At 43.0% G+C, this 226,021-nt stretch overlaps 1 protein-coding gene across 1 annotated transcript; it reads left to right on the top strand.

The window, feature by feature from the left end:
* Positions 1-2,827: 2,827 nt before the first annotated feature.
* Positions 2,828-158,747, top strand: GLIS3 (GLIS family zinc finger 3). The gene is made up of 10 exons (XM_033173157.1): positions 2,828-3,331; positions 36,709-36,916; positions 42,235-43,348; positions 108,774-108,935; positions 112,806-112,916; positions 126,071-126,212; positions 134,310-134,478; positions 141,674-141,858; positions 154,269-154,451; positions 158,093-158,747. Exons 1-10 carry the CDS (start codon positions 2,944-2,946, stop codon positions 158,227-158,229), a joined length of 2,799 nt encoding a protein of 932 aa, XP_033029048.1. The 5' UTR covers positions 2,828-2,943; the 3' UTR covers positions 158,230-158,747.
* Positions 158,748-226,021: the final 67,274 nt, after the last annotated feature.

Here is a 226,021-nt window from a genome sequence, read left to right on the forward strand (position 1 = left end):
TTTTATAATGTGTTTTAAAGTTACAGACAGGAATGGTTTTGATTCACTGTAGATTTATAATGTTGTAGTGCACACAGTTTCACCAAGAGACTGACTCCTCTTTGTTTTCATGTTCTTTTTCTCAAGACCCAGTCACCTGTGTTAGGGCAAGGTACATTCTGCTTTAATAAAACAAACCCTGGGAATCTAAGAACATTCAGCCCCATCTGTCCCTGGTTGAATGGCAAAATGTGATTTATGTTGCAGCCAGGCATGAAAACAAATGATATTGCTTGTAATCAATAAATGTTCCTGCAATCTGCAACTTAAACAATGGAAGCTAACAATTTAGCATTTATCTTTTTGAGTTATATAAATTGAACTGGGATCTGCAACTTCTCAGAGTTGTTAATAGGAATCTTGCTGTTGCTTTTAACATAGATAGGATTAGGCTATTTAATACAGATGATATAGATTAGTATAGTATAGTATGTGAGTGTTGCATATGTGTGCTTTTGTGAGAGAGAGAGAGAGAGAGAGAGAGAAAGAAAGGGAGAGGGAGGAAGGGTTATGTCCATATACTGTATGTTCACACACACATACCCTCCATGTACTGATTTTCCAGGGACAGTCTCAGAATTATGAAAGCCAACCTGGTTTCTGATTTGATCCCGGAATATCCCTATTTCCCTCACAAGTTCGGGAAGGAGGATTAGTCAGTGCTTGTCTCAAACAGCGACAGCAGCAAGTGATCACTCCGTTGCCTCTCCATGGCTGCCGCTACCAGCCTCCTCGCTTGGGCAGTTCGTAGCAGCTGCAGGAGAGCACTGCAGATGGGGGAGGGGGCAAATCACCCAATGGTTGAAGTGGAACTCAAAGGCTATTGTAGGGGGTGGGAGGGGGCCTGTTCTGAATCACACTGGGGAGGTGCAGACCCTTCAAGTGTCGGTTTCTGATTTCATCCTGGAATGTCCCACTTTTCCTTAGGACATCCCTATTTTCATCAGAGAATTTGCCTTCCTTTGAGACTGATCTACTGCCTCTGTAGCTCCTGCCACCTGAGGCGGTTGCCTCACCTTGCCACATGGGTGGGCCATCCCTGGGTAGTTACAGTGAGGAAAGGAAAGCTGCTTCCTCACAATTTTATTGATGAACACATTTTCACATATTCCTTGAAAATCATTCTAATTATCACCCAGAACATCCACAACACTTTAACTTATTCACATTTCCTTTATCCAAATGAAAGCTTCTCCTTCAGAAGTCTTCTCCACACCTCTGAGCTAATTATGGAGATGGTATTCCCTCAGTTACCCAGTACATATTTGACATGGGGGAGAAACTCTGTTTGGTTCAGATTTTAAAGCAAATCTACCTAACTCATGCTTTCTGAACCAATATACCAAACTGAAACACAGCTATCCTTAGAAATTCACACTTCTCTAGATTTTGTGATGCCGTTCTCCAGCCAAATAATGTGTACAAAAATGTGCATGTTATGGAACAGTAAAAATGCCCATATTCATTAAAACATAAAATGCATCATATTAGGGGAAGGTGCGTGCCAAAATGTGTATATCAAGGAAAGCTGCATACAGAAATGTTATGTTTGGAGAAATTTGCACTAAAATTCAGGTGAATTTTCATGAGGACTTAATTTGCCCCCTGGAAGCTGGTGCAGAAATGTGAGGATGGAAACATGAGAAACCGAAATTGAGAGATTTGCCCAGACAGTGTAAAAGAGGGGTGGAAAAGTTGTGGCCTTCCAGATGTTGCTCATGTACAACCCCTCAATTGCTGCATGGGAGTGATGGGAGTCAGAGACCAATGACATCTGGTGACACAACAGAAAATTGAAATGAAGCTGTCAGTTGACTTAAAAAACTGCATTCCACAGTGCACTAGATACATTCACAAATGAGAATAAGTAGCAGAAGGAGGGATGCAGTCTTTTAAATCAAAACCACATGCCTCATTTTACCTCCTCCCATTTCAACTAAATCATACACACTCCATGGTGTTCTGCAACATAGCCAAAACTTGAGGACAGACGAGGAGGGTTAAATGTACTTCTGCTGACAAATGTGAAAATACTTATAGAACAAAATTCCCATTTGTTTGCTGACTACTTAATTTATCCTCTACAAATGTACCCTCTGCTCACAAGTTGCTCTCTCCGTAAAACACATGTGGGATAGATGGGGGAATCACTCGTTCCTGATCTGTTGAGCACAATAATCTGTTGAGATACGGTTTTTTCTGTTAATTGTAAAATTAACATAGTCAAGTAAGTGTTAACTAATGGGTGTACTTTGGAAATGAATGCCACAAATTTTATTTTTACTTTATTTGCGTTTGTTCTTTACATTCCCCCCTTGCTGGTGGAGTGAAGTATTCTGCACTTAGCTCCTGCCCCTTAAAAACACAACCAGACATTGATATTTTACATCCCAGTGCTTTTAACTGCTAGGCATGCTTTTCTGCTCCTTTCTTTAAATGAGCAGAAAGTAAAAATAGAGGAATAGGCTAGGGAAGCTCTTCTCAATGAGAGCTTCCAGCCAGCATTTGGCTTGCCATTCTGAGCCGACTCCTCTTTCTTCCTCAGTGCTCATTCCATTTCATGGCTGGTTAACTAGTACAAAGGTAACTGACCTCACTGTTAACTTCTGCTTTTGAAAGGGCACAATTTCCCTTTATTATAGTTCCCAGCAATCATTATCCTTATCCCCAGAAGCCTTTTTCTCTGATTGCTTCTACTTTGATGCTCATGCAATCAATATCTCTTCTGCACATAGTCAAGCAGAGTTGCTCGCATTTTCTTACAGTGTATGTTATTTTATCATGTCCTCTCACCCTCCCTTATAACAGGCTTAATGCACTATGGATACCTCACTGACTCTGGACTGATGTCTTCGCCACCTGGGGACTTGTACTGCATATCTTTAAGAGTACAACCATTGGACAATGAATGTGAGATCATGCACTATGAGCCATTGGACAACAAGTACTCCTCACAGCAGGCCTGGTGTGGTCAATGGACAGCAGATCCCATCTCTCAGAGTTCATGCAGGAACTCCTTGCTCTTCATCCAGTGGTAGCACCCCAAGCTCAGCTATGGGAAACCTATCCACAAACTCCCATTTAAAGACATCTCTTGGAGGAGGTGTTGCTCCTCAGAGCAATGTGACCCATAGCAATATTCACTTCACTGCATTAAGTCCCAGGAGACAAATGGTTACAAATGGGAAGGCTCTCTACCATACTCCACAACTTCCAGGGCTGCCTGCGCCACAGTTTTTGATGCCAAAGCAGCAAGAGCATGGAAACAGTTTAATGACAAGCACAGTTAAAGGTAGGATTTGGGTGTGTGTTTTTGTAATAGTAGTGCCTTTTTCATTTTTTTTACATGCTCAGTAATATTATTGCCAGGAAATGATATTTCAGATATGTTCTTTTATAGTGTGAGGAGACTTCCAAGAATACAGAGACTTTTTATTTAATGCAAGAGGCAACAGATTCCAATGGGTTCTTGTTTAAATCTGAGTTCTGGTATCTTACTTTTCTGCTGGCTCTGCTTGTTTGTACAAATAGTCCCACTTGTGTTTGATTATTTGTTCCTTTTTACCACCATTATCCATTTCTTATTCTCCAACTTACCTAATTGCAGGTTTGGGCATTTGATTTTCCATATGCAGTACTGCTCTGGCAGAAATGGTGATACCAATCTGTGGTTGCTTTTTAGGAGTTTTAAACTTTTTTTTTTTTAGAAGTTGTAATTGTATTAGTATTGATATGTTTGCTGCCCTGGGCTCATTTGGAGGAAGGTGCAGAGTATAAATCTAATAAATAATAATAAGTGGCAATAAATGGGATGCCAGCCAACCTAGCCATATGTCCTGTGCTCCTCCACCACATCCCTCTCTCTGCCCATTTTTGGTTCTATATTGTGCAGCTGAGGTGGCATAGGTTCCCTGTGTAAATGCTTTGCATGACAGAGCAGTTTCTACTTATTTACACAGTGACTCCATGCATTGTGACTGCTCAAAGAGATTGTTAAGGTTAATCCTATTTTACCCATCCAACACCATGTGAAAGGGCACACTGTTAAAATTAGGCTGGCAGAAAAAGAGGGTTGAGAAAGAGATGTGGTGGTGTGAGCAGATCCTGGAAGCACCCAGGCTACCCTGCATCAGAATGAGTTTAGCGAACTATTAGGTGGGAGTTGGGGCAGATTTCTATCCTATATCTGACCCCCTCCTTCCTGTTCAGATACAGGGAAGCCTGGATCAGGTCACTGGATCAGACTTCCCTGTATCAGACTGTCCCTGTTTTATTCACCTGGGAGAAAATGAAGAAAGAAACAGAAGCAATCAGCCAAAGTAGTGCCTTATTTGAGTCTTCATGGAAGTACTATGGGATGTATCCAGCTGGATTCTAGTCAGAGTAACTCTATTTAAGTAAATATGCCTAAGTTAGTTGTGCCCATTAATTTAAATGGATCTACTTTGTGTATGACTAACATTGGATACAGGCCTACATAGATTTAGCTATTCCCTTAAGTGCCATTACCAGACCCTCCACGTGCCCCTATTTTCCAGGGACATCCTTGATTTAGAGAAGTCATCCCAGTTTCTGATTTGATCCTGAAATGTCCCACTTTTACTTAGGATGTCCCTATTTTCATAGGAGGAATGTTGGAATGGATGGAGTTATCCGACCCGTGAGCTGTCTGAAGGCAATTTTAAAAAGGGGAGGTTTTTTTAAAATTTTTTTTTATGTTTTATTATGTTTTTATACATATTGGAAGCTGCCTAGGGTGGCTGGGGAAACCCAACAAGATGTGTGGGTTGTAAATATTAAAGTTATCATTATTGAATGGGAAGTTCCTATTTTCATCAGAGAAATGTTGGAGGGTATGCATTACGCCCAGAGTGGCTGGGGAGACCCAGCCAGATGGGCAGGGTACAAATAATAAATTATTATTATAGTATTATTATTACTCCATCAATGCATATGTATATTTTCTTCAAAGATTTGCATGTCAAGGAATAATTAAATGATCTGATCCTCAGAGGGTATGCTTTCAATATTGGAAGAACTAGGCCAAGTTCAGGATCTGGAATGCATGATATCTCAATATTAGCCAGTGATTGTTGTGGCATGACCTCAAACAATGCTCTTTTTGTACTTTCAGCATAGCTTTCCTGAAATTTTGTTGCTTTAAAATGTTTCTGAATATTGCTGAAACTATAATTTCAGTCAACATACTTTTGGTTTGCATATATTGAGCTAATGCATTCACAACAAAATTTGCAACAAATTGTTACAATTCCAACAACTGACTTCATGGGGAAAGATTGGAAAGAAGGCTACATAATATAAGGAAAATGTGCATACAATTTACATTCCTTTATCTATGACATCTATTAAAATGTGTCCTCATGTTTCAGAATCTCTTCATAACACAACTTTCCCCCATCACTATGAAACAACATGTATAATCCAAATTAGTCACATGCAGAGTAAACCAACTGAAACCAGTGGGGCTACTCTGAGTATGACTAACACTGCGTATCACTCATAGCTCTCAGACTGCTAAGCTGTGTGAGAACAGTGAATCAGCTATGATTATTTTTGTAATTGTCAAGAAAGCCTTTGAATGTGAAGAATAGTGGCATAGGTCTGTGAACAGTGTTATGTGTGCAAAAATGTTAATCAGTAAGCAGCTTGAGCCACACTTGAAATCTCTTTCACATAGTTATTATTTTACTCTTTAGGGCCATTGTTTTTTCATCTGTCACTTGGCATGGTCTGAAAAAGAAGTTCATCAGTATGCTATGGGACTCCTTGTACAAAAAGCTGGATTCCATCTTCATTTGTTTTACTCCCCACTTGCTGCCTTTAATCAGTTTCCAGTGGCTCAGTAAGCTTGACCATTGACGATGTTTTACACTGAAGTGATTAAATGATAAATGCGTAAGTTTGTGCTCAACACACAAGGGTACTTCTTTTCAGCTTCATGCATTCCAGAAGCACTGAAATGGTTAAACCAAACTCAAAAAACAAAACAAGATTGAAATCACAAGGGGATCACAAATGGTGACTTAGAGCAATTGGCTGAGAGATTCACTTGAAGCCAATAGAAATAGGTCTGGATGAATTCCTCCAGTATTTGTGCCTCTTGCCAAAAGAACAGAATTTAGCACATAATAGTCTCTGGGCTAAATTCCTGGTGTGTGTGTGGGTGTGTGTGCGCGCAAACTTTTTGAAACCACAGTCAGAATGTGCTTGGGGTTTATTTCCCTTGATTTCCATTTAAACTGAAGTGTTTATGTTACTGTTATAAAATGTTCCTTTGGCATAGGTTACTTCAGATAACTTTTCATAGAGTGCATTCTGTGTGTTTCATACTACTGAGCCCTTGTGTGCTGGCCCCAAGGGTTTGTCCGTGAAGCGAAGTCCAAGTCTAGGGGTCCAAAGGAGGTCAGTCCAGCGGGGAGCGAGGCAGGGGGCAGGGAGCAGGTCGAGGTCCAAGGCAGGTTCAGGCACAAGGTTGCAGGTTGAGCACACGCTTGCAACTAAGTTGCTCACGCAACTTGGGCTGGGTCTGGCTGGCTTTTATCTGGCCCTATGCTTAGGGCGGCCCTGATCCTCCGGAGACTCGCCCCTCCTCCGGGCCTGGAGGCGAGCACTCCTCCTGTAGGCACTTAACTCCCTTCGCCTCTCTGCCCTGAGCCTCTGTAGCTCAGGAGAGGCTGGTGGGTTACTGGATCCAGGGGCTGCCTCAGCTTCCTCTGAAGAGGCTGGGAGTGGAGCACCTGCAGGCAATGGGTCCTCCCTCCCATCAGGAGCCAGAGCAGACTCTGCTGATGCCTGCACCTGGGGATCCAGCACAGGTGGGGATCCTTCAGGCTCAAGCCCTGGCCCCGGCTCAGCTGGTTCTGGAGGCGGGGAACCCTGTACAGGCTGGGATCCCTCAGGTTCAGCATCAGAGTCTGACTCCCAGGCCATCACACCTTGCCAGTCTAAATCCTTCAGAGGAGGATAGTCATCATTTCACATACCATCCTTGCAAATCCCCAGGAGTAACCCTGAAAAGTTCATTGATTTCAGCAGTGAGCTCTTGCCTTCTTTGCTCTTAATGTAAATCCAGACAGCTAGAAAAATTAGAAAACATATCCAAAATGCCCCAAGGCACTTGCAAACGTCTCTGAAGAGTATTAGACTGTTCCAAAATGGATCTATTTGATATTAAACACTGTAAAATGCTTTAAACAGTGTTTTCACAGTGCCAAAAATTGTAACAAATGGATCTTGTTATGACCATAATGAACTGGGACAATAAAAAGGTAAAATACTAAGAAACACCAAGAACAACTGGAAATAACTTTTATCTTTTGTTTCTAAACTATTGTAAGTTGCAGCATTCAATGTTTAAATGAATCATTTCATATTTTATATGTACTACAAAATGAGATAACTAAGCAAATGAAACTGCTATATGCTTTACAAACTACTAGTTCTCCCTTGTGTGGCCTAGTGGAAGAGAGCTGGCTTCATCTAACAGTGCTGGTGCTGTCTTGTCTACCTATGGTTTGGATTCAAAAGTGAACCAAAATTGAAATAATTATAAAAGAGGGGGTGTGTGGAGATCACAAAGGTGACCCTGTACTCTTAATTACTTCAGTTACTTGGGGGAGTTAGCATAAATCAACAAATCCCAATTTGTTTTTTTTTCAAGCAAAGGGATGTTTACTGTTACAAGCATCAGAGTAGGATTAAAATTACTGTGTGGCTTGAATCACTGAAATGCAGTAATTGCAGAAGAGCAAAATGGCTAAATCAAACAAAAGTTACAGGCTACCCAGACCCACATTGTCTGGACCAAGAGCTGGGGGGGGGAATCTTACTGTTGCCCTATAAGAAGTGGAGAGAGGCACTTGGGACCTGGTGTAGTAGGACGGAAGCCTAGATATACCAAGAAAATGGTCAAATGCAAATGATTTATGTGCTCTCTGCAGGGCCGTGTCCCAGGGGAACGGTGTGGGTGGGCTTTGTTGCTGTTGTTCTTTCTCCTTTCTGCCCTTGGTGTGTTGTGCTCTGAAATGGTGGTCTTGAGCAGCCTTAATGGATTCAAACTCCTGCTTGTAGAGACTTGCGCTTGTGGGGTTATTGCTCAGGCCAGTCCACCCATGAGGAAGAGTGAAGCCCCTGAGATGGTATCCCCATGGGTGCCCGACTTGCCTTGGCCTCTGCCGGAGAAGTGGAGCCTATATCGGCGCTGAGGTGGTGCAGCAGGCAATGCGGTGCTGGCAGTCCCAGTGGCAGTGGGTGGCGCAGTGGCAGAGGCAATGGTGTGGGTGGCATGGCAGAGTGAGGCGACACTTCCTGCTTTGCCTCAAGCAGCAAAATGGGATGCTGCACCCCTGGTGTTGCTGGTTGTGCCATGGGGCCTTTTATGTGGTGGCTCCTTGCTTGAAGAATGCTTTCTCCAGGGAGACTCACCCGGTGTCTTTATTACATATCTTGAAGCACCAAGCAGATACATTCCTCTTTTCCCAGGCTTTTGGCTAATTAAACCATCTGTGGCCTTTGAAATTGGGGTGTTGCTGTTGGTTATTGTTTTTGTTTGTTACTATGTTATGTGTTTTGGTATTGTAAACCACGCTGTGATCCTCAGATGAATGGCAATATAGAAATTTAACAATTAACAACAATAATTTGTTTGTGCGTGTGTGCTCTGTAACATCTGTGTGCATATTGTGTGTACATTGTGCCCCAACATCACAAGTTTATTGACTGCCTCTGTACATGGAAAGCATGTGGACATTGTTGTCAACACAGCTCTCACATCATTTCCAGGGGCATTATGGGAATGCCCACCATTTTTGCATTGTTTTTCTGGCTGCATTTCCCTCCTTTTCTCCTGGACTGAACATGAAGGCAGCCTCTGGTCATTCAGCTTGTATAGTAGGGTTGTATCTTCCATCCTTGCAAAAGGTGAACATATTAATCAGGGGGTGGTACAATCTGGGATGTTCTCCTGTAATTTTTGTGGACCTTTGCTGCTCTTGGCAACTTTCAAACATTCTGTGAAATTATTTATTTTAAGTACAAAGTATGGAGAATAGTTGGCTTTCTTCCAAAGAAACATTTTCAAATGTTTATAAATTATGTTAAACTATCTGGCATGTGACTGGATGGAGAGGAGGAAATGGCTATTGTCTTAAACCATCCTACATTTCATGTTTGTTTGTTATTTGCTTTTTGTTTGGGAGATTTTATTGCTTTATTCTATTCAGGCATAGGCTGTTGTCTGGTTGAGTTGAGCTGTCAATGAAGCATACCATGTATAATAATGGCACAAACAGGCCATATAGGTGTTCCAAAAATATGTGCTCATTTGTAATTTCCTCTAGGAAATTATTTTCTTTTTCACACACACTACAATAAAAATATTGGCGTGCCAGGATAGGCGTGCCTGGCGTGCTCTGGTCCATGGGGTCACGAAGAGTCGGACACAACTGAACGACTGAACAACAACAACAACAAAAATAAGTTGTTTTAGTGCTGTGGGGGAGTTTAAGTATTATGCAGAAGTGAATTAGTGGTGGCAATTCTTGTTTTAGAAAAAGGAAGCAATGTTAGATTACTTTTGAGCTCAGTCATTTCTTGATATGAGTCTACACACAATTACACATGGATGAGTGTCAATTCATACACTGAACCCACCACAAAACAAGGTTCCCAATTTTTGAACCAGTCCCTGTAGCTGGTACTTCATCACCATTTTGATCTCCAGCAATTAGCAGATGTTAATAATGCTCATCTCCATACAATGAAAATCTTTACTGGCTGATTTTTTTGCAAATCAATAAACAGGCTAGGACAGTTAAAGTAAACAGGCCAGGCCAGTTATTTTTCTGACTAGTTGCTAACCCTACCATGGAGAGTCTCCTGAAAACTACATCTCCTTGGGAAATGCTCTATATGCTGCTATAGATAATCATCCACAATCCCATGGAGATTTTTCTTCTCCACCAGCCATTAACTGGTGAGCTAGTAGTGGCAACATTATTCTTCATCTGTTTGGAAGCTCTCTACGGCCTCAGTGGACATTAACGGCAGCCCATTATAGTGAATGTAATGTGTGAGCTACTCTTAGATGTGTGAAACCCTCCCATTGAAAAATATTGTGTCAGAAAAGCTCTGCTGATATTGTTTGATCTGTGATTATTATTTCACTTGAAGATGCTGGATGGGCAGGTATGTATGATATACTCCTTCACCCCCTGAACACAGCACAACTTATTTCAGAGTAAACATGGATAGGATTGTGCTGTCAGAGTCTACCTTGAACTAACCATGAGTGTGAAAATAATTAGATATTGCAATTAGATATTGTGTATCTGAAGAAGTGTGCATGCACACAAACGCTCATACCAATAACGAACTTAGTTGGTCTCTAAGGTGCTACTGGAAGGAATTTTTTTTTTTGTTTAGATATTGCAACATCTGCAGTGTTTTATTCTACCTTCACCATAACTTTGATATCCAATTAGTAATATAAATGGAGAGGAATAAAAATATAAGGTATTTGTACAAAATTTCAATTGAAAAAGCCTGTAACAATAGACTGTGGTCTTAAAGTGTTATTAAAATGTTTTTTCTTAACAATGTACATTTCAATGTATAATTTATTGATTTGTGGGAGTTTGAACAAGGCTAGCTGAGAAACAGCAATCCAGTTTTAAAGCAAATATAACCAGTTCACATCATATACAGTAAAAGCCATCCCAAATAGTACATGAATAATCATGGGCAGATTTCTTCCACATGAATTTTGTCATGAACTACTTCATTGTGTGGCAAACTATCAGTTCAGAAAAGGTCAGAATGATTCAAATGGCATCCCCTCAGACCATTAAAGCAAAGCTTCAGATAGATTTGCTTGAAAGGGATCAGTTTCAAAAGGTTATCTATAATTATAGTAACTATGTATTTATCTTTCTCGTTTATGCCATGTGGTATAGCCAGATTGCCAAATATGGATACATCATATTTACAGAATGTGAAATAAGAAAAAAGGGGTTCCAGCATTACTTTCATGCTCATACACCTCAGCATGACATCAGCATATTTAGTCTATGAACATTTCTAGACTATGTGGTTTTTGTGCAGGGAATGTGTGGCGACTACTAATTTGCTCGGTGCATTCCAGACAACATCGCCTCAGCAAGCATCTGATATCCAATCCCATAGACTCCAAACTGCAACAAACTCTTTCTCCCTTCCTCCTTGTAAATGCACCTATTTTTCTGATGAGTACTGTGCAAATTGCACAAATAATAATACCACACACACACACACACTGTATATGCCCCCTTATAACCCCCTTGAAATATACTCGGAGTCGAGTGTGAATTTCATGCTCTTTATTCAGCTCATAGTAGTGAGGAATGTAGTTCCCCCAAAACGTTTGCTTTATATACATTATTTACACAATGGCCCCAATGTGATTGGCTAATTCCGGGATACTCCTGTATGCCAATCGGAGTGCGGATTCACTTCCACCTGGAGCTGGATTGGGTGGCTCCTGCGGACCAATCAGACTGCTGCAACCTCAATCCTATTGTTCTGGGACCAATCAGACTGCTGCAATCTCAATCCTATTGTTCTGGGACCAGTCAGACTGCTGCAATCTCAATCCTATTGTTCTAGGACCAATCAGACTGCTGCAGTTTGGATCCTATTCAACTCAGTACATAACACCCCTCAATAAAATTTAAGGAAATAATTAACAAATTAATCAACAGTTGATTAGGGGACTAGGCGAGTCTCCTAAATCAGAGGGGTTTTCAACCTTTCTGAGTCCATGTCTCCCTTGACCAACTACATTCTTTTTGCAGCTCTCCTGTGGGGCTCAGGAGCCCAGTTATGCAACCCCTTGCCTGCAGGGCTGGCAGCGTCTCAACCTTTTTCAAACACCTTCCCTTGTGGAGTGTTTCCTCAACCTCCTCTCCTCTCCGCTCTCCTTTGGAGTCCTCTGGGCAGCCACTGCTGCTGCCCCTAAGAGAAGTGCCTCCTTACACTGCCCCACAGGGGCCTGGGACTTGTCTGTCCATTCCCAACAGCAAGGGCTGGTGAACAGGTTGGCTGGGCTCCCTTGACCACTTGCTTGCTTACTCTGAGGCTGCTTCAGCTCATAGCAAGCAGCACCCCCTGACCAGCCATTTGCCTGCAGAGCTTGCCAGGACTGGTGCAGCAAAGAGCTGTACAAGCCTTTGGGAGGCAGAGATGCAAGGGGGTATCAGAGGAGGGAGGGAAGGAAAGAGGAACAGAGGCCAGTGTTGCCCACGGTGCACCTGACCACCATTCAAGGTACCCTAGATTGCCATGGCACACTGGTTAAAAACCACTGTCCTAAATGATCCAAGAGTCCTCCCACCACCTTCCCAAAGCCCACCCACATCCTGTCAGAGGCCTGGTGCCTCCTTCCCAAAGCCCGGGAAGTTTCTGCCTGTCATAGGGAGGGAGCTGTGATGCTTGTGCACATAATGTTGCCTCTCCCCATCACCCTTGCAAACATGCACCTCTGGCTCTAACTGTTAACCACAAAAAAATATTATCACATGCTACTGATCGCAAGACGCAGCACAAACACATCATTTGAATGGCAATGCCCACCAATGGGGGGGAGCCACCTTAAATATTTCATTGGGGAGGGGCCCAGGGGCGGAGCAAGGGGGTGCCCCATGTGCCACCCCGGAGGGGGCGACACTTGGTGTGCCTCCCCGTGACACCCAAGCCGAGCCCTGACGCCCAGTAAAAAGCGCGTGCCAACGGCTTGCTTGCAAACCTGCTCAGCGCGCGCTTTCCTTTTTCCGGCTGGGGCAGAGACGAGGAAGCAGCAAAGGTTTGCAAGCAGGCTGCGGAGCAAGGCTGCCTCGCTCCGCGGCTTGCTCGCAGTTTTCCGTCGCCGGTGCTCCATAGCGTGCATGCGCAGTGTAGCTACATAACGATGCATGTGTTTGTACGTAGCCATGCTGCACATGCGTGCTACAGAACGACACCCTGCCCCCGGGTGCCCCCGGGTTTGCCACTCTGGGTGGCCAAGCAGCTTCCTTTGCTGCTGGAGGGGCCTAAGGGATCTCGGCCTCTAGGAGTTCTTATTGTATTGGTTTGTCATTTGCAACAAGAGTTTAAATGGTCTGAAGCTCAACATCAAAAAAACTAAGATCATGGCCACTGGTCCCATCACCTCCTGGCAAATAGAAGGGGAAGAAATGGAGGCAGTGAGAGATTTCACTTTCTTGGGTTCCATGATCACTGCAGATGGTGACAGCAGTCACGAAATTAAAAGACGCCTGCTTCTTGGGAGAAAAGCAGTGACAAACCTAGACAGCATCTTAAAAAGCAAAGACATCACCTTGCCGACAAAGGTCCCTATAGTTAAAGCTATGGTTTTCCCAGTAGTAATGTACGGAAGTGAGAGCTGGACCATCAAGAAGGCTGATCGCCGAAGAATTGATGCTTTTGAATTATGGTGCTGGAGGAGACTCTTGAGAGTCCCATGGACTGCAAGAAGATCAAACCTATCCATTCTTAAAGAAATCAGCCCCGAGCGCTCACTGGAAGGGCAGATCCTGAAGTTGAGGCTCCAGTACTTTGGCCACCACATGAGAAGGGAAGACTCCCTGGAAAAGACCCTGATGTTGGGAAAGATGGAGGGCACAAGGAGAAGGGGACGACAGAGGATGAGATGGTTGGACAGTGTTCTCAAAGCTACTAACATGAGTTTGGCCAAACTGCGAGAGGCAGTGAAGGATAGGCGTGCCTGGCGTGCTCTGGTCCATGGGGTCACGAAGAGTCGGACACGACTGAATGACTGAACAACAACAACAACCTCGGGTTAAGAACTTAATTTGTTCTGGAGGTCTGTTCTTAACCTGAAACTGTTGTTAACCTGAGGTACGACTACAGCTAATGGGGCCTCCCACTGCCACCACGCAATTTCTGTTCTCATCCTGAAGCAAAGTTCTTAACCCGAGGTACTATTTATGGGTTAGTGGAGTCTGTAACCTGAAGCGTCTGTAACCCGAGGTACCACTGTAATGCAATATGTATGTTTTCTGTATGCTCCTAGTGATTTGTTGTTTTTCTGTGTAAACCTTTCCAGAATATGATGTATCTTTTGCTATGTCTTCTGCAATCTTGAACATACACCAATTGTTAAGTACGAAGAAAGTTATTCACTGGTATGTCAAAATAGCCGTATGGCCAATGCTGTGCAGATTGCTCAGCCCAAAGAGTCCCTGTGGGAATGAATCACAAATGAGAGGATCACAGCTATCATAAAGATATTTGACATCATTTGATGAACATTAAATATGGCCCATGGACACGTTGCACAATTGCCTTCAAAGCAGGCTTTGATTTTTGTAAATTCCATTTGAATCAAATTGTGATGACAGAACATGTATAACATCCTACATAGCAGTTCTTATCATCAACATCATCATCATTATTTTACAGTTGAGATTTCAGTTTATATTCCGTAAGGGTGAACAGTTTAAACAATGAAAAGGTTTGCAGTTGTACTGTAATACCATTGCGCCAAAATGGAAATTTGTTCCATTTTAATCATATTTTAATCTATCCAAAAATACATTTCATAAATTTTTCCAGTTATATTTTTGGCTCAGCTATATCCTATCTTTTTTTTACTTATTTTATTTTTTTAAATTTATTTTCTCATATGCATATCCCACTTTCTGAGCCAAAACAACCACAACCCCACTTTGGGGTATATGTGATTTCCAATGGGAAACCAGCACATCCTAAATCAATATTTAGGATAGTCATCTGTTCTGCTTTACAGAGAACAGTCCTCTGTTTGAAGGGATGACTTGAGGATGGTTATGTATTTGAAGGAGAGTCCAGTCCAAATCCAGTTTACAGATAAAGCAACCAGGACAAGGGAGGGCAGAGCAGGGGCCTTGAAGCTTCCCATCAGCAGTTAGACCATGGGTAGGCAAACTAAGGCCCAGGGGCGGATCCGGCCCAAGTTGAGTCTCTTCTCCAATTTTGCACCACTAGAACTTGTGCAATTAAAATTTCTAAGGTCGGTCCTTCAAGTCCCAAAATGTGTCTCTAATGCTACTCTGAGACTAGAGAAGGCTTCACAAAAGTGGAGGCTAGAGTGTGGGTGACCATACTCCATGATTGGCTTAAACTAGGGGGTAGGTAGCCTAAGGCCCGTGGGGCAGATGCGGCCCAATTGCCTTCTAAAACTGGCCTGTGGATGGTCCAGGAATCAGCGTGTTTTTACATGAGTAGAATGGGTGCTTTTATTTAAAATGCATCTCTGGGTTATTTGTGGGAGATAGGAACTCGTTCATTATTATTATTTTTCAAAATATTGTCTGGCCCCCCACAAGGTCTGAGGGACAGTGGACCGGCCCCCTGCTGAAAAGGTTTGCTAACCCTTGAGTTAGACCTTAGCTGGTGCACAAATCTGGCTTCAGTGTCTCCAGGTTACAGTCCTCTCCACTGTGATGAAATGTAGATTTGCATAAAAACAAAAACAAAAATCAGCAAATGCTTTTTTTGCAAATCTGTATCCTCCTTTTTGGTGATGCATTCTCTCTTTTTTGGCATCGAATAAGTGGCTATACTAAGTATTACGATAAACAACTATATTTTAAAAATTAGCTGCAGCCCAATTGATCTGGGGTGAAATTTTAATTGATTGAAAAGTATTAAGATGTTACAGCGCTAATTTTAACAGCTCATGAAAGCACATGCGTACAATAGCTATTTATACACTTCCGTCTCTGCAACTCCTCATATTCTCCCACCATTCATTCTTTGCAAATTGTGTGTCATTTTGGCATTTCCAATATTGTTTCCTCATAGCCATTATATGAAAAGTGGTTCAGGGGCCAGTTTCAGATTCTAAACAATGTATATTCTGAGTAAATAGCATGGGGTGTAGGGGGGGGGGGGAATCTGTGGTTTAAGATGTTATTTCAAATAAATCATTTCTGGCAAGAAGGAAGGCTGAGGCCAAGAACAGAAGTAGTCTTTACAAGGTCTGAGGTATTCAAAATGGCCTTAATCCTACCTCTTTTTCTCACTGGCTTTGTGGATGGTAAGTCAGCCCACTTTAGCATAAAGGAATGAGCTGCCACTTTACGTATGTGTGTGTGTGTGTGTGTGTGTGCACACCACAGTAACAAAAGTCCAAAGAAATTTCAATTAATTAGCATGCTTTGGGCTAATGAACTGATAGCAATGAAAGAAAAATGCTGATTAGACATATGTAGGAACAATGTGGGTTTTAAATATTTGGGTCTCTTTGTATTATTTTTCCAGTTTGTTTCTCTGAGATGTCAAGGATCAAGTATGAAAAGACATGTGTAAGTCTTTGTTTAGTTCAAGATGTATTAACATCTAGACTTTTAAGGAGCTAAAAAAGAAGAAGAAAATTGGTTCTTTCTTTCTTTCTTTCTTTCTTTCTTTAATTCACAGTGTATAGAATGTTACAGTTAAGCAACTTCAGCTCGAATAGGAGCGAGTACAAAGAAAATTCAGCCAAAAATTATGATTTACTCATAAACTCTTTTCTGCATCTCCCCACTCTAAACACTCTCCATCCATGACTGCAACCACAACATACAATAAGGTGTGGAATATGCTCAGTGACTTAGCAGCCACTTTATCCTACCTAAATGAAACCACAGGAATGTCTACATTTTACCACTAAAGCATTGTGTTTTTGTTTCTGTAAACTCTTCATAAGAATTGACCGGAGCTCCATAATTGCAGGAGTGCAAATAGCTCGTTTTGCTACTGCAAGTAAAATACTCTCAGAATAGCCGTTTAGATTAAAAATAACAACCCAACTTCTCTAGTGCTGAGATGTGCTAAAGCACTAGAACCATGTTCTACAGTTGTACATAGATTTCTTCATGAGCCTGGAAGCACAAAACACTGGGTTGCACTTAAGGCTGGTAAATTTAACAAAACAAACGCTGCAGATTGGGATGTCAAGTTGTCTCTGCATAAGTATGACCTAAGAACTCTGCGGTCTTAATACATAAGTATTTTAAGATTATTTAAATCTAAGAAAACCAAATGTGAAAAGCACCTTATTTTCATTGAGAAAATATTCCTTTTTCCAAGTCTTTTTCTGCATACAGTTTCAAGCTAGAGCTGCTATAGAAAACTCATCTTTGAAAGTTCCCGATATGCATGCTTGAAATGTATATAACAGTTAACAAGATTATCACTTGAAGAAACAGTTTATTTTTTCTGTAAAGTTTTTTAAGGCAATGAAATGTATTGATATTTAATTAAGCATGAAGCTCTCAAATGAACCATGGAAGCAATAGCTAAACTAATTAACTGAACATAAAGGTTTTCAGAATAAATATGTTATGTGGGCTGTATACTTATTATTTCTGCCTGATTAAATTGACACCCGGGATAAAATTCTCATGTAAGCTTTTCAGAAAGACAGCGTTAAATCTTTCCCCCCTTAATGTTGGGATAGAAAAGAAAATCTCCATTTATAATTCTGGCAAGCCTGGATGGCATATTTAACTCAAGCACATCAGGTTTTAATTTTGGATCCTTTTGTAATGCATTTGATTTGGGAAGCAGAGCATGACAGGGAGCTTCTTGTCACCTCTAGCTATTTGCATTTCTATATACATGAGGCACAGTTTCCTCTAATTCTTTTGATGTTGTGGCATGCAACCTTCCCCTTTCTAGTAGCAATGTTTAAGGGCTATTTTAATTTGATTGCAGATATTCGCTGCTTAAGAACAGTGGTGATCTACTGTTGGACTTGGGTGCCTCCAGGCTGACAGTATTTTGTGGGAGGGATTCAAGAACATACTGTCAGTTTAGGTTTGCCCTGTTAAAGTGGATTAAAGGGCTTTGTTGGCCCTAGTAGTACAACGCATGCCTAGGAAGGGGATCCCTCCAACCAAGTAACTGCTGCACACATGCCTTTTGCACCACACAGATCTCACTGCCACCTCCAGTGGTGACTTGATCAGAAGAAAGGCAGGTATGTGGTGCATTCCCACTGCACCATCTCCAGATTTTCCCAGACATATGGCAGCCCTTTATTAGTTTCACCCACTGCTTAGGTGAGCGCTGTGTCCAACATGGGCTTCTGAGTCGTCCGTATGTTGCATGTCATTCCCTCCTTTTTCTCATTTTTCCTGAAGAAGAGGGTAGAACTGTCAAACCAAACTGGAGTGCCAGCTGAGAGTGCACGATTCAGAGTAGGACCATTCAGAGCTGAAACTAGCCTAATCAAGGTCCTGTATCTGACATTTGTGATTTTCTAGCTTCGTACTCCTTTCAAAATTGGGAAAGGAGTACGACAAGGCTGTATATTGTCTCCCTGCTTATTTAACTTATATGCAGAATTCATCATGCGAAAGGCTGGGCTGGATGAATCCCAAACCGGAATTAAGATTGCTGGAAAAAATATCAACAACCTCAGATATGCTGATGATACAACCTTGATGGCAGAAAGTGAGGAGGAATTGAAGAACCTTTTAATGAGGGTAAAAGAGGAGAGCGCAAAATATGGTCTGAAGCTCAACATCAAAAAAACTAAGATCATGGCCACTGGTCCCATCACCTCCTGGCAAATAGAAGGGGAAGAAATGGAGGCAGTGAGAGATTTCACTTTCTTGGGTTCCATGATGACTGCAGATGGTGGCAGCAGTCACGAAATTAGAAGACGCCTGCTTCTTGGGAGAAAAGCAATGACAAACCTAGACAGCATCTTAAAAAGCAAAGACATCACCTTGCCAACAAAGGTCCGTATAGTTAAAGCTATGGTTTTCCCAGTAGTAATGTACGGAAGTGAGAGCTGGACCATCAAGAAGGCTGATCGCCGAAGAATTGATGCTTTTGAATTATGGTGCTGGAGGAGACTCTTGAGAGTCCCATGGACTGCAAGAAGATCAAACCTATCCATTCTCAAGGAAATCGGCCCTGAGTGCTCACTAGAAGGACAGATCCTGAAGTTGAGGCTCCAGTACTTTGGCCACCTCATGAGAAGAGAAGACTCCCTGGAAAAGACCCTGATGTTGGGAAAGATGGAGGGCACAAGGAGAATGGGACGACAAAGGATGAGATGGTTGGACAGTATTCTCGAAGCTACTAACATGAGTTTGGCCAAACTGCGGGAGGCAGTGAAGGATAGGCGTGCCTGGCGTGCTCTGGTCCATGGGGTCACGAAGAGTCGGACACGACTGAACGACTGAACAACAACAACAGCTTCTGTGTTCTTTCATTGGGGAATGTAGTTTCCCCCAAGTACGAAGCCCTCACCCATTGGCCATGTTTTCACATTTTCAAAGGGAGATCACAGAGATCATAACTCATCCAGTGGCTATGAATGTTCCAGCTCCACTTGGGCTCAGGTAAACACATTGGCCTTGCTCAGACCTTTGTTAAAGTGCACCCATTAACCACAGTTAATAAACCATAGTTGAGCTGTGGGGCCAGGTTCAGATGATTAGTTTAGTTTTAACTATGATTACCTAAACCATGGTTTATAAACCATGACTTAAAATGTCATGAGAGCCAGGCCATTAATGGGTCTGGCAAATGCTGGAATAACCATTTATGTATCGTGTCTGTTTCTAGGATAATCAGTGGCATTCCTTTGTGAAACACTGGCAATATTTCAACAGCTTGAACTGGAAGCTTTACAATGACATGTCTGCCTTTTTTGACTGGCTGAACAACAGATTTTCACCCTTGGTTGTACTACCTGTCTCCAGTTATGAGCATGTGTAATTTTATTTTATTTTATTTTATTTTAATCCCTACTTTCTCAGAGTGTAGGAGCCAAGGTGGCTTACAACATGCATCACAAATAGATAGGTGTATTTTTAAAGCACTATCAGTTATAAATACTAAAAAGCAATTAAATGACCAGAAATGCACTCTAGTACAAATTACTAAGTGGACTGGCACTGATTTTATTATAGTGCTTTAGTAATTTGGGGTCTTAGAAAAACATATAGGTCAACTGCCTTTGGTTATGCCAGCTATGAATTTTGCAATGTGGAAAAATTATTGTGACCCATTAGAATGCTGGCAGCAATAATTGCTTCATATGTGTGTCTTATAAGATTAATGGCAAAACTGAGGAATTTTGTGTGATATGTGAAGAATGCATCGCTTATCTGAAGACGAGCAAAGATGTGCAATGTAAGGTGGGTGATATTGCTAGGGAGGGTTTGTGGGAGGTGAAATGTTATAACAGGCCAACATGTTCTTTTTGTAGAATATTTACCAGTAATCCATCATTTAGCTTGCTGTTCATAAGTACAAAGTAACTTTTCATCACTTTAAAATAAGATAAAGTATGTACTAAAAATATTCACAGGCTCTCTTCAAACGTGACTTTGTGTGCCCTGGTTTACCTCTTGGATAGTATTTTCCTGTTTAATTACCTCTCCCAAATTGCCCCATAATAATAAGCCATTTCCCCCCTTCTTGTTATATTTTGATTTGTCCTTTGTCTCTCATTTATTCCTGTGCTGCTCTTTGTGCATTTGCCATGCTTGTGTATCCAGATCAGTCTAGGAATAATGGCAGTTCTCAGTGCCTTCTGGATATGCCTTCCAGTTAATTGCTTGCCATGCAAGCTGTAGAACAGATTTGCACAATTAGATCTATTTGCTTATAGGCACCTTCGCCAGAAGCGGCTTAGTCATGCTGGCCACATGACCCGGAAGCTGTACGCCGGCTCCCTTGGCCAATAAGGCGAGATGAGCACCACAACCCCAGAGTCGTCCGCCACTGGACCTAATGGTCAGGGATCCCTTTACCTCTACCTTACCTAATGTTAAAGTAGCAGTCTTTATAAAAGCGGGATATAAATAAACAATGTTCCCCAGAATCAGGACTCAAAGCAGCTTGCGAAAATTAAAACAACACAGATGAACCACAGAAAGCTAAAAACATGCAAAAGATGATCATACTTAAAACATAATTAAACTATAACAGAATTACAGCAATATAAAAACAGATATGTTAAAATACAGATATTAAAAACTGCACTATTAAAAGTCCTTTGCTTTAAAAGAGTCAGTTACCAAAAGCCTGTTGGAATGAAACCGTCTTCACCTGCCATCAGAAGCACAACAAGGAGGAATCCAGGCAGCTCTGTGTTATAATTAATGAACAACAATACATTTGGATATTCACTTAAACTTTATAATTACATTGAACTCTTAAGTAATATAATATGGACATGTCTGGGAATAAGCCTCATTTGAACTCAATGGGGATTCAATGGCCCTTTGCCCACTTTGATGTTTTCTTCAGCTTTGTTTCTAGTTTTGTATTTAAAAGCTCATGAAAGTTTGTAACATTCCCAGAACATTGTGTCGATAAATGGAATCTAGAGCTTTTAATTTGGGTATATATTTTGTGGATGAATTTTATTGTTGTTGTTGCACCTAAAGACTAAGGCTACAATCCTAACTCTACTTACCTGGGAGTAACAAACTGAATTCAATATGACTTACTTTTGAGTAGACATGGTTAGAATTGCACTCTAACAATTTTATTGTGGTGCAAACTTATGTCACAACACACTTGTTACTCTGTACAGTTTAACAGGAATCTGTTATTTTTACTACAACATATTAAGTTAGTCCTTGTCAGGAATTAACTTTGTTTATATATTCTTAGACTTATTTTCTATTAATCTGAATACATACATATATAACTTGCTTTATCCCCTTATACTGAACTAATTAATTATGATCTACTCATAGATGCTGTAATTCTAGAGAAAGCTAATGAAAACATTTCCACTGCTCCTGTTAAATATTAACAAGCAAGTGTAGTTAGCCAATAACTTCTTCCTTATGCAAAATATCTGTTAAAAACCCAAAACAATTTTTCAGGAAAGAGTTTCCATTAATGGCATGTTGATAATGCAAGTAAAACATAGAACAAATATATCATAAGGTGAAGTGAAGTTTGCTTTTAGTTTTGATATGTGGGGTATTCCCTGCTCCCAAGGCATTCTTACATAGTTTTGGTGTTTGCATTTATCTAAACTCAGCAACTAAACAGTATTTCCATAGAGGGAGGTGATCTCATTGCCGCCTGCTTTGAACCAGCCAACTTAATTACCTGCACAGAATTGTTTGCACTGGTCAGTGCTGGATAATTTCTTAGCCTAGTTCCACGTGAAGAGAGGCATTGTTCTTTGTGCTGCTTCACCAGTCTCTTATAGGCATTGCTGAAAGCATATGCCTAATTACTTCATGGCACTGAACTGCAAATAGGCCTTGGAAATTAATGCTGTCTAACTTGCTATGAATGCACTGGAAAGCAAAATCCAAAGGAAACTGCTTTTTGCAACAGATGACACACTAAGGATCACTGGTTACTTTATGAGCATACCACTTCCCATAATAAAAAATAAATTAATAATATAAATCCTGCCTCTCCCAGATCAAAGGAATGAGCCATCAGACTCTGTAACCCATATATGACTGACCAGAGGAAGTGAATCATATGAGACATTGCCCTTAGGAATCTATTGGTCACCATGAAATTTTAGTCTGGCTCTAGCAGCTGGTACTGGCTCCTGCTAAGCTTGATATTGGGCAGGACTTGAAACTCCTGCTGGTAGGCAGCTTAGATTCTCAGAAGTGTACTGATATACTGTCCTGCCAATATTCAAAAAACCAAAGCAACCGCTAGGTCATACTCACTGCCCAGCTCAGGGTTTGAGGCAATTTCTTCTGCCATAGTTTTATTTTGGTGTGTATAAATGCATCTATATAGTTTTATTTTGGTGTGTATAAATGCATCTATATAGTAATTTACACAGTGATTGTAGAACCTGGAACATTGCATTGCAAAGAAGAAAAGGTCCTGGAATATTCAGCTCTACAAGCAAACCTTACACATACAGTATTCAGGAATTCCCTTTGCAGAGCACAATGGGGAAGTTTACCACATCAGTTTAATATGTACAGAAAAGTACTTTTGGCAGCACTTAGGGTACCGTATATACCCGAGTATAAGCCGACCCGAATATAAACAGAGGCACCTAATTTTCCTACAAAAACCTGGGAAAGCTTATTGACTCTAGTATAAGCCGGTTCACCTTTGCCGCTGTGGAGGAGGAGGAGGAACGAGCAGCCCGAAAGCAGCCCTTTGGGCTGCTCCTTCCTCTTCTTCCTTTGCCAAGTTTGCATTTATGCGAGCAGTTCAGGAATGGAACAAGCTGCCTGGGGACAGTAAAGAACCGCCATTCTTGTACACTTCTTAAGGAATGGTTGACTGGGGAGAGCGGGTGGCGGCACGAGCGGAGAGAAAGGGCTTCTTTCTCGCCGCCCCCACCACCTGCCTCACTCGAGTATAAGCCGAGGGCAGCTTTTTCAGCACAAAAAATGTGCTGAAAAACTAGTCTTATACTCAAGTATATATGGTATTTTTGATGATTTAAACTATGCAGACATAAATAATATATGTGATCACATATAGAAATAGATACATGGACAAATAGAACAAATAGAAGTAGGGAGGAAGTCTTTCCAGTGCCACGTAGCTCCAGTGCCGCCTGCTAAGGAATATTGAGGGGGTTGACAACACCTCCACCGCTTAGAGTTGGCGAGTCTGCCTTTCTACTTGCTTACATTGAAATGCATTTGCTGTTTTACTGCCCATTCATGCTTTGAACTTCCAGCAACCCCCTTTTGTTTTAACCATCCTGAACAATTTGGTACCATTAGCAAACTTGCCTTCCTTGCTGCTCACACCTAATGACTTGTGTGTGTATGTTCAATTGTTTTTTAATGATTGCTTTTCCCCTATGTTTTTAGCTGTTCCTGTTTTAGCTATAAGCTGCTTTTGAGTCCCTGTCAGGGGGAAAGGCTGGGTATTAGTATTATATAATCGAATTACAAAATACATATGCAGAAGTCAACAAAAGCTTATTGAAAGCCTACATACACAATGTCAACTGGATGACCTTTTCTCCATATGCTTGCTGTCACTCTCAAGGAACTCCCTAATGCAGTGGTTTTCAACCAGTGTGTCATGGCACCCTGGGGTGCCTTGAATGGTGGTCAGGTGCACCTTGGGCAACACTGCTCTCTCTCTCTCTCTCTCTCTCTCTCTCTCTCTCTCTCTCTCTCTCCTTCCTTCCTTCCCTCCTCTGAGGCCCTCTCACATCTCTGCCTCCCAAAGGCTTGTGCAGCTATTTGCAGGGATTGTAGGGAGATTAGGTGATGTTGGGTATTTATTGTTCATTCATTCATATTTGTTTGTATATATGTTATGTTGTATATGTTACATCAAGGAAGTTAATCCTGCAATTTCTGTTGCATGTCCACTTTCCTAATTATCAAATGTCTGATTTTGGAATGGTTGGGAATGGGCTTGTTGTGCAACAGCATCAACTCAAATGTATGAATTTGCACTGTATGAATTTCTCGATACATGACTGAATTCCACCAAAAAATAGCAGCAGGCTAGAAGTGCCCTTAATTACAACCAGCAGAAGTATTGTCACAAGTACCTTTCACTGGATCAAGGCCATTAGTTTGTGTGTTGCTGAGTATTCAAATTGGAATGATTGGAACAGTTAAAAACATATGTCATATTTTTAAAGGCCTTGTCAATCTGATCCTCTTGTACCACTTGGTCCCATTTTAAACAGCACATAATCACACAGACCCATAATAACACCTCTTCCACAGTCTTGAGAAGTGGCGTATTGTGTAATTGGTTCCATTACTGGATATGAGTAAGCAACTTTGAAGGCAAAGGATTTACTAATTTGTGAGAGAAATGAAAGTATTTGTGAGGGGTAAAGATTAATAATAAACAAATTACTTATGTTGCAGCAATGAAGAAAATAAAAATCTGTATGAAAGCCACATTCTTTTGACGATCATTGTGGAATTTGGTTGCGTGTAAAACACAACAGGGGCTTAGATATTAACTAACTACCGAGGAGAAACAGCAAAATAGGCAGGCTGAGGAATGAGGAACTGGACAGATTAAAACATTTCCGCAAAGTATTTTTGCTGTTTGCATTTGTTAATTATTAATGCTTAATTATTGAAAAAAGACAGTTTTAATTTATATGTAGCACATCAATTTGAAAAGAAACACTGCTTATTTCCGATACTCCATTTTGCAGGCTCTGACAGTGTATTCTCATTGACGTCATAAAGGTGGCAGCTGAATGGTTCTAGTGTGGTTGAGATAAAATCTCATTTTTTAAAATGTTAGAAAGATGAAAATATTCCTTGCCAGCTAAGATTGCAGTCCTGGGAATCATTATCAGGAAGGCAGTCCCATTAGTTTCCGGCTGAACAAATATCTAGGAGCCCCTTCCTAGGGCAAGTCCACAAAGGAATTTCCCCACATTTCCTTTTCTCCATGTGCATGAGAAGCAATATGTAAGAAATGAGTGAATGATGTGAGGTGCTTCTGCCAGCACTGCCACTTCTGGGGAAAATACTGATCGTGGCATGGAAATATCTCTCCAGAATGTTGTGTAGCTGGCTGTTAATGCTGTTCACAAGGCCAGGCCAGTCCCTAGGGCTATGTGGGGCCCAGGACAAATCAGGCTGTGTGCCTTCCTCTGTCACTTCTCCTCTTCATGATGATAGTGATGGAGGTGGCAGTCTCCCCACTCCAGCTTCCTACTGCTTGTTGTTATTGCCTCTGTTATTGGCAGTGGCCTCTCTCCTACAGCCTACATTTCTCCTCCCCATTGCAGTGCTTTGGTGGCAGCAGTGCTAGCTTGCTGCCTGCCTGCTGTGGCTCTAGAAAGGGAGGAGGTGGAAACCCATGTGAATGGGGTGTGAGGCAGCAGGGCCAGCCAGGCAGCAGGGCTGCTGACTGTGGCCACCAGTGCCAGGTGCAGGGCTCCCCAAAGTGTGGCGTCCAGGGCAGTTGCACCTATTTGCCACCCCAGAGATGGCCCTTCCCATGGTGGTGGTAGTATAACCAGGGGTGTAGCATGGGTTGCTGGAGCCCAGGGTGGGGCAAATGGCCAGTCCCTTTGCTGGCCAGCATCTAATCAAAAGAGTCTCTCCTTGCAAACTAGCCTCAACCTGTTTGCAGCTCCTCAGAAATTTGGGCCCAGGGTCATGCCCCCCCCTTGCCCCCTCACACTGTGCCACTGAGTGTAAGTCATTTTTGTTTGTTTGCCATCATGTACTCATTGGGAAGGCTGTTTGTGGGTGCAAAGGAAGGCCTCTGAGTTCTCGTGGGTGCATGAGTGCCATGTTGGCAACTGCTGCACTGGTACACACATAGTTTTAAAAACACTGGTGCAAAAGTTGAAAAATCCCCTTGAAGTCAAGGGAGAGCCTCAGGTTACTGTCCAATTTCCTTCCTACAGCCACAATGGAGACAGATTCCTGTTGCACACGGAACCCCAATCAAGGTACGCCCATCAGGAATATATAATAATAATATTTTTTTATTTGTACCCCGCCCATCTGGCTGGGTCTCCCCAGCCATTCTGGGCGGCTTCCATCAAATATTAAAATACATTTAAAATATCACGGATTAAAAACTTCCCTAAACAGGGCTGCCTTCAGGTATTTTCTGAATGTCAGGTAGTTGTTTATTCCCTTGACCTCTGATGGGAGGGCGTTCCACAGGGCGGGCGCCACTACCGAGAAGGCCCTCTGTCTGGTTCCCTGTAGCTTTGCTTCTCACAGTGAGGGAACTGACAGAAGGCCCTCGGTGCTGGATCTCAGTGTCCGGGCTGAATGATGGGGGTGGAGACGCTCCTTCAGGTATACAGGACCGAGGCCGTTTAGGGCTTTAAAGGTCAGCACCAACACTTTGAATTGTGCTCGGAAACGTGCACAAGTATAAGGCACATCAAGTGAAAAGAGGTGTGTGCCATTTATGCGGTCTCAGTGTCCAGAGAATGATAGCTCACCAAAGGAAACTGCATGATGGCACACTTGGCAAACAGCCAGGGAGAACAAAAACCGGGGAAGGGCAGGGTAAAGAGCAAACACGACTCCTACTGGTTTTCTCAGAGAAGGCTGTGGAGGTGCATCATGACGGAGAAACTGAGGCTGGCCTTCAGCACAAAAGTAACCACCATGATTGCAACAACTACCCTGGAAAGCCTTTGCCCTTGTAGTTCTCAACAGATTACAGTTACTCACTGACAGGGTCTATCCTGAGTCACAATGTGGCTTTAGAGCTCAGAGGTCAACAGTCAGCATGATTTTCTCACTGTGCCAGCAAAAAGTGTCCTTCACAGTGCTCAACAAGAAAGGATGCCCATATATGCTCCAGAAGGTGATCATGTCCTTCCACAAAACATGCATGGCACCATCCAGTATGATGGTTCATCCTTGGATGCCTTCTATGTGAAACAGGGATGTGTTCATGCTCCATCTCTCTTCAGGATATTCTTCTCCCTGTTGCTCTCCTTTGCCTTCAGTTCAACTAAAGATGGTGGGTACTTCCATTCAAGGAGTGATGAGGGTCTGTTCAACATGGCACTCTAAGGAAGCTCTACAGAGACTCATCAACCATTTTGCCCAAGTCTGGAGGGAATTTGGCCTCACCATCAGCTTGATGAAGACCAACATCCTAGATCAGGACATTACCAGCACACCACACATCAGCTTTGGTGACCACATGCTTGTAGTGGTAGATGATTTTGTCTACCTGGGCTCCAACATAACCAGTAATATTTCCATTGATGCTAAGCTGGACAGGCAGATTGGCAAGGCAGCTGCAGCAAAGGCTCACATCTTCCAAAGGGTATGGGAGAATGTGATTGGTAGACCAATACCAAGATGAAGGTCTACCAGGCTTGCATGTTGAGCATGCTGCTTTATGGAAGGGAGCCTTGGGAGACTTACATGCACCAGGAGCAACACTTCAATGCCTTCCGTATGCTCTGTGTCAGGAAGATTTTGGGCATCACATGGCAGGACAGAGTCAAAGAAGGATGTGCTCTACAAAGCCCACATTCCCAGCATCTTCACACTTCCTTTTCAGTGACATCTACACTGGCTTGGTCAGGTGCACAGAATGGAAGATGCCAGAATCCTCAAGGAAGCTGGCTTCAGGCACTAGGCCTGTGAGGAGACCAACTCTGTTCTACAAAGATGTCTGCAAACATAGCATGAAGACTGACATTAACTGTTGTATGGGAATCCCTTGAAGACTATAGCAGTGCCTGGAGACAGACAGTCAGGTGGTGTATCCAGAGCAGTGACCAGAGGAAGAATGAGTACTGGGAGGAGCACATAGAGAAGAAATGCCATGGTGCACCTGTAGCAGCAAAACTGGATCCTTCATCCTGCAATAAAACATGTATCTCCTGTATTGGTCTCTACAGCCACAGCAGGTGCTGTGACTCTCCAATGGTATGACTTTATCCTTGAAGGCTCACCCTTCCATTGTCTTTTGAGATGGATGGATGACAACAATTTTTCTCAGAATTCTTACAAATATCTGGCCTCACAACCACTAAGAATCTCAGCTTACTCCTGCTTTTGAGAATCTGTGGCTCCAGGGACTTGTAGCTCATGGAATCAAATCATGTAGCATCAAACCTGGCTCTTTCTTCCCTTCAACCCACAGTGCCTTAGAAGTAGAGGGAAACAGGTTAAATTAAAGCATTCTCTGCATTGGGCTACAGCAATGAAGAAAAGGCAAGGGCAGCCTTGTCCCCAGCACCTGCCTACTTCTGCTATAAAAAAGCTGCACATTGCACAATTAAATGAGAGGTCCCTAGCTTCTCATGAGATACCCAGCTTTCTCATTGTTAGGACATGTCAACACCACCATGTCAACAAGGCTGCTGCTCACTTTACTGCTCAGCTGCAACACAGCATGACCAGGCAACTCTTAGAAGCCCAAAGTCAACTGCTTCACTTCTTCCATTGGCCTCAGTGGTGGGCAGACAGCATGCAGGTGAGTCATGCTGGTTGGCTGAGGGACAGAGGCCTAATCCTGGTCAGGCTGCACAGGCAAAGCACCCTCCATAGGAAAACTAGGGAGGTGGGTCACCAGGGTGAGGTAGATTATGGCTTAGACCAGGACTCTGGAACATTGTCTTGACCTTTGAGAGTAGCTAGGCTTATATCATAGCAGCTTGTCTTATTGGCATTCTAGACCTGAAACATTTGCTAGTGCTTTAAAAGTAGTAACCCTAGCCAGGACTTTGAATTAGCCAGAATCCGGAGCGAAAGATTCACCTCCGAGTCCCATGCTTCAGATAACTAGCTCCTGTCTAAACCCTTGCAGATGAATTCTGACTCTATTGAGGATTCCTGGAAGAGGGTGCTATAGTAATCCTAGCCATGGGAACTATTTGTTGCAGCTGCTGTCCCCTTGCTCATCCCTGTTCTATTACTTTTGCTTTTATGCAGACAACTGGACAACTATCCAACCTGTGCAGAGGCAAGAATGCTCCTTATCCTTGGTGCTATGGAAAGCACAGGCAAGGTGACTGCAGCAGCAGCAGCAGTGACCAGTGAGAAGCCAGCTGTTCCACTATGGGGCCACCCCTTTCACGGCTCCTGCACCTTTCCAAAGATCATGGCATACATGACTATAACAAAGGCATCCATAGACAGCATTGAGATGCAGTGATGATGAAAACTGCACTTGTTGTTCTGGTGTCTGTCATGCAGCTTTTTTTGTGAGAACAAGAAATATTGCCTGCCACTCACACCCACAGATTATTCTGTGATGCTGTCAGAACTCACTTCACAACTATTCAATATGTTGCCTCATGTTGTTTAGTAAAAGTTGTCAGTGCTGTCTGCGGCAATAAACATTGAGAGACAGGACAATCTCCCACCTTGTTTGTTACTTACCCCAGCTGCCTTCATGATGGGACTCTGAAGGGACTTTGTGCCATAACGCTGTATAAGAACTGAGAGTCCTGCCATTTGAGTACTGAGAAGTGATGTGTCTGCACTAGGGATGTGGGAGGGAATTAGATCCAGTTTACAGGTACCTATGTGTAATTTTCACTTATCTGAATTTTGCAATGCAGTTTTCCAGTTAAATAATAATAACAATAATAGTAATAATAATAATGCGGCCCTATGCGGCTTAGGACCCTCGTACCTAAGGGACCGCCTCTCCTGGTATGTCCCGGGTAGGACCTTAAGGTCCTCAAATAATAATCTTTTGGAGATCTCAAGCAACAAAGATGCTAGGTTGGCCTCAACTAGGGCCAGGGCCTTCTCAGTATTGGCCCCGACTTGGTGGAACAGTCTATTACAAGAGACCAGGGCACTGTGGGATTTGGCATCTTTCTGCAGGGCCTGCAAGACGGAGCTGTTCCACCTGGCCTTTGGGTTGGTTTCTGTTTGATATTTATGCTTCATTCTTTATTGGTGGGTTATTTGAAAATGAGACTGCAGTTTTAATATTGAATTTTTAAATTTGTATTTTAATCTGTTATTTTAAATTGATTGTGTTTATGTTTTTGCTGTGATTTTAATTAGTGTTAGCCGCCCTGAGCCCAGTTTTTGGCTGGGAAGGGCGGGGTATAAATAAAAATTTATTATTATTATTAATTTATTTATACCCCGCCCATCTGGCTGGGTTTCCCCAGCCACTCTGGGCAGCTTCCAACAGAATGTTCAAATACAATAATCTATTAAACATTAAAAGCTTCCCTAAACAGGGCTGCCTGGTAGTTGGTTTTCTCTTTGACATCTGATGGGAGGGTGTTCCGCAGGGTGGGTGCCACTACTGAGAAGGCCCTCTGCCTGATTCCCGGTAACTTGGCTTCTCGTAGTGAGGGAACCACCAGAAGGCCCTCGGCACTGGACCTCAGTGTCCGGGCAGAACGATGGGGGTGGAGATGCTCCTTCAGGTATACTGGATCAAGGCCGTTTAGGGCTTTAAAGGTCAGCACCAACACTTTGAAATGTGCTTGGAAATGAACTGGGAGCCAATGTAGGTCTTTCAAGACCGGTGTTACGTGGTCTTGGCGGCCGCTCCCAGTCACCAGTCTAGCTGCCGCATTCTGGGTTAGTTGTAGTTTCTGGGTCACCTTCAAAGGTAGCCCCACATAGAGCACACTGCAGTAATCCAAGTGAGAGATAACTAGAGCATGCACCACTCTGGCGAGACAGTCCACGGGCAGGTAGGGTCTCAGCCTATGTACCAGATGGAGCTGGTAGACAGCTGCCCTGGACACAGAATTAACCTGCGCCTCCATGCACAGCTGTGAGTCCAAAATGACTCCCAGGCTGTGCACCTGCTCCTTTAGGGGCACAGTTACCCCATTCAGGACCAGGGAATCCTCCACACCTGCCCGCCTCCTGTTCCCCCAAGAACAGTACTTCTGTCTTGTCAAAATTCAACCTCAATCTGTTAGCCGCCATCCATACTCCAACCGCCTCCAGAAACTTACACAGGACCTTCACCACCTTCACTGGTTTTGATTTAAGAGAGAGGTAGAGCTGGGTATCATCCGCATACTGATAAACACCCAGCCCAACCCCCCTGATGATCTCTCCCAGTGGCTGCATATAGATGTTGAAAAGCATGGGGGAGAGGACAGAACCCTGAGGCACCCCACAGGTGAGAGTCCAGGGGTCTGAACACTCATCCCCCCCACCACTTTCTGAACACGGCCCAGGAGGAAGGAGCGGAACCACTGTATAACAGTGCCCCCAGCTCCCAACCCCTCTAGACTGTCTAGAAGGATGTTAAGGTCGATGGTGTCAAAAGCCGCTGAGAGATCCAGCAGAACTAGGAACCAGCTCTCACCTTTATCCCTAGCCTGCTGGAGATCATCAACCAGTGCAACCAAGGCAGTTTCAGTCCCATGATGAGGTCTGAATCCTGGCTGGAAGGGATCCAAATGGTCCACTTTTCCAGGTGTGCCTGGAGTTGTTCAGCAACCACTCGCTCAATCACCTTGCCCAAGAATGAAAGATTTGAGACTGGGCGATAGTTGGCCATATTGGCCGCATCTAAAGATGGTTTTTAAAGAAGCGGTTTAATAGATGCCTCTTTCAGCGGGGCTGGGAAGGCTCCCTCACAGAGAGAAGCATTCACCACCCCGCGATGCCCATCGCCCAGCCCTTCCCGGCTAGCTTTTATAAGCTAGGATGGGCAAGGATCAAGGAGACAGGTGGTTGGTTTCACTCGTCCAAGCAGCCTGTCCACATCCTTGGAGGTAACAGATTGGAATTGATCCCATGCAACTGGACTAGACAGGAATCTAGCACTCTCCCACCCCGGCCCTGCTCCCATGGTGGAATCTACCTCTTCCCGAATCTGAGTGACTTCATCTGCAAAAAACTTTGCAAAATCACTGTAGGAGATCATGTGGCCTGTAATGTTTACAAAAATGCATAAACTTGGGTGAAATGTGCATTATATGCATATATTTGTGAAGATGACATTTGAAAATACGTTATCTGGAGGAATTGCTTTGTAAAAACATATAATTAGGCAAAATTGCATAGAACATTGTGTGTATTAAGAGAAATTTGCACTAAAATGTTGGTGAATTTTTGCAACGTCTTTTAAAAAACCCTGATGTGAATATGTAGCAAACTGAACTTCAGACTGGAAAAATGAGAACCTGAATGAAACTAATATTGACACATACTTCCACCCAATGCGCTCAACTGTTCAATAACCTCCTGGATACCCTTGGTACTGCTTTGGTTATAAACTGGGGAATTGGGCTGCATGAAATGGAAAAGGGGAGAGAATAGAAAATGCACATCAGATATAGAGCTGGACATGATAGAGAAGGTTGTTTGTTGTAGCCTCACCTCTGCTCACTTTTCAGGCCTCTTGAGCATTTCTGGGCAGATTGCTAATGCATAGTGTGTGAACTGGGTAAAATTGTATCATGATGGTATTCATGCTATAGCTGTGTGTTGGTCTTGTTGGACGTGACGCTCGCTTGGACTGGTGAACTCCAAGACCCCTGAGCGACTCCGGGGTGGCCCTCCCTAGCTGACATGCCCCCTTCAGTCCAGAGTGCCAATAATATGCAACCCTCCTCATATGAGAAGAGCACACAAGTCTTCTAGCATCACACAGCAAGCAGAAAGAGACATCAGTAGATCTAAACTATGTTTATTTACAGTCTATGGCACACTTCTCTCTTCTACAGTGGTACCCCAGGTTACGTACTTAATCTGTTCCGGGTTACAGTACATAACCTGAAAAGGACATAACCTGAACAATTCGTTCTGTGCACACGCAGACCGAAAACCCTCGGAAAACCCCGAAAAAACGAAAACCCTGAAAAAAACGCTCTGCACATGTGCAAATCGCGCGCGCGTCGGGTTGCGCTTCCGGTTAGCAGACTTTGGCACCCGAAAAGTAAGCAACCTGGAGCATATGTAACCTGAGGTACGACTGTAGATTACATCCATTGCTTCTGCTGGGGATTCTAGGCTCCCCCCCCCCCCCCCGCCGCCAAAAAAGACGAATTGCTGAGTGCTAATTCAAATTGGTGGTGGCCATGTGCAAACTACTGGAAAATACTTATCCACAGTTAAGTTCCATGTGATTGACATGCATTTAAAAGGGTCTTAGTCCATGTACCATTCTTTTGTATGTGTAAAATCCACATCCCATCAAGGTATTACACATAGTGTCAGATTCCTACCTTTAGTAGTGTTTCTGCTCCGGTAAAATGTATATAAGGATTGTGTGTGTGTGTGTGTGTGTGTGTGTGAAAGAGAGAGAGAGAGAGAGAGAGAGAGAGAGAGAGAGAGAGAGAGAGGTTTAAAATTTGCACAGGTGTGCATTAATTCTCATGTGGACCCAATATTAGAAATATTGTTCTTCTCAATATTATTTATGTATGCTATGTAGTACTTTTAAACTTCTTGTGGATGCAGGGATTGCAAGATCACACATCCAAATTGTGGGTGTTACGTGCCTATGTTAAAAGTTCTCTGATGGCTAACATTTCTGATGTTTGGCCATTTAACTCACAATGAGCTCATGTTTAATCAGGTAGAAATGGTCTAATTATATGGTTTCAAATATTCAGCTTGAACAGTTAGAAACTGTGATGCTGTCAGAACCTCTAAAAGAAACCTAAAACCCTTCTGTCATTGGCTAAATGTTTTGAATTGAGGTTAAATGAATGTTGCTTTTATTAAACTTTGTAGATAAAATGTAAGTGGCACTGTTCTGTCATGCAGGAAAATCTCTATTTGCATTTGCCAAGATTCTGTGATAAAGTTGTTCTTTTCAAGTTTATCTGTTTTGTTGTTTAAAAAACTAAACAAATTTATATGGTAAAACTAGTCTTTTCTTCCTTTTCAGATCTCTCCAAGATTTATTTTTCTTTCCTTTTAACACAGCATATTTAAATTTTCAAAACTGCAGAATAATATCAAATGGCAATTATCTCCTACAACTTCTGCCAGATTTGGCAAAAGTGAAAGTTGTTCATGTTTTATGGTGCTGACTATTGAAATAATTTCTTATTTTAGAGCATATCTTTTTATTTCTATTTAATTTCCCTTTAAAAATAAACAGGTGTTGCTGCCAGGAGGATAACTCCAGCTCTGTTGTTGTTCAGTCGTGCTTTCTGGTTTTCACAAGCCACAGAAAGACACAGCACCATTAATTTTCTTTTCCCTGTATTCTGAACACTACCTCTTTTACATACTTCTAGGTACAAGTGATTAACCAGGCAGAGAGAATAATTGTTTTCTGTCATCTCTCACTTTCCCCCTCTCTAAAATCTTTGTTAGGGCAATACGTTTCTTATGCCATAATAAATATACTGTGCTAATATGGATTTTGGAAATGTTCTTGTTTTTGTGCTGCTTTCTCTGTCTCTTTCTCCATTATCTTTCACAATTATCTCACTTTATTCCCTTTCCTTTCCTTTCCTTTCCTTTTATCTTTTTCTTTCTTTTGCCGTTTTCTTCTCTCTGTGTGTTTTTGTTTTTATTTAGATTAGTTTGTTTTATCTTATTGTTTTATGACAAAACTTTAATAAAGCATTATTATTTTTTAAAAATTATCTCACTTTATAGGACTACTTTTAGGTCGGCTTCACACCTGACGTGGCAATTGTGTGTATTTAATTATAAATTTAATAGCTTCATATACTGCCTCTTTGCTCTGTTAGAGAACCTAGCTTATTCACAGTATACATACAAAATAATAGTAAGACTAAAAATATGAAAGCAGCCTAGCCACACACAAAGTAATAGTGGTAACATAAAAACTACCAGTACCCCATCTCCAAATGTACTGCAGAATAAAAAGGTCTTCATTGCCCTTCCAAAAAGTTGATGGGAGATGCCCTGATGTCTCTGCAGGAAGGAAATTCACAGGATGGTCAGTTGGCATTGCAGGAGAAAAGCTCTCCTCCTTCAACTTCCCAACGGCAGTGTGGTGGGTTCAGATAGAAAGAAATGCACCCAGATGTAGTCTAGACAAAGCTGATGTGTTTTCTGTAGTCGTCAACAGCAACAACAACATCTGTGATGGCCAGGCATATTTTCCTCAGCATAGAAGACACACGGTGGTGATGGGAAAGTACTTTAGCAGTAGAAGTTTATATTTACTGTAATTTTGCAAGCCACCTTTTATGGATAAACTCTTTTAAAGATTTGTTGATAAAGGTCCAATGGTGTCACTGTGGTCTCTCAGAATTGCAACCTGTTGTTCACTGTGAACAGAACTTTAAAAATATTTCCCTAGTTTTTACTGTGAAACACTTGCTGGGAAATTACTGCTGTTCGCTTGCTAGATTTGGGTTAAAAGGGAAATTTGAAAGGTGCCAGCTCTTGTAATCTCTTTGCCATTATACACCTTGTGCATTGATCCATTCAGGTTGCAAAAATTAGAACACTAAGTAGACTGGATGATGGTAAGGATTTTAGTGTGAGTCCTTAAGTATGGGGCAATTGTGGTTGACTGTTTTTGTAATTTACTAGCAAGTTTGAGTTTTCATTATGAAGATAATAGCAAGTCCTTTACATTGTGCATGTAACTTTATTGTGTGAATAGTGTGATTGAACTTTAATCTCTGAGATCATTGGTTTGTCAACAGGTGATATTCAGGAACTGTAGCTTCACACATGACTTGGTTGCAATTATTAGAGATGTGGACTTTGTTCTTTAGCTTTGAAGACATATATATGATTTTGTGAACAATTTCTTTTTTGTTTCAGTCATAAATTGGAATATTTGGATTTGTAACTCTCCGATCATTTCATTAAAACAAATCTTTAAGGGAACATGATAAGAAAAATATAGAAATTTGAGATTTGTGAAATTGATCAGACAAAACAGTCATGCTATAAACTTGTTACAGGTGGGTAGCCGTGTTGGTCTGCCATAGTCAAAACAAAATAGAAAATTCTTTCCAGTAGCACCTTAGAGACCAACTGAGTTTGTTCTTGGTATGAGCTTTCGTAAATGCACAGGAAAGCTCATACCAAGAACAAACTCAGTTGGTCTCTAAGGTGCGACTGGAAAGAATTTTCTATGCTATAAACTTGTCAAATAATATATGGCTTGATTCACTTTGCTTTATTCCCCTGTCTTTAAAATCAGTCTCTTACATTCCACCATCAGCCTTTTTCTCAGTTCTTTTGCACATGCTTTATATTTATAATACTATGGATTCATTAGACTTTTTAATGTGGAAAATGTAAATTAAAATGTGTACAACTCCTTCATTTTCAGGGGGTCTTGCCTTTGGGACTCAGTGCAAGTCAATCGGAAAAAGTAGCTGCAACAAATTAATAGTCACCAGCAGTCCAATGATGGTTCAGCGACTGGGACTTCTATCTCCTCCTGCCCAAAAGGTCTCAACAGCATGCAACCAAATCAGCCCTAGCTTACAGAGGGCTATGAATGCTACCAACTTGAATATACCTCCATCTGATACAAGGTCTTCATTTTATACTATATGAATGTTTTCATGTCTATAAAGTCAGAATTTTTTTTAACCACTCACTTTAGAGTTATCCCTTTTGTGCACAGTTGTAATTTAGAATGAAAGCTGCAGTCTAGGTATTGTAGTTCAAAATTATTCCTTTGAGATTAATCACAGGTTGTAGCAGTTATGTTGTTGTTGTTGTTTAGTTGTTTAGTCGTGTCTGACTCTTCATGACCCCATGGACCAGAGCATGCCAGGCACTCCTGTCTTCCACTGCCTCCCGCAGTTTGGTCAAACTCATGTTGGTAGCTTTGAGAACACAGTCCAACCATCTCGTCCTCTGTCTTCCCCTTCTCCTTGTGCCCTCCATCTTTCCCAACACCAGGGTCTTTTCAAGGGAGTCTTCTCTTCTCATGAGGTAGCCAAAGTACTGGAGCTTCAGCTTCAGGATCTGTCCTTCCAGTGAGCACTCAGGGCTTATTTCTTTAAGGATGGATAAGTTTGATCTTTTTGCAGTCCATGGGACTTTCAAGAGTCTCCTCCAGCACCATAATTCAAAAGCATCAATTCTTCAGCGATCAGCCTTCTTTATGATCCAACTGTCACTTCCATACATTACTACTGGGGAAACCATAGCTCTAACTATACGGACCTTTGTCGGCAAGGTGCTCTCTCTGCTTTTTAAGATGCTGTCTAGGTTTGTCATTGCTTTCCTCCCAAGAAGCAGGCATCTTTTAATTTCGTGACTGCTGTCACCATCTGCAGTGATCATGGAGCCCAAGAAAGTAAAAATTAGATAACTCAGCAGCCTTCACTGAAACGTTTCACATGTTGTTGTTTAGTCATTTAGTTGTGTCTGACTCTTCATGACCCCATGGACCAGAGCATGCCAGGCACTCCTGTCTTCCACTGCCTCCCGCAGTTTGGTCAAACTCATGTTGGTAGCTTCGAGAACACTGTCCAACCATCTCGTCCTCTGTCATCCCCTTCTCCTTGTGCCAGGAGCGTACCCAGGATCAAAACTGGGGGGGGGGCAAGCCATGGTCATTCAGGTTATGACATTTCAGCACGGAAAAGTGAATAAAACCAAAATTTTAGGAAAATTATATATAATTATAGCAGTGCTTTATTATGGTAGTTATTACAATTATTTGCTTGATTTTTTAATTTTTTTTTATTCTAGTTACATGTCTTATACCAGGGGTGGCCAACTCCCAAGAGACTGTGATCTACTTTCAGAATTAAAATCTGGCAGTGATCTACCCCCGGGGGTTCAGCTCAAAGTTGTTGACCTTTTTCGGGGATGAGGAATGCCCCGTTTTTTTAGGGGTTTGGTTCGTTTTTAGTTCTTGAGCTTTTTCTAGGGACTAGGCCTTCTGAAATAATTGATTTAAAAACTAACTCTGCAAGACAGAAGACTGCCTGCTTTGTAAAGTGTGACAACCTTTGCGGTTCAAAACACCCAGACAAGGAAAACCAACTCAGCTAACTAGTTTACACAGATCTGAGGAGCCAGTTGATGCGTGCTAGGCCTTCGATTTCACATATGGCGCCCAAACAACTGTACCCACACCACACTACCTCCAAAGTAAACCAAAAAGCTAAAAGCAAATGCAGTAGCAAACCTCGGAACGGAACTTAAAACAAAAGCTGTATTCCCCTGCAACTGCACAGGCAAACCACCTAGAAATAAAACCTTGCTGCAAAACAATGCCACCCCCAGTGGAGGCTGGAACCTGCCCCACAAAAGGAACCTGGGACAAGCTGAAGCACCAATGGCTCAATTACCCGCTTTGATAACATAAAATGCACAATGGTTATTTTTAAAAAAAATTATTCCTTTTAATTAATTTTCTAAGCAGTAGCACTGGAAACTTTAGCAAGAGCAACGTCCACCCAGAAGGCAGAGGAAAATAACAACCCAACCAGTGCCTGTCTCCTGACCCCACTGGCTTCAGTTTTAAAATGCAAATGCAATAGCAAACCTCAGAACTGAACTTAAAACAAAAGCTGTATTCCCCTGCAACTGCACAACCAAAGCTGCACACTAACTCAATTACTCTCTTTGATAACTTAAAATGCACAATGATTATTTTTTTTAAAAAATATTTATTCCTTTTAATTAATTTTCTAAGCAGTAGCACTGGAAACTTTAGCAAGAGCACACTAAATCCTGAATTATTTGATTACTGACCACATTATGTAAAAAGCAAACAAAAACAGCTTCAAAAAACAGCAAAACTCCCCCCCCCCCAAACAGAAAGCCCCAAATGGCTGAAAAACTCAGTTTCCCAGGAATCAGAATCATAGAATCACAGAGTTGGAAGAGACCACAAGGGCCATCCAGTCCAAACCCCTGCCAAGCAGGAAACACAATCAAAGCATTCCTGACAGAGAGCCAGTTTGGTGTAGTGGTTAAGAGCGGTAGACTCGTTATCTGGGGAACCGGGTTCGCGTCTCCACTCCTCCACATGCAGCTGCTGGGTGACCTTGGGCTAGTCACACTTCTCTGAAGTCTCTCAGCCCCACTCACCTCACAGAGTGTTTGTTGTGGGGGAGGAAGGGAAAGGAGAATGTTAGCCGCTTTGAGACTCCTTCGGGTAGTGAAAAGCGGGATATCAAATCCAAACTCTTCTTCTGTCAAGCCTCTGCTTAAAGACCTCCAAAGAAGGAGACTCCACCACACTCCTTGGCATCAAATTCCACAGTCAAACAGCTCTTACTGTCAGGAAGTTCTTCCTAATGTTTAGGTGGAATCTTCTTTCTTGTAGTTTGAATCCATTGCTATGTGTCTGCTTCTCTTCACAATACATAATGGTATTGTGAGAGGATAAGAATCACAGAATCGTAGAGTTGGAAGACACCCCAAGAGTCATCGAGTTCAACCCCTTCCAATGCAGGAATTAGTGGCCAAATGAAGAAATAGTGGCCAAATGAAGTGGGGAATCCATTTGGCTGTTTCCTACCCTGAAGTTGTATGATTAAGAGAAAAAGACTGGATATTATAAGGGGATGCTTTTTGCTGCATGCATTCTAACCATGCCCATGGATGACCAGAATCTTATTTTCCAATTAATATCTCATATAATTAACATTAATATACAGTATTACATAAACGGCTTATGGATCATGCATATTAAGGAGCATAAAATATTGTTAATAAATGGTGCAATCATCAAGATCTTGCACCTGTTACCAGTCTATTCCAAACACCATACATAAACATGCAGCAAATAATGCCAATCTAGATACAAAAGCAAAGGACAAGAGCAGACACAAACGTTTATGCCCCACTTTAAAAAATAAATAAATAATGATTTTTGAAGCTTAACTGGTATTTGTCAGATCTGCACCATGCATTTAAAGCACATGACTTCCCCCAAAGAATCCTGTGAACTACAGCTTCACCCACAGCTACAATTCCCAGCACCTTTGGCAAACTACTGTTCCCAGGATACTTTGGAGGAAGTAATGTGTCTTAAATGTAAGTTGTGTATGGATCTGCATCCTGTCCTCCTGAAATACTGAAGAAGTTAACTGGGGCATGGAGCTCACTTTACCAAGCAAATATTGTCCACCATCAAAGACAGCTCCAGAATTCGAATTAGATACTAGATTTCTGAGCATATAACCTCCCTTCTCAGGTGTGATGTTGTTCATGTGTGTGAGAGAGGAGGTGGGTGGGTGGGAGCAGGGCATCCTACCCAGAATTAGTTCCAAACTCAGCTCTATAAGCAACTAGAAGACACAGGATAAACATCCTTTAACCCTCTGCTGGCTCCCACACCCTCAAATCAGCTGCATCTACATCAACAGCCATTTCTGAACAAAGATAGTATTATTAGCAGCAATTTGTCTGCCATACCTGCTCAGACAAGAGAGCCTGCAGCTTCTGAACTTCCAACTGCAGCGCTTTGTTTTGATCCTTTAGAACCTCAGCCCTCGCAAAGGAACTGCTCACCATGTAAGGGAACTCAGTTTCCCAAGCTCCCTTGCAACGATCAGCCGGCGCAACACACACACACACACACACACACACACACACACAGTGGCCAGCTGTCGGTCGGCAGAGCTCAATTGTTATTGAGATTTTGGGAGGGGGAGAAAGACCAGTAATTGAGCTTTTTTAGGAGAGCTTTTTTTTTCCTTTTAGGCTGCTGATAACCATTTAATTTTTTTTTTGCTTCTGGGTGGGGGCAGCTGCCCCCTGCCCCCCTGGGTACACCCATGCCTTGTGCCCTCCATCTTCCCCAACATCAGGGTCTTCTCCAGGGAGTCTTCTCTTCTCATGAGGTGGCCAAAGTCTTGGAGCCTCAGCTTCAGGATCTGCCCTTCCAGTGAACACTCAGGGCTGATTTCCTTCAGAATGGATAGGTTTGATATTCCTGCAGTCCATGGGACTCTCAAGAGTCTCCTCCAGCACCATAATTCAAAAGCATCAATTCTTCAGTTATATAGTAATGCCCTAAGAAAAGTATGCTATAAAATGTGCTATGCTTCAGCTAACAAATGTCGGCTATCTAGAATAGTCACAGGTGGTTGCAGCTCTCTTTCGGTGGTGAGCTTGTAGGTGCTGTCTAGCCGAATGGTGGGATGGTGCAGCAGCTGCCAAGGCCTGGGAGAGGGGGGAGTCTCTTGCAAGATCTCAGGGGTCACTCCATCTCATGTGGTCCACCAATGTGCTTGTTCCCTTTCCTTCCTTCCCTTGGGTGGAGGAAAACAATCTGAGCCCCCCCCCCCCCCGGTTTATGAGCTCCCACTGGGGCTTGCAGTGGCTGCTGGTTAACAAGGTTGGGAATGAATTTTACACACAGCTGCAATTAGCCCTGGCTAATCTCTTGGTCAGTTAGTTGGTTGCACTCACACTCAGGACCCTGATGGGGGCTGCCAAAGCAACTGTCACCACACTAGTAAGTAGGTGGTATTCAATGCAGCCTAAGCATTGGGTTGTCTCTACCTGAGTTTCCCTTGATTCTCCAATGCAGCTGCAGCCCCTGACACATCTCTCAGGCCTTTCCTGAGAACACCATGGCCCTTGGAGGAAATGTGTGAAGGGCACAGAGAGCACAAGGGACTGCAGTGAGGATATGGGGCAATTCTTTTTGTGCAAATATTTGCACTCATGCAGTATTGGACACCACCCATTACTTACTAATAGACATACTATGTGTGGTAACTTGGTGTTCAGATTTTGAATATGCAAAAGCAAAGATCAATTTTGAGAAGGTGATTTTAATTGTCAAAAACCATGCTAGCTGCATCATAGAACTACCAAGAGCTAAAATTTAAGTGGCTGTTTGCATTCCCTCCCCCTCTTTTCTCCACTGCAGATCCCTTCTGTCCCGAGAATCTTTGGCCTCCACAACCTTGAGTCTGTCTGAAAGTCCATCAATCCAGAGTGTCAAGCAAGAGTGGCTTCATGGCTACAGGATTTTCCCTTCTCTTCCTTCCAGCCAAGGCTCCCCAAATGGCACAGACCTCGGGGACATCACAAGTGTTACATCTGGAATGTCCATGTCCAACAATGTATCTAGCTCATTACCATCTTACTTGTTTGGTGTGGAAAATAATTGTTCTCCTTATCCTAGTCCTCACTATTCTTCAACCAGGTCTCATTCAGCCAAAAAGAGGGCCCTCTCTCTGTCTCCTTTGTCTGATGGAATCGGGATTGACTTCAATACAATCATCCGAACATCCCCCACTTCTCTTGTTGCTTACATCAATGGTTCAAGGGCATCTCCAGCAAACATCTCCCCTCAGCCTGAGGTCTATGGACACTTCTTGGGAATAAGGGGAAGTTGTATTCCTCAGACTTGCTCTATTCCAAATCCTCAAAAAAGACTTCTTGTTGCTAATTGCAATGTTGCCCTTCCAAGTTACAGTGAAAGTGGGAACACTGAATACCAGCGCATGCAACAGTTGGAACAAAATAGCCTACAGCCAGCAATCACTAACAACATGGTGGTTCAACAAGGAATATCTCTGCTAGATAGCCAATCTGTGGGCATTTTAAAAAGTGGGTGTGCTGATGGTTTTTCTGGGAACACAATGGACATGCCATCTACTTCTCCAGTGGCTCCCCTTGTTCTTCCTCCACCACATGGTCCACCTCCCCCATACCACGCACATCAGCATGACCTTATAAACCATCCCCACCAGATTTCCTTAGCACCATCTGTGCAAGGCCCTCTCTTAGATGAAGAAGGTGAACTGGATGAGTTTAATGGCAAGCACTGCTGTTGCTGGATAGATTGCAGTGCTACTTATGACCAGCAGGAAGATCTTGTGCGGCACATAGAAAAAAATCACATAGACCAGAGGAAAGGAGAAGATTTCACCTGTTTTTGGGCTGGGTGCCCTCGGAGATACAAGCCATTTAATGCTCGTTACAAACTACTGATTCACATGAGAGTGCATTCAGGAGAAAAGCCAAACAAATGTACGGTAAGTCTAAAACATGTTAGATACACTGGTTTACTGTATATGAAATATACCAATTTTTAACACTGTGCTAGGCCCCCCCCTTTTTTGCTAGTACAGCTTGTTCTGAAAAAAATAGAAACAGAATACAATATTTGTTGATATTAATGAATTAAAAAATAAGTGAATGAATAGACTTTTCATATGAATAGAATAGAATTTTATTTACGGCCATAGGCCCATACAAGTAAAAAACACATAGATAACAACTTGTGCAAGTGGGAACAACAGCCGCTAAAACACCACAGTAACAATAAAATACAATAAAATAGAATGGCATACTAAGCCTTAGCTAGCTTGTAGTGCTCCTTGGCGTCGCTTTTGGGTAAGGACAGCGACCAGGAACCTTGCCACTTTCAGGGTCGTATGACTATCCTTATCCTGCAAGATTTGTTTTTGTTTTTCTTAACAAGAATTTATTGGTTTTCCACATCAAAACAAATACAAATACAATAGAAAAACAACAACAACGACAAATACAACAAGAAAAACAGAAATAAAAGAAAATACATACCTACACTGGAACACCAACACTCCATACATTTAATTAAAATCTTATTTCAAATCTAATTAAGGGGACTTCCCCCGTTCTCTCCTCTGCTTCCAATTCTAATTTACTTTAATAACTTTCTATCTATTTCAACAATTCATTCACCTAAATTCATAATCTTCATCTCTGAAATTTAAGTCAATTAACATCAAAGTATCACAATATAACTTCTTAATACAAATCTTAACTTCTTATAGCCTTATCTATCTCTTATTCCACTAAAACTGCTGCTGGTATTTCTAATTCAAACCTTATATAATATTAAACTATCCTTCTTTAAAAACAGTCCAAGTATCTCTTCTCTAATCCAAATCAAAAATTTTAACACTCTGACTTCGGGGTACCATGATAAGCCATCCTGATTACACATCTAACATTTTTCACCCTACCCCTCTTCTTACCATTTTTCCTCCCCACCTCGGAATCACCCACCAGGCTTCCCTCCACCTCTTTCCAAAACCATTGTCCAGAATGTCCTCTTTTCCCTTGTATCTAAAGGCCAGGGCCTTGTCCAAAAGCATCCTTGCAGAGCTCTTCAGGAAATATAATGCATCACCATCCAGCATCTCCATTTCAAACTTCCAGTCAACTTCTAATTGTAATTCCCAAGATTGATGTTCCTTCATTTCTGGGCTCCCACCCCAGAAATCGGATATAATATGTCTAAATTCAACCCTGGGCCTCTCACACCAACAGGGTTTTTCTTCTTCTTGGAGTTGCATAGTCACTGTGTCTTGTTCTTCAGATATTTCCTGAAGTTCCCTAGCAAGGTTCTCCTCCAATTCAACAAAGTTCTCAGAAACCTTTCCAATTCCAAAAAACTTTTCATCGACATTCTGATTCAACAGTTCTAATTTCTGGTTTAAAAGTTCTAGTTTCAAAAGAATTATCCTTTGTCCTTAGGTCATTCCCGGATCTAAAGTCATTTTAAAAGCGAAACCAAAAATGGCAGAAGTAGGCAGGAAATAACAAAGTTCAGTACTTTTCCATCTTTAAGCCACAAGTTTCAGCCGCCATTTCCCCCTAATCAGGGTGCAAAAGTTATATTCCACCAACTTTAAGAAGAAATACTTCGAAAGTCTCAATCCTCCCCTGACAGGGGTTTAACAGATCGTACTTGTCAAAGAAACTCCAATAGAAACATTGTATCAGCCAAGTGGCAGATACATTGTTATTTTCTTCCAATTCGGCAGGGAGAGGAACGGGCTTCCTTTTGACATTCCTCCCCAAAAGCCAATTAAAACTTTTTTCCAGTCCAATTAAACTCCGTACTTACAGCTTACGGGGTTCTTCTTCTTTTGCTTCAATTTAGGTAAGAACGATACGCTCATCGCCGGCGGCAGCCGCCACTTCGATTCCCCGGCTGGGGCATAGCCTCCACAGCCCCGCGCCGTTGCCCTTTCACTCCTGCGCCCCTTTTACAAGGGGGACCGGAGAAAGGGTCGACGCAATGGGGCCAGCTGGAGAGCCCACACCCCGGGACGCTCGACCCGCGGTTTAACGGAGCCCGCTGTGTGGTAGCGGAGCTCCTAACCCCCGGGGAAGCCAGGGTCGTCTCACTGCCGAGACAACCCTTGACCGTCGGCAATGGCGCCTTCGCCGGAAGTCTTATCCTGCAAGATTTGGGCGAGGTGGAATTCTGGTGGGGTGCCCTCTAGTTTCTGTATGATTGATGCCAACAAATTTGCCCGTGGCACGTTGAACAAGGGGCAAGCGAACATAATGTGCTGGAGAGACTCCAGTGTCTCCTTATCACATTCGCACATGGCGGAGGCTTGGCCCTTTGAGAATCTATGTCTCAGGACGTTGGAGGGAAAAACATTGAACCTCGCTTTGGTGAAGGCCAGTCTATGGACAACAGTCGAAAGGGAGGAGAGGTATGATGGAACGCAGTAGGTTAAGGTGATACCGATGTTCTGGGGCGAACAAACACTTTTCATATGCATGCAGAGGCAGAAACATGAACAGAGGAAGATGCATTATACCAAGTCAGCCCATTGGTCCATCTAGTTTAGCATTGTCTATGCTGACTAGCAGTGGCACTTCAGCTTCAGGTGGGGTATCAGCCAGGCCTGCCTGGAGATGCCTGAGGACCAGCCTGTAAGTCTTCTGCAAGCAAAGCATGCATTCTACCGCTGACTGATTGTCCTTCTTGTATTTGAACTTGTTCCAGCTTCAAATACTTCAATGCAGTTAGAACAACTAATCCCTTATTTGCTTATTTTAGTGCTTTTCTACATCTGAGTCTTATTTAGCTGTTAATTCATGTTTCTTTCCCAATAATTTTTATTGTTTTTCATGTAAATACAAGAACAACATATAAGTATAGTAACTTGTCCAGTGGTACAGTCTTATTAAGTTTCATACGCAATACACAATATGCAAGCAACACATTTATTTTTGCAATATCAATTTAAGTCTCCTCTCCACTAAGATTCTAGTGTTGGGGGTGGAATAAAAGGATCCCCTGTCTCATTTATAAAGGAAAAGAAAGGAAGCCAAGTCTCACGAAAAGTGTCTCTCCTTTATGCTGTGGTGAGTAAGGTATTCCGATAGAGCCATATTCCAAATAGTATTTAACCAGATTTCAATGGGGATTTCTGTAGATGGCTTCCAATATCACTGGAGCAGTCTATACCCACAAAAAATTGAAGTTGTATGTGAGGAGTGACTTCTGTGTTTCCTGATCATACCAGTAGGCATTTTCCTTTTGTGTTTATCCCTGCCACACACAGTGTGTGTGTGTGTGTGTGTGTGTACTCTCTTATGCCAACAACAGGGCATGAGCACAGATAGCTGCATCAGCTAGGAAGTGTGCAAAATCACAAAGCCAGGCAATTATAAATTTGTGCAGTATTCTGGTACATATATAAACACACACATATATTAACACCATTCAGCAGCATGCTGTAAACAGAGCACAGATGGAAAAGAAATTAAAGTAACTGTAAATTCTCAGTACAAACTTTTCAGATTGCTGAAATACATTGGGTGGAAATTTTTAATGTGCTTTGCTATTGAAGTTTTCTGGTTTTATGTAAATCTGTGGAGTCAATAGAATAGAGATAGGAGGAGAAAGAGAGAATGCACTCTGCTCTCCCATTCAGGAACATACTAGCAATAATTATGAGCACTGTCAGAAACACTGAAACAAATTGTCTGCAACCTCAAGTTGGAGCAGTTTTGACCCCAACGTATTTGATTATCGTTGTATTGGGTAAACCCAAATTTGCAGGGGGGAAACATTGAGACTGGTGTTGTTTAATGTCATGTAATGTCATGTGAACTAGGCAAATTAAAGGGAGGGAGTGGATTAAGTTCTCCTGATTTTGCCACACATCTGAAGGGGCCTCAAGATGAGCCAATCCAGAATGCCACAAAACACCACCTAGAATTGTTTTCAGATGTCATTTTAATCTGGTTTGGGACGAGAGGCATTTGTCCATTATTAAGCACACTTAATTCTCCCTTGGTCTCAGAGAAGCATCACATGACAGTTATAGTGGTATGAATAGGCACCAGCTCCAGAAGGTTGAGGCTCTTTGGGCCCCCTCAACCCATTGTTGAGCCCAAATATGGAGCTGGGTGATGTGGAGCGATGTCACACGCATGACTTCAGGACTTCACGCCTCAGGCCCCCTCAGTGGGGGTTCTTCGGAAGATGGCTCTGGTGGTATTTGTACTGTTATAACTCGAGAAGATGGATGGTGGCTAGCAGATTGAGTTTGAATCCTGACAGGACTTCCATTGAAATGCCATACCGTTCAGTCGGGAGCTCTCTCAGCTCTGAGGGGGCTCCGGTGTTTTCAGGTTAGGAGTTACCGCAACCGTGCTGCGGGCTCTGTTAAAACTTCAGGAGGAGCATCCTGAAGACCTGGGATCCAGCAGGTACAAGAAGCGTCGTCCTTGCTCTTGAGTAGACCTAGTAAGGTCTGTTCAAGCGAGCGGGGCTCCGGTGCAGTACTGAGGATCTACCACTTCCCCGACTACACGAAGCAGCGGCTGCTGGCGGTTTATGAGCGTTTTGCTTTTCCTCAATTTGGATTTAAAAGAAGGACTCTGTAAGTACTGAGCACAATTCGTTTTTAAAATTTACTGAAATTTGGCTTACAGAGAGAGACCAAAAGAGGAAGTCCGTCTCTCTCTGACAGCGGCAAGATCAAAGTAACAACTAAAAGCTGCAGCCGCGAAAGACTCGCTTTTAAGTGGATCGCTGATTTTGCAAACCGTAGAAAACCCTGTTTGGGGGTAAGACTGAATATTATGATTTATTTCTTCCTGTGGATTATAAAGTTAAAAGGAGAAGTTACCGCTAACCCTCTGGGTTAAGGAGTTCGGGCCAGGCAGTTAATGGCGGCCATGGGGCTGGACTGTAATGCGTATTAGGAAAGTTACTGAGACCCCACCATTTCCTGTTTTGCAAACCTCATGGTGTCCTTGAAACCAAGAGAATGGAAGACACAACACTGACAGTTTTCCAGCAGAGGATGTTAGCAGAGTGTGAATTGCTTCAACAGAAATGTGAAGCTCTTGAGCAGAGGGTTACTGAAAAGTTTGCCCAGGTTGGAACTGTTTTTGCAAATAGCATTATGAATTTACCGGATGAAAAGGTTGCAGAACTGTGTTAAATTACTGAAGAAGAGGTGGACTACAAGGATGTACAACTAGGAAAACAAGAAAGGCTCTTTAAGTGTGAGAGGCTTGGAGCCCAGGGACTGGACAGATTAGAGAACTCTTGGTGTGAGAGACCAAGAGTTCAAGGACAGCAACAATGGAAAATGCAACATGCAACAGAGAATGAAGAAGAGATACTTTATGGCTATTTCAGAGTAGTTATCCACCAAGAAGGTACAATCTGAAAAAGAAGAAGATACAATTGAGAATGTCAAGTTCAGAATTGGGCATGATGGACACAACAAAAGAAGATGAAGGAGCTGGAAAGAGTGGACTTTGGGGGGGGAGATCTGTGGGGGATGGGAAGGGAAAAGGGAAGGGCTAGAATTGTTAGGAAAGGTATGGGGTGAAGGTAGATTTTTTAAAGGGGAAATATAAATAGCTGACCACGAAACTCCGAAACCAGAGGGGGAAAATACAGTGTAAGAAAATGGGAAGAAATGTATAATTATTTGAGAGGATGTGATTAATAAATATTTGAAATTGGAATCAGAAGAGATTTAGGCTACAGTAATTAGAAGTTAAGAGAGGCTATAAGAAGTTGGAGCTGTATAATGTTTATTTTATTAGGAATAAGATTTTAGGTATATGATTATTATGATTTGTAAGAATAAGATTAGTTGTGAGAAGGAAGATTTTACAATGTTATAAAGTTACTAAAGAAGATTAGAAATGAACGCAGAAGAGAGGATGTGAGGAAGTCCCAAAATAATGTTTATAAAGAGGATAAGGATTTATAAATAAGTGTGTGTAAGTTTTCTTTTTTGTACTTTTTGTATTGTTTTGTAGTTTTTGTAGTGTTTGTTGTATGTGTGTTTTTATTGTTAGAATTTAAGAAATTCTTATTTTAAAAAAAGAGGGATTGAATCCTGACAAGACAGAAGACTGTTTCTGGGGGGGACAGGTGGAGGGCTGGTGTAGTGTTACCCTGGTCCTGAATGGGGCAACTGTGTCCCTGAAGGACCAGGTGTGCAGCTTGGGGGTCATTTTGGACTCACAGCTGTTCATGGAGGTGCAGATCAATTCTGTGTCCAGGACAGCTGTCTGCCAGCTCCATCTGGTACACAGGCTGAGACCCTCCCTGCCTGCGGACTGTCTGGCCAGAGTGGTGCATGCTCTAGTTATCTCCCGCTTGGACTTCTGCAATGCACTCTATATGGGGCTCCCTTTGAAGGTGACCTGGAAACTACAACTAATGCAGACTGTGGCAGCTAGACTGGTAACTTAGAGTGGCCACTGGGACCATATAACTGGCCCTAACGCATCTGCTCTGGTTCCCAGTACGTTTCTGAGCAAAATTCAAAGTGTTGGTGCTGACCTTTAAAGCCCTAATCTGTCTCGGCCCCAGGGGTGTAGCAAGGTAAATTGGTACCTGGGGGCAAAAAAAAAATTTGTCAACCCCCCCCCCCCTTGCATGGGAAGGTCAGGTGGTACCCGGTGCGGAAAATTTCTTGTCAACCCCCCATTGATTCCCACCCCCCGCAAAAATGGTTTTAAGCTATTTCATATTTTCTTACAAAAGAATAATAACAAGTAATAATAATAATAAACTTTTATTTATATCCCACCCTCCCTGGCCAAAGTCGGGCTCAGGGTAGCTAACATCAGATACACAACATTGGTATAAAATCAAACAATAATTAAATTACCTCCTAAAAACATCTCAAAATCAAATTAAAGTCTAATTAGATGGCTTTGCACAGGGTTAGGGTTGAGAACAGTAATTGTTCTCTGAATTGAAATTTCAGCCTTCATGACATAGGAACAGCTGTTTTGGTGGAGGAGGGTCAAGATATTAACCAATATGCATGAAATTTCATATGTAGCTATATAATCCCTAGTATAGTAAGATAAGACCTTCGGAGCAGGCATTAAAAAAAAATTCAAAAAAAATTCAAATCTCCCCCCAAAATTGTTCCTTGATAATTTGTCACCCCTCTATTATGGAACCCGGGGTGGCCGCCGACCCCCTTGCTATGCCCCTGCTCGGCCCTGTATACCTAAAGGAGTCTCTCCACTCCCATTGAGGATGAGCTCTGAGGGTCTTCTGGAAGTTTTTAATGTTTCATGTTTTATTATGTTTTTATATGTGTTGGAAGCCACCCATAGTGGCTGGGCAATCCAGTCAGATGGGCAGGGTACAAATAATAAAATTATTATTAATGCTAAAGTAGGGAGTCAAGAGATAAAAGGAACAACTGGCAAGTTTGGCCTTGGAGATCAAAATGAAGCAGGGCAAAGGCTAATAGAATTCTGTCAAGAGAACAAGCTGGTCATCACAAACACTCTTTTCCAACAACACAAGAGACGACTCTGCACATGGACATCACCAGATGGGCAACATCGAAATCAGATTGATTATATTCTCTGCAGCCAAAGATGGAGAAGCTCTATACACTCAGCAAAAACAAGACCTGGAGCTGACTATGGCTCAGGTCATCAGCTTCTTATACCAAAATTCCAGCTTAAACTGAAGAAAGTAGGAAAAACCACTGGGCCAATAAGATTCAATCTAAATCCAATTCCTTATTAATACACAGTTGAAGTGAAGAACAGGTTCAAGGATTTAGATTTGGTGGAATGAGTACCTGAAGAACTGTGGATGGAGGCTCGTAACATTATACAGGAGACAGCAACGAAAACCATCCCAATGAAAAAGAAATGCAAGAAAGCAAAGTGGCTGTCCAATGAGGCCTTACAAATAGCGGGGGAGAGAAGACAAGCAAAATGCGAGGGAGATTGTGAAAGATACAGGAAATTGAATGCAGATTTCCAAAGAATAGCAAGGAGAGACAAGAGGGCCTTTCTAAACGAGCAATGCAAAGAAATAGAGGAAAATAACAGAATGGGGGAAACCAGAGATTTGTTCAAGAAAATTGGAGATATGAAAGGAACATTTCGTACAAAGATTACCACAATTAAGGACAAAAGTGGAAAGGACCTAACAGAAGCAGAATACATCAAGAAGAGGTGGCAAGAATACGCAGAGGAATTATACCAGAAAGATATGGAGGTCTCATACACCCCAGGTAATGTGGTTGCTGACCTTGAGCTAGACATCCTGGAGAGTGAAGTCAAATGGGCCTTAGAAAGCCTTGCTAACAACAAGGCCAGTTAAAGTGATGATATTCCAGCTGAACTATTTAAAATTTTAAAAGAGGATGCTGTTAAGGTGCTACACTCAATATGCCAGCAAGTCTGGAAAACTCAGCAGTGGCCAGAGGATTGGAGAAGATCAGTCTACATCCCAATCCCAAAGAAGGGCAGTGCCAAAGAATGCTCCAACTACCGCACAATTGCACTCATTTCACATGCTAGCAAGGTTATGCTTAAACTTCTACAAGGCAGGCTTAAGCAGTATGTGGACCGAGAACTCCCAGAAGTGCAAGCTGGATTTCGAAGGGGCAGAGGAATCCCCCCCCAAAAAATTGTTCCTTGATAATTTGTCACCCCCTCCATTATGGAACCCGGGGTGGCCGGGTTGCAAACATGCGCTGGATTATGGAGAAAGCTAGAGAGTTCCAGAAAAACATCTACTTCTGCTTCATTGACTATGCAAAAGCATTTGACTGTGTCGACCACAGCAAGCTATGGCAAGTTCTTAAAGAAATGGGAGTGCCGGATCACCTCAATTGTCTCCTGAGAAATCTCTATGTGGGACAAGAAGCTACAGTCAGAACTGGATATGGAACAACTGATTGGTTCAAAATTGGGAAAGGAGTACCACAAGGCTGTATATTGTCTCCCTGCTTATTTAACTTATATGCAGAATTCATCATGCGAAAGGCTGGACTGGATGAATCCCAAGCCGGAATTAAGATTGCCGGAAAAAATATCAACAACCTCAGATATGCTGATGATACTACCTTGATGGCAGAAAGTGAGGAAGAATTAAAGAACCTTTTAACAAGGGTGAAAGAAGAGAGCGCAAAATATGGTCTGAAGCTCAACATCAAAAAAACTAAGATCATGGCCACTGGTCCCATCACCTCCTGGCAAATAGAAGGGGAAGAAATGGAGGCAGTGAGAGATTTTACTTTCTTGGGTTCCATGATCACTGCAGATGGTGACAGCAGTCACGAAATTAGAAGACGCCTGCTTCTTGGGAGAAAAGCAATGACAAACCTAGACAGCATCTTAAAAAGCAAAGACATCACCATGCCGGCAAAGGTCCGTATAGTTAAAGCTATGGTTTTCCCAGTAGTAATGTACGGAAGTGAGAGCTGGACCATAAAGAAGGCTGATCGCTTTTGAATTATGGTGCTGGAGGAGACTCTTGAGAGTCCCATGGACTGCAAGAAGATCAAACCTATCCATTCTCAAAGAAATCAGCCCCGAGCGCTCACTGGAAGGGCAGATCCTGAAGTTGAGGCTCCAGTACTTTGGCCACCTCATGAGAAGAGAAGACTCCCTAGAAAAGACCCTGATGTTGGGAAAGATGGAGGGCACAAGGAGAAGGGGACGACAGAGGATGAGATGGTTGGACAGCGTTCTCAAAGCTACTAACATGAGTTTGGCCAAACTGCTAGAGGCAGTGAAGGATAGGCGTGCCTGGCATGCTCTGGTCCATAGGGTCACGAAGAGTCGGACACGACTGAACGACTGAACAACAACAACAACAACAACAAAAACCTGTCGGACCTGTGATCAGTTGAGGGCCTCTTGGCATGCATTCCCTCCATATTCAGTAAACTTCATGGGTTTACTTCAGCAAACACCCACCAAACACCAGTTTACCCCCAGTGCCTATATATGTGCAAATAAGTTCTTGAGTTCATTGCATATTGGTCTGCAGCATTGGCATATACAGAAACTAAATTACTGTTGAGCACTAATGAGATTTATGTTCTATATGGCTTAAATTGTTTTATGAAGAGAATATGATGCTAGTAGGAAAAAGACTTGGTGTGCTAAAAAATAAGCCACGGAGGGCAACCAAAATGGTCAAAGGCCTGGAAACGATGCCTTATGAGGAACGGCTATGGGAGCTGGGTATGTTTAGCCTGGAGAAGAGAAGGTTAAGGGGTGATATGATAGCCATGTTCAAATATATCAAAGGATGTCATATAGAGGAGGGTGAAAGGTTGTTTTCTGCTGCTCCAGAGAAGCGGACACGGGGCAATGGATTCAAACTACAAGAAAGAAGATTCCACCTAAACATTAGGAAGAACTTCCTGACAGTAAGAGCTGTCTGACAGTGGAATTTGCTGCCAAGGAGTGTGGTGGAGTCTCTTTCTTTGGAGGTCTTTAAGCGGAGGCTTGACAGCCATCTGTCAGGAATGCTTTGGTGGTGTTTCCTGCTTGGCAGGGGGTTGGACTGGATGGCCCTTGTGGTCTCTTCCAACTCTATGATTCTATGATTCTATGAATGCTTGTATAATATCAAAAGTTGGCTTGGAGTAAGTATAACAATGACTTTGAAACCAGCTGCATGCACAGAAATTGATTTATCTAATATTTTGGGTGATTAAATGGGATTGCACATACAGCCCTACTAAAGCAACCTACCAATTCTAAACAAACCTACCAAAGTTAAAAAAATATCTGAAACCTATATCAAGTTTTGAAAGAGAAAATTGGAGACTCTAATTTTAGGTGAGAAATACACAGGAGATATGTCATAAAATATGTTCAGTACTGATTGTACTGTCTCATTAGAAATGTGCTTATTCTCAATAAATAGCTGGTGAATAGTAGAATGGTTTCCCCTTATTGTGCAGCTCCATGTGCACATTACATAAAGCCCATTATAAATAATATTTTAGGAAATGATTTTCAATTTGTTCTAAATAAATACTGGTTCCCTTCTCTACCTAAACTTCACTGTCACTGAAAAAAGATTGTCTGGAAGATTAGTAAAATGTAAAATTCTCCTCCTAACAATTATGCTGATAAACTTAACATGTGACATAAAAGCACCTCTTTAATTTGTAATGGTTACTAATATTTTATGCACACAATAGCCTGGCATTCAGCTTTAAATAACAATGTAAAATGAGATCATTTTCAGGCTTTGACAGCATCACCTTATTTTCCAAGTATGTTTGTGACAGTGGTGTTGGTGCCACTGCACTGAGAGATTTGTATCTTATACATACTGAGCCTGGGAAGGGGAAATGCACACCTTGTAAAAGTCGAAAATTCATGAAGGATAAGTTTCTCAAGATGGTTCTGCTCTGCCTCTACTGTCAGAGGCAGCAATGCTTCTGAATAGCAGTGTTCTAGCAGATGGGGGGGGGGATTGCAGCAGGAAGGGGAGACTCCCCAGCTCCGGCTTCTGCCTCAATGTCTGAGCTGTGCTCTTCCTGTCCCCTCTTCTGCTTCCTCCTCCTCCTCCCCCCCTTCCTCCTAGCCTGCTTTTTCTCCCTCTGGCCACTCAACCCCCTGGCTCTGAGTCTCCTTCCCCTGGGGGTTCCCTGGCTGCTGCTACATCCAGCCAGTCCACAACATCTTCCAACCCACCATCCAGTGGGGCTCAAATATAGAATTGATCTGGCTGTACTTTGGGGGGAAATATCTCAGCCCTTTGTAAACCTAATGGTGCAATGATGATGTAGCAAATGGAAGCCAACCTTAGCGGAGGATTTGCAACACTGCAGGGTTTTGTTTTGCCCTAAAACCACATCTATTTTTCATTAGAATGGAGTTTTAAAAAATCCTGTAGTGCATCTTTTCCCCTCACACCATAGAGTCTCTCTAATAATAATAATAATAATAATAATAATAATAATAATTTTTATACCCCGCCCTTCCCCGCCAAACCAGGCTCAGGGCGGCTAACACCAATAAAATCACAACAAAAACATAAAACAATTCATTAATATACAGATTAAAATACAATTTAAAATTAAATCTAAACTGCAGCCTCATTTTTAAGTAGCCCACCAATCACCCCAAAAGAACGAAACATCAGGGTTAAACTGAAACCAACCCAAAGGCTAGATGGAACAGCTCCATCTTGCAGGCCCTGCAGAAAGATGCCAAATCCCGCAGGGCCCTGGTCTCTTGTGCCAGACGGTTCCACCAAGTCGGGGCCAGTACTGAGAAGGCCCTGGCCCTAGTTGAAGCCAACCTAGCATCCTTGTTGCTCGGGACCTCCAACAAATTATTATTTGAGGACCTTAAGGTCCTACCCGGGACATACCAGGAGAGTATCTAGGCAAATGATGTTTTGATATCACTGCAGGACAAGGCTGCCAATTTTTCTATGGCAGGCCTCTTGTGTGCTTGATAGCTGCCTGTCAAATGGAACTATTCCCAGCTCTTCTCCATGCCATGAAATACTTCATTTGCTAAGTCTTTGACTGCTGTTAAAAGCTAAGAAGCTCTGCCAGGGGGGGAAATAGTTGGCAAATCTCCAGCAATGAGTAAAATATAAGGGGGCACATACAATGCATATTTATCCAATGGAGGGAACACTATTTAAAATACTTAAAGGTTTCTGTGTATTAGCAGAGATTAAGTTTTAAATAAGCACCATTGCTTCTCAGCCAGGGTCCATAAGCTCTGAGTCAGTGACCCAGACAGATGGAATAAAGCAATGAAATATGCTTATGGATAACTGTATGCATTTTATTTACAGCCACGCTAATGTATATAGTGTGGAAATACATGAGGCCTGGGATTGTTCGTAACTACACTGAAAGCAGTAATATTTATGGACTAACTTGATCCACTGGTTTCAATGGAAACTGATTCTTTTGCAGGTGTTCACACCTAAGAATAATGTGTGTGTGCGCGCACGCGCATACGAAACATCATGGCAGCAGCCTCTGCCTTGCCCCCAATCTATACACATTGACTAGATGTCTGTAGGCAACCTGTGTGTGCACAACTATTTGTACAGAGGACTCTGCACATGACTGGAAGTCCTGACTTTGCAGGATTCTTGACCATGTAGAGAACTGCCACATACACTGGTGGAGGAAGTGGAGTGCGGGGGGAGCGCACTGCCCCCAGCAGTGCGATCCCAGTGGGGTGCCATCACGGCTGCTCCCCCGCCCGCGCTGGGTGCAATGCCCCCCCAGCTGCTTTGGGCACAGATCACTGTAGAAAAGCAGCATATAAATTAAACTAAACTAAAAATACAACAACCCAAAGTTTTACTATTGAGGCAATAATGTTGCAACAATAATATTACTGGATAATATATATATTTTGCAAACATATTCCCAAAACACAATACAGTGGTACCTCGGGTTAAGAACTTAATTCGTTCCGGAGGTCCGTTCTTAACCTGAACCTGTTCTTAACCTGAAGCACCATTTAGCTACAGGGACCTCCCGCAGCCGCTGCGCCGCCAGAGCACGATTTCTTTTCTTATCCTGAAGCAAAGTTCTTAACCTGAAGCATTATTTCTGGGTTAGTGGAATTTGTAACCTGAAGCGTCTGTAACCTGAGGTACCACTGTAGGCTGTTTCCAGTAATGTATGCTTGTATACACTGGTGGAGGAAGAGGAGTGCGGGGGGGGGAGTGCACCGCCCCCGGTAGCGCAATCCTGGTAGGGTGCCATCGTGGCTACCCCCCTGCCTGCGCTGGGTGCCATGCCCCTACAGGCAGTGTGCCCCACCCCAGGATGTGCACCACGCCCCTGCAGGTGGAGTGCCACACCCCCGGGACATGTGCCAGCCCTGCCCCCACCTGCTCGTCGCCCCCTGGTGCCAGAGCATGAAGCTCCGCCACTGCTTGTATATGCACACTTCACACCAGTATATACTTTTTGTATGCACGACTTGCCTGGATAACTGCATAGCCACATTGGGAGAAGTGTATCAGAGGATAGCTATGTTTTGCTTCACATCCTGGTTCAGAAAGTGGAAATTAGCTAAGTTTGCCTTTAAATGTGAACTGAATCAAATTTCTTTTCCATCCCTACCCAGCAGTTCATCCTTTTATAAAATGTATGGTGTTTGTTGTTAAAGTTCAGCTGCCAAATAAGTGATATTTAAGAAGATTTCTGATATGCAAATAGCAAGCCCAAGGTAATGATGTCATTGATAGAATTCCAAAAATATGTCTTTAAATATATCTGTCTTTAAATACATCAAGATATATGTTCCCATCTTCACAGGCAGCTGAACATTGCTGTAACACCCTCTTTTAATTTTAGCATTGTATGAGAGAGATCTTAAAACAAATTTTTGCTGCTGGTAATTTTTTTGAAATTCAGATAGTTCAGAAATTATTTTATTATCCTTTATTCAAAGGAAAATAGTCATAATATGATTGAAAAGTATATATTATTTAATAAAACTCTGTTGGCCACTCAAAGAGAACATAAACTGAACTTCCGGCAAGCATCAAATATCCCATGAGACACGAGCAATCAAAAGCAAAACATACAACACAGTGTTGTTGTTGTTTTTATAAATCAGAATAACACTGTAGAATAAATGAATAGTGATCATTATTCAAGAAGAACTCAGTAGTGCTGAACCAGCCAAGGTTTTGACTATATGTTGAAATTTAGAATATTATTAAATGGAATTTTCAAAAGGTTCCAGCTTTATATACCTAATATCTGCCAGATAAGTACAATAGTGTGAGTACCCAGAAAACAGTCCAAAATGAGAAACAAGAAAACATACTCTGTGATTTCTAAGGGTTTGATTCAGATCTGACGGGGGTGGAACTCCACTAACTGAATACTTTTGTGGATGGAAGATTTTCAGTAATTTCTCTTTTTCCATTGCAACCTCCTGAAAATCTGCTCTGGAGGTTTGGGGGACCTTCAGGAAGCTTGTGGGAACTTGTGCTGTAGACTGTAGAGGGAGGGAGAAATCTGCAAAATCACCGCCCCACCTTCCACCAATGGATATCAAGCTCTTCTGTAAATAGGAGGGGCCTTTTCATTTGCAGAAGGCCAGTCTGTATCCAACCCCATAACATGGTTTCATATATTTTAATATCATGGTTGGTCAAAGGATTTCTAACATAGTGGTGAACAATTTTTAGACTATGTAAGAAATACTCTTAATCTCTGCATCCTCTGACAAAATCTCCCTTCCCCTGCCAATATACTTCATTTATTAAATATCCATGCTTTGAGGAAGGATTATGTCATATATGTTGGGAGGAGGGTGTTCAGCCTGAGAAGAAAAGACTACTTATCTCCAAGATGAAGGCTGTTCTTCCAAAGGCAGAAGCAGTGGTCCTTTTGGATTCAGATGGGCAGTGAAGACCACCAAAGTTGCTCTAACAGGTTTTGTTCAAAGGATGAGGGAAATAAAGAGCAGAGCAAGAAGAAGCATTGTCTGTTGCTGGAAATCTCCTTCCCTCCTTGGGCAATGGGTCCAAACTCCTCACAGGCAACAGGGTGCAGCCCCTGGCGTTGACAGCAAAGTCTGCACTGATATTCCCGCTGGCCCTAGACAGACTCAAGCTCTTTATACTATCTTGGCGTGCAGAGAACACCTGACCACCTGTGTTTGGAGTCCCCTTCCCATGACTCTGCCAATGTTCATTTCTGGCAAGGTCAGGGGAGTAGTCCAAACAAGTGACAGACTAATGTGATGGCCCAGACATTTCTATACTATTCAACCCAGCACTTAAAGTGCAGAGTCAGTGTCTTGTGGCTCATGTGGGGGCCCAGGGGGCTCTACCTGTAAAGGACACATGGCCTCACATTTCCATTCCACCAGTCACATGACCTTTCTATAGCAAGTGCTGCTTCTAGCAAGCTGTGATTAACTCTTACAGAACTCTAGTCTACAAAGCTGCAATATCACAGCTACAAGCAAGCGCTAAGCCTAAGCCTGTACCAGTGCATCTCTGAGGACATCCAAAGAGGTTGTTGCTAAGCCTCACTCCTAACTCCTCTTGATGCAAAGGTCTTCTAGACCTGTCTCAGCACGAGGACTTGATTATATGATTGTGTGTCCCAAAGACTGGAGATCTAGGTTAGCACCTTCAATTAAAAGACTCTTGAACAAATAATCTCACAAAATACTTCATATGAGCTTTTGCTCTCCAAAGCCAATTTATGAATAAAGTAGCCAGATATGTTTCAGCAACCATCCTCTTCAGCTGCCAGAAATAAAAAGTAAAAAAATGCAAAATTGAAAAAGGCATCTTCTGGCAGTATCTGCAGAAAGCAAGAAGGTTTCAGAAGTTGTAGGTAATCTTGCTGCCAGCATATAAAATATATATGGCTATATAATATATTGATGAGCCATGCACTTTTATTGCTCTGGTTTATTAGCTGTTTCATTGATGCAAGTCTGAATACTGCCATAAAATTCTGTCGCTATTATTGAAGAAGTTGTCAGTCAAAATGCATCTGAAAGTTTTATTTACAAAGGTGTTTGAAATATTGCCACATTGTTTGATGAATGTTCATTTAACTGTTTTGTGATATTTTAAGAACAATTGTTAATTTTATTTCTAGTGTAGATGCACTAATTTTCTGGCACTGTACACTTTTTGGGTGGACCTCAGTGGTTGTTTTTTTTAAAAAAAAATCCTGGTCTAAACTTTGTCTACATAGTTAGGACTTCACAGGATATTTTGTGTCTGACACAAATCTATCTCACATTACTTAGTGTGTATCATTGAACTTCATTATCCTTATATCCTTCACAACACTCATGTATTTATAGATATAGAAAAGAGTCCAAGTTGTTTGGTCTGGTTCATCCCTTACTTCATTCCCTACAAAATCGAAAATTCTTTCTAGTAGCACCTTAGAGACCAACTGAGTTTGTTCCTGGTATGAGCTTTCGTGTGCATGCACACTTCTTCAGATATTCATTCCCTACATAATCAAATCATGGTCCTGGCATCTCAGTGTAACTGATTACAGTTCAGGATACTGACAGATACTGACCCCCCCCCCACACACACACGGAGTTCAGTAATAGCCATGTAGGGTTTTTTGAAATGGCACTCTCAAAAGTTGTCTGCATGAGGTTTGGAAGGATGTATATCCTATGAACGCCTGACTTTGCCCTGTCCTCAAGCAGCTGCAGCTTCAGCCTATCAGTGACACACATACTTTGCTGGGGGCCCATCTAAAAAATTACATTTTGTGCCCCCTGCCCCAATTTAGATTGGGTAAAGGATAAACTAAGCCAAGCCATCTGTCAGGTCATTTCACTCCTGTGACAGAAACAGTGTTTATATACATCATACTATTAAGAAGGCATTTGGGCTTTGTGGATTTCCTAGAGCCAGCACCCATTGTGTACCACACAACCAGTATTCCCCATTGTTAGCTCAATTATGTCAGAATCATCTCTGCCCCCCCCAAAGCTGTTAGAAGTGCGAGAGAGGGAGGGAGAGGGGCAATGGTAGTTGGCAATGGAGACAGCAACTCTAAAGAAGGTGGAGTTGCAGTTCCCAACTGCTAGTTTAAGGATTAACAGGCAATCAAAAGTTGGAGATCACAAGTTAATCATTTAGAGAGCTGTGATTTGTGTTCGTGTGCGTGCAAAAAAAATCTGTTTTATTGCTTGTGATACTGAAATGTAATATTGTCCATCTGCTCATCTAACAGAACACTTGTTACAAAGAGCTGCAAAAAAATGTTTTCAATGCATTTCTCTCCATTTTTCAATTCATTCTTTTGGTCATGAAGCAGCTGAATAGCCAAGAAGGCTCCAGTCCTAGTTCAAGGCCTGTGTGATGCAGCACAGCTCATGGATACATTTCCCTGTACATATAGCTGTTTAAATGAATTTTTGAAGTGACATTCAACCCTGTTGTGTTTCACAGATAAAAAAACAAACTATCCATCTGGATATACCATTGTGGCAAGGTGGGGTGGCTGTTCTGTTCTCCCCTCCCCACAGAAGAAGAATCATGCTCTGTTTTCTACCAACATAATTATGCTGTCACCTAAGGGCAAAACTATGTTCTATATTACTACCTTTTCTTTCACAAAAGTTAGCTTGGAGGGTCTCCAATCTGGATTGGAACTATGACTAATGTAGCTACTTATGTATCACCAGTAAAGAGGAAATGCATCAATAAAAAGGTAAGGCAATAATATTTGCATAATTGGCACAATATTTCCTCATGCCAATGTATATGTATAGGTGAAATTTAGAAATAATCTCTAGCATGCAAATAGGAACGCAGACCATCTCACCACACTGGGCCAGACTGTGATCAGGGGGTCTGTGTGTCCAGCTCAGTCTGCTGCCTAGCTGCTGTTGTGAAGCTTCAACATCCCGCTTTCCCCTTTGTATGGTTCTTATATTTTAAACAAGACTTGGACTGGATAGCCTTCAACATTAAACCAGAGTGCCCTTCATATAGAGGATTGTTCTTTGCATAGGACAGAAGGCCTAGTAACTATGGTGCAGTGACTGAGGTGTGTTAACTTTTTCCACCCTGTGGTGGTTTCCCTGGAAAACACCCACTGAAAGCTGTTATTTGCTCCTGAATATGTTATTTTTAGTAGTTTTGCAGGGAACTTTTTCAGCCAGAAAATGGCACATGGGGAAAGTTTAAGCTCTCGTGGATTGAGGCTCCCACAGTTGCTTTGTGTTGCATAAGTGATGTGGCCAGTCCTAAACATGGTAGTTTAAGCATGCTAGTAATGTAATATGTAGTTTGGCTTGTTTAATGTAGTTTTCATTAAACAGATTCCCCCTCTAGTGGCACTTCTTTCAATGGACTCTTAAGCAGTAATGTTAAGTCATTCACTTAATGCATCTTTTTTTTTTGCAGAGGGTACTTTGCATCAATGCCCCCTCCACAAAAAAATTCTCAAAACACATTTTAACAGACTTTTTTAACAGTTGAGTAATAGAAGAATCATCCATAAAACACACACACAGCTAACCTGCCTCTCAGTATGTAGAAGCAGCATGGTAACAACTGCCTGGTCTAATATTTTCCTAGTTACATTTAAGGCTGTATTAAGAACATACAACTATGCAAACAAGCTTATCAGAACCAGAAATGAAGTATCATTGCTTCTAATTAGGATTCATGACATAATGGAAAGACAAAGTAGCTTTTGTCTGGTGAAAGCCAGCCTTGCCTGCTTACTGAAAGATATGGGTCATTCTTTCCCCCAGCCCAGAACCCAGTGCATGGCAAAGTCTGAATCTTGTGAGCTCCAAGCTCCACTCCAGTAACTCAGCCATACATGTTGAAACTTGTTTTATGTGTGTGCTCGATGGCATTTGGGTAGGGTGGCTTGTTTATTTATAAAGTTCCACCATTCTTTGAAAAGCAAGTTTACGTTTAGGTTAGGGATGACAGAGTTATTTGCTTTGGGTGCAATTTCCCAAGCATTCCGACTAAGCAGAAACCTCTGCTTTAATGAAGCTTGCACAGGAATGCCATTGACATTAATGGAGCTTGAGAAGCAGTACTGCTTGGAGCATGACCACTTTGTGTGTAGCACCTCACTTAACAAGATTATTATTATTGAGCATTCTGGCCTGTTGTAAAGAGATCGCCTTTGTCTTCTTTCAAGGCTTCTGTATAAATTGATAGCTGAAGGTGAATGCATAATGGTATTTGATCCAAACTCCTAGAATCTGTGTTACACATTACCTACCTGGAACTGAAGGAAACAGAGCCAGTTCTGGGTGGATCAAGTGTGAACTGTTCACCTGAAGGACCATATGTCCAGCCTAGGATACTCCAGGATTCATCATTCTCATCCGTGGCCTCAATGGCATTGAGTGTCTTTTCCTAGCTTTCACTGGTGTTCCAGCTGCGAGACTTAGATGGGGATAGCCAGCCTTCAGTTGTTAGATTGCCTAACTTCTAGGTTCCATTAGTACTAAGTGTTGTATGTTGAACTGCCTTTTAAGATGGTTCAGAAATTCCAGCTTGAGCAGAATTTAAGTCTAACCCATTTTAAAGTAAGTCTATATGTGCTGTAAAATTTTATTTATTAGCATATTTCAAACAAACAGTGATGTTAAACATTAATGCAATACTTGTTTTTCAAAGCATGCTACACTATTTCATTTGTTGTATAAATCATCTGAAAAATTGAGTGGTGGGCGGGGGGGACGGGGACGGACCACAAGATTACCGGTACATTGCCAGCTTTGGGTGCACAGTGGGATCATGCAATCCTTGTGCTTTCTGACAAATTATCAATGAAGTTTTGTGCAGTTTCACAAACAACTTCTGAAGTAGCCAGAAGAGCTGTTCTCCTGGGGAAAGGGGTGAGATGCCTGACTGCACATACATGCATCTAAAAGGGCGGCTTCCAACAGAACATTAAAATGCAATAATCTATTAAACATTAAAAGCTTCCCAAAACAGGGCTGCCTTCAGATGTCTCCTAAAAGTCTGGTAGTTGGTTTTCTCTTTGACATCTGATGGGAGGGTGTTCCGCAGGGCGGGTACCACTACTGAGAAGGCCCTCTGCCTGGTTCCCTGTAACGTGGCTTCTCGTAGTGAGGGAACCACCAGAAGGCCCTGGGCACTGGACCTCAGTGTCCGGGCAGAACGAGGGGGGTGGAGACACTCCTTCAGGTATACCGGACCGAGGCTGTTTAGGGCTTTAAAGGTCAGCACCAACACTTTGAATTGTGCTTGGAAACGTACTGAGAGCCAATGTAGGTCTTTCTAGACCAGTGTTATGTGGTCTCAGTGGCCGCTCCCAATCACCAGTCTAGTTGCTGCATTCTGGATTAGTTGTAGTTTCTGGGTCACCTTCAAAGGTAGCCCCACATAGAGCGCATTGCAGTAATCCAAGCGAGAGATAACTAGAACATGCACCACTCTGGCGAGACAGTCCATGGGCAGGTAGGGTCTAAGCCTGCATACCAGATGGAGCTGGAAGACAGCTGCCCTGGACACAGAATTAACCTGTGCCTCCATGCACAGCTGTGAGTCCAAAATGACTCCCAGGCTGTGCACCTGCTCCTTCGGGGGCACAGTTACCCCATTCAGGACCAGGGAGTCCTCCACACCTGCCCATCCCCTATCCCCCCAAAACAGTACTTCTGTCTTGTCAGGATTCAACCTCAATCTGTTAGCCACCTTCCATCCTCCAGCCACCTCCAGACACTCACACAGGGCCTTCACCGCCTTCACTGGTTCTGATTTGAAAGAGAAGTAGAACTGGGTATCATCTGCATACTGATGAACACCCAACCCAAACCCCCTGATGATCTCTCCCAGCAGCTGCATGTAGATGTTGAAAAGCATGGGGGAGAGGACAGAACCCTGAGGTACCCCACAAGTGAGAGCCCAGGGGTCTGAACAGTGGAATTTGCTACCAAGGAGTGTGGTGGAGTCTCCTTCTTTGGAGGTCTTTAAGCAGAGGCTTGACAGCCATCTGTCAGGAATGCTTTGATGGTGTTTCCTGCTTGGCAGGGGCTTGGACTGGATGGCCCTTGTGGTCTCTTCCAACTCTATGATTCTATGATTCTATGATTCATCCCCCACCACCACTTTCTGAACACGGCCCAGGAGGAAGGAGCGGAACCCTAGCTCCCAACCCCTCTAGATGGTCCAGAAGGATGTTATGGTTGATGGTGTCAAAAGCCGCTCAGAGATCCAGGAGAACTCGGAACCAGCTCTCACCTTTGTCCCTAGCCTGCCGGAGATCATTGACCAGTGCGACCAAGGCAGTTTCAGTCCCATGATGAGGTCTGAATCCCAACTGGAAGGGATCCAAATGGTCTGCTTCTTCCAGGCGTGCCTGGAGTTGCTCAGCAACCACTCGCTGAATCACCTTGCCCAAGAATGGAGGATTTGAGACTGGGCGATAGTTGGTCATATTGGCCACATCTATAGACGGTTTTTTAAGAAGTGGTTTAATAACCACCTCTTTTAGGGTCTGGGAAGGCTCCCTTGCAGAGAGAAGCATTCACCACCACGCGAAGCCCATCGTCAAGCCCTTCCCTTTATAAGCCAGGATGGGCAAGGATCAAGGAGACAGGTGGTTGGTTTCACTCATCCAAGCAGTCTGTCCACATCCTCGGAGGTAACAGATTGGAATTGATCCCACGCAACTGGACTAGCACTCTCCCGCCCCGGCCCTGCTCCCACGGTGGAGTCTACGAAACTGAGTGACTTTATCTGCAAAAAAATTAGCAAAATCATTGCAGGAGATCATGTGGCCCGTACTGGGCCCTGATGAAGCAGGTGGTTCCGCTAGATTGCAAACCACCTGAAAAGCAATAGAGCCGGTGAAGAAGGTCTTCTTCGCCGTCGCTACCGCCACTTGGTAGGCTCGACATTGAGCTCTAACTCGTGTCCGGTCAGATTCAGAATGATTTATCCACCACTGGCGCTCTAGCTATCTCAGCGATTATTTCATTGCCCTCAGATCTGGGGAAAACCATAGGGTTGTCCGGGCTCCATGCAATCGGAGAGGGCGCTTCGGAGCCAAACAGTCAATAGCCCTTGTTAACTCCACATTCCAGTGGGTCACCAGGGAATCAGCTGAAAGGCCATCAACATGGGATAAAGAATCCCCTACTACTCTCTGAAAACCATTTGGATCCATTAAATGGCGGGGGCAGACCCTCCGAATCAGTCCCACCTCCCTGCAGAGGGGAAGGGTCGCAGAGAAGTCCAGTTGCACCAGGAAGTGATCTGACCATGGCATGTCTTTAGTTTCACTTTTATTTAATGTCAGATCACCAGCATCCATAGAGGTGAATACCAGGTCTAAGGCAGGTCGTGTCGGCATGGATGTTAAAATCCCCAAGGACAACCAAACTAGGTGTCTCCAGGAGAACATCCGCCATGACCTGAAACAGCTCGGGCAGGGAATCCTTGGTGCAGCGAGGAGGTCGGTACACCAAGAGGAATCCTGTACTGCCCCCTATTGCCCAACTTCCAGAACATGCACTCAGAGAACTGGGTCTTCCCAATAGGATGCTTGGTGCAAACCAATGACTTCCTAAAAATCACTGCAACAACCCCTTCCCACCCACAAGGCCTGGGTTGCTGTGCATAAGAGAAACCTAGTGGACAAGCAGCAGCAAGGATAGGCCCATCTGCTTCATCCAACCAAGTCTCTGTTACACATGCCAGGTCAAGTCCTCCATCCGCAATCAGGTCATGGACGGCAATGGTCTTATCATTGACCTGGCATTGCACAGCAGCACCTTCAGGTCATGTGGGTATCCCTTGCTGATTCCAGTATCCATCCGGTCAGGACCAGACCTGGAGGCAGGGATATTCCTCAAACAACGACTAAACCTGCCTCCTCGGCAATGACATGGTCTGGTCTTAGCTGTAACTCCTCATCCTTCCCGTGATCACTGAGATTGTCAGTTGTCCCAGTGCATCCCCCCCTGTGGAACCTGCCCCAGCCATTTTGCTGGCTGGGACCCCCTCCCAGGCAGCCCTGACCCCTCCCTTTAAGAACAAAATAAAACCTATATAAAAACAAAAAACAAAACACAATAAAACAATACAAACCAAAAACTGTAAAAATTACAAACAAACCAAAATTAAACAAATTCCCAAACCCAACTAAACATCCATCCCATCCACCACAGCAAAAAGAATTTAAAAAGGTGAAAAGAAATAATAAAAAAAAACATTTTAAAACATTTTAAAGAGAACTCTGCACTGTTCTGGGCAGCACCACCAGCAGCAGCAGTGGCAACAATCCTTTTGAGGCCTGTCAGGCCCTGCCCTGGGCCAGGTGGTGAGTGGCAGGAATGGGGCCCTCAGGCACTCACACAGGGGAGTCCTCCTGGGCAACACCAGCAACAGCAGCGGCAGCAGAGACTGTCTGTTGCTGCTTTTTGTGCCAAAGTCAATAACATTGTCAAGTTACTGCTGTGTCATTTGGTTTCATTGAACGGCAGGTAAATAGAGATCTCTGGCTACAAGAATGCCTAAATCAAGCCCTTTATTTAGAGGGTGATTAATTACTTTTAAAAATCTCATGGCAATTTTCACTGTGCAAACAGTTTATGGTAACCATCAGGAAGAAGCTATTGTGAATGCCCAGGTAGAGTTGTACATGCAACAAAAGCATTGCAGTGCTTTGAAATAATGGAACTCATATTAATTGTTATGGCCATGACATTCTTGTGTTCCAATCCCAAGCAAAGTTGTTGACTATATCTGAAAACAGGAGTGTGTCAAATCAGACAATAGAGCCATACTGGGCAGTTGCTTATTTAACAGATTTTCAGGCTTCCTTTAAGAACAAAACCTGTCTTGAGGCAGTTTACAAGATAGAAATATTACAAGCTTACAAGACAATCAAAATGATCAATAAAAGCTAGGCCTAGTTCAAAAAAGTGCAAATCTATATATTTCACATACAGACTCAAAATCATGAGCAGTACTATAGAATTGTAGAATTGAACAGTTGGAAGGGACCCCCACGGTCATCTAGTCCAACCTCCTGCAATGCAAGAATCTCAGCTAAAGCATCCAGGACAGATGGCCATCCAATCTCTGCATCTCACGTGTGCAAGCAACCACGATATCATTATGGTCTCAGTTCTCTGTTCCAGGGGCGTACCCAGGATCAAAACTGGGGGGGGGGGGAGCCATGGTCGTTCTTCTCCCGCATACCTAGCAAAATGTGGGGCTCTAAAAGCCCGCCAGTTTCCAACCTCTCGCCATCGATTCCAGCCTTTCGCTGCTGAGGAGACTAGTCCTTCTTTCCCTCCCCGATCTCGCCCCCCCGCCACCAGCGGCGCCAAGGAGAAGCACCGAGGGGAAGCACCGCAGAGCAGCCTCTGCGCCTGGCTCCCAAAGGCCGGTCATCGTGCTCGCCAGTGGGGGCGGCTTGCTCCAGGTTCCAGGGTGAGGCTCTCTGCCCTTCCCGGGAGAAGAGGAGGAGGAGGAGGCATCGCCTCCCTCCCCCTGCTCTGCTCGGATCTGGTTTCTCGGTTCCTGCCCTATCCCGCAGCGTCACCCTGGGGCGCACCAAGCTGGTCTGAGCCATCAGGAGTTGCCGCGATGGAAGCCTGGGGCCTGGCGGCGATGGTGCTCTGCAGTCTGGCTGCTGCAACCTTCATTTGCTTCTAGGGGGGCAGCTGCCCCCCACAGCCCCTTGCTGGGTATGCCCATGGCTCCTGGGTTGAAAACAAACCCACTCAGACTGATCCCCCTCCAGTCTTTGGCCACAGGTGGAAAGGACCAAGCTCAATGGTTGAATTATTGGAATCATTGCATTGTAGAGACGGAAGGGACCCTGAGGATCATCTAGTTCAACGGCTTGAAATACAGGAATCACAACCAATTCATCCCTGACTAATGGCCACCCAACCTTTATTCAGAAACCTGCAACGAAGGAGTCCGTTCCACTGTCAAACAGCTCTTACTAGCAGAAAGTTCTCCTTAAGGTTTTGTGCAACCTCCTTTCTTGTCGTTTGAATCCATTCATGGTCCTACCCTCTGGAGCAGCAGAAAACAAGCTTGCTCTCCATCTTCCATGTGACAGCCCTTTGGATATTTGAAGACGGCTATCATGCCACCCTCTCTGCCTCTTCTTTTCCAGGCTAAACATATCCAACATCCTTCACTGTCCCTCATAAGGTTTGGTTTCCAGATCCTTTTATCCTTTGCTCAGCGGGAAGAAGGTCCCTGGCCAGTGATGGGGTCCTGGGGAAAGAGAAAAGCCCATGACTGAGACCTGGGAAAGAGTGGACAATACTGTGCTGGAACTTGTCAAACCATCACAAGAGGTGTTGAAATTGTGGGAGGCTGGATAGTTACAATGGAATGGTCTTGGGGGTGGGGGTGCATCTTGTGGTTGATTATGTGGGGCAGGTCACTCGGACACTTACCTGGGCCCCCCAATATTTTATCCAAGTTAGCACCCCTGCACACCTCTCCAGTAGTATTGAATTATATTTAAATTGGACTTCCGGCGGCGACGCCATCGCGGAGCGGTCGTGGGCTGCCTCAGCTGCGAGGCGACCCAGTCCGTCCCGGGGGTTGGAGCCCCGCTACCGCAAAGCGGGGCTCCGGTGGGGTGCGGGAAGAGCGTCCCGCACCCTGGGCTCCCCGGCTGTGCCCATTAGTGCTCTGAACCCTTCCCTCGCTCCCCCTGTAAAGGGGGAGTGGGGGTGAAGGGACAACGGAGCCGGGCTATAGGGGATATGCCCCAACCGGGATGTAAATGCGGCAGTCACCCCCGCGACGAGCGTCAAAGTTCTACCTGTGTTTAATGGAATTAAAGAACCCGGTGGTCGTGAGTATCTGAATGGATTTTATGTTTTTTGGACGATCCGGGGGGAAGAGGAAAGGAAGCCTGCCTCCCTCCCTTCGGGGGAAAGAAAATAACCAGTTTAAGTGACTGCTGCTACAGTAATAGATATAAAGTATTTGAACTTTGAAAAGTGAGACTGTTGAGATCTCCCTTTGGGGAGCAAGTCTGTAGAAAATATCTCCGTTTAAAGTTTTGGTCTTTGCGCTCTGGCTTCAGGAAAAATGGCGATGGAAAATTTGGACTGACGTGGGAAACAATTGAAACAAAAGGAGGAACATAGAGACAGGAATTGAAATTTGATACTCACCCCCTCCCCCAAGATGTTGGACTTTGTGTTTGAACTCGTTTTGAACTCTGGACTAACGGATGAAGAAAGGCTTATTGTCTTGGAGCTGGAACTGTCAAATCGGAAACTGAAAGTCTTGAGTGGGGTAATAAACAAAAAAAATCTACTTCCCACAGAGGAGGCTTTCCAAATGTTTTATACAATGGAAGGAAACCTTGGCAAGGAGCTGAAAGGGTTGCTTGAAGGATGGAGAGAGATGACAGGGCGACTCCGGGAAAAAGATCCGTTCTTTGGGGGTGGCAGCCCCGGGACGGCAAGATTTGCTATATCCAGACCCCGAGGTGTGAGCTCGGGGGCAAGGGACAAGGAATTAAGATATCTACAAAAAGAAGAAGAATGTTACAAAGAAGCGGAGGAGCCGAAAGAAGAGGAGATGTGTACCCTGAAGCTCGATGCAAGGTCTGTTGTGAACTGTGCCTGGATCTGTGGATATATGGGAAAAGAGGACAAATGGAAGATTGGTTCCGGCGATAGACAGAGAAGGACAATGGACAGAGGGGGAGTGGGGTGAAGTATTAAATGTAAATTCAAATGATCTGTTACGGTATTCTGAATTCGGAGGGTTAGGGTTGTTAGTTTTAAGTCTATTTTGAATAAGCAAGGAGATATTTGAGATTTTATGTTATTAGCAGCAAGATAAAGGATAGAAGAAATTAGTTTAGATTTTACAAGAATATTTTGTTAAGATTTATGATAGAGTAAGATGATTAAGATGATTGTTTTATTTCTAACAGAAGTTAATTTTTAGAGAAAAGTTGTTTAAAAAAGCAGATTTATGGATTTAAAACCGAAGGTGAAAAGGCAGGGGGAGTCAACTGTCAAGATTCGGAAATAGAAATTTTTCTTTATGTATATAACCAAGAAGAAGAATCCTGGCAATATTTGTATTTGTTTTATATTTGTAGGTGTGGGTATGGGTGTATGTTTGATATGAAAATGCCAATAAATTCTTCATTAAAAAAAAGAATTATATTTAAATTGGGGGATTTGAATAGATTTAAAATTATAAGCTGTGGTGTTTTGTTTTTAAATCTGTTTTGATGCACATACTAGAAGAGAAGCCTTTCTAAAGTTGGGGGGGCAAGTTCAGTTTTGGATCCTAGTGTATTTCTTGAAGTCCTGTCCTATCTTTTGGATTTGGTAGAGGGAGGTGCCTGGCATCTCAACAGAAGCAGCTGGATTTTCCTTCCTCTGGGACACCTCAGGGCCAAACCACAGGTTAAAGAGAATGCAAAAATTCAGGATTATATTTATATTTAAAAAAGGAAATATCTGGAGGTGTGTGGTAATTAATAGGACCAGGGCACACATAGAGGGAGGATTTAACCCTTTTCTTCCCTGCTGTGGTCCTGGGCTGGGGGGGGGTATATACTGAATGTGACATTTGCTTTTGGGATGGGAAGTGGGGTTTCTTCTTAATGCACATTAGTAGGGCACACTTGCTCACAGATGATAAAAGTGCACAGGACAATGCCATCATTCTACTGGTCACTCAAACACTTTCAAAAACGGATCTTTGTGCATTCCAAAGAGGCAGTGTGACGTAATAGTTAGAGCGTCAGACTTACTAAGGCCAAGGAGACATGGGTACAAATCACAAGGAAGCTCACTCTTCCAAACTCAGCCTTAAGTCTTCTCCCTCCCTCTCAAACCAACCAGAAAGGGCTGTTGTGAGGACAGCATGGGGTGGTGGTGGCGGTGGCAGAGAAACAGAAACGGGGGTGCCACCCTGAGCTTTTGGGAAAGCATGCTGGACAAAAACCACAGTCCATACGGACGGCAAAGCAGCCTTCACACGTGCCCACCAACAAGGTCCCCTTGTAGGCTGCAGGTACCACCCTCGTTTGCCGCGAAGCAGATGCCCAGGACCCCCACAGAAGCTGGCACTGCCACCTACGTTACTCCAGGAAGCTAGGATCCGGTCCCCATTCCCACCCCACAACGAAAGCGAAGGGCAAGATAGACTAATATCGCTGAGGCACAGGCCAATGGGCGGGCAGCTCTGCATGGCTGAGACTCAGCCATGCAGAGCTGCCTGCCTATTGGCCTGTGCCTCAGCGATATTAGCCTATGGCTGCACCGGGAGGAGGGAGAATGCAGTGAGGGAGAGGGGGAAAATGGTGCTGAGCTGGAAAAAAATGCTTCTGGAAAAAAAAATAGGGAAAAAATGCTTTGAACGGATGCTGATCATTTTTGCTTCTGGGGGGGGGGCATCTGCCCCCCCTGGGTACGCCCATGCTCTGTTCTCTCACTGAGCATCTAGGCATGCTACCCCTGCCCGCCATTCATAATCTCCTGGACAAAGACACAGCTTTCCTGTCCTGGACAGTTGTTCATTTTCTGTGTCCTGTGCACATCTCTCGTTGAACAGGTCTACATACTTTTCTAATGTTTCAAAACATTGCTAAACTTGTTTGGCCAGAGATGATAAAGGAACCAAAGGAATGTGTGTGTACTCCGTGGAGGATGAGGATGGCTATATCACACCACCAACAATCTTAAAAAAAACTACTGTCTCTTGCCTAGATAAAACTTGTGGCCTTTCAGAGGCTGCTAGACTACAACTCCCATTAGCCCAGCCAGCATTGCCAATGGTCAGGGAAGATGCTAATTGTAGCCATAAGAATGGAAGAGCCCTGACAAAACAGACAAAAAGCCCATCTGGCCCAGCATTCTCTTCTTCTTCTTGTTGTTGTTCAGTCGTTCAGTCGTGTCCGACTCTTCGTGACCCCATGTACCAGAGCACGCCAGGCACTCCTATCTTTCACTGTCTCCTGCAGTTTGGCCAAACTCATGCTAGTCGCTTTGAGAACACTGTCCAACCATCTCATCCTCTGTCTTCCCCTTCTCCTTGTGCCCTCCATCTTTCCCAACATCAGGGTCTTTTCCAGGGAGTCTTCTCTTCTCATGACGTGGCCAAAGTACTGGAGCCTCAGCTTCAGGATCTGTCCTTCCAGTGAGCACTCAGGGCTTATTTCTTTAAGGATGGATAAGTTTGATCTTTTTGCAGTCCATGGGACTCTCAAGAGTCTCCTCCAGCACCATAATTCAAAAGCATCAATTCTTCGGCGATCAGTCTTCTTTATGGTCCAGCTCTCACTTCCATACATTACTACTGGGAAAACCATAGCTTTAACTATACGGACCTTTGTCAGCAAGGTGATATCTCTGCTTTTTAAGATGCTGTCTAGGTTTGTCATTGCTTTCCTCCCAAGAAGCAGGCATCTTTTAATTTAGTGACTGCTGTCACCATCTGCAGTGATCATGGAGCCCAAGAAAGTGAAATCTCTCACTGCCTCCATTTCTTCCCCTTCTATTTGCCAGGAGGTGATGGGACCAGTGGCCAGGATCTTAGGTTTTTTTTTATGTTGAGCTTCAGACCATATTTTGCGTTCTCCTCTTTCATCCTCATTAAAAGGTTCTTTAATTCCTCCTCATTTTCTGCCATCAAGGTTGTGTCATCAGCAAATCTGAGGTTGTTGATATTTCTTCTGGCAATCTTATTTCCCGCTTGGGATTCATCCACTCCAGCCTTTCACATGATGAATTCTGCATATAAGTTAAATAAGCAGGGAGACAATATACAGCCTTGTGGTACTCCTTTTCCAGTTTTGAACCAATCAGTTGTTCCATATCCAGTTCTAACTGTAGCTTCTTGTCCCACATAGAGATTTCTCAGGAGGCGGATGAGGTGATCAGGCACTCCCATTTCTTTAAGAACTTGCCATCGTTTGCTGTGGTCGACACAGTCAAATGTTTTTGCGTACTCAATGAAGGAGAAGTAGATGTTTTTCTGGAACTCTCTAGCTTTCTCCATAATCCAGCACATGTTCACAATTTGGTCTCTGCTTCCTTTGCCCCTTCGAAATACAGCTTGCACTTCTGGGAGTTCTCGGTCCACATACTGCTTAAGCCTGCCTTGTAGAATTTTAAGCATAACCTTGCTAGCGTGTGAAATGAGTGCAATTGTGTGGTAGTTGGAGCATTCTTTGGCACTGCCCTTCTTTGGGATTGGGATGTAGACTAATCTTCTTCAGTCCTCTGGCCACTGCTGAGTTTTCCAAACTTGCTGGCATATTGAGTGTAGCACCTTAACAGCATCATCCTTTAAAATTTTAAATAATTCCACTGGAATATCATCACTTCCACTGGCTTTGTTATTAGCAGTGCTTTCTAAGACCCATTTGATTTCACTCTCCAGGATGTCTGGCTCAAGGTCAGCAACCACATTACCTGGGGTGTACGAGACCTCCATATCTTTCTGGTATAATTCCTCTGGGTACATCTTGTGGGAGAGGATTTAATAGTTAATCTATGTGCTGGTGCTGGTGGAAGGAGTGTTTTCTGGACCCTTCCCCCATTCAGCTTGATTGGATCATGCCTGGTTCCATTACTGATTTGTTTTTCGTTTATTGTTTATGCCATGCATGGTTTTATGCCCTTCTAGCACATTGCCATTTATTCGCCATTTTTCTAAACCCCAAAGCCCCCAAAACATTGTAATCTTTCCACATAGAGGAGTTGCTTCAACCCCTCAACCAGCAACAGTTCCTGCAGCATAGGGAGGGACACTTATTCCCCACCCCGGAGCACAGAGGAGAAGCAGCTCAGGTGAGCTGCCTGGGTATTTTGGTCAGCTGTTTCCTTGATCTCCAGGAGGAGAATCACAGCAGCTGAGATTTCCATGCATGGGTGTTTCTGCTTCTGTTTTGGCTTGTGAGAGGATCTGACTCTCTTGGGTGACATTCTTTCAAGTCTACTAAACAGTGGAGAAAACTATTCCACAGTCAAAGGCAAGCTGTTAGGTTATTTCTGCTACACAGCAGGAGGTTATGGAGACAATATCTGGTGTTAAACTAAGATTGAAGCAAGATGCAAGTGCCAGACAGGGGGAAATAAAAAAGGGAGATGGGAAGATATCTAGCAGAAGAGTGGAACTACCATAAACCAAGTAGGAAAGCACTTCTGCGGATGCTAATGAAACATCACTAGACAGATAGGTTGAAACGGCATTTTCTTTTTGTCATCTTTTCTAACGTGGAAGTAATTGATTTCCCTGCAACGGTACTGAATGATACAAAGGAAGATGAATGAGCTCTTGCACCTTTCTTTTGTAGAGCCCTTGTTCACATGAAGACGCTGTCCATAACTATAAAGAGATATTACCATATGAATAGCATCTAATAGCTCCTAAAATTAGTTTTGTATTCCTTGCACAGATTCAGAACAGGTACTTATTTTACCAAATCCACAACATGAATAGAGTTTAAGGTTGGTCACATGCTGCCTATAATGTTTAGGCCAGTCCTAATTGCTTCACCTACCTCAGGACCCAAATTAATATGGAGAAATTAGGGAGGGGAGCAAAAACAAAAGGGATGGGAAAGGGTGCGTTCAGTTTCAAAAAGCAATTTTCTGTCTGTAAACCATTTATGTAATGCTGTAATCAGTAGAGACCAAGAAATTGAGAAGCGTTGGAGATTTTTATTATAATGCAAATTGTTTATATGTTGACTGCAAGTTTTGAGTGTGAATAACATTTATTTTTATTTTTATACTAGCCTTTATTAAATGGGCATAAATATACAAGCCTTTATTATTAAGAGTCATTTTTATGCACATATATTTGGAATGTATCAGTTGGTATATTACAAATTTAGAGTTTGTGCAATATATCTGAAGCATTTGATATATGCAGGATTGAAAGAAAGAAGACTAAAGGTCATCTGTTTGATAGGAATATATTTCATTCGTACCTATACTGTGATTTGGATTCAGATTAAGTTAGTCCCACTGAAATCAAGATGTAAAATCAGTCATGATTTACTTAAGCCCTGTTCTACATGGGACATAACTGCAACCATCTCAATCCAGTCATGTATCATTTTCTAGTTCTGAAGGGGAGCCCTGTGTGCAGGTGTGAGCACACACACCCCTTTCACAGATGGGCAGCATTTGTAGGCAGCATTATGAAGCATCCTAGTTTTGTTCTAGAGGACTGAAAATGTTAGAAAGTGGAATATAGTTTTTCATTCATTAAACCAACAATGACATTCCCAATTGCTGCTTAGTTTTTAAACTGGAAATAGCAAGGAATCAGGCATGCCTGGCAGTTGTATCCTTTGATTACCAAATCCAACCACCTAATCCTAGAAAAGGCACTTTGCATACAATTTCCTGTATTGTTAGTTCTCTAACACTGAGCAAATGTTCCATTCTTAAACTACAGATGTTGCAGCTCTTTAACATTTAATTAATGGCTATTTTGTAACCGAATGGAAAATCAATAGGCTTTGTGAGTCCAAGTCCAAGGCTGCCCACTTAGATGGTGCACCTGTAATGATGGCAAGAGTAACATCAGCAAACATCACTGTGGGAAAATGAGCACTGATACTTTCCCATGGCGTGCATCCAATGCAGGAGTAAATATTAGATAAATAAGGAAATCAGGATATTATTTGCTGAGAAGAGTACTTTTGTAGGATTCACCATGTCATTTGGGAAATGAAATGGGTTTGCTCAAGGGTGTCTCCTTTGGCAATGTAACAGCATCCTTTTTAATGTGTCAGTTAAATGGAAAGTGGTACAGTAAACTGTATAATATGATGCTGTCAAATTCAATGAGTGCTTATATTATCTAATAACACAAGATTATATCAGCAGACCTTGAACCCCCTAACGTCTCTTTTACTCCATAGAAGCGGAAAAGACTGAACATGAAAATCAATATGATGACTAAATTGATTGGTTATGTCAGTGCAATAATTACTCAGAAAAATCAGTGGACATGTATTCAGATATATAAATCACCACTCACAAAGCCATGCTGCAGTAAACAAGGGACCTGCCTTTCTGATTTTACAGACAGAAAGCAAATCTACAGTTCAAACAATGCACATGGTGCATCGCTCTGAGTATGTAACATTTCAGGTTACAGGTGAGCGAATGCTCCTTGATGTAAAAAGTGGTATGCACATAAGAAGCGAGCATGTCAGGTGGAAAGCTAAGCCCACATGAGAGGTAATGTGAAATAATCTTCACACCGGTAACAAAAGAAAAAGAGACAAAAGAAGAAAGGCTTGTCAATTGATTGAACAGGCTTCTGTTGGTGCAGAAATATGCAAAAACACCAATGTTGTTCCAGTAAAGGAAATCTCTTTTCTTTTAGCATATACATTATTCTTATGGGTCAATCTGATAACAGTTATTATGCTCCAGTTGTACCAAAGAGGTCTGATGTACCCACACAGTGAAAAGCACAAGAAACAACTGAAAAATGGCCAGAGCGATCAATATAAGGTTGATTCACAGACAATGGAAAGAACTGAGTAGCTTAGAGAAATATATCTTCAGAAAGTTTGATAAACACAACTGTTCTTGGAGATGGTGTCAATGTGTGGAAGAACAGCTGTAGTTTAAAAATGCCCTGCTTTCAATACTGTACAGTATATTTCTACATTCTCATGTTTTGGTGCAGTTAGTATTTTTGTGAGTGTGATAAATTCCTGGAGTAACAAATGGCAAACAAACTGGGGACTTTATTGCATTCTTTAAAATGTTCATTAAAGGCTTCATCTCATACATCCACAATAATTGAAATTGCTATTGTATTGCAGTATTGCAAATTGGGAATGAAGGTGGAAACAAAGGAACTTGCAAAGGCCTTCAGTTACAGTTCATTCCTATGCTTCTTTAATCATTAGTAAGCATGAATAGGTTTGCAGTCTCAGGCTGCAATCTTAAATATGTTTTCACTGTAGTAAGTCTGATGGGCTGTACTTATTTCTGTGTAAACATGTATAGGGTCGTGCTATTAGCATTGGAGATTAAACTCAATTCTTCTGAATCATAAAATCATAGAATTGTAGAGTTGGAAGGGATCCCCAGTGCTCATCTAATCCAACCCCCTGCAATGCAGAAAACTCAGCTAAAGCATCCCTAACAGAGGACCATCCAACTTCTGCTTACAAACCTCCAAGAAAGGAGAGTCCACAGCCTCCCAATGGAACAGCTCTTACTCTCAGATGCTCCTGAGTTTGGATTATTTGTATAACTTTCCCATCATCTCTTATATATATGCAAAGGTTGAAGTCCTCTAATTTTCATATTCTGTGCTTTGATGGGACATTTACTTATTCATTAATTCATTTATTGATTTATGGTACTTTTCTTTGGCATACGTATCTGCAGTTTTCCAAGTGGCATACATAAAAATGGTTAAATACATATGAATGCTACAGTTAGTTTTCAGTAACTTGAAATATGTTGTTTTCCCATAGGATGATTATTTTTTCCCCTTTAACCAACACAATAACACAAAATAATATTTTAAGCTTATTACTGAGTTCCCATTGCTTTGTCTTGGCTCCTGCCAACCTAGCAGTTCTAAAGCACACCAATGCAAGTAGATAAATAGGTACCGCTGTGGTGGGAAGGTAAACGGCATTTCCGTGCGCTCTGGCTTCCGTCACGGTGTTCTCTTGCGCCAGAAGTGATTTAGTCCTGCTGGCCACATGACTCGGAAAGCTGTCTGGACAAATGCCGGCTCCCTCGGCCTGAAGCGAGATGAGTGCCGCAACCCCATAGTTGCCTTTGACTGGACTTAACTGTCCAGGGATCTTTTACCTTTTTACCTTTACCTATTACTACTATTATGAACAATTATTGTAAACAATAAGAATAATACAATAGTTTTCCTTTAGAACCTTACATCACATTTTTAAAATTCAAAATAGGCAAATGGTGTCCGTCAATGATGAAGGAAGCAGACATGTGAGTGGACTGACCTGTCTGAATCCATCTACACTGTATGTCCCTCTCCCACACTGGGTGCCCCTCTTTCCCCAAGAATCCTACACTGGGTTTATTTAAAATCATCTGGGCAACAACAACAATTTGCGGCTTCCAGCACATATAAAAACATAATAAAATGTCAAATATTAAAAACTTCTTTATACCTAGAAGTATTGGGAAGTTTATCATTTTACAATATTGAGAGGTTTTACAGATCAAATGACTCTTTAAGCTGCTAAGAAGCTTTTCTGAGAAGACAGTGAGATACGAATGATGAACTCCTGGTCTCAGCTCTGCTGCTCTGATACTGATTTCTGATACTGTTGTATTTTAAAAAGTTCTTTGCTATCTTCTGTACAGGGATTGTTTATATTTTTATCATTATTTTTGCCTTTTGATTAGTGACCTTGTAGGACTACTTTCAAAAGTTTATTGTCTGTGTATGCTTGCTAAAATGCAAAGCTGTAGCATAGTACCATTTTAGAATAATATATAGTTTCAGGGCAGTTGTTTAAAGAGTTTCAAAGAAAACCAACTATGCAGCATTAATCTGTTTTAAAACCAATCAATCCCAGTCGTGTTACACAAAGACTTTCCTCATTGGCCGTCCCTGTCCTCTCCCCCATCCGTTCCCTGGAAAGATTTCTACCTTGAGTGCAACCACAACATCCCCTCCCCACTTTCTCCGTGACTCACTTGGAAGAGTCTCTTGACCATTAACTCTTCCTTCTGACCAAGAGATTTCCAAGGCAGCAAATCATCATTAATCAGCAATACCGAATTCCCATCATTATACCTCAGCTGTGTATTTTCACTCCTTCCTTTGGCAGGAATGGAAGGCTCTTTCTTATTACCTGAGAACTGCCTTCCACTGACGTTAGGGTCCCTTGGTATCACCCCCCCACCACCACCTCACACCAGAATCTTTGTGAGTACCGCATTGAAAAATTAATTTGCTGAAAAACCATATAACAGTTCTTTGAAAGAGCAGTGCTTTGAAATAACTAATTTGGCATCATAATCATGGGCATGAAAGCAAAACGACATTACAAGATAATATATAATTGTAAGTTTATGCATGGTAATATAGAGATTGTTTTTCAGATGTAAAAAATGCCATTATCAACTCAATTTCACACAGGCTTAGAGATTTCATTTTTGCAAAGCAATGAAATGTGCAGAGCTGTGCATTGTATAATGGGTGTGTGTTAGTTATTACTTTCAACAAGATTCTTTAAAAGTGTTTAAGGCTGCAGTGACATTCAGCTTTAATCTTCCAGGCATATATTTTCTTCTAAAGAAGTAACTGGCTTAATCGGGGCACAATATAATAGATGTCAGTCTTATTGGTGCCTGTTGTAATTTGTATGACAATTTATTTCCAATTTAGTTAAAACTGTTTATTCAGTTGTAAAATGACAGTGACTCATATAATTAAAGGTTTCCATGTGTGTCAACAAAAATAATCTTTATTGCTTGGTAACGAGTTGTGCAACTCTTTCCGATGAGTTTCAAAAGAAACAATCATTCAAAGGATAACGTTTTTGGAATGTCAAAACTGAAAAATGACTGGTAGTTAATCACTTTGGAAAGATGGTCTTCGATTAATTGCTTAATGGATTATTATTCTATCTCTGTGATTTATTGAGTCTTATTTTCAAAGTTGCAAATCTTGGAGCATTTCCAGTTGATGATCCTGATTCATAAAAACATCAAGTGCCATTTTTGTGCATGATTTACTATTTGACTTTGGGAAAATATGGCATATTTCTTATGGAGTAACTCAAGAGGTATGCAAAAGTCCCTTTACCCCATACCTGGAGAATAGTACAAGTATTGGGTTTTATCCAATGGTGTACCCCTGCCCCAATAAGGCTCTTTGATCAAGAGAAGGCATCCATGACCAGAAGGGGAGGGAACCTCCCCCCCCCCCGCATTCCCTCTTCCCTCTGCAGCCTCCCACATTCCTTTCATGTTCTCCAGAACAGTGTGGGCAGGAGTGTGGGGAACTGCAGCAGATAGGAGGGGTCTGTGGAAACACACAGCATCCACAGCCTTCTAACCTGAAGGGGTTGAAAATCTGAAAACTTGAAAAAAATATCTGTGGCTATGTTATGAGCACAGTGCTAAGCAAATGTACTTAGAAGCAAGTCCCTTTAACTTGAATGGAACTTATACACTAGTAAGGGTGTTCAGGGTGTAGGATAATGTCCTCAAAGGCCCCAGTGGCACACAGGCATGGATACTGAGATAACTGAATGCAAGAAAGGTCATGGAAAAGTGATTCTCACCTCCCTCTCGCAACCCAAAATCCTCAGGAGGGCTCTGTGGCACTTGGAGTGGGGAGAAGGAGGAAACATAAGGAAACCTTCATTCTCTGAAATTCCTTCTATCCACCTGTATTCAAATCCAATGCATGATTCTTGAGCGACCCTTTTAGAATAGTCGTATATGGATAACTGAAGTGCAGTAAAGCACTGAAAGTCTTTGCCACTTCAAACTTTATTGAAGACTGTTGTTTAAAAAATGGGGCGGGGGTTAGTATTGATGTCATTTGAGGGGTCATCATAGAATTTTAGAGTTAGAAGAGACTCTGAGGACCATCTAGTCCAACCCCCTGCAATGCAGGAATATGCCAGGCAAATGGCATATGGCATAGTGCAATTTTAAGGTTGAAGCTGATCTATTTGGTGGAGCATTGAATTGCCATTGCATAGTTCCTTTTCAGGTTAACCAGAAGAAGATTCACGAAACAGAGATTGAAATCTGGGTATATTGTTGTCAGAGTTCCGTTGGGATCGCAGCAGCACATGTAGACACATAGAGAGTTGCTCTCATGGAGTTATTTCAGGAATATTTGGACTGCTTGGTTTTGAGATACTGAGTTGCACATGTCATTATTATGTTGGCATTGTATATATTGTTTAAGATTTCATGTAATAGAAGGTGTGGAAATGCTGTACATTGTTGTTAATGGTTTTTTTCAAACCACATACAGAGTTGTTTAGTTTGTGATTTGTCTTTCTGTATTCCTTGGGTGTGGCATTGAATGTAGGAATATGCAGCTGTCCCACACAGGGATCAAACCTGCAACCTTGGCGTTATCAGCACCAGGCTCTATCTAACTGAGCTATCCTCATAGTTCTTGATTGTAAGACTGAAGCTTGGTCAGGATAGGAGAGAGTTGATGGAGCCAGAAGCACTACCAGAGATCACCTTGATGGCTCTTGCAGAAGGAGAGAGGCATTTGGGGACCAGGGCTCAGCTTCACCCTTCCCTGTGAGAGGGGATGCCTTCAAAGTATCTGTATGTGTGGAAGAGGACAAAAGACTGGCAGTCCTGGGATTGAGACCAAGAGGTACAAAAAGCCCTAGAATGCTCACTATGAAGACCTGGTGCTGTGGACCTGGAGAGCCCCCATGAAACTGAATGGGGAAGCTGGATCTGCTGGAGTGTTTATGCTGTTCCAACACAGATTCCAATACCCTTGATCCTTTATCAGCAAGACTTTATGCTGGCATGAACAGCTAGGGATGTTGATAGTTGGGAAAGAGTGGGTGTGACTAGCCCTTTGGAGGTTGTTTCATAACTTTTAATGAATTAGCAATGGCATGCAGGATCCCCCACAAACATGTTTTTCAGTATTTACAATTTAGGAATCTTATGGCAAAAGTGTCAAGAGATTGTGAAGTGACCCATAACCTTATAGAGTTTGAACTCCAATAGAAAAAAATATTTAGCTCAAGTCATATTTAGGAAAAAGCATATTCATCTTTCAGAAATGCTTTGAAATGAATGGATAGATAAAAAATCAAGCCAATAATCCATTTGCTTCCCACTATTCAGCTTCTGGATTTAGCTGTGGTATTCTCCAGGCTCCTTCCTGCTACAGTGCTCTTGAACATGCTCTTCATGCTCTTGAACAGTTGCAAGTGCCCTAAATCTTTTTACAGTGTTTCAAACGTTTTAATTTCTTGCAACTCTTCTGCTGCACCTCTTCAATGCTCTGACTCCACAACATTTTGTCTCAACAAGCTGTCTTATTTTCCAATTCAACTTATATACAAAATGTTCATTTCTCCTCTCTCCCTTTCAACCGGTTGGTTTAGGTTAAAAAAACAGTAGAGTCCGGGTTGTTTGCATTTCCCCCTAATTGCCAGTTTCTTAGGCTGAACATTTGACCCTCCTGTGTACAACTTCCTGAGCACAGCATTCTATTATACTTTTAACTTTCTCATGACCGACTTACAGTGAACTTCTTGCCCTCCTATGAAAAAAACCTTTAAACGAAAAAAAAGCCACCATTTTATAACCCTAGTTTTACAACCAAAAATCCAATATGAAATGTCTGAACTCTTCCTCCTTCACATATGGGTACTTTGTTTTTGTGATGTACTCTATTAATAAAGTGAAACCTCCAGTTAAAATAAATGGCACACCTGAAGATTCTTTAAACTGTATTTCTAATTACCTGAACTCTGGGCTTACTGGCTTCCCCAATTAACCCAATGACTAAGGCTTCAATTTGATACTCATTCCTGGGAGTAAGCCCAATTGAGGACAGGGTTGTACTGTAATTTGTTAGAGTCTTCCTCAGTGTTTAAGGCTCTTGAAGATCCTGAGGTGACCCTCCTTGTGCATTGTAGCATTTCCTTTGTTCTTTGTACATTAATGTTCTTATCATATCATAGAGTACACAACCAAATTTCCTCCAACTTTAGTAGGTATTAGGTTAAGCATCCAATCTGTAATGTCGGGAGCAAACCTGCATTTGGGATGGGACTTGGAGGCCCTGTTTGACAGGGGCTCCATTCCTTCCTGGAGGGGGGAATGCAGAAGGTGACACTGGGGGGACTCTGGCTTGATGCCTTGGCTGTTGTCCTGCAGGGTCCCCTCAGGGTTCTGTTCTGTCCCCTGCGCTATTTAACTTTTATATGAAACCACTGAAAGAGGTTGTCCAGAGTTTCGGCGTTGAGTGTCACCAGTATGCTGATGTTCTACTTCTCTGTTTTTCCTTTCCATCTAAATCCAAGGAAGCTGTCTTGGTTCTAAACCGGTGTCTGTCTTTGATAATGGAATGGATGAAGGTGAACAAACTGAAACTTAATCCAGGCAAGACAGAGGTGCTTTTGGTTATTCAGAAGGCATAACAGAGAATAGGGATTTAGCCTGTGCTGGATGGGGCAACGCTCCCCCTAAAAGCAAGGTTCACCATTTGAGCATGCTTTTGGTCTCACCCTGAGCATGAGTGCCTCGGTCTCTCTGGTGCCCAGAAGTGCATTTGCACAGTTGTGCCTGTTCCTTGAGATGTCTGATTTGACCACAGTGACACATGTTTTAGTTACATCCCATTTGGATTACTGTACTGTACTGCCTTTGACAAGTGCTCAGAAACTTCAGCTGGCTCAAAGAGCTGCAGCCAGATTGTTGCCTGGAGCTGAATAGAGAGCAGATGACTCCCTTGTTACAATAGCTCCATGGCCTACCGGTCTGTTTCCGGTCCCAGTTCAAAATGCTGGTTATCACTGATGAAGCCCTACACAGCTTATATATATGTGGGTGGTACTGTGGTCTAAACCACTGAGCCTCTTGGGCTTGCTGATCAGCAGTTCAATAGCACACCAGTGCAAGGAGATAAATAGGTACTGTGCTCTCTGGCTTCCATCACGGTGTCCCGTTGCGCCAGAAGCTGTTTAGTCATGTTAGCCACATGACCCAGAAAGCTATCTATGGACAAATGGCAGCTCCCTTGACCCAAAAGCAGAGATGGATGGTGCACCCTATAATTGCCTTTGACTGGACTAACCATCCAGGGGTCCTTTACCTTTTACCGTGTGTGTGTGTGTGTGTGTGTGTGTGTGTGTTTAATTGTCTTTTAATGAGTGATTTTTCTACTTTTTTTAGTGAATTTTCTATGTTTTTTTTAGTAGTTCTTGTTTTTAGGTGTAAGGTGCCTTGAGTCCTGTCAGGGAAAAAGGAGGGATATAAATAAATATATATATAATAATAAAACTAATAATAATATTAGACAACTTCATGCAAAGAAAGAAAGAAAGAGAACAACATTAACATTTCCCCCTCCATTTATCACGTATTCTGGAAGAAGGGGAAGCAATGGATTTGTAAACTTACCAGTGCATAACTAGCCAGTTAAGTACTTATCACTTCCTATGATTAAAGCTGCATTAAACTCAAAGGCACATGTACCCCTGGCTTTGATGTCAGCTACCTTGGCCAATGTTCTTCTGTGCAAGTTATGTAATTTACGTACAACTCCTTTTGCTCAATCACGCAACACTTTAAATGGCTTTATTTTGCTGTTTGTGCAGGTGTTTCAAAGTCTTAACCACAGCTACCACATGCTGTTAGAGGCAGAACAACTCCTGGGAAAAATTGTATTTGGGAATGCCATGTTCTTTTCTGTTTTCTGCATTAGCAAGTAAATATAATAGTGTGGCAAGAAAACAAAAAGAGGAATTAAAATGTACCATTCTACATAGGCATAATGAGCTCACAATCCAGGCCAATCTAGTAAAGTTTTCTCTTGTGTAAACAGATGTATTGCTGGTGAAACAAGGTCCAATTGAAATGACCATCTTTTAAAAGCATGCCAGCTATGGACACAAGCAGCTGCAACTTTTTCCTGCACACATTCCATTGAAAGAAATGGAAGCTGCACAAGAGCAGAAATTCAATATCAGAAACCATTAGGAAATGGGTGGAAAAGTAAGCAGCGAGTTTCATACTGCTTTTTACATCAATTTATGGTAAAACTGTATTTAGAATACTCTGTGCTGTTGTGATTTCTGCACCTCAAGGAGAATGACACAGGGACAGAAAAGGGACAACTAATATGATACAGGACTTCGAGCACCTTTCTGAGAAGTAAAATCCAAAGCATTTGTGGTGTTCTATTTTAAAGATAACTAAGACATCACAAGATAAAACTTTGTGAAAATTATGAACTTCATAGAATTAGCAGAGAGAATATTCCTCTCTCAATGTGTTATAATTTGGGAGCACCTAATGAAATTGCTTGGCAATAGGTTCAAAACTGACAAAAGAAAGTGCATCTTTAAACAGCACACAATTAACTTATTGAATGCTGTGGAAGCAACTGGCTGTGCTGACCTCTCCATGAGATACAGTGCCCTATCTCCCCAAGTATTGACCCCAACTATTTACAGCTGTATGTCTGCATGCAGTCTGATAAAAATGCCGCTGCAGTATCAGCAGTCAGCTCACTGGGTGAAAGTGTACAAAGAAACTGGTCTGTGTAAACACATTATTAAAAAAGCACACTTCAGAACTGTGAATAGAAATAATTGTTCTTTCTTTACAAAGCTCCCAGCATCTTGCTCTGGTTGTGGTTAGAAGCAGGGACATTCCAGCACAGAGACACCTTGGTTTTTGAGACTTGGATCAGTTTTGGGGATGGCAGAGTTCCTTCTTTTTCCTTTTTCCTGGCAGCTTTCCCAAAGAGGCAAGGGGCTGGTTAGTCAAGAGACTCTACAGTGAGCGGCATCCCAGCCCCACAAAAGTCAGGTTTGCAAGCCCATAGCTCTCTCCATCCAAGCAAAGCAAGAGGCATTCTGGGAGTTCAAGGACATCTCTAGCCAGACAGAAGCCCTCAAGGAGTCATGAAGCAGGACCAGTGAGGGGCAGGGCAGGGAAAAGGGGGTGTGGCCTGGCGATGGGGCATTTCCTTGGGAGAGACCCAAATGCCAGACAGAGGCATGGAGGGCATGCATTCAGTCCCTGTGCCCCAGCTTCCCTCCGCCAGTTTTAATGCTTTCATATTTTAATGTCTAATTGCATATTAAACTTGCACTTGAACTTGATGTGAACTGCCCAGGTAGGGGCGCCAACTTGAATAAAAGATTGAGGGGGGAGCAGGGAAGCCCCGCCACACGTAATAGCTCACATGACACAGTGCATGCACACCACTTGAATGGCAAGGCCCATCAATTGGGGGGCAGCCCCCTCAAATATTTTAGGGAGGGCAAAGCCTCCTAGGCCCCTAGGCATTAGCTCCTATGTGCCGTGGGGACATAACTGATTGAGCAGTCAGCAAATGTTATAGATAAAATTTCAAAATAGTAATGGCTACAGCAAATATAGCAAAGAGCTAACAGCAGGTTCCAGCCAGTTTTCATGAGATTATTGTGAATTTATTGTTGTTTTGGTGATGTTAGCTGCCTTGAGGTTACATTAGGAAAGGTCCATGGTATAAGCTGAATGAATAAATAATTGCACTGCTTTTGTATATTCCCTTCCAGCTACATTACATCTAGGTTACTTCTCACAATAGTGAATTATTATTATTATTATTATTATTATTATTATTATTAATAATTACTGAAAGTGTTCTTTCCACTAGAACCACTGGATGGGTCTTCGCTCTACTCTTGTACCATAGGAAGTTTTGCCAAATAAATAGCTGATATGCTTGAATCAGTATTTCCTCTTGTTCAACAATGTATCACTATATCATATAGAAACTATGTTCCTCCTCTAGTTTAAATTGTTGTCCTCAAATGATTTACAAATTATAGGATAAACTTTCATGAAATAAAATTATCCTCTATTCCAGCCATATAATCTGAACTCAATCCTATGCATAGTTAGGCAGTTTAGCATCCTTTGAATCGACTTCATCTTTATAACTGAATTGATGGTAGTGAATAATTTAATCCCATTTTAGAAGGTGAAATTGCCTCAGTAAAACACAGTTCTTCTCCTTTCACATTTTTGTAGCTTTACTCAGACTTGAAATATTGCAGATATGAGGGATCTAATCTTCCATTCTGTTGATGAACACTTTTACATACTTCATAGGTATTTATAAAAACGTTTTGAGATCATTCTTTTAAACTTTAGCAATTTGATTTGAAATTCCACCTGAACTTTCTAGCCTTTCCATTTATGGGGAAATAGCTTTTCACAAAGGTGTATCTAGTGCCACTTGACTTCTTTTTGAGAGTAGCAGAATCTATTGTATCATGAATGTCATTTTTCACCAAATACCTCAAGAACATTAACAAGAACTAGAAAATTCCAAGCAGAGAAGTGTTTACTTGTATGGTAGAGACAGTTATTGCTGATAAAAAGTAATAATTAGATAACTCAGCAGCCTTCACTGAAGCGTTTCACATGTTGTTGTTTAGTCATTTAGTTGTGTCTGATTCTTCATGACCCCATGGACCAGAGCACGCCAGGCACTCCTGTCTTCCACTGCCTCCCACAGTTTGGTCAAACTCATGTTGGTAGCTTCGAGAACACTGTCCCACCATCTCGTCCTCTGTCGTCCCCTTCTCCTTGTGCCCTCCATCTTTCCCAATATCAGGGTCTTTTCCAGGGAGTCTTCTCTTCTCATGAGGTGGTCAAAGTCTTGGAGCCTCAGCTTCAGGATCTGTCCTTCCAGTGAGCACTCAGGGCTGATTTCCTTCAGAATGGATAGGTTTGGTCTTCTTGCAGTCCATGGGACTCTCAAGAGTCTCCTCCAGCACCATAATTCAAAAGCACCAATTCTTCAGCAATCAGCCTTCTTTATGGTCCAATCTCGCTTCCATACATCACTACTGGGAAAACCATAGCTGTAACTATACAAACCTTTGTCGGCAAGGTGATGTCTCTGCTTCCCCCCCCCCTACATAGCTCTATGTTAATCAAGGGAAGACTTAATTCTCAATATAAAATGAGAATAAATTACTGCTTTTGAACTTTTATGATGAATTTAAAATAGTGAGGTTTTTTATAAAAAAAAATTTAACTACTTTGAATGCCTTGTTGGACAACATTGTTTTCACATGTACAGTAGATCACATATATCAGCAGAAGAGTATTTATGTTGAAAGTCAAGGGAAAAAATGTAATAAATAAAACAGCAATCAGAAAACTTGACAGAAATCAGATAATTTAATATCACTTGTGCTTATTTGTGTGCCTTTATTCATAGCCTCCGGCCTCCTAATACTGTTGGTCCACTGAGGGACGCCTTGCCTGCCTGAGAATTGGGAAGCAGAGTTTGACTAGAAGTACACAACAATCTTAAATCTGTCCCAAGCTTGGTCAGAGTGGTAGAGTTACTGCCACATCTGAAGTCCTCCTTCTCCAGGTGTTTTCCTCCTTTTCTTTTCTTTTCTTTTCTTTTCTTTTCTTTTCTTTTCTTTTTGGTGTGCCATGTCCAGGATTGGGCCCCTCTCTAGAAAATAGTCTGCCTGAGGATCCAACTTGAAATGCTCCTCCTTTTGACCTGGCATCAGCTGCTGCAGGAGGAGGAAACTCCAAAAACATCCAGCCCCTGGGGGGTGCAGCAGGGAACCTCTGTGGTTGCAGAACCCCCCCCCCCCAAGAAGGGAACCCAGCAGAGCCTGGCGGAGGTACACCCCCACTGAGTCCTCCACCCACCAGCAGCAGGGATCAGGGGATGGAATATGTCTTCTATGCTTCAATGTACAGAACCCACTGGACTATTTTTTGGAAGGAGTGGTCTCAATTTATGGACTGGGCATCAAAATTTACATCAAATAAGGTTTTTCAATCCCCCACTTTTATTTTTTATTTTTTTAAACAAAAATCTTGTCTTTAATTTAGCCTTGTTGGTCATTCAGGAAAGATGAATTCCATCAGATAGTAGAACAAAGAATGGTGCTTAACATGGTGGTGACGACCACTATTTCACATTGCAACATGACACTTCACAAGTTGTCTTGTTCATTACCTGCTGGATAACAGAGCTTTGAAACTTGGATGGGAATATGGTTGTGCTGCCCAAATTCTGCCAAGGCAAATCCCACATCCTTCCACAATTATTGAATGTATCTGAATGTATCTGGGAAGGAAAGACAAGGCATAGATATATGAACTCTCTTTGCATGAAAAATCAGTCATGGATTACGGGGTATGATATCAAATTATCTCAAGAAGGTATAATTGACTTTACGTTGGCATTTAGGCATACTTTCTTTCAGGCAATATTTTGACTCACTTTCTGAGTATCTCAGTGTAACTCTTGGTTTTAGAAGATTAACACACAACTGAACTCAGAACATCACCTTTGCTATACTATCTGCACCTCCTTTCTGTTGCTCCCAATTTCAACAATTAGTTTGCTGGCATTGGCCTTGTTTAGACATAACAGTATACAGTTTTGTATACACTCTTCATCCCTATCTGAAGAAGTGTGCATGCACACGAAAGCTCATACCAAGAACAAACACAGTTGGTCTCTAAGGTGCTACTGAAAAGAATTTTCTATTTTGTTTCGACTATGGCAGACCAACACGGCTACCCACCTGTAACTCTTCATCCCATCTCCTTATCAATTCAGCCATGAAGAGATTGGAAGCTCTTGCTTTCGATTTCAGTTAACCACAGTTTAGTGGTGCATATGAACTCTAAAGTGTGGTTATCTTAATTAAAGTTAGTTGAAATAAACCAGCTTCGAAAACTATGGTTTGACATTGTTGTTGTTTTAATTAAACATGGTTCAGAATAACTTTACTATGTCTGGGTTTGAACATAACCCTTAAGCTTTCAAATTCCTTGCATCAGAAGAGGATAAGAGAGGGGTGAGCATGAGTCTTTTGTACGGTGCTATGGTTCATTCACAAAACAAAAAAGCATGGCTTATCATTACATCTGAACAGTGCTTTCTTCAGGGGGTACTCAAGGGTACACAGTACTGTCACCTCTCCTTTTTTGTTAAAAAGTGTGGCACTTATTGTAACAACTTCATGGTTGTTTTTCATAGGGTGAAAAAGATAAGATAAGATAAGATTTCTTTATTGTCATTGTACAAGTACAAGTACAACATTGTACAAGTGCAACGAAATTGGATGCCATCCCATAAAAACAAAACAAAAAACAGCACAAAAACCAAACAAACACATTGTCAGCCACACATGCACATACGTACACACCCATCACAACTCTGCAAGGTCATATTATCTGGTTACAGCATTTAAGATGGTTATAGCTCTTGGGTAGAAACTATTCTTCAATCTATTTGTTCTTGATCTAATTGTTCTGCACTGCATCTGAATGAAACAATTGTGTCTCTGCTTTGTTTAAACTATAGTTTCAGAGGAAACCAGGACCTGAAGCCATATTTTGATAAAGGCTTCTTTACACTTACCATAGTACAAGCCAGAGTTTCCCAACTTTGAACATCTTGAGGATGTTTTAAATCTGAAGTGAAAGCTTCCATTCTCCTTGTCACATTCACAAAAGACAAGGGATGGGAAGTACTGTAGGTTAGCCAACAGCTCCAAGTATCAGTTGTGCTGAAAGGTAAATACTCAGAGGTGGCTAAATTTCTTCTTCTCCTCCATGAATCAAGAATGCGGCAAGATTTTTCAGAAATCTGGGGTGTGATAGGTTTAATTGCTGTGGCAGAATAATTTGTTAAATATGAGACAGTCTTCAAAAGTACTTTTATTAAAGGCTGAAGTGTAAATAGCCCAAACAGAGCATTTCAAAGATGCCAATCTGATAAACATAGCCCTGTCATACTGCTCTGTGCATCGTGGATGAGTGCTTATTATGTTTACATTTTGGCTTGGCTGTCTGGCAGTCAGGATCCCAAGAGAGACAGATCATTTCCATTGCAGATACATCTTAATTATGGGGCTGATTTTGACTGTAAATTATTTTCCATGTGCCTTCTTAAACAAGAATAGTGGCAAAAACACAGAGCTGGTTTGGAAAATAGGCTCTTTTCATGGAATGTACCTGATGCTTAGTCAGCTTCATCCTCTGTTGATTGAGGCTTGATTTACGCAAATGTTTCTTATCTTTATTTGCTTCAATTTGACCCCCCCCCCCTTCAGCCCTGTTTTTGTGTGCATTTATTCACTGTAAGATTACAAGTTATTTGAGTCATTGTCTTGAAAAAAGTGGGCCCTTGCATGCATTGATCATAGGCATGCTGACAATTACTAGGTGCTGTGTCAAAGTCGCTAACTAAAAAGAAAAAGCCAAACCCATTTGAAAAAAGACACACACACACACACAACACACACACACCATGTGGGTTAATGTGACAGCATAATAAAACACATATTCACTTTTGACATACCTCAATTGCACCATTAGTGAATATTTGTCGTGGTATTTATATACAAATACTTCTGATTTGTTGTTTTCAGTGCAGCTCAAATAAAAGGCAAATAACATAATGGAGCATCTGAAGAAATTCCTACCTTTTCCCATATTCTGTAGCTTTTGGAAAGGTTACATTTTCAGATACCATCTGATCATGTCTCTCTGTGTGCTATGTTATAGAAGTAACAACAACAACAATTTGTTATTTATACCCCACCCATCTGGCTGGGTTTCCCCAGCCACTCTTGGCGGCTCCCAACAGAATATTAAAAACATGATAAAACATCAAACATTAAAAACTTCCCCAAACAGGGCAAAACTAACTGAGATCCAGTGGTGCAGTTATGGTCCCTCACTTCTTTAAATAGTGATGCTTAGGTTCATGGCTGTGTTATGCTAAGCCATTGTTTGTTGCAACCTGGACCAGACCTGAAGGACAAGCAAAGTAACCTTGGCTTGTTTCACTTAATGTTGGTTTCATTTTCTGTAGCAGGACAAGCATCTGGGTCAGAGTGCTGAAACGAACCAGGATCAAGCAAAGATAGGCTATACTCTGGTTAGTTGTCTGGGGTGGCAGACCATAGTTCTTCTAAACAAAGCATGGCTTGCATTGTATGTGAACCAACCCACTGTGTATTAATTTCAAAATGTCATAAGCCAGTTCTGCTTTGTTTGGGGCCTTCCAGCAGAGTGAGGTCCTGAACATCTGCCCCAATGGCACTATAGCTGGCATAAGTAGGACTTCCATTCCAGTTTGCAACCTTCAGATAATAAACCTCTTGAGAGTCACTTACACAACCAGCTCATTATTATTATAATTATTATAATAGTTATTATTATTATTATTATTTAATAAAGTGGATTCTGTATGTTAAGTCTATATATTATTTACTGAATAAACATGGTCTGATATTTAACATATTAACATGTATGTAAATTAAATGGCATATTATGTACTGTAGTTTCATTACCACACATAAGTGAATCATGCAGGCCATTTGGAAATCAATGATAAATGAGATTAACATAAGAGCAGGCCATCTGGCTATAGTCAAGTATAAAGGGAGTGTGTGTGGGGAGGAATAATTCCAGATTTCCAAAAGTTTTGGGCTGGGATCTGGAGATTCTCTTCTGAATGCAGAAGCTTGTCTCACACAGCTAATTCTGCACACAGCTTGCACAAGAGCTTGAGCATTCATGCGCAGAACTTCACAAGTGCGATCTTCTCTCTCACTCACAGCCTTCTGGATCTTAGCTCTAGTTCCCTTTTTACATCATGTTGAGGAAAATGCTATAGTCACCACTCTTTTTCAGTTCATTTTAAAAGAAAATCTAAACAAAATACAAGATAGAGTGTAACAACCTCAGTCTTGAACAATACCCTTTTACTTTAAAAAAATAATAAATATGGAATCTGTGTTGGTTGGCAAATTATATTTTATAATTTTATATTCTCTATTACTAATATTTTAACTGGAAAAACCTGTAAAATTAAATGGATTTTTGCTATTCTATTTTTAAATTAGCTCTTGTGTGTCACTGAGGAAGCAATGATTTAAAATGCCAATCTAGCTCCTTGCTTCAAAAATTGGGCTTTGTTAACCCGGCATTTGGCAAAATTCTTGGCAGCTTGTATTACTGAAGGAAGGAGGGGGAAGCAGAGCTCTTTTGCCATCAGAGATTAAAGACAGAATTACATCATTAGGTTTGAGCAGAGTCTTTGGGATCTCATAGAGCACACTTTCATCTTCCTTCCCTACCCCCTATGGTTTCTCTTTCTGTTTTGCTGCCTTCAGCTGTTTCTTCAGCAAATATTATGTTATTTAAAAGGATTACATCAGAGAAGAACCATAAACGCATCAAATTTCCTTGAATGTATTTTGGTAGGCCAACCCTGAGCATTGCCTCTTAACACTAACTACGATTACTGGTAATTCTGTTTACTGCATTTCTTCGCATTCTTCATTAAGAACAAAAGCTATCTTTCACATGCCTGACCACATATACAATGGATTAATTGATCCACGCCTCAGTGGGGCTTAGCCCTACAAGCTGTTTTCAGTGCAAATGAATTTAATAGAATCATCAAATTATAGAGTTGGAAGGGACCGTGAGGGCCATCTTGTCCAACTCCCTGCAGTGTAGGAATCTTTTGTCCAATGTGGGGCTTGAACCCACAACCCTGAAATTAAGAGCATCATGCTCTACCAACTGAGCTATCGGGTTGCATGTATGGATAGTTCCTTGTAGAAGAGTCAGCTCAGGTCAAGGTGCTGCATCTAATACAGGATTTCCTGCTATGCCATGTGACATGACATGCCTCCTCGTAAGAAGCAAATGTGTCATGCAAGAACTTAGAAGGATGTGTTTCATGGCTATTTGTGAATTAGGATTGATGCCTTGTTGTCCTGCAGATAATGCCATCCCAATCATGTTGCTTTCTGGCTGAACCCCAATGGACCCTAATCTAACAATAAAAACACAGGCATTCCTGCATTTCACATATTGTGAAATTTATTTGTACAATCTGCATCTGCTGTAGGTACATTTCCAGTACTGCCCACAACAAACCTTAAAGGCATAGGCAGGTCCCAACCTATCGTATGAAATTTAAAATCACCAGACATCTTCTTTTTAAACTTTTGTTCTAGTCAGGGCTTTTTTTCAGCCAGAGCTTGCCGGAACTGAGTTCTGGTACCTCTCAGGTGGGTGCCATTGCCATTATAAGAGAGGGAGGGAGGCCTTCGGAGTGAGTTCCAGCACCTCTTTTTCTAGAAAAATAGCACTGGCTCTGGTGACCCTTTAATAATTTCTTTTTCAAGTAAGAGCTACAAACTATGCAACTCTGAAATCAATGCTGTTTCCAAGTTTTTTCACTTGTGTGTAAAAACAAAAAAGAAAACTCTGGTCCTCAGAAACTAAACTCCAGTTGAATTCAGTCTTCCAAGTCCCCTTTGTTCATCCTCCAGGCTCCAGGCTTGTTTATTGTTCTCCCCCCCCCCCAAAAAAAAGATTACTACATGACTATTGTGACCCATGTAACTTAACTGATCCTGTTCCCTTGTCTTAGGAGGTCAGAAGGCCTTTTTGCCCCAAACAATCAGAACATGTGATGGGGCTCTGATCGGACATTTGCATCCTTTTGATGCAAGGCACTATTAAGTTTTGATACTTGTGCTGTTGTCAGAGGCAATGAGGGTTGGCCGTTGGGGTGACAAATTAGTTTTGACAAGCTTAATGACCTCAAGGAAGAAAAGTCTACAGTCTTGATAGCATGTGCAGAATAATTGGTTAGCTCAGCCAAACGGGGAATGTGTTAAAAAACCCAAATTCTCTTTGGCAGGCCATTAAGAGGAGGGGGTGAGGGAGGCTGCCACCAGCTTCTTTATGCATACAAATGTATCAACAGGCTTTATTTCAAGCCATTTGACTTCATTTGGCAGGCAGGGCATTAAGAGGAACAATCAGAGCTTTCAACCACTGCTCATGGTATAAAGTTAAGCAGACAGTGATAAGGAACAAAATAGAAAATTCTTTCCAGTAGCACCTTAGAGACCAACTGAGTTTGTTCTTGGTATGAGCTTTCGTGTGCATGCACACTTCTTCAGATACACTGAAACAGAAGTCACCAGATCCTTAAATATAGTGAGGGAGTGGGGAGGGGTATTATTCAGAAGGGTGGTGGGAATGGGTGATCAGCTGATTTGTTGTTGTTCAGTCGTTCAGTCGTGTCCGACTCTTCGTGACCCCATGGACCAGGGCACGCCAGGCACGCCTATCCTTCACTGCCTCTCGCAGTTTGGCCAAACTCATGTTAGTAGCTTCGAGAACACTGTCCAACCATCTCATCCTCTGTCGTCCTCTTCTCCTTGTGCCCTCCATCTTTCCCAACATCAGGGTCTTTTCTAGGGAGTCTTCTCTTCTCATGAGGTGGCCAAAGTACTGGAGCCTCAACTTCAGGATCTGTCCTTCTAGTGAGCACTCAGGGCTGATTTCCTTCAGAATGGATAGGTTTGATCTTCTTGCAGTCCATGGGACTCTCAAGAGTCTCCTCCAGCACCATAATTCAAAAGCATCAATTCTACGGCGATCAGCCTTCTTTATGGTCCAGCTCTCACTTCCATACATTACTACTGGGAAAACCATAGCTTTAACTATACGGACCTTTGTCGGCAAGGTGCTGTCTCTGCTTTTTAAGATGCTGTCTAGGTTTGTCATTGCTTTTCTCCCAAGAAGCAGGCGTCTTCTAATTTCGTGACTGCTGTCACCATCTGCAGTGATCGTGGAACCCAAAAAAGTGAAATCTCTCACTGCCTCCATTTCTTCCCCTTCTATTTGCCAGGAGGTGATGGGACCAGTGGCCATGATCTTAGTTTTTTTGATGTTGAGCTTCAGACCATATTTTGCGCTCTCCTCTTTCACCCTCATTAAAAGGTTCTTTAATTCCTCCTCACTTTCTGCCATCAAGGTAGTGTCATCAGCATATCTGAGGTTGTTGATATTTTTTCCGGCAATCTTAATTCCGGTTTGGGATTCATCCAGTCCAGCCTTTCGCATGATGAATTCTGCATATAAATTAAATAAGCAGGGAGACAATATACAGCCTTGTCGTACTCCTTTCCCAATTTTGAACCAATCAGTTGTTCCATATCCAGTTCTAACTGTAGCTTCTTGTCCCACATAGAGATTTCTCAGGAGACAAATGAGGTGATCCGGCACTCCCATTTCTTTAAGAACTTGCCATAGTTTGTTGTGGTCGACACAGTCAAATGCTTTTGTGTAGTCAATGAAGCAGAAGTAGATGTTTTTCTGGAACTCTCTAGCTTTCTCCATAATCCAGCGCATGTTTGCAATTTGGTCTCTGGTTCCTCTGCCCCTTCGAAATCCAGCTTGCACTTCTGGGAGTTCTCGGTCCACATACTGCTTAAGCCTGCCTTGTAGAATTTTAAGCATAACCTTGCTAGCGTGTGAAATGAGTGCAATTGTGCGGTAGTTGGAGCATTCAGCTGATAGGTGTGGAAAACCTGTTGACGACTCTTAACGGCTGCAATTAGTCTTGCAGGAAAAGGCAAGGGGTGAGATGGCTAAAGATAGCTTTGTTATGTATAATGAGATAAGAATCCAATGTCTTTGTTCAGGCCAGGTTTCTCCATGGTTTTAAGTTTGGTGATTAGTTGCAATTCAGCCACTTCTCTTTCCAGTCTATTTCTGAAATTTCTTTGTATTAAGACAGCTACTTTGAGATCTTTTATAGAATGTCCTGGGAGATTGAAGTGTTCTCCTACTGGTTTCTCTGTCTTGTGATTCCTGATATCAGATTTATGTCCATTTATCCTTTGGCGTAGGGTTTGGCCTGTTTGTCCAATATAGAGAGTTGAAGGGCAGTGTTGGCATTTGATTGCATACACAATGTTGGAAGATCAGCAATTAAATAGTCCTGAGATGGTATGTTTGATGTTGTTGGGACCAGTAATGGTGTTGTCCAGGTTTATGTGGCAGCCAAGTTGGCATCTGGGTTTATTGCAGGCTCTGGTACCAGTGTCCATGTTGAGTCCTGTTGTTGTATTATTTTGGGTGAGGAGCTGTTTGAGATTGGGTGGCTGTCTGTAGGCGATGAAGGGTCTTCCTCCCAGAGCTTGAGAAAGAGAACTGTCATTGTCTAGGAGAGGTTGTAGATCTCCGATTATGCGTTGTACTGTTTTAATTTGGGAGTTGTATGTGATTACTAGTGGTGTTCTGATATTTTCTTTTTTGGGGTCTGTCTTGCAGCAAGTTCTCTCTGGGTATCAGTCTGGCTCTGTTGATCTGTTGTTTAACTTCATCAGGTGGATATTTTAGTTCTAAAAAGGTTTGCTGTAGATCTCTTAGGTGAGGGTCTCTGTCTGTAGAGTTGGAACAGATGCGGCTATAACGTAGGGCCTGGCTATATACAATGGATTGTTTGGTATGTTTGGGATGGTAGCTAGAAGCATGTAGATATGTTTGTCGGTCAGTTGGTTTACGGTATAAGGTGGTGTCTATGTGTCCATCCTGTATTTTTATAGTAGTGTCCAAAAAGTGTATTTCTTGCATAGATTGGTTCATTGTTAGGTTGATGGTGGGGTGAAAGTCATTGAATGTCTGGTGGAAGGTGTCCAGGGTCTGTTGACCATGTGTCCAGATAATAAAAATATCATCAATGTAACACAGGTACAAGAGAGGTTTGAGTGGGTAGGAGTTTAGGAAACGTTGTTCTAAATCTGCCAGGGAGATGTTGGCATACTGTGGGGCCATGCGGGTGCCCATTGCTGTGCTGCTGATCTGAAGGAACAGATCCTCACCAAATCTGAAGTTGTTGTGGGTAAGGACAAAATGACAGAGTTTCGTAGCAAAGTCCGCTGTGGTTTTATCTGAAATGGTGTTCCTTATAGCTTGTAAACCATCGTTGTGTGGGATGTTGGTATACAGAGATTCCACATCCATAGTGACTAGAATAGTATTGTTAGGAAGGTTATTCAAAGATTGTATTTTTCTCAGAAAATCTGTGGTGTCACGTACGTAGCTGGGAGCACTGCTGGCATATGGTTTCAGAACAGAGTCCATATAACCAGAAGCCCCCACTGTAACCGGAAGCCACCCACCTGTAAGTGATAAGGAAGTTGGCTATATGAGAGGCATTTAGAACTACAGTGGTACCTCGCTAGACGAATGCCTCGCTAGACGAAAAACTCGCTAGACGAAAGGAATTCGCTAGCGGAAGGCTGACTCGCAAGACAAATTTTCCTATGGGCTTGCCTCGCAAGACGAACATTTTTCGCGATTTCCCCCCCAAACCGCTCTTCCCCCGTTGGTGCTTCGCAAGACGAAATTTTCGCTAGACGACAGCACTTGCAGAATGAATTAATTTAGTCTTGCGAGGCACCACTGTATGATAATTATTACAATTTGAAAATGGTCAGCTATTTGTGCATACATATGCATGTATTTTTTTATTTTAAAAATCTAATTTAGTGGGGTTTTAAAACTGACACCACAGTATACCAGTAATAAGAATAGAAAATATGTGTAAGTGGAAAGATGGCAGTGGCTATAAATTCTCTATAGCTACAAATATAGTGTAGTAAAAATGGAAAGTCCAGTCTTATGAAGATGAAATATTCGCTAAAACAGCACACATTTTGTTTATTCTTTTCAGTTTGTTTGTTTGTTTAGATTATTTTTTTTACTTTTAATATTGGTGAGGCAAGAATTCCCAAGCCCATCTGTTTTTGCAGAGGAAGCAGCAGGCCTGACCCACAAGGGCTGCCTTGCATGGCCACAGAATATGCTACTGATAGAAAAGGTGGTTTCTGGAAAGGCGCCATGTGACGTGTGTGGCTGTTGATGTGTCATGAATGTTAGACGTGGCACTTGGTTGAGTATATAAAGTGAAGGATGAAGCCCCTGTCCCCCTGCAAACTTTTGATTTACAATTCCCAGCAGAATGCAAACGTGGATTCTAAAAGAACTTCTTGTATATTTCTAGTTTTAAATTATTTCTTCATAAGATACAGAGCTTAATCCTTTTCTAAACAAATAGGGCCTAATTGAAAAAAGCAGAGAGAGCTAAGCAGCAAAGAATAGAAAAATGTTTACAGAGCTAGGAAGTACATACTGAATGTTGCAGAAAATTTGCATATGGATTACTTGTGAAGAGAAAAAGAGAAACATTCTCAGCCTGTTTGTTACTCTGATGGACTCCCACCGCTTCAAATACAAGTCCTTTTGCCTTTTTCTTTTTAATCCAACTGTTCTTTTTGGCAATCTTTCTCTTGAACCACTAATTGAATATTCTGTTTTTGTATTTCACCCTGGGCAAAAAAAGAGAGAGAATGAAAAATAGCTGTGCCCAGAAGAGGAGGCTGTTTAGGTTTTAAATATTAGGCTATACTAATTTAATTTGTTTTCAACTAAGGGTAATTGAATGAAGGTGAGAGTGTATCTGATAGAAAATGCAGAATGTTTTCCAGACTGGATTATTACATAAAAGCATGTAGATATGAGATGTTAATATACGCTAATCAAATAATAGCATCCTGCAGTGAGCCGCCTGCTCAGTGCTGGATTCTTGCTCAGGAAGAATTACCGTGTAGGTGCTAAAACAAAATAAAAAATAAAAAAATTTCCAGTAGCACCTTAGAAACCAACTAAGTTTGTTCTTGGTATGAACTTTCATGTGCATGCAATTTATAAATGTTGATAACTGAAGCAAACCATATTTTTGTTGTCTTTTTTAAATAACGGACATAAGACATGCCTAGGAAGAGAGCAGGGATGGCACTAATCACAGAGGTTCTGGGAAACAGGAGGTGGGGGTGGGGATGACAGGCCGGGTAAGGGACTGTGCCGTGCAACACCTGGAAAATTGCAGCCCTCAGGTCTGCAGCTATTGCTGGATGCAGCTCAGAGTAAGGACCCCCCCCCCCCCCGTCCATGACTTAATGATGGATGGGGAGGCTGATCTGGCCTGGATCACTGAGACCTGGGTAGGTGAGCAGTTGCTCTCACCCAGCTGTGCCCACCTGGGTACTTGGTGCAGCAACGGGGCAGACTTGAGGGTTCGGGGGGGGGGGGGAGTTGCTGCGCTCAAGAGAAATTCTGTTTCTCCAGGCTTGCTGTCCCATTGGGAGGGGATCTAGAGGATGTACTCCTGACATTGGGCAGCTGGGAATCCTGCTGCCCAGATGCCTCTTTGAGCTGACAGAGCTGGTCTCAGACTCACAGACTGCTGGTTCTGGGGGACTGCAGCATCCATGCTGAGACAACTGGCCCAGGACCTCATGGCTGCCATGACATCCTTGGGGCTATTCGAACATGTCACCAGCCCAACGCCTGTGGCAGGCCACACTCTGGGCCTTGTTTTCCAAACTGGGCAGGAAGAGGGTGATCTGAAAGTGGGGGATATGGACATCAGTCCCTTGTCATAGTCAGATCACTTCCTCATGAGATTTAGGCTCTTAGCACCTTTCCCTTTCTGTAAGGGACCTATTAGGATGGTCCTAGTGGCAGACTTTGGGAGTTCTCGGTCCACATACTGCTTAAGCCTGCCTTGTAGAATTTTAAGCATAACCTTGCTAGCGTGTGAAATGAGTGCAATTGTGCGGTAGTTAAAGCATTCTTTGGCACTGCCCTTCTTTGGGATTGGGATGTAGACTGATCTTCTCCAATCCTCTGGCCACTGCTGAGTTTTCCCGAGAACTCCCAGAAGTGCAAGCTGGATTTTGAAGGGGCAGAGGAACCAGAGACCAAATTGCAAACATGTGCTGGAATAACTGATTGGTTCAAAATTGGGAAAGGAGTACGACAAGGCTGTATATTGTCTCCCTGCTTATTTAACTTATATGCAGAATTCATCATGCGAAAGGCTGGGCTGGATGAATCCCAAACCGGAATTAAGATTGCCGAAAAAAATATCAACAACCTCAGATATGCTGATGATACTACCTTGATGGCAGAAAGTGAGGAAGAATTAAAGAACCTTTTAATGAGGGTGAAAGAAGAGAGCGCAAAATATGGTCTGAAGCTCAACATCAAAAAAACTAAGATCATGGCCACTGGTCCCTTCACCTCCTGGCAAATAGAAGGGGAAGAAATGGAGGCAGTGAGAGATTTCACTTTCTTGGGTTCCATGATCACTGCAGATGGTGACAGCAGTCACGAAATTAAAAGATGCCTGCTTCTTGGGAGGAAAGCAAGACAAACCTAGACAGCATCTTAAAAAGCAGAGACAGCACCTTGCCGACAAAGGTCCGTATAGTTAAAGCTATGGTTTTCCCAGTAGTAATGTACGGAAGTGAGAGCTGGACCATCAAGAAAGCTGATCGCTGAAGAATTGATGCTTTTGAATTATGGTGCTGGAGGAGACTCTTGAGAGTCCCATGGACTGCAAGAAGATCAAACCTATCCATTCTCAAGAAAATCGGCCCTGAGTACTCACTAGAAGGACAGATCCTGAAGTTGAGGCTCCAGTACTTTGGCCACCTCATGAGAAGAGAAGACTCCCTGGAAAAGACCCTGATGTTGGGAAAGATGGAGGGCACAAGGAGAAGGGGACGACAGAGGATGAGATGGGTGGACAGTGTTCTCAAAACTACTAACATGAGTTTGGCCAAACTGTGGGAGGCAGTGAAGGATAGGCGTGCCTGGCGTGCCCTGGTCCATGGGGTCACGAAGAGTTGGACATGACTGAACAACTGAACAACAACAACAAAGTGGCAGACTTTGGGCTCTCAAATTTCAGCAGTGCCCTGTGCAGCACTAAAATTTGGGGGTCCTGCCTCTTGTGCTCCATTCTACAGCATGGTGGTGGTGCCTCCTGGAGCATGGCACCCAGAGCAGCCATTCTGGTCGCACCACCCTAAAACCACCTCTGATGGTACACCCTTGGAGATGGATGCATCCATTGAATTTCCAGATGACTCTGAGGGATTTTCTGGCTAATATGACAGTCACTACTATCAAAGCTGTGACCATCTCTGGAACATCCAAATGGCTCAGGCTGTGAACACAACTGACCCTGAGCACCCTCTCCCACTTTGTGGGGCCGGCATGGTTCCCATGTATACTCCAGAGCTTGGAGCAAGCAAGCAAGCTGGAAGGCAGCTCGAATGTGAGTGGAGGAAAACCCTGGTTGAATACTATCAAACGCTGGTGAGGGCTCATCATCGAACCTACCTAGTGACAGTAAAGGCAACAAAGAAAGCATACTTCGCTGCCTCCGCTGCATTCTCATTGTGCCATCTGACAGAGCTTTTCTGGGTAGTGCAAGGCCTCTTACAGTCTGGCCCAAAGAAGGTGGCAGAACCAACAGTAGCTAACTGTGACTTGTTTGCAAAGCGTTTTGAGGATAGAATTGCTTGCATCCAGAAGAATCTTGACTCTGCTGTTATAGCAGGTGAATCTCAAGGGGCATCCAGGGCACAGTCTAGTCCTGTTGTGTTGGATGAGCCAGGGAGGTGATGAATGGCTCCTTGTGAGAGACCATGGGTCCCTGCCTACTTGAAGGAGGCATTGGTAAAACCACTCTTCAAGAAATCCTCCCTGGGTTTGGAAAATCTAAGTAACTACCAGTCAGTTGCCCATTTCTCATTCATGGGCAAGGTTCTTAACAGGATGGTTGCAGGGCACTCTTGGAGGAAACTCCCACAACTCGCATCAGCCCTTGCTAGCACATCCATGATGATTGGGGCTGATATGAGTTATAGTGCAAAGCATTTGGAGGGCACCAAGATCGTGAAGGCCAGTCTGAATACAGTAATTGTCCTTTCCACAGTCTGGCCAAAAAAAGGTGGCAGAACCAATAGTAGCTCACATAACTGAACAGCAATGGGAAATTCTTGGCCAGTTCTTGTCTTAAAAAAACTCAGCAGCTGGTCAGTTCTGTCTGAACTGAAGGCTCAGATATTTCCTTGAGCAGAGATCACTTATTTGCTCTATGTTGCCTGTAAAGCTTTTGCAAGGCTACCAACCCGCTTCCTTCTTACTTTAACCTTTCTCTCACCTCACAGCAGAATGGGAGAGACACAGAGTTGGGGTGAAAAACAAGTCACAACTTTATTAATAGCTTATATGTTTTTGGAAGTAATTGGGCAGAGACAAGGCAGATTTGCTAACAACTGTTGACAATATGACCCATCTAGGCCAAGTTCTGGGTCTCTGCCCTGCCAATCTGCTGGGTAACGATGGGCAGAAGGAATGGTTCATTACCACAAATGAGCTCCCTCAGTTCTGCAAAACAAAGCTCATAACCTGTTCCCAAAAAGTCATGGTACATGTACTATATCAGAACATCAAACATAGCTATGAAAGCCAAGTACAAAGTTTCTAGATTCTGAGAGACTTCTTAGCTAGTTTAGGGTACAGCAGAGTGAAGCCATCTTCAGTCTGGTCCATGCCATTAAATGCTGCCCTTGTTTCATTCACCCCAGACCTGATTGGCTTAGGCATGTGCCAATCGAGAAGACAATGGGGCCCACAGCTGAGCCCACCATTTGAGGTGCCAGCAGCTGCCCCACTGCCATTAAACTTCTACCCCACACATCCTTCTTGTGGAACACAAACTCATCACTTGCCCAGTTTCTGCCCTACGGAAATTCACATATGTACAAAGAGAGGAATGTACTTCATCGGGGATGGATATTGGGTGAGGTTTTCAAGCTAATATTGAAGTATATTTCATTTCAGTGCAGATCCTTCTGTCTGTGCACATTATGGTGTTCTACCTCAATCATTCAAAATCTGATGTCAATGCACATAAATAACTCAGAGAATTACACTACCCAATGCTCCATTTTAATGAGATCTCTTCAAGCTGTAATTAAAATCAGTGTTAGTTTATCTAAACAATTTGAAGACATCAAAACACAGCCATTTATTTTAAGGGCTCTCTTTTCCCATAAGCAAATAATACCCCTGATCATGAGGTTTATGTTTATGAAGGTTCTTCAGTGTGTTTTAGCATTTTTAATATAAATTCTATGCTATTGAGAAATCAAAAGGTGCAATCACTGCTTTTTCCATGTTCTTTGTTGTGAACCATGCTAGTTTTGTTTTTAAAGAAGATGTACACTCTTAACTCAGAAATAAGTCCCACTGCATTTGATGGGACATTCCAGTGCGCTTGGATAGAGTTACATACAAAAATCTGCTTAAAACTCCATATAGGCTACAGAAATCCAGCAAATTATAATGTTTGCTCATAGGAAGATAAAATTTATGTTTGGCAGGAAGTCTTATGTTGCTGTAAGGAGGATTAAATTTTAATGTTGGCAAGTTTCTCCTTCCACAACTAATGGCAGCTTCAGAGGGGGGTGATTTGCATTGGGCTGTGACACGAAGCGGGCGGGCGGGGGGGGGGTCAATCCCCTCCTCCAAGTGGCCCATTCAAAATTAGGCTCCCCAAAGTTGCTGTTTTTCAACAAAGAAGATTGCATTAGGAGCTCCAAACCTGGCTATCCAGAGTAGCATGTACTCTGTTTGGTTTGGATTTAGGTTTCCTAAGTAACTCCATAATGTGCCATTTGTGGCCCCCTCCGGGGTGTGGGTGTGGGTTACAGACAGCAGGGACATTTAGAGCAAGATAAAAAGTTAAAAGATAGAATGGCTCCAGAATGACAAACACATCACAATGATCCCCCCCATTGGATATGACTGGTTCTTGGGGTTATGATCCACTAATCCTTCAGCCAATCAAATCCTCTTGTGCAAAGAGCAGGTGTCTCTCACCCTATATAAATGTTTGGTCAGCAGCCTCCTTTGGAGACAGGTGCAAGAGTGTCTTTCAGCCAAGGATCACTGTGGCAATGGAGCAGCTTCCTTGGGTGTAAGCTTCATTCAACTTTGTGGGAATTACTTCTGAGCAGAGAGGGGTAGACAGTGCATAGACGTGTGTGTGTGTGTGTGTGTGTGTGTGTGTGTGTGTGTGTGTGATAGTTCTGGGATGATAATATGAGGTTACAGTCAGGCTAGCAGGGGGAGATGACTTTTGCCAGTTCTGTCTCCTACCCGGCTCCAGAGAGTCTCCCATCCCATCCCCTGGAACAGTATGGGGGTGGCCCTGGGAGGTACAGGGGAAGCAGGAATCCCAGAGTTCATTCCTCCCTAAGCTAGTAGGAGCAAACCATGGATTCATCTCATTTACTATTATGGGAAGACTTGTAAGAAGAAACAGGGCAGCTTCAATAAAATTGGCAGAAATGAAAAATAAGCCATACAAGTATTTGAACAGTTGGAAAAGGAAGGCCGTAAAGAGAGAAAAGCAGAAAAGTTCCAAACTGCTTTCCAACAAAGAGATGCAGCAAACTAATTCTCAGGTTCTTCGTTTTTTTTTCCTTCCGATGGCTTTCATTCCACATTGTTTTCAAATTATTACCAGCTGACACATTCAAAAGTAATTTCTCTTCCAAGAAGCTTGTCATAATATTTACTTTCTTCACAATAACAACAGAAAAGTCAGCCAGGACTGAAATGGGGAGGCGTACTAAACTTGAAGCCCAATCCTAAGAATCTTTACTTAGAAATTGTTCCCACAAAGTCAGTATGTTTGTGTGCGTCATTTATACAGTAGGTACATGCATACAGCACGGCCATCAAATGTTCATGGCATCTGTGTTGTTTTGTAATCCATTCCATGTTTACTGAAAAGTAAGTCCTGTATTGTTCATTGGGGCTTACTCCCATGTAAGTGTACAGAAGATTGGAGCCTAAGGAACAAAAGGCAAGTTACATGTGAAAGGAGTGTACAGTCTAAAGTTCCAGTGATATTTTTTCCTGGTAACAGTGCCAAGTTTTCAGCTTTTATAAATACAAAAAAGATGCATCTCTGTGGTGACTGACTTTGTCAGGCCTAAACTTTGTGGATATGCAAAGTTAAGTGCATCTGTCAATTTCTTGGCCAAGGGTACGAAGGGGCAATGGCCACACATTGCAATTTCTGCTGGAGAAAAGGGCTCTGTTATTCATGAAGGATACTTTATGTATTTTTCACCAAAAAAAAAGGGGGGGGGGAGGAAAAAACAGCTCAGTGTCCAGACTTTTCCAGTAATTGGGTTGTCTTGGGCCTCTGAGTGTACAAAATCTCTGTGTCTGTTGTAGAGGTACTTTAGAATTATTATAAGAGAAGGACTCAGAGATTGCGAAGAAGCATCACAAGCTGCTTGCATGACCTCTTCACACAACTTTCCTACACAACATTTTTGGACATTAAAACACGCGATGCCAGTCAGGCATGAACTTGTTTGTGCAAGTGGCTAGTGGTATAAGTTTGTAACATCCAAAAGCTATGTTAAGGAACAACTTTTCCTCCAGCAATTTCTCTGCTAAAAATAGCCTCTATCTGCCCCTTCCCCCTTGGCAGGAGCCAAAAGTGTTGGTATCTCTCTCCCCCCCCCCAGCATGTCAACATAACAACAGCTGGCAGGTTAAGAAGCCTCCAGGCACCCATCCCTGGGAATCTTCCCTTCAGATTTAAGCCTCTAGGTGCATGCTAGAAAGAAGGAAAAAGTCAAGGAATCCCACCCCCTCACAAGGGATAACCATGTATAGTTTTCCTCTCAGTGAGATAAAGCCAGCCATCTATAATGAATTCCTTCATTCATAGCGAAATTAATATAATAATTCGCATTTCCCTTGTTCATAACCTTCACTATAAACTTTAGTGTTTAAAACCTCTTATTTCAGTTAGTGCTATATATATATCCTCTATAAAGAGGGGGGAAATCTACATGTAAATATATTCAAACTCCATTTGATTAGTAAAAACACTAGCACAAAAACAAAATTAAAAAACATAGTCCAGGAAATTATCTTTATAAGTTAGTTTACAGCATCAGTTTAAATGTTACAGTACAGAATAAAATACAGTAACCAGGAAAACATTACAGAATTCTGCTGTTTTTATATTATTTCATTAAATCTGTGAAATTTTTATGCTTCCAGAAAGTCTGGATGATTCAGGCTTACTTCTGTGAGTGTTAAAAGGTCTTAAAATGGCAAAAGCTTGACATGTATTAAAATGATTACTTGTGGTTAAGGTGCTACATCCTCTTTCATACTTATGCTTTAATAACTCAGAAGTTATTAACGTTCCCATTTGAAAATATAACTGAAATCAACTTGGTTTCATCACCTAATTGTACCTAATTTGGGAATGGGGAATCTTTTAACTACTCAGCAATACAAGACTAATAAAGATTTTCAGGCTGCATACAAACCATACCTTTAAAACACATTTAAAGCACATGACCTCCCCTCCAAATTCCTGGGAACTGTAGTTTGTTGAGGGTGCTAGGAATTGTAGCTCTGTGGGATGTAACCTACAGTGGCCACGATTCCTTGGGGATGAAGCCATATGATTGAAAGGTATGGGGAGTAATTCAACATTGCCCTCCATTGATTGTTCCCTGCCAGAGCAATCCCCCCTCTCCAACCCCCACCCATGCCAATTTGGGGGGCTGTTGAGCAGAGGGCAGGGAGAAAGCCCCATTCAGCAAGCGGAAGTCTTTGCTCAGGACTCATCCGTTGAAGCCTCAGGGAATGCATTAGAGGGAGGGTTGCTATATTGCCTGCTGTAAGACCACCGCACATTTATCGGATTTTTTTTTAAAATGTGGAATTTCCCATTAGCTCATCAGTGCCATCTAGTGTCACATTTGTATAATGCACTTAAAATGACCTTAAACATTGTATTTGCAGCTGTATAGCTGAGTCCCAGGTTTCCTGATGACACAGAGCCCGAACACAGAGAGCTATCTACTTATCAGCTCTGTTCAGATACTTGGATGAGCCTGCGAACAACCAAAGTGGAGACGGCAGCCATAATCCTATGATGCTAATTCTCTCCCTCACACTCATTCACAGGCTGCAGCCCTGTTTCAAAATCAGGGGATTAACATGAACAGGGGTGGCCAACTCCCAAGAGACTGCAATCTACTCATAGAGTTAAAAACTGGCAGTGATCTACCCCCTTTTTTGGGTTCAGGTCAAAGTTGTTCAGCTTTTTTTAGGGAGGGGGAAAGCCCCCTTTTTTGCATGCAGGGCAAATATGTTGAGCTTTTTGAAGGGGGGCCAAAGTTTTCCAGGGGATCAAAAGTTGCTTCTTTGAGAGGAGCCAGTGATCTACCAGTGATCTACCACAGACGTCCAGTGATCTACCGGTAGATCATGATCTATCTGTTGGACATGCCTGAACATGAATGTGCAAGAAACATTTGCTCAAAAAAAGAGGGGAAAGAGTTCCTTCCCCCTTCCCCCTTTCTTCAATCTTAGAAATGTTCTTTTGCTCCACAGTTTGAAGGCTGCAAGAAAGCATTTTCTAGACTAGAAAACCTCAAGATTCACTTAAGGAGCCACACTGGAGAAAAGCCTTACCTTTGCCAGCATCCAGGCTGTCAAAAAGCATTCAGTAATTCCAGCGACCGAGCCAAGCATCAGAGGACTCACCTGGACACGGTAAGGGGAGAACGGGATTTCAGATTGTATATTGCTCTCCTGCTTTGACTTTGCTGTAGCTCTTGTTCTCTCTCTTTGAGAGGGGAGATTGTTGGCTATGGAGAATTTTGGGCAGAGGCAGAAGGTTAGATGAAGATTGAATCATACTTAAGCACAGACCCATTGAAATCAGTAAGCCTTCAATAAGTCCTGGCTGAAGTCCCATCGATTCCAGTGGGTCTACTCTATGTATGACCATGGTGAAATCTACACACACACATATGTTTAAAAAGCTGTGAAAATGCTTTTTTAAAAAACATTTTGAAAAATACATTGAATTTTGCATCGCTCACTGTTGCCATCTAGTGTCACATTTGTAAATTGCCCTTTACAACACATTTAAAACGTTTTATTTGCAGCTGTGTAGCTGAGTCCTATGTCTGGATCTATCCCAGAGACACTAACTTTTGCAAGAGGCAGTTTTTGTTTTTAACAGCAGAGGAGATCATTGCAAGAAATAAGTACTTATTTCTATATCTGTTTCAAGGAGGCAGAAGCTGCTGTCCTTTAATAATAAATAAATAATAATAATAATTTATTTATACCCTGCCCTCCCCAGCCAAAACCGGGTTCAGAGCGGCTAACATCAAATGTATAACACATTAACATAAAATCAGGCAATCAATTAAAATACACCCTAAAATCAGATCAGGATCAGAATAAAATCCAATCAGATGGCAACCCGCAGATTAGGGTTGGGGACCTTAAATGCTCACCAGGCCCAACTGTTTGTACTGAACTTATACGGGCCTGTGAGAAAAATTGGGAGGCCACTTTCATGCAAGTGTAGTCCTTCCCCTTTTGTGCACTGCTGCCAAGGCCCATCGTCCAACACAGCCAATCCATGCCTCATGATAAACTCCCCTCCTCTCCCAGGCCCACAGCTCCTGCTGGTGGCTCCCATGTCAGAAAGAGCTGCTGGATCCTCTAAAGCAAAGTGCAGATGGAGTTCAGCTTAGGGAAGCCTTTTCCCAGCCTGTGACTCTCCAGGTATCACTGAAGTATATCTGCCATTAACCGTCCTGCAATCTACAGATGAAGTATGCTAATTTAATTTAAAAAATTAAAAAAACCTTGACCACTGCCCATGCTGGCCAAGACTGATCAGAGCTTGAGCCCAAGAACTTCTGGATGACAACAGGTTTGGGAAAGATGGTTTAAGGCAATGGGCCCGTTGGAAACACTAGACACTCAACCTGTCTACACATTTTGCAAAACTGTGCAGTGCATTCAGATGAAGTAAATGTTCTCTAATATACGCGATATATTCCAGTGAAAGAGTTTGGAATGTAGAAAGCAACAGTAGCTGTGTTGGTCTACGAGAAAACCACAGTTGGAAAGCAACTTTATTGGGACCAACCAAAATGTCTCCAGAATTCATCATCAAGCAGGATGTTATGCAAAGCAGTGGTTGGGGGAGGGAGTACCAAAACTATGTGCAAACCAGACCATGGTCAGCTTGTAGACTCAGTTCATGCAAGTCATCAATTAGCAAAGTTATGGATTAATATTAGATTGTGCACTAAGTAAAAAGAGTTTAGAATACTTGCCTACAACACCAGGTCACAGGCAAAGCATGATATAAAATGTTCATATATACATTCAGATCTTGACTTCTCAATAATTTCAATCAATTTCAATACACATACTAATGTGCATCTGTTTTAGTCAACTTTTGCTCCTGAATCCAGCAAGGAACACCCATGTAAGTAAGTTGGCTTTGACTTGCACACAGTGGCCTTGTTTGCATGTAACACTGTGACTACGCCAAACAATGGCTTCGCAGGAATGAGCAAGTGCGCTGGTGCAGAGCATGAACATCATGGCTGCTTCTCTCCTCCCCTGCTGCACTACCAGGCCCTAAACCATGGTTAGGCTTGCTAACTGAGGCTCCTGGGTTGCCTCCCCCAAATAAATCATAACTGGTAAACCAAGAACAAGCTTGCCTACAACTTCTGGTTTGTACAGCAAGACAAACCGCCAAGTCCATGTTTGGATGCAATGCTATGTCAAAGCATGGCTTGGCTCATAATAGGACACTTTGTACAACTATGTGCATTCACACTATGCCATATTGTTGCATATGAACCAGGCCATTGTCTATGTGTGCCTCAGGATGCACATCTGCATTAGAGTTGTGAGTCTCATCTGGGTCCCAATAAAATGGCTGTTTGAAGATGACTAGAGCTGGTTCACTGCCATGATTCTCCAGTGCTTCTGGGGTAATACTGCACCCAAAGGCAGGTGAAAATATGTGTTAATTTGTTTTTATTTAAACTTGCATCTTGCAGAAGATGCTTCATTTATTACAATTTCCTACACAAAAATATACTTAATTATTTATGATATAGGCTAAGAGTTATTGGTTGAAATGCAAAGATCAGGCCTAAAAACACCTGGGAAAGTGTTTCTCTCGAATGGCACTGTGTTATACAAATACCTTCCTACAGGGCAACTGTTGCTCATGAAGGAAATTGTGATGACTGGAACAAAATTATGATGGTACAATTCTGGCTAGTAATGCAAATGAAACAACGGTGAAACACAACTTTTTCCAATAAGCTCTAATGTTCTTTTAAAGGGGTGTATTGATAGCAGTGCATGTTTATAATTAAAACAAAATAAAATAAAAAATTCCTTCCAGTAGCACCTTAGAGACCAACTAAGTTTGTTCTTGGTATGAGCTTTCATGTGCATGCACACTTCTTCAGACACTGAAACGGAATTTATAATTGTGCTTAAAGTCAAAAACTTCAATAAACAATCCCTAAAGATTCTTTGTATAGCCTTCAATATTTTTGAAGCTTTCAAATGTAGAGTTTGCTTTCTGCTTTGATTTCTTGTCTGCCATATCCGACTAACCTTTCCCCTTCCTTCTCTCTCTGAAGCAGGTTTCTTCTATATCTCTATGTCTGGGACTTTTCCACAGCTTCTTTTCCTGGCCCACTAAAGAAATGTAATCTCTGACTATACCAAAGGTTTCTATGAGGGTTACATAATTGTAAGTACAAGTAGACATAATGATTTATTTGATCAGTGTGTGAAATTCAGTCACTCCTGCCTTTGCACCAATGGGCATCCACCGTGCCCTGGGCCCTGTCTGAAATCATAGAATCATAGAGTTGGAAGAGACCACAAGGGCCATCCAGTCCAACCCCCTGCCAAGCAGGAAACACCATCAAAGCATTCCTGACAGATGGCTGTCAAGCCTCTGCTTAAAGAACTCCAAAGGAGGAGACTCCACCACACTCCTTGGTAGCAAATTCCACTGCCGGACAGCTCTCACTGTCAGGAAGTTCTTCCTAATATTTAGGTGGAATCTTCTTTCTTGTAGTTTGAATCCATTGCTCCGTGTCCGCTTCTCTGGAGCAGCAGAGAAATTTCCCCTCACCCAGCCAAACTGAACTTTTACTTCCCACATAAAACTTCACTATTTGTCAACATGCGGCTATGGATTCCCCCCCCCCCAGCAATAAAATGTGCACATGCATTTGGAGACCTTGGTGCAGCTAAAGCAATGGGCAATGCAGGCTGATGAGCAAGTAAGCAGTTAAAAATAAAAATAAACTTTCAAAGATATTCATATGAAATATATGAAATAACAAAAGACACTTGTAGAAAGAAAGCAAACAGTTCACTTTCTCTTTCTTACCAGTCTTCCTTACTTTCTGTCTCTTAGCTGTGTTTTCAATGTCATGACCACTCTGCTTGTCGCATTATTCACTATGGTAATTGCATTACAGTTTGAGTCTCATACCCACAGGCTTTAAAGAAACATAGATGTATATGTCTTAAAAAGTGACTGAAGAACCTTTCCTCTGTTTGCTTCAGAAACCTTATGCTTGCCAGATTCCTGGATGCACCAAACGATACACAGATCCGAGCTCTCTAAGGAAGCATGTGAAGGCCCATTCCTCCAAAGACCAGCAGGCTCGCAAAAAGGTAACAAGGCATGTCATGAGCAAGGCGGGTCTGCAAATGCAAGGGAATGAATACAAAGGGTGCAGTCCATATTCTATTGTAGGAACCTACCCTCCAGGGAGTCTCGGAATTACAAAAGATGTCCCGGCTTCTGATTTGATCCCAGAATGTCCCTCTTTGCCCTGCCAGCACCGCAGCCACTGAGCTGGAAGAGGAGGAGGAGCTGGCCGTGGTCCCAAGGGGCAACGGTGAGAGGGCATCCCGTTGCCTCTCCTTCGCTACCACGCCCAGCCTCCTTCCTTGTGCTGCTCGGAGCAGCTGCTGGAGAGCAGGCGAGGAGGAGGAGGAGGAGGAGAGGCTGCCACCGCCAAGGCCCTGCCTGGCATGATGCCCTGGCTCTGAGGGGCAGGAGGAGGGCAGGGCAGCCCTGGGCAGGAACAAAGAGGCAGCAGAGTGGAGCTCAAGGAATCTTGGGGGTTTTTTTTGTTTTAAATGCTTTGTGCATCTGCATCTAATCTTGCCCCTTTCTAAAATCTATTTAGTGGTGTGTGTTTTCCTTTTTGTAAAACTTCCAAAGAATAAAATCAAATTGTGATTAATGATAATGATGAGGGGAAACTGCACCTGAAGACAGCCATGTATCAGGAGGTTTTTTAATGCTCGGTGTTTTTATTTTGTTTTTAGATATGCTGTAAGCCGCCCAGAGTGGCTGGGGAAACCCAACCGGATGGGCGGGGTAATAATAATAATAATAATAATAATAATAATGCCTTCTGCTTTATAGAATCATAAATCTTAGAGTTGGAAGGGACCCCCAAGGGAAATCTAGTCCAACCCCCTGCAATGCAGGACTCTCAGCTGAAGCACCCCAGACAGATGGCCATCCAACCTCTGCTTAAAAACCTCCAAGGAAGGCGAGTCCACCACCTCCTGAGGGAGCCTGTTCCACTGTTGAACAGCTCTTCCTATCAGAAAGTTTTCCCTATGTTTAGTTGTAATCTCATTTCCTGCAACTTGAAGCCATGGGTTCGAGTCCTACCCTCCAGAGCAGGAGAAAACAAGCTTGCTCCCTCCTCCATGTGACAGCCCTTAAGATATTTGAAGATGGCCCTCAGTCTCCTCGTTTCCAGTCTAAACATACTCAGCTCCTGCAACTGAGCTTCATAAGGCTTGGCTTCTAGACCCTTGGTCATCCTAGTTGCCCTCCTCTGCACACGTTCCATTCTGTGAATATCATGAACTGTGTCATAATTTCGAAATAATCATTTATTGCTGCTTTAGAATGCAGTCGTACCCAATGCTGATGGAGAGGAGAGGAGATAGATAGATAGATATTTTATTTCGGCTTTTTGCCCATGTATAAAACAAAACAAAACAAAACCATAACAGCATAAGATAATACCATTACAAGGTGACACAAAACAAGAGGAGAGGAGCCGAGTTGCTTCTCAGCTGGTCTCAGTACGAGAGAGAGGTCAATGGAGTGAGGAATTCACTGTGTCCTCCTTTTGGTGTATTCCTCATTCTTCCCTGTTCTGTAGACTTCCCCACAGCTTCCTGGCATGGAAATAAATAAATGAAATGACCACTTTTATTCCTCACTTATGCTTAGTATGAGAGTTTACCTTCATTCTTGGTTCACTTTTGTATTCTTTTAACTTATCAGCCAGAATTGGAAATACATTTGCTGAACAAAGTGTGGTGCTGGGGGGGGGCACAAAACAATTTGTGGCATTGATCAAAAGGGTTTTAAAATATGCCTTTAGGTTTTAGTGTATAACATTTATAAGCTACAGTAAACCTACGGGATCTTTGAGAACTTCCGATGACTAACTCATTTCAGGTTTAGGTATTTGAAATATTTCCTGGCGTAATAATAAAATGTAAGAAACAATAAACCTTTAAAGTCAGAATTAAGGTTATTTATGACTTTAATTAAAAATGAAAATTGGCTTAATGTAAAAAAAAGTCCTTAGAAAAATGTGAATTCATCAAAAATAACCATAAAAATTCCAAGGTGATAAAAGCACAGTGAGATAATAGCGCCAGCCCTAGGGAACCGTTGACTTGAATAGAATGAGACCCTTTGCTGTTCCACCCTGTTAGTCATGGATTTGTTTAATATATCTTGCTTGACTGCCTCTAATCCTCTTTTTAAATCTCCCCTCTGTACACCAAATGACATTATTTTGCTGTCTTGAGATATAACTTGCCCTTCAAACTGCCTCGCACACATTGTAAGTATTAGCAAGGGTCTGTTTATGTCCCATGAAGCCCATGTCCTTGTTTACTTTGAGAAAACCTGACCACAACAATAGGATGTCCATTGATTCCAGAACAGCTGGGATTTGTGTAATTGTGTCTGCATGTGGTTCCTCCAATATTGCCAGTATCCTAATTAATCATTAGGGCATTTTCCTTTGCCTTCTGGGAATTCATTCAACGTTTGGGTAGTAATTTAAAGTGAGCTCCACATTCTATATGTAGTTACTATTTGTACAATAAATGTAAACCACATCCAGGGAGACTGCAGGAAAAAAACAGCAACTTTTTGCTTTTAAAAGCAATGACTAATGGCCTCCTCCCCTGTTGAGAAATGTAGGGGCCTTTCCCAGCACTGTAAAATCACGTATGTCTATTTGCATGATTATAAAGCCCAACCATAACTGAAAAAATGTGCTAATTCAAAGGGTTTGCTAGTGATTAACTGTCCCTTGACCTAAGGCAGACGGAACCACCTAACTGAGTTTAACTAACTGAAGAGCCAAATCACCAGATACTTTATCTGTGCCCTTAAATCAGAGTTTTTGTTTGTTTGTTTTTTAAAGACTAGTTGTCAGCACTGATCCAGATTAGGACTCTAATGTGTGGACAGGAGATTTCAACCCTTTGCTCCTACTTGGTTCTGATCCAGAACAGGGGAAAGTGGAGTTCATTGGTGTGGATGGCAGGAGGCTAATGAAAAAGTGATCAAATGACAATTTGCAGCAGAGAACTGAAAGTCACACAACAGAACATTACAAGATGGAAACAGGCAATTAGATGAACATAAACCCCACAGAATGTTTCCGTGAATACATTTCTTTATCACTTTGTGCTACTTTGTATATACCGTAATGTTTCATGCTGAAGGCTAGGCTTCAAATGAGGCACAAAATCCAAGTCATTGCAGGAAGGCAACTTTCAGGTGTCCACAATCCCCCATTCACACGGCAGCATCAACAGCAGATACCATCCAATGGATTTGGGAGAACGTTCATTCTTAAGGGATGAAAATTCTTGTACAGGTTCCTTGTGTCCAACAATGGCCCCTAACAATGACCCCCCTCTTTTTTTTTACAGAAGGGAATAGTATGGTTCCAGGGGGTGTACATGTGAATCAATTGCCTGCTGATCATGGTCCTGCAATATAAAACCCCAATTCCGTAAAAACATCCTTAAAAAAAACACGGGATTCACTCCTGTTCCTGTTAGCTGCTCTCTTGTTCCTTAGCTTCCCTATGGGAGCAGCAGAATGAAATGTCAGGCTTCCTTACAGTGTGGAGACACTGAGCAACACAGCCAGGCAGCATTCAGAATATTTTTGTTTAATTTAGTTCATTATATAGTCTGCCTTATCCTTTAATCTCAGGATATCAGAACTTTTTAAATGATTAATGATGAAATAGTCCCATAATTCTCTTGGGCAATTCTAAGAAATAAGTCCAACACGGCTACCTACCTGAATCTAGAATTGTGATTAAGCTGTGTCAGATATCCAAAAGAATAAACTTCTAGAGCTGGGTAAAGATTTGCTTATCTGTTTGTCCTCACTATTTATATCTGGCACAGAGGAGACATTATCAATAAGCCACCAATAAACCCCCCATGGCTGATCAGAGAGATCTTGCTAGGAGTGAGTGGTGATTTTCAAAGTCTTAGTCTAGGCATGTGCTAAACTGTGAACATCTTACTTGTGCCTGACCAGTCTATAACAATTTACATTACTGAAATTAGTATGCATAATAATAAAATAATTAAAAATCCCAATCCATGGATCATGCTTTTAAAATCGTCTGATGTAATTCCTAAAATTATTACTATGCAATAGGTGGTTCCTCAATGCAAAAATTCCCATTTTGATGCACAACTACACAATCTCCCTATGTAATTGTTGATTATTTCACATGTCCCAATCCATAAACTGTTATAATTAGAATGAAAATCCTGCATTTTTCCAAAGAAAATGTGAAACTGTATGTGTTGCCATTGTTGCTTATTTACTTGCAATTTTGAGTTAACTGTCATACCAAGTTGGATCCAAACGTAGCAGTGCATGAAAGGAAAAACTCCTTGCCACAGAAATCTTTTGATCCAGCTGAGATATTTGGCTGGGAAGATGGTGGAGGAGGCGTTTTTTCACCAATTCACCTTTTCTCCCTGCTGCTCTCCCACTCTGTGAAGGAAGATTCCCCAGCAAAAGTCACCTCCCACTTGACCCACCGGTGAGAGTAAAGCCGGAATCCAAGCCATCGTATTGAACCAAAATAGTGATTTACAATACTTATTAAAAGTCTGTCTTTTAAGGATTAGGTACCAACTGTTTCTTTGTGGGGGTTTTTTTTTTAAGTTGCAGACATTTAAACAGCCAAATTAATAAAACCACACTAAGATAAACATTAGCATTTGCTTTCATGGAAAGAGTCCAGACGATTTATTTGTGCTGCACACTGACTCAGATTATTGTTTTCAGTGCTGGAAGAGAAGCTGCCATCTTTGCTGTGTCCCAGCTTGAACAGCATGTCTGGCATTCGGATGTTGTTCAGAGAGATAACTAAAAAGAGCAAGGATATCATTGATGTCAATGTCAACCATACTTAAGATGGATAAAGACGAGCTTTTTGAATTTTTTAGTAGCAAGTGTGTGTCATAATCCTGATGCATGATAATTGTGCTCTGTGTGCAATTAATCTTTGTTCCCTAACTCGATTATTTTTAGTTTCACCACTGTCTATGAAGCAAAAATTTAATAGCAACCCTGGTTATATTTATTTCAATGAATATTTTTAATCTGGTGACATACTGCCAAAGTCAGTGTGCTGCCTTGAGGGATGCCGCGATGCATCTGTCTTTCTCGGTTTCACAGGCATGCAGATTTTGTAGAAATTAAAAAAGAAAATCAAGACTCCAGGGAGAACAGAATCCTTCACTACAAGTTTGGCCCTGTTGAACGGCTGTAAACAGAAATGCTTTATCCAAGTTGGCTAAAGAGATTTCTCCACAGTGCCTGAATATCTTAACTTTTTGACACAGGAATGACTGCCAATTAGCAGGGGAAAAGTACTCCATAGTTCTTGGGTGGCTTCCGATTTTTACCATTAATTGCTATCACTTCAGAAAGTAAATAAGACTGGACAAGAACAGTCAATAACAGGCTATTTTAAAACACAAAACGTTTGCCTGTATCAAGCATAATGGCTGTGGTTTTGAATGCCATGTACATCTGCAGTTTTGGGGGGGTGGGGGTGTATCTATTAGATTAATTATAGCTGAGTCTGCAGTGATAATTTCCCTTAATATTTCAAACGAAGAACTTTGACGCTAGATCTACTTGCTGGGGGCTGTTGTGTTCCTCCAGCAGTTGCCCTCCACTCAGGCCCGGTCCTATCACTGGTCAGAGGGAAGCAACCGCCTCAGACAGCAGATACCAGGGCACGGGTCCAGCAGCAAGGGGCTAGACAATCAAGTTGGGAGTGCCATGGGGCCTGGGCTGCTCTCTCCAAGATAAGCCTACAGCCCTTAGCAGATTGTTGTTGTTTAGTTGTTATTGTTATATTTATTTATATCCTGCCTTTTTCCTTGGCAGCACTCAAGGCTGCTTATAGAACCTCTGAAAACATGGGGGGGGGAAACAATATTAAAAAACAAACACTGACAGAATTAAAACAATATACATATATAACATCTGTTTAAAACATGCAAATAATTACAATAAAAACAGCAAAGCAGCAGCCCCTTCAAGTTAAAGGCAGGCCTGTTGGAATAAGGAAGTTTTCACCTGCCGGTGAAAGATAACAAGGAGGGAGCCAGGTAGAGGACGCTAAACTATTGCTAGCATTAAAGTACCGGTAACATTTACCTGTCAGTCAAGTCAGCCTCTGCATGTGGGCGCCATCTTGCCTTTGCCTCCGGCAGCTCAATAGCCCTCCCTCCACTGCATGATGGCAAACCACTTTTGAAACAAAGGTTCCTTTCGAAGCCAAATTGGTCTTTACAATCGTTAGTGGAGGCCCTGCTGGCCATACCAAGGGCAGCAAATTGCCACCTGGAAACCTCATGAAAATGGGCTTTTTCGGTTGTACCCTCTGGAATACTCTTCCTGCTTGGGCCAAGACTTTATGCTCCTCAGGATATTATACAATATTTCTCCCAGGCAATGCTGATTGTACACTAATAGTTTCTGCAAAGATCTAACACTATGCTTGCAGGGGTGGACTCAGGTAATCTTTCATAACATGGCATCCTGTGCAAGGCCAACATTTGGCACCCCCAAATGGATCGTCTCCATTTTGTGCCCCCTGTGCAGGGGAACAGCGCCCTCAATCTGGCACTGATGCTTGGTTTTGCCTGCTAAACATTCTAGCAGACATTTTCAGAGCAAAATAGTACAGGAACCCAGGCAAAATATTAGAAGGACTGGCAGCAGTGCAACTTGCAAAGCATCAGTTTGGTTGTTAGTATGCTTTGGTGGTAGTTATGCATTTTCAGTTTTCAGCTGTTGGTTCTACATGTAAAAAAGCAAGCACTAGAGATGTCTGTTACATTTGTCTTGGTATTTATTTTTATTCCTTGGTAATTTATTTAAATGTGTTTCTTTCTAAAAAAATAATGCTATTGCTCTTTGCATGAACTTTTATAAATTTAGCAAAAAAACTCCCTTTCATCTTTCTTATTTCTCATAAGTGGAATAAAATAGAACTGAACACGCAATCATCATAGTTGTCCTGAATTGCCTTCTATACCACCATCTCAAGGAAATTTACCATAAAAATAATCAATTACATTTTTGCGTTGTATAGGTTTGAGGCAATATGGCAGCAGGTTAGTCTAAAGTGTCTTCAGAGCTTATACCTTCTGAGCACTGAGTCCAAAGTATTTCTCTTTTCTATGGTACTATCTCTTCATATTCCAAGGGCTGTGTTTCAACATCAGTTTTAGTTTCTAGTTGCCCTTCTTCAAAATTATATTTCACATTTCATTGTTAAAACTGCAAGAAAGAGTATAAAGGGGACAGGAAAATTGTGGTTTTATTGCTTTGTACACACTTGAATTTTGAATATATCTTCATTTGTTTTCTATGGAATCCAATTGAAATATTTCATTAATGCAAGAGGAGAAATTGCATCTGGGGGCTAAGGGTCACTAAGCAGTGCCCATGGCAACTAAGAAGCCATTCCTCACAAAAATGCTGTAAAGAGTAAGTGTTTAATCCTAACCGTAATCCCCTTACTTCCTGTTCTCAAATGAAATATAAATCAGACACTGTGGAGCAGAGCAATTTTTCTCCAAGGGGATGTTGGTGCAAAAGGATTAGAGATGGGCAGAAGTGTTTGAGGAATTTAATTATACTATTTGTTGTGAAACACTGGTGACTATGATCAACAATTCTTTTGACTACAGTGACTTAAAACAACAAAACAGACTTTGCACATGAATGGTGGGTTGGCTTTTTTCTCCATCCCCTTTTGTCCCTCTTGTTGCATCATTACTTCAAATTGTTGTGACACAAAAGCTGTTGCATTTGTACTCTCTGTTTCCTCAATGTGGGGTTTAAGCATTATAGGGTCTCCACCAACCTATAGGAAAGAGGTGCAATTAATTAATTTATAGCTTGCCATGTACATTACTCATGTTTGATACTGTTGTTGTTGTTTGAAAAGTGTTTCTGTATTGCTGTATTTTGTTTATAGAGGATTATCAAGTCTTTGGGCCCAAGACAAGGAGGAAAGGCAGGAGACTAGAAGTGTCCATTGGAACTGAGCTCATCCAGAACTGACCTGGGCTGCATCAGAAATGTTCCAGGTTTGCCTGAACCAAATTGCAGACCCTCCAACCTTTCTCAAATGAAAATAGGGATAGCCTATTCCATAATGATAATTTTACTATTTATACCCCACACATCTTACTGCGTTGCTCCAGCCACTCTGAAGAGCTTCCAACATATATAAAAGCATAATAAAACATTTAAAAAACTTTCCTGTACAGGATTGCCTTCAGACAGCTCAAGGATCGGATAACTCCATACCCTCCAACATTTCTCCAATGAAAACGGGGACATCCTAAGGAAAAATGGGATGTTCTAGGATCAAATCATAAACTGGGATGGCTTCTCTAAATCAGGGATGTCCGTGGAAAACAGGGACACTTGAAGGGTCTGAAACTGGGATCCCTCTGAGTCACCCCAAACGGAATCAGGGACCTCCAAAGTGGTTTGGGGCTATTGGGACATTTTAAAAACTGTGCAGTCAATGTGTCTACAAAAATTGAAACATTTCCCCTCCCCTCACACTTGCCACATAAGAGAAATACTACCACATAAGAAAAGAGGGCAAGGTCTTTTGTGGCGGACAGCCATAGCTTCATATCAGAAGGAATTATTTTCTGAGCTTTCAAATCACAGTGCTTTGGGCTAGGAGTTGAAACAACACATCACCTTGTTCTTGTTCCCTTGCTAGTTCTGTTACTGATTCATGCTTGAACTATACTGGACGTTCAAGAGCCAGTTTGGTGTAGTGGTTAAGAGCGGCAGACTCTTAATCTGGGGAACCGGGTTCGTGTCTGCACTCCTCCACATGCAGCTGCTGGGTGACCTTGGGCTAGTCACACTTCTTTGAAGTCTCTCAGCCCCACTCACCTCACAGAGTGTTTGTTGTGGGGGAGGAAGGGAAAGGAGAATGTTAGCCGCTTTGAGACTCCTTCGGGTAGTGAAAAGCGGGATATCAAATCCAAACTCTTCTTCTTCAAGTCCTCCTGCCTCTCACTCCTCTCCACCGCTGAGCTACACACAGATTAGCCCCAGAGCTCACTAACATTCACCACACCAAGAACTTCCTCTTTTGGTTCTTCTCTTTTCTATACTCTTCTTGAAAAGTATAAAGTCAGACCTTGGTAACATAGTGCCCTGTGTGAAGCCAAAATGCTTGCTTCGGGAAGGGGGTGTGAGGACTCTGACAGGGTCTGAGAGCCCCCCTACCTCCTCCCCAAAGCTGGGCAAGCGCTTACTAGGCTTGGGGAAGGAGGTGGTAAGGCACCCCCTTGGCCCCCACACCTTGTGGGGGGACCATTTGCACTGCCCTAAATCCCCCTCACCATTCTGTCTCTCCAACTGTCATCACTGTCAGGAATGCTTTGATGGTGTTTCCTGCTTGGCAGGGGGTTGGACTGGATGGCCCTTGTGGTTTCTTCCAACTCTAGGATTCTATGATCACTCACCCTGCAGCCAGTATAAGAAAGAGCCTTACACCACCTTAAAGGCTGCATCTTATGAAACAGACGGTGGCCCAGAAAAGCTTATGCCATAATGTATGTGTGTGTTTGTGTGCCTTCAAGGTGCCTTAAGACTGTTGCTTTCACTCATCATTAGGTTCCTAGGCACTATCAATCTTCCTCTGTTGATAGAACAAGGCAGCTTCCCATCTCTCCCTCTCATGCAGCCTGATTTGTCAGGATGGCTATCAAAAGCCCTGCTTAACTGTATTTTCAGACCATAGGATTTGTATCAGCACTGTGTTATGCAAAGAGTAGTCGTGTTTCTCCAAACTTAAAGCCATTCCTCACAGCTGTAACGATGATAAAATGCCCCAAGGTGATCAGAAGAAGATGAAAACCATGCATCTTATGTCACCTGCTGCAACCTGCTAGGACAGCAGCCTCACTGCTATCTATCATGTTTGCCAAGCTGCAGCTGGGTTGACTTTGCAACATTCTGTAAAAATAACAAAGTTTAGCATGCTCTTGCAGGATCAAATTAAGATTGGGTCAAAAAGGAGTGTGGGAACATCATTGGTAAAACTGGAAAAGAGAGTGGCTGGGCAGGTTTCTCACCTTTAGTGTTCTGGATGGGGAAATGAGTGTCTCTGTATGCTTGTGATAATCTTCCTGTTTGGTGCATTGGTGGGGTAAACTTCAGCAAGATACTGTTTCCAGCTAATGTGGGACCTCAGCTTCAGCATGAGTGTTTTGAAGATGTCCTTCCCCAGGAGTATATATCTGTGGGTAGATGAGGGCTTGTTTGGCTTCCCCATCTCTGTAGATGCAGCAGGAGTGTGGTGGCTTCCTTGGAGGGCTTCCTCTAATTCAGAATTTCCTTTGAATATCATTCCAAACTTTGGGACCAGGTCTGCAAAAGGTTGTTTTATCTAATGCTGCAGCCATAGGAAAGGGCATCACCTGCACCCTTACAGCACGTCTCCCTGGCTCCGAAATGCTTCTCAAGTGTCTTTAATGCCGGGCTTCAGATGGATTCCTAAATGCTACAATAATAGGAAATATGAGTCTAGGTATCAAAGGCACCATTATTCTCTCAAAAATGTTTTGATAGCAAGCTTATCTGCGTGGGTGTACATACATCAAGCTATTTTTCTCCTGGCTGAGCTTATTCAGAAGCATATTTTAGTGGCATCTGATTTCCACGGAACAATGATGACTACCAAGGTGTCCATGAAGAAAACATGAGTCTGATAAACAACAGCGATAAGGAAAGTGCTAAAGAAAAGTTCTTTTGATGAGGAGCCCTTTCCTTTGGAAGCATCTCATGCCTCCGACCAACTGAATGCCTGTTCTTGCACTCAAACATAATGTAGCTGCAAATTGAGGGATTTAGGGGCCTTGTTCCCTTTCAATTACGGTACGTTCCCTTGATTTGCTAAATCTTGGGTGATTATCCAATCATACCTGAAATGAGGAAATGATGGGAGTTGAGTTTCCATCTCTTGTCCTAAGTGATTATAAGCATTAGAACTGTCAAGGGGGGGGGGAAGCACGTGTGTGTGTGCATGTATATATCTCGCTAAAAATGGTGCCTTGTTTTCTGCTGCACTTAAGTAAGAATAACATTGCTCCTGGGAACTGCTCAGGTTCCAGATGCAAAGTTTGTCATATTAAAAGGACGATCTGAATACCTTGCATGAAAACAATGTATTGTATATTTCAAAGCAAGTAGATCATGTGTGCAGAATACTGGAGAGCAACTCCATTAAATACAGTGAGAGATACATTTAGGTTCATACCATTATTATATCTTTAAATTCAGTGCAAGTACTTTGGAAACACTGCTGCAGATTTCAGGATTGATGGCTGGGTTAATATATCACTTAATAGGTAGTGTATTATGGAACATATTTCCATGGGCACAAATTGGGCAAGATTTTGGTCACAGGCCATATCTGCAGGACAGCTCATTTTTCATCTAGGAACACAGAATATTTGACTTCATATTCATGAATCAAAGACAGTATTACAACTGTAAAATCACGACAAACAAGCTTGAGCATGGACAGAGTTCAGTTAACCAGTGCACTGTTTAGTTTCCAGGTCTAACTAAATGTTGCAAATGTAATAAAAGCTGGATTAGGGAGGGGGAGATTTGGGGCAGAGAAGTTATGGGGTAGAGAGGTTATTTCCCCCTGCATTTCTCATTCCAAGCAACTTTTCCTATCCTCAGCACCACAAACATGTCATTTACTTTGCAAACAGTGTGATGGGGTGGATTGTTGGATGTTTATTACCACTATTCACATTTCCATGTAACATTTTCAGTTGAACAATACTGTGTGTGATTCCTTTCTGTTCCATTAGGGCAATTCTCACTTCACTTTTTCTAATCAAGCACTATGTGTACACTCAAGTTCAAAGTACACACGAGCCACAAAAAGGCAGTATATGCACATATACGTTTCTCCATTTGTCCTTAAAATACATGCACTTAGGGAACCACATCCGTCTTTTTCACAACCTGCATGTGACTTGAGAAACAAATCTATTTTGTGTGTGTATTCCCAACCAGCATTTCAAAGCATTCCATTCAGGTTCCTAAAAAATGCAGAAATTCAAACCACACTTTGCTTCACTCTTTATTATCCCTCCTTTTCCCCATATTCTGAATCCAATTACACATAGTTGGGATGCCTATAAAGGAAAGAGATCAGCTCCATACAGTTTAATAACAATAACAATAACAATAGATACATTGCTGGCAAGCTGAGTTGTAAAGGAACCTTTCTAAAGGTAATTATAAACATAGGATAAATAATGTAGCCTTGAAATCTTTCTTGGGAAGGTTAATTGTTTTTGAACAATGTTTCGTGGCAATTAGTGCTACTTTCACTACTTATTCTAATAATCTGGATGGGTGAAATGTAGATACCTTTGACCTTAGAAATATACATGGATAATAGCAGTAATAGATGTTAAGCAATGCAGAGTGGAGTTCATGGATACAGCATGAGAAACATCTGGGTCCTGGAGATGGGAGACACATGAGGGATAAACAAGAAAAGATACAAGAACTCACCATACATATTTCTGGTTTTGCTTCTTAGCAAAATGGGGGTGGGGGTGTGAGAGCAGCTATCGAGACAGGACAACAGCTTGGGATGGAAATGGCCAGAACTTTATTGATTACAGATGTCAGAAGGCTTTGGCATAGGCATTGGGGATGAATTGGCTCTGGTTGATTTCTTCACCAGAGCCAATTCTGGGTTAAAAGGATGCAGATCAAATAGGGAGAACTCCTAGGATGCTCTTTTGGGGAGTTCTGTGGTCCATTAGCCACTATCTTGGCCTTCAGACAAAACTCCCCCCCCCCAGACCCCTTTACCGGGATACTCTGAAAATTTGTTCCAGTTGGATAGACTGTGAGGTCATTCCGTCTTGTGCTGTCCACAAGCGTCAATGTGCAGTTTTCACCATTCTCAGCAAATGCATTTGTTATGCTCCAAATGTTGGGATTATATAGTGTGTTTTAAAGACCAAGCTCACTCTTGGTCTTTAAAACATGGAGAGGGGGAATGTAATGCAATCTTCTGATTTCATTATGTTATCACTGAAACATAATGATATTATTATGTTTCGTTATTATGGTGTTTGCTGCTTCTCTGTAACACATGGTTTTTCTCTTTTCTGTGCTTGCATTTCAGTTGCGTTCAAGTATAGAGCTTGACCAGGACATTCTCAATGACTGTCTCACCATCCAGCCTCTCCAACCTCCTGCATCTCCCCAGGGTGCTTCAGAATGCACAATCAGACAATCTCCAGGACCTGTGCATGACATTTACACAGGTATGGTATAGGGGGAAGTGAAATAAACATTATGTATAGGGTAGGATTCCAGGAAATAATTTTGTTGCCCATAAAAGCAAAGGAATGGACAATAAAAATGAATTGACAATAAAAGCAAAACAATTTTAATCTAGAGTCAGTATGCAACTTTCATGAAGGATACAAGTATGATCTTGAAAAAGGAAAGAACTGTAAAGCCCTATTAAATTCACAGGGAGAAAATTAAGCACAATATCTGCAAGAAACCAAACAGAGTTTACGGTATCACCTTGGAAAACATCTTAATTCAGTTTAATCCAGGCCTCAAAGCCAAAAATGAAGCTTCATGCAACCCTTTCACTCTTATGGGAAAACATTTTTAAGGCTGTAAGTTTTTCTCTTTTTGAGAGACATGGATGGAATTACAGATATAGAAGCCCCTCCTGAGTGGATATATGCTTGACATGCATGCCTTTAAAGTTGCTTGGAGGAGGAAGTAAAAGGGATTCACTTCCCTTCTGTGGTTTTAGGAACAGTGATTTTATTAGGAATATGGCAGGCATCGAAGGAGTGTCCATAGGAAAGGAATGTACAGACTTCCAAAAGGATGGGAGATATAACAAATGAGAGAAGGTAAATGAAAACAACTAGACTGAGACTTGAGTTCTTCTCAGGATAATCATAGAAAGCTGCCTTATATTGAGCCAGACCATTAATCTATCTGCACTAATTGGCATCGGCTGACCAGAGTTTCCCCACCCTCGCCCTACATGGAAACACCAGGGATTGAATCTGGGACTTCTAATAGGCAGGGCATGTGCTTTATCCCTGATCCATGGCTCTTCTTCCAAAGAAGGATGACAATACTCTGCCTTTACGTTATATTTAATGCCTATGGAGGAGGTAATTTGGGTCACTGCAGATTACTATACAGGGCTGAGAAAAACTGCACTTGTTTAAACTACCCCTTATATGCAATTATTAAGAGTAAGCACACCCTGTCCGTCATTGCAACTGGTCACATATTTAGCAGTGGTAAAGAGCAATTCAGTATCAAATGATGGGTTAACTGATACATACACAATTTATTTTCTTTCCCTCCAGTTGGTGCCAGACTAAATTGGCTAAAATCAAATGAGGGATGTGCAATGCACCGAGGACAACTTGATGATAGTGAGGAAGCTGACGCATGAAAAATGTTGTTATTGTTATAACAATATATGTTATTGGACCCCTCTCTGCTTTAGTTAGCCAGCTTTTTATAATCTCCATGAACAGCCTCTGCTGTGACCCTCACAATCATTTTGAAAACTAACTACAAGAGAGGGAAAAGCACCAATAAAATTCCTACACGCTGCTAGAATGCATAGCAATAATGGTGGACCTGCTGTGAAACAATATAGAACATGTCAGAGATGCCGGAGGAAAGGGTGAAGTTCGCAATGGAGCTCCTTCCTGGTCCCAAGAGGTCACAGCTGTTTCGTTGGCTGGCTGAGATCCTTTAGGTTTGCCTTCAGATATTTCTAGTGATTGGCAGCTGGAACAATTGATTAACTGAGGCAGATGAACATATTGGAAACTCTTATTGCTTTTGTGATTAAGAGCCAGCAGAATCCCCAAAGCAATAAATTGTGGGATCTGGATTAAGATCTGTCTTGCTAAAACTGACGGTCATTACATTAGATTGCTGCCATTCAAAAGATTGCTGGCTCTTATCTGGTTCAGAAGATTGTAGTTTGCCTTCTGAGTTCTTGTCTTATGTAAAAAGGAAATATTTATAGTCATTTATGCCAATGCAATTTAAAACTCATAGCCCACAAGATCCTAAACAGTTCTATAGATTTGAATAGAACAGCTGTTTTAGTTGCACAGCTGTATTCCTGGGTGAATCTGGAAATGGAACTTGGGATATTTTTGTCCTGCTGTAACTCCAGAGTCGTCCGTGACTGGACCTAATGGTCAGGGGTCCCTTTACCTTTACATTAGTGAACTATATAAGAACAAATACTACTTTTATATATTATTAATCCTAACTGCTGAGTTACTTGGCCAGGTAAACAACTATGACTTCTTTTTCTTTCTTTTTTTTCTAAGAGGATATTCAAATTATATTTGCATGTCATAATGAAATATTTGAGTTGATTAGTCAACTTCATCCACAGTACAGTGGTACCTCGGATTAAGAACTTAATTCATTCTAGAGGTCCGTTCTTAAACTGAGGTACCACTTCAGTTAATGGGGTCTCCCGCTGCCACTGTGTGATTTCTATTCTCATCCTGAAGCAAAGTGCTTAACCCGAGGTACTATTTCTGGGTTAGCAGAGTCTGTAACCCAAGGTACCACTGTAAATAGATTAATCAAGCAACAGCATAAATATATTTAGCCTCAGATTTTTATACATTTATTTATTTATTTATTTATTTTAATCAATTCATATACTGCCCTTTATCAGCAGAGCCCAGAGTGGTGTACAACATTAAAAACATAATTTGTATAGCATAATAATAAAACAATCTCAGCCTCACCCCGCTCTGGCAGACACCATGTCACACCCCTTCCCCCGGGAGGCAGCTGCTGCTGCTGCTCAGCCACCCTCATGCACTGTTGTTGAATAGAAACACTTGTCCCTGGAAGGAAAGTCCATTTTAATAGATTGCCCTTATGGCCCCCATAGCGTCTTCCCTTCCAGGGCAAATGACATTTGGTGGGGTGATTTTCACTGGTGCTTCAGAATGGAAGGAAAGGGTCAACCTTCTTCACCCTCACCAAGATCCCAGTCCACATCGGAGGAGCTCTGTGCATCTATTATTTAAAAAACTACACACACACAATTGTGCAGGTAATGGAGTATAATCTAATCATTCATAGCATGGCTCTGAGTTGATTTCTCTATCAATTTAACAACAAAACATTGAAAACCCCCAAACTGACCCCTTATTTTGACACTGATTTGCACACCTGCAGCCCTGAGACACAACTGGAAGGCTCCTAGATTGAGCAGGATTTTTCGGCTTATGAAAGCCCCATTTTATGGCTGCTTAGACATTTAAGTGGAGGAAACGGCAACACTTTTGCACTTTGATTATTCTAAAAGGAGGTAGATGAGGTCTTTTTTATGTGAAAAGATTGACAGAGAACTAATTTAAGAATAATATACCCATGGAAATGAATTAGGGCATTATTGGTAGTTTGCAGGAGGAAAGGTGGCAATTCCCCATTTCAGAAAGGTTCTTTAAATTACAGAGTACTTTCTGTGCTAAGATGGGAAGAAACTTTTTTTATATATAAAAAAGAAGCTTTGATTTGGAAGCAGTTTGAGAATGCAAACTCTCATTTCTTAATTGTGTGCAAGGTGACGTCGTCCATCGCCTCTACACGATTTCTTCTTAACAGCTATTGGGAAGTAGAAATGTGCAACTTCAAATACACAATGCATGCGAGTGGCCATGTTTCAGGTGGACAACACTTGTGTTCGATGCCTCTTTATAATGAGGTACTGAACAAAGACGACATCATTCTTCCTGTCACAGTTACTGTCATTTAAATACAAATTATTATATATATAATTTTAGCTTCAATGCAGAAATATTCTGTTGATTTAAATGCTGCATCATAAACATCACAAGGATAAGATGAAAACAGCAGAGAATTATCTTTCCAAATGGCTGATTTCTCTTTTGAAGAGATTACAACACTATAGGCCTCGAGTTTTCTGAAGGTGCAGAAAAGGAGCCATTGGGATGAGAATGAAGAGATGGGAGCAATTAAATGGATTATAACAGGCCATTCATGTATTAATAAAATATTAATATTAAAATGCATATAAACCTTGCAAACAATTAAGTCCTATAGTAACAATTTAGGTAGTTCTGGAGGGAGGCCCATGTTGCCCTTGGTAGGCTAGGGATTCCCCACGATGGCTCTATCAGTTCTGGAATTCTATGCGCAGGTCTGGTCTCTGGCATCCATCCATCCATCTTGGGAGACAATGGAGGAGTGTGCCTTTGGGGGTGAAGTCAAACTGTTGGAAGGTTGCCGTGTCTGCTGTGGCTGTAGAGACATGTTTAGTTGCAGCTAGTGCAGATGAAAGTGTCTGGTTGTGCTGCTGCAGACGTCCCATGGCATTTCTTTTCTCTGTGCTCCTCCCGGCGGTTATTTCTCCTCTGGTCACTGCTTTGAATGCATGACTTGAATGCCTGTCTGCAGGCACTGAGGTCACCTGCAAGGGATTCCCTTATGGCAGAGTTGATGTGGCCAGCCTTCATGTCTTGTTTACAGACATCTTTGTAATGCAGAGTTGGTCTGCCAACAGGCATGATGCCTGAAGCCAGCACCCCATAGAGCACATCCTTGGGGATCCTGCCATCTTCCATTCTGTGGGCATGACCAAGCCAGCATAGACGTTGCTGAGACAGGAGTGCAAACATGGGAGAGCATATCTTTGTTTGAAACTCTGTCCTGCCATGTGATACTCCAAATCTTCCTGATGCAGCACATGTGAAAGGTGCTGAGGTGTCACTTCTATGGTTGTCAGTTGCCCATGACTCAGTTCCATAAAGCAACATGCTCAACACGCTTCCTTTTGGTATTGGATGGTAGCATCACATTCTCTCATAAACTTTCGGAGAGATGAGCCATTGCTGTGGCTGCCTTGTCAATATGCTTGCCCAATTCAGCATTGGTGGAGAGCTGATTTTTTCACGCCTAGTTCTGGCCTTTACAGAAACATCTGGCCGCTGATGAAAGCAGAATTTTGGGCAAGAGCAACCCCTAGCCTGATCTGGCAGGGCTCTTCAGATGCTCAGTTCGTCAGCTGTAGGAATCGTAGCTTAATTCTACTACATCCGCCTTTGGCAAGCAAGGCCCTGCAGATGGCTTTGGATGGCAGCGCTGGCTGGGGCTGTGGGGAGTCCAGAACATCTGGAAGGTGTCCCAGGTTTGGTGAAAGCTCTCCCACCTAGTGAACTTAGCAATATCATCTCTACATAGAATGCTTCTTGGGTCTTCATGGTCACGATTTCATATTTTATTATTAAAACCACAATGAAATTTGTTGTTGTTGTTGTTCAGTCGTTCAGTCGTGTCCGACTCTTCGTGACCCCATGGACCAGAGCACGCCAGGCACGCCTATCCTTCACTGCCTCTCGCAGTTTGGCCAAACTCATGTTAGTAGCTTCGAGAACACTGTCCAACCATCTCATCCTCTGCCTTCCCCTTCTCCTTGTGCCCTCCATCTTTCCCAACATCAGGGTCTTTTCTAGGGAGTCTTCTCTTCTCATGAGGTGGCCAAAGTACTGGAGCCTCAACTTCAGGATCTGTCCTTCTAGTGAGCACTCGGGGCTGATTTCTTTGAGAATGGATAGGTTTGATCTTCTTGCAGTCCATGGGACTCTCAAGAGTCTCCTCCAGCACCATTATTCAAAAGCATCAATTCTTCGGCGATCAGCCTTCTTGATGGTCCAGCTCTCACTTCCGTACATTCCGTACAATGAAATACACTGTCCATTATGGAACTAGCAAAGACAGAATGCACCTCGTTGCTGTTCACCCTTTAGGGTCACATTCCAATAAAACATAAAATATCCACACATCTTTACAAAGGTGGCAGCCAGTTTCTCTCACTCATTTTAATGCTGTTGGTTTGCTCATAAATATTGTTCCCTATGATCCCTTTCTGAAGGCATGACTACAGACATCCAGTTTTACTATACATATTGTAGCAGTTGTTAATTAGATTTTCCACCAGATAAACATGCCTTGCTCTTTTAACAATGCCAATAAGCAGAGTGTTAGCGATAAAGGCTATGTACAGCTTATTATCCCACAAATACTTTCTAATATCAATTTCCAGTAATTATCCTAACACAATCTAGCCTGTGTCCCACAGATGACAGCAGCAGCAGTTATCTCAAATGCTGTTACATCTACTTTTAATCCTTTTTAGTGTATTATATCACCTGCGTAAGATTATATAAAAGCTATCTTTAAGGATTACTGAAAATAAGTACTTGAGAATCCCTGGACCCCTGTATAAGTCCAGTCTGCTTCTGACAAAGGTGGTTTTAAATTCCTCTCTCATTTTAATCCACAAGACTTCAGTCTGCTCCTTCAAAAGCACTTTACAATGGGGAGGGGGGACCTTCAACCCAGAGGCTTGGTGGGGTCCTCCCAGTCTCTCTATCTGATCCTCTGGATTCTCCCTGGGCCATTGTTTTTGCCTGGCTAGACGTGTCCTTTAATTGTGAGAATACTGCTTACTTGCCAAGATGGAGAGAATATTATTGTTGTTGTTGCTGCTGTTCTCATTGCTGTTGTTGTGATTATTTATATTTGTATCCCAGTTTTTCTTCAAGGAGCTCAAGGTGGCTTAGATAGTTCTCCTCCCCATTTTTTGTGGGATGTGGGTGGTGCTGGGATCTAAACCATTGAGCCGCTTGGGCTTGCTGATCAGAAGGTTGGCGGCTTGAATCCCTGTGACAGGGTGAACTACCATTGCTCTGTCCCAGCTCCTGCGAACCTAGCAATTCAAAATACACCAGTGTAAGTAAATAAATACAGTAGGTACCGTTGTGGCGGGAAGGTAAATGGTATTTCTGTGCGCTCTGGTTTGCGTCACAGTGTTCCATTGCTCCAGAAGCGGTTTAGTCCTGCTGGCCACACGACCCTGAAAGCTGTCTGTTGCAGGGATTCTTCGCTGGAGCCTCCCGCGTGCAGGACAAAGTCAACTGCACACGGGATACCAGTTGCTGGGGGATCTGTGGCCAGCGTCTCACGTGCATCCTTGCACGGGCGCCGGCCAAGCCTGCAGACGGGACGGCCGGTAATTCCGGAGCTTAACTCACACCGTGCCGTGAAGAAGGTTGTCCGCCAGGCTGACTCTGAAGGGTGCGTGAGTAGTTCGGATGAATGAGTGACTCGTAGATGTACCTGCAAGCACTTGCGACCTCCTAAGTTGTTCCCTGAAGCAAAGTACCCAAATAAAAGGTGGCCAAAACTGCGGCCAAACAAAAGCGCTAATAAACTGCAAAAAATTAAACTAAGATGAAATGAAGACAGACAACCATGGTTTCTTTTGATGGCTTTGGCTGACCCGTGTGGGCTTTTTCTTCTCTCTGTACCTTGCCACGCAACTTTCTCTCTGGGCTTGTCCACTCTAAAATCTTCTAAGCTAGCTGACCCTTTACCGCCAAATCTTCCGCGATCTATCCCTCTCTACCTCCTGCACGCTCTTCTACCCAACCAACCCAACCAACCCTCGTTCTAACCTACCCGTTCCTTACTCCATCTAAACACTCGACTATCTTCTTCGACTATCTGCCCAACACGGGGAGCCGCAGCCTTTTATTGACAACGAACAGACAACGTCATGATCAATACTTTTACCAATCAGAACACTGTTGCTGCCCTTGAAAAGGGCGGGAAGCAGATTAACTGACCATTAACAAGTTTAAACCTTGGAGCCAAAAAGTCTTAGCGGAGGGATCTCAGCGGCAAGTCGCCCATTGAATCCTGCTTTCACTTTCGCTTTAACTAGGAAGTATACGTTAAATAGTGCACATAATTGACATTTAAACAGGTACAAATAATTGCAGGTGCAAGCGCACCCACGGAGTGTATTCCCACAGTCTGTGGACAAATGCTGTCTCCCTTGGCCTGAAAGTGGAGATGAGCGCCACACCCCATAGTTAAGTTTGACTGGACTTAACCGTCTAGAGGTCCTTTATCTTTTTACCTTTTACCTCCCCATTTTATCCCCACAACAACCCTGTGAGGCAGTTGTTGGGCTGAGAGTAATTGGGTGGCCCAAGGTCAGCCAGCAAGCTTCATGGCCGAGTGAGGATTTGAACCCTGGTCTCCCAGGTCATAGCCTGATGCTCTAACCCCTAAACCACATTGGCTCTCCCCAGGGTGGGGGGAGGCAGTGTATAAATATGACTGTGTGGCTGAGGTTTGCCTTGCTGTACAAAGGGGTGAACATAATCTTACTCATGTTTAAAACTTCTGGTGTAGTGAAAGCAAAGCCTCCTATTTGCAGCTGAAGACTGAATTAAGATCCTCACTTGAGGAATCTGAAGATGTGTCTGTCCTAATAGTGAATGTTTTTGCCCTCCTTGCAGCAGCCCTGTTCTCCAACACCCACGCCAGTCAAAGTGGAACTGCTACGGGCTCCTTGCCCCCATCGCACTCGGTGAGCCACGCTTCTCCAGGGCAAAATGTGCATGGCAGCCCCCACAACCCACCGACCCAGGTGCCCCCTCTCACAACAGGGGACTCAGAAACAGAAAGGTAAGGCCATGAATGGGTGGTATTTTTTCTGTCCTGTCTCACTTAATCAGACCGAAGGGAGTTGTCTTTGGGTTACTGGCTCAGGATTTCCAAAACAATGAAAAATCTGAGCCAAAGTGTCTGAAACCACTGAAATTCCTTACATTTCTACGGCAGTGCATTGCATGCAAGTAAAAGACATCTGTTGTGTTCTGTACAGCTCTGATATTCGCAAATAAGAGACCACTCTTTAAAATAAGGACATTCCTTAAACTAATTGTCATATAACCATTCTTGGTCACATCTACTGGTACTTCCAATCTGCTATATGGCTGATTTGTGATGATTCCAATTTTCCCATAGCATATTTCTACTCAGATTTGCTTAAACGAATATCACCATCCACCAAACCATCAAATTCGGAACCTACCAAACCCCTGAGATTAATAATGTCTTGGGCAGGTCCAGCCCTATCATTAGATGGAGTGCAACTACTGCCTCAGGTAACAGATGCTGGTGGGGGTGGCATTAATGGCAGCCTCCCACCTTTCCTCCTGAACCCACCTGGACTGCCACCCTCTGCTGGAGGACAGAGCTGGGAGTCCTGTGGTTTATTTATTCATTTCATTTTTTACATGATCGAAGGATGGAGCATATCAGATATAATATCAAGCAATCCAACAATCCCATCAAAAACAATAAAACAATATATATATATATATATATATATATATATATATATATATATGAATGAGAGAACTACTTTTTATATATATGAGAGAACTCATATATATATATGAGAGAACTACTTTTCCTTGCTGCAAAAGAAATGCATCATAGACCCACATCACCAACACCTGCCTATAAAGGCAGGTTTTCAGCTGATGCCAAAAACAACCAATGATGATGTCAGACAGATTTCAAAATGGAAGACGTTCCGATTCCAAATCCTGCTGGCTCATTCACTCCTCAAACTTTCAATCACAATATACTGAGGTCCTAAATAGCATGGAATAAATCCTTGTCCTCCCCCCCCCCCGGCACTAGTTCTGAGTTTAGCACACTTGAATGGATTTCGATAGGTTTAAATCTGCCTTGTGGCTGAACAGTGTGTCATGCATAGAATGGCATTGTAAAAGTTTTAGCTTTGTCATCATGAAGCCACACTTGTAATACACAGCTAGTTTTTATCATATACATATGCAATCTGCTAATAAATGTTACATAGCTATGCATTCAAAAGGCAGCTGTAAGTGATTACTGTATGCTGTGAGCAGCTATTTCTCGCTGATTAGATTGTGATCTCACATCTTTACTTATGTCTGGAATGTTAGACATCACAGCAAGGTAGAACTGCATTTTCCTAGATTCAGTTTTCATCTGCAAGGCATATAATTAAAGGCAACCATTTTGGAAAGAAATATGTTGCAACCATTTATTTCCTCCAGGTAGATTAAATGAGAAATTTCCTGTATCACATAATGAAAAATTAACTGCTTTTTCTAAAATAGAATGTTTGATATATGCCTCTTAAATCAACCTCTATTCCTTTATAACCATAGACAACTGGGACATATTTTGCTGTACTGAATGTTTCTTTTTTCAGACCAGCAGAATTATTATTAATTTATTTGTATTTAAGAGTTTAGTGTAAGTTTATATTTCAGAGAAATTGAAATATTAGAAATTATTCTCTGATGTCAAATTTGCATAAGAAAAAGAACCTCCCTAATAAAGTTCTCATTTTATTAAATGGCGTTGGTTATCTCCCAAATATTTTTATACTTAGTTTGAGAGAGACCTTCATAACTAGAAGTTTATTGGGGGCAAATCAACTACTTTTTAGCATCCTGAGAATCTCACCTTAAATTTAAGTACAGTGGTACCTAGGTTTAAGAACAGACCTGTTTATGAACTATTCAATTTACAAACTGCAAAACCGGAAGTAGTGTCCTTGTTTGCAAACTTTACCTTGGTCTAAGAATGGAAGCCGAATGGTGGAAGGGCACCAGCAGTGGGAGGCCTCATTAGGGAAAGTGCTCCTCAGTTTAAGAATGGTTTTGGTTTAAGAACGGACTTCCAGAACAGATTAAGTTCATAAACCAAGGTACCACTGTATGCCATGTACCTCAAGCAACATTTTCTAATAAGGTGTGCAATACCTTAGGTCCTACTCCATCCTATCTTGGAAAGCTTATCCAGATGATCAGGGCAGGATGTGTCCCTACCCCATTTTACCTTTCATGGAATAATCTTGGAAGTCCCAGTTCAGTGGACCCACATAGAATGGAGGGAAGTGGCTTTGCTTTGTTGGTGGTGTTGCAGTTCTGCTGCTGTTCACTTTCTTAAAAAAGGTTGATAGACCTATGTTTGCATTAGGATACCTGCAGAAGTTATTTGCACAGCAGCTAAAATAGGCTAGTCTCAAAGCAAAGTCTGGATAGCAGGTTCAACTAAAATCCAGTTAAAGGGAGACACTTATAAAAGCTGTAACACTTGACCATGGTTTAGTGCAGGGAATGCCAATGCAGTTCCCTCCTGTTAACTGACTGGAAGGGTTGGTCTGGAACAACTATTGACCAATAACCCCTTTGCAGGGGGCAGAGATGGTTGAGAGGGTTGTGGCAGGGTAGCTGTAAGCATTCTTGGATCCCATGAAGTATGCAGATCTATTCCAATCTAGGTTCAGGCCTGGCTATGGGACTGAGTTGCCTTTGATCACCCTGATGGGTGACCTTGACAGAGAGATGGACAAGGCAAGAGTGACCTTGCTTCTTGATCTCTGTGCGGCTTTAGAGACACCTTTGACTATAGTATCCGAGAGGACTGTGTTGCCATGATTCCAGTCCTACCTCTGGGACCAAGATAATAATTAGTAATAATAATTTATTATTTGTACCCCACCTATTTGGCTGGGTCTCCCCAGCCACTCTGGGCGGCTTCCAACAAATATTAAAATACATTAGAATATCACAGATTTGAAACTTCCCTAAATAATAGTGCATTGGAAGAGTACTTTCTGGCCCCTGGCAGTTATGCAGTTTTTATCCTCAGTGCTATTTGATATCCATATGAAGTTGCTGGGAGCAGTCATTAGGAGTTTGGGGGGAAGGTATCATCAGTACGCTGATGACGGTCATCTCTATCAGAAAAGGCCATGCAGGCCTTGGACACGGTGGGATGGATGAGAGAAAATAAGCTAAGCTGAAATCCTGGCAAGATATTCAGTCACACTCCTACATCCATCCATAGCAATGGTTTCAATTATTTAATGTTTACAAAGGAAAATGAAGGAAAAAATAGTAGACAATGAACTGAGAAGTAGATGAGGGATTACTGGAATATGGAGCTGATGCAAAATCAAACAAGCATATACCGGTAAGAAAAAGACTCTGATGAAATAGGAGACAATTATCTGGGTGAAGGTACATCAGGAGGAATATGTCTAAACATAAGTATGGAGTATTATTTATAGCTCCTTTTTATTTTGATGACATCAGTCCTAGAAGAGGAGCACTAATTAGTGCCCATTCTCAGGTTGTGTAGAGAAGGATAGTTGGATGTCAGAAGTCTTTTAGAGTGTTTCAGAGTACAAATCACAGGAAAATTAAATGACTTGTTATAGGAAAATCTACACTCAGCATCTCATTGCAGTGTGGTTTTAGGGTCAGCATAGCAATTTCCTCTCGTGTCTGGGAGGCAGTGAAGGGATGGTGTCTCTTTTTTCTATTTATTGAGGAATTGTCTCTCAGCTAAAATGGCAGACTCTGAGGCAAAGGGGATCAATAAATCAAAGCTTGGGCCGGGGTAAACCAAGCTATCATAACGAAATGTTTTCCTAAACCCATTTTTTAATGTCACAATTCTCTAAAGAGAGCGAGAAATACCAGCAGTATTATGTTCCAGTATTCATTTTATGGTATGTATTACTGTTTGTTCCAATATAGGTTCAACTGTCAAGAAAACGAGGCTCTTTGCTCTTGCTTCTTTCCCTCGGAGATTTTGTGTTTACAAAAGTGAAACTGCACAAATCCCTGATACTAATATTTCCACATATACAGTAGCTAATCTGTAAGCAAGTTAGTATCAAATTTGCTTTCCTTGCCTTTGACTCTGAACTGAGCTTGAGGACGAAACTACATGTTACTCAAGAGATTCCATGACTAGCTCGCCTAAACGTTGCTCCTGTGTTACTGTTTGTAATGAAATGTAGCCATGGGAGAGAGCCAGTTTGGTCAGGCTGGAAGGACTGAAGAGGAAGTAGTTTTATTCATTTGTAATTTGTACTTGATTTATTTCACATAGTTCTGTTCTGCATTTTCACTGAATAGATGCTGATGGCAGCTTGCAGTATAATTAGCTGTCAGGTCTAAAAAGGCGGGTCAGCCCTGAGTTAAAGGGATTGTTGTTGTTATTTATCTATTAATGGCACCTCAAGGCAACATACAGGATACCTGGGGATGCTACCATTCCAATACCAAGCAGTTTTCCTGGTAAAAAGACGCCTGTCCCTAGATGTTGGCTGCACTGACAGGGTGAAGAATAGTTAATTTTATTATCACAGGGCAGCAGCCAGAAGAGGACATGTTTTATCTGGAAAGGGTAGAGGAAAGCATTAACAACAACTCACCCCCCCACCCCACTGCCACTGTTTTTCAGAGAGAGAGAGAGAGAGAGAGAGAGAGAGAGAGAGAGAGAGAGAGAGAGAAGGAATGGAAATATTAGAAGGGCTGATCTCCTAACTGGCTCTCAAAGGCATTACCTTCTGTGAAGACAAAAATCTAAAGGGAGAGATGCTTTTTATCTATGGGAAGATCACTATGATTGCCCGACTAGGATACTCAGAGAAGGCGAAATCCTTCTCCAGTAGCACAAAGAAAGAAAACCAAGTGGGTGGTGATCAACCTTAGAAACACCAAGTGTAGTTATTGTAGCTCCAGTACACTTTCCAGAAATGTCTGAACAGGCAATTAAGGCTGCCAGGAAGAGAAGAGCAAACTAAAGAGCAGAAGCTGAAACAGAGACAGGAGTCTCGGCAGGCTTTCCATCATAGCAATAAGTAAGCAAATCTTCCTTTGAGGCACAGAAGGAAACTCTTCCCAGCGGCCTATAAACCAACCTCTTCTTGCCTACAAGTACAATGAGGGACGGTCACATTTTCTTGTGCTTGTAAAATAAAGAGTTGCTTCTGTAGGACTTCAGCAGAGCACTCTTTTGAAATGGTTTTCTTCAGGCAAGTAAAGTGCTGGGAAGAATGATATAAAGCTCAAGTGGATCGGTAGTTAAAGGAAACCAACTATTCTGTGCACTGTTCTGGATCTCTGGTAGTAACATTTATGCACCAGAGTGTGTCATCATTGCAATAGGGAGATAATCTGACATTTCCTTGCCTCTCAGAGACAAGGAACCCATCTGGCTGAAGAAGCCTGCTTTCATTGTGTGGAAATCAGGGCTGGGAAACCTTTGATGTTTTTGGACTCCAATTCTCCCCAATCATTGGCCTTATTGGCTTGGGCTGATGGGAGTTGGAGTTCAACAGCATCTCAAGGGTCATGGTTTCCCCAATCTGGGTGGTGGATTAGATGCCAATCTGAAACACACACACAAGCTTCTAGGAGTGCCAAATGAACCACACACTTCTGCTTTTGAGATTAAAAGCCCCTCAACTACCTCATTGTCACAGAAGCAGCTACTTATTCCAAATAAAGCTGGGGCGAGAGTGCTGCAGTGAGAAGGTGGGTAGTACAGAACAGGCTGGCTACTTAGGCATCACCAGAAAACAGGACAAAGATGGGAACAGAGTCCTATATGTACTATATGTCCCTAGTGTACAAGGGTGTCCCTCTTTTCATATGTGAAATGTTGGACATGTGCAATGATTCTGCCTTACAGCACAATCCTAAGCATACTTACTCAGAAGTAAGTCCTGTTGAATTCAATGGGACTTATGCCCAGCTAAGTGGGTTTAGGGATAGGAACCTTAGGCATTATAGGGTGGGTGGGGGCTTTGATGAGGTACCATATTGCAGCCGCCCACACCTGTTTGCATTGTTAACTGTACAGTGAGGCTCTGGACAGGGGAGAAGAGGGCAATCGCTTTGTCTGAGCTGATCTTCCCCAGCCTTTGAAGACAGAATTCTCTGTCTCTCTCATAACCCAGCTTGTGATTGTCTGCTTGGACTGCAGGGCATGGCCACAATTTCTGGTGGGGGTTTCCTGGTGGTTACAAGCTGGTATTGATTGTTGCATACACAAAATTTAATTTGCCGTTCCCCCAGTAACACGCTGTGATTTATTTGGGGACAAATCTGGATTGAAACACGGCCAAGTTTTTCTTTTGTGAGATGGCAGGCTATATAAGTAGGTGCTATAGTCACCAAGTTGAGTAAGCCAGGAATTCATGAAACGATTCGTAAATCATTATAAAGACCACTAATGTCTACTTAAAGGGGGGACCTGTCTGGCTATACAAAACATTGTACTATCATTTGCAAGCTTTTCTTAGATGTTAAATCCAATATGAAATCTTTAAAACTGCTTTCATGTAAAGTGTTCTAAAGGATTTGTCTCCCTTCTTCTCTGCTGACAGTTAAAGCAATTTTTCATTGATTAGATTTCACAGGTGAATTTTGTATCAGCTCCTCCCCTGCACACACACACCAGAGGATAACATCAAATAATTCTTTACACGAGAAAGGCATCCATCTGTGCATTGTTTCAGCTCCCTAGAAACTAATCAATAATATTTCCCTGTAAATGCAAAAATTGTAAAAATGAATCCCAGAGTATTTTGGTCTGAACAAACGGTAAACCTACACTGTAATACTTCAAACTTCTGCATTGTGCAGTTTATGAATGGAGTCTGCAGTTCCAAAATGTTTGCGTAATTCTGCAGTGAAAGCTGTGCAGTGCAGATGTCATGGCAGAGAGTTCCCCATCCCGAGAGCATCAGATGACCCTTGGAGGAGAAGGTGGGGATCTGACTTTACTGAGATATGCTTGCACCTTATCACTGCAGCAGCTGATGTCGTATAACTTTCTAGGGGGTGGCACATTCTACAGTCTACATGATGAGTTTTGTTTCATTGTGCATACAAATAGTCGTTTTGCAGTCTATGGCATGGAACAAAATGTATCTAGAACTAAATTAATCTAACATTCCCTTTTGACCATCTGTGTGTGTATGTGTGTGTGTGTGTGTCCCTTAATTCTTCAGATTTTCAGCTTCTGCTTCTTTTTCTCCACATCATATAAGCCCCAGGAGAATTTCTGCTCATCCTCCTTTGATACAGAAAAGGACAGCACAGCCTTCCAGCATCCACCAACTTGGAGGAACCCATCTGAAGGCGTATGAGCCGTCAGCAAACCTGTCGTTTCAGCCAAACAGCATCCAAATCCAAGGTAAGGCAGCAAACTGCTTCCATATTCCTCTGTATTCATGCTTAGGAGACAAACTGCTATGTTCAAAAGTGCTTAAGGTACTTGCCTCCATATCCTCATCCATGAAGCTGGGAAGTGTAGGCTGGGGTTTTCAAGGAGCTGTCGTGTCCTTTTGAATATGTACTCCAAGTTCATGCACTTTATTTTTAAATGTTTATTCGGTAGGGGGCTTATATTTAGCAAAGCTGTTCTCCAGAAAGGAACAAAATTGGTATGGGCAAAGCATAAAGCATCCTCAGAGTCTCCCCTTTCATTTTTTAAAAGCATGTTCCTAGTCCTCGTGACATTGGAAAAAGGCTCTGGACAAAACATCTAAAGCTAGAAAGGGATTCAGTGGGGATTTTGGAGATCAAAGGGCAAGGCTACATCCCACTGCATTGGATACTTTACTCCCCACCCTGACTCAGAGCTGGGGCAAAAAGATGATCCTGTCTCACCCCCCTGCTCCTCTGGCCATCCTCAGCTCCCCCCCTGCTCTTCTTTCTCCTTTTATCACTGCATTAGCAATGACCCTGCTAGCTGGCCCTCTCCCCCTTCTCCTTGTCTCAGAGTGAGGTACAGTAGTGCCTTGGTCGTCAAATGCCTTGCTACTCAGAAACCTACCGAAGGCTACCGAACGCCACAAACCCGGAAGTAAGTGTTCCGGTTTGTGACTGTTTTTTGGAAGCCAAACATCTGATGCGGCTTCCGATTGAGTGCGGGAAGCTACTGCAGCCAATCAGAAGCTGTGCCTTGGTTTTTGAACTGTTCCAGGAGTCGAACCGACTCCTGGAACAGATTAAGTTCGACAACCAAGGTACCACTATATTCTGGGCAAGGTGGCTGGGAGAATACCTTGTAACTTGAAACAGAAGGCAACTTTATAGGAGGATTTCTAGTTACCCCAAATGCCTCTCTCTGAGGAAGATCCCTCCTTTGGCCCTTGGAGGAGGAGAGCCCCGCAGGAGCATCTCCCAGGCAGCAGCAAGAGCCGCAAGGCTGGTTAAGTATCCAGGCCAGTGCCCAAGGCGGAGCTAGAGGAGCACGGTGAGTTCAGTCGCATGGGATGCTGCAGCCAGTGCCACAACTGTGACACCCAACGGAAGGCTGGAGGGTGTTGGATTGTGGAGTTGTGCAGGATGCTGCTGACACCTGAGGCACTGCAAGTGTGCAGGGAGGAACCAACTCACATCTTCCCCAATCCTGCTGCCTAAGCCAATGGTCTCATCCTGCCCTGACTAACAGAGGCAAAATAAAGTATCTCAGACAAACAAGCCAATGCATATCTGCTTAACTGGCATAATTTATATATAATACAAAAAATGGGCTATCTTGGTGCAGAAGTTTGAGATATACCGATATTTTTAACTGCACAGTGTGCCTTGTCTCAGCCTGCATCAGCTCACAGGCATGCTTTCTGCTTTTTAAGCTGAGTGCTCCTGCAGGACAGAGGAGACATGGCACTTTTACCATAAAGATGTAATAAAATGGAGGCTGGGAGATATTAATTCAGCACTATGTAGATATATGTGGCTATTGAGCAGGGGTCCTTCCAGGCTGGCAAGTCCCAGCACTGTCCTATCGTGGCTTCTCCACTTTCAGCTCCATTCAGAACTACCACTGGGTTTCCAAGCTTGGGAAGGTGAAAAAGTGCTCTTTCTGTGTGTAAATCTTGTTATATTTCATCCACACTATTTATGTACGCTGTCACAGCAGCTAGAATTCTTGTAGCTAGAAAGTGGAAAAACGAATCAGTACCGACAATCTTAGAGTGGCAGACGCTCATGTTAGATTATTTGCAGCTGGCGAAATTGACAGGAGGAGTTAGAGGAGAAATGACGCAGAAAACTTTTGGTGAATGGAAAATATTTAAAGAATATATAAGAATATATTGCAATAATAAGGCCATATTAGCAGAACTAGAGTGATACTTGTAACTAAATAAATATTGAACACTATTGAAGATAAAAGAATGAGAAACAAAGATCAAAACTGTGCAGACAAACAATGATGTAATGAAAGTACATTAAGAAAGATCGGAAGATTTGTATGTATGTGAGAAGTGTGGTCATGTAAACCAATTTTAACCTTTTTTCCCTCGTGTTTTTCTTTCTCTTCATTGTTTTCCTCTTCTATTTCTTTTTTTATTTGTATTGATGAGACTGTAAATATTTTTTAATGTGTGTAAATAAAACCAATAAAGACTACTTTAAAAAAAAATTCATCCACACTATCGGGGTAGGCAGGGAAGAGACAGTTCACCTAAGCACACAAAGTTTTAATTAATTTCCCCCAATAATTTCTTAAATCTGCACTATAACGGAGGAAAGATGGCACATTAGTTATTGACTACTGACACTCCTGCCAGCAGAGATAAATATGTGGTGATTAGGAAAACTAAGGTATAAATCTTGGTTACCAAAACTCCCTTTTGAGATAAGGGAGTTCAGTGATAAAGCCTCACAAGCTCAGAAGAAGACATTCATCACACCGGAGACAAAGATTTTGAGGGGTTGAGGATCATCTTGAGTGAGGAACAGTCACTGGGCCCACACACTGCAAAATAGCTCTTCAATTAAGGCAAACCTCCTTCTTTTAATTATTACTAAGACTGGAAATAGCACAGAGAGTGGGCAGGCTGCTGGGGGTCAAAGAAGAATTGGTTAACAGGCTAAAAAACAAATCAAAAAGCTTAAATTAATTACTTGACTTTGAAAGAATACAACTGATGAGATAGCTCTGAACCTGCTTTAAATCTTCAATTTATACTGCCTATAAATCATAGAATCATAGATTTAGAAGGGACCCCAAGGGCCATCTAGTCCACCCCCTGCAATGCAGGAATTGCACAAGTGGAAGTCCTTGCACAGGATGTCCATTGTCAGGGCTCCTTAGGGCAATCCCACCTTTGGTTAAAACAAAGTAAAATTAAGGTGCTACTGGAAGGAATTTTTATTTATTTATTTTGTTTTGACTATGGCAGACCAACACGGCTACCCACCTGTAACTGGAACTATGGAAGCCACCTTTGGTTATTATTCTCTTCCCATTCCTTGGTCTGTTCCATTATGGAGCAAGTTCCTTTATTTTAATTTGTTATTTTTACATGAAATGCTATCATCCATGCGTTTCTCTTACCACTTACAGCAAGAGTTGCAAACATCATGCTGCAAACCTTTGCCCTGCCCTGACATTTTTATTGTATCAATCACTCCCCTCCACTCAGCTTCTCTTTTTGGTACTTCAGTGAAGAGGAAACAATGAGACCGAGTTTTTAGTTAAGCGTCTCAGTAACCTGCAAAGAATAAAAATCTTCTGTCCTGGGTCATGCTACTGCAACTCAGTAGAAGAATCCCATGGAGCTACTTCATCAGCCTGATCTGTTTGGTCTATATATCAGGTAGCAGGGGAAGCTTTGTTAGCCTTTGTCTACTGCAATTCTTCTGCTGCCTTCACATGATTTAAAGGGTTGCAGCTATTGCCATTGAACTTTCAGCTCAATCTGCTACCAAACAATACTGACATTTTTCTGTCTCAATATGTAGTCTTAAACTTGTCAGCTTAGTTTAAATTGGCTGTACCAATAAGAAAAAGGGTTTAGTGGCCAAGAAGACTTTTGAACAAATTGTAAATGGTTTCCTAAGCTGGAAATAAAAAAAACCCTGAGGATTTTAAAAGCTTAATGAAATCACTGGATGTTAGAATTTAAAAGAAGCGATACTGGAGTCAAATACAGGCTAATATACTGGTAACCTTTCTTACTAGTTACAGTGGGCTCCACTTTATAATGTACTTATTCAATGCTTGACAGCTGCTTACACAGAAAGGAAAGAATGACCAACCCCACAAGCAATTCCTCTGATTTTCTTTTCTTTTGAAAAGTGTGTAGAGTTGGGTCCAGGGCTTCTCTGCTGGCACAACATCAGAGTCTAGCGTGGGGCATTACTGTTGCAGCCATGATCATCACTGCCAGATGCAATGTCTTTGCAGGGTGCAAAAACTGTTCTACTGCAAAGGATGAGACACTTGAAGCAAGACAAGCTCTCGGTTTGCCTGGGGCAAATTCAGCTCAAATGAAAGGGGGAATGTTCCCCTCCATGAACCTGACTCTTTTCTTCTGAAAAATAGGCTTCAGTCGATCTGGTAGCACTGGCCCAGAAACTAGCAAAAGACGCAAGAGCTTTAGGACTGTAATATAGGTACCCAGGAAGGGGCTTGAGGCCGTTCCAGAGAAGGGAGGAATACAGCGGGGAGCAAGAGTTGGGGGACAAACAGACAAAGGAGGCTGTGCAGCAATGCTTCTGAGTTTCAGGGGGGAAGGAGGGCACTGGAGAGGTGGAAACTGAAAAGCTAGAGAGATGGGAATGGTGGTATAACTTTCTGTCCTCGTGTTCTGTCCAAAAACACAGAGGGGAGTAGTAAAGATCCTTGGCTCAAGGGTAGATTAAAAAAGGAGTCAGTCAGAAAGGGCAAGTTTCCTCAGCCATGATAAGGCTCTACAGGGCAAGGGTCACTGGGTTCAGGGATGGACACCCATAATCCGTAGCTCCAGGAGTCAGTCAGACCATGTTTATTTTTTTTAAAAAAAAAAATATTTATTAGGTTTTTTAACATAAGAAACAAAAATAACATAACAACAAACATAAAAACACAACAAAAACAACAACTATTACTTTTCTTTAAAAATATGATATTTCCTCACATCTTGGTGGGACTTCCTCCAATCTCCTCCTGCTGCGTCCCTTTGGAATACCTTTTTCGTAACTTCCGAATTGTTAAAATTCTATTCTATTTTCTAACAACAACTTATCCATTGATATATCCTATCTCTTAACTTATATTATTTCATTATCTAATTAATTAAATGCATTTCTTACCTTAACCCTTATCATCTTATAACTAAATCAATACACTTCAACTCTACAACCTATCTTAGCCTCAGAATATATCTACCCGTAATTTTCAATCCTACAATATTCTTTTAAATACAATTTAAAATTTCCCCATTCTTTCTCCCCCGTGTCGTCTCTCTGGTCACGGAGTCTCCCAGTCATTTCTGCAAGCTCCATATAGTCCATCATTTTCATCTGCCATTCTTCTATCATTGGTAGTTCTTCTGTCTTCCAGTTCTTAGCTATCAAAACTCTAGCTGCTGTTGTGGCATACAGAAACAAATTTCTATCACTTTTTACAATGTCCTGACCTAGGATGCCCAGTAAAAAGGCCTCTGGTTTCTTCTTAAATGTGTTTTTCAACACTTTTTAAATTTCATTATATATCTTCTCCCAGAAGTCTTTCACCTTAGGGCACGTCCACCACATATGGAAGAAAGTTCCTTCTGTTTGTTTACATTTCCAGCATTTATTACTTTGACCATGGTATATTTTGGCTAATTTCACAGGGGTTAAGTACCACCTGTACATCATCTTCATAATGTTCTCTCTTAATAAACTGCATGCTGAAAACTTTGTTTGTGTTCCATAACTTTTCCCAATCTTCCAACATGATGATGTGCCCCACATCCTTTGCCCATTCAATCATTGTTGATTTTACCATTTCATCTTGGGTATGCCACTCCAGTAACAGATTGTACATTCTGGAAAAAAATTTGTTCTTGGACTCTATTAATTCAATCTCCATCTTGGATTTTTCTATCTGAAAACCAATTTTCCTATCTGACTTGAATGTCTCATTTATCTGATAATATTGTAGCCAGTCTGTAACATGCTCTTTCAGTTGTTCATATGGTTTTAATTTAAATTTCTCTCCTTCTTGTATCAAAATGTCCTTATATTTCGGCCATTGTCTGTCCATATTTGCTCTTTTATAGGCTTTGGCTTCTAACGGTGATAACCATCTGGGCATTTTTCTTTCTAACAAATCCTTATATTTCAACCAAACTTTAAACAGAGATTTCCTAATTATATGCATTTTAAATCCACTGTGTGCTTTGATTTTATCATACCACAAATATGCATGCCAACCAAACACATTGTCACGTCTGGGCGGTAATTGTTTGGGTCCTCTCTTTTCCCCTTTTTGAAAATAGGGACAACATTTGCCCTCCTCCAGTCTGCTGGCACTTCGCCTGTTCTCCAGGAATTCTCAAAGATTACTGCCAGTGGTTCTGAAATCACCTCTGCCAGTACTTTTAATACTCTTGGATGTAGTTCATCTGGCTCTAGAGACTTGAATACATCTAAATTAGCCAAGTATTCCTGTACTACCTCCTTACTTATTCTGGGCTGTGTTTCCCCTGCTGAATCATCTGCTCCATATTCTTCAGGTCAGGCGTTGTTTTCTTTCTTGGAGAAGACTGAGGCAAAGAAGGCATTGAGGAGTTCTGCCCTTTCTCTGTCCCCTGTTCGCATTTCACCATCTTCTCCTCTAAGTGACCCCACTGTTTCCTTGTTCTTCCTTTTGCTACGGAAATACCCATAAAAGCCCTTTTTGTTGCTTTTAACCTCTCTAGCAAGCCTGAGTTCATTCTGTGCTTTAGCTTTTCTGACTTTGTCTCTACACGTGCTGGCTATTTGTTTGAATTCCTCTCTGGTGGTTTCCCCCTTTTTCCATTTTTTGTACATATCCCTTTTAAATCTTAACTCAATTAAAAGTTCTCTAGATCAGTGTTTTTCAACCTTTTTTGGGCAAAGGCACACTTGTTTTATGAAAAAATCACGAGGCACACCACCATTAGAAAATGTTTAAAAATGTTTAAAAATTTAACTCTGTGCCTATATTGACTATATATAAAGTACTTTTTCAATTTTTCCCACGGCACACCAGGCAACATCTCGCGGCACACTAGTGTGCCGCGGAACAGTGGTTGAAAAACACTGCTCTAGATAGCCACCCTGGCTTCTTTAGGCACCTTCCATGTTTCCGTCTCACTGGTATTGCCTGAAGTTGTGCTTTTAATATCTCCCTTTTAACAAGCTCCCAACCATCATGAACTACCTTCCCTTAATGGACTTAGCAATGGGGCAGAGAGCAGCCACTCCTTGAAAGCACCAGTCCCCCTCACTGGGGAGCAGAAACACATCATATATTTAAATAAATGACACACACACATGTATGCTTACAGTACTGCTGGACATGCTGAAAGTGCAATGGTGGCGAGACCACAGCCACCCACCATCATGATTTACTCAGAGCCCCAAATTTGCAAATGTCCTGGGCCTATGTCCTGAGTCTTGCAGGAGCGTAGCAATACTGTACCTTGGCACACAACAGCTAGCTCAAATCTTGGGATTTAAATAGGGCTAGGAGATGTTTCCTCCATACTTCTGAACTTAGTTTGGAATCAAAGCAGCCCCCCCCCTAAAGCAAGGGAGTAGTTCCCACATACTGTACATGGTGGACTTCCTAGGTGTGCAGAAGTGCAAACAGCCAAACAAAGACCTCTGATCTTCCAGACCAATCAGAAGAACCAGAAGTTGAGCAGACTACAGTGGTACCTCGGTTTACAAATTTAATCTGTTCTGGAAGTCCGTTCTTAAACCGAAACTGTTCTTAAACCAAGGCACACTTTCCCTAATGAGGCCTCCTACCGCAGGTGCCCTTCCACCGTTCGGCTTCCTTCTTAGACCAAGGTAAAGTTCGCAAACCAGGACACTACTTCTGGTTTTGCAGAGTTCATAAACCAAATAGTTCGTAAACAGGGCTGTTCTTAAACCGAGGTACCATTGTATATGAGTCTATCAAAGGGGAGGGGAATTGGATCTTGCTGGTGGGCAGTTCCTGATCTCCCCACAAGATAAGTTTGACAGGAGGTCAAGCCTGCCTCTCAGTCAATCACCTGATGACACAATGCCTGGAAGGAGAAAATGTGGGCAGGAGGAGAGGACTGGAGGGAGGGGAAGTGAAGAAAGGAGAGGAAGGATAAAGCAGTCAAACAGCTCTCTGCTAATGATCAGTTCAGACCTCTGACCGGAGTGATTTGTCCCTCTACCAAAGTCCCACTGGAGAGGGAGGAGATCTGTGGGGGAAAGAATGGCTCCACCCACATTTGGCTCTGGCTCCTCCCATTATCCACATGCAGCCCTAACAGACTATGCCTGAGTGACTGTGGCCCTCAGTCCAATAAATGTTCTCCACCCCTTGATTTATATGAATGTGCACATCATCTCTGTTTGTGCATATTCACCAGTCAACTTACACCGACTCACCTCTCTCTTTCTCCCACATGTGTGTGTAGATAGATAGAAGCATGTGCATGAAACAAAATACTTATTATTGCTTTCTATCTAGAAACCATTGGTCTTTGGCTGTGGCACCTGAAAACACACTTGAAAAGAAAATAAGCACTTTTTTTTTTACACATAAAATAGAATAAATGCTTCTATTGAGTCTTTGTGCACTAGAGTACTTCTGACACCCTGTGTTTTACAATTCTTCTGTTTGCAGCTGGGATTTGCCTTCGAAAGTGGAAGAGTAATTAATGGTATCAAATAAATCCAAACAGGGATGGGTGGTGATTACTTAAAGTTGGGGGAGATCAAAAACATCTGGCTTACCAGTAATGAGGTTGGCATGTTAAATAGAAGAAATACAATAAAAGATAATATTGGTTGTCTTGGATTAGATGCATCAAGCCATTTGGGAGCCAGTTCATAGTCTTGTAGGGAGTGAATGTGGAGACTCTTTGGAATGTTAGCATGGTCTGAGAAGTGACTTTAAACGTGCCCTAGGTGTTTTTTTAAAAAATAAAAAATATCACTGGATATCTTGCAGAGGACCCAAGGACTGAAGGGTTATAGATTACAAAATAAAAATAAAAATGCAGAGATTACATGCTGTCTGGGGGTTGTTGCAATACAACACAATAATGGGCCTTGCTTCACAGCCAAACTTCCTTTCATCTTTCTCTTGCCATACTTAGCTACATTCCCTGCTGCCATTCACTTCTGATTTTACTTCATCTTGAAAGCTAGCATTTTGGATGCAGCATTTATCAGCATCTCAAGCTCATAAGTGCTTTGTGGTGATATGAAGACAGCACAGGCTGTGTTCTTATGTAGACGAATTGTTCTGCATTTATTGCAGCTTTTTTGTTATTCCTTTGGTTTTGCCATATTTACAACCTACTGAAGGTGTAGAATAAAACTGAGCTAAGCTAGTCCCCAGTTCCAGAGCCTCATCCGAAGTGTATTTCTGCTGTAATACAGGACTAGTTGGCTTCCATAGTCACGGTTCTTTGTCCAACCAGCCTTTGGGCATCCTTCCTTGTTCATGGGCTTCAAGTATACACAGATTGGCTTTTGTTGCTCTAACAACAGTCTGTGTTCACAAATGGGTCAAATTCTGTCTGCCTGTTGCCATTCTGTTACAGAATATATGTAGCAACCAAACATGAGTTACATGTACTTCATGTATCTGTTTAGATTACAAAAAATGTTTCTAGGATATAATATAGGATAGCTGCTGTTTTACAGTGACCTTTGCAGACCAGCTATATGTCATACAAAAGCTTCATTCACAGTGCTAACACCTGATTTCTGGTGGCATCATACCATAATCCTGTGCTGATGTAGTGATCTCACTTGGAGCACAACTCCACAGCAGGAACATTGTGCTGGTTCAGTAATTGTTCAATCCTTATTTTCCTGGACATTTGTGTATCTCCCTACCTTCCTTCCACAAACCTCCATTCATTTGCACAAAAGAGCTATTTTTTCTTAAAGAATGTCACATTTTGCAATCTTGACAACAGACAAGGGTTTTGTGCCTTCATCTTGAGCCTCCAAATCAGGCTACCCTCAGTGCACTGAGGAAGGACTCCGGCATTGCAGAGTAAGTCCAGCACAGCCAGGGAGAACTACTACCCAGACTTCTCACAGCAACTAAGGGCTCATCCACCCTGGAGTTTTATGTGGATTTATCTCTTTTAATGGTGTCAACGTGACGTCCTTATCCAAGTGGCAGCCTACAAACACCCACACACCCACACACTCACACACCCACACCCACACACCCTGCAGATAATCCAATAGTGGAAGAAAATAAAAAAAATAATACCACACATTAGCAGACTGTAGATGTACTAAACTGTATTGTGCTGATAGACTTGTTTACATGTGTGTTACATACCAGTACCAGCCCAAAGGACAGGATGCAGCCTGCCCCTTTCCATCAGTTCTTGCTGTTTTGGCAGTTGTATTTTTAAAACAGCAGAACTGCTCTTGCAAAAGACAGCTGTATTTTAAAAGAAAATAAAACTTGTCCTTTCAGGTACAGGAGGTGTGAAAAGAAAAGGGAAGTAGCAGCTTTTCAGGCAAGCAGTTCCAAAGGCTTGCCTGACTTGGAGTAGCAAGCTTCCTTTCTACATTTCTTTGTTTTTGTTTTCTACTGCTCTTTTGTGCAAAACCTGTGTTTCAAAAACAAATAAAAGCAACAGGTGGGTAGCCATGTTGGTCTGTCATAGTCGAAACAAAATAGAAAATTCTTTACAGTAGCACCTTAGAGACCAACTGAGTTTGTTCTTGGTATGAGCTTTCGTGTGCATGAAGAAGTGTGCATGCACACGAAAGCTCATACCAAGAACAAACTCAGTTGGTCTCTAAGGTGCTACTGGAAAGAATTTTCTATTTTGTTTCAAATAAAAGCAAGGAAAGGTGCATGCTGTACCCATACCTACAACTAACCTCAGGTTTCCTGAACTTGCGGTGGACAGAGTGGTACTAATTGAGGGAGGGGACTGCAACACACAGCACAAATGGATCCCATCAAGGCCACCCACCAGTGTGAATGGGAAATAAGTTTCAAAGGCTTAAAACTGAAGCACTCCTGGGTAGATTGAGGCACACAAACTTGCATATGGAAACATTCATATGTGAGCCAGTGTGGTGTAGTGGTTAAAAGTGGTACTCTTGTAATCTGGTGAACCTGGTTCGTGTCTCCACTCCTCCACATGCAGCTGCTGGGTGACCTTGGGCTAGTCACACTTCTTTGAAGTCTCTCAGCCCCACTCACCTCACAGAGTGTTTGTTGTGGGGGAGGAAGGGAAAGGAGACTGTTAGCTGCTTGGAGACTCCTTCGGGTAGTGATAAAATGGGATATCAAATCCAAACTCTTCTTCTTCCATCTGTGTACCCATGAAGAAGTCAACACAGACACAAGGCACTACAGCTCTCTTCAGTTGTAATGCTTTCACCTTTCTTAACTCTTTTTCCTTTAGGAAAATAAGCCACCTTCTTTCTCTAAATGGACTGGTTTGCCAACTGTACTGGCTATTTGCAACCGATCTCCCCTCTTCTGCTCTATGCTAACATTTAAGAAGAAAAGTGGCCATAGTAAAGTAATAGAAAACAACAACTTTCCAAAACAGTTTTTAGCTCATTACTCTCAATGGTGCTTTGTGCATACTTGAAAAGCATTCTTAAAAATAACTGCTGTCCCAACCAGCCATGGCCGCACTGTGAGAGTTTACAGCTGAGTCACAGCAGTTACCAGAAACAGCTATTTCCATCTCTGGTACGTGAAGCCAGCTGGCAAGACTTAGGCAAAGCTGGGCTGAAAATGTTCTTTGACATTGTTCCACACTCCTTCTCGGTTTAGAACTTCTCACAATGCCCTATTCTGAATCCCAAATGCTCTGGGGAAAATGCTGATTTACACAAGATTGCCCAGTGAAGTATGAGTCATGGAAGAAAATATGTCCCTCTCTCCCAAGATACAAGAATGTAAAATTTAAATGTATAATTATCACCCTTTACCTATTATTTTTGAAGCACTAATTTCCCCACCTTCCAATACAGTTTAATAGTAAAACATTATATGCATTTTTTCAAGCTTTACCCAAATCTATTGAGGACTAGATTAAGGACATTGCTTCATATATAAAGAACAATTTTAAAGAATATTTCTAATCCCTTCTCTCTCCTCTCTAGAGACTTTTTGTTGTCAATCTTTCTTTTTGCTCAGGACTCAGGATATGGTACACAACAGATTACTATTACTTCATTTCACGGAACAGTGCTAGAATTCAGAAAATTTAGGGATTCGGGGCTACAATTTAACTGCCTAGGACTAAGAGAAGCATAGCTGTGGTTTCAACTTCTGCCATAGCCTTGGTTTTTGTGTCTCTCTCCATTTTTCTCATCAAGGCTGAATTTGTGTAATTAGACAAAATATACTCAAGGAGAAGTGCAACTTTCTGAAGGTTAAAGAAGGTCAAGCAAATGATTTTTAAGAGAAAATTCTCATGAAAATGCCAAGACAATTAATTACTATGGTGGCACTTGATTTAAGGACTTGACAGCACAGCTTTAAAATAGTCAGAAATATATTGCCAAAGCTTCCTGGAAAAGCGAAGTCAAAGAGAAGTTTCTAATGAAACTGGTGTAAATACAGAAAATGAGTTTGATCTATTTCTGTGTCTTTTCTCTTTCTAGGTGCTTATGGGCAGCTGCAAACATTCTGTTCCCCACATTATGCCGACAATCAGAGAAATTTGCAACATGGCGGAACTTGTAATATGGTCCCTCCTTTTGAAGACTGTCTTGTACCCTCATCTATGGGTCAGGCAGGTTTTGATGTTTTCCACAGAGCATTTTCAGCGCATTCTGGCATTACAGGTAAAGCCCTACTGTGGTCGTGTTAGCCAGGGACGTCTTAATCGTTATCTCTAGTGATGCACGGCACCACAGTGCTGCGCTCCCAGGAGCGCCGAGCAGGCTCTTTTGCTGTGGGCTCTGTGTGAGTTCGGGGCCAAGCGAGGCGCTGAGGTGGCTGCCCGGTTCCTCCCTGCATGCCTGGGATTGGCATAGGGCTGTCAAGGGGCCCGCCCAGCGGCTTCGTCGTGCTGAGAGAGGATTTCTCTGGCTTTCCCCGGCTTCCAGCAAGGCTCCGAGTCCCCGCCCTGCCTTGAAAGGAGGAGGAGGAGGAGATGGAGGTGGCTGCCAGTGGGGAGGAGGCAAGGACTGCGTTCCTCCCAGCCCCACGTCCCCTTTCGCTGCCTCCTGGGCAGCTCCTCTTGCCTGGGCAGGATCGCCACCAATCGCACCCCCTGCTGCGCCACGCGCGCTGTCCCTATGGGCACCGTATCAGTGTTTGTTTTAAAGGTTCTGATCTCCTTTTTTCTCCTTCGCCTGTTCCTAGAACCCGCACTGGCACAAAGGAGTCTTTGAGCAGAGTATCTTTGCAGAGTACTGCTTTTATTCTTAAAAGAGTCTTTGTCTGCAAACACGACTAACAGCTATTACACACACCAACACTACCAGCTTTAACCAACCAACCAACCAATACTTACATTTCAACCACTTTATATACACAGGTACAATTTGGTGAGAAATAGCATGAGTCATCGCAGGCTGCTGACTCATGCTGACTTTCTTCTTTTTAGTATTAAAGAAACAGCGGCCAAATTTATTTATTTTTAACCGTGACACACCGTGTGTGTGCCCCACTCTATGGGTGCCGCCGAGAGGCTTCCTCCGCCGCTGCGCCTGCCCCCCACGTGCCACTTGGCAAGAGGGAGTTTTAATAGTTGGGTATGTGGTGGGGTATGGTTTCTATTAAGTGTAGCTCATAAGAGTCCCCTGCTGTCCCCCCACCCACAAAATTAAAAGGGGCTGGGGCAGGGGAGCCATTTCTATGATGTGGGCTGGATGAAGCATCGGTAGTTTGTGCATCACCAGTCATCTGTCTCTACCCTTCACCCCTTGCCTACCACTTTTATATTCAGTATTTCGGATCTTGCAACGCAGCCTTGCGATTTCATTTTGCAAAGGTCACCTTCCTGGGGCAGGTGATAATTAAAAGCAATATAAAGGTATGATTTCTGCAGCAATGATAATCCTATGTAAATGCACCTGAGAGTAAGCCCCATTATATACAGAGTCAGATTTACCTCTGAGTAGTGCTGCAGGAAGGCATAGGATATGGGAGGGGATGTCTGTCTCTCTTCTCTCACTGCTACCTCTCTCCCCCACACCTCCAGTTTTATCTATTGATGCTCGTTGAAAGAAAGCTGGTGCAAAACATGCAAGTGTAAAGGGACAAAAAGAGCCAAGTGGATGGTGGGAATTGGGGTGATGATGATGATGATTAGAATTAGAATTCATATACCACCCTATACCCCAAGGTCTTGGGGTGCTTCACTGAATAAAATCAAAATATAAAACCACAAAATACATAATCAAAATAAGAACAACAACCCTAATAACCCTCCACTCCCCAAAACCACATTTTAAAAGGGCATAGGATCATCACAACATTTAAAGTAAGACAATTAACAAAGCCACTAGTTGGAAAGACCATGATCTAAGAAATGTCTGCAGGAATATTTATTGCCTTTCTGATACAGTTAAGCTGCATCCTAACTGTTTACCGGTTCTTTGTTTATGTTTCCTGTTTTCTTTTCCCAAGCAGAGATCATGTGTAAGCATGGTGTCAGCTCCCTAAAAAAAGGTCAACAACACTGGGGAACCTTTCCTAAAAAAGGGTAACAACTTTGGGGTTCCCCCCTCCTTAAAAAAAGGTTGACAACTCTGAGAAAGGGGGGGGGGGCGCTGGAGGGATCTTTGCGCCACGGCGCCAGATATGCTTAAGACAGCCCTGGTGTTAGCTGAAGGTGCACTCTTTGGTAAATCTTTCTAGAGCTCTTAGTTTCATGAGTTCTTTTCTGGAAAGGATATTTTATGTTTCCAAAGTATGTACTGATTCCCCCCCACCCCCAATTTGAAACTCATTTCATAATGATGTGCACCATAATCCCCAAAGCACTGCCAGGGCATCAACACCCCTCCCTCTCAACCTTCTCAGAGGCACTTTGGACTTTTATTAATAAAACCTGGAGTCAGTTCAAACATTATCACACCTTGTAGGATATCAATCTGGTTCCACATGTCAGTCATAAATTGCAACTTGCATGTAAGATACTGAGAAATGACAGCCAGTTGTGGCAATTATGTAGTCTTCCTTCTTAAATAATTTGTTGTGTAGGAATTTGGTAACCTGTGAAGTGGTTCTCAGTAAGTTTGTAACCTTGCCAGCTTTAAACTGGATTGCACGGCTAGCTGTAAACATTTGTTTCTTTTAAAACAAATTTCTGAGAATTCCCATCTGCTCTTTCACCATGTAACAGATTTTCATTTGTGAAGAAAATTGGCAGTTTCTGTCCCTTAATCCAGTCTAGACTGGGCCTCTAACAGACCAATGACAGAAATGGACAGAAAAAAAGAACGTAGTTCTTCTGCTTCAGCCTTTTAACACTGAGCATCTGGGTCTTAGGACTGGTTCATAGGTCTGTATAGAAAACTTGGCTACTGGGCCTTTGGTGACTTGCCAAAAATGTGAACAGGCAGGTGCTTTTTGAAAGGTAGTTCATAAATGTTATTAATAAATAAGTAATAATAAATAAAATACTCCTTCATGCATAATAATGCTTAACATCTGTTAGCCCTTTAAAGTCTTCAAAGCACTTCCTGTTCATCATTCAGTGGTGAACCTCATAGTTGTGCTGTGAGAAAGCCAGCATGATAATTCCCCATTTGCAATGGGAGGGCTGGGGCTGAGGAAGTGGGGTTTGCTTGAAGGCGATCCCAGGAGTTCAGGCCTCCCCATTGACTCTCTGATTGGCCACTACACCAGGCCAGCTCTCCATTGCGTAACGTATTGGCCCGGATGTAAGCCACATCTGCAAATAAGCTGCACCTTTAACATTCAAAGGGGGGGGGGGAGACAATACCCGAATATAAGCTCTTTGTGCTTCAGTCCACAAGCGATGAGCATGCGTATATATTACCCCAAATCATTTACAAACCTAGCCTGTGCTTTTTAGCTAGATATTTGATAATAGTAAGATTCACCAATATTCATAAGGAAATGTCAGGAAATTATGGCATTTACTAATAAATCTCAAAGCTAATTGAGCAGATAAGCAGCAGGTGTAGAGAATATTGAGAGCCTGGAGACTGTTTTGTGTGTAGAAAAGAATATTTGCGGGGGAGGGGAGGCTGGCGGGAAAGGGTGCTTAACCCTTGCGCTGCCAAACACTCTCTGCTACAGATTGCCTCCCAAACAGCTCTATCTTCTGCAGTGCTCCAAAAATGTTTTCCTCTCTGAACACACATCTATCTAAATACGCATGAGGAATCCTGTGTTTGCATGCAACATGTAATTATGCCCAGCTTTCTACTGTGTAACGTACCCAAATTTCTTCCAGTTCAGTCTATTTGATGTACAAAATTTCTGCATTTTCACCTTCTCTTCTCAGTTTCTGATCTTCCATCAGGCTCTACAGAGATATTTGGTGATTCATTGCGCAATGGAACTGAGGACTCCAGTTTCCTTCAAATAAATGCTGTAGATCGTTGCCCAAGTCAACTTTCTTCAGTTTACACTGAAGGCTGAGGAGTGGGGGAAGCTGCACTCCTGCATCTAATCCCTATCAGAACCATTCTATTACTGACCATCTTTTTGTGCTGAGTGCATTACCCAAGAAACGAAGAAAACACTATCAGATAGCACTGACCATCACAGATGCAGCTAATAAATATAAGGGGGAGGATTCTGGTTGAAACTTACTTGCTGAAGTGTAAGCAATTGCTTTTTTAATTCAGTCTTTTTTGTGGTAAAACCTCTTCTCAAAGGGAATGAATAAGAAAACTACTGCTTCTTATATTTCTAGATGAATTGTTGAAATTTTCACCACAGTTTTTGGAAACCCTCTGAAAGGACTCTGTAGAAATTTGCAACAACTGTTTTGGAAAAAGCAAAAGTGCCTTGCATAACGAGCCTGTTTGGTGCTTTGCAGGCCCAGTACACAGCCCTGCAGGGCTGAAGACAAGGAGCGATTTTTGAGACACCAATTGGAGGTGGAGGCAGCACCATTCCAGTTTCTTTTTGGAATCTGGGAACATCAGAACAACACAGTGAAAGAGAGACAGTTGTTTGTGGTCCATTGGAGAGAGTTAATCTTACTTGATATTGAATAATGCTTTATAATTTAATTTTTATATTCCATGTGTAGAATTCTGTATGGAAGGTTCTTTTCAAAAAAGCACACATATTTAGAATAGATGTTCCCTATGCAGAACAGAAGTTCCCTGTGAATGTTTGCAAATATTTGAAGCTATTTCCAGCAAGCTTAATTGGATCTTGAAGTCAACATAAAGAAGGTCAGGGTGTATTCACTACTGCTGCCAGAGAAGTAAGGGTTTCAACACTACCTTCCTGGGTCCCACAAGTGTTGGGTTCAGACTTCACATGCTATAGTAGACCTCCCAGTATCCCTTCTTTAATCTGGTGGCAGGGGGTAATTTCAGATGGTGCTGTTATTCTGGGCGAAGAGTGCTAACCTTTCTCCAATGGGAGCTCACCCCTCCCAAACCTTGTGTTTTGCTTTTTTGCTATGGGGGGGGGGCGGACAGGTACAGTGAAAAGCCTTTCTTTTCACCCCCTTCCAGCTAACAGCAGCCTCAGGGAAAGAAGGGTTTTCATAGAAGAAACATAAAATTGGGAGAGGGCTTGTACTTCTCCCTCCCCACATGGTAGCCTTGATCCAAGTTGCCCCTCCATTTGGTCACAGGTTTATTGTGTCCCATGTCGTTCAGCCCAGCATATTCTGCAAGCGAGCCCCTTCCTGGCATTGTCCCTCATATATTCTAGAAGATTCTATGGAAAGGGCTATTATAATTCCATCTGCTGTAAATATGGTATGCTAGTATTTCAATCATTTTTAAATGCATTTCTTTCCTCTTCTTTCTACTTACTTTTTCTTACAAAAATAAAAATGACATGCCATGTTTTTAATCCATCCCAAAATAATTCATGTAGCTGATAATTCTTTGTTGTATAGTTATGAGCCTGTGTGGGCAGTAGAAAATGAATTTTCATGGTCAAGATGTGGCCTTTGTCATGGTTACATTATTATATAATTAAAATGGCAGCCTTCTTTATGCAATGTGTATTGTGGGCCATTCGTATTGGGGCCAAAGCATTTCAGCAATTTCTAAATGTGTGTTTTTCTTGTTAATAGTGTGTTACCGCAGAGGAACAAAATGTGACTATGCCAAGAGCCAAAGGAATTGATGCACTTAATTTTTAGCAAGGATAAAGAGAAGAGTTTTTGAAATGGTGAAGCAGGCTTCCAAAAACTAAATCATTATTTTGAAAAAGTAATCAGTTTTAAACCAGTCAGCCCTGTTTGTACAATTATGGATATACTGAAGCTACATGCTAAAGCTATTCCCTGCTGTTATGAAAGCCAAGCCCTGACTCCCCACTCCCACAAGGGGGATCTCTGTATGGCTCCCCTTGCCAAATCAGATCCTGAATGCACCTTAACCGGCTATGTGAGATAAAAAATATCCTACACTCAGAGCCTGGGGTCCTTTCAGTCTTGTTTTGATGTGGAATTCCTGCTTTCCCCCTTGCAAAAAAATTAATTGAACTTGACACAGCAGAAGACAGAGGGATGTGGCCAGGTGCTCCGGCTTGTCCCCCTGGTGTGTTGAGCACGTCATACAGTGTGCAAACATCGCTGTGGGATATTGAGGGGGCCCGGCCCCCTCCTTGAAACTTTGGGGGTGCCAAGGTCCCTCAGCCCCACCCCAAAGCTGGTGCCCCCGGATGCAGCTGGAAAAGTCTGGAAGTGATGTAACATACAATGGAAGAAAAATCAGTGGGCGGTGCTTAGAAACTTCAGTTGGGATAAACCCTCAAGTACCCGTATTTTTCGCTCCACAGGACGCACTGGACCATAGGGTGCACCTCATTTTTAGAGGACAAAACAAGGAAAAAAATATTTTTCTGGTTTTCCTCCTCTGAAAGCCCTGTTTTTTTGAGGATCAGCTAAAAGTTTTGCAGCTTTTTTTGCAAAGGGTAAAGCCCTGTTTTTTTGAGGATCAGCTAAATGTTTTGCAGCTTTTTTTGCAAAGGGGGAAAAGCAAAGAGGAAAAGCCCCATTTTTATGGGGTTCAACTCACATTTCTGAAAAATCAAGGAAAGGGAGTAGTTTCTACTGTTTGCAGACAGATAATCTAATCAGCCAGTCACATGTCCTGGGGAAACAAACAACCTCCCCCTGCAGCACATTCAACAAAGGAGGGCGGGGCTGAAAGGGAGCCGGGACTCTTATCTCTCTCCCGATCTCTTGCTGATCAGCTGCTGAGCGGGGTCCTTTCAACACCCCCTTTTCTCTTTGTAAAATAAAAGGCACAATCTGCTTTTGGCCCCTGGGCAATTTAGCTCCAGGGACCACCATTCGCTCCATAAGACGCACAGATATTTCCCCTTACTTTTTAGGAGGAAAAAAGTGCGTCTTATGGAGCAAAAAATACGGTATACCTGAAGGAGCGTCTCCACCCCCAACATTCAGCCCGGACACTGAGATCCAGCGCTGAGGGCCTTCTGACGGTTCCCTCACTGCAAGAAGCAAAGCTACAGGGAATCAGGCAGAGGGCCTTCTCGGTAGTGGCACCCACCCTGTGGAACACCCTCCCATCAGAGGTCAAGGGAATAAACAACTACCTGACATTCAGAAAATACCTGAAGGCAGCCCTGTTTAGGGAAGTTTTTATTTTATTTTTTTTAAACAGAATTTATTAACATTTTCATAATATAACACAAACCCAACCCCACACCTACAGATACAAAAACAAATACAAATACACATAATGTCAGGATTCTTCTTCTTATTTATATACCTTACAAAAAAAAAAATTCTAGTTCTAAATCTTGACGTTTGACTTCCCCCGCCTATTCACCTTCGGTTTTAAATCAATATACTATTTCCTTAACAACTTTTCTCTAAAAAAAAAAGATAACATACTTATCTTAATCTTTGCATTATAACCTAAATCATAACCAAATATTCTTATAGCTAAACTTATTTCTTCTATCCTTTATCATGCTGCTTTTAACTTAAAATTCAATATCTCCTTACTTATTTAAAATAAACTTGTAATTAACAGACTTCACACTCCAATTTCAGATACCATGGCAGACCATTTGGATTATACATTTAGTACTTCAACCCACTCCCCCTCTGTCCATTGTCTTTTTCTGTCTTTCACCGGAACCAAATCTCCAATTGTCTTCCTCTGAGTGTCCACAGGTCCAGGCAACATCCACAACAAACCCCGCATCAAGCCTCAGGGTCTTCATCACTTCCATGGGCTCCTCTGTTTCTTTTTCTTCTTCTTCTTGTAGAAATCTCAATTCCATGTCCCTTGCCCCCGAGCTGCCACCTCGGAGTCTGGATATTGTAAATTTTCCCGTTCCAGGGCTGCCACCCCCAGAAATCGGCTCCTTTCGGAGTTGCCCAGCCATTTCAAACCATTCTTCCAGCGCCCCTCCCAGCTCTTTGCCAAGGTTTGATTCCATTGTGTAAAACTTTTGAAAAGCCTCCTCTGTGGACAATAAGTCCTTTTTGTTTATAATTCCACTCAAAACTTGTAGTTTTCGATTAAGCAGTTCCAGCTGCAAGACAGTGAGCATTTCCTCATCCTTTAAACTAGAGTTCGATACCAGTGCGAGCACAAAGTCCAGCACTGTTTAGGGAAGTTTTTAATCTGTGATATTTTAAATGTATTTTAATATTTGATAGAAGCTGCCCAGAGTGGCTGGGGAGACCCAGCCAGATGGGCAGGGTACAAATAAATTATTATTATTATTATTATTATTATTATTATTATTATTATTATTATGGCAAATCCAATCCATGCTGGATCAGGTCTATCTATAAATGCAGCCCATGAAAAATGGTCAGTTTTGACAGGGCCAGTCACTTCCTATTCGATGGATGGAGAACAGATTCCTGAATCCCCCATTCTATAGTCAGTTCTGCCAGACAAATCAACACAGTGACTATAGACAGAAGCAGGTCCCTGTGTGCAGATGGGGACCTTTGAATCTGGGCTTAACATCTTGAAAAAGAAGTGAAGATTCCAACCATTCTGTACAGACTTACAGTTTTAGTCTTTGGGAAATTCTGTGACAATCCTCAAATGATTGTGCTTGACAGCTTAAATATTAGACTCAGTCATTGTACCATGGAGTTTGGGATCCAAGAAAGACCAGATGTGTTCAGTCAGGAGCCAAATTACACCTGTTACATCTGTAAGCATAGGCTCATTTTAACGGAAACTGCTATAGTGTCCTAAGGGCAGGATTTGGGGGCAGAGGTCCAGGGCTCCACTCCGCAGAATGAGCAGGAGGTGCCTGACCACATTTTGAAGGGCATGAGCTTAATGCATCCTCTCTCACGTAATGGTTCTTTATTCGAGACGTGTCTTGTGTGCTTCTGTATGGGTTGTCATGATCTTATGGGGTCATTTTGTTTCTTACACTACAGTCCTTTACATATCTACTCAGAAGTAAGTCCCATTGACTTGAAGGTCTAAATCCCATGGACTTGAAGGTCTATACAGGACAGGTCTCATGCCCTGCTCCTCCTCAGGAGACTTCACAGCAGCTTTTATTTTGTCCCCATGTGGTGGTGTCCAAGTGATCCTCAAGTCCAGGCTTGCCTCGCTCCAGGGGCAGAAGAAGGTCTGCTATTCTGCAGTATGCCATTTCACGTTGACCAGAGGTCAGCAACCTAAGGCCCATGGGCCAGAAGCGACCCATGAGGGTTGCTTAACTGCCCCATGCGCCGCCCCTGAACTGAGCCACCCGCTCGGCGAGTTCCCACACACTGCGCTATACTGGCACAGCACAGCACTGGGGCTCTCTTCCGCAGTGCTAGAAATCACTTCTGCGCAGGCACGATTTTCAGCGTCTGGGCATGCACAGACATGATTTCCGGTGTCGCGCTGAGCCGGCCTAGCCCACAGAGGATCTCTGTGGGAGTGATCTGGCCCATGCCCGGTAAGCCTTGCCAACCCCAGACATTGACTGCTCTATTAGAAGCACCTGCTCTCACTTGCATCCCAGAATGAGCAGATTCCACAACTCATCTTGTCGTACTCCAACTGGTTTGTTCAAAAGAGGGCTGCACTTTACTGAACGTTTGGACATTTTATTTCACTAGGGAATTGTTGTGTTACAAAAATGGTGCTTAGTTTTTTTGCTAGCTGGATAATATTGCCTGTTTAAAGGGATTCAGTATAAACTATTTTTAAGTAAAGATTTAGAAAGGAGAAGACATTATATAGATGCACACTAGCTTGCATCTTCCACTCTTCTCAGAGTAGGTCTATGGCAACACTGCAAAGTTGTGTTGCATAAGCAACCAATTCCCACTGCGCTTTTAATAGCCCCATGGCTTCTCTGTGCAAGAGAGCAAAAACGCCCACACATGTAGAAGAGAACCTTGTTTCTCCACAGCCATTAGTAGGTATATCATTGCAGGACAAGAAGAAAATCACTATAGGTTTGTGCTGTTTCAACTCCTTCGTTGCCACCCTCTAGACTCTTATGTGAGAGTAAAGGCTCACTGGAGGCTTAATAATAAACAAATTTTCTCTCAGGCTGGCTCTGCTAAATCAAGAGATGGGGCTGCCCATCTTTGTCAACTTCTGATAAAGTCTTTATATCCATCTTCAGAAAAAAATGTACACTGGAGTTCACATGTACCTTCAAAAAAGGAATTTTGTATCGGAAGTCAACTATTCCAGTTTACTTGTGTCACTTGCAGAAGCTTTTTCGTGTTATTACTGTTGTTCTTATTCCATTATTATAATATATTTTTTAAGAAAGGTAATTAATTGTGTTTTGACTGTACCATTTTATAGCAGCAAAAAGAACCCGAGCACTTTTTATGTGAGACTTTTTAAAGGAACAGAAATCAAAGAGATGGGTTAGTTAACAGGATGTTGTGTTCATTTTATAGGCAAAGTGGAGCATCTTGTTGTGTAATGTTGCTCATGCAAAGCACTTTCATGGGAGAAGATGGTATCTGGAAACGTGTTTTCTATCTCACATTTTCTTGTACATATTTATATATGTCCCTCCTTTATATAGAGTTGAATCCTTTATACCATATTGTATATCTGTCTGATTTTATTATCGTTGGCATATATCTGTTGCATATTGCATTGCCTTAAAAAAGAAATAGAGTATCTTTTTTCTATTAATATGTATAGTTATGTGATTGGTTAAAGTTACATTTCATATAATCATAAGTTATTTTTGTTTCATGGAGTCCATTTTTAGTACAAAAAGTGAAATGAAGGGTTTGTGCACATAATAAAATAAATAAATAAAGTGAACCTGTAAATCTATAACAGATCAACATGAAAATGGAAATCTTCTTTCAAGTTCTGGTCTAAAAAATAGAGGGGGCATTCTCTAAACATTGAATTTCACCAGAAGGTCCCATAATAGTTGAGCTTGTTCATATAATTAGGAACATGTTGGGAGAAGGAAATTGGAGGCTTATTTGGGAAAACATCCTTGCTTTGGGCCAATATTTAGGACTGCATTTAATTATAAATATTGGACTCAGGAGGGAAGGGGAGGAACTGAAGTGGGAAAACTGAACTGAAAGCCTTTTTAAATGACTTACACTTTGGAAAAATGTCTAAATAAAACACAATAGTGTACTTAATTATATTATTTAGTTTTTATTAGCTTTCATTGCTCTAATTAATACTCACTACCAATGTCCACTAAGGCTTTTTCTGTTTCTGTTTTGTTCCATATGGTGTGTTCTCTTAAAACACACACACACACACACACACAGAGAGAGAGAGAGAGAGAGAAGCCCACAGCACTAAGTTCTCTTCCACAGGATAAAGGCATACTAGATCATTGTTGACAGAAATATTTTAAGAATAAATAAATGCTGCAATCTGTGGCTTTTTTCAGCAGAGTGAAAAGTAGATGTTGTGGTATCAAACTTGCACTTTTATCAATGCTCATGGCTGCATACAACAACATAAGTTTGTTGTATATAGTATTTTGGGCAATCATCTAATCTCATGTTTAATTTATAACCGATATGCAAAAATGTTCTCACATCAAGCAAATTTGCACAAACAGTACAATCTTATACATTACTCCAAAGGAAGGGCATAGGAAGAGTCCAAAGCCCGTCTAGTATCATATTCTGTTCTCAAAGTGGTCAAGCAGATGCAGTGGCGCAGCAAGCTAAACTGGTACCTGGGTGCAAAAAAAAATTTGTCCCCCCCCCCCACATCCCGTTAAAAGAGAGGTTCAGGTGCAGGAAAGAGGAGAAAGAAGAACTGGAGGGGAGGGTGGATAGGTCAGTGTGGACTAGTGAGAAGCAAGCAGAGGCCGTAAGGAGGAGGAAGTAGCCATGGGGGGAGGGCAAACAGTGGGGCACTGAAATTTCAAGGGATACCATGGGATAGAGGGTGAACTGGGGTGACCCACCAAAGGGAGTATAGGAGAGCAACCACAGCTAGGAGGGAGAGAGGAGATTGGGGGGGAGCCCACAGGAAAAGTATGGGTGCACTGGGGTCAAAAGTCATATGGGAGAAAGTGGGGGCAAGGAGAAGACTGAAGGGGTCCTAAAGGTGGAGGAGAGCACAGAGGCTACCCAGCCCCTCAGCTTCAGGAAGATCATCATCAGGGTCTGTAGTGAAGTCAGCAAGGGAAGCCGGGTCCACTGCAGGAGGAAGGATCTGGTGGAAGATAGGAGGAGGGGCTGAGAGAGAACCAGAGTCAGGTGGGGCAAGAGTGGGGAGCCATGGGGCAGAGAGGTTGCTACCTGGAAGAGAAAAGGGAATTGGTTCGTTAATGTAAACGCAAGGGTGGGAAGACTCAGAGCCCAGCAGGTGGAGCAGTATGGGGAGAGGGCTGGGGGTGGGAAGTGGGTGAAGTGGGAACTGGGGGAGATGGCAAGGAGGGAAGGCGGGAGGGAGGGGGGAGGAGGGGTCAGTGGAGAAGGAAAACTGGCTGGTGGCCAAGAGAGGGAGAGATGAATTGGGAAGCGGTCAATGGCAGTGGAAGGACAGTGCAGAAGCAGTAGATTGAGTCTCTGAGAGGAAGGGAACATTGAAGAAAAGGGGCAAAGTGAAGGAGAAGCAAAAAGAGGGGGGTCCTGGAAAGATGGGGCAAGAGGCAAGCGAGAGAGAGGAAAGGAAGGTAGTAGAGGGGTGGAACGAGTCGATATAAAAGTGAGCAGGCTGCTAAGGTTGGGTGGGTAGTTTTCGTGGTGAAAGAGATGGGGAGAGGGGACAGAAGAGGCCCCTGAATGAGAAGAAGTGACATTTCTTCTAAACATGAAGCTCTGGTGAGCATCTCTTTTGCCACCGTTACACTTTGAGAGTGGAGATTGCAGAACTGCTTCCAAACTTAATGTGGTAATGGGACAAACTAGGCACTGCCTGCTTTCTGTGCAATGAGGGAGAAGGAGACATGTCTCCATGCAGGAAAAGTGTGTGTGAAGTGACCCTAGGCTAAGCAGAGGATGGAGGGGGGAGAGGCAGAAGTTCCCAGGGAAAGAAGGACAGCGATAAGAGAGTAGAGAAGGGAGTTGTGGCAACACATAGAAGCGGGGAAGGAGAGGAGACCAGGAAGAAGGAAGAAAGGAGAAGAGGAAGAGGGTTGAGGAGGAAGACAAAGTCAGCAGAAGAATGGAAAGGGGTAGAAGGAGGGAAGGATGTGAGGCTGTGACAGAGAAGAAATGAATGAAGGGTGAGAATGAATGGAGTGCAGAAAAGAGGTTAGGGAGGGAGGCCAGAGATGAATGGGTATCCTAGGACTTGGAGATAATGATGGCAGATCTGCATGGACAGGCACTTGGAGATGATAATGGAGCGCCAGGGGTGATGGCTTGAAGCCTGCAGTGAAGGACAGCAGTGATGGTCCACAGGGGTCAAAAAACGATGGTGGAGAGGGCTATGGAGGGAACTGAAAAAGAGAAGGGGATGCAGAGGGCAGGAGAGGAAGGGAGGGAGGGATGGAGGGAGAGAGGGAGATATGGGGGGGGTAGAAGGAGGCAGGGGCGTAGCAAGGGGGGCATAGGGGGCGGTGTGCCCCAAGTTCCATAATGGAGGGGGTGACAAATCATCAAGGAACAATTACTGCCCTACTAAGGCGGTTCATAAAAAACTTTTTTGTTTAAAATGCCTGCTCCAAATGTCTTATCTTATTATACTAGGGATTATATAGCTAGACCCGGCCAGATGGGCGGGGTATAAATAAATTATTATTATTATTATTATTATTATTATTATATAAAATTTCATGCATGTCGGTTAATATCTTGACCATCCTCCACCAAAATAACTTGGCTGTTTTCCTATGTCATGAAGGCTGAAATTTCAGTTCAGTGGAGCACTTACTGTTCCCAACCCTAACCCTGTGGAAAGCCATCTAATTAGACTTTAATTTGATTTTGAGATGTTTTTAGGAGGTAATTTAATTATTGTTTGATTTTATACCAATGTTATGTATCTGATGTTAGCCACCCTGAGCCCGACTTCAGCCAGGGAGGGCAGGGTATAAATAAAAGTTTTTTATTATTATTACTTGTTACTATTCCTTTGTAAGAAAACATGAAATAACGTAAAACCATTTTTGCAAGGGGGGGAACAATGGGGGGGTGACAAGAAATTTTCCGCACTGGGTACCACCTGACCTTCCTACACCTCTTGGGGGGGGGGTGACAAAAATTTTTTGTCCCCGGGTACCAATTTACCTTGCTACGCCTCTGGAAGGAGGGAAGGCTGTGTGTAAGGATGGAAGGGATTGAGTGAGAGTGACAGAAAGAGAGGAGAGAGTGATAATGGCAGAGGGATGCAGTGGCAATGCCGGTCATTATGAGAGGGATGGGAGGGAGGAAGGAGAGGAGAGTGGAGAAGCGTACATGGTGGGATGGAGAGGGTGAAGGTGTAACGCAGCAGGGAGCTCGAGTGGCCAAGAAGCTCCATGGAGGGAGCGAGAGGAAGAAGGGGTGAGGATGGCAGGGGCCTTGGGGAGTGGACAATGGAAGGGACGGCGGCCCGAGCGGAGTGTCGGTGTGAGAATGGATGGTGGGACGGGAGCGATGGAGGGCAGCGAGCGGAGGGAGAGTGACCAAGACTGTGAAGGACTGTGGCGGAGCAGCCATCCGCATTCACCTTCCCTGTCCCTTTCTCTCTGTCCCTCTCTTTCGCAGACCCCAGCGTTGCGTCGCGGGCTCTTTCTCTGCCAACTCCTGCCTCCTTCTGCTGCTGCTGTGCCCACCCCGTCTAGAAAGAGCCTCACTCCCCTCCCTGCGGGAGGGGATGCTGGCTTCTCACCTCCAGCCTCCCAGCCAGCAAAAAGCCTCGCACGGCCAGCCTTCTCTCGGCGTGGCAGCAGCTGGCTTGCCCGCTCACATGCTTCTTCTTCCCAGAAGGCAGGAATAAGCAAATCGCCGGCCGAGTGAGCGAGCAAGCCAGCCACTGTCGTGCTGGGGGAGTCGTGGGGGGGGCACCGAGAGTGTCACCCCACCTCCAGAATGGAAGGGGGTGGTACTGGGGGGCGGACCGCTTTCAACGCCCCCGGCTTCCACCGTCACTGAGCAGATGCCCATGGAAAGTCACAAGGAGGACACCTGCTGTCTCTGATCTTGGGGACAAAGTATAGCCATAATAACTAGTAGGCGCTGGTAGTTTTAGTACAGTGGGATTTACTGCCAGGTAAGTGGATATATGATTGCAGCCTAATCAAGGAACTACCTTGGTTGGTTTTTCTCCTTTTAATAAGAAACTTTGTTGTTGTTGTTGTTGTTGTCATTTTTCATATAGAATGGTTATGGACATAAGCACATGCAAAATGCAGTAAGAATAATGAGTTTAACAAAGAAAAAGAAAAATAGAACAATAAAATGAAAATACAGAGGGAAGGGGGAAACCAGGAGACAACTGAGGGTGCAATGCTGCATACAATTATCACATATAAGAAGAGAAAGGTGAGCCAATTTAGTTCTCAAGAAAGCCTTTCCACATATTTCTCTGTGGAGCAGGGGGTCTAGTGGGCTGTGCAGATGAGTTTCCATTGTTTCCTCACAAGGGCCCTCCAAGAGTGCCAAGTAATCGGGAGCTGTAGCTTCCTGCCAGTCAAGGCTTGCTAATTTACTTTTCAGGTCACGTAAGCCCTGCAGCATTACCTTTCAGGAGGTGTCCTGAGAAAGATGAGAAAGAGCAATATTGCAGTCCTTCAGGGAGATTGTATTCCCAAGGGTGCCAGAGACTGGAAACCAAGCTGCCATTTTACTCTACAGCAATCCATGCTCCCACTCCCTTGGTTGAAACAAGCCTGCCACCCAGAAAGAAACATTTGGAAGCTGAGATTGTCCAAGGATTGTCTAAGCCTAGTCTCCACAAACAGACAATCGTGATTAACTACAGGCAAGCCAGTTTCCGATTGAATGGAATGTGGGAGACATTCAAACTACAACAAAAATTACCCTCCTCATAGATGGCTTGATGTCAGAGAAAGTTTATGTAATCTTATCCCTAACATGCTAGATTTCCCTATGCCGTGAATTCAAATGGGATGGTTATACACAAGCATCCTGGTTCCTACAATATGGAGACCCAATGCATTGCAACAGTAATGTGGAAATCAGGTCTGCTGCACAAATGGAGTCTCCATGGCAGCTTTAGTTCATGCAAAGATCATTTCCACATGTTTGCTCCAGCTGTGTTCACGGCAGGGCCTGGCACACTCGGAGGCAATCAGGAGTCAGAACCAGCGCTCTGAATGGTGACAATTTGTGACAAATGGGACATGGGTGAATGGAAAGGATATGGCTTGTTAATGGAGAAGTGAGGGTGAAATCGTAACTAATCCCAACTAATGCTACTGTCAAATTTCTTGTTGATGCATCTGAAGACAGGAATTAGGTTTATTTTTCTATCCCTGACATGATGCTACCTTTAGTCCAGCCCCCGTGGTTTTAAATTTATCTCTTCCTATTACCTTTCATTCAACTCAAATGTTCCTATTTTGAAGTCAGATATGAAAATGATTCTACCACATCTTCCCATGTCATTTATAGATTTACAGCCAAAGTAAATTTACCAGGCCATCAGCATCATTAATGATTCACAAAGGAGATGGGCTAGTTTAGTAAATTGTAACAAAGAACTCCTTTCTCTCTACCTTGTTAGAAGTCTCAGCATACCTTTGAAGCAACTAGCAAAAACCAGCCTCGTGCATGTTTGCTGCTGTGCGTTTGTGAGAGAGTGCCAGTGCAAATACACACCCGCAAGCCACTTGTTTTCTCAATATATTCCTTGTATCCATGGTCTGGTGTGCTAATTGTATCAAAATGATAAAAGGAATATAGGAAATAAAACAAGAATTGGGAACATGGTGACAAAACATTTTTGCTCAATCCAAAATGTACAGCCAATGCTGTCTGAATATTCTCCCAAGACACTAAACACTGTCTTCCAGTCTAAGCTGAAAGACTCCTTTCTCTCAGAGTGGATGTTCCACTCAGAGAACCAACTCTCTGTCCTGTCTCTTCCTCCTGCTCTCTCTGCAACCATCTCCCTATCGGAAATGGCTCCTTTCATTCTCTCTCCCAAAGTGCTGGCTCCACCCCCTTCTGGCTTGGTAGCCAATCAGAGCGAGGCCTCAGCCTTCTGGTGGAATTCTGATGCACTGCATCCCCATGCTCTGGTCTGGCTCTGCTGTCCATCACACATGGCTTCCCTCAAACCATCCTAGGATCTGGAGCTCAATGAGACCACATCATCCTTCATTGGGGATGCCTAGTTCTCAAGATTCCACAGGGGAAAGTAGATTGTTATTGATAAGTTTAAATAGGAAGCACTGCTGTGTCTCTATACTGTATTGTGTGCTTTATAGAAGGAACAATTGTTTCTCGGATGTTTCCACTTTCTCACTCTTTCCCACCAAGTTCTCTTTCCACCCACTGCCCCAAATTTGGGGGGAAATTCTGACAAGGGGAAGCTTTGCTCTAAATGCACTGGCCTCAGTTCTGCAGGCTTACCTCATCTACCAGGCATTTAACAAAGGCAGCATTATTGAATACCAAGTTCCAACTAATTATCAATGGGGGGGGCGGGCGGACAAACGATAAAGAACACCTGACACAGCAAAGCATTAATCATTCACCCAGCTGTCTTGGGTAAAATAAGCCACGGAGAATCTGCAAGAGTTCTCCTAATGGCCTTTCCTATTTAGAGAGGGTTTGCAGCCCCAAAGAACTCCCTATAAAAGGCATTTAAAAAGGGCAACAGGGGTGTTGTCTTTCTGATCACATTCTATTCCCTAATAAACCAGCCGGTTTCCTGCTGATATGCCTTTGCCTTGCAGAAAACCAGCATGTGCATCGCTCCACTGGTTTCCAAGAATTAATTATGACAATTGTAAGAAGGAATGTCAGGCATGCTCCATTGTATGGTGAGTCAAGTTAACTAGCTGTGGACCCAAGCCCAGTGGGGGCAGAGAGGAGTAAAGGAGCATGGAGAAGAAATGATGCCATAACACACCTCCTTCAGAGGTCACATTCTTTGTTCAAGTCTTTGCATAGTTTAAAGTGTTGTAAAATGCCTAAAATGCCATACTAGGAGAAGGCCCATGTTGCTGAGGCAGGCACTTGTGCTGCAATAATGAAAGATGCATCCTATTCCTGGCAAGCAGGATGGAGCTCTCCAGTACTGCCCCATCTGTGCCTTAAAATGTCTAAGCTCTCTTCCCCAGTGAGTTGCTGGGTGCAGGGAGGATATGAAAGCTCTGGTAGTATGTAATGTTAGCTGTTGATGGTGGCAGGCATCAAATGGATAGCTTCTGGCCCAGGGAGGCTGGACAAAATTCAGAAGCCACGGTTCCATAAGCCCAGCACCCAACCCTGTGTGATGCACCACTGCTACTGAACAACACTTTAGCACATGACCCATCTGTCAGTCATCAAGCAAGGGCATTTAATGTTAGGATGAAACCCAGTCTTGGTCTTCAAAGGAGGGGCAGAGATTAGCACCTTCTGCTCAATTGAAGCACTACACACAGATCAGACATTCCATGGGTAGATGGCTCTGCTGCAAAACTGAGGTGACCAGAACAACCCTGGAAGAGCTGTCTTCGTGTCTGTCTGGTAGGCTTCCTAGAAGCATCTTGGCCACTGTGGAAGGCAGGATGCTGGAATAGATAAACATTTGTTCTGCTACAGTAGGCCTCCTCATGCAACATGAGCATTACAGAGGTATGAGTGCAAGGTTCCTAGAACAATGGGACTCCTCTGTCTTATGAACAGGAGGTAGGAATGGGGGGCAGTGTGTTTGCTGAGTCTCTTAAAGGACTGTCTTTAAGAGCCAGTGTGGTGTAGTGGTTAAGAGTGGTAGACTCATAATATGGTGAACCGGGTTCGCGTCTCCGCTCCTCCACGTGCAGCTGCTGGGTGACCTTGGGCTAGTCACACTTCTCTGAAGTCTCTCAGCCCCACTCACCTCACAGAGTGTTTGTTGTGGGGGAGGAAGGGAAAGGAGAATGTTAGCCGCTTTGAGACTCCTTCGGGTAATGATAAAGCGGGATATCAAATCCAAACTCTTCTTCTTCTTCTTACAAAACCAGATTGGAATCAGGATGGGCACTACCATTCAGCAGAGTGAGACAGCCCCTCCTAAGCTAGCCTTATGCTTTTGTGAAGGGTGTTGTCGCATCACCAGCACTGAAATAAGATTCAGTTGCCAGCCTGATCAGATTCTGGATGTGGAATGCGGGAGGCAGCAGAATGCCTTAGGTAAAATTATTACCAGGGTTTTACATACATGTAGCTCCCCAACTGGGTAGCGGCATAGCTAGCCGCTCGGGTGCCCGGTGTGGTGTGAACGCTCTGCAGCTGGGGATGGAGCGAGCTGCCCATGGGGGCGGGGTGAGGCAAGGCAGGGCATGCTGCGTGGAGCCTCTCCACAGCCTCCCCCTCAGCTGTAGGGCAGCAGATGCAAGCCCCGCGTTGCTTGAAAAAGCAGACCAGAGCTTGCAGGCAGTCCACCCGCCCGCCGCCTCCCCCTCAAGAGAGACGCGTGGCTCATGCACACTGCAGGCCCCACGGTGTGGCAGCCAGTGCCCCCTGCCTCACCTTGCTATGCCTCTGGATTAGGCAGATTCATGGAGGAGAGGGCTGTCGAAGGCTATGAGCCATAAAGGCTGTGCTCTACCTGCAAAGTTGGAGGTAGCAATGCTTGTGGTTTCTGGAAATCACTCGAGGGGAGAGTGCTCCTGCAGTGGCATAGGAAGGGGGGTGCGGGAGTTGTTGTTTTTTCCCCAAAAACACACATTTTTGACATTTTGTCACACACACACACCCCAGTGATGACACTGGGGCAGCCCACACCCACCACACCCCACTTCCTACGCCACTGCAACTGGGACACCCTCCTGAATGCTGTAGCAGGTTTCCTGAACCAAAGGATGAAGGAGATGTGATGGGAGCAGGTCAAACCAGGAGGCTGGGTTGTTTTTATGGGGACAGGATACAGTAAAGCAAGTGTGCATGAATACATAACTGTCAGGATGTGCCCATGAGACCATTCAGGCCAGTTTGAGTTTACCAGTTGTGTCTGGACTGGGTTCCTGGCCTTCACAGGAATCACTCAAATGGCTTACAGGCAAGAAGATGGCCTTGGAGAAATGATGCTTTCACTTGCAATTTGCTTCTCTCTGCCTTCAGAACTCTTATAAGCATATTGTGGGCTTATAAGGTTTCCTGGAGGGATAGAATAACAACAGTTAGCTACTGTTTTCCCCACCCCCTGAAAACCAAGGCTTGTGTCCCATTAGCTCTTTTTTATGAGTCATACTCCCTTACCTTACTTGTCTGAAGTCCCCTAATGCCAACATGAATAGAATAGGCTTTGATAATGCTGCAGCAAGGAACAGGTCTGGCAACATTTCCCAACTGGTAGCTAATGATTAAATTTGTTGGCAGCAGCGTCATGCAGATGTGACATTATTCATGAGGTCTTCTCTCGGCCAAAATCCGTTGTGCAAGTCCATTGCAAACACCTGGATCAGTGTCTTTATCGTCTTCAATCCCTGCTAAATTCTGAAGAGGGAGGGGTAAAAGGGTTATTTTTGAACAAGCAGAGTTTTTCAGAGATTTGACAGCAGACAAATCAATCAATCACAATGTGCCAAATGGCTGCATTTTGTATACACAGTCACATACGGGCCAAACTGAGGCAGTCAGACTTGGGCTTCTCTCCCTTGTGTTGAGACCTCCAGAAGACCTCCTTTTGGACCCAGGTTCAGAAAGCCTGAAGGACAGGCCTAAGAGGTCATAAGTGAAGCCCATTAAGATCTCTCTCCTTGTTGGCAGGTGCCTTGGAAAGAAAGGGTTCTGCTAACTTCTTTAGAACCTAATTTTACTCTAAGTCATTGCATGCTCAGACATTCATTTCCTACTGCAGGGCTGCTCCGATTATCTTTGACAGGAGAACAAAAGTTGTTGTAGGGAAGGAAAACTGAGAGATTAAAAATTTAAAAATATCCAGCTCCTACTTCTTCTTTTTTTGGAAAACAGTGTAAGAAAGAAAAGATAAATGCTGTGGGTTTAGGTTGCACAAATTATTCTGTATCAAGATAAATATACAAAAAAAAATTGCTCTGACTTCCAAAGAATTTCCAGGGTATGCCAGAAGATTACAATGCAACAATGGTTACCCAGGAGCTGACTTCTAATCCATGAAAAGGTTTTAGTCTTCCTCTTATCCCACAGGAAGCAGAAAATAAGCAAAATGAGTTGAGCCTGTCAAATATATTTACTGCTGTTTTTGTTTTCAGGGCACTTTCTCCTAATGACATGCTTTTGTGGGCCTCGGGGTTTCGTCTGTGGTTAAGATGCCAACATTCAGTGTTGCACATCACATTGTTCTCCAAGCAGGGAATTCAGAGAGCCTCAAAAAACTTACTAGGATAAAAACAAAAGACAAAGCTGCTGCCTCACTGGATTGCTATTCCTTGTTGCTGGTGCTTTCCTGCATTTACCAAGAATGTCCCAAAGAGCCAGTACAAGCCATTTGGCCAGACTTTCACTTCAGTGATCAACTGGAGCAGCTCCATCAAACCTGTGTGGACCTAAACGCTCCAGATCTCATCAACTGAAAGATCTGGACCACTGAAGGCTGCAGGATTAAGAAAGATAACATGACAAGCAAATCCTGTGCACACAGTTAATCTTTCCTTGCTTATGAATTGTTATATTGCTGGCAGATTTTTCTTCCTCTTTCATGAGAAAAAAGAGGCTACAGTCAGATTGGATTGGTTCATGCAATTCCCTACTAGCCCCATCGTGGAGCATATGTCAAATTAAAACCCTTAAAAAGAATCTGAGAATAGCAAAGGAGATAGTAACAATTCAAATCCCAACAATCTGAAGTTCAAAAGATTTCAAGATGGAACCTGCCATTTGTTGCTAAACTCTGGCGATCGATTAGCATCTCAGACTGGAAGGTTCTGAAAGCACTTGTGGGAAAATGTGGTCACCTTCACAGGTCTTCTTGAGGAAGGAGTTTCATAATTCAATGCAAGTCTTATCCATCAGTGTTGTCTGGATTGCACAGGAAGGGGGAAGTAAAAACTCTGAGGTATCTTTAAAAACAGCAACCACTCTGCTGATGAAACAACCAACAATTCCTCATTGTTGCCTTCTTGGGACATTGTTCTTACCAGGAATGAGCAGATTCCAGCGTGTGCCACATTCCTAATGTGGTTATCTCAGGATGGATTTGACAGAAGGCCTGAATGCTGGGCTCCAGTGAAGAAACCAATTGCATCTCAGGGAAGTCATTCCTCCTGGAGATGAGGAGAAGGGCCCAGTGGGCCCAATCCCTCCTCCCCAAAATCTGACATTGGCTTTGCCTGCAGTGGAGGCTCAACTGGCTTGCTTTGGATGAGAGAAAGGGCTCTCTCCACACCCAGATTAGAGAAGCCTTTGCCCTGTGAGATTTATTTGACTGCTGCCCTCACCACTTTCCATTGGTTAGGGAAACCATTCCTGTTCTAGCAAGTTTTTCTCTCACCAGGAAGATAAGGTTTTATATGGTGAGTTCTGTTTAGGGCTTTTTAGGGCTTTACTCTGGTAAAGCAAATGCCTTAGAAGGGCAGAATATGAATCTCTGAATAAATGTTATATACCGTATTTAATGTATGCCTATATATAAATAAGACATTGATAATATAATACAGTCTAATAAACACGTATGGATAATACAATGTAACAAATAATAAAACATTAAAAACAGAACCAGTAAATGAGGTGATAATATGCACCTCCCAGGAGAGGGAATTCCCAAGATGTGGGGCCACCACTGAAAAGGATCTGTTCCTTGCAACTGCCAATCTGATTGTTTTTAGTGGCAGGCTAGAGAAAAGGGCAGGTTCCTCTGGATACAGGTGGTCCTGTGTGGCCCTGAACCATTTAGGGCCTTAATGATCAACACCAGTTTTAAAATGATTCCAGAAATGAATTGGCAGTCTATGGAACTGGTATAGAATTGGAGCACCATGTTCTGAACTTCTGGATTCCACAAGCCTTCAGGTGCCTTCTGTAGCAGCTGAATTTTCTGAGTTGCCTTTAACAGCTGTTGCAATTCTTACCTACTCAGGGCGGCAGGTGAGCTGCTTCCTCACATCTGCTTCCTGCCTTGCTGCAATAAGTTCTGTCTGAAGCACTTTCCTTGGTCTGGTGACAGGTATGATTGTTTCCCATGACAACATCATTCCTCCTTAATTTGGAAACTTCAGCTGGTACAGAATTCCTCCCTGACTGGTGAAGTTGACATGGGAAGTAACTGTTTGGCTGACTTTCATGATTGTTTCCTGTAGACCTCAATGATGTAGTGCACAGCTACCCAGAAGTGGCTCCCATGCTGCTCAGCAAACACAAATTGGCCGTTAGTGAGATTGACGTCCTATTTTGAGAGCCATGTGACTCAACAATTTACCCAAGTAGCAGAAAACAACTATGCATTGGAAGGAGTGCATGTGCCAGTTCAAGAGATCGCCTCACTATTAGCACTAATTGATTTGCAAGAAGCATTTTAGAATCTGGCTCATGGATTATGAACTGCTGGACACAAACTCTCTAGGCAACCTCATTAAATATCAGCAGCTTCAAGGAACAGAATGCAGTAAAGAGAGAGCGGTTAAAAAGCTTGCTGGGGTATGTTATTTTATGAAGTCAGAGTTCTACCATGAACCATCCTATTCTAAAACACCATTTATACTTTGTCCACAGAATTCAAATTCTATGTCCAAAGGAAAGGAGAGAGAATCACTTTTCTAAAGGGTACATTAGACTTTATCCTCTTGCCATGTGATTTTCCCCTATAAAAATTAATTGCAGCATATGATCATTGATTATATACCTCACATATAATAATTGATTTTGCATTCACCATGTTTTCAAGATGGAGAAAGCTTTCAAAATGGAACAGGTACACCCCACAAGCCATTCTTTTAGGAGAAGGGTGAGGAACGGGTGGCATTCCAGATGTCATGGGACTACAACTTCCATCATCCTTGGCCATTGGCCGTGATGGCTGGAGCTGATGGGAGTCTCACCACAACTGGAGGGCTGCAGCTCAGCCACTCCTGTTTAGATGAGGAGGAGTCAAGGGGGGGCAGTGACTGTGGCAAGAGACAAGCTAAATGTACTTCTCAGACTTGTTAGTGTTGGGTCTTGGTGAGGGGGCAGTCAGAGAGTGCCTTGCAGGTGTTTATTTGTATTGTGATAGAGCACTTAGGAAGGTTGGTGCTGGCCAAACACGACAGAACATGAGCAAGTATGAAGCTAGACTCCTACATCACAAAGCAACTTTCCATGCATGCCCATTCTTTCCCCCACCAGATTCCACAGCTCACATTGCTACTGCTTTTATTAATGTTCTGCTATTTAATAACAAAGAAGATATTATCTGTCAGAGTAAGAACAGCTTTGCAGGCAAAGTCTTAAAAGTTTTCCCCTGCAAATCTGGGGGGAAAGAATGGCTGTGTTGTCAACACCCAAAATTCAAACAAAAAAACATAACTGTACAGCTGCAACAGATTGCTACAGAAAAATATCAAATACTAAATCCTTGTGGAGGCTTTGAAATTTCTTAGTGCATCTGAGAGTCAACAGGTAGACAAAGAAAAATCAGACCTTCGATGACCCCTGGTGAATAAATTTAGCACTGCATTGAAAATCCAAGCTTTGAAATGGTTCTAAAAATGCAGTCTGGGAAATTTTTCTCATAATCAAATAACAAAGAAAGAATGTTTTCAATCTGTCTTGCATGCCAAAGAAAATAGCTGTTCTGTATTCAGACTTATCACTGCTTATAGAAATGCTTGTTTTAGAGAACCTAAACATATCTTCAGATAATAAAATAACCTCTCTAAACCCCTGTAATGTTGATTTGGTAAGCTTGTTATAGAAGAAAATAGTTGACAGAACAAATGTATAGTATAACTCTCATTACCATCAGAGCAGAAAAGCAAAACCCACTCTTGAGTAGAGCAAGCATAAAAGGAGTTTTTGTTTCAGAGTATGTATGATCTGAGGAATAGTATTTTAACTTAAACCTGAATCTTGCCATTTATACAAGGCAACTTGACAAAGACAGACAAGGGTTGAGCATATTAGTGTTTTAAGAGTATGACACAGTATGGGTTGAGATACAGTGTACAAAATGTATTGTAAACATTGGTTTTAAAAGAGCACACTGGAAACAGAATATGAAGTTTATGAGATACAAGAAATAAACTGAAACTAGAGCACTGTTTTGGAAATCTATGCATCATTAACTAAATGAGAGCTAGAAAGAGAAAAACACAAAATCCAGAATGCTTCTGTATTACTTATAAAGATTACAGATACCATGTTGTGGCTTGTCTATTATAACAACCTTGCATATTATTCTGGAACATCCAGCTTTTATAATCTAAATCTGCAAAGTGAAAGTCGGGGGAAGCAGAGGCTTACCAACCATGGATTGCAAATGAGACTAACCCTGTCCTAACCATAAGCAGCAGACATCTTTGCTTTTGCCTTGGTCAAGAGAGGCCACCAAACTCTCACTTGCTGGATCATCACCTTGCCATGGTGAGTGGGCTTCACATTCCTATGACCCTTGTGAGCAAAGCCATCAGGAGTCTCGTACTCACAGCAGGGTCACCTTAGGCGGTAAGGTCAAAGGGGAGGAGCTAGACACAGAATGATCCAAAAAGTTCTCAACGGAAGAACAGGCAGGTGATAACAAGGGGCATGTTACAACGGCTGTGAAGGCAGTTGAAGGCTGCAACAGATAAGAATCTATCACCACTAAGAAAAAACCCTGTGCCAACTCTAAGGCTGAGGTTCAAAGAAGAACCAAAGTATTAAAGAACACCTGGTGGATAAAAAAGCTTAAGAAATCCAGCATTTAGCTGACACTCATGATGCACAGAGTTTCTTTAAAGCCACAAAGACCACCCATGGGCCAATAAATCATGGCATAGGCCCCCTACGCTCAACAGATGGTGCCACACTTCTAAAAGATAAAGAAGCTATTGCACTGTGCTGGAAAGAACATTGCCAGCATCTCCTTGCTGTAACTACAACTGCCCCGTAGCTGCTTGCAGTATCTCCAAATCTGGGTGAGTTATACAGCCATTAACCAAATGAAAAAACAACAAAGCCAGAGGACTTGATGAGATACCTTAGTTCTGCATTTGGGAGGAAGGCAAGCATTGCTATTTCATGTACGGTAAACCTATCAATTCTTAAAGAAATCAGCCCTGAGTTCTCACTAGAAGGACAGATCCTGAAGTTGAGGCTCCAGTACTTTGGCCACCTTATGAGAAGAGAAGACTCCCTAGAAAAGACCCTAGTGTTGGGAAAGATGAAGGGCACAAGGAGAAGGGGACGGCAGAGGATGAGATGGTTGGACAGTGTTCTTGAAGCTACTAACATGAGTTTGGCCAAACTGCGAGAGGCAGTGAAGGATAGGCGTGCCTGGCATGCTCTGGTCCATGGGGTCACGAAGAGTCAGACACGACTGAACGACTGAACAACAACAACAACAACGAACAACAATCCCTCCAAGCATCTTCTCTTCATTTTACCCATGCAACCAAGGCAGTAATTATGCAAATAATGCTGATAATTTGCAGTAGATCTGATGGTCATTGACAGGCAAAGTTTTTTTAAGAAGTATCTGAAGAAGTGTGCATGCACACGAAAGCTCATACCAAGAACAAACTTAGTTGGTCTCTAAGGTGCCACTGGAAGGATTTTTTGTTTGTTTGTTTTGACTACGGCAGACCAACACGGCTACCTACCTATAACTGGCAAAGTTTTGTCTAATACAAGTGGAAATTGAACTTGAACCAGAAGCCATCTAAGACAAAATAGACATCCTTGTGAATTCCTTCTCCTGGAGAGTATTGGCTGCCAGGACAGATCTATTCATGGTAGCAAAACTTGCATCTTTATTTCAGATAGGGTTGCAATATTTCACAAAGTAAAAACCAGGACACCCTGGAAGTTGCTGAGCTTTTTTTTAGTTAAACTCCAAAGTTGTTGAGCTTTTCTTTACATAAATGCAAAAAAACCACATGATTTTCTGATTTACTTGTCTAAGATCCAGGACAAAGTGCCGCCTTTCAGAAATCCTCCTAGATGTCAATTCTGCCTTTGAAATCCCAATAATGTCCTGGGAAATCCAGACGTATGGCAGCCCTATTTCAAGTAATCTTTTCAATGACAAAAAGGCAGGGGAACAGAGCAGGATTAATGCCTGTTAATAAAGTCAGAAGTTATCTTGCTATGGTTCTGCATATAAAAGGAAATGGGATCTTTTTACTGTATATATATATATATATATATATATATATATATATACACACACAACATAGCACATTCAATGTATTTAAATATTTTTAAAAATCTAATTATTGGCATGACTTATGCATTTTGTTTCATTCTGGTATTTCACCTTCTGTTTCTCAGGATTTTAGAAAGCTGTAACCTTTGGATCTGAAACCCTCAACAGAAGGGGACTTGGAATGAGATTGAAGCTTACAAGCTGGTTAAAATAAAGGGGAAATGGTCTATTAAAGGGGAATAGTCTGCTTTTAAGCATTTTAAAGTAGCTTGTTCACCAAGCAAAATCTGAATTCTCTTCAAGATTCAACTAATACTAATAGGGTTTTTTAATGCCACCCTCAGGTGTTCAAAGCACCTCACACGCATTATCTAGTTGCAATCCAAGATTTGGGTGGGGAACCTCTGGCCCACAGAAAACCCACTATGTCTCCCAATTTGGCTTGCAAGACTGTTTCCCCCCCAAAAAAAAAACCCACACCTTCCCCCCAACATGATGCCATCAGGTGACATCAGGCATGGGGAAGGTAGAGATGTGGCTGGATCATGGAGCCAATCCCTGCAGGAAGCAGAACAGTGATGGGATAAAGATCTAGCCCACCTGGCCAACAAGGTAATGTAGGTCAGAATTGGGGCCCCTCATCTTTCAGATGGGGAGGGGTTAGGAGTTGGAAGACTGGCATGCGGCAGGCAAGTGAATGAGCAGATCTGAGGGTTGAACAGTGGGCTTCTCAATTCATGGATCAGTCTCTGTTGCTTAACTATTCATTAAAGGCTCAAGAATTAATATTCTTTAAGCAAATGTGATGGAAGTGCCAGCAAAGGGAACTTTTTTCCCTTTTGGAAATACTCGTTTCCTTTATGAGATCAGGTTGGAGGGATGGCAGCCCCATAAAAGATCAAGGGAAGGAATGGAAGATTAAGCAGCAGAGATAGCAGACAAGATAATTACACAGCATTAAAGCCTCAGATTTATTTTTAAGACGTTTAAGCTCTTTTTAGAAAAGCCCTTGCTAACTTTTGTGGAATTAAAAAAAACAAGAAACCTGCTTGATGATGAACATTAATGGTGTCTGTGTGAATATTGAAAGACAACTTGAATTTCACCAAATATAGCAGAAGAACGTAGGATTTCAGGCTATTGGGCTAAGGAGGGCTCTAGGCACATTATTTGTGCTTTCAATATTTTCCCCCAGGGTCGCTGTGACTGAAAACTGCTCCTGGCCTAAGTGCGTTCATTAGAACATATGTCGAGAGTCCACAGGTGTGCAGATGTGAGCCTGGACAGCATTGTCACAGGAGAAGAGCCAGCATGGTGCAATGGTCAGAGAACCAGACTAGGTCTAGGTCTTGCTCAAGAAGAGAGAGACCTCTGAGGCTCACGCAGGGGCTCTCCACAGATGTTCAGTCGTATGTGGGCCAGGACTCCCTGCTGCAGGCAATCATTGTACATAGAGGGACTCCTTGGAAGGCTAGGCATTCTGCTGCAGCGGCATCACCGCCAATGGCCGTGCACAAAGAAAGCGTGCACAGGGCAAATCAATAATGGTGCATAGGACCAGTGCTACTTCTCTAGACAAAGAGGTGCCAGAACTCACCATGAGCGACTCCCTTGTTCTCTTAGAATGGCAATGGCACCCACCTGAGCTTCAGCAAGTTCCAGCAGAAAAAAAAATCCTGCATATCATTCAGCAGTTCTGCTTATTCCTGACTAGAAGGGGCCTCAAAAAAGGTGATAGGGAGTTGCCCACAACCTCTCACAGCCTTTCCAGTGGATTCCACCTTTCTTCTCCTTCGGCTCTGTATGTCAGGGGACTCTTGGCTGTTTCAGCTGGTTTATTGGCTTGACTGAAGATATGGCCCTTGTTGGACTCCAGCTCCCATCAGCCCCAGCCAGCATGAGCAGTCCAACATCTGAAGGGCCTTCGGCTCCTCTCTTCTGCTTTATACCATGAGGTTGCCACCCAGCAATGGAAGCTTTCACAACACTGCTGAATTGTGATGCAGTGAAACAGATGAGAGAGGCAGACATAGCCAAACCCTCTTGCTTTGGATACTCTCCCTGTTCTGAAACCATGCAACTGCATCTTGCCTTGCCTTCTGTCTCAAGAGCACATTTGTAAGTTGGAACATTCTGTATTGTTAGCCTGTCTGTTTACTCTCGTTCCCTTTCCCAGAATGAGCTATTCTGCATGACACATTCATTTGGATGCTGACCCATCACACTTTTTGCATAAATGCAGATCCTGCTGAGAACCAGCCTAAACATTTGGGGGAGGGTGCAACATTGGATCCGTTGACTTATTAAGCCTTGTTTTACAGGAGAGTGTTATGCATCTTACAGAGACAAAAATAACTACAACAAGGAAGGATGTATTGTATAAACCTTGGAAAAGCCTGTAAAAACAGTAGAAAGAAATCAATTAGAGTCACCATGGCAACAACTAACAATGCTAGAAGGAATGAAAAATAAAACAAGGAAACTAGCAAAGCACAACATGCAAACACTGATTGGGATAATCCAGAATGGTAAGATAAATGTGATGGGGTATTTTCATGCCTAAGAATTCAAGGCTACCATCGAGGTACAATGAAATGTGATAGGGAATGTCAAATGCAGGGAGAAATCACAAATATTATTGATGAGGTTCAATTATGAACTGGAGGCTTAAAAGATCTATAAAGATCAGGAGTAAAAAGAGCCCTAGGAGAGTTCAGCAATACAACTCTAAGAATTAGCCCATATTACTTCATATTTAGTGTTTCAGCTCTTAAAAAAGATGAGAAAGAATGGATGAGAGGGGAAAGGATGTTAAACATTCATATACCAGGACTCTGAGGCTGGATTTAATAAGTGCTGGTGGTACTAATATGCCGTAGAGCTCTAGCTGAAATTCTCTGTTTGCTTTAAATTCTTAGTCTATAATGATAGTTGGGTATGCATAAGGAAGGAGGGTAAAAACTGACTTGGCATGATCACAGAGGGAAAACAATAGAATCCCATGACCAATTAACTAGGACAAAGTTTTGATTTTGATTCTAAGGCTCAAAAAACAAAAAACATAATAGACTGGGGTGACCCTTCCAAAATTTGGAGAAAAAATTGCTAGGGAAAAGCAGGTGGGGAGGGGAGAAAAAGCAATAAGGCCACCATGAAATCTTGATTTTAATACACTTCCTTGTTCAAAAGCCAGTCTGCTGACAAATGTTACCATCTTCGACACTCACTCAAATTCAGCTGAGTTGGTGAACCTGTTTTCCTTGTGGAGCCTTCCATTAGCAGAACAGGGTTCAAGGCCATTTTCAGCAATTCCCTTTCACTCACCACCCAAATGCTCCAGAGGGTTGAGGAACCCTCCAGCATGGGGGAGAAAGGGGAGGCGACTGCAGAAGGAACCCCCAAAAGTTCTGTTCAGCTGCTGGAAGTCTCCACTGGATCAAAGAGCCTTTCATCAGAAGAGGGGCATTGGCCCAATGCCTCCAGTTCACTTTATTTTATTCAAAATGTTATTCCGAGCAACAGAAACTGAATGATGCAGCATTCCAAAGTTTTCAGGAAAGACATGACTCTGTGTTTATCACAGGCTTGTTGTGAAAAGCTTCAAGATCCTCTTACACAGAAAGGAATATTTCTGGCTGATCAGTTCCGTGGGAGCTTGAGACTCATAGGGGAAGCAGGTAGTGTCCACTGAAGGCAGGTCAGGACGGAGATGAGATGAAACCAGAACCGTAGACAGCTCCACGAGGGACTTGCTGGCTGATGCCTTCTCTTCCCAATTCAACCACAGGGAGATGTTATCTCTGCAGGGAGCTTGAACTCTCTGTAGGCTCTTCCTCCCCAGAGGTGCCGGGTGTCTGGTTCAAAGCCTTTGACTTCTGCAAGAAGTGCTGCAGAGGACTCAGGTTCCGACTCAGAAGATGGTAACCCTCCACCCCCATTATTCAGCCTGGACACTGAGGTCCAGCTCCAAGGGCCTTCTGGCAGTTCCCTCACTACAAGAAGTGAGGTTACAAGGAACCAGGCAGAGGGCCTTCTCGGTAGTGGTGCCTGCAATGTGAAACGCCCTCCCATCAGATGTCAAGGAAATAAACAACTTTTAAAAGACATCTGAAGGCAGCCCTGTTAAGGGGAGTTTTTAACATTTAATGCTGTGTTGTGTTTTTAATATTCAGTTGGGAGCTGCCCAGAGTGGCTGGGAAAACTCAGCCAGATGGGTGGGGTATAAATAAATTGTTGTTGTTGTTAATAACCTGGCTGTGTCTTTCATCCAGGAAGTCCCTGGGTAAGATACAAATGACTCTTCCCCAAACAGAGGCAGTGGAAGCCACTTGGTCACCCGAGGCGGTGTACGGTGCACGCAAACACACTGCTGTGTACGCAGCGCGTACGACACACAACGCATGTATTGCATGTGGTGCATGTGTGCTGCACCGCTCCATAGCAGCACCGATGGGCAGGCCCCAGACGGGCCATGGGGCGGTGCAGCCTCGCTCCGTGGCTTGCTTGCAGGCTGCCGAGCAGGTTTGTGAGCAAGGCTGACTCGCTCCGCGGCTTGCTCGGGGCCTGCCAGTGGGGCTTGGCTTGGGTGGGGCGGGGCACACACCGAGTGTCACTCCCCCCCCCTGGAACCCGGGGCACCCCGCCCCCATCGCCCCCACCTCACTACGCCACTGTCCCCAAAGGATTCAGCCTGAAAACTCATTAAAGTCCACTACAACCCTGAGGTAGCCCAAATGGAGTCCAGGGCAAAAGACATACAAGCAGAATTGGTGAGAGAATGGCTGTTAAACTAGATAATTGTTGCTCTATGAGAGGAATAGGGGTCTCCTAACAACTCTCAGCACCCTTAATGAACTACAGTCCCCAGAATTCTTTGGGAGAAGCGATGGCTGTTAAAGTGGTATCACTGTGCTTTCAATGTGTGATGTGCATGTGGCCCAGTCTAGTAGCCATCTGCTTCTGAAGTGTTTAATTTTGGACTGTAGATCCTGGATGTTGGGACTCCTTTACAGCCTTTGCCAAATGACACCTTTTATCTGTGGCAGTGTTTAGGAGCAGCAGCATATTGTGGACTTTGAAAACACACTGTGTGGCTCCACAGATCTACTGAACTTTCTCAGGCCCTTTCACCAGGAAGGGATAAGCCACGTTAGCTGCTTAGAAGACAAAGTAGGAACTCATAGAACATTAGGAAAGAGATCTGAAAACAGTCAAACCCTATAGTTCTCTGGAGTGGACTATATTTCTGTATTCCATGTGTTCCACAGATACAAACTGTAATCATCTTTATGGCTCTCCAAAAGCCCACTCTTTTTAACCTTTATGGAAACAAAGCGTAGATGCCGAGCTATTCAAAGTGTAGAGATCTCCGGCAGCTCTTGGAACCTGAAGCTGGCAACCTTGGACTTGCGGGTGGGGAAATGTGTCTGAGATGGGAATGTGCTCTGCCAGCAGCACAGAAACAGCAGGGGCAGCCCAGCCCACACCAGCACTCCAGAGATTATAGGTTACCAAAGAGCACTGCAGCACTTTCAGAGAGTGAATTGAAGGAGCACTTAGAGAGGAGAAGGAAGAGGATGGAACAAGTGGAAGCGGGCATTCGCTGTTAATTTTAAATTGGTTTTATTTTATTTGCATTTTGCACATGACTTTGAGCCTCTCTGCCCACCTCCCCCTGCCCTCTTTTCTTTCCCAGAGAAGCAATTTAAATCATAAAGAACAAAAGGCAAACAAACAGAATCAGGAAGTTACTGTGTGAACCTGTAGATTAATTATGTAGGTTCAGAGAACCCAAAAATGAACAGCTGCTCACCAGCCGGATAGCAGGAGGAAGAAAGGAAAACTAATTAGAAATTGCTGCAGCTACGCCATTGGATTTGTAGGCCATCCCTTTCCAAAGGTGAGTCAAGATAGGCCTGAGGATGTAAATCACCATGTTAAAAATTATTTATTTCTAGAATTTCTACCTCATATTTATAATCTACAGAAACCTCACAGCATCTTCTCGTTAAATATGAAAACTATTCAAAAATGTATGTAATGAAATGAACAGCACAACCATAGGTTTATTCATAAGTAAGCCCCATTGTGCTCAATGGGGCTCAGATTTCAGCCTAAACCAAGTCAAGGATAAAGCCACAGCTCCTTGGAAGGGAGGCTGAGCTGCCGTTGAATGCTGAGGAACCTACACCTCGGGGGGGGGGGATGTCATAAATCTGCTGGATCCAAAGTCCTCTCATTTCCCAGACACACACACACACACACCAAGTGCCCCTAGCCTATGCCAGCCTTGGCACTGACAAAGCTCATTCCCTTTCATGGTAGGAGGAGGAAAAACCTATTCTAATCCAATAGAAATAAATGGGGAACACCACTCCCATTGCACAAGCTGGCGGTGCTTTCAATCCTGTGGTAGATCCATCACTGAAATCTCCTCTCTAGTTGCTCTGCTCAAATTACAAAAGTTTAATCTAGAACAGTGCTAAAATTTATCTTCCGGTTTCTTGAAACTTTTCTTCCTCTGTACAAGAGGTTTCCATTTTTCTGCCTCATTCTTGGGACACATTGGGATTTCTTTAGAATTTTGGTGGGTGCAAGGTTTAGAGATCACCTTATCATTGCCACCCTGGGCTGCTTTGGGAGGAAACATGGGATATAAATTGAATAAAGGAAGATGAGTTGCAAGGTGGCCCTGGGTGGGATGGGTATTTTTCTTTCCAGAAAACATTTCCCCCATCCTCTGCAGCCTCTCTGGCTGCTATTGCTTTGTGATGTGGGAAAGGCTCATGGAAGGAGTTGCCACACGATACCTTCCCCTGGGTGAGACTGAAGAATGGGCACCCAGGGAGGCTGCAGAGTTCAGAGCACCGATGAGATGACTCCCAGAATGAAGAAGGGGGCACTCATAATCAGCCCTTGGTCAACGATAAGGTAAGCATGACAAAAACTTTGTACACACCCCATGATAATTTTATTGGAATTTTCTCTCCCCTTTGATAATTTTGAATTGCAATTTATTTTCTCACTACCGTAACTGATAATGGTTTTTAAAGAAAGAGGAGGAGGATAAAATTTTGGCATGGCACTAGCTTTAGCCAATCTACTGAAAACCCACACAAAGAGAAAAGTTGTATAGTGTTGTCACATGGACTCAAATATTGAGCTGTCTTTTGGTAAGCCTACAGAGGAAGAAAGTTTTGTTGTTTTGGAGCAACCGCTGAAAATCCCTCTATATGTGCCCTTAGCAGGAGTGATTCTGCATACCTATGACCCTTAAATGTTCTGAATCAAAACTTCTCCATTCAGCAGGAGGGATTATAACACTAAGAATGTCATGATCTCTTAGGCATCTTGTCCACTCAAGTCAAATTTCTGAATCTCCCTCTTTTTAAATATTTGGAAATTAGTCTTTTCACAATAGAAGCTGTCCACACCATCCAACCAGCTGCTACTAATTTCATATCCAGAAGGCACCTTGCCCCTTCTACTAGAGCGCTGTTTTTGTCTCAGTGGCTGAGATTAAAAGATTTAGCTATATAATGCTTTTGGAGCTGAATCAGAAGGTACCTATCTGCTTTATCACATGCATAATTTAATCAAACTGCTCTTTCTGGAATCCGAAATTGAAATATCTTGTTTTTGCCATTGTGCATCCGGCATATAGCACCCCCTTCATTTGCCTATAGGAAGCTGCTCAGCACTGAATCAGAGCCCAGGCTCATCTCACTCACTGAGGGGCAGGAGCTCTCCAGGGTTTCAGGAAGGAGTCCTTTCCAGCCTTAGACCAGCCCTTGGACTTCTCCAGTCAACACTTTAAGGTGGCTAGCCTAGGCTGGAATTAGGATTTAGTATCAATGCCACATAGAATCAGATTTCATTTGTGTAAACAGTCAATCCACAAGCAAAAATTAATACTAAGGCCACAGGAACTCGCCGGAACTCAGTTCCAGCACCTCTCAGGTGGATGCCATTGCTATTCTACGAGAACAAGGGAGGCGTTCCTGGTGAGTTCTGGCTCCTCTTTTTCTAGAAAAACAGTACTGACTAAGGCCTACATCATTCAGCCTATAAAAGGGTCAAATGACATGTTGCATTTTGTATTAGCCTGATGGTCTGTTTTCTGTTGTAAAATATCATCCAGAAGGAGTGACTTGCAAAATGAAAAATCAGGGAAAGGGGATCATTAACTCTTTCTTCCTGACTATCCCCCTAAAATGTCCTTCTCCAGCTGTTTGAACCCTTACAAGTGTTCCCAACTACATATACCTTGCAAACACAGGTTTGGAACTCAGATGGAGGGAAAGTGGCTAAGGAAAAAGTGGTGAGAAAAAGGAAGGGTTAAGTATTCCTTTCTCCACCTGTTGGATTTTTTTGCACTAGAGAAATAGCATCCAAATAATGTTACCTGCGGCTGTGTTGTTAAACCTTTTTCTTAAAAAATGCAACTTCTACCACCTACAAAAGCTAAAATCAAGGAATATAGTCCCGCCAGCAGCATCACAATTTATGTTGTGTCTCTCGATTTCCACTCTTAGGACAGTTTCACTCAGCATTGAAGTCACCCTTGATGGATCTATTCCCTTCTTGGTGTGAATGTACGGATTATGTTAATGCCAGGTAGAATGTACAAGACACAGGATTTTAAATGTGATACAATTTAGCCATTGTAGGCTTTGACTATGCACCATAGGCAGAAAATGTGAACAGTCCAGTTAGTATCAAGTATGCAAAGAGGTGTAAGAGCCTCTGCCTGTTTGACTAGCAGCCCACTCTCTTCAGCAGAGCAGCTTATGCCAAAGAAAGAGGGCACAGAATGGCAACCTTTTCCTTCTGCAAAAGGTCCGGCCACACGCAAGGGGAACATATGGACAGTTAAGTATCAAGCAGATCAAGCCACAGAACTGTTACTTGGTTGCGCTCTCCATTTTCAAAAACAGGCAACGGCCTTGAATGCCCCCCACACAGACGCAAAAGGCTTTTGAGCGCCAGAGTGACTTTTAAGCAGCAAGTGTGCTTTTCTGTCTGGCAGAGGGAAAATGGCTTTGAAAGCGCTGCAGAACAGACCCACTAGATAGGTGGTATGCAGCACAGTCTAGATGTGAACAGCTTTCTTTCTTTCTTTCTTTTACAACTTCCTTACTACCATAAACTGTCAGCATAAACTCAAAAGATATTGCAAGCCAGAGATGTGAGGAGGAGGAGGAAGGAAGGACTCAAAGTTAAAGAAATAAGAGAAACAATTTATTCACTGCGGGGAAATCTATATATGACTAGCAGCCCACTCTGATGTGATATGATAGCCATGTTCAAATATATAAAAGGATGTCATATAGAGGAGGGTGAAAGGTTGTTTTCTGCTGCTCCAGAGAAGCGGACATGGGGCAATGGATTCAAACTACAAGAAAGAAGATTCCACCTAAACATTAGGAAGAACTTCCTGACAGTGAGAGCTGTTCAGCAGTGGAATTTGCTACCAAGGAGTGTGGTGGAGTCTCCTTCTTTGGAGGTCTTTAAGCAGAGGCTTGACAGCCATCGTGAGGAATGCTTTGATGGTGTTTCTTGCTTGGCAGGGGGTTGGACTGGATGGCCCTTGTGGTCTCTTCCAACTCTATGATTCTATATTTTGAATGAAAATTCACATCCCGTTTTGGGAAGAACTTTAGAAATGAGGCAGCCAGTAAAAAGCCCTAAACGGCCTTGGTCCTGTATACCTGAAGGAGCGTCTCCACCCCCATCATTCAGCCCAGACACTGAGATCCAGCGCCGAGGGCCTTCTGGCGGTTCCCTCACTGCGAGAAGCAAAACTACAGGGAACCAGGCAGAGGGCCTTCTCGGTAGTGGCGCCCGCCCTGTGGAACACCCTCCCGTCAGAAGTCAAGGGAATAAACAACTACCTGACATTCAGAAAACACCTAAAGGCAGCCCTGTTTAGGGAAGTTTTTAATTTGTGACTCTGTATTGTATTTTGGTATTTGTTGGAGGCCGCCCAGAGTGGCTGGGGAGACCCGGCCAGATGGGTGGGGTATAAATAATAAATAATAATTATTATTATTATTATTATTATTATTATTATTATTATGGCGACCTATCCCTTCTTGAACCGTGTACAGATTTATAAAAGGTCTTGGGTTTTTTTCCCTTAGAACAGGGACAGGGAACCCCTGGACCTCCAGATGTTTCTGGACTCTATCAGCCTCAGCCAGCATGTTAAAAGTTCGTGGATGATGGGCGACGGAAAGCTCAGAGGTCCCCCATTTACCTTTAAAAACCGTCAGCTACTAATGGCAGCACCTTCTCCATTTCCCCTTTTGTTTCCCCTCAACTGACACTCTGAGAGTCAGGGATACGAACTTGAATAAAATATTGGGGGGGGCAGGTAAGCCCCATAATCGATCACATGATGCAGTGCATGCACACCATTTGAAAGACAATGCCCATCAACTTTGGGGGGCCCTTAAGACCTCCTCGGCCCCTTGGAGTTGGCTCCAATGCTGAGATTCCATGTTTCAGTGGCTCTCAACCATAGATTAAATGTATAGACTCATGCACACTGTCAAACTTCAGCTGCCTATAGAACTTTCTTTCCATCCATCCATGGGGCGGGAGTGAGAGCTGCTTGTCTAAAACAAGCACAGCTATCACTGGGCAGGAGAGTGGTTTTTGCAGTGAAGATCCACCAAAAGGAGCAGGCAGGGATGCAGTATCATTCCTCCTAAATTCATATGGATTTTGCATTCCTCTCTAAGAAGAAAAAATCTTTCTCTTGTTACTTTTTTTTTTTTTACACGAACCCTACTGGTGAAATCCAGATGCTGTTATTGGGGTGAATAGGATTTGATCATGTGGGGGTGGGTGGGTGTCAGGTGAGGAAGAAACCCCCTCTCCTCTGTGCTCCTAGGTGGTTGGCTAATTTCCTTGAGTTATCTGAGTTTTCCCCTCCCCAGAATATTCTTGTGCATAAACTGCTAATCTGATGTCAGATTGAACTTGAAGAGCTGGAGAGGAGGACAGGCTGCTCCTCTGTGGTCCTTTGAAAACATGGTTGGGAGGAGATGCCCCTTTTGTATTGTATGAAAGGTAAAGGTAAAGGATCCCTGAACAGTTAAGTCCAGTCAAAGGCGACTATGGGGTACAGAACTCATTTCCACTTTCAGGCCGAGGGAGCCGGCATTTGTCCACAGGCAGCTTTCCAGGTCATGTGGCCAGCAGGGCTAAACTGCTTCTGGTGCACACCGTAATGGAAACCAGAGCACACGGAAATGCCATTTACCTTCCCGCTGCAGTGGTACCTATTCATCTACTTGCACTGGCGTGCTTTCGAACTGCTAGGTGGACAGGAGCTGGGACAGAGCAATGGGAGCTCACCCCATTGAGCAGATTCAAACCACTGGCCTTCTGATTGGAAAGCCCAAGAGGCTCAGTGGTTTAGACCACAGCGCCACCCGCAACCCTATTTTACCTTTTTTACCTTTACCTATTGTATGAAGTACACCTTTGAGTTCTGTATCAATGGTACTCATTTAGCTAGGCACTGAGACAAATATCCAAGGTAAAAAGTCCTTGAGAGAAGGCTGAAGTTCTTAGTAACATTTATTTCAGTGTATTTTGCAATAAGAACTCCAACTTAATCCAGAAGTTCTTCTGTTGCTGGGCAGTATAATATATGGTAAAAGAAGTCTTTGTTGACAGTGAGTTGCAAGCTTGCTTCTTAAACACCTGAAGTGATGGAGTCCCCTGCTCATTGTGCTGCATCCCTGACACTCAGGACTGCAGCACTATCATGCTCTCCTTAGACATGTGTGAGATACGCTTTTAAAGCATCTCTCCAAGTCACCAGTGGCCTATAAACAGATGGATCCAAAGCGTTTTTTAAAAAGATCAATTCTTCCCGAGAGCTGTGTTTTTGCACACTTGTCTTGAAGCTGTGTATGCATTTGCTGAAGTCATTAGCACTTGGGTCTTTTGAGGAACAAAACAGTACACTTCCTTCCCCTTTGTAAAGGTTTGCAGCTCAGCTGAGCCTTATCAATACTTCTGGCAAGCTGACTATTTCCCTCCCCCCTACTAGGAAATAATACTGGAAATGAGTTTCCATTCATTTCCTTTGTGCATGCTATTCTTTCAGAGGAGGCAGGCATAAAGAAGTCAGCAGGTGGAGCTGCTATTCCCTCAGCAGGGCTAATATAATTTTCAGGGTTGAAAGAACTTTCATTTACAGGAGCGCTCCCTCCCCCCCCCCCTCTCTCTCTCTCTCTCTCACACACACACACACACACACACACATACAGAGAGAGACCCCATTCTGGCAAATGGCATTGGAATAACACATGAAAGTGGAAGAATGTCATGGTTTAATCATGTCACAAAAGGATGCATGCCAGAGAGGGGCAAATGAAAGGTCTGATATGAGCCCAAATGAGAAAGGAATAAGTGGGTATTGCAACACAATGTTGCAGTGCAGAGAGCTCCTGTCCCAGTCAGCCATGCCTTCTTCTGCAACCATCCATTTTACTACCCCACCCCACCCCACCCAAACTGGCTTTTTGTTCTTTCCTCCCCATTCTCAGTTGTCATTCCAAGGCTACTGAGCACACACAGGTTTTATTGGATATACATTAAAACTGGTGGTCTTTATCTTAAATGATCTAAAATTAGGAGTGAGCCTTGTTTTCTGAGGACACTAAATGATTCAGAGACTCAGAAAAGCTCTTCGAACTGGGAGAAGGGGCATTAAAGTGGCATGTTACAACAACAACAACAACAACAACAACAACAACAACAACAACAACAACAAAAATAAAAATAAAAATAAATTCCCCACCTTCACAGTGACTGACCAGGAAAAAGATGTTTGAGTCATGGTGCAAAGCACATCATGTGGGAACTGGGGGAAAGGTGAAACCCACGTATGGGGTCATTAGGAAAGTGATTAGAAATAAAACTGCCAATATTGCAACAGCATAACACCAATCTGTGATGCAGTCCAGTTTTCATTGTTGCACCTCAAAAAAAAAAAAATTGTAGAGCTGGAAAATGTGTAGGAAACAGCAACTGAAATGCTCAGGGTGGTGTGTGCAACAGCCCTATGAGGTAAGGTTGCAATGTTGGGTTGGTTGTATAGGAAAAAAAGATAAGAGGATACAAAATACACCTGGTGTGGAGCTGATAGTGAGCTCTTCTCCCTTGTTCCAGAACCAGAAGTTATCCATAGAAGCTGAATATTTGGAGCCTTGTGACTGAAAAAAACAAAGTATTTCTTCAGTGCATTGCTAATCTATGGGATTCATTGGCACTAAATGCAGTGGCGACTACTCACCTGCACATTTCTGAAATGGGATTAGACAAATTCATTGAGAATATAGTTACCGATGGAGACTAGTCATGATGTCCATGCATCCCCTCCACTCATGGATATGATGAGATGTTCTGTGAGGTTCTATAGCAAGAGAGACCCTCTTTTCACTCTGGAAGACATAAACACTTGCTCAAATTCAGCATGTGCTTATAGATTCCCCTCCCTCTTTTTGCTGTTTTTGTTGGAGCTCTGGAAGCATGAGGCTGTGCAATGGCAGGCTCTGTGGTATTCCTTCATTTCCAGATTGCATATCACGTCTCTTAGGGGAGCAGACAATAAAGATCACACAGCAGACATGTTTCCCAGTTCTCTCTTTCTTTTGCATTTTTTCCAGTAAAAGGCAGCCCTCAGGGGAGCAGTGAGTGGGGATATTTACCCCTTTTCTTGCCAGCTATTTTCCCACTCAAAAATCCCCTTCTCCACTGCTTCTCCATCCGTGGGAGAGAAGAAATGTAGACTGGAAGGAAGACAACCCACTGCTGGGGAGGGGACTTTGAACAGAAAGAAGATGTTGAAGTAGCCCCATAACCTAACATTCCTTCTTTCAAACTGGCAGCCTATAATGGATATGGATCTATCCCAGAAACATGTCTGTAGATTTAAGGGCTGGAAATATGAGGTATCCCTGTAAAAAAAGATATATACATATCTTCACATCAAATCTGAAAACCTATGCAAATCAGATGCAGATTGAAATTCAACCAGAAAACATAAATGGACAACCTGAACACTTGGGTGACCAAAGAGAACCTGCTGTCCCATCTGTGGTCATGGGGTGTGAAAAGTATGTGAGAGAAAATAGGTTTGGTCCTTTCTTTTAAACTGCCTGTTCCCAAAGCAGGCACTTTATTCCCTATTGTGGATATTTCCTTAGACTTGAAACCTGCAAAATGTCATATGCACTTAATCATTTCTAAATGATAAAATAAAACTAGCTAAGAGCTGCGGGTGAAATCAACTTCCTATACGGACCTGGCACATAAAACCACATGACAGCAGATGGTGTGTGAAAGCTCTATATGTGAGAAGGACGGCCAATGTAAAAGACGGCTGGGAACGTGTGAAGAACTCATATCCTGAAGAGCAGCCTGGATCTGATCAAATTTCTGAAACAAATGGGGTGGGGGAAGCAGAGCGGTGCAGATGTGCTGAAGTGCTTAGAGAAGCCTTTGCTACCCTAGTGCTGACCAGCTGTTGTGGCCTAGGCCCTGCTTCCCACAGTTGGTCTGGCTGGGGCTGCTGTGCATTGTGGCCCAGAACATCTGGAGGCCACTGGAGTCAGAAAGCTGGGTTCAAGTGTGGTACCTGAGCCAGGAGAACTTTGGTCCAAATCTACATTCAGCTATGAAGGTCATTGGGTGACCCTGAGCTGCTCTGAAGGACAAAAGGAACAACCCCATTTGAAGTTGTTTGTTCGAATGCATAGGGTGGAAAGTGGCTTTCCTCCCCCCTCCCCATTACTTCCATGTGTCACCCATCCCAGAGCGCGATTGAGGGGGCCAGTGCCATGCGACACACACATACCACAACATGATGTGCTGGTGTCACTCCTGCATGCCCCACAACTTGCTGACATGTTGCCTGCATGGCACACGGCTTGCCTGAATGATGTGAGCACATCATGGCATGCACAAACAGCGTGCATATGGTTGCGTGGAACATTGAGGGGGCCCTAGATCGCACCCCTGAATGGGAACCAGTGATTGGAAATAAAACTGCCAGTATCATAACTTCCTCATAGAAATCTGTGATGCAGCCACACTTGAAATACCCTGAATGGGAGCCAGACATGGTGGCCGTGCTGCTGTGGTCCATTCATCAGGGAAGGTCCTGTGGGAAAGTGCAGAGTAGGGAACAAGTCCTGCTCTTCTCTGGCTCTCTGGTGCTCAACGTGATCCAGGCGTTTCTGTGAGTCTGTTCAACACTGGGAGACCCTTTGGCATAGCTAACGATGTCAAGTCTTGAAGGAAAATATTCTACTTCCTGGCCAGTGTGAAACATGGAGCAGAGTTTAGGAGCAAAAGAAAAGTTTTTATTTGTAAGGGGAAATGCAAAGCATCAGGGGCCCCTCCAGCTGTAATTTCTATTGTGCCTTTATCATTGATTGTGCTCATAGTGGTCCTACATGATCCGACTTTCAATGCTCTTTCTGCTTTCAAAGTTCCCACTCCCCTAAATCTGCCTTGGATGTCTTCACTTTAAAGAAATGGAATTGAGGTGGCCGTCATGCTTTGGGGAGTAAGGGTTATACTTTAAGGTGTCTTCTAAATTCAGAGTGGGGTTTGACACAATATTTTTCAAATGCATTTTATATAGCAACCAAAATATGTTTCTTCGAAGCAATTTATGTTTCTCAGAAATGTTTCTCGAGAATGCTTTGAACACTAACGATCAAGCCACTGTCTGAGTCAAGCAGTTAACAACAGGGCTACATTGGGTGAACAGCATTTAATGCTTAGTAGTTATATAACATGAATGCTTGGCTGCTTTCTATGGTTTCCAGAGTTTCCGTAGGTTTACTGTTTAAATCATGATTCAAAGTGGTGGACCAGATTTCCACTGCAGGTTTTTTTCTTTCTTCAAGGCTCAAGTAGATAGAAGAACACAGATTGTCTTGGCTGTCATCCTCTCTGTTGGGATTTTGTAATGTTTCAAGTTTTCCACTCCCTTTAATGGCACCTTTCAGCATTGCTTTCAACTCATTGTGAGCTGTGGAGAGTTCTTGTCTGAGCAATCAATCTGTCACAGTCCGGGCTGGCAGCAAGGAACGTCAGGACCAAGGGCAAGTTAGTAGGGAAGAGGGTCCGAGGAGCCAAGGTCCAGGGGACGGGAAGCACGAGGTACAAGTCTCAGTCCGAGGGTCAAGGCACAAAGTCACAGTCCAAGAGGCAAGGTACAAAGTCACGGTCCAAGGGTCAAGGCACAAAGTCACAACCAGCGGCGGAATTCGGCGGCATATAGACAGGGCGGGCCACCTGCTGGAGGCTCTGTAGGGCCATCTCCGCTGTCTGGACGCAATTCGGCACCCCAAACATGTCCTCCAGAGCGGCAATGAAATTGTCCAAATTCCCCAGCAGCGGGTCGTCAGCCTCCAGGTATGGCATGACCCAGGAAAGTGCCAGGCCTGCAAGCAGGCCAACCATAAAGCATACCTGGCTCCGTGGGGTGGGAAAGTCTGCGGCACAGGTGGCGAGCATCAACCGGCACTGGCTTACGAAGCCTCGCAGGGTACCCCACTCACCCTTGAACCTCTCCGGTGACGGGACGGGGGGAGCCCGTTGAGCTGGATGTGCAGCAACGGCCGCCCGAAGGCCTTGTATCTCCCCTGAAGCGTAGCTACCTGCGTGTGGAGGTTCTGCAGCACAGTGGCGAGGTCCATAGCTTGGGCTCCATCCATCTTGCACCCTAGCCGGGACGTGGCTTGGGCCACAGCAAACTGTCATGGTCTGGGCTGGCAGCGAGGAATGTCAGGACCAGGGGCAAGTTGGTAGGCAAGAGGGTCCGAGGAGCCGAGGTCCAGGGGACGGGAAGCACGAGGTCCAAGTCTCAGTCCGAGGGTCAAGGCACGAAGTCTCCATCCAAGAGGCAAGGCACGAGGTCACAACCAAAGAACAAGGAGGCACGCAGAGAGGCAGGGAATGTGTTGCTGTGGCAAAGAGCTGAAGGGAAAAGCTGGCCTAATATCCCTGCCAGTTCCTGCCACCAGGTGCAGTGAGTTATCAAGCAGCCTCACCTGTGCAGCCGCACCCTGCCTCTTTAGAACAAGCCGACTAGGCCCTAGTGCTGCAAAGCCCTGCTGGTCCCAGGGCCTGGCCCTGGCACACACTCCTGACACAATCAATCAGTCATTTTATCAGTATGCCACCTGTAAGGTTTCTGTAGTGGCTTCTCATGAGTAAAAAGTCCTGACTCCGGATCCTCTTATTTACAGGATTTATTGTACAACTATATACATTACAGAGCTCAAAAGTCCGTTACCGTCTCAGTCACTCTCAGTTCCTGGAAGTGGTGTTTTTTTGTGAGCGCCCCCAACAAAAGAACTTGGGCACCCCAAGTCTCCTCCTCTCATCCCTGCATTTCACCCCTCTACACAATTGGGGCGACGGAACTGTCGTAGTCCCCTCCTCCACTGAGTTCTCTTCCTGCCTGTTGCTCTCGCAGGATGTCTCCGTGGTGTTGGGAACCATCAGCCTCGCAGAGCCCTTCCACCACTCCACTGGGCTCTGACGGTTCCCTGACACCACCTTTCCAAAGTTAAAACCATGCTCAAGGCAGCTTACAACATATGAAAAAAATTACACAGTTACAAAAATAACAAAAAGTAGTCATTGTACTACCCTTCTCCTAACACCCCATACAGCATAAACAATAAATAAAACATCAAAAAGTACACAATTTCCACATAAATCATAAGCTCCAAAATAAAGACACAAAAAATTAATAGCAACAACCCACCCCCACTAAACCCTTAAACAATACCCCAGGCAGCCCAAGATTCTGTTCAGCAGCCTCAGGTTTTGTAGCTGGAGTCAGTTCGGGCCCCAACTCCCTAGGCCAGGTGAAAAAGGCCAGCAAGGCAGGGAGCAGGCCTTCCAGGACTCATAGCCAAGATGAGCAGTAACTGGTAACTGATTCAGCATTTTTTTGAAATTTGAAATTTATTTATCTAGTAATATCAATGTGGGGTGCAGGTGGGAACTTTATTAGCAGCATCTGAAAATGTTAAGCATTTCAGCATAAGACAAGCAGGACCTGCTGGAAAATGTCCTTCCTCCCCACAGAGAGCTCCTAGTCAGGGTGACAGTAAATCATCTTCTTGCTGTCCAACTTTCTCAAGTCCCAAACCAGGAAACACATCTTCCAGGATGCACTCGACTCATGTGACCCGCACCTCACTTCCGCCCTTTATGTATGTTGTTTTTCTTTATCATTTTTCTTTTCAGTCCATAATCTGTGGCTACTGAACAGGGTCAGCCTTCTCTGCAATGGTTGGGGTGAGGTGCAGTTGGGCCAGGGAAGGGCCCCTGCAAAATTGGGGGTTACCCAAGCATCCTGGTACTTCACTCTTTTTTCTCAGGGGCAACATTTTGGCTGCAATCGTGGTTTCACTCGCCAGCTGAGTACATGATTGGAAAGAGTGATATTGATATTCTTTATTAGACCCTACTTTTTGTTATATATGTATTGTACTGGTTGAACCTTTGCTATGTTTGGGGGTGAGCTTCTTCGTTAAGACTGTAGGTTGTCCAACTTTCTTCTCCCGTCTCACCCACAACTATATAGGCTAACGCCCCCCCCCCCCGAGCTTTCAACAGTCTGGCTTGCCAACAGCAAAGGGGGGAGAAAGTCAAGAGTTGGGTCTTTCCCACAGATTTACAAATATCACTGCCTTGTTTTCAGCCTCTGCCGTTGCTCCCTGCTTCTTCTCTCCCAACTTTCATATCAGTCCTGTATTTAGCGGGGAGACCCACATTTGCTGTCACAATCAAAGCACTCCAACAAGACAAAATATTCTGATGGAAGGCTCTGACAGCTTAGTGCATAGTTCTGGATCTTGGGGCAACCGGATGCTTGGATTCTGACACTAATCAACTGTATATTTTCCCAGCTACTAGGCATTTATGCAAGTTCCTTTCTCCGTAGTAGATTTGGTTCAACAATGTAGAGCATGCTAATGAGAATCATTATTACTAAGCAATATAGATGTTGGCATCAATCAACAGCAATCTGCTCAGCAGCAGCAGCAAAAAGGGCAGAACAAGCAGTCAGGAAAGCTGCTTTTTGCAGCTGATTTGTTTGGGTTCCTCTCAACATCAGGCAAGGCCAAGGATAATAGTATATTTAACAAACGTGACACATTTGTCTGCTGATACGGTCCACCCTTCTAGAGGAGGTTTTTGGCATTTGTCAAAAATAAACACTCTTGGCATATTTTGTGACAAATTGCTGTGACACAAGCCTGGTCTTCAAGCTGTTGTTTTTGCTGATTGGAATCTATAGCTGAAATTTTCCAATGCATTTTGCACAGTACTCTCAAGGAGACCCATTCCTGAGCTGGGGTGCTTTAATCCCCCAAATTTCATTTGCCTTGAGCGGAAGATCCCTACACACACAGGGTTGATCAGCCCTTTTGGAAAGTCAAACCAGGATGTTATCGCTCTTTGCACTAAGTGCTATGCTGTCATTTTCCACAAACATTTGAAAGGCCACAACTCATGCTCTTGATTAGCTCTTGTCCTCATGGCCAGAAGGGAACAGGCTGTTAGTGCTCTGGGCAAGCTGTCTCGTTGCTCTCTCCTTCTCACCTGCAATGATTGCTTGTGGATGCTGCTACTGCAGAGCCTCGGAAGTCACTGAGCGGCAATGAACCCCATTAGCAGCTGAGAGCACCGCTACATGACAGCAGCAAAGTTCTCCTGACCACTTGCTTCAGAGTAGCCAGTGTTAATGAAGCTCTAACAAGGCAACATGCCCAGAGCGCAGCAAACTGCACATCAGCCCCTGTTCACAAGAACAAGGCGTTTATTGTTATCAGAGGCATGGTTGAGATGGAGAGTGAAAATTAAGACTCTCAGAGAGAAGCCACACACCATTTGCCTAGAAGACCACTTGTTCACATAAAGAATACCAATCAGATTTTTTTAAAAAGAACATTTTCTTTGTTTGAACAATTCTTACATCTTAAAAGCAAACTACAACTAACTGAGGAGGAAGGAAATTAAGAGATGAAAAAACACACAGGGGAGAAGGATTCCAGGGGTTCATCAGGAAGGCAGGTGTTGCTGAGGAGAGACTCTTGTAGCAGGTTGTCCTTTCTGTTTCAAGTAAGAACACAAGAGCTCTGCTGGATCAGACCAAAGGTCGGCCTGGCCTAGAGTCCTGTGTCCCACACTGACCAACCAGATGCCACATGGGAAGCCCAGAAGGACGATGTGGGACTTTTGTCCCTCCCAGATGCAGTTCCCCAGCAAATGGTGATCAGTGGTTTGCTGCCCCTGGTTCTTGGACTAGCAAGTAACCATCCCCAACTAGTAAGCATAAATATGCTATATTTGAATGCCATTGAATGTAGTTATTGGATCAGCTCTTCATATTGCTACAAAAGCTGGGTGCCTCCCCCGCTCTCTGCCAAGCAATAACAAGATCCCAGGGGATTCCAGTCAATCACCCAGGGTCTATGTTCCTTTAGAGAATTGAGACACGGCCGAGACTGTCATAGCTTTAAGAAATAGGGTTTATTCAGACTGCAAGGAGGGAGTCCAGATCTTGCAGCATGGTCATTTCAAGAAGGGCTTGTTGCCCGCACCACTGCAACCCTGGAGTCCAAGGCATCTCTTCTCCCCATCTGCCTGCAGCCAGCCTGCCCAAGATGGATCCCAGTCTTTCTCCCTGCCTTGCTTTCTCTTCCCAGTACACCTTGCTAAAAGACTCTCTTTTCCTGTCACCTCAAACCCAATTACCCAGGCAGCCTTCCAAACCTCTGTCTCTGTTCACACCTCAGGACAAGGCAGGTGGGCAGTTCTCTTGCCTTGCCAATGGTCCTCTATTGTTTCTTAATGGCCCTCGCTTGGCCAGGTCATTTTTTGCATAGGCTAGGTCAGGAATTCCTCTGCAGCTAGAATTTCTCCCTTCACATCTCAAATAACCAAAATCCTACTATTTAGTAATTTCTAGGGTTTAGGGGGTCCCCCCTCTAAGCTATAACAATATGTTGTCCAAATGGATAAGTTAGTTCTCCAGTTATGCTTTCTTTCTCTTCAACACGGAGTATGCTGCTCCCTGGGAGTAAGAGTTCCCCCAGTAGCAGCGACCCACCTGCAACAGGTGATCCCTACGCTGTCACAATTGCTCTCCCACCAACATAATGCTGTGGTCTACAGTAGATGCTTGTGGGGATTGCAGAGCAATCCTCTCTTGCCTAGTGGGGTGACTTAAAGAAAATATCACTCTGGGAACAGCTGCTGCATTTCCCCACTCCCATTACCATGCTTGTCTATTGCTACTAGGAAGTAGCTCCCATAACCATGTGGAGGTATTGGTCAAATATTAGTTCCTCTGTGTAAAAGCTAAAGCACAGAATGAACTCAGGCTTGCTAGAGCGGTTAAAAGCAACAAAAAGGGCTTTTATGGGTACGTCCGTAGCAAAAGGAAGAACAAGGAAACAGTGGGGTCACTTAGAGGAGAAGATGGTGAAATGCGAACAGGGGACAGAGAAAGGGCAGAACTCCTCAATGCCTTCTTTGCCCCAGTCTTCTCCAAGAAAGAAAACAATGCCCAACCTGAAGAATATGGAGCAGATGATTCAGCAGGGGAAACACAGCCTAGAATAAGTAAGGAGGTAGTGCAGATATACTTGGCTAATTTAGATGTATTCAAGTCTCCAGGGCCAGATGAACTACATCCAAGAGTATTAAAAGAACTGGCAGAGGTGATTTCAGAACCACTGGCAGTAATCTTTGAGAATTCCTGGAGAACAGGCGAAGTGCCAGCAGACTGGAGGAGGGCAAATGTTGTCCCTATTTTCAAAAAGGGGAAAAGAGAGGACCCAAACAATTACCGCCCAGTCAGCCTGACATCAATACCAGGAAAGATTCTAGAGCAGATCATTAAGCAAACGGTCTGTGAGCACCTAGAAAGGAACGCTGTGATAACTAAAAGTCAGCATGGGTTTCTGAAAAATAAGTCATGTCAGACTAACCTGATCTCATTTTTTGACAGAATTACAAGCCTGGTAGATGAAGGGAATGCTGTGGATATAGCCTATCTTGATTTCAGCAAGGCCTTTGACAAGGTGCCCCATGATATTCTTCTAAAGAAGCTGGTAAAATGTGGGCTAGACAATGCTACCATGCAGTGGATTTGTAACTGGCTGACTGACCGAACCCAAAGGGTGCTCATCAATGGCTCCTCTTCATCCTGGAGAGATGTGACTAGTGGGGTGCCACAGGGTTCTGTCTTGGGCCCAGTCTTATTCAACATCTTCATCAATGACTTGGATGATGGGCTTGAGGGCATCCTGATCAAGTTTGCAGATGACACCAAATTGGGAGGGGTGGCTAATACCCCAGAGGACAGGATCACACTTCAAAATGACCTTAACAAATTAGAGAACTGGGCCAGAGCAAACAAGATGAATTTTAACAGGGAGAAATGCAGAGTACTACACTTGGGCAAAAAAAAATGAAAGGCACAAATACAGGATGGGTGACAACTGGCTTGAGAGCAGTACATGTGAAAAGGATCTAGGAGTCTTGGTAGACCACAAACTTGACATGAGTCAACAGTGTGATGCAGCAGCTAAAAAAGCCAATGCAATTCTGGGCTGCATCAATAGGAGTATAGCGTCTAGATCAAGGGAGGTAATAGTACCACTATATTCTGCTCTGGTCAGACCTCACCTGGAATACTGTGTCCAGTTCTGGGCACCACAGTTCAGGAAGGATACTGACAAGCTGGAACGTGTCCAGAAGAGGGCAACCAAAATGGTCAAAGGCCTGGAAACGATGCCTTATGAGGAACGGCTTAGGGAGCTGGGTATGTTTAGCCTGGAGAAGAGAAGGTTAAGGGGTGATATGATAGCCGTGTTCAAATATATAAAAGGATGTCATATAGAGGAGGGTGAAAGGTTGTTTTCTGCTGCTCCAGAGAAGCGGACACGGGGCAATGGATTCAAACTACAAGAAAGAAGATTCCACCTAAACATTAGGAAGAACTTCCTGACAGTGAGAGCTGTTCGGCAGTGGAATTTGCTACCAAGGAGTGTGGTGGAGTCTCCTTCTTTGGAGGTCTTTAAGCAGAGGCTTGACAGCAATCTGTCAGGAATGCTTTGATGGTGTTTCCTGCTTGGCAGGGGGTTGGACTGGATGGCCCTTGTGGTCTCTTCCAACTCTAGGATTTTATGATTCTATGATTCTATGATTTTATGTCCATGTGCTGCTGCTGCTGCTGCTCCATAGGGAGGACTTTTAAGCAGCTGAACTGCCCATAAATCTGGTTAATGCCAGCCAGTCAAGTTTAACTGGATTGAGGAGGACAGTGAGAGTAAATGGTGGCTGTGCTGATCCACATCAAAGCGCCTTTCCCTCTGGCAACTTTCAATTTTAATAAAAGATATGTAGCCTCTCCATCATCTGGGCTGGCCCACCCATGAGACAAGGTGAGTCGGGGGTTTCAGGCAGCAGGATCCAAAGGGGCAGCAGATCCCAATGTCAATCTTTGTCATCCCCACCCCTTGTTTGTGATGTAGATCTTCATTCACCCCTTCTTCTCTGATGGTGGGGGATGCCATTTCAGGGTTTAACTCAGACACCCAAATGTCTTGGGCTGGCCCTGGCCCTCATCCAGTTCAGCACATCAGTACCCTCCTGTTTTTATAAACACACATTTTTCTTATGCTTTTAACCACCTGACTTCTCTGAAGAGCATGAATGCAGCCCCAGTCATTTGCATCTTTTCCCCAGCCTGTTCCCTATGTATAAATCACTCGTGGGGAAATGTTTTGAATATTCCATACTGTTTGCCTTGAATGGGACAGGATCAAGGAGGCTGCCATTCAGAAAGGGTGCTCTAGGCAGCTGGGGCATGTCCTTAGGGTGGATTTCTGCCAGAGGGAGCCCATGGGGCAAATTGCAGCCTCCCAAGCCTCTCAAGACTCTCCCACTGCACCCTTTCTCTTCAGGCTGCATCCCTCACTTGCGTGGCTTTGCAGCCTCCTTGACTGCTTTAACCTGGCTGGGATGTGCTATTGATAATGCCTCTTGCTTGCCACAAGGTGTAGAAACTAAACTGCTTGAGAGGGCAAAAATGTACATTTTGCTCTACCCAACTCTGCCTCTGGTCCTGTCCCAAATCAACGGCAAAGCAGATAAAACCTTTGTGACCATCGGACTTCCGGCAGGCACAGCGGGAGAATGGCGGACCTTAACACCCGTGCTATCCATCACGAGTTAATTTGGCGGCTGCGATGGGAGTAAGCAGCCTCCCTACCTCCCCGGGATGATGGGGAGGGCTGCCTCGCCCGCGGATACCCCTCAACCCACTTTGATCCTTCGGGACCGAGTGGGGGGGTCTGGGCGCATAGGGCTCGTGGAGGATCAAAGCTCCTGGATGCGGGCCCCGGTCGTGCACAACTCCCAGAACTGGAAATATAAATCTGGCTAAAGGTTTTGGGCATGCCTTGGACAAAGGAGTGGGAAGAATGTTGCTAACAGCAGACCTGAGCGGTTAAGAATGAAAATTGGAAGAAGATGTGGGCTTTACATTGGTATGTGAAAGAAGGAGAAGAGGGGGGGAGCTCTGGACCCTTCGTTTGTTTTGCCTCAATATTTTACTTAACACGCGCGAAACCTCCCCCAGAAAATCCACTTTCACAGGGAAATAGCAAGCAGATTTTAAAGACTGAGAGTGAATTAGGTAGAATTGGACGTTACATAAACAAACTGTATGGACTTTAAACAAGATTTGGAATGATTTAATAGCAATGGAGGACTTCCGGCTGGTAATGGCGCAGCAAAGATTAATTGCTGAGGAGAGCCCGTGAAGCTGAACACCACTTCAAAGGGAGAAGCCAGCCTTGATGGACGATTGATAGTGGAATTTATGGAGGTGTCTGGCTCTCCTGGAAAGGGGTGGATGGAAGGCGCGCGGGGGAGAGAGCTGTGTGAGAAGTTCGGTCTGTAATAGAAGGAGGGAGAAGATGGCGCCGGCCGGAATGTGGCATTTGGATTTTATGAGAGTGACTTTATCCATACAGAAACATTACTTATTATAATCGTGTCTGCTTGTTGGCATATATCAGAGGCTGTGAAAGTATTGGACTGTGAATGCAACTGAAAGAGATGAGAAAAGTGCTCCGGAGTCCGAGACATGGGGAGTCCACAAATTATAAAAATTTTTTGGCATAATTGGAATTGTTTTAATTGGGAATTGTATAATTAATTTGGATTTTAATTTGATTGGTAATTGGAGATATATATTGGAAAATCAATAAATATGATTTTTTTAAAAAACAAAAACCTTTGTGACCATCTTCCTCCTTTGCTTTGCTTTGCTATTGCTCCCTCCTGAGGGGGATGGAGAGTCACTGGACCCCCACAGCACTGATCTGCAACAGCTGGCCTTGACACCCTACTTCTAGGTGGGGTGGGCAGGTCAAAGGAGAAAAATGGTTGCTTTGAGGTGAATAGTTTTTGGACTAGGGGAAGGTTGTGGTTTTGTTTATGTTTGTTTGTTTGCTTGCTTGCTTGTTAATTAGCGGGTCTGAGTATTGCTTTCTTATTTGAGTATTTTAATGGATGTTATGTTATATGAAATATTAATGTTTTATATGATTCTCCCACTTTCCTCCCTATGGTAATATGTATTGTATATCTTCCCCCCCCCCCCTGCTGTTAGTCGCTTGGAGACCTTTGGGTGACAAGCAGCAAATAAGTCTAATAAACGAATGAAAATGACACACACACAGGCCAGAAGTTTGCCCCCAAAGGAATGCAGCCCTCAAGTTAGAAACAGGGACCCCCATCCATTACAGACTCTGCATCTTCTTGCCCTGTCCACCTAATATTTCAAAGAAAGTCTCCTGCCAAAGGAGCAAAAATCTCACTAATAGCAACGGACCCTTAAATAAAGCAGCAGATGGAAACTTAAACAATGATGTTCATAATTCCCACACATGCTCTATTTTAAACCAAGCGAGATTTTTGCTCCCAGAACTATTCCAGAATAGCGTTCATTTGATAGTGAGAAATCTTGCCCAAACTCCATGTTTAATATTCTAAATGGACAGCATGTATTCATTTATGAAAATGAAGCCCATCAAGAAATGGGAGGGGGAAATTTGCAGTGAGATGAGAGGTTAAAATAATATTATACTATTGGTTTGAATCTGCAGGGCTGCAGAAGATAAATTTTTTGTTCCTATTCAGATTCAGAAATTGTCAATGGGAAAGCAGATGGAGAGAGTTAGTTGCAGTGCTTTCATTCAGACTTGTTCAAAAGCCAAGTTTAATCAAAATGGTTGTCTTGGTAAAAATCAATTTGAAAATTGCAGTTATGGGGGGGGGAATAGCCTACAATGCATAGATATACAGGCATATATATTATTATGAGTTTGTACGGGGGGGGAGGCAGACTCCCTATAATTCTTGGATTTAGCAAAAGTGGGAATTAATCAAAGTTCGGTTAAAAACTGTGCCAAATGCTGAAGCCCAAGGATTAAGCTTCTGCTAACACTGCCAGCTTCCTCATGAGGTAAGTGGCTGAGCGTTTAGCCTAACGAAAGGGAAGCAGATTGGGCGTCAAGAGATTCAGTGTGAGACAGCAAAATGGTTGAAATCACCCTGGGCTCTGGTCTTAGCGAATAACACAAAAGTCTATAGCTTTGGTGCAGGACTGCAGTTTGTCTCAGGTAAACAACGGGGGGGGGGGCTGTCATTTTGCGATAGGCTTGGGGATTGGAGGTTGCTAGAGTGATGGTGGGTGATGATGTGAATGGAAGTGGGAGTTAGGCAAGGGATTCTGGGAAGTGGAAGCAAGAACTCCAGGCGAAAGAACTCCAGGTGGGCAGAGACAGGGAGATGGGGTTTTGGATGCCCTGGAATTTAATGCTGAGATCCTGCAGGAAGCTTGCCCCTCTTGAGATGTGCATGCTCTGAACTCTCCACAGTAGGCTCAGGTGAAAATATGTGTTTTAAAAAAACATATTTCATATAGACACTGCAATCTCCACTGTGTCTAATTTCTGAAGGAAACACATCCCCGTTTGAGTGCCAAGATACCTGGGATCTTGCACCACATGGCAGAGATTGGGGTGGCCCATAACGATAGATAGATAAAGATAGATAGATATTCTCCACTTTCATGACAGTCAAACACATCTATTGCCTTGGAGATGTATGTGGCAAAGTCATTCCATTAGTGCAGACGTTTTCAACCTTTATGAGTCCATGGCTCTCTTGGCCAACTACATTCTTTCTGCTGCTTCCCTGTGGGGCTCAGGAGCCCAGTTATGCGACCCCTTGCCTACAGAGCTGGCAGGCTCTCATCCTTTTTCAAACAGGTGTATAGTGTAACTCATTCTATAAGGTTCCAGTTACAGGTGGGTAGCCGTGTTGGTCTGCCACTGTCAAAACAAAATCGAAAATTCTTTCTAGTAGCACCTTAGAGACCAACTGAGTTTGTTCCTGGTATGAGCTTTCGTGTGTATCTGAAGAAGTGTGCATGCACACGAAAGCTCATACCAGGAACAAACTCAGTTGGTCTCTAAGGTGCTACTAGAAAGAATTTTCGATTTCATTCTATAAGGATTGGGGATAAATTTGATTCAGTTCACATTTAAGGGCAGATTTACCTAATTCACACTTTTTGAAACAATATGTGAACTGAATCACAATGTATTTTCAAAAATGTGTATAATAGGCAAAATCGCATACAAAAAATGTACATTTTGGGATAAATTGGGATAAATTCACACAAAAATGCTGATGAATTTTCAGGAAAGCTTTTTTTTTTTTAATGCAAGCTGATGTAGAAATTTGAATTTAAGTTTGGAAAAATGAGAAACTGAGAGAAACCAAAACTGATGGATCCACCCATCCCTAAATCCATACAAATTCCTGTCATGTGTAGTTTCCCCCACTTCCTGGTTGAAAATGGAATTTAAGGGAGAGATGAGCTTTGCAACTCCGTTATTGTGGTACCCTCTTTGTTTGGTGATTCAGTTGTGTTCACTGGTTGGGGAGGTGATCTTTCTACTACCTGGGATTGCATTGATCATCTCTGGACTATTAGCTCTGCTGCTCCACTTAAATCAGTGACAAAAATTATTTTTGCTTGTAGACTGTGATATTGCCATAGCTTTTATTTGTGTAGGCATAATACAGTGGCAAAACAATGGAAATCTTCCAAGAAAACAAGTATTTCATTTTCATCATGTCCTTCTAGGAACAAAAGAGTTAACAGTAAACTCCCCCCAGAATTATTTCAGTTCCAGGAGATGTCAGCAACACAAAAGGAGTTTTTATTGTCTCAGGAATGAGAGAGTCTTAAACAATTAGTCATTAGCACGGCAACACAACTGCTCTGATGCTGCGTGTCTAAAATGGAATGCAAAATGGCTTCCAAAAGCAACACAAAATCCATTTGTTTTCAGGGTTACCAGTATCAACTGTCCTAGATGGGGTGGTGGGGATTTGCTACCTGCTCTTGTGCAATCACATACACACAAATATAATTTAATTATCATAAAATTATATGCAGTGGTGTGTACCAAAACCAAAACCAATAACAAACACTTTACACACAAAACAAACTTATCTCCAGTCATATGTGGCCACAAAACATGTCCCTATATGTGATGAAAATATGCCCAACTCTCAGCTCCTGTGACTTGCTGTCATGTTTCCTCCTTCCAATGAGCTACTTCTTTTAGACTTTTTTTCTTAGTGTACCAGCCAAATGATCTTAGTTGCTACTATCAAATCTGAAACCCATAATGATGCTATAGTTGGTAAACTTGATTCTATATCATCAAACAGTGTGCAGATATTAATTAATGTATTTGGATGAACATTTTTAAATGACCAAATTCCTAGCATGGAGGTTGAGCTAAAAAAGAAAAATGTCTATGATGAAGGAGGAGGAAGAGGAGGAGTCAGGCTGACTTCTATAATGACCTTAATGAAACCATTGTAAAAAGAAGGGGGCAGAATGTATGGAAGTGAATTCATAGGTATCTCCAAAGGGACTGTGATTTTTGTGGCACTCACCCCCTACTTTGTGAATAAATATGAATGTGAAAGCAATAAAGACCTCAAATGTTCTCCAAAAAATAATCTCTGAGAGGTCTACCTGGGTGGAAAGGAAGATTTGTTCTATTTATTTATGGTCACTTATAGTCCCATCTTTCTTTGGCCTTAGAACTCAAGATGGCACATGTACAAGTTCCCAAATGGTCTCCCATCTAGGTACCAACCAGACCTAAACTTCCTTATCTTCAGAAAGACAGCTGCATCACGTTGCCACAGGCCACGTATTGACATCATTCTGACCTTGGTTCTATGACCCCTGGAATGCCCTCGCAGGGACCATAGGATTCTGCCCTCAATAAGACTGGGAAAAGAGATCTCTACTGTATTGCAAGATGTACACAAATTCATCCAAGACAGTCAGCATTCACAGTCCCTGCTGACACATTCCCTGCAATGTTATCCTTTGAAACGCTGAGCAGGCAGAGCTGGGTGGCATGACTCACTCCAAGCATTCTGCTCTCAGTGTAATCACACCTGGTGTCACCTCTGCAGTTTTGCTCTTTTCTAGGACTAGGGAGGGGACCTGGGTAAGGCCCTTTATGCCCCAGTTGAGAGTGCTGGGCCTAGTTGTCTTGCCAGATCATCCCATATGGAGATGGAAAGGAGCAGCCAAGAACTTTCTCACAACACAGACAGGCTCTGCGGAACACTGGGTGCTTTTCCCAAGGCAATTAGCTGTATCTGGCAAAGCAGGAACTAGACAGCAACCTTCTCTACTGACTTCTGTCCCCCACCCCACCCCCAATGCAAGAAAATCACAGTTAGAAAACTGACCTCTCCAGTTCTGCTCCTCTTCAATAGGGAGGAACAGGACACTAGGGGAAACCGTAGAGGAACCTCATGTCTTCAGTGGAACTGAGCTAAAGGTTGTTTGCTAATCTTCAGTGAGTGACTGATGGAAAAGACTTTCCTTTAACTCATTGGTGTATGTGCTGGAGCAAAGGGATGGGACAAAGGTGCAAACAAGCAAGCAAGAGGCAGGCAAAGGAAGAGCATGGCAGCAGAAGAGGGGAGGGGGGAAGCATGAGATGCAGTGGTCCCTCCCCCTCCCCCTACTACCCCAACATCACAGCTGCTGGGCTCCTTGCTCCCTGCCTGTGTTGAGGGGTGGAGCTGCCCTTCTCCTGCCTTCCTCTTCCTGCCTGATCCTGAGTGACTAGAGGGGAGGCTAAAGGGGCTCCACCTTCTCCCCTGTGGTGACCCAAAATGCAGCTCACAGCCTTTCTGATTTAACATTAATGTTGGCCAGCTGCAGTCTCAGCTACAGACTGGAACCCCAAGGCTTGTCTCTCTAATGGCTTCTGGCCCAGGGGCACCACTGGAGAAGCATGATGAGCAGTGGGGGGCTTGGAGACTGAGGGCTTAATGTGGATGGTGAACCCCTTGTGTGTCGTACAGGTGGTGTTCTCCTGCTCCTGAAATCCAAAGATTCCCTGTGCTTTGGAAATCTGAATAGGAAAGCTAAATTGATTGTACAGGGGGGTTTAAAGGAGGCACAAGGGGTTCACAGTCCACATTAAGGCAAGGTATGGACAAGCTCCTGGTTGGTTCTTCTGGTCTGGATTGCATCCCAGACATGGACAAATAGCCTCGATGGGTATAAGACAGTCAGCTCCCTCTGCTTTCCCACTCTTTGCAATCTTGGCAGCAGGGGGTTAGAATATTATGCCAGCTTCCATGTTTCTTGTGCAGATGTCTGAGCAGGACTCGGTCTGGACTGTGGCCCATCTGTGTGCGCGTGCCCCTATGAGCATAACATACCTTTAAAGCCCATCTGAGGCAGATTTCCCCCCACAAAAAAATCTGTAACAGACAAGTTACAGTTCCCAGCAACCCTTAAGAAACAGTTTCAGGCAACTACAATGCCTGGGATTTTTTGAGTGAAATATTGTGTCCAAAGGTATCGTGTGAACACCGTGTGGGGTGGAGAGAGAAAGAGAGAGAGAGAGAGAGAGATGGCAGGGGCTCCTGGCTGCTATTGCTTTACCACTTCCTAATTCCTAATTTCTTCAGCTATCAAATGAAAACAAGCCCACAACTGGCAGGAGGGTTCAAAAACTGCTTCTCAGGCCCCAAGGCGAGCTCAGCTGATGAAGCATTCCCTCCAAGTATTACAGCTGATAATGAATGTGATAAGGCAAGCAGGGTAGAAACAATTAAAGGTTTGCTCAGGCGCAGGGGGGCTTAAACCTAATGTAATTTACATGTAGCTATGTGTGTGTGACTGTAAAAATTAAACTACTGGAAGTTTTAAGGCTCGGGGAATTTGCATTTTTGTTGCTTTATTACTCAATGATTATAAATGCTGAGATGAAAATGTTGGGAGAAACACCCTTGTCTTTGGTGACAGATGGTTTAAATTGCAATTATACTTTGTGATGATAGTGGCTGGAAACAAGTGCAGCCCCATGAGACATGTGGGGCTCTGCATTGATAAATGTGTGGTGGATATCTTTTCCACTACAAAGTCTTTACAGCACAGATACAAGACAACAGGAAGCCACAGCATAGGAACAAGGTAGGTCCAAGGAATTGCAGGATGGCACATAACCCAGTTCCACAGCTGATATATTATTGTGGGCTGCTTCACCATCTGATTTGTTGCCTTGTCTGTCTACAGATGGACAACTAAGATGACAGACAGGTAAATGATTAGGACAGTGATGATGGTAGTAGGCAATAGAGCAGAGGATAGGACTGTTCGATGTTCTGAATGGTGGATAAGGACCTACCTGCTCAATTTCACTATAGCCAGCCTTATTCCGTCATTCTCCCCCCTCCCCCTCCCCGCAATTACAATCACATGTGGGGAGGAAGGGAATAAAACTGCTGCTCCTGCCCCCTCCTGCATATCACCATCGTAATTCCTGCATATCACCCTGCTGGCAGCAAAGAGACTTTTCTGATGAGTCAGCTCCATCAGATTTCTAACGTGGATTGAGAAATCATTCAGGTACAGCAGGCTCTACACCACAGGATTACAGGGTGATCTGGGAGCACAGGAGCCAACCCCTAGGGGCTGGGGTCCTTTCACACACCCCCTAAAATATTTGTGGGGACCAGTTGGCTGAAGGCCTATAGTTACAGTAATAACTTGTTTTCAATGGCTCTAGTCCAGGGCGATCGATAGTTCTCTTTCAGTATCAGTAAGGATCAAAGGTTGACCGATCCCTTTTACGTAAGTTATTTTAGTTTATTGCAAAAAAACCTAAATATTTAAATATTTTAAATAATAATGATGTAATACAAATTATTGTGCTGGTCGGTGACCATAATAAAGAGTTCTTCTTCTTTGTGGGGGCTGCCCCCCCAAGTTGATGGATGTTGCCATTCAAATGGTGTGTGTGTGATATGTCTTGTGATTGTTTATGCAGGGCAGGGCATACCCACCTCCCCAATATTTTATTCAAGTTGGCACCCCTGTCTGAGAGGGGTGTCCCTGCTCTCTGTGAAGGCACTAAACATGAGGTTCAGCTGATGACCCCCAAGGCCCATTCCAGCTCTAACCTTTCAAAATTCACTGCCCCTCTGGTCTAGTCTAAGCATGCTAGCTTTCTCCATGTGTCCTATTGATGTGGGGCAGATCTGTGGGGCAGAAGAGTAAAAGAGGATAAATGGGATCGATTGAAATTGTCTGTAGGCTGCATCAAGGAGCCTACAAAATGATCGAAACAAAACACATTTAAAAGACCACATAAAAATAGACACAATAGAGAGGATTTATAAAAACAAAACTAGGACTAATCTGAGAAGCACATGTTAGAATAAGTGTGCAGCCTCAAAAATCAGAATCAGCACAACGGATTCCCAACATCTTTTCCTGTAGCTGGGAGCCTTTGCAGCAAAAGAAGTTGCCCTCCAAGCCACATATTAATTAGCCACAGAAAGCTTAATTTTTCTTTTTCTTTCCAATCCTTCATTTCCTTTAATCAGGATTCTAAATAGTTTTCACTAATATTAGGATAAAGAAGACTCTCTGTGATATATCCTCCACTGCTGCGGCCCCACAAATACAGAATCTGTCTTGGACTGGCAATCTCCCCAGTTGAACCACTCGCAGTTGCTAGGAGAGGCATATGCTTCTATCTGACACCTCTGTGACAGCGGAAACCTTTCATTGCCTTTGGATAACCCCAGCAAGCTATGATTTAAAATATGTTCAGTATGAGAATATTAAAAATTGACTAGTCACGTACCAGAAAATGGCAGCAGTGTTAGGGAACAGTCTCACTTTTATTTCCCCTTCAAACACAATACTGTCTGCCTGGTTCCCTGGTTCTTCTCAGTAGCAGTGCCCACCCTGTGAAATGCCCTCCCTTCAGATGTCAAGGAAATAAACAATTATCTGAATTTTAGAAGACATCTAAAGGCAGCCCTGTATAAGGAAGTTTTTAATGTTTGGTATTGTATTGTGTTGTTAATATTTTGTTGGGAGCCACCCAGAGTGGCTGGGGCAACCCAGTCAGATGGGCGGCTTGTTGTTGTTGTTGTTGTTGTATTTCGTAGAATTGATGCTTTTGAATTATGGTGCTGGAGGAGACTCTTGAGAGTCCCATGGACTGCAAGAAGATCAAACCTATCCATTCTCAAAGAAATCAGCCCTGAGTGCTCACTAGAAGGACAGATCCTGAAGTTGAGGCTCCAGTACTTTGGCCACCTCATGAGAAGAGAAGACTCCCCAGAAAAGACCCTGATGTTGGGAAAGATGGAGGGCACAAGAAGAAGGGGACGACAGAGGATGAGATGGTTGGACAGTGTTCTTGAAGCTACTAACATGAGTTTGGCCAAACTGCGAGAGGCAGTGAAGGATAGGCGTGCCTGGCGTGCTCTGGTCCATGGGGTCACGAAGAGTCGGACACGACTGAACGACTGAACAACAACAATATGTTGGAAGCAGCCTTCTGAGGACTTAACCCTACAAATATCTTAAATAAATAAATGCAAAACGACAGGGCCTTTGGAATGGTGCCGTTAGACATTGGAGTGCCCCCATGGGGAAGTGGGACTAATTCCATTATGGCTTGTTTTTCATAGGTGAGTCAACGCTGGTTTGTTTCACCAGACATGCCACTTATTGTGTTTCATGTTGCCCTGTTTTTTTTTTGGGGGGGGGGTTTGGTTTTTTGTAGAATAAGCAACAGCAACATTTGCTTCAGTATGTTGAGTGTAGGGTAGACTGTGTTTTTATATTTAGTATTGTATTTTGTAACTGGCTTTTAATATCTCCTTTAGAAAGGCAGGGCAAAGAATCGTACAAATAAATAAATAAATGAATAGGAGCGTCCAGAGTCTCTTAGAACAGGGATAGACAAAGTGGCGCTGTCCAAATGTTGTTGGAGTCCAGTTCCCATGAGCTTCAGGCAGCATAGGCCGTGGTCAGGAAGGCCGGAAGCTGCAGTCTAGCAATCTCTGTTGGCTACCTTTGCTTTAGAACCTAAAGTCCTGGGTGACCCATCCTGACATCCTCCCTCTCCTCCTCCCAGAAGGTGGAAGCTGAATGGCAGCTGCGTCCTTAACCTGTCATGTTGATTTTATGATGTTGGGAGTCAATGAAACATCCTTTTCTCTGGGCCTGAAACATCTTTGATAAGTTTCCCTTTGAAACACACCTCTACAGTGTGGAAGATCCTTAAGGCAGCCTAGCTCCAAATATATGCTCTGAGAAAACCACAATCTAGAGTTGGTTTGCAATTTGCCCCAGTTCAGGAAGCTGGCTCAGGTTATAGCAATCCCATCCCAGCCTTGGACATAGAGCAGCATGGCATTCCTGCTTCTGGTGTTATCCCAACACATCCATGTGGGGACGGCATGTCCACATTATGCTCATAAAATCCTTTGCATGTGGGCTAAACAATGCAGCCAATTCATTGGATTGTATCGGGTACTGGACTTTGCAATTTTGGCTTAAGCACGTAATATTTTGTGAACAAAGGCCAATATTAGAACATGTTGCTCCTGTGCGGGAATAGTGGGTGTGCACTGCGGGGGTGGGGGTGGACTGCGGGGGGAGTCGACTATCCTTCCATGCAGTGGCTGGATTGGTATCCATCCAAGCTATCTCTGTCAAAATAGATTCTGACCTGAACTTTGCACTTGCTTAGTGGGATAAAAACATCCCTTGCAGGTGAACTATGAGGAAGAAGAAATGATCAAATCTTATTATCTACCCCCACATACTGTGTGGGTTAGAGCTAAAAGGCATGTTAAGATCAACTTCTTACCACAATATTGTGAAGGCATCAGTTCTTCCCATGCCTTGTGGAGGTGGCAGAAGGAAACATTTTCTCTACAAAGTGCCAGTTGCTTCAGATCAGAAACTCTGTTGAAGCCTCACCCAGTCACCTTCCTCTTGGTACCACTGTGGCAAGCTGCCAGAAGAAGGAGTTCTCCTGCCCACTTCTCCTGCCCTTAGATTCTTTTGCGACAGGTGTTCAAGAGCAGCACCACAGCTCCTAGATCCGTAGGCGCCAGAACCAGGGAGACGAGGCTCTTTGGGACCCCTCAATTTTTTTGGAGGGGGCTGGGAACCCCCATTGTTGAGGCTGAACATGGAGCCAGCCTCAGAGTGACATCAGGATGTTCCTCAGAAGATGGTGCCTCTGGATGACAAAGGGGGCAGCAGAACTCCACTAGTTCAGGGATGGGGGACCTATGCTTGTCCAGATATTGTTTAAATGTTTGGTTTTATAAAATATGTGTATTGGGGGGGGGTTGGACTGCTTTTGTGGAAACTCATTCTTTAAATAAATGATCAGCCTGGCTGTTCACCAGCCCAACTGTACATCTGTCTTGCTTCACCTAGACCACCAACCCTCACATCTTCATGCAAACCCCTTTTATCTTCATTGGAGACAGTCTGCTTATTTGCACTTCATTCCTCTTAACATCCAAGTATTAAAGATAATGTAGTAAAGGATCCCATAGTCAAAGGCGACTATGGGGTTGCGGCGCTCATCCACAGCTGGCATTTGTTCACAGACAGATTTCCGGGTCATGTGGCCACCATGACTAAACTGCTTCTGGTGCAACGGGATACTGTGACGAGTGCCATAGCACATGGAAACACCATTTACCTTCCCGATGCAGCAGTAGGCCTACCTATTTATCTTCTCACACTGGTATGCTTTTGAACTGCTAGGTTGGCAGAAGCTGGGACAGAGCAACGGGAGCTCACCCCGTTCCGTGGATTCAAACCCAAAAGGCACGGTGGTTTAGACCACAGTGCCACCCATGTCCCTATCTAAGGATTAACAGGTACTGAAGCAAAATGTAAGGTCACTTTCCCTGCATGTAAGGGTACGGGGATCAATATTTCACTCTTGCCATACCTACTAGCCTACCCCCAGTGGCGTAGTAAGGGCGGGGTGTGGCGGGGTGCCCCGGGTTCCAGGGGAGGGGGTGACACTCCCAGCCCCTCCCACCACTCCCCCGCTGCCCGGCCCCCCATCAGTGCTTCTTTACGAATGGACGGGGCAGTCCCATGACCCGCTGCTCACTTGCCGGATCGTGGGGCTGCCCCGTCTGTAAAGCAGCACGGCTGGGGCAGCCCCACGACCCGCCACTTGCTTGCTGGCTCACCACGGGAGCAGCAATGCCAGCCCGGCTGCACTACACATGCCTGGAAATTCCGGGCATGGGTAGTGCAGCCAATGTGCGCCATGACGCCCCACGCCCAGGGGGGTGCCTTCGCTCCACCGCCCCGGGTGGTGGAGAGGCTTCCTCCGCCACTGCAAGCCCATCATTTCTATGGTGAAAATAGGGACATCCTAAGGAAAAGTGGGACATTCTGGGATCAAAGATCAAATCAGAAACCGGGACAGCTTTGTGAAATCAGGGACACTTGGGGGGGGGGGGTCCTGGAAGCTTTTACTAAAATATCATCCAATTATCTCCTCCTGTTCTAAAATGTTAATTGGAATAAAACTTGTTATCTTCTCTACCCCACATCAGCATCAGAACAGTAAGCAGAGATGGCAAACTGGTATTTCTTAACATAGAAAAGACAAGAAAATTTTAAAGTGTTTTCATCTCTAAAACTCAGACAACTGAGGCCACAGGCAGGAATCTACAAGCATTCCATGTGTTACATGAGAAGAAAAACAAACCCTTGATTGGGGAGCCCTCCAATGCTGGAAGCAGTGCCTTTAGGATGAAATTCAAAATGGAGGCCTGGCTCACCAGGGATAGGAAGAGTCTTTCCAGACAATCCTTTGATAGTCAACCGGGACACAGCTGTTGCTTATTCGTGGTATAGGAACTAGATACTAGAAGGAATAACTTCTGTTTCAGGGGCATTGCATTTCTCAGCATTCAGGCTGCAATATAATATTGCTGGAGAAATGTGATTCCCTCCCCAGGCTTTTCATCTAGTGTGCTGGAGCACACATTATCATTCTAGTCTAAGACGGAAGGAGGGCCCAGAAGCATATTGATCCTCTCTTACTACAAGGCTACCACTTACCCCATCTGTTGCATGTGGACTGCGTATCACAGTGTTGCCTTTCAAGTGGCAGCGCTCTTGTGCCAAGTCCAAACTGTGGGGCAGCCATGATTTGAACTTAATTTCCTAATATGCCCAAATAAATGCTTTAGTATTTTAACAAGATTTCTTCCAGTGTTTTAGCCAGTATCACAATGTTTGCAAGCTGCAGTTGACATTTTCTATTTTCCACAAAAAGTTTTCTTAACTTTTATGAGTTATAGCTAAAGAGAATATTGGTTGATATATAAAAATCCTCAAACATATGAAAGTGCTTGAGAATCCATAGGGGATTGAGTGAAAGTTTAAATACCATGCTAGAACACATTTTCTCAGAAATTTGTGATGTCTTGTTTTGGTGATAAAAGAAGTATCAACCCTTTTATTACTTGAAAGGAAATGGTATTCCCTTTGGGCTGATAGTGAAGTCTCAATGTGGTTTGCCATTTGCAATGCAGCTAGAGATTTGTAGATGCAGGGGAACAAGTTGGTGTCAACCTGTCAGCCTGCAGTAGCTCAAATATACCCTCTGTCATTCAGCAGTTGCTGTGTAGGAGGGGGACTTCAATGCATAATAGGAACTCACACAGCTCCATCTACCCAGAAAATGTCCCAATTTTGTCTGAACTAGTTCCCAAAGAAAGGTCTTTCTAGTGCTCTTTAATATTTTCCTAAAATACTGGTAAATAAAATAAACTTCTAAAACCAGAGTGCAAAAATCCTCTTAATCGATCAGCTGCTCCTGTACTAAACACTTCTCCAGCTTGTATCATTCTTGATCTCCCTACTAAGAATATTAAAGAGGTTCTCTTTAAACCATTTATTGTTAATAATGAATCTGCATCCAGAGAGCTCAACTAATTTGGCTGCTCTGAAATGTATAGTTTAACATACACAGACGACTAGGGCCAGTCTATAAATTAAGGGTTTTAGGAAGAAGTCATGGCCCTGACTGACTCCAGGTACAAAAGCTCAGGCTGCTGATCAGATTCTTGGGTTGGAGCATTGTTTAGGGGTTGTTGCTGGGGAAAGGGGCTGTTGCTATTCTTGCTGTTACTTGTTTGTATCTTTATTTTACATCTTATCGTGATTTATGTGGAAATCATCTAATTTGGCTGTGTACTTTTTGATGTTTAATTTTTGACTACTTTTGTTATGTTTGTAATTACGTAATATTTTCATGTTGTAAGCTGCCTTGAGCATGGTCTTAGCTTTGGAAAGGCAGCATACAAATAAAATTATGTATGTATATACGTGTGTGTTCAGTGAACAAACAGAGAAACTGTTGACCTCCAACACATCTGCCCCTGCCAGCCCCCACCCCTTGGAAGTCCAATGTGTGTGTATACACACAGTGGTATTTTCATATGCTGTGTGTATACTAGCATGTCAGAGGTGGAGCTCACAGGTGCACCAATGCTGGGTTGGGGTCCATGCCAAAGGCACAGTAAGTACAGTGGTCAGTTAACTAAGCCTACAAGATTCAATGGCCTAATTGGTGAAATTAATTGAATTAAGCTTTAATTACTCATTTTTTAAAAGGGATGGGAGGAATCCCTTTAAAGAACTGACTTTGTATGTTCCAGTTGCCTAAAGCAAGGAATATGAAAGCTGGATTGTTGTTGTTGTTGTTCAGTCGTTCAGTCGTGTCCGACTCTTCGTGACCCCATGGACCAGAGCACGCCAGGCACGCCTATCCTTCACTGCCTCCCGCAGTTTGGCCAAACTCATGTTAGTAGCTTCGAGAATACTGTCCAACCATCTCATCCTTTGTCGTCCCCTTCTCCTTGTGCCCTCCATCTTTCCCAACATCAGGGTCTTTTCCAGGGAGTCTTCTCTTCTCATGAGGTGGCCAAAGTACTGGAGCCTCAACTTCAGGATCTGTCTGGATACAGCCCCCATTTGGGTCCTCCATGAGCCACAGCTAGCGTGGTCAGAATTTAGGACTGATGGGAGCTGCAGTCCAACTGCATGAGGGCCACAGTTTAGCCACAGTATCCATGGAGGGCACACCAAGTACAGAGGTCGCCCCCCCTCCACATTGTGTTGAGCATGGACATCTGCATCCATTGAGCTCTGCAAACATGAGTTTCTTTCCTCAAATATCCAGGCACAATGCATGGTGCTAAAGGGAGTTGTGCAATATTGGCAGAGGAGCCAGCAATGCAGGATTGCTCCCCCTTCTATGGAATATATGAACTCATGAAAGAAGTCAGGGTGTGGATCGTGCATCTAGCCATATCATTACACCATAAAAGAAGGTTGTTGACCTGGTTCAGCAGCTGCAGGTGTCTCCTGGTGTCTCACTTTAACATAGTAATGACTGAAAAACTGAAACTCCTTGGGAGAATGAAATTTTGTTGTCCGAAGAACCATCGCGTGGATCCATAAACCTAAAAGTGGCAAGAGGAACCCCTTCAGCTGATCCTGGCCTACGTGGGTGCCCAGTAACAAAACAAAGCTGCTTGTGGAAAGGGGGAAACCTAAGTGAACACTTACCTTTTTCTTCTCAGGAGCTGCCGCTTCTAAAAGCATCTACATATTATTACGGTGTGTTTGCACCAAAGCTGTGTACCTGTCACGTTATGATGCAATAGAACTAATGTATATGTTTATCATTCCATCCCCCCCACAACTATGCACACGGACAATGGCATAGCAGACCCTTTTCTCACAATGTTTGCATAACTGCTGCCCTGAAGAGGACTTCACAATATGGCTTCTATTGCAATGCCCTCTCTGACCACTGCCAGAATTGATTTTGTTTCATTAAAAGCACGAGCAAGGTAAATGTCATTCTCTAAATGCTCACCTCACAACTAAGTACAGTGGTACCTTGGTTTAGGAACTTAATCCGTTCCGAAAGTCCGTTCTTAAACCAAAACCATTCTTAAACTGAGGCGTGCTTTCCCTAATGAGGCCTCCCGCCGCCTGTGCCCTTCCACCATTTGGATTCCTTTCTTTGTTGTTGTTGTTCAGTCATTCAGTCGTGTCCAACTCTTCGTGACCCCATGGACCAGAGCACGCCAGGCACGCCTATCCTTCACTGCCTCTCGCAGTTTGGCCAAACTCATGTTAGTAGCTTCGAGAACACTGTCCAACCATCTCATCCTCTGTCGTCCCCTTCTCCTTGTGCCCTCCATCTTTCCCAACATCAGGGTCTTTTCTGGGGAGTCTTCTCTTCTCATGAGGTGGCCAAAGTACTGGCGCCTCAACTTCAGGATCTGTCCTTCCAGTGAGCACTCAGGGCTGATTTCCTTCAGAATGGATAGGTTTGATCTTTCTGCATTCCATGGGACTCTCAAGAGTCTCCTCCAGCACCATAATTCAAAAGCATCAATTCTTCGGCGATCAGTCTTCTTTATGGTCCAGCTCTCATTTCCATACATTACTACTGGGAAAACCATAGCTTTAACTATACGGACCTTTGTCGGCAAGGTGATGTCTCTGCTTTTTAAGATGCTGTCTAGGTTTGTCACTGCTTTCCTCCCAAGAAGCAGGCGTCTTTTAATTTTGTGACTGCTGTCACCATCTGCAGTGATCATGGAGCCCAAGAAAGTAAGATCTCTCACTGCCTCCATTTCTTCCCCTTCTATTTGCCAGGAGGCCCACACAGATCTCACCACTGGGATGTTTGACTGGAAAAATCATCATGCAACTGAATAAAGGAACTTATGAGTTTACTCTTACTCAAACTGTAAAATATGTGAGATTTCTTCACAGACAGTAAGTGAATACAAGCACACTATGTTCAAGTAAAGATTTGTGGTAGTATATATACAGCCATGTGGTAAGCCAGTCAGATGATCATCCTTCCAACTGGTGATGGCAATTGTGCCAATTCTTTGGTCCCCCAAATTCTTCTCACTGCTCAGAAGGCTGATGCAAATGGCTTGCCAAATAGTTACCAGGGCCGTCTCATCCATTTACTCTGGTGGCGCGGTGCATCAGGGCGCAATGGCCTGGAGGGCACCTCTGCCCTCCAGCCCCGTTGGCAGCGCCCGCCAGCAGCGCCCGCCGGCTGCCCGGCGGAGCGCGAGCTGGCCAGCCACGCGCGCACCCTCCGACTGCCTGGCAGAGCGCGAGCTGCCCGGCTGCGCCGAACCCTCCGGTTACCCTGTGGAGCACGGGAGCACGAGCCGCCTGCGCCACGCCCTTTGGCTGCCCAGCGGAGCGCGGGAGCGCGAGCTGCCTGGCTGCGCCATGCCATCCGGCTGCCCGGCGGAGCGCGGGAGCACGAGCCGCCCGCCCTCGCCTCCCATCCCGGAAGCACTGGAAGGGCGCGCAGAGCCCCGCGCCGCTCCAGCGCCACGCCCCTCACCCCCCCGCTCGCCCACCCCCCTCCTGAGCGGTGGCAAGCACGGGAGGGAGGCAGCGGAGAGGCGGCACGTCGGGGGGTGCCGTAGGGATCGCTGCACCACGGCGGCCGATCTCCTTAAGACAGCCCTGATAGTTACACACAGCTTGCCAAGTAGTTATATGTGCACAGCAGTGATATCACATGGTAAATGATCATTGGTATTCACCAGGGATAGGGAATTTGCTGAACACCCTCATCTGCCAGCCCCAGACAGCATGAGCAAGTCAGGAATGATGGGAGTTGTAGTCCAACAACATCTGGAGGGCCACAGTTTCCTCATCACTGGCATTCAGCACACCTAATTGCAGAACAAGATTCCAAGATCCAATCCATTGCCTGAACTTTCTGACCATTCTTTACCCTTTCTTGCCTAGATTTCCATGTGAACACCTTTCAAAGGTTTCCAGCACAAGATACTAATGATATTAGTGGAGCAAATTTGCTCTGTAATAAAGGCACCATTTCACACACTCCTTTTTCAGTCTGCAAGCACACTTTAATTATTAGGTATGAACTGAAAATTTATTTGACACACAGTGAAAAGATAATAATGCATTGAAATTAACTGTTTCGCTAAGTAAACCAATATCTTTGTAGTTTTCCTAAGAAATGAAGTAGATGGATTTAATCAAATGGGCCAACATCAGATATTATTTAAAAATCTTTTGATTAAACTCTCTTTTTTGCATTTATTTTATCACAGAATATGACACTATATGTCAGAGCATATTCAATAGAATAATGTTGATTTTTTGTATCATTATATTAAAACATACAAGAGAACAGTATGTTTGCTTTGTATCAGGCAAAATAAAATAAAGCTGGGGCAGTCCATTATTTCCCAAGGAAACGCAGAAATGAATGAACAAGAAAGAAGAAAACCTGAAGCAATGAACTTTCTGCAACCAGTTTAATGGCCAGAATTGCTTCAGAAGTGAAATGGTAAATGTTGGTTCTGGCAGTAGTTACTCTTACAAGATGCCTGTCTCTAGAGCCAGGGGAAAGTACAGCAGCAGCTCTGAAAACTATTCCAGCACCAAACTTCCCATCTGTCTGGAAACAGATTATTTAGCATTTCTTTCTGCTGCAGATAGACCAACCCAGTCCTTTCCCAACAGCATATTGGCAGATTCTGCAGCTCTGTTACATCAGGAATGGAAAAGACAGTCCTTTTGCTAGATAGAAAAGAAAAAAAGAGTCAGAAAATGGACAATGCAACCTGCCCTGGAACTGATTGTGATGAGCGTAGGAAGAAAAGAGGTCCATCAAGACGCAAAGCCAGAATTTGTTAAAAACAATAGAAGAGAAATGTGGAGAACAGGAGACCCAAAGAGAGCCAGTGTGGTGTAGTGGTTAAGAGTGGTATACTCGTAATCTGGGGAACCAGGTTCGTGTCTCCGCTCCTCCACATGCAGCTGCTGGGTGACCTTGGGCTAGTCACACTTCTCTGAAGTCTCTCAGCCCCACTCACCTCACAGAGTGTTTGTTGTGGAGGAGGAAGGGAAAGGAGAATGTTAGCCGCTTTGAGACTCCTTCGGGTAGTGAAAAGCGGGATATCAAATCCAAACTCTTCTTCTTCTTCAAAGGAGAGCTGGATGGGTGGCTCAAGGATTTTAAGAAGAAAGACGGAGGCACAGGAACCAAAAGGCGGGCCAAAAAAAGCAAGTTCTCAAAGGGCCAGCTATTAATGTTTATTGCAGCTCTACATGTTTCAGAAATGAGGTTTCTTCTTGAGGAGCAACCCAAGACTTTCCAAAGGAGCCGACACAAATGCTGCCGCCTTTCTGGCAAAGGAAGTCTTCCATATGGTGCCAGATACACAGCAACATTTAGTTCCAAAACGTGTTGAGCTACAATAAACATTAATAGCTGGCACTTTTGAGAACCAGTTTCTCCTTTTCTTTTTCATTATTTTTGTACTAAGGCTTTCCCTCCTGGTGATGTTGTTTCACATGCAAGTTTTTCTCACCCTGGCAAAACTAACTCACAACAAATGACATTTTTATTGTTCCTGGCCATTCTGCTTTGCCTGTACTAATTTCTATGAAAATACATTCTGGGGACTGTTTTCTGTACCCATCTTTAATTTTCTCACTGAATATTAGGTTTAGTGTCACAAAGAGTTACATGCAGGGTTGGTGTTTTCTCTCTCTCTCTTTTTCCAAACCCTGACAGGCATGTTTAATAATTAACCTCACTTAAAATCTTTTGTCAGGAACTACTATTTTATATCAAATCTTTATTATTCACATTAGCACTGCTTGTCTTACATCAATCTTCAGCTGAAATGAGAGTTCTTTCTTTAAAGGTTATTTTTTCTAGGTGAAGAATGATATCACATTTTAAAACGAAGACTATAATTATGGTGTCATGTATCAGCAACGACAAATAAGGCAACCCTGAATTGAAAATCAAACACCTTGAAATGAAACATAAATGTTATCT

The sequence above is a fragment of the Lacerta agilis genome, chromosome 16 (assembly GCF_009819535.1).
Source record: "Lacerta agilis isolate rLacAgi1 chromosome 16, rLacAgi1.pri, whole genome shotgun sequence".
NCBI lineage: Eukaryota > Metazoa > Chordata > Lepidosauria > Squamata > Lacertidae > Lacerta > Lacerta agilis.

Bases quoted from the DNA above. Each gene is read 5' to 3' on its own strand.
- GLIS3 (XM_033173157.1), top strand. From the start codon at position 2,944: ATGAATGTGAGATCATGCACTATGAGCCATTGGACAACAAGTACTCCT. The intron at 43,349-108,773 runs GTAAGTCTAAAA...TTTGCTCCACAG, and splicing joins AAAAGCCAAACAAATGTACG to TTTGAAGGCTGCAAGAAAGC. The intron at 141,859-154,268 runs GTAAGGCAGCAA...TTCTCTTTCTAG, and splicing joins AAACAGCATCCAAATCCAAG to GTGCTTATGGGCAGCTGCAA.